This window comes from Haemaphysalis longicornis, unplaced genomic scaffold (assembly GCF_048455015.1).
Source record: "Haemaphysalis longicornis isolate Haplotype H1 unplaced genomic scaffold, Haemaphysalis longicornis Haplotype H1 scaffold_2, whole genome shotgun sequence".
NCBI classification, from domain to species: domain Eukaryota; kingdom Metazoa; phylum Arthropoda; class Arachnida; order Ixodida; family Ixodidae; genus Haemaphysalis; species Haemaphysalis longicornis.
In genome coordinates, this window is record NW_027526295.1 from 127,633,132 (window position 1) to 127,921,489 (window position 288,358).

At 46.6% G+C, this 288,358-nt stretch overlaps 2 protein-coding genes and 2 long non-coding RNA genes across 5 annotated transcripts; 3 read left to right on the forward strand and 1 right to left on the reverse strand.

Annotated features, from left to right (window-relative positions):
• The first annotated feature begins 13,923 nt into the window (after positions 1 to 13,923).
• On the forward strand, positions 13,924 to 229,563 carry LOC144169204 (uncharacterized). Of its 2 annotated transcripts, XM_077698246.1 has the most exons (14): positions 13,924 to 14,055; positions 21,895 to 22,046; positions 47,853 to 48,060; positions 52,464 to 52,615; positions 65,138 to 65,348; positions 132,502 to 132,653; positions 149,130 to 149,337; positions 169,084 to 169,235; positions 176,988 to 177,195; positions 183,179 to 183,333; positions 213,254 to 213,461; positions 220,442 to 220,753; positions 226,158 to 226,291; positions 229,124 to 229,563. In XM_077698246.1, the coding sequence occupies exons 1-14, from the start codon at positions 13,995 to 13,997 to the stop codon at positions 229,337 to 229,339; spliced, it is 2,529 nt and encodes an 842-aa protein (XP_077554372.1). In that variant the 5' UTR covers positions 13,924 to 13,994; the 3' UTR covers positions 229,340 to 229,563. The 2 variants fall into 2 exon arrangements, with proteins under 2 accessions (XP_077554372.1, XP_077554373.1); XM_077698247.1 differs by lacking the exons at positions 21,895 to 22,046; positions 47,853 to 48,060 and having other exon boundaries at positions 13,945 to 14,055.
• LOC144167373 (uncharacterized) lies at positions 190,737 to 199,865 on the reverse strand. Its single transcript, XR_013321970.1, has 3 exons — positions 199,750 to 199,865; positions 197,201 to 197,303; positions 190,737 to 190,864 (listed from the first exon to the last, which is right to left on the reverse strand). It is a non-coding gene; the product is annotated as an uncharacterized LOC144167373 (long non-coding RNA).
• LOC144169201 (uncharacterized) lies at positions 200,062 to 210,272 on the forward strand. The gene is made up of 3 exons (XR_013322386.1): positions 200,062 to 200,180; positions 202,779 to 202,881; positions 209,769 to 210,272. It is a non-coding gene; the product is annotated as an uncharacterized LOC144169201 (long non-coding RNA).
• Positions 229,564 to 269,842: 40,279 nt separating the features above from the next.
• On the forward strand, positions 269,843 to 279,213 carry LOC144168280 (carbohydrate sulfotransferase 1-like). Its single transcript, XM_077697293.1, has 3 exons — positions 269,843 to 269,927; positions 277,511 to 277,623; positions 278,722 to 279,213. Exons 1-3 carry the CDS (start codon positions 269,843 to 269,845, stop codon positions 279,211 to 279,213), a joined length of 690 nt encoding a protein of 229 aa, XP_077553419.1.
• The last annotated feature ends 9,145 nt before the right edge of the window (positions 279,214 to 288,358 follow it).

Consider the following 288,358-nt stretch of genomic DNA (forward strand, 5'->3'; position numbering starts at 1 on the left):
CATTGCCAGTGCTATTCGGCTTTTTTCGAAATATTTAATAGGGCCGAATGACGTGTGCTTGTCACGTTTCTTTGATTCATTGATAAATAAGCGAAAATATAAGTCGAGAAAAAATCCGCCGTTTTCCGCCGTTTTCCGGATATATATATATATATATATATATATATATATATATATATATATATATATAGCGAATCAGAATGGGAAATGAGGGGCTCGTTGAAAATAACACAGAAATAAGGGTTGGCAGTCGAGAAAACCTCGGAAAGCAAAGGGGAGGATGTGGTAGATCATTGAAACAGATTAAGAATTTGGAAAGAAAGAAAGAAAGTGAAGAAAAAATGCCCGCCAGGTGGGATCCGAACATACGACCTCCAGAATACCGGTCTGGTGCGATAACCACTACGCTACCGGCGGGGCGATTTTCCCCCTCACTTTCTGGGCTATTTATGTTAGGTATTTTTGTTTCCTGTGCTTGGGGGTGGCAGCCAGCGCCATTCGGACTACTCGGGGTGAAGGGGACCTTCTTTTTAACCCCCGAGTCGTGACTCGAGTGTCTACGACATGTCCAGAGTGGTCGACCAGCGATGAACCCTCTTAAGCTCCCTATGGCACCAAGACTGCCAGAACAGAGGCCCTCGCTATGCATGTAGCGAATCAGAATGGGAAATGAGGGGCTCGTTGAAAATAACACAGAAATAAGGGTTGGCAGTCGAGAAAACCTCGGAAAGCAAAGGGGAGGATGTGGTAGATCATTGAAACAGATTAAGAATTTGGAAAGAAAGAAAGTGAAGAAAAAATGCCCGCCAGGTGGGATCCGAACCCACGACCTCCAGAATACCGGTCTGGTGCGATAACCACTACGCTACCGGCGGGGCGATTTTCCCCCTCACTTTCTGGGCTATTTATGTTAGGTATTTTTGTTTCCTGTGCTTGGGGGTGGCAGCCAGCACCATTCGGACTACTCGGGGTGAAGGGGACCTCCTTTTTAACCCCCGAGTCGTGACTCGAGTGTCTACGACATGTCCAGAGTGGTCGACCAGCGTTGAACCCTCTTAAGCTCCCTATGGCACCAAGACTGCCAGAACAGAGGCCCTCGCTATGCATGTAGCGAATCAGAATGGGAAATGAGGGGCTCGTTGAAAATAACACAGAAATAAGGGTTGGCAGTCGAGAAAACCTCGGAAAGCAAAGGGGAGGATGTGGTAGATCATTGAAACAGATTAAGAATTTGGAAAGAAAGAAAGTGAAGAAAAAATGCCCGCCAGGTGGGATCCGAACCCACGACCTCCAGAATACCGGTCTGGTGCGATAACCACTACGCTACCGGCGGGGCGATTTTCCCCCTCACTTTCTAGGCTATTTATGTTAGGTATTTTTGTTTCCTGTGCTTGGGGGTGGCAGCCAGCGCCATTCGGACTACTCGGGGTGAAGGGGACCTTCTTTTTAACCCCCGAGTCGTGACTCGAGTGTCTACGACATGTCCAGAGTGGTCGACCAGCGTTGAACCCTCTTAAGCTCCCTATGGCACCAAGACTGCCAGAACAGAGGCCCTCGCTATGCATGTAGCGAATCAGAATGGGAAATGAGGGGCTCGTTGAAAATAACACAGAAATAAGGGTTGGCAGTCGAGAAAACCTCGGAAAGCAAAGGGGAGGATGTGGTAGATCATTGAAACAGAATAAGAATTTGGAAAGAAAGAAAGAAAGTGAAGAAAAAATGCCCGCCAGGTGGGATCCGAACCCACGACCTCCAGAATACCGGTCTGGTGCGATAACCACTACGCTACCGGCGGGGCGATTTTCCCCCTCACTTTCTGGGCTATTTATGTTAGGTATTTTTGTTTCCTGTGCTTGGGGGTGGCAGCCAGCGCCATTCGGACTACTCGGGGTGAAGGGGACCTTCTTTTTAACCCCCGAGTCGTGACTCGAGTGTCTACGACATGTCCAGAGTGGTCGACCAGCGTTGAACCCTCTTATGCTCCCTATGGCACCAAGACTGCCAGAACTGAGGCCCTCGCTATGCATGTAGCGAATCAGAATGGGAAATGAGGGGCTCGTTGAAAATAACACAGAAATAAGGGTTGGCAGTCGAGAAAACCTCGGAAAGCAAAGGGGAGGATGTGGTAGATCATTGAAACAGATTAAGAATTTGGAAAGAAAGAAAGAAAGTGAAGAAAAAATGCCCGCCAGGTGGGATCCGAACCCACGACCTCCAGAATACCGGTCTGGTGCGATAACCACTACGCTACCGGCGGGGCGATTTTCCCCCTCACTTTCTGGGCTATTTATGTTAGGTATTTTTGTTTCCTGTGCTTGGGGGTGGCAGCCAGCGCCATTCGGACTACTCGGGGTGAAGGGGACCTTCTTTTTAACCCCCGAGTCGTGACTCGAGTGTCTACGACATGTCCAGAGTGGTCGACCAGCGTTGAACCCTCTTAAGCTCCCTATGGCACCAAGACTGCCAGAACAGAGGCCCTCGCTATGCATGTAGCGAATCAGAATGGGAAATGAGGGGCTCGTTGAAAATAACACAGAAATAAGGGTTGGCAGTCGAGAAAACCTCGGAAAGCAAAGGGGAGGATGTGGTAGATCATTGAAACAGATTAAGAATTTGGAAAGAAAGAAAGAAAGTGAAGAAAAAATGCCCGCCAGGTGGGATCCGAACCCACGACCTCCAGAATACCGGTCTGGTGCGATAACCACTACGCTACCGGCGGGGCGATTTTCCCCCTCGCTTTCTGGGCTATTTATGTTAGGTATTTTTGTTTCCTGTGCTTGGGGGTGGCAGCCAGCGCCATTCGGACTACTCGGGGTGAAGGGGACCTCCTTTTTAACCCCCGAGTCGTGACTCGAGTGTCTACGACATGTCCAGAGTGGTCGACCAGCGTTGAACCCTCTTAAGCTCCCTATGGCACCAAGACTGCCAGAACAGAGGCCCTCGCTATGCATGTAGCGAATCAGAATGGGAAATGAGGGGCTCGTTGAAAATAACACAGAAATAAGGGTTGGCAGTCGAGAAAACCTCGGAAAGCAAAGGGGAGGATGTGGTAGATCATTGAAACAGATTAAGAATTTGGAAAGAAAGAAAGAAAGTGAAGGAAAAATGCCCGCTAGGTGGGATCCGAGCCCACGACCTCCAGAATACCGGTCTGGTGCGATAACCACTACGCTACCGGCAGGGCGATTTTCCCCCTCACTTTCTGGGCTATTTATGTTAGGTATTTTTGTTTCCTGTGCTTGGGGGTGGCAGCCAGCGCCATTCGGACTACTCGGGGTGAAGGGGACCTTCTGTTTAACCCCCGAGTCGTGACTCGAGTGTCTACGACATGTCCAGAGTGGTCGACCAGCGTTGAACCCTCTTAAGCTCCCTATGGCACCAAGACTGCCAGAACAGAGGCCCTCGCTATGCATGTAGCGAATCAGAATGGGAAATGAGGGGCTCGTTGAAAATAACACAGAAATAAGGGTTGGCAGTCGAGAAAACCTCGGAAAGCAAAGTGGAGGATGTGGTAGATCATTGAAACAGATTAAGAATTTGGAAAGAAAGAAAGAAAGTGAAGAAAAAATGCCCGCCAGGTGGGATCCGAACCCACGACCTCCAGAATACCGGTCTGGTGCGATAACCACTACGCTACCGGCGGGGCGATTTTCCCCCTCACTTTCTGGGCTATTTATGTTAGGTATGTTTGTTTCCTGTGCTTGGGGGTGGCAGCCAGCGCCATTCGGACTACTCGGGGTGAAGGGGACCTTCTTTTTAACCCCCGAGTCGTGACTCGAGTGTCTACGACATGTCCAGAGTGGTCGGCCAGCGTTGAACCCTCTTAAGCTCCCTATGGCACCAAGACTGCCAGAACAGAGGCCCTCGCTATGCATGTAGCGAATCAGAATGGGAAATGAGGGGCTCGTTGAAAATAACACAGAAATAAGGGTTGGCAGTCGAGAAAACCTCGGAAAGCAAAGGGGAGGATGTGGTAGATCATTGAAACAGATTAAGAATTTGGAAAGAAAGAAAGAAAGTGAAGAAAAAAAAAAGTCGTGGGTTCGGATCCCACCTGGCGGGCATTTTTTCTTCACTTTCTTTCTTTCTTTCCAAATTCGTAATCTGTTTCAATGATCTACCACATCCTCCCCTTTGCTTTCCGAGGTTTTCTCGACTGCCAACCCTTATTTCTGTGTTATATATATATATATATATATATATATATATATATATATATATATATATATATATATATATTTATATATATATATATATATATATATGTATATATATATATTTATATATATGTATATATATATATATATATATATAGTCGCCCAGATAGCCGAATTGGTAAGGCATTCGAGATCTAATCGAGAGGCGTGGGTTCGGTCCCCACTCTGGGCGCGTGTTTTTCTTTCTTTCTCACGTAAATTAATAAAAAAATATATAATGTAACATCACTAACGGTAAAAAAATAGTCTAACCATTCCCCTATGCCTTCTTTGGTGTTGTAGGCTGCCGGCATTTCGTTCTGGATTTCCTAACGAGCCCCTCATTTCCAAACCATATTATCCTGCGGTATATATATATACATACATATATAGGGAGTAGTAGAACTTTGAAGATGGTAGAGAACACAAGAGAAGAAAAACTTCGAACAACGTAAAAGCACAATTGCGGCCTACGTTTCAGCAAAGAGAACTTGCTTTCCTCAGAGGAAAGCAAGTTCTCTTTATATATATATATATATATATATATATATATATATATATATATATATATATATATATATATATATATATATATATTTATAGATGTAGATATACATTAAAATTCAGGGAGCAATAATAAAACTTTGAAGATGGGAGAGAACACAAGAAAAGAAAACTTCGAACAAGGCAGAAACCACGATTGTTGTCAACATTTCAGCACAGACTTGCCTTGGTCAGGGCAGTTTCTGCCGTCGTCAGGGCCTTTGCAAGGGCAAGTCTCTGACGAAGGCAAGTCTGTTTGCTGAAGAGTGTGCAACAATCGTGGCTTCTTTCTACCTTGTTCGAAGTTTCCTTTTCTTGTATATATATATATATATATATATATATATATATATATATATATATATATATCACTACGAAAAACATAAAATTTATTACGACATTTCGGCTGGGGTCCCGCCTTTTTCAAGTGAAGTACAACGGTCGAATACAGGGTATATCAATGTTCGTAGGGAGCGCAGCTAGCACGTGGACACATGATTACAAAAAGGTACAAAAAAAATACGACAAGAAACAATTGGAAAGAAAAGGAACGTAGTGCAGGATTGGGCGCGCAGGTAATCCATCTCAATATATAACGCGGGGAAAAGCAAAAGCGAGGCACTGAGGACGTGTCTTTCCTTCAGCCACCGCCCACCCATGAACAGCAATATTAAGAAAACTGCACAAATAAGGAAGGGGTGCTGCGCATCTCACTCTAAAGAAGCGAAAAGAAGTTGCCGCAAAGCGGCCAACGGGGCCGCAAGTCAGCGGGAGGGTGATCGGTGACGAAAGCGTTCTAGACGCGAAGCATGCAATGTCTCAACACCACAGCACCTACGGTCGGTGACACCACACGTAGGAGTAACTAAGTAGTTCACCGGAGCGGTACGCTTAAGTACTGTGTACGGGCCAATAAAGCGTGCAATAAACTTTTCACACTGTCCTGGAGCACGTAAAGGTGTCGAAAGCAACACTTTGTCTCCCGGTTCAAAGGTGACGTCCCGGCGATCTGTATCATAGCGCGACTTCCGGTCATTCTGGCAGGACGCATGTTCAGTCGGGCGAGGTTCCGGCAATGCGCGATACGAGAAACAAGTTGATCGGTCATGTGAACTGCTGGAGAAATCGGCCAGCAAAAGAAAGATGCTTTAGAACAGATGGTGGATGCCAGGCGTGCACGAGGAAAAACGGTGAAAATCCACTGGTACTTTGAACAGAAGTGTTGTAGGCTTGTGTTACAAAGGGAAGAATGGCGGCCCAGTTTCTGTGGTCGGGGTTGGTATAGAAAGAAATCATGTCAGACAGAGTACGAGAAAAGCGCTCTGTCATGCCATTTTTCTGAGGGCGATAACTTGACGTCGCGTTGTGGACGGTACCTGCAGCCTGAAGAACTTCCGCAAGCACTGCTGAGAGGAATGTGCATCCGCGGTTACTTAAAAGAGCGCGAGCTGGTCCGTTACTTAAAAAGATGGCCTGCAGAAAAAATCTACGCCTTCGGAAGCGGAGCCGGTACGTAGAGGAGCAGTCTCGGCGAATCGAGTCAGATGACCTACAGCACTCACAATCCTCCGATAAGCAGTCGAAGTTGAAGGCAAAGGTCCATAGAGGTCAATGCCGATGACTTCGAATGGAGCGGGAGGGCAAGGCAGAGGCTGTAGCATCCTTGCAGTGTCTGAGGTCGGGCGTTTACGACGCTGACAGGCAGGACATAATGCTATATATTTTGTGACGCTGGTGGAAAGGCCTGGCCAAAAGAATTGGCTCCGAATGCATTCGTCACTTTTTCTGAAAGCAAGATGGACCGACTAGGCGTAGTCATGTAAGACTTCAGGGATTTGGTACCGAAAACAGCGAAGGATGAATGGAACCCATCTGTCGCCGGCACGGTGGTAATTGTGGTGCAAAGCGCTCCACCATTCAAGAGGCATAATTTGTTGCGTTGATGGCGTGAGCTGGCTTCAGGTGGTGAAGCGGAACCGTCGAGTTGTTCACGAGCTCTCGGCAGACCCAGATACAAGATTTGATGGAACATCTTTTTCTACGAAGCGCAAAGGTTTTATGGTCACTGTTAGTGAAGAGATGGCATGGGGCCAGATGCCCTCGGGGGACGGCTGTGGGCAAAGAAACCGGGCGTCAGCATCATCGTGTGTTTTGCCCGACCTGTAAGTCACCGCAATGTCGTACTCCTGTAAACGGACAACCCAGCGGCCAAATCGTCCTGATAAGTTTTTGAGCGAGGATAATCAATAAAGCGCATGATGCTCTGTTACTAAGGGGAAGTGGCGCCCGTTCAAATATGGGCGAAATCTGTGTACGGCCAGACAAAGGCGAGGCATTCTTTCTGAGTTATTGTGTAGTTCTGCGCAGCGGGTGTCAAAATACGACTTGCGTAGGTGACGACGCGCTCGGATGAAGAATTCTTGAGCTGTAGAAGGGCCGCACCAAGACCATGCCCACAGGCGTCAATATGGAGAATTGTAGGTGCCGACTCATCGATATGGCAGAGAACAAGTCCAGATGTGAGAGCTTGTTTGAGGGCTTTGAAAGCTGTTTTGCAGCCTTCGGTCCAGAGAAACTGGGTTCCGTATTTCAATAGTTTGTTCAGGGGCGAAGCCATTGTTGCAAAATTACGAATGAAGCGACGGAAATAAGAAGGAAATCCAAGAATACTGCGGAGTTCTTTTTGAGGGAGCGGCCGAGAAATTTTGTGATCAGCGTTGTTCTTGTCCGAACCAAGGCGTATTCCATCCTTGCTCACAACGTTGCCAGAGACTGTGATTGAAACATTGCCAAATCGACAGGTTTTAGAGTTTAGCTGAAGACCAGCATGCGAACGCCGGTAAGTACTTCGTCAACACGTTGAAGGGGCTTATCGAACGTGGCCGAGAAGATAACGATGTCGTCAAGGTAACAATGAGCGATCTCCATTTCAATCCACGGAGGATGGTGTCAATCATGCGCTCGAAGGGGGCTGGAGCATTGCAAATTATGAATGGCATCACCTTGAACTCGTAAAGGCCATCGGGAGTGGCGAAAGGTGTTTTTTTATCTGACTCATTCAGAGGGATTCGCCAATATCCTGATCGAAGATCAAGGCTCGAAAAGTATTCTGTGCTGTGCAAAGTGTCGAGAGCGTCATCAATTGCGGGCCTGGGGTAAACGTCTTGTCTAGTTATTTTGTTTAGCGTCCGAGAGTCCACACAAAAGCGCTCGCAGTAGTAGTCTTTGTTTCGGACTAACGCAAACAGACATGACCAGGAGCTTACAGAAGAGCAAATGATGTCCCGCTAAAGCATATCGTCAGCATTGTCCTCAATAATTTTGCGTTCTGAGGCCCCGAAACCCTGTTGAGAAGACGGCGAATTCTGCACGAACCATTTGTTTCTATACAAGGAGTCACCGCTGATGTCCGTCCAAGAGTGGAAGAATGGCAGTCGAATAAGGCCTTGTGTTCCAGGCAAGAAAAAATGCCCGCCAGGTGGGATCCGAACCCACGACCTCCAGAATACCGGCATTTTTTCTCCACTTTCTTATCTTCCAAATTCTTTATCTTGACCAACTACATCCGGCCCTTTGCTTTCCGAGGTTTTCTTGACTGCCAATTCTTATTTCTCTCTTATTTCAACGAGCCCCTCATTTCCTATTCTGATTCGCTACATGCATAGCGAGGGCCTCTGTTATGGCGGTCTTGGTGCCATAGGGAGCTTAAGAGGGTTCAACGCTGGTCGACCACTCTCGACGTGGCGTAGACGCTCGAGTCACGGCCCGGGGGTTAAAAAGAAGGTCCCCTTCACCCCGAGTAGTCCGAGTGGCGCTGGCTACCACCCCCAAGTCCAGGAAACAAAAACACCTGAACATAAATACCCCAGAAAGTGGAGGCTAAAGTAGCCCCGCCGGTAGCGTAGTGGTTATCGCACCAGACCGGTATTCTGGAGGTCGTAGGTTCGTATCCCACCTGGCGGGCATTTTTTCTCCACTTTCTTATTTTTCAAATTCTTTATCTTGACCAACTACATCATCCCCTTTGCTTTCCAAGGTTTTCTTGACTGCCAATTCTTATTTCTGTCTTATGTGGGACTCAACCCCGGCCGGCCTCCCGACTACAGACGCTGGCTCTTTGGGCCGTATCACCGGAGCATTTTAGACTTTCTCAGTGAAAACTTCCTGTTTACGTACATTTAAACACACTCGCCTCCACCGTTTTATGCTGCAGAGCAAACTATCGCAATAAAAAAAAATAAAATATATATATATATATATATATATATATATATATATATATATATATATATATATATATATATATATATATATATATATATATATATATATATATATATATATATATACAGAAAGATAGGTCAGCAGTCTACGACGCCAAAGGAGGCATAGGGGTGTGGTTAGGCTCTTTTCTTTTTTACTACGGTTAATGAAGTGAACATTTTTTTTTTAATATACAGAAGAAAGAAAGAAAAACACGCGCCCAGAGTGGGGACCGAACCCACGCCTTTCGATGGCGTGGGTTCGGTCCCCACTCTGGGCGCGTGTTTTTCTTTCTTTCTTCTGTATATTAAAAAAAAAATGTTCACTTCATTAACCGTAGTAAAAAAGAAAAGAGCCTAACCACACCCCTATGCCTCCTTTGGCGTCGTAGACTGCTGACCTATCTTTCTGTATTTCCTCAACGAGCCCCTCATTTCCTTACTATATATATATATATATATATATACCTATAAAAAGTAGTGCCCGACTGACTGACTCATCAACGCCCAGCCAAAACTGTTAGACCTAGAGACTTCAAATTTCGCGAGTTGATTTGCGTCATTGAGTAGGTGCTCACTAATGCGGGTTTTTCCGAAATTGCACTCCTACCCCAGGAAAAGGGCGAAATTGTGGTTTCGCGAATTCGTAATTTTCTCGGTCACCCATTCACATATCGACGCGCTTTTTGCTGATATAAGTAGCCCTTAAGAATATCTAAAAAGTAGTTTTTGGATTGCGCCCTAACCTACACCAGCGAGGTAATTCCGCATTCCGGAACAAAAATGGTGTTCCTTAGGATTCCCGAATAAATCATTCCCCGATTCAGTTATCCAGCTGATTTTTGCTAGAATATGTTACACATACAAATGCACAGAACCGTTTTTAAGGGTTTCGCGCTGCGACGCCTCTAAAAGGGCCAAATTGTTTTTTACAAATGACACGGCTCATGACCCAAAAAGGCCTAACAGGTTATGTACACGTCTAGCCAAACGCTCTTTCAAACGGCGCCAGATTGCAAGGACACATTCTGATTACGGTGTTGGAGGTCAATATTTCTGAAAATTTTAAAAATTCCACAATGGAGAGAGTGAAAAGCGGTAAAATAGTTTTTCAGATATTAATTTTTTCACCGCCCGCCATTTGAGATATCGACTGGGTTTTGTTGAGATAGGCAATTTACTCAAGTATCTAAACACTGCTATACAACGTTTTTCAATGACACCCTCCCAATAGAGGCAAGCTGGATTTCGCGAAAACAGTGTGTTTTTACACATTCGTAAATACCCACCCCGCCAGTTGATATCTCCCGTTCGTTTTTTCTGAGAAATGCTGCCCATTTATTTGCCCAAAAACCCCTTTCAGGATGTTGTCCTAACATGCGGATTAGAAGGCCAGCGAGAGTTTTTTAATCTGCATTCTTTTCCACGTAAAATTCACTTGAGTTTTCCCGCGTTCGCTTAGCGGTCGCCATCTGTTGACACCTTTGGCAACTACGCGTCTCGCGTAGGAGCAGGTTTCATATATCATAAATGTAAAAGAGAAGATGTACCAGTAAAAAGCGCAAAGGTTAGCCCTGGGCATCTGATGGGACGTACTGCAACCTCGCGCCTCCCATAGGGAGCCCATGTTACTTATAATAAAACTGTACCGATGAGCATCATTCTGATCTTCTGAGATAGCACTTCCTACAAGGAACAATAGCCCTCACACAGCCGGCCTCCATCATGTGTTCCCAGCGCAATCTCCTGCCGAATTCAAGTTGTGTTTTCAACCTGGCACCCTTCCTCATATCACATTAAGAGTGCAAGCAAACCAAGCTCCTACTTCTTCAATCCACTTTTCCCAACCTTGAGCTGTGGGAGAACCTGTTTACTAACAGCTACCTGGATGTCCAGACAATACTTCCTCCACAACGAAGGCTTCCCACTCATAACATGGCTTTCTGAAATTGGGAACCACTCCCACTTCGCTGGCTCGATAAGACTTTTTTCTCTCACTGACTCACTCGCTCGAGCGCGCCATATTGGTGCAATTTGTTTAGCGAGAGTTGGAGAAAATACGAGTGCCAGTCGTTTCACATTACCACGACGCGCCTGCAGTTGGAGCCCATGTAGTGATAGCAGGCAAGGCGCTCCCGAGTGTGTACCACTTCCCAATGAAGTAGCCTAATATGGCGACTAACAATGCTGTTAGTCGCCAAAATACCCATTGATGTCCTTTATATAATGGCCCACCCGGGCACCGCCGGGTACTACCGCTAGTATATCATAAATGTAAAAGAGAAGATGTACCAGTAAAAAGCGCAAAGGTTAGCCCTCGGCATCGGCTGGGACGTCCTGCAACTTCGCGCCTCCCGTAGGGAGCCCATGTTATTTATGATAAAACTGTACCGATGAGCGTCATTCAGATCTTCTGAGATGGCACTTCCTACAAGGAAAGATAGCCCTTACCCAGCCGGCCTCCATCACGTGTTCTCAGCGCAATCTCCTGCCGAATTCAAGTTGTGTTTTCAACCTGGCACCCTTCCTCATATCACATTAAGAGTGCAAGCAAACCAAGCTCCTCCTTCTTCAATCCACTTTTCCCAACCTTGAGCTGTGGGATAACCTGTTTCTAACAGCTATCTGGATGTCCAGACAATACTTCCTCCACAGCGAAGGCTTCCCACTCATAACATGGCTTTCTGAAATTGGGAACCACTCCCACTTCGCCGGCTCAATAAAACTTTTTTCTCTTACTGACTCACTCGCTCGAGCGCGCCATCTTGGTGCAATTTTTTTAGCGAGAGTTGGAGGAAAACAAGAGTGCAAGTCGTTTCCCATAACCACGACGCGCCTGCAGTTGGAGCCCATGTAGTGATAGCAGGCAAGGCGCTCCCGAGTGTGTACCACTTACCAATGAAGTAGCGTAATATGGCGGCTAACAATGCTGTTAGTCGCCAAAATAACCATTGATGTCCTTTATATAATGGCCCACCCGGGAACCGCCGGGTACTACCGCTAGTATATATATATATATATATATATATATATATATATATATATATATATACATATATATATATATATATATATATATATATATATATATATATATATATATATATATATATATATATATATAGGTGTGTGTGTGTGTGTGTGCGCGCAAATATATATCATTACTAAGCAGTCGGTGACCTGGCCAGAATATTTACAAGAACAATTACGTTTCGGATACGGGACTTGTGTTGATTAGAGTAATGTTTGCATCAATGTCAACCTTACCCTGGCGAAGGCACGCCAGCCCCTTGCCGATACGGAAGTAAATTACTGTGTTATTATTAAATCCAGAGCATTTCAGTAACTCACGATGTCACCCGCGTTGACGTCCGTAGTCCGCACCGCACCCCTCCCTACTATATAAAAAAATACTATCCGATGCCCGGTTTCGATCCCTCGACCCTGCGGGCGGAACGCAATGTACATGGTGCTCTACCCACTGCGCCACAAAGCCGACACAGAATGGGACGCTACGAACGCGCCTTATATTGTTGACTCATAAAAATTACTGCTGACGAGCGCTCTCTCGTCAGCAGTTGCCACAAGTGCAACAACATTAACGTAACGCAAACTACTTAACGTGGTGCGCCGCCGGAAATGCTCTGCATTTGATCGTGCCCCTCGCGAGGGGGATGTTTCAATGCGTCTTCTCTCGGTCGCGGGACCCGTGGCGCCATCTGGCGGAGGCGTGGCACAACTCGTAGCACTTTATTTGAAATAGCTTGTGCTTATTTACGTCTCACGCTCCAAGAAGCGAACTGTAATATAATTAAAGCACATAACTTTCAAACTCAACCTCGCAAGTACAGCGGTTAAAAAAGTATGATAATCATCATAATCAACATAACCACCTACCATGGGTACACAGCCCTGGCATAGATTCCGATTTATAAAGATTATTCTTGCTGGGTCTCCTACTCTATATTCATATTCTTTCTACGCCCTCTTTGTGAGCTTTTTTTTTCGTTCCTAATATATATATATATATATATATATATATATGTATTATGTATTTTATGTTATATTATAATGCCGCAAACCATGCATTGGGTTTGTTTATTTATGTTTTGTTGTTACCGCCCGTTGCGCCGGTCGGTGTTATCTTTGTGCCAAGGGGTGCGCGTGTTCCATTCTTTCTTTCTATGCCGCATGTGTTATCTGATAAGGTTAGCGTTCCGACCAAACGTGAACAGCCTAGAATAATCTCCTTTGTTCTGGATGTGAATCGAGGGTTCGAGAAACACTCGCGCCTAAAGATAAAAACCTGCAGAGTAGACGCCGCTGCTTTAGTTCGAATCGTCGCGCTCGCCTTCGCACTTAACTTTGTTGACTGCTGCTTCGCCGCCTATATTATTTGAGTTGTTAGGGGAGCACAATTTTGCTCCAATATACTTGTTTTCCTTGAAGGCAACTGCGTCATCTTTGGCTTTGTGGCAAATAACATATTATTTTATTATAATTTATTATATTTATTAATATTTACAGAGGTGCACGTACAGCCAGAGCACCTTATCAAGCCTCACTCTATGCCGAACGCGACACCTGCTCTGGTCATCCTCTTCATCCTTTTTCGGTCTCACTTAACACACGCAGCGGTTGATTCATCGCTGTTCTTTTACGAAGGATGCTGCTCCGGAACAGTATATGTGTGTACAATTACACAGATATATTTTTGACGCACTGAGGGCCGCGCGAAAGATATGGAGCATCCGATGTTTCTCCATCTTCTTTTTTAACCTCTGAAGCAACACCGGCTAAAAACTGACAAATTTTAATCTTTAAGGACGCAAACTCCGCTTCGAGTTGCAAGCAGATATGAGAGGTGCTATCCTTTCCGTCACGAAAACATGCTTCACGAAAACACGCAGCTAGATTTCATTGGTTTCTGTACGTCTGAGCGGTTCAGCTTAAGCACCGAAGTACATTTCTGTGGAGTGTGCTCCTTACGAAAATGGCTAGAGCTTACGCCTGGAAGTTTGTAGCCGTTGTTCTTCTTCACAACTTGTATTCAGGTGATGTTACGTTTAGACATTTATCGGGAATATTCCCTTCTAAGACATTTTTCACTTGCAGTATGTGCTTTACGTATTAGTGCAGTTCATTTGTTTCGTTGTTGGAAGATACTTTCAGTTCAGTCATTATGAATCCGGAAATATGACGATATTCTATTGTCTGCATGAACGGCAGCAATTCCGAGGATATGCTTAGTTCAAACAAGCGAGTTTAAAAGAAAATACGAAACATACTTTGTTCACACGAACACTCAGGCATTTTTTGAATGCGGCCGATAGTTTGTGAATCGAACGCTTTGGCTGTCCTTCGCTCTTTTTAAAATTATAGTAACGTAAAGACGGTTGCACGTTTAGCTGTGCCTAACGCGCCTCACCCAGTATCTGTTATTTGGCAGAACAAAGACTAAAGGGTACTCTGTGTCTTTTACCCAGTGAGTCGTCAAACTTCGAAGCAAATTTACGCTGTTCTAAGAACGTAAAAGAAATTTCTTAGTATTGCTGTCCGTAAAACCCAAAGAAGGATTTCTTGGCATTGCCTTATATGTTAACGTGTGAAGTCGGGTTTGTAATATAAAGTCAATTAGAAACTACATCTTAAACGGCACAAAATGCTCCTTTCCAAATAGTATGGCTGTTGGGTGCCCTGTTACGTGATGGCTTTCAACAACTCTATAATAACTAAAGAATCCCGGTTATCCTTTTATTTCTAATTTAGCGCCGCACTTTCTTTGTAGCCTGCGATTGGAGGGGGCAACATATCACGACACTAGTCCCGTAACATAAGGCAAAGAATCCAAAAGTGGCGAAAAGTCTTCTGAACATGTGGTACTATTATGGTAAATTGAAATACGGAGAATGCAGAGCGCGCATTCTGGTACATACCGTTCATGTAGGCGACGAACCCCGTATCTGCAGTACGAAAAAGGTACGAAAGTTTGTGAACAAACTCGAAATGGGTTGCCATAGCTCGGAGTGTTGGCTCTTTGTTTTGTGTTTCCGCCGCGTTCGGCGAATGCTAACTTCTGCGCACGCAGCTATAATAATGCGGAGCATTGTTTGCCGAGTACTGCCACAGCTAGGACGGTGTAATGCCCCAAATTTCCACAATAATGCTGATGTCGCACAACTTCCACCTCTAATCGTTATAATAGACTAAATGGAGGTAATGGGTCGCACAAAATTTTGGGAAATAAAAAAATAGAAAATACCAAGAAGGGTCAAACACTTACCGCTCTGCATTCCCAGAATGATGCAGATCTCGTAGAATTTCCAGGTGTTATCGCTATAATAGGTAAATGAAGATAATTGGTCGAACGCAATTTGGAAAAAAGGGAATATATAAAAAAAATCCAGAAAATGGGAGACAACTTAACGCACGGCATTTTCCCAATAATGCACATTTCGCAAAATTTCACCAGTAATTTTTATAAAAGCGTAAATGAAGATCATTTGTCGAACGGTAGTTTGAAAAAATAAAAAAAAGAAGAATGTAAAAAATTACGAAAAAGCCGACAGTGTAGTTACCTACATTTCCACAATAAGGCACATTTCGCAAAAGTTCCAAGTGCAATCTGTAAAATTGCGTATATGGAGATAATTGGTCGAAATAAATTATGAAAAAGCAAAAGAAGAAAAATATAAAAAACCGTATAACCGAAAACCGTACACCTGCCTTCATGTCCGCAATAATGAAGATTTTGCGGAACTTCCAATTGCAATCGTTATATTAGCGTAAATGTAGACAATGTTTTGGAGAAAATTTGGAAATACTAGAAAAATAAGAAAAAGTAAAAAAAAACAATTAGCAAAAATGGCGAACCGTGTAACGCCCTGCATTTTTACGAAAATACAGATTTTGCAAAAGTTCGAAATGATACACAGGCTGCTATCGTCGCCGGCTGCAATGGATTAGGAATGCCATAGAATGCCAGCATCACTAAAGCACTACAAAGCCAAATCGCGGTGTAGTGAACTCTGCCAATAAGAACCAGGTATTCCCATGAGGAATGGACAATCTTACGTCATACTCTTGGAATAGTTTGTTTGGTGTTAAACTTCATTTGTGAAATCTTCGGGTTCACTCATTGTTTTCTTCTCCACAGAGGGGTAGTGAATTTATTCGGTTTCTATTGCTTTTATTTCCTTGGGGACCCCACTTGGGGGCATTACTAAAGGGGTGGAAATGCTGGAAAAGAAAATATTTGGACACATTTGTTTTCGCTACACAGCTGAGTTGTAACAATTGCAATAAACGTTTAAAGGTTATGGGCCGGTGATTGAAACAAAAGACGAGGAAAGTCGTTGCAAGCGTTGGCTGCGTGCTGAAAAGAAGAGTAAAAAAAATTGACAGTTCTGGTAGGATATCCAGACACGACGTGGGTGGCTGGTGCGCTGTGAAGTGTATGTCGGGGGGACGACGTAAGCGATCGCGTTGAGTGAAGAATGAAACATTGTATGAAAGGGGAAATGATGGCGATACAGAGGCGAACTGAGAATATTGATCAACCAGATTGTGCTTTCAAGGTTGATAGCTGATGTAGTACGAGTACAGGGAGCGAATGAATCGGGTGGTGCAAATTTGGGCGGATTCAAGGCCGTTAATTAGCCATGTTTTGGCAGCTTCCATATGGGGGCGGCATATTCGAGCTTCCATCTGATTAGTAACTGATACGCGAGCAACCGTACATGTTGGGTTGAATAACGTAGGTGACGTTTCAAGGAACCCAGTGTTTTGTTTGCAGATATAGTGACGTTTGTTGTAATGCGCATTCCAAGTAATATCGCAATACATCGTGACACCTACACATATTAAGTATATTGCGACTGTACAGGGACGTTCGCGAAATTATATAATATCCCAAAGTGATTTTTTTTTATGGCGGTAAAAAGAAACAAGTTTGCATTTCTTTGGGTTAAGAGATAGAAGCCATTTGACGCGCCATTCTCCAATCTTGATTGATTGATTGTAGGGTTTAACGCGCCGACGCAACGAAGGCGATGAGGCGCGCCGTAGCGGAGAGCTACGGATTATTTTTGACCACCTGGGGATCTTTAACGTGTGCCGAAATCTCGTACACACGGGCGTTTTTGCTTTTCTAATCCACCAGAAAAGCGGCTGCCGCGGCAGGGAATCGAACCCGCGACCTCGTGCTCAGCGGCGCAACGCCTTAGCCACTGAGCCACGGCAGCGGGTCCATTCTTCAGTGTGCTTCATGTCTTGCTACAGCATAGTGTGATCGTGAGGGCTAGTTACGGTTCGATAGATTACGAAGTCATCAGGATACCTGTGATTTTTGAAGGATACGCTGAGGGGTAAGTAGGAATGTATATTAGAAATAGAAGGGCGCCGAGAGCCATAGCTACATGTACACGTGTAGTTACTTTCAGACATTGGGAAGATTTCGTATAGACATGCACAAATTGAGAACGGTTAGTGAGAAAGCTAAATTGAGAACAATTAAAAATGCTTCGGTAGAGTATAGTAGATTTTGGTCTAAGTTTAACTGGGATAATCTAACCGTTCTCTTTGGTGGGGTAGTGTCTCAAATTCCTTTGAGTAATCTAGGAAGATTCCCTCAGTTTGTAAGTTGTTGTCAAGGTTAACATGGAGGCCGCAATGAAATATTGCTAGTTATGTTTCGCAAGAACTCCTTCCCGGAAACTGTGCTAGCGGGGGTGAAGGAAGCTGTGAGAGTCTAGAAATGTTACATTCTGAAAGTAGCTAACGTGTTCTATGAGTTTGCACAGGACGCATGATAGAAAAAGGGGACGCGAATTCCCTGGACAGTTTTTGTAACCTTATGTGTCGATAGAAACGACGTTGCCCATTGTCCAGACATCTGGATGAATGCCTGCAGAGTTCGACTACACATTCCTCTAACACAAAAATGCGGCGATGGTGTCATGAACATTTCTTAACACTTTTCAGTCAATACCTTCTAGGCCACTTGATGAGGAAGGTTTCATGTTTTTAATAATACCGAAAATACTGTCCACTCAAAAACAAATTCCACTTATACTGGATGTCAAACGCACCATATCAGGATGAGAAGGTACGCTAGATTGCTTAGTAAGTGCAGATGAAGACGCTGTGTTAAAAACATCGGCGCACTGCTTATCTGAGAGCACAGGGCCTGATTCATAAGTAAGATGTACGGTGCTGGTGGATTGATGGTTCACGGGGTATCAGAATTTTTGTGTGTCTGATCTGTATGTACGCCTCGCAAAACGTGGATGTCGCGTTGCAAATAGCGGTGGCATAGTCTTTTTTCGGCTGTGCTGTATTTCCCCCAAGGGATAGATGTTTCTTCTGCTTTCCCGGTAATCTCTTCGGTTTGTTCGTAAACCGGTTTCCTGTGGCGTGCTAAGGAATGATACGGTGGGGATACATTTGCTAGTTTTTTCGTTCATTTTACATGTGTGAGCCCAAAGGGAAAAATATTCGCCAATGCTGAAATCAGTTCATTTCTAATTTTCAGCAATTGAAAACGTGTTCTCTTTGGTTTTGTAGAGCGCGAACCAGATAATAACCAGTCGGCAGGGGTCACTTCTGCCGCGTCTGTGGCGGAAGGGTGAGCTGTTACTTCCGCGTCGATTTTTAATTGCAAGTGTTCAAGACAGTGCCAAGAATAGTTTGTTATGTTTCCCTATTTGTTTCTTTGGCGTTGCACGCTGGAACTGTATCAAATATTAAGCTATTGCGGCGTCACCGGTTTTCTGAATCATCCAGCGAATTTTTAAGCATATAAACTAAGTGGTTGGTCTTATGTAGTTCCGGTTTGAAATGCGGCGTTCTAAGCTCGCAGGCGAAATACTCGGGTAATGGCGGTATAGTTCACTTACGCGTTTGTCTAGATCCGATAATGTTTTTTGTTGTTGTTAGAACCTAGTTTTCTAGTTCTTAAAATACTATCTCAGTTTATTTTGTGAGCGCTAGTTTTTTCGAGTTCTGCGAGGATTTAGACCATTTCCTGACCAGGGTTACTTTTGATGTCGCCGGGTAATAACAGTGGTACAGCTTGAACAACATGAACACATTCGGTAATCATAGGGACAAGATACTGTGGGCCTGGTAACTGCACTAGAAAGTAATTACGTGAGATTTCGTTTAAGGACCTATGTGTTTATTACCCTGCATTATTAGGATAGATGGGAAGGCCAATTCTGTTGTGTCGCAGCTGCCAAGCCAACCATATTGTGAGAATCTTTATACATTGCAGAGATACAACAAGCTCACAACAATACAGCATACGTACATGTATTGTGCATATTTTGAGGATGTGAACGAAATTGACTGGGTTTCTCTGTACGTGTAAGCCTCAATATTGCCGAGCCACAACTTCTTACCTTCATCTTCGTTGCGCAGGCGTGAACGATCATTAGAGTGTTCGGATTGTGCTAGCCTGGCCGTCGCTTGCCGAATAAATGCCGTATACCGAGGCTTCTCGGCTGGCCTCTCAAAATTGCTGTGTTTATTAAGGCCTAGGTTCATAAACCGACTACGATCTTAAACATCGCCGCAGGCCGGCTTCACCAAACCGCTCTGAAACAAGAAATCAGCGTGACCAAAGGTGAGAATTCGGTGAATGGTGTGGTCAAGCACGCGATTAGAGTAAAGCATTGTTTTTGCCCTATGACAGCAACACCTACGCACGATTTTCACTGTTGTCACAGCAAAGAAAATACTTTTTTATTGTAATCGCATGCTTAGCCTCATCATTAGCCAAATTCGAGCATTTGGCCTCGCTGATTATTCCTTCGGGGTCAGTTTGATGAAGGCCAGCTACGACGATCTGGAAGAGCGCATTTAGAATTTCCTGTAAAACTTATTGCGCAGAAAATATATTGACTTATTATTAGGGGCTTTGACATTTAAATTTATGTCTGTATGGCAGGTAATTCTTTCTGCAGTATACTGCGGTATTTGCAAGCTTTTGCAGCGCGCAATTTTTCACTGAAACTAGGCTTCAGAATTTTGTGCGCGTTACAACTCGGCTCAAAACCAAAATCGCCTTCAACCCTTTTCGAAGCATCGTCACGGAGAACTAATTGCAAAATACAGCTCAACACAATCCAAACAAGCTTTCAACATCTCATGGGTACATATTGGCCAGTGAAATCCACATTGGAAGTACATTAGACAGCTGTTGCACACGCTGCTGCGCTGTAATTGGTACGTTATATCAGCTGTAATGGCCACGAAGATGCACCACTTTGAAAAGTATTTGAAGCGAAAGTAATTTTTCTTTCTGACATCGTGGGGAACCGAGTGGCTCAGTCACACACACACAGTTCGCTCCGGAGACTTGATGCGAGATTGGCGTAAACAAAACAGAATTATATGCGCATAAAAGCGTTCACCATCACTGAACATAAATGTTTTCGAAAACTTCGATGCATGACGGAACTCATAGAGGAACAGCCCGTCCCGTAAGAAATTATGAAGGCGCTTGAAAAAGCGAACGCTTTCTATGGTTACTGCTCAAGTTTTAAAGCCGGCAGGAGATAGATAAGCAAGGTCATCAAACTCAAGCGTTTTATTCTGGCATAGTTGCCTGCGCCAAATAAAATGTATAATGTATAAATAAAGCAAAGGTATATTCGGCGCAAATCGTTTTTTTTTTTCATTTTCAAGTAAACTTCCCGGTGGTTTAAAATAGGTGGTGCTTGGAATGGTGCAAATACTGTGCTTACGCTGAGAAGTTCAAATAAAAAAACGTAATTTGGCGCATTCTATTTGAGAAAATCATGTACTCGTTTTTTGGACACTTATAAACTGTGTTTAGACTGAACTTTCGGAAGCCCCAAATTCTGAAATAAATCGGGAGATGCCAACATCTAAGAACCGTATATGTGGCTGCGATAATATTTCGCTATTTGTTCTAAAAATTATCCGGCAAGCAGCCTTACATAAAACAAAATTTTGTTTTTTGGAACAGCGATTCCAGGGCATTTCATACTCAGTGTTTATTGGCAGATGTCATAGTCAACTACGTCGACTAGAAAGATAATTTGAAAGTTGTTTTGCAAATGAACATATATACTTTATTCTGTCGAAACGAGATAAACATAAATTTAGGCTGCCCGCAAATGTTTACACTACGGCTACTGGAGAAAACCCCGCAACAAACGGCTCACTTATTTTAGCCAACGTAACCTGAAAGCACCGGACAGAAAAATTTTGACGTCACTATTTTGTTCATTCACACAGTTAACATTCACCCCGCCAGCTCAACATTCACTGAAAAGGTATGGTATACTGTACGGTATTCTGCAAACTGTACACGGGCAACACCGCAATTTATTGCAGTATGCACTCCTTTTTTGAGTTACAGTGTGAATAGGATCGACCAAAAGATCCTTTTCTTCTTGCCATTCTCTGTTTTTTGCGGAATAATTCCCGAATTTCCCCTGTAATTTCTTTGTTTTAACCAAAGCTCGTCACATGTAATCTACATTTCTTATTTGTGGTTGTTTATATAGACGAGAAATCGGATAAAAAATGCAACATAAGTAATCTAGAGAACTTAGGGAGTCATTGCATAATGTCTGTAAACGATAAAATCGTTCCTTTGTACTGTGCTCGTTAACAAGGCGCAAGTAAGAACGTCAAGTCGTATCATCAAAACTCATGCGACCACATATTTGCGAGTATGGCCGTAAACGCACCAGCCACAAGATATCCTTTGTTACATAGATGAATACCTGAGAGCACTTAAGACTAGTAAACAATTTGCAGTTTTCAAGGCGGATGACCTGCGTTCACGGAAATACACTTCACAGGGAGAATACGTGGAGCTAACAAAAGTACTGCCAACATCCCCAACTTGCTCTGCACAGGTGGCGCTGATATGGGAGAAGAAGCTGAAAGCGAAACCTCGACTGCTTCAAGAGATAGACCGGAGTTCAAGCTTCCCATGCAAAATTTTACAGCTACAACGAGAAGGCGCACTTCGGTGAATTGCACCATTGTGCCCTTGGAACTCTACAAGGTTCGCAAGTTTAAATCGTGTATTTCCCTCTTTGGCTGACATCATATTGGTGTAATATGTGTGAATGTTTTTCATTTTGCAGCGCCTGATTCTAAAACAAGGTTTTTTTAGTTTGTCTTCATGAGTAGAATTCACCATTCGTGTTAATTTCGTCTATGCAAAATCGCCAAGCGTAATAATCAATTCATCTGGTGTGCTTTCTCAGAAACGCAATTGCTGCAACCGAATAATTATGCAGGGTTTTATAATATCCTAAGTGAGCGCCTGAAATGAAGCAGTTAGTCAAAATACAGAACAAATGAATCTCCTGCCTGAAAACTGTTAAGTTTTGTTTTGTCATGCTTTGTTGTTATTGTGATATAATTTTAGCAAATCAACTATAGAGACTCCGTCTGGAGCGTGTATTGCAATTTCTTACACGGACACAGGTAGGGATCTCTCTATCCGTGTCTCTGCGCGTGCTTGCGTGCGTGCGTGTACCGTTTACATGCGCGCGCGTGTGTGTATGTGAGCGTGCGTGCGTGCGTGCGTGCGTGCGCTCCCTTTTGCGTGGGCGTGTGGGTGTCTATTGTGTGTCTGGAGGGAAGGGGAGCGCGCGTGCGTGCGTGTCATGATTGCCCAAAACACGGCGGAGATTTTTGCACGTTGTCGAAAAGGGGTATTTCATTTGTTCAGTAATATTATATAGGAAAAATTCTCGAAGTCACGTAAACACTCTTTTAAATGTAGTCAATGTGCAGGCATTGCTGTTAAGTTGCCTAAAAGATATGAGACATTGGCTCTATTTGTTCGCTGCTCCTATCTCACCACACTTCTGGGCAAAATTGCAGTGGCCGGCCCCGTCCCGGAGCTTCTGTTTAGCCCAGTCTTTCAGTTCATCCCCGTAGACACCCAATCCATTAGAGTGAAGGTACAATCCGCGTGTAAGGTAGCGTAGTCCTTTTGTGAACATACAACACAAGGGGCACAGAGTACCGCACATTTATTACTATTTGCTGGAACTTCTAGTGGCCACCTCGGCGATGGCGGCTTCTCATTATCATGATTCGTTTTTACTGTTGTACCAAGTTTTCCATGGCACCAACCACTTTCTGCCTTGCGTTTTCTCAAACAAGTCAAACTTTTGAAGGATACACATTTGTTTGTTGGATTGTGTAAATGAGAAATATTACTACCAAAAATTCTAATACCTAGAGTATTTAAATTATAACAAAGGACTAAGAATGAACAAATAAAGCCACTAAGTATTCCTAAAGCAAACACCAAATACAACCAGAAGACTACCTACTATGCATTGTTTTTCGTGTGCACAAAATGGATATTAGCAGGTCTAACCCAGTTTTACCGTTTTTGGTGAGTATAGTATTTCTTTAAAATGCGCTAAAATAGAATGTCCATAGTAAAGGCTGAAATAATAAATGAATAAATCTTTATTGGTGATTCCCGGGACTTGTGGCGCAGTTGAGGGAGAGGGAAAGTATGAAATGGAAGTGACATGGCCGTCACTTTCGGCTGGTCAGGTGGTTCCCAAAAGAAATCGCAAATCCTTTAAGTATAACACTACACTCGAGCACGAAAAGCGTAAATAAAGAGAGCTAAAATTACCGAAAAGACAAGGTAAAATTGCGAGGAATGCAAGTAATTAGTGCCCTTCCCCTCTGTGCAGAATTAAGACCTGCGACGCTGGGCGCAGTCAACGGCGTACAAAAAAAAACCCGTTTCTTTATGACGAAACAGCGGAATTTTAACGGCACAAGAGAAGGACACACCAGAAGCGCTGAAATGTAAAATGAAGCTTGAAAGAAAACATCCCTATTCTACCGGACAAAAATGGGGATATTCGTTCCCCTCCCGCATCGTAGGCGGCTTACTCTCTGTCTAACACACCAACCCAAGCCGCTCGACCACTGGGAACCACGACGTAGCCTTGGTGGCATAGAGCGGCGAAGTGTCGAGAGGCAGAATTCTGAGCGTTGTCCATTTCATGACAATTTCAAACTGTCGGTCTCAAGCGAGCCCCGATTGGCTGAAAGTAAACAGCCGAATGTGACGCAGTACATCGATTGGTCAGAGGCCACGTAAGTGCAAAGACGTATGGACTACAACGCATTCGAAATTGACATTTTCAAAATGTGCACATTTAGAAATACCGCACAAGGTTCAAATCTTGCCCCAGCACAACGGGCATGTCGTCGATGTGGGCCCAAGGCCTAGCAGCGTTGGCACGCACGCTCCCCCTTCACCTCCATTATCCCCTCCCACTGCGCAGGCATAAACTGGCAACCGGTTATGAACGCGTGCCTAGGCGCGAAATCGCACCGGCGAAAATGTCGCACGGAAAGCAATTCCAGATGAGGAACTTTGGGGTGACGTTTGGGTTCCAAGCGGGCAAGTGCCTCTGCATCAGGACGTTATTTGTATCTGCCACTGGAGAAGGAATTCGGTGAGGCAACGGTGGCGACTAAACGTTCGGGGGAAGCGGCTTTGAGACGTTTTGACGCCCATTCGCGCATCTGTTGATTCTCCGGAACTTTCGAGGTAACGGCGATACTGGTGCTGAAAGATTGCGCAAACAGTTGCGAGAGAATGGTCGGCGGCGGTGAGGAGTAGCACAGAAGCGGCGCCCAGTAAAGCGGCTTCACCGGAATGAAACTGTGGCTTCGCTGTTAGAAGCATCAACCCTCTACCTCAATGCATTTGAAAAAAAAAATGATAAATGGTGGATGTGACATATACAGTTGTTATAACTGTGCAAAGAGAGCTCATTTTGTAAAAAAATACAAAACAAAAGGAATGGTCTTGGAGTGCAGTTGACGACATAAAAACTCTCCCACATACTCAGTCCAAACGCGATACAGATAAGGAGAAACCCAAGACCAAAACACAAGGGGAAACGCAAGACATTAGGAGGTAACATCAAGCTGGTAGTGTCCGGAATTTACGCAATGTTTGATTTTTCACTAAACACCCGATTTACTCCGGTACCAGTCTACTTAGAGATAATATATGCGAAGGCGTACAAAAATAGCGAGACAGAAGAACTTTATATTGACAAAACCGCGGCATAATAAATATGTAATACGTCTTGCAAAAACTTCAGTCACGTGGCGAAAGAAAAAAGTTATGAACAACCCCAAAACAAACCCAGAAATACAGAAAAGGTCTAGAAAAGCCCATATTATATAACACCCAGTATATGCGCGGCCCAGTATATGCATTACTGAGGGAATAAGCAAGTTAATATTGGTAACACTGTAAACAAAGAACATGCGGGAAAGCAGAAAACAAAAAAATGTAGGAACAAATGAAAAGGAAACGTGCTCTGTTTAAGCAAACATTGCCCAATGCAAACTAAACTAAAAAAAGCACAGAAATTTGGTTGCTTATAGTAAAAAAAGTATATAAAACTCGCAAACAAGACTATCGCATTGTTATACAACACTCTTCTGAGTGGTCATATACATGCCAATTACGGAAAATGGGCCTCCTTTGCCCTACACACAAGCTACGACGGGCAACCGGCTTCGTTATCGAATTTCCTGCTGCATCTTGAATTACGTGGCCTTGTCCAATTACGCTTATTTACGTCTACCAATAAATCTAACGCAATTTTTTATATCCCTAGCCTATGCTTGTATTTGGAAAGCGCAGCCCAGATTTTTTTCTGTATTAGGCCGGCTTGAAACCAGGGTCGGCGAAATGCTAGAGATTCGGGCCCACCTCATCTTTTGAATGCCCGAGGTTGGATTAAAAACCGAATTTTCTAATTTTCTTTCAGTTTATTACTGTATTTTGCTCATAGGAGCTTTCTTTATAAATTGGTCGTCAATCCAAGTACTCTTAGCCTTTCTATTTGTTGAGCCACCGGCTATTTTCTCAGCCACTCGTCGTCCACGTTCTTGCCGACGCCAGATTTTGTCTTAACTGGTGAACTAATGCTGTAGCCGTTATAGAAGCCGGATATGATGTGTTGCCGCCTCATGAAGCTAACGGCATCTGTTTATGTTCCTCAAACACAGGTGCGGCAAGTGGCACATAAACGTTTGCGTCAATTTAACCAGTCACGATACGTCGCAGTTTGAAGGTGTCCCCCTACTGCTTCAGTAGTGTCACAATTGCGCTGCATTTTCTAGATGGCGCTGGCTACCACGCACAGGTCCGGAGGCATGCTAAAATACCGATGAAAAAATTCCCATCAACTTACAAGTATTAACAGAATATGTACAGGCAGACATATCAGAAAAGTCAATATAGTGTACAAGACAACAAGAAGCACTGGTAAATTCTAAGTGTCTTCTTACCAATTGGAACAGTCGTCCGACCGATGAAGCCTGATGTCATCACGTCGTCGCGTCTACCAGTAATTTTTTTGTTGGTAGGTAGAGGGGAAAGTAACTGTTTGAAAAATTAGGTCTAGCTCTCACCGCGTGCTCGGGTAGTTCGGCTCGCAAGAGCACAGCAAACGTGTCAACGGCTCTCTGGCTCTCTTGTATGTCGCCTCCGCGTCATTCCAATGCCGTGAAGACCGGTGGGCGAGTAGGAAGGAAGAGACCCGAGTTGGGGCCACGGAATCGAGGCCCGGGATTGCCCTCATTTAACCTCATTCCGAAGGCTTTTTCCTCGAAAGCCACCCACCGCACAAGATCCTGTTCAGGCCATCTTATCATGCAGCTTGGCATCCCCCTTTTCCACGGAGGAGCTACGACACCACCCTGAATATCTGAGAGAAGCCAAGAGAAGCAGCGTAGAAGAAATGAAGTCCATTCACTGGTGCGAAGTCTGGGTACGCCTACCGTCGACATTCGGTCGCACGGGCGCATCGTCAACAGAAATTACGAAGTAGGGAAGGCCCTTCACGAGTGGATACAGGAGAACATAGACTAGGACGGATTGGACGCCCTCTACATGACCAACTATGAGTATAACAAAAACCCGAGCGAGATAGTCGCCGCAGGTTTTTTAGGGGCGAAGCACCTTAAGGCCGAGGCTTGTCCGGCGTATGGCGTCCGTGCTCACGGCACAGCACCGGGTAAATCGAAACATCTGTGAACAAAATGTTCACAAAAGGTTAACAAGAAAAGAAAAGTTTGACAAAAGGTTAGAGAGATAGAGAGGGAGGGATGGGGAGATAGACAGACAGACGCACAGCAGCGTGTAAATCGAAACATCTGTGAACAAAAGTTCCACAAAAAGGTTAACGGGGCTGAAACAAACGGTTAACAAAAGGTTGGAGAGAAAGGGAGAGTGAAAGAGAGTTCTACTAAAGAGCCGTGCTGTGCATGCACGAGGAGCATTGTATTGGATTGGATTGGATTTAATTGAATTGAACGGGATTTGGACCGGATTGGATTGAATTGAAATGGATCGGATTGGATTAAATTGAATTGTATTGCACTGGAGTGAACAAGAAATCATTTTACGAGCAGTAAGCACTCTCACGGATGATTTACGGCAATAACAATCCCCAGTGCTTCGCCCACTCGTCATGATTCACTTCGTGGAGATGCGTGAATTTTGTCGTCACACATGCCACCATTTCGTCCCAAATCGCTGCTGAGCATCCCCAAGAGTAAGCCATTACTTAACCTTCATTGAGCCTGCCGCATATGCATACAGCGCATGGCATATAATCTGGAGAATATGTTTAGAACGGAAAATACTGTTCATAAAACCAATTGCATTTAGAATCCTCACATAAGTGACCGCATTCAACGCTTTCATCAATCTGTCTCCGATATGCTGTTTATGTGTACTAAGCTGGATCACACACACAAAAAATGAAATCACTTGGTACCTTTGTTCACCTTCGCTTTTAAGACGTGTATTCAGCGCACTACCGGATACTCGCTCTTCTTGCTGGTTTTGGCCGTTCCCCCTACCTCGTCATTGACATCGCTTTCCACTCCGCGTCGTTTTCTTTTCTTCTGCCTCCATATTATCTGGGCAGTTGATTGCTCGGTTAACACACTCCTACCACACAATCAGCATCCGAGAAGAAGCCACGCTGCAAGAACAAAACATCCTGTGCTGTTTTATTCATCGCTCCGCCTATTTACTGGTTGCATTGAAGTTCTACTGTGGACACCAGTGCTGCCACCCGGCCTATCCGATTTTTCCATTGTTGATTTGTCTGATGGTTCTCCATGGAACCGAAGTCCCCCGTTAACTCTCGGGTGTTTCCAGAAGTTGCCTATATGAACATCCTTGGATGTGGAACCGACAGAACATATGTTTCGCGAATAAAGAACTTCTCCAGCTTTCCTGGTCGATGTGCGGGACCCCGGGAAAAGTGTCTTTGCGACGCCAGATGTTTTGCGAATTCCAGGCTTTACTTTACGGGTTTTGTTCAGACGAGGACGTTTTGTAAATGCTGATGGACATTTTGCTGGCGGGCTTAGAGTGGCAAACCTGACTGTCGTGTATCTATACGATCTGACCGGTAATTCAACCTATTTCGAAGAACACCACGAAAGCCTGACGTCTGCTATTGAAATGATACGATTCACCAAGCGTACTCTGAAACCCAATTATTGCCATTTTGAGCTCGGGCAACTGCTGTTCATTGGCCACGTGGTCAGCAGGGCTGGTGTTCGTCCCCTATACTGGCAACATTGAAGCGAATTCAGAGTTTTCCACGCCATCCAAAAAAAGGCCATCAGACATTTGTATTGGGCTATGATCATACTAATGGTATTTATTAAAAAAGTGTGCCCACATAGCAGCCCCTCTTTCAAAGCTTACGCGAGATCATGTGCGTTCACTCTGGGCGAAACACAAACAGGACATTCGACGTACTCCTGAAAAAGCTGCAAAAACCACCCACCTTCACCAATTTCAACAAAAATTCCCTCGCACTTCCCCGAGGGGGAGAGTGTGTAAGTGCGAATGCACGGGTGTTGATTGCGCGATTACGGTGGATATCGTGATCTTAATGAGTAGTCGAGAGATTATACACACGCACACACCTACAAAGAAAGATATTTCACTCGTTATTGCTGGTACCGTTGCCCGGTCCGCCATCATCGTTATCGAGATGCAGGACCAGTGACCGCTCTCGACGACGGCGCGCGCTCGACTAATACCCTCCCGCGCCACGCGGCCGCTACACGAGCGCCCTCACGCGTCGGAATGCGGAGCGCCCGCTACGCGAGCGAGAGCTCTCCCGCCCGAAGTGGAGAGGAGGCGCCCAACACCCGCAGACACTGAGCGGAGAGAGGAGGAGGAGAGTAGCGCCCGCCCATCTCCCCCCGTTGCTAGGGAAGACGAGGAGCGCGCGCACCCGCAGCTGTTGCTATGCGGACGACGGCGGCGGACGATTCAGGCTCGCTTAAGAAGTGCATTCGCACTTAAAAACACCGGCACCACACTGTACAGCAAAGTCAGTAACGTTGCTCTGGAAGCGGTTCTCATTTTGCGAAGACCGTGCCAAATTGATGACAGCCTACGCATGCAGAATGTTGTCACCTTCAAAAGGCTCTTTCTCGGCCACTGAAAAGGATTGCTGCCCGTCGTGGGTGGAGTGCTAAAATGCCGACCGCACCTTTATGTTCGTTCGTTTACAGTGGTAAGTGACCATCACTCACTTTGTTGACCCATGAGTCCGAATGGCTCGTCTTGACAGCTAGCACACTGGAGTGAGGAATTCGACGTCACTGTCGTGCACAAGTCTGTCCGGACAAGAGCCTGCCGATACCGGCTGTATCTCACGAGCAACAGCTGTGCCCTGCTTCGACGGCGAATGAGTACGACGACGACATAGTATTTTTTTGCATGCTGAACGCATCCATTGTGTACTGAACGGCAATAGGCAGACATGGCCCGGCAGACACCGACTCATTTTCTCAAGTACTCCTCAAAATTATGGCATGGCGGTTTCCCAAGGAATTTTATCCTTACGTCTCTGTTTTGTTGTTCCATACAAGAACCTTTCACCATGTGACTGAAGCTAGCGGCTGATTGTGCCCTAAGCAGTTCAAAACAAATTTTTCTAGAGCTCCCATGACGACCGCTCTCCAAGCCACCTGGGATATGCGTGTAAACGTGCTACAGCCCAGCCGTTATACAGTTAACCCAATCACTAGCCGGGCGACATTCCACCGAAATGATAAACAATGTTTGACGAACAATTGCTCGAACGCTGCAAACGGAGGGGAGAAAATGGAAGAGGCTCTGTACATTCGCTGACACTAGAAGTGGTTTACTGAAAAAGCAATTGTCATGTAATCCGTGCGCAAGATGGCACGGAAGCTTAGGAATGTGGCATCCCGCTACGATATACATATTCTTTCCCTAGCCAAGAGTAAAACACGCAGGGTGTGTTCGTTAACGAACAACAAAAACGCGGACAAGAAGCCAGTCATTACAACCCCTTTGCCGAACAAACACGTGCTTCTGTTAAATCTAAATTAAGCGTCATTTACCAAACAGCGCTGCATTGAAAAAAAAAGTACACCCGCCCTCAGAATTTTCCGGTGCGGCATTTCGCAAATCGAGGTCAATTTGCCCGTTGCTTATCTGTAAGCTCCTGCCATGCATATTGGGATGATACTTTCAAGCGTTAATATTCACTTAGCAATGCCCCTGAAATACTGAGCAACCATTCACGAGAGAAATAGGTTTCGGATTTAGAAAACGCGTCCCGACAACTTGAGGCAGGGTATATGTGGGGCACGGGGGGCGCTATTTAAATATATGCTTAGGAGAGAACTTTGGGGCGATAAAATTTTGCACATATGCCAATTGGCCTGTCGATGCAACAGGTGCATGTGCGCCCTTTTTGGGAACACCGGGGAGCCTTTGAAATGTAGATATCAAACAGCCAGGGGAACGGAATAAGCTTCCAACATCAACCTTTAAAAAAAGACAAATGCGCGAGGCAAACTTCGATTTTTCTTCAGAAAAATAACGCAGATAAACAGCTGTGTTGATTGATTGTTGAGGCCCGATTGATTGCGCTAGCTTTACAAACGTCTTGTAGTTACTGCTGTTTCTTCGTCATATCGAACACGAACCGCCCCGCTAGCCACATGCTGCACCATACTCCCCCTTTTTCTCGTAACCCTTAATTGGCGAGAATTACGGCGCATGTCCTACAAAAGATTTGACATTCTGCCCCGCCCGCAGTATTTGTATCTGCATCTAATAGGCAGTAGCTCTGCATCACGTGCCGAAATTTACCAGCTTCTTCAGCTGATACGGAGTAGGGATCACATTTTGACGTTACAGGGGCCTAAAGAAGTCGTTGAGGACTTGCGCCTCTTGACGATGCTCGCGCAGTGTGCCCCGCAGTTAATACCAAAGCTTGATATGAATCTTTGGCCCCTTGTACTTGTACGATCCAAAGCGCCGCTTTCGACACTTCAAGAACAGCTCTGCGATGCAGCACGGGTTGAACATAGCGATTCTGTACGCGTCGCTCTCCAGCAAGCCAACGTTTTAACTCTTCACCCTAAATGTGTGCATGTGCCCTCGTGGTTGTCGGTCACGTGGGCCCTCTCTTTTCCGAGAGCTTTGCGACTCTTTCGTTTTGAGGCGGTGGACGCCACGGCTTCAGCTTCTCGCTAGCGGAGCGATAATGTGGCTGGAACATAGCCTCAGTGTCCTCAAACCCATTACCATGGTCTTCACATTCGGCATAGCCCTTGTTGGACAGCCCCTGCGGTACGCAGGCGTCTGATTTGTATATCTCTGAGAGCTTGAGTAGTTCTCCATTTTACCCGCTAATTCAATACAGGCAAACAAAAGGCACTCGCGCAGTTGCTTGTCAGGTGAGGAATATTTTCCTCAGCATATGGTACCTGGAACACCCAGCCGAATGCGGTGTTAACGGCGAAAACGGTGCCCTTGACATGCTCGATACGTTGGCATACGAGCCTTCACTGGTGGCTCGAGTGAACTAGTGCGCTTACTTATTGTTGGGTTTTTAAGTTACCTTTATGAGGTTCTTCGAATACTCGTAGTTGTTGTCGCGAAGCACCGGTTCATTGCAGGTTTCTAAAGGCGTATCCTTGACAGAGCGGACTTAGGCCACATTTATTCACCCTCTTTAAGTCTCGAGCGTGATCGGAACTTTCCGGACCGTGTACGGTCCCAGCCGATTGGAGCTGCCATATGTGAACACCGATAGGTCCTCCCTTCAAGAACAAGCCAACGCCAGCTATCGAGATATGTCGGTGTATCGAAAGTCTCTTTGCTGCCTGTATCGAGAAATATCCGGGCTAAAGCATAAACGCATTCTTTATATGCCCACATATGGCCGTTTCGAGCAGCACTGACGTGGAAAAATGAGCTGCTGGCAGGAGCCGTCGTTTATTGTAGTTTGTTTGCGAAACATCCTAACGCCAGCTTATCTGTAAGAGCCACACACCTTAGAGCTGTGGTCACCAATCTCTCCCAAATGTCGCAAGGAACGGTAATGTGACGTCTCGAAAAGGTGTCGCACATAACGCGCCCCATAGTATTACAGTAACGATCCGTTGGCCGTTCTTTGCGCATCTAACACAGCGGTCATTCCTTGAAAGGTGTCTTTGCTTTTCCTGTGCTGCATATACTGAGCAGCACTTCCCCGCTTTGCGACTGTAATGATCGCACAGGTGGGACATTTGTTATCCATTCGATGGTGAATCTGTAGAGTTCTGTGCAAATCCAGCTGACAAGGCCAAAGTGCCCGGTAACTGAGCATAGGAGCTTCTAGGTGGTCGTTGTTTTGATAAAGCACTAGAGTTGGAACTACGCCTAAAAGTTCACAATTTTGTCCTTGCTTTTTACCTGACCTTCAATAACGCCATGATGCCCCTGACTTGGTGTTCTGCATTTTTTAAGTGCGAATGCACTTTATAAGCGACCCCAAACCATCCACCGCCGGCGGCGGCGTCGGCGGCGTCCGCAGTGCTCCTCTATATTTAAAAAAGAAACAGCATCCGGCGCCAGGTTTCGATCCGAGGACTTTGCGGCCGCAGCGCGACGCGCTACCGACTAAGCCACGGAAGCCACGCTGATATCAGTGTGAGTAACGCGCCTTATATTTTTAACGCATTCAAACTACGTCGTCAGCGGCGTGCGTTGGCGACTCAGCGGCGTTATAGCGGCTTGATAACTGCGTGGTGTACACGTGATACTACAAACCCGATGGAAGAGATGGAAGAGAAGGCGGCGAGGCGGTGGGCTGCGGGGGCCGAGCGCAAGCGCCGCAAGCGGGCCGACAACCGTGCATTCGCACTTTCACATTCTCCCCCTCGGGGAAATGCGGGGGAATTTTTGAAATTTTTTGCTTCGTGCTGCCGCTGACACTCATAGAACTAGCAAGCCATCTGCCAGCGAGGGTATGAAAACGGGATTCGTTATCACCGCGTACTCTGTAGCCGCAACACCTTTGTTTTGGAGAACGCGATTCCTTAATGGCACCTACTTGCATAAGTCTCGAAGGTGTGACCCTCGTAGGCAAAAAACAGCGAAAAGGAACGGCACGGAAGACGACAAAGAGACAAACACGGGCGCTGACTGACAACTGAATGAATTTTATTGCGCGCAGGCAATATGAGACAATCCAGCGCGCAATAAAATTCATTCAGTTGTCAGTAAGTGCCCGTGTTTGTCTCTTTCTCGTCTTCCGTGCCGTTCCTTTACGCTATTTTTTGCCTTCAGTATGAACCAACTAGCTCGTCTTCACAGTTTAGTGACACCTGTAATGATAATTCAAGTGGAAAAAGGGCGAGCGTACAGTCGATGGGGTCGTTGCCAAGCAGCTGCGTGCGTCCAAACCAGTCGATAAGCATATTCGTGGTTTAACTGCGATTTCATTCGTTGAGGTGAACCCGCTCAATGGTTCGGTCTGCATCCTCGGTCTGGTAGGATGTTCAATACATAAATATCTCGGTGTCGATAAGGTCCGGGTGTTTTAAATCGTCGCCTAAAATGGTCCTAAAAGCCATGCCCTTCGCGTGTCTCGCCAGAAAAACAGGGAAGTTGAGACGTCGGCAGCGCTTGTTAGCGATACCACTGCCAAGGACCCACGTGAGAGGGCCAGTTCATATTAGATGCAGGGTAAACGCCTTCAAATACGATGCTTCGTAGTTGAGGGGATAGTGGTTTCCTGAGAGTCCCGCGGTCGGGAACTCATACGTCGGGCTCCCACATATTGTTTAATACTGAGGGGAGTCGCTGTAGGGAACGGCATATGCTTTCCTTGTACTTCAAGGCGTTGGTAAAATGCCGCTCGATATCGCCGCCTTCCTGTGTTTATTTATTATTGTCATCAATGACTTTATGCAGGCTTCATTACTTGCGAGCTGGCAAATGGCCTCTTGCAAGTGATGCAGAGACCATGGGGAGGTTTGATAGAGCTCGGTTACTACCTTCAGCAACCTCGTAATTAATTTGTGAAGACGACCACTTCGAAGCAGAGGCTCTCAATCTGTTAGCGGAAGATTCCGGGCGTTTCCCGCGTTTCACGGTGAAATAAAGATAAAAGTATACGAGCCTCGACAAAGTGCGATTTCTTCAGACTTGTTGTAGCCACTACATTTTTTTTGTCATCTGACACACGAAGCGCTGTGCTAACCGCATGCTGTTGATAACATCCTAGTCCTCTTTTCTTGCTTCCCAAAAGCGGGGCGCATCCCTACGTGGGATTTAACAACCTCTATAACCAAGAGACCTGCCCGCTTGTCCGCCAACGCGTCTTCTTGTTTTTATTGTCTTGTCAGTGCATTATTTTATGTTGCCACATATCATTGACCCCCTGTACGTCTGCGCATGTGCGTAATTGCTTGTACATATTCTTCGCATTTAAAAAAAATTGTGTGTATGCACTGTTAAATAAAGAGAACGAAGTGCGCTACGAGCGCAGCCAGCGGGAGCTCGCTCCACGAGCGCGGCTCTCGCGGCAGTAGGTTGTAGCCATCTTGGATAGCCGGACGTCTGGTCTCTTCGTTCCCTTTCGCTACACAATTCTCTGGTGCCGAAAACCCCCAGCCGTCCGGTCCCGCCGACTCGCGCCATGGAATCGCTTAGTCGCCGCCGGGGAGTTCTTCGCGCCACCGTCACGAAGAAGATGACGGCACTCGACGCGCTCCTGCAGAACCCGGCGGCACCGACCCTCGAATTTCAGACGCTGCTGGACATAATTCTCGACAAGCAGCGAGCATTGCACGAACTGGACAGCCAGATTCAGGCGACTCTCAGAGAAGACGAATTTGACGCCGACGTTTTGGATGCTATTGATTACGACCAGCGCATCTGCGCCCTTCACACACGCGTGCGCTCCGTCACGAGCCCGGCCCCTTCAGCCAGCGCAGCTACAGATGAGTCTGGTGAGCCTTACGGGAGCGCACCTTCTCAGCCTCGACCGGGCACCCCTCAGACAACGCAGGGGAACCGCTTCGCCGCACTCCCGAAGCTCCAGATACCGAACTTCTCGGGAGACCGACGCGACTGGCAAGGGTTCTGGGACCAGTTCGAGTCAAGCATCAATTCGAACGCGACTTTGCCACGCATCGAGAAGTTTAAGTACCTTCTCTCGTACTTGACTGGTCCCGCCAAGGACGCGATCGAGGGCATTAAGCTGGCCGACGACAATTACGACGGCTGCGCCTACTCTATTTTAACCGCAGAACTCTTTAAGCTCTTCGTTCCGCCGTCCATACGCAGAAGCAATACAAAGAAAATGCGGAGCGCATGTACCCACGGGGGGAGGGGGGTTCGCCAGGAATCAGTTGTAAATAGGACTAAGGCGGCCGCTACCCTTAAATGCAAATTTTAATGTTAAGCATTCCAATGACGACACAGCATATAACCACAAGCGAGCATTTGCGAAAAACTCCGAAGTAGAGACTTCAACAAAAGAATGAGCTTTTTGGACAGGGAAAGAATAAAAGCTAACAGCGCAAGCGCCTAGTCTCCTATATGTATCCAGGCTTGCGCGTGGGTCTGCGCCGCGGGGTAGACTCGCAAGAAGAATACAAAGAATACCGAGCGCACTTGCCATTCAGCATTTCAGCAACCGCCGTCACCGACACAACGACTGTCGCCAGTTCCTGACGTCACTCTCTCCGCGTTGCTAATGGCAAACACCTGCGCTGATAAAACACAGAAAGGTCACGGCGGCGGCAGCAGAACTCTCTCCGACTCTGTTTCGCCCACGTTTGTGATGGGGCGACCAAAGAAAATACCGAAGCCCAGGAAAGCGACGGCCTATCAGGAAGCGCGCCGCACTGCCATGCGGGGGTGCAGTCGCACAGAAGACCAAGAAGTAAAAGAACTTGTAGTGCAGGCCTTCAACGGTGAGTGAGCGCTCGACGAAGACATTGAGGTGCCGTACGATGAAGAGTACAAACACTGAAGCGGGCACTGTGCAAATAAAAAACTTATATGCTTACTTTGCGTTTGATTTGATCTGCTCACGAGCGCCATATATGCACACAAGGTATATGGTTCTCGGCAACTAAAATGGCGCTCGTCGGTTTTAGTTTGTGAGGGGAACACAGCCGTGCTGTGACATGAGGCTCGCACTGTTGTGCAAGCGGGCTCTGAAATGCAGAACCCTTTAGGGGCTCGCCTTAGTGCGTCGTAGGTCGTCGTAGCCTTCATTGTCACGCACGTTCAATGTCAAGCGACTACCGAAATCAGGTGGCGAGGAAAAATTACGGCCATAAGTAGAACCCCACGGTGTAACCGTAACGGTGTACCACAGAAGCTCCGAAAAAAAGGCCCTTTATATGTCCATAACTCTTCGAAACTGGTGAACCGTGGCGCATTTCATACATAATCCAGCTATTTACCGCAAAAAAAACTTCCGGTAGATTGAAGGACAAATACATGTAATCGACCGGCAGTTCCCGCATTGATATAGTTATTGACGCACGTTGGGTTGGGTTTCACAATAGTAAGAGTAAAAAATGGCCGCCAGAAACGGTCTGTTCCAAACTGCGCAGCAAGGCGCCTGAACGCGCGACATGAAAACAAAAAAAGAAAGAACAGAACTCCCGCTCGCGCTGTTCCAGGCAGGGGCGCGCGAGCACTGCGAAAACGGGAAATTTTAATTATATTGGACAAACCTCCGCTCAATTTATCAATATATAAGTAAGACAGGAAGGCGAAGTGTGATGGGTAGCAGCAGGCAGCCGGTAACGGCACCGCAGCCCATTATTGCGAATTGCTGCTCTGCACTTTCGACAGCTTGCACGTTGAGTGGAACGGCTTCAATTTTTTTATCCCGTCCCACTGCGCGCTCGTTTTTCCTAAGATGCTATACAAACTCACCCCACACAGTTTTACTTGATGTATATGTGCAGAAAAAAAATGAAATTATTTTTAGCCAAGGAGTGCTGCGGACACTCTTGCTTGCCGATTGTTTGAGATGCTCCTGATAATATCGAGTTAAGGAAAGGATAACATTTCGCATTGTGACCAGCGCACCATCTAGACTTCTGTGTGCCCTTGCTTTATTTATCTGTAGTAGAGGTGTAAAAAGCTTCGAATCAACCAACGCTTTTTACATCGATCTTCCGTATCCATAGGTATAACCAATTATCTGACTTAAGTAAAATAAAATTCCTCAGGGCCCTTGGGTCTGCTTACATGGTGTCAAGGCAAGAAACTGGCGACACCAAATACCTTCTTTGCTGCCACGTCGTTATAGCGTTTTTTCTTTGCTTTCGTTTTTTTTTTGTTCTGGCGTAATTACTTCCCCAAATTTGTTTTCTGCCCCCCGCACGGGGCACCTTAATCAATCTTGATAACGGCGTTGGCGACACCGCGGACCCCGAGCCCCCATACTCACGCTGCAACCAACCGTGGTAATGAGTTTTAAGGTGAAGGGTAGAAACCTCAAACGGTGGCCGTCGGTGCCCAGGTCAAGCTCCGGCGGAGTGGCTCCCTGTCGGTTTACCCGGCAAGCAGCTCCGGGACCTCTCCAGCTATTAGGGTAAGGCTGACGAAGAAAGTAACCCCAGCCCCTGCTTCTATACTATGATATTTGGCATTTTCTAACCCCCCCCCCCCCAAAAAAAAGTGATCGGTCCCTAAAAAGGGGCCGCACCGAAGTATCCTTTCCTACTTTGTCTTCAAACTCTATTCGAAAGCCCGACAATTTCTCGCACTTTTTGTTAATGAAATCTCTGGATAAATCAAAACTCATTACTTCCCAGCCTGTCTTTCTCATTTCCAAGTTTCTTGAAAGCCTTGTAGGCAAATCGTACAAGGCTAAAAAGCTCACAACCGGAGAAGTCCTAATTGAAGTCCAAAACAAACAACAATCCTGTAACCTCTTGAGGCAAACGCGCATGGTCGATGTTGACCTAAAGATCACGCCCCATCGCAGCCTCAATAGCGGCCAGGGTGTGATCTCTGATAGAGATCTAATAAAGGAGTCTGAAGCAGATCTGCTCGACGGCCTTCGTGATCAGGGCGTGACAGCAGTGCGGCGAATCACGATACGCCGAAACGACCAAATAACACCTACTAAACACATAATCTTGACGTTTGACCGCTGAACACTTCCTGAGTCCTTCAACGCAGGCTTCATGAGATGTCCGGTCCGACCCTACGTGACAAACCCACGCCGCTGCTTCAAGTGTCAGCGGTTTGGGCACGGCACAACCTCTTGCCGTGGTAAACCGACGTGCGCAAAATATGCAGCCCACGATCACCTAACCGACAAATGCGAATCCGAGAGCTTCACAGGTGCGAACTGCCAGGGACCGCACGCTGCCTATTCTAGGAGCTGTGAGAAATTCAAACAAGAAAAACAGATCATTGCCTTGAACGTAAACGAGAACATCACCTTCCCAGAGGCGCGAAAGAGGTTCGCCTCTTTCCCCCTGGGGAGGCACACCAACGTGGCTCGCCGGGGGGCGCAGCGGCGTCTAGTCTCGGCTGGGACCCATTACCGCGAGTCCGACCTGGTCCCGCTCCCGCCTCCCATCGAGTTGCCTCTGCTAGCCCAACCCACCACCACACCGCCTGCGCAGTCAGCAGTGGCTGTGGTGGCAACCACGTCCGCTGGGGATGCTGCTGCATCCACTGGTTCCTCTCCACCGACCAGAAGCACACGCGAGGGCAGGGTGGAGATGGCGACAGAGAAAAGCGTAGCAGTTCCCACCACCGCCGCACTGCCTGTGCCACCCGGGGTGCTCCTGACGCCTTGGGTGGTCGCGGCTCAAACGAAGGGCACCAGAAAGGGTGCCAAGTCCGGGGGGTCCGGTACGCCGGGTACCCCTTCCAAATCTGATGATGAGATGGATGTGGGACATTTCCTGTCTGCTTTGCAGAGGAAAGAGCGGGTCCCTCCATCTTTACCTGCTGAGAAGGTGAAAAAAACCCTCCCAAGAGTGCAAGCCCCGAAAGACTTTACGTAAATAGTCACACTCCAGTAACTCTAACGCATCATAATGGGAAGAGAAAAGAAGGTTCAATGGAACTGCAGAGGCCTTCTGAATAAACTTGACGATGTGTATGAGATTCTGCATGCCAATCAGACAAGTTTAATGTGTGTCCAGGACACACATCTGAATTCTAAGCACACACATTTCTTGAATGCTTACCTGGTATACAGAACGGACACGGTTGGCTGCACACACTCTTCTGGCGGTGGGGCCATAATCGCCCGTAAATCATCAGCATGCCACCCTGTCAACTTGAACACCATCCTTGAGGCTGTAGCCATCCGCACAATAATATTTATTAGGTTGATAACGGTATGCTCCATTTACATACCTCCTGATCTTGCACTTTCGAGCTCTGACTTTGAGGCGCTGCTCGACTAGCTGCCCGAACCATAAATTCTAACAGGCGACCTTAATTCACACAATTCTCTTTGGGGCTGTTCTCGCATGGATGCCCGAGGTCGCCTGATAGAGAAGTTTTTAACATACTTTGGAGCATGCCTTTTCAACAAGAAACAGCCTACATGTTATAACATAGGACACAACACATAGTCATATCTTGATTTGGATATTGGCTCCGCAGTTCTCTTTCCTTGTCTTGAGTGGAGCGGGGGTACGGACCCTAATGGTAGTGACCACTACCCCACCTCTCTAACATATATAGATAAAGGTCTATGCAGTCCATCTTCCCAAACCAGGTTCGATGAAGCAAGAGCTAACTGGAAGACATTTACAGAGACATCCAAAGTACACTCCACATCCATAGGACACCTAATCAGGGAAGAAGCTACCCAACTCCTCAAGGCGCACATCCTCGACGCCGCCGAAAAGTCCATTCCCAACGCCTCTGGTGCTCAGAGCAACCCCAGAAGGCCGTGGTGGAATAACGACTGTAGGCGGGCGCGAGACGCCCAGAACAAGGCGTGGGAAATCCTTCGTCGGTACCCCACGTCGGGTAACCACATTTTGTTCAAGCGCGCCAAGGCGTTAAGAAAACGTGTGCGCCGTGAGGCAAAACGGGAGAGTTGGCACACCTTCTTGACATCCATAAACTATCACACAGACACACACAAAGTCTGGACCCGAATACGAAAACTAAAGGGACAACATACAAACAGCCTGCCCCTCGTTAGTACAACAGGGGACACACTGGAAGACTAGGCTAACAGTCTTGCACAACAATTCAAACACGTGTCCAGTTCAGCACACTACACAAACACTTTCATGAAACACAAAACATCTGCAGAAAAAAAGCCCTTACAAGACAAAGAGAAATCAAAAACTTCGTACAACTCTGAATTCACACTTTCTGAGTTGAGGGCTGCCCTTAGCACGTGCAAACCTTCAGCTCCAGGCGCAGATAAGATTACATACACCATAATACAGCACCTACAACCAGACACTCATGCAACACTCTCACACCTATACAATAAAATATGGCTTTCTGGGCACATTTCACGCTCTTGGAGTTAGACCATAGTAGTGGCTTTCCTAAAGGACGGGAAAGACCCTTCCTCTCGTGCCAGTTTTAGTCCCATTGCCCTGACAAGCTGCCTGTGTAAGCTCTTCGAGAAGATGATAAACCGAAGACTCGTGTACTTCATAGACTACAACGCTCTTCTCGAGAGCAGCCAGGCAGGTTTTAGTTCGGGGCGATCTACCAGCGATAAACTCGTTGCGTTAGAGTCATATATTAAAGATGCTTTCCTCCACAAGCAGTATTGGAAGACAGTATTCTTTGATCTTGAAAAGGCGTACGATACTGCTTGGCGGTACGGCATCTTCAGTGATTTGAAGTCCTTTGGCATGTCGGGTAACATGATGAACACGCTTGCCAGTTACCTGTCCGAAATAATGTTTCACGTGCGAGTTGGAATGCACTCTCTAGGGTTCAGGTGCAGGAAAATGGCGTGCCGCAAGGTGGACTTTTGAGTTGCACTTTGTTTATTGCAAAAATGAATTCTCTTCGGAAGGCACTGCCACCATCGATTTCCTGTTCAGTCTATGTAGACGACGTTCAACTCTCCTTCAAATCGTGTAACTTCTCTATCTGTGAGCGCAAGTACTGCTTGGCGTGAACAAGCTAGCCAGTTGGCAGATAGCAACGGTTTTAAATTTATTCCAAGAAAACGCACGTGTGTTTTGTTTTCCAAGAGGTGTGGCATTCGGTCGGATCCAGACATTCAACTCCACGTTGTCTCTATTCCTGTCAAAAACGAGCACAAGTTTTTAGGTATTATCTTTGACGAAAAGCTCACATTCATCCCACACATAAAACTACTAAAACATAGATGCTTAAAAACACTGTTTATTCTGATGGTTCTCTCGTACATTTATTTTGGTGCTGACAAACAACTTCTTTTATATATTTTTACCAGCCTAATAGGTTCACGATTGGACTAGGGTAGCGTTGTCTACGGATCAGCCAATAAAACATCCCTCAGAATGCTGGACCCAGTGCTCCATCTGGGGCTCCGCCTGCGTGTGGCGCCTTCCGGACTAGTCCAGTTGAAAGCCTGTGTGTAGAGTGCAACAAATGAAACCTACAACGTAAGCGAGCATACAAAGATTTCCTTTACGCTTTTAAAATTTCATCCATGCTTATTAGAGTTTGGGTTTGGGCTAGTTGGTAGCGATAAACCATGACTTAGTGTAGCGCCAACAAAACGACAAGGACAAAGGGGGCGACAGGTACAAGCGCTTGTACCCGTCGCCCTCTTTGTCCTTGTCGTTTTGTTGGTGCTACACGAAGTCATGGTTCATCCATGCCTCACCATCCTTCTAAATAAGTTTTTATCATACATTCATGACTGAACTCCTTTTAAATAAACCATCGTTCTCTGCACCCTTCTCTTACAAAGTTAGAGAGGAAGCGTCAGAGCTTTCTGTCTCCTTTTTAAACACCATCCAAACTTCAGTAACAGATTTTATAGCACCATGGCATCTCGGCCCTCTATCATGCGACACATCTTTCACACATGTAGATAAAAACCGAGCTCCCACACGTGAAATTCTGCAGCACTTCTTGTATTTGCAGCAGAAGTATGAATGTTCTGAATTTTATACGGACGCCTCTAAAACTGCCACCTCTGTGTCCTGCGCGGCGCATGGGCCCGGCCTTAATGTCATTAGAACTCCCAATAGTAATACTCGTATCTTTATGGCAGAGGCTTACGGTGTACCTGTTGCTACTCCTATACTTCAAAGCCACATCCCACAATCCATTATCTATACAGATTCTCTCAGTTTTGTGCGGGCATTGTCGTCAACGAAGTCTTCCCAAAACCACGTTGTCAATCTGATAGTCAAGGGTATTATGTCTGTGTATGTCCACAAATTTGAACTGGTCCCTTGCTCGGTCCGTGGCCACTGTGGTATAGCCGGGAACGAAGCTGTGGATCGAATGGCTGCTGCTGCTACAGGCAGGAATACAGTAGACATAACCACATTACCCTACACCGACGTGAAACCACACATCAGACAACAACTTCGCAAAACATGGCAAACACACTGCAGTGAACAAGCAGACAAGTTACACGTAATAAAACCACACTTGGGACCGTACACCACCGACACACGCAATAGATACACTGAGGTCGCCTCGGCTAGATTACGGATACGGGCACACACATGCAACGGACTCGCACCTTCTCACTGGATCTCCAGGACCTCTGTGCAGCAGGTGCGGAGAGACCCTATCCGTCATCCACATCTTCATACAATGTAAGGCACTCGATATTGCACGACGCAAACACTTCCCACAACTACACACGTGACATATTCCACCACACCCGTCATACTTCTTAGGAGACGATACCATGTTTTCGGTTGAACGCACCGTTAAGTTCCCATCAGAAGTTCACTGCTTACAACTCATCTCATACCACCCATAGTGTTACCTCTGGTTCTATACACCAGCCACCTGATGTATCTTTTAATCATTCTTGTTCTTCACCCTGGCCTTTTACACCAGCCGTGCTTATAGTCTTTAACTGATTTTATTCGTGTTCCCTCCTCATCAAATAACTTTGTGTTTGGCGTTCTTTGCACATGTCGGCCTTGCGCCATTAAACTCAAACCATCATCATGGTTTTCTGCCAATGGCGTGTTCACGTCCCATTCATAGCTTTTGCTTCTTCGTCACATGGCGCCACTGCAGGCACTCGTGCTTGCCGATTGTTTGAGATGCTCCTGATAATATCGAGTTTAGGAAACAATAACATTTCGCATCGTGACCATCGTAAAATCTAGACTTCTGTGTGCCCTTGCTTCATTTTTCTGTAGTAGAGGTGTCAAAAGCTCCGAATCAACCACCGCTCTTTACATCGCTCTTCCACTTCCTGAAGTATTACAAATATCTGACGTCTGTAAAATCAAATTCTTCAGGGCCCTTGTGTCTGCTTACATGGTGTCAAGGCAAGAAACTGGCGACACTAAAACCTTCTTTGCTGCCATGTCGTTATAGCGTTTTTCTTTGCTTTCGTGTTTTGTCTTCTGGTGGTAGTTACCTCCTCAAATTTGTTTTCTGCCAATGCTGTGTTCCCGACCATTTATAGCTTTCGCTTCTTCGTCACATGGCGCCAATTCCGTGAGAATCAGACTGGCACATGCCACAGGTTGCGTAGGACCAGGGTTCTGTGCTCCTATGTGCACGTGTTCTGGTCATGTGCACTCACTTGCGGTTGTAACGCGGCAAGCACTATTCTGCAACTTTATGTTTCATAATTGCAGTTTTGTAAATTTTGCGAAGCGAGTGCACTGCCCCTCAAAGCTACCGATTCCGGCTTTATACCCCAAGTGTGTATGTGGAACGCCGCCCATATTGTCTGTCGCGTTAACAGCGGTTTTCCGATGGGGGGCAGTAGGGAGGCCTTTGGAGTGTCTTCAGTTCTCTATATAGCTCGCATCGAGAGCTAAGAGTTCCGAGATCATCCGCAATTTCGTAATTCGGATTCATGCGGGAAAGCCACCCGTCGCCCGTGCAGGAGCCGCACAGGCCGCGGATCAGCCGTCATGCGGGGTGCAGCACCGCAGAAATCGGCGTTCTATTTCACGCTCAATCTTCATAACATTTATGCCGCATTTTATATGCGATATATTAAATCAAACTTCTCGACATTATTTGGCACCTCGGTTCTCTTAAGATTCTTTCCATTGCGTCAACAATATGGGCGGTGTATGGAGTTTGTTACATAAGGGGTGGGAGGGGGGTACCGGGTATATATATTATATTCGCAACACCGATAAAATGTTCGTCTAATTTTTAATAAAAAATATGGCTGGCATAAAACGCGACCAAGGCCCAAGTTTGAGCGCAAATGAATTAGCCCGGTTTGTTTTCCAAAATTTAAATTAACCTTTTAACGACGCTAGCTCTGGCAGTCGACGTACACTTCAAAATAAACAGCAGTCTAAAGTATGTACTTCGTGCCAGGCAACGTGGATCACAAGGACGTGTTTATTCCCGGCGCGTCCTTGCATGAGTGTCTCTACCAATGCTTAAAGGGGTCCTGAAATACCTTCCGCCGATGCATGGATGTACATGCACCCAAATAAAGCAATGTATTTGCAATCTCCTCCCGCAAGAATTTTGTTAAAGCGATGAGTATTAGCTGAGAAATCGTAAATCAAAAACCGCGCATTATCGTCGTTCCGAGTTTCCTCCTCCTTTCGACTTACTCTCCGCTGTTGACGGCCCGCGAGCCTTGCCTCCCATGATGCTGCGCTCCGCAGCGGTGACGTACTTCCGCTATTGCGCTGCTCCGACCGTCGTCTGCTACGGGCAAGCTTTGTTGACACCATGAATCCCGCACGCACTCCGCTCAAGGCTGGAAAAGCGAACGAAAAATCTGGCCGCATGTATGTGGCGGCCTGGCCTTGCCCTTTCGCGGTGTGCGTTGCTGGCGGCACATGACTTTTTATCGGCGGCGAACTCGCAGCCGCACGGGGAGGGTCGTGCGCTCGTTCCCTTGATGCACCGCGCACTGTTTATCCAAAAAGCGCCGTATCAGATGTGGCCCCGCTGGTGCCGGGTCTTATTTTGCGGCGGTGGTAATTCCCGCCGGCACAACGTGAAAAAGACATTTTGAACCGATACAGAACCCGTGCACAAAACGCTTCAATCATGTGACCAGTTCAGCTTGGGGCGACGCGTGGTGGAGAGCGGCAACGTTGGCAAAACAAAACATTCTCCGCCGCGGCTCTGAGCTTTCTAGCGCTGGAGAGAGCGCCATTTCTTTGACAATCTCAAACATCGGTTGCCTTGGCAACAAGGCACAAACCGCTCCAGAAGTCAGTTACGGTTCCGTGATCCCGGTTCAGCTTGGGGCCCCACCTCGCGACATGTGGGCACTGCAGACGTACCACCCACTCCTATTGGGAAGTGCGAGATGCGTTTGGCATTACAGGAGGCGATGGTGTGTGTGTTGTGGACGCCTTTGTTTCGCGATGAAATGCGACGTTGTGCTTCTGCGGGTGGATAGTTCTTCCCATGGTCTGGATAATCTTTCTCGAGCGACGTACGACTCAACCTCGCATGGGGTATGTGCAGTGTGCGTGGCTAAAAGCCATCGGCTTGTGCGCCACAGTTAAGTTACTTGCTGTTCATCCCCGCAAACCGCGCGCGAGGTGAGTACCGAATTTACGACGGGCAGGAGGCAACCCATCCTCTGTCAATCGTGGTTCAGACTTTCAATGCATGTTGTGACGTTGTATTCGTTAGAAACGCATCTCTGGATTGTTTTGAAGCTGAATAAAATGTATGCGTCAAACCCGGGCATTCGGCTCAGGGCGTTCTCTGCGATTGCACGAAAGAAGTGCCACGGGGCTTGAACGCTTTCTTTATGGAACGTACTCAGGTAAGAGAATATCCATGCCGTGTTATGGCCGTGTTGCATTAAATACAAACGGTTAAGCGTTTGTTTTACACTTGTTTCGTTTGTCGTGAAATGCCCAAGCACTCCGGCACTCCGCTGGCAGATCAGCCGGCGAGCCGACGCTGAGCAGACGACTCATCCATTTGCCGGAAGTGCGTGAAAAAGCCGCCCAATAGCAGGATGTCTAGCTCATGACGAACATCTGGGAATCGATGATGTAGACATGTCAAGATGGCGGAATCCAAAAACACGAAGGAAAGGGTGAGAAAAAAACGACAAACTTTGCAACAAAAGTGTGAGCTTTCCGCTGCGCGTAAAAGAGTAATACTTGGCACAGAGGACGTTGACGACCCAATCTAACGGTTGCGCTAGTTCATTTAGTGTGCTCAAAATGCCTTTCAGGGCCCCTTTAAAAGCCCCTTAGTCGCCGTAGGATGTCTTAAAACTATTTTCTGTGTGCTTTAATTGTCATGCTCCCAGGCACGCAACACTGACATTCCGCTACACAAAAGGAAATAAACTATACGGCATCACACACGAAACAACAGACGCGCTCGAAACCACACCCCACGCCACTGCACGCCGGATCCCTATGCTCTTCATCGATTGGGTGATGGGCATCCGCATGTGCCGCGTGGCCGCACAAACAAGGCGCAGCGCTGCCTTCGCCTTGTATGCAAAAGGCCGTATAGAGGCCTTTTTTGCACGTCTTTATAGTACCATAGATACGTTATCACGGCTGCGTCTGGACAGTGTCCGGACAAATCTTATGGGTCTGCTATCTCGCATAAAGAAGCTTCAGGCGTATTCGCCGGCACGCGACTGACCGTGGATGACCTGAGAAACTGCGCATCCCAGGGGCCCTTGCGAACGTTGTACAAACCTTGCAAATTGTGTCGCATAATTTTCCGCAACAGGCGCTGCCCGTCGGACAGTACTTCGGACGGAAGCACGCGGTAAGGCTAGCGAGCGCATAAGGGCAGGGAGGAGCAGCAGGACAGTACCTGCGTCGAAGTTTTTATCTAACGCAATAGGCAATGTAATACAGACGGAGTTGGTATTTGCCACGAAGAAATCAGCAACGACGACAAAAACTTCCGTACAACGCCGTTGAAGCGCGGAGATAGCACATTTGCTAGAGTACAAGGCTGGTACTGAGCAGACCCGTGTTCATATCCCAAGAAATCACGCATGTGTTTTATGTTTCTTTGCTCTTTTTGGCGGTTACCATTTTCTTGATGAGCCCACAACAGCAGCTGTGCTTTCTTGCGGAATGGGGCCCTTAAGGCTATTGTTTTAATACCTAATGGGCTAAATATAAGGAACTAAATTGAAAGTATGTAGTAAAACGTTTTGCGCCTGTGTTTTTCTCTAGTATTTTGCATTGTAGTTGAGGAAAACCCACTGTAGCCGCTGCGTAAGCCTTCCTCGGAGCAGCGTTTCTTCTTTACCGTTACGTTAACCTGAATGCATGTGATTACAGTTTCTAACCTGTTAATGTCACCTGCCGAGTAGTCCAAATGGATTTTTAAAGAGATGTCCTATTTCAGACTGTACGGAAGCCCGATGACCCAAAATGTATTGAGACGAAGTACTTACGCGTCGTCAATAGGGACCATAAAGCCTCACTATTCACCACGAAAGGCCGCACCTACACCCTGGGTATCAAGTACGCTGAAGCTGAAGTGAATCGTCCTTACTCGTGTAAGACTGACAATAATCCAGTGAGAAGTACACGCTTCTTCTTTGACGCTGCCGGTAAGTCACTTGAGAAGGCCTTTTTTCTTCAAATAATTAGGCAGAAATAATTCTTTCTGCGTATCTTTCTTTTCATTGTGCTTATGATATTGCACTGCCCGTTTTTCATCGTTATCGTCATCATCATGATTATCACCGCCTGCTTGTGTCGACTTCAGTACGAAAGGCTCGCCCAAAGATCTCCAGCTACGTTTATGGAATGCTAGCTGAGTCCATTCTCTCCCCCCAAATATCCGCCGCACATCTCTCCATCGAGTCTGTGGGCGACCTCTATTGCGGTATAGGTCTATTTGGGACCACTCTGTTAAACGGATGGTCCACCAGTTGTCCCTGAAGCGCATAACGTGGCCCACCCATGCCCATTTCCTTCTTTCAATTTGAACTACGATGTCTTCCATCTTAGTCTTTCCCCTAATCTACGCGGCTAGAGTCTTATGCCTCAGCATGTCCCCTAGCACTCTCTTTTTCATAGCCTGTTGTGCCGATCTAAGTTTTCTTTCAAGTCGTTTAGAAAGACTCCAAGTTTCTGCCTCGTACGTCATTACTGGAAGAACACCGTCAATAAATACTAGCTTCTTGAGGGAGAGGGGCAGCTTATAGGTTGGGATGTCTTAATTCTCACTGCAACAAGCTCAACCCATGCTAATTGTAAGGGTAATTTCTTTTTAATGGTTTGAATCAGCAGATATGATTTGCCAAGCTACACATGCTCGCCTACTATATCCAACAACTCGTTACCTATACTAAATTTTCGTGTTTTGGCATGCTGATTGAACATTACCTTCGATTTTTTTTGTGTTTGATTAAAAACATGCTGCAATACTTATAGAGCACAAATTGGAAAGCATGCACTGCAAATCCTTTCTGCTTTGACTGAACAGGACAATGGTATCTGAGAACCTTAGGTGGGTGAGATATTCCCCGTTATCCCGCATCTTTCAAAACGCTGCTGCGCATGCGCATGTCGCCGGCAGAGGAGGCAAGAAACAGTCTGACAGAGTCGGCCGGTCTGCTCTGCGGTGACACCACTGCTGTCTGCGGCTGTAACTGAGCCCGTGTAGTGAAAGCATGCGACCGGGTTCGGCCCCCTAGGAGAAAACAGGATGCAGTGCGCTTTGCAAATGCAACTGTGATGCAAACCATAACATCAACGGTGAAAGGTTTGTTTCTAGCGACACACGCAAACCCAGAAGTGGGAGTTAACAGATCAGGAGCTGCCCGCCACGGCACCATGAATGAACGCCCCATTCTGCGTCCCGTCTTAGTCACACCAGGAATCTACACCACCAGTGACAACAACCTGCTGCCACTCTAAATCCTGAGATCATCAGTGATATTACTTCGACGACGATACGCACACCCCGACCAAGGGAAAGTAGCCAAGCAGGACCAGCTGGCTGACGAAGGCGGCCAGTAGGCCGCGACAACGCTCGGGCCATGACGAATGTTCCTCTATTTTGTTAGTTCGTAGAGCGTAATAAACGTCGTAAGGTCTATGAGACAACGTACCTTCACACAATGTATGCGATCCCTATTTCGTGGCTACCGACGCTTTGCTGACTTCACTGACTTCGAAGCTCAATATGCGTACACAGCTGGCACGCTTGTAGAAAATGTAAGGCACGTTAAGTCCGTAAGGAGAGTTACTCAACTTAATTTAGCAAGCGAAGAATCAAAACCAGCTGATGTTTCTATCGTAAAGCGAAAAACAATAGTACGAAGAGCACATTCTCTTTCGACGGGTGAACTCGCGACCTGCTTGCGAGAAAATTTTGCGATCGTATTTCTTGGCCTAATAACTAACACAGTCAATGGGTTTTAGGTATTCGTGCAGAGGGGCGGGGGGGGGGGGGAGGGAGAGATCCACAGTCGGTTAGTGTACAAGCGCTATTCAAATAATGATCAGGCTCCGTGTCAGCAGTACTATTAAAAAACCTGTTCAGCCAGGTGCAAAACATAAGTTAAGCCTCCACTTTGTGTCCGCGCCATTCTAGTGAGGTCCCTTGCTGCGCCGTAGCCGAGTGGTCTAGAGCGTCAGAAACACCGAACCCCTCGAATTTGGTGGTGCGAATCCTTTAGGTTTAAGAGCTTTTTGTTTTGTCCTCACATGATTGCGGAAAGTGATGATTTTTTTCTCGTTGTGATCGGCACTGCTGCAAAATGTATGGGTCCAAATGACGAGGAGCTTGCGATTTCAGCAGAAATGTTTTTCCTGTGTAGCAATTTTTTGTCCCATGATATTTCCAAGGTTTAAAAGAAATAAACCAATACCAACTTTTCAAACTGACAGTTCTTCTAAACAAGAAAGTGTAATCGTGCGACTATGATGAACCTGCGCGGTTACAAATAAAAATGCACCACAAAAAATCAGTTTTCAGAGTATGTTGCTTTGGACTTCGGTTGGTTCGGTTGCTTTCGACTTCGCTTTATTCGGTCAAAATGCTCACAAAAGTAACCTGCACATGCATTTATGCTCGTTGTGATAACAAACAGAAAAAAAGAACGGTGGAATTGAACATATCTGCAGCCACATATAATTTTTTGAATCGCGGAAATCCACATACCAGCCTCAAGGAAGGATTTTTTATAAAGGCCATTTTAGGTGTCTGCGTTTATGCTGCTGTTTGACACAGTATCATGTTCCCCTTCTCTACCTTTTACGAGCTAGAAAAAACTAAATGGCGTGAGAAAATTCTTTCCACAGCCTCCGATTGCCACCCTCCGGTAGTCCCACTTCCAGAACCGCTGCAAAACTAAAAGTGCGTTGAAAGCGTACGTCTTCCAGCATAGTTATTACTTTTGTAGCTTTAGGCTGGCTACACAATTCACGTAAAATAAATAAACACGAGCAAAATAGCCCTGCTTTTCCTTCCGGTGCCGCAGCCGACATCTTGCTACTCTGCCATATTGATTCACGGTGGTCCCACCAGAGGCCGCCACAGCGAAATGAAAAAGGCGGATTCTCACCCCTGTTTTCCTTCACCTAAGGTTTCTGAACCCATTCCGCAGCCGAGCAGTAAATAACTGTGGGAATATTGTGCTCCCTTGCAGGACACTATTTGTATAGACAACTTGCAAGTTTGTTGAAGCAGTTGTGTAGTTCCGTGCATGCATGATAAATATTTTTGAAGAGCGGAACCTATCACTAGTATAGACCATTCCAACGAGGGCGCCGCCATCTTGCTCCTTGCATGCGCAGCGCCCTCTCATAGCTGGCCGATTCGCTGGCTTGTGCGTTTGTTCCGCGGCACATGGACGCCAGCTGCGGATCGGTGAATGTTACGTTGTAGCGCGTTGTAGGTTCTTTTCCGTAATGTGTTCGGACTAAATCTGGCCTTTCGGAAGCCGTAAATTCTGAAATATATCGCTTGATGCCAACATCTAAGAAACGTAGATTTCGCTGCGACATAGTATTGTTATTTTCTTTAAAAATGTTCAGAACAGCAATTTATGAAACCAAATTTGGTTTTTTGTGAATATCAATTTCATGACAATTCTTACTCACTGTTTATTGGCCGATGTCAGACTCAACCGTGTCGGATAGAACAATAATTTTAAGTTTGTTTTGAAAATGAGCATGTATACTTTATTCGGTCGAAAAGAGATAAACAAAAATTTAAGGGAGTCAAAAATCTCTGTACTACGGATGCTGAATAAAAACCCGCAATCAATGCCTTACTCATTTCATACCAACGTAACCCGAGAGCACGAGGCAAAAACATCTTGGACGTACCTATTTTTTTTGCTTTCAACCAGTTAACGGTCACATAGTCAGCTGAAATAGTAATGAAAATGAATGGTACACTGTATGGTAAATCTCCACAATGTATCCGTGCAAGATCACAAGTTATAGTAGTGTGTACCCCATTCTGAATTAGTGTGAATAAGATCCGCCAGAACGTCCTCAGCGTATTGCCTTTCTCAGTTTTTTTTATAAATAGTTTCTGACTTTCGCCTGTCATTTCTGTTGTTTGAACCAAACACTCGTTAAGTGTAATGTACACTTCTTATTTGTGGTTGTTCCCATACAAGATGAATTCGGTAGAAATGCTACACAAGCGACGTACCAAACCTAGGGAGTCAGTGCATAATTTCTCTCAACGATAGCCGCGTTCTTATGAACTGTGTTCTTTAAAAAAGCGCAAGTACCAACGTCGGGAAACACCAGTCATATTATCAACACTCATGAGACCACTTTTTATGCGCAATAATACGGCAATTACCGCAACAACCACAAGATATGCCTTGTTAATTGCAAGGACGAACACCTTACGGCACCTTAGAATTCTAAAGAATTTGTGTATTTCAAGGCCAATGACGAGCGTTCGCGGAAATGTACTTACACAGGGAGAACACGTGGAGCTTACGAAAGCACTGCCAACGGAACCATTTATTCTGCACAGGTGGCGCTGTTATGGGAGTAGAAGCTGAGAGCGACATGTCCACTGGTGCAACAGATACTCCGGAGTTCCAGCCTCCTGCGCAAAATCTTACACTTATGACTGGAAGGCGTGACTCTGCGGGTTGCACCATCATACACTTGAAACTCTACAGGGTATGCACGTAGAAATTGTGTATTTTTCTCTTTGGCTGATATGATGTTGGTGTTATATGTGTGAACTTTTATATTGCAACGTCTGGCTCTAAAAAAAGGTTTATTTACGTTGTCTTCCAGAGTAGAATTCACCATTCATGTAATCACTTCTATACAGCAAAACGAAGTTTAATAATCTATTCATCATGTGCGCTTTCTCACAAACACAATTTGTGGAACCGAATAAATATGCAGGGTTTTCTAATATACAAAGTGCGCGCGTTCAATGAAGGCGTTAGTCAAGATTCGTAACAAGTCAATCTCCCGCCTGCAAACTGATAACTTTTGTTGTGTCAGATAACGCAATGCTTTGTTGTTATTTTGAAATATTTTAGCAAATCAACTATAGAGAGTCCGTGTGGAGCGAGTACTGTAATTTCTCACCCCCCTTTCTTCCTGTGTCTGTGTGTACGTGTTCGCGTGTGCGTGCCTGCGTGTGTGCGTGTGCGTGCGTACGTGCGTGCGCTCGCTCGCGTGGGTGCATGGGAGTGGACACTGCAATCATGATTCCCCATTGCACCGAAGATGTTCATGCAGGTTGTCGAAAAGGTGTATTTCAATGGTTCACTAACATTAAAATAAAGAAAAATATTCCAAAGCACCTAAGCACTCCTTCACACGTAGTCAGTGTACCGGCATTGCTATTCGATTGCCTATAGGATATGGGATATTTGCTCTATTCTTTCGCTACCCTCTCAAGCCCCACTTCGGGGCAAGACTGCAGTGGTCTGCCCCGTCCCGCAGTTTCTGTTAAGCTCCGTCCTTCAGTTAATCCGCGTGTAAGTTAGCGGGCTCGTTTTATAAACATATAAAAGGAAATGCACATAGTGGCGGAAAGTTATCACTATTTGTTGGAACTGCTATAGGTCACTAGTGAGATTGTGATCTCTTGCTATAGTGATTCATTTTTTACTTTTGTACAGAGTTTTCCATGATACAAAACGCTTTCTGCCTTGCATTTTTCAACAAAAAGTGAAATTGCGTGTATACACATTTATTGGTTTGATTGTGTAAATGAAGAACAAAATTGCTGAACAATTCAGATAAATAGAGCATGTAAAATATATTAAAAATGAACTAACAAAAACGACAATGTATCTCCAAAGCAAACACAAACACATAAAAATAACCAGAAAAATACGTGCTATGCCTTGTTTCGTGTTTACACAAAAATGCAAATTCGCAGAGTTAACGCATCGTTGCTATATTACGTGAATGGAGTACGTCTTCAGAAGGCGTTAAAAATGAGAGTTTTTATAAATAAAGAATCAATAAAGAATAAAAGAAAAGAACTAATAAAAGCTGAAGCAATAAATGAATAAATCTGTTTTGGCGATTCACGGCTTTTGTGGCGGAGTCGAGAGGGAGGGAACGTATTAAAAGGGAGTGAGATGGTCATCACTTCAGTCTGCTGAGGACTGCCTCAAAAGAAATAGCAAATGCTTTACGTAATCACACTTCTCTCGGGCACGATAAGCGAAAATGAAAAGAACAAAATTTACCTAAAATGCAGGAAAATTACAAAGAATGCAAGCAATTAGTGCCCTTCCACTCTGGGGAGAAGGGAGACGTAGACCGTGGACTCAGCCAACGGAGTACACGAAACAAAACCCGTTTCTTTATGATGGAACAACGGAAAGTTAACGGGACGAGAGGAGGACACAACACGAGCGTTGAAATTTAAAACGAAGCTTGGAAGAACTGCATCCGTACTCTACCGGACAAAAATGGGGATATTCGTTTTCCTCCCTCGTTTAGGCAGCTTGCTGTCTGTCTAACACACCAACCCAAACCACTAGATCATGTATAACCACGAAGCAGCCTAGGTGCCATAGGGCGCGAAGTATCCAGGGGTAGAATTCGGAGCTTTCTCCATGTAATGTCCATTTCAAGGTGCTCGTTTAAAGCACGCCCTCATTGGGTGAAATTAGAGGGCAGATTGCGACACAGAACATCTATTGGACAAAGGCCACGTAAGTGCAACTCCGTCTTGACTCAAACGGTGCGGAATGGACATTTTCGAAATGCACAGGCAGGAATACCGCACCAGGAACAAATCTCGCACCACTACAACAGTAATTTTTTTGAGGAGGGCACGAAGCCTAGCAGTGTTTTCCAGCGCCCTCCCTTTTTACCTCTATTACCGGCTCCCCCTTTATGGCATAAACTGGCAACCGGTTATGAACGCGTGCTTAGGCGCGAAATGCACCGGTGAAAATGTCACACGGAAAGCAATTTTAGATGAGAAACTGAGGGCTAACGTTGGGGTTCCAAGCGGGAAATTTCCTCTACATCGGGACATTATTTGTATGTGCCACAGGAGAAGGAATTTGGTGTGGCAAGGGTGGCGACTAAACGTTTGCAGGAAGCGCCTTTCAGCCGTTTTAACGCCCACTCTCACTTCTGTTGGTTTTTCGCACTAACCTGGTAACGGCGCTACCGCAGTTATCAGTTGATTGCGCAACCTGCGAAAAAGAACTCTGTGGTGGCGGGAGAATACCTGCTGTAAAAGGGGGCTGCGAGGTCATGTGGAGGTGCATAGAAGCCGCACCGAGTAAAGCGGCTTCACCATAATAAAAACTGGAGGGAAGGGGGTGAGACATATACTGGTTCCCAGTTTCAAAGACCAACCGTCTAACCTGATGCATTTGCGCAAAAATGATAATTGGTGGATGTGATATATAAAGCGGTTATAATTGTGCAAGTAGAGATAGAGGCCATTTTGTAACAAATACAAAACAAAAGTAATGCGAGTGCAATTGACGATATAAAAAGTCTCTCATACGGTCTGACTAAACGCGATACAGAGAATGATAAACCAAAGACCAGAAAATAGGAGAAGCGCAAGAAAAGGTGCGCATCAACCTGGTAGTTTTTTGCATTTGCACAGACGTAATATTTCAATAAATACCCTATTAACACCGATTCTAGTCTAAATAGAGAATAATGCAAACGTACAGTAATCCCTCGTGATAACAAACTCGCTTTACTCGAAATATCGCTTTTTTGAAATTTCTTCTGATCCCAACCCAAAAAGATGCATTTTAGGCCTCATTACTGGAAGCACACGAAGAGCTGGACCCGCTTAGAGCGAAGTGGCGAGCGGAGGCATAGCGGAGCGGCGGCGATACGGCGGCGAGTCAGGCGGTCAACATGGCGGGTTAACAAGCTGGTCTTTCCCCTGCGATTTTTTCGAGCCAAACAAGCTCGATTCGCGCCATCCGTCTTTAGACAAACGCTCAAAATGCGTGGTAGGGTCATTGAATTTGTTTCTACACATTGGTAAATAGTGTGGGCTTGACGATGCCCGAACACCTACACTTAAAGCGTAGAATTAGCAGTGTCGTCGAGCGCGGGGCGCCGCAAATCTCTTGTTCAACAAAATTCACGCCGCCACATTTCGCGAAAAATTTGCCAAGTGATCATGCAAAACCTCTCAGTATTCATGCTTGCGCGCTGTACCCACGATGAGCGGTCAATCATTGTTTTTTGAGTTCAACAAAAACAACCTTGGACCCTGAGCCACGTAATTTGCGACGCTTACCGGCGCGAAACTCGTAGCTTTGCGTTACGCCCCCCCCCTCCCCACACCCACCCACCTTCTATAAAAGTGGCCACTGCCTTCTCCTCCTCATTCGCGTAGCCTTCTGAAAGGCGTTGGAACGCCAGTCACTGGTTGGTCAAATTGGAGAAGGCCTTGCTAGCGCCCTGCAACAACATGAAACAGCCAAAGCTCAGAGCTTTTTTTTGCAGCTGACCAAAATCTTTCTCCACTGATTACATTGTGCTTTGATTTCGCCTAGTTGTAGCGCAATAAAAATTTCACTACTTTAGCTTCGCTCGAGCAGTCTCTTGTATCGAAATACCGCTTATAACAAAATTTTTCTCCGTCCCGCTGACTTCGTTTTAACAAGGAATTACTGTATACGAAAATAGACAGACAGAATAACTTTAATTGGCAAAGCCAGGACATAAAAAATGTGTGACACGTCTCGTATAAACTGCAATCACGTGGTGAACAAAAGGTTATAAACAACCACGCAGCAAAACTGCAACTACATAAAAAAAAAATTCCAGAAAAGCCCCAATGACATACCACGGAGCATTAGCGCGGCAATACATAACTGAGGGAGTCAAACAAATTTATCCTTGCAACATCGTAAACGAAGAAAATGGCGAAAACCAGAAAACAAAACTTGTACAAACAAAGGAAAAGGAAATTCACTCTCTTTAGGCAAACACTCGCTTACGCAAAATAAATGGACAAAAAGCAGAGCAATTTGGTTGGTTATGGTAAAATAAGGCTATATTAAACTCGGAACGAACACATACGCATTGCTATACAACACTCTTCTCAGTTATATGCATGCGAAGTTCGGTAAATGGGCTTCCATAGCCCTACACATACTCTACATCGGGGAACCGGCTTTCTTATCCACCTACCTGCCGCATGTGTAATTTCATAGCATTGTCTAATTATCCCTATTTACCTTAATCATTATTTCTAACGGAACTTTAACGGAACTTTCTATATCTCTAGCCCATAAATATATATGGAAAGCACAACCCATTTTTTTTAATATCTATTAACCAGTCTTGAAGCCATGGTTAGCGAAATGTTATAGATACAAGCCCGCCTCGTCTTCTGAATGCCATACGTTGGATTTGAAGGCCCAATTTGCCAATTTTCTTCGGATTTTATTAAACCACTTTGCTGATCGAGCTGTCCTCACAAAATTTGAAGTCACTCCAAGTTGTCTCTAACATGTCTACTTGTTGACCCACAGGTTATTTTCTTTGCCACTAGTGCGCCATGTTCGGGCCGACGCCAGATTTTCTCGAAACTGGTGAAATAATTTGGTCGCTGTTATAAAACCCGAATGTGATTACATGCCGCCACACGAATTTAAGAGCCTCTGTTTTGCGTTTCAAATATTGGTGCGGCACGGCGCATGCAAACGTTTGCGCCCATTTAATCGCTTCCGATACGCCGTAGCCTGTACAGGTGTCAATCTGTTTTTGCAGCAGTGTCCCAATTACGCTGCAGTTTCTAAACGGCGCTGGCTAGCGCTCCCAGATTTAAAAGCATGTTATAAAAACGATAACATAGAAGTAATTCCGGTTAACTTACAAGGCATAATAAAATATGCACAAACAGAAATATTACAAATGGTCATATAAGGCACAAGACAACAAAAAATTCTTGAGTATTTTAATTGTCGACGTACGTACTGGAAAAAGTGCCCCACCACGTGCGAAACCGAACGCCCCCGTTTGCCAAAAATGCGGCCTGACGCCACAGCGTCGTTACCAGTATATTAAAGCAACGCTTTCTACCTTTACCGTCCAAAGTTTCTTTCGCTGCGTGCGGGAATATAAATTCCCGACGCCGGGGAGGGGGCGGCAGGGGTGGGGGGCGTGGAGGCGCAGGGTTTCACGTACGGAACACACTGCAGATGGCGTGACGAATTTACCCAGCGTCCCCTGCGCAAAGGTGCAGCTCAAGGGCAGGCACGTCGCCGGTACGGATTGGTCGTCTGCTTTAGCGGCAGTGTTTTTGGGCTATTTTGGCGCAGCTTCGCGTCCATTGCGCGCTTTCTTCGCACGGCTTGATTAACGTGTTCGACAGCACCTCCTGTGTAAACCGGACCACACAGAATTAAGTCATCGTACGGCAAAAATACGTTGAGGATTGGACCCGCCGCGGTGCCTCCGTGGATAAGGCATTGCGCTGCTGAGCCCGAAGTCACGTATTCGATTCCCTGCCCCGGCGGAAGATTTTCTGAAGGCGGCGAAAAGCAAACACGCCCAAGTGTACGATTTTCGGCGCACGTTAAAGATCCCCATGAGGTCAAAATTAATCCGTAGCCCTCCACTACGGCACACCTCGTAACCTGCGTTGAGTCGGCGCTTTAACCCTACAATCAGTCAATCAACGTTGAGGATTGGTTTGAGGGTCCGGAAAACAAAATGTACAAACCACATTGAGGCATCCGGCCGCTAGAGAAAAGCTACCTTTTGCGCACTGCTTGCCACGAGTGGTACTCCGTTTTCTAAATTGATAAATACCAATTCGGTTATGTTTTACCAGGAATTACAATAGGCGGAAGGAGCAACGGCTCCTGATAAATAGCGTTAATAAAAGTTCCCTCAGCTTTCTCGCTATTCTCAAACTTACTTAAACAACTGGTGTAAATAGGTATAAAGGAGAACCACTAACCTCACATTCCGAATTGTTTCGGTGTCTACGCTTGTGTCGCTCGGTGGTGTAGCCCCGAGGTAGCACATTATGATGACTAGGTTCCGCTGTGTCACGCTTCGAACGACGCTCCTCTTCTTTGTTCTCGTTCTGCCAACGCTCGGCCGTGGCCGACGCTGCTGCGTTTGGGACGCCACCCCCGTGAAGTCCAAGCAACGGCTGGCAGAAACACTTGTTTCATTCTTTGTAGAGCCACGTGTCTGATTTCATGTGAAATCGCATGGACAATTGTAGGGGGTGTCGTTTAAAGCTTTGTATTCCAACTACTTTCACAGCGTGGATTAGAGCCATTTTTTATTGATAGAAAGAGGTGAAAGTAATTGTATGAAAAATCAGGTCCAGCTCTCTCCGCGTGCTCGGGTAGTTCGGCCCGCAAGAGAACAACAAACGCTTCCGCGACATTCTAATGCCATGAAAACCGGTGGGCGAGTAGGCAGGAAGAGACCCTAATTGGCACCGCGGAATCAAGGCCAGGAATTGCCCTGATTTCACCTCATTCCGAAGGCCTCTTCCTCGAAAGCCACACAGCGCCCGAGAACTTCTTACGGCCATCTAATCATGCAGCTTCGCCTCCCCCTTTTCCAAGGAGGAGCTACGACACCACCTCGAATATCTGAGAGAAGCTACAAGAAGAGGCGTAATTGAAATGGAGTTCATTCACTGGTGCAAATTGTGGGTACACCTACCGTCGAGATTCGGTTGCATGGGTGCGTTGTTAGCAGCAATGACGAGGTAGGGAATTCCCTTCACGAGTGGATACAGGAGAACATTGACTAGGACGCCACCTACACCGCAACACTGAGTACGACAAAAAACCGACGGAGACAGTCGTTGCTGGTTTTTTCCTCACACCCGCCACCATTTCTTCTCAAATCGCAGCGCCAACCGTTACTGCACCGTCATCCTGCCTGGTGCATATGCTTACAGCGCATCCTCACACCCGCCACCATTTCTTCTCAAATCGCAGCGCCAACCGTTACTGCACCGTCATCCTGCCTGGTGCATATGCTTACAGCGCATGGCGTATATTCTGGTTAATATAACGTGCTGTTGGGCTAGTTGGTACATACTGAATGGGAGGCTTAGCGCAAAAAAGACAAGGACAGTGGCAAACGTGACAGGCGCTACTGTCACGTTTGCCACCGTCCTTGTGTTTTTTGCGCTAAGCCTCCCATTCTGGTGAATATGTTTAGAGAGGGAAATAGCGTCCATAAAACTATCAGAATTAACAACCCTCACACGAGTGGCTGCATTCAACTCTCTCATGGAACTCTCTGCGACATGCTATTTATCTATACTAAGCTGCATAACTTTAAAACTGGAATCGCATGCTATATGTCTTCACCTCCGCTCTTGATACGCGTATTCAGCGAACCACCAGATACTCGCTTTTCGTGCTGGATTTCCGCAATTCTTCCTACATTCGTCATTGAAATCGCTTTCGTATCCGCGTCCATTTCTTCTGCCTTCCCGTTATCTCGCCAGCTGATTGCTCGGCTGATGAACTTACACCACAAAATCAGCATCCGTGATGAAGCCACCCAGCAAGAAAGAAAAATCCTGCGCTGTGGACGCCAAAGCAATCACTCTGGCTATGCCTTTCTGATGCCTTCCGATTTTCCGATGCCTTTTCATAAACCCAACATCCACCGTTAACTGTCAAGTGTTTCTAGAGGTTGCGTACATCGACAGTCTTAGATGTGGAACCGACAACACCGATGTTTCTCGCAGAAAGCATTACTCCAGGTTAACTGGTTGATGTGCGGGACCCCGAGGAAAGTGTTTTTGTGACGTCAGATGGAATGGCGAATTTCAAGTATTACCTTTTTGGGCTGTGCTCCGCCGCGACCATTTTTCAAAGGCTGATGGACACCTTGCTGTCAGGCGTAGATTGGCAAACGTGCTTGTCGTGTGTCTGGACGACCTGATCGTAATTTCGGCCCATTTCCAATAACACCTCGAGCGCCTGACGTCGGTCACAGAGGCGATACGATTCACCAAACGTAGTCTGAAAACCAATAATTGTCATTTTCAGCTCGGGCAACTGCTGTCCATTGGCCAAGTAATCAGCAGCGCTGGAGTTGGTCCCCGATACTGGGAACGTTGAAGCGGTTTCCGAATTCTCCACGCCATCCAACTAGACAGCCATTACACTTATGTTTTGGGCCTATGTTCATATTACCGGGATCTATTGAGAAGATTGTCCACATAGCATTTCCTCTTCCCCCTGTTGTGCGAGATCATGTGCGGTCACTCTGGACTAAACAGAAACTGAGGGCAATCGGCAAGCCCCTGAAATAGCTGCAAAAGACACCCGCCGTCACCAATTTCAACACAAACACCGGGACCCTTCCTACACCGAAGCCAGTAACGTTGATCTCGGAGCACTTCCCTTGCAACGGCAAGATGGTGCCAAAATGATGATAGCCTGCACACGCGGAACATATTCACCTTTAAAGGGCTCTTCCTCGGCAACTGAAAGGGAGTGGTAGCCGTCGTGTTTGAGTGCTAAAATGCGACCATCACTCACTTTGCTAGCTGTTGAGTCCCAAGGACCTGACTTGACGCCTAGCACGGTGGGGCGAAGAATACGACGTCCCCTTAGTGTAAAAGTCCGCCCAAGAGCACGCCCATGCCGGCTGCCTCTCGCGGGCACCAGCTGTGCCTTCCTTCGGCGGAGAATGGGTGTGACGACGACGACTCATTTGTTCGCGTGTTGAACCTATCCCGTGCGTCGGAACGGCAAAAACTAGACACGGTGCGGCGGCCACTGATTTATTTCTTTAAAAGACGCCCCAAAATCATGCCGAGGCGGTTTTTCGAGGGAGTTTATCCTTATGTCTCCGTTCTGGAGTCATATACGAGAACCTTTCACCGTGTGGATGAAGCTAACTGCTTATTGTACCCTAAGGAGTCCAAAACAACTTTTCAGATACTTCCCATGACGATCCGTCTAAAAAAAACCTCGGATATACGCGTAAACGCGCTACGGTCCATTAGGCATGCTACTAGATCATGCTTTCTGTAGCTTGACAAATTCCACAAAACTGATTTAAAACGTTTCAAGAAGAATTGCTAAACACTACAAACCGAGAGGACAAAAAGGAAGAGGTTCAAGACAAGTGCTGCCTCACAACTAGTGGTTTATTGGAATACGGGTTGTCATGTAATACACGCACAAGATAGCACAGAAGCTTAGCAATGTCGGATGCCACTGCGATGTACAAGTCGTTTTCTCTGTAAAGAATTAAACACGCAGGCTATGTTCGTTGACGAACACGAGAAACGCCGACAAGCAGCCAGCGTTTACATCCCCTGTGCTAAACACACGCGTGCTTGTGTGTCTTGTAAAATAGCTGTCGCTTACCGCATACCGCTGCATTAAAAATGCGCACCCGGCTTCAGAAGTTTCCGGGAGGAGATGTCGCAAAGCGAGGTCAATTTGTCCGGAGTCTGGTCTGCAATCTCCTGCCATGCCTATGGTGATCTTTACTTAGCACGGAACATGAAATACTGAGCCTTCATTGTGCAGAGAAATGGGCTTCGACTTTTGAAATCGCGTCCCGGAAATTTGACGTGTGTGTACGTCGTGCACGCGAGGGCAATTTAAATTCACACCCAAGAGAGAACCTTGGGGCGATAAACATACCGTATTGCCGTCCCTTCCATATCTTTCGCTTCTTCGTCACATGGCGCCAATTTTGTCAGACAACCGACTGCCACACGCCACAGCTTGCAAGGGACGAGATTTTTGTGCGCTTATGTGCACGCGTTCTGAGCATGTGCAGTCACATTCGGGTGAGACGCGGCAATTACTATTATGAAAATTTTGTGTTTAAAAATTGCACTTTAGTAAATTTTACAAAGCGAGTGCACAGCCCCTCAAAGCTCCCGATCCCGACTTTACACTTCAAGTGTGTATGCGGAACGCCGCCCGTATTGTCTGTCGCGTCAGCGGCTTTCAATTGGGGAACAGCCGGGAAGATTTCGGACTGGGTTAAGTTCTTCTATATAGCTCTCACTGAAAACTACGGGTTGCGAGATCAACCGCCATTTTGTAATCCATATTCGTAATGCAAAGTCACTCGTCGGGCAGTGCAGGAGCTGCACGGCCGCGGATCAGCCGCCATGGGGGGTGTAGAACCGCGAGCGTCGGGGCTCCTTCTTTCGCGTTCAATATTCATACAACCCAATCCGCATTTTATAGTCAATTCATTACATCAAGCTTTGTTAATTACATAAATATTTGTTTTTATTTTTGTTTTTAAATATGACTGGTGTAAAACGCGACGATGCGCCAAGTCAAAGCGCGAACGAATTAACGCGGAGCTTTCGCAAAAAAATATTTGTATTAGCTTTCTTAAGCAACGTTAGCTCCGGCAGTCGACCTACACTTTACAAGAAATAGAACTCTATAGCAAGTACGTATTTCGTTCCACGCAACCCGGCACCCAAGATGTCAATTCTCACCTTTGAACGCGTCCTTTGCATAGATGAGTGTCGCCACCAATGCGCAAAAGTCCCTTCAGTCGTCGTTGGACATCTTAGAATTATTTTCTGTGTACTTTGCTTTTCATGCAGCCAGGCGCGCAACACTGCATGATTCCGCTACGCAAACGCACATAAAGTAAACGGCATCACACACAAAAGAAGGGCCCATCTCCCCGCGAGGGGGACTCGAGTAAATGCGTCGCATAGGGGGTGGGTGTATTGCGTTAACGTTTAGTGTTTGGGTAGTTGGTGGTAGTGAATGCGTTGTATGAGCAACTTCTTGACGTAGTTTGAATAAGTCAAGGATATAAGGCGCGTTCGTAGCCTTTCATTCTGTGTCGGTTTTGTGGCGCAGTGGGAAGAGCGCCATGTACCTCGCGTTCCGCCCACAGGTAGTGAATGCGTTGTATCAGCAGCTTCTTGACGTAGTTTGAATGAGTCAAGGATATAAGGCGCGTTCGTAGCCTTCCATTCTGTGTCGGCTTTGTGGCGCAGCGGGTAGAGCACCGTGTACCTTGCGTTCCGCCCGCAGGGTCGTGGGATCGAAAGCAGGCGCCGGTAAGTATTATTTTTTTATGTAGTGTAGGGGGAGGGGTGCGGACCTGTTGTTGAGAGCGAGGAGGGTAGCGTGATGCGGGAGAGGAGGAGTGGGGGAGAGGGCGCACCTGGAACGGCTGTTGCGGACGCCGAGGCACGCCGACAACGCGGGGTTACATCGTGAGTTAAAGAAATGCTCTGCATTTAAAAGTTAGACGCGCACAAAAACACGCCGCATGGAATTGCACGCCGGACTCCTATGCTGTTCCTGAATCGGGCGCTGGGCATCCGCGTGTGCAGCACAGCCGCCCAAGCTTGGCGGAGCTCCGCCAGCACCAGCAGTGGTTCTGCAAGGCTTTATAGTAGCGAAGCGACGTGATCACGGTGGCAAGTGGAAAGTGACCGCACAAATCTTATGCGGGCGCCCTCCCGCATTAAGAAGCTCTATGCGTATACTTTGGCGCACACCACACCGCGGATCAGTGGAATAACTGCACGACGCAGGAACACTTGTAAAGGCTCCACAAGCCCTGTAAAATGTGCCGCATAGTTTCCTTGAAGCGGCGCTGCCCGTCGGACTGTACTCCGGATAGCAGCACGCAGTGAGGCTAGCGAGCGCGAAAGGCGACGGGAGAGCAACTGGACCGTGGCTGTTTGGAAGTTTTCAGCTACCGCAGTAGGCAATGTAATTGAGGCTGCGTTGGTACTTGCCACTAAAAATGGATCAACAACGACACTTTTGTTCTATGCTCGCGAGGTGCGGACATGGCACATTTGCTAGTGTACGGGGATGCTATTGTGCAGACCCCGTGATCATATCCTTTCAGAGCGTGCATTTAGTTTACATTTGTTTACTGTTTACGGCGGTTGCCATTTTCTTGACGAGCCAACAAGAACACCGGTGCTGAATCGCGTAGTGGGGCCCTTAAGGGTTTTTTTCAACACCTATTAAGCTAAATGTAAGGCACCAAATTGAAACTACATCCACAACCATTTTACACCTTTGTTTTTTATTGTAGTGTTTTGCATTGTTGTTAAAGAAATCCAGTGGAGCCGCGGCGCAAGGGTTTCTCAGTGCCGCGTTTCTTCTTTACTGCTAGGTTATCCTGAAAGCATGTGATTACAGTTTATGAACTAATAATGGCGCTATCCCAATAGTCCAAATCGTTTTTTATAAAAGATGGGCCTTATTTCAGTTTGGATATACTCGCAATGACCCAAGAAAGATCAGAACCCTGCACTTCCGCGTGATCCTAATGGACCCTAAACACTCACTGTTGACCTTGAAAGGACGCTCCTACATGCTGACGGTCCAGGATGGCGAAGCAGCTGCAGTGAGAGGTTCTTACCTGTGTCGGGTTAACAGCGATCGCATGGAAAGTGCGCGCTTCGCCATTGATGTTCCTGGTAAGTCCCTTGACTGGGGATTTTGCTTCATATAATTAACCGGAAATCGCCATTTGTACCTATGTTTCTCTTTAATGTGCTTATGTTCTCGCAAAGCCCGTGGTTTTCTTTGTCGTCATCATCATCATAATCATCAACATCAGCGTGGTTGTTTCCACTGCAGGACGAATGCCTTTCCCAAAGATCTCCAGCCCCGTCTCCAGAAGAGTTTGTGCCCGCTGCCCTCACGTATACTCCTGGCGAGTGCTCGCAGAGTCCATGCTTTGCCCCCGAATTTTCCCAGCTCATCTCTTCGTCGACTCCTCGGCCGACCCCTATTGCATTAACGGTGTAATGGGAGCCACTCTGTTAAACTGGCGATCCACCAGTTGTCCCTTATGCGCATTACGTGCACCGCGCACGCCCATTTTTTTTGTTTACTTTGAACTAGAATATCTTTACCTTAGCCCATTCAGACCTGAGACTTTTATTCCAAGATTTTTTTTCCGTGGAAATTACCTCAGTGAAGCCCAAAAAGCAATACAAGACCCTATTCCAGCCGCTCAATCGATATAAATGACGGCGACGTGTCCTATTTGTAGGACACCAGGGCTTAGTGCTTGTAGAAAGCGATAACACAAAAAAGTAGGACAACAACGTACTTCCTCTCATAAGGACTGATCTGAAGGTGCAAATACTAGCGCAGACGGAAAAGCTTTTACAATGACACAAAGAGCTTAATTTGAGTGACAAGCGTTCAAACGGTTTTTCGTGCAGAGATGCACAATTCCCTTCTCGCACTTGCTTTTAGACTTTGTGCTACATCTCTCAAGCTTGCATCGCTGTTCTTTCGGTGCTAGCAGAGGCCAATGGCCAAGCTGGTCATAGCGGACGTGAGATAGTAGTCGCTGGATGGTGTAGATGTGCCTTTTCCGACGCTGAAGAGAAGATCAAGATGGCCTTCCGCCTTTTTGGGGCTGGTCGGTAGTCGCGGGTTTTGTAATGGTTTCAGCTCCGCTCATTGTGAATTCTACCAAATTCATTTGGTCCCACTTGCTGACTCATTGAATGTGAGCTTGACGCTTGTATTTCATTTATGAATTTGTCAAGCAAGGTTAATGAAATGTGTTATTACTCTGAGGGTCTATGTTTTATAGTAAAGATGTTCGGTACAGACGTATCGGAATATCGGTTTTGTCCACAACACCCGTGCTCCGGTTGCATTCCAGAACATCCGCGGTACGCTTTACCTTTATAAAGCCTCCATCCACCTTCGTCCACCTTGACACTTCATCTTGGTCCTCAATGCCAAGCAACTTGGGTACCAGTGCTACCGGCTGGTGTGAGCGCCTGCATGTGCCATAATCAATACTAATTCGTAACGACATCTTCCCTGCCATTACGCCGACGCAGCTCCAGGCCCTTGCGAGGCCTGGGACGCGCTTGCTTTTTCTGTTTTTTGTTCACACCTCTGTCGTGGTCAGACCTGTCGTTCAATCTTCTAATCAACGCTTTCCTTTCGATAAGTTCAATGAGACTTGGAATGACACCTCAACGCCCCGGCCTTCACGCCCAGCCCTCACATCTGGCTCCGTCGACGCCCGAGCCTCTGTGCAGCCACGCAAGTTCGCCAACGCGATAACTAAGCCTATCATCGTCGTTCGACAGACGGTGCGCCATTTTGTCTTCCTCGCCCGAACGTTTCCCGCCGTTCGCTCGCTCGCCTCCTTGTGCGCGTGTGCGTGAACGTGCTGGTGAACGCACCGGCAAGATTGTGTTGTGTGCGTGAACGCCTGCGTGCAGCCGGCTCCGCGGAATATCATGCCGAGAATTGTGTGGGAGCGCCTCGACCCAGTGACGATGTCGCGTCTAGGCATCGACTTTATAAGTGAAGAATTGGAACGGCAGCAGCTGGAAAACGCCGGTTCTTAGGAGGACCTTATTCAGCGACTCGAGGCCGACATTTAGTAGCAGCGTGAAGCTTGCCCCCCGGGTTAAAGCGAAGGCTTCTGCCTCGTCTGCTGTGGCGCCTTTAACGCTATCCACAGCCACGTTACAGTCTTGTCTTGCCGTCCCAGCAGCTACCTCGCCCTGCAATAACGGTGACGACACTGCCAGAGCTGTCGTCTTCCATCCCACCGTTTGACGGTTGGCACAGCCATAGGGTTAAAGTATGGCTTGATGACGCGCAACGAGTGCGGTAGCTGGCTTCGTGAGACGACGCTATCACACGCCTGACCGCTCCTACACAGCTCGAAGGTACGGCGCGGAACTGGCACCTTGCTTTGGGTAACCCCTACGCCACTTGGGTCACCTGGAGTGCAGCCCTAAAGGACACACCTTCCGCAGGCATGACCGTCATCGAGTGGCAAGAAAAGCTTAAAAAGGAACCCCAGGCCCCGGGCGAAAACCTACACGAGTCTGCCTTTGCCAAGTTGAAAATCATTGAGCGTTGCCCCGTAAAGCTATCTGATGCTCAAAAGATAGACTCCCTGCTGCAGGTACTGCGCACACAACATATCCTCACTGCTATAGCAACCAATCAGACACCCACGATAGCTGATTTTATCACCACCTGCACCGGCCTCGACTGTTGCGCGCAACATCTCCATGCCAAAGCAAGCCCGCCACTAGTTGGTGGTTTTGTAAAGCCGCCGACGCTACGATGTCGTGCCTCTAGGTATTCGGAGCGTGAAAAGTCTCACCCACGACCGTCGCCACCACAGCTTTCAAGAAGTACACCAGGAGCTCGCATTTCTCTGCTGCCCACTGATCAACAAGAAGCCGTTTACGCAGCTATTTCGGCACAATATAAAACCCCTGCTTTTCGTCGCGGCCAAAACCTGTCCTAAGCCGTCTGCTACCAATGTCATGACTCGGGGCACTTCACACCCAATTGCAATACTCGCACAAGCTGCTTACCTCCGGCAGTCTCATCAGCGCCTCCAAAGACGGCCAGGGCACAGATGCCTCCAGCACTGCACAGTACACCCGTTACGTTTGATGCCTCGCAGCAGCAATGCCCCTTCTTCAACGCAAGCGACGTTGGAGCCAGTGAATGCGAAGCGCTTCGTGACTCGGGATTCAAACTGACGCTGATATCTAAACCCTTTGTGCCTGCAAGCGTGGTCACCTTGAGGACTTAGTACCCTCTTGTTAGAGGAACACAGTGGTTCCTGTCCATGCTGTATTTTTAAAGATATATGTTAGCCCATTCTCAGGAGTGATTCGAAGCTGCTTTTTTGGATGATAATGTACTCCTCTTCATTCTTGGTGAGGACTGGTACGCGGCACCAGAAGTACGTCCTATGTTCGAGCCACCCAAACCAATGCTCTTGCAGCATACAGCCACGCATGTCACGATTATGGCAAACCAAAAGCTTGTCTCAAGAATGGCAAATGCTGTGACCACAGTTAGGTCAGTCCTTTCTCGTCGAGAGAGAGAGAAAAGACTGACCAGGAGCCAGCCTAAGTACCAACGACTGCCTGCAACATGAATCGCTGCCTTTACCAGAGCAGGCACCATGGTAAGCGTAAGCCGCCCAAAAGTTGTCATCAAGTAGTGCCCCTCTCGCATCAGACTCCCTCGCATGCGACATGGTGCTCATGTGCATTCTTCCTGATCTTCCATCCGCGCGCATTGGCAGCGAGCCCACTCCCAGCCAGCAGTCAGTTATAACAGGTATATTGACCGAACAAAATGCTGTTTTTGCTCGCAACAATGATCATCTTGACCATTGCACTGATACGAAGCACGACGAAGCTACCGCGTTGCCCTGCAGTGGGAGCCCTTACCGGTACGATGCACAAGGCAAGCAGTTCCTGAAAACTGAGGTGCCCAAGCGAAGCGTGGCTTTCAAATGGGGAATGTACTGAGCTAGAAACCATCAAAGCTATCATCCGTGCCTTGCTGATTGCAGCCGTGTGACCGCTAACTCTACCTCAGCTTCTGTGCGAATTCAAAAGCAGCAATGGCAAGGAGCTTCCGTTCAAACAGCATGGCTTGTGTGACCCCTTCACTTTCTCCTGAGCCTCTCGAATACCGTACGTTTGACCGGGCTGGGTGACGAATCCGAGTTCTATGTCAGGCCAGTACTCGCGAAGGAAGTCCAGCGCAGGCCAGATCTGACGATGGAAGTCCAGGGCAGGCCAGTTCAGACGAACTAAGTACAGAGAAAGGGTGCTGCTTTGCGGTCCCTTTCCCAGACTCTTCTGGTCTAATCGAAAATCTGCTGGATTCCCATCTATGCTTCCAATAAAGAGAAGAAAACATCAAGGTGCCAAGACAAATACCGCGGACGACTTTCGTAACTCTCACTTCAAATGAGTAACAGGAAGAAGGTACGGCCAATAATTACTAATGATCCTGTGCTTGAATTACCGAAAATACATTTTCCCTCTTTACTTTGGTGCAGATCACTTCTTCAAGGCATCAGCAATTCCTCGGAGTGACCTTGACGCAGCTAGCACTGAGGAACTCGAGGCTACGGAAGTTCCGCCGACTGCTGTCATATTAGCGGGCCACACCGCTTTGTTACGGTGCAGTCTAAACTTCATTGCTGGGCATGAGGTATGGAGTTTATTCACCCATAATGTAGGAACTTTATGTTTTTTCTTATGTGTTGCGCCTTTTCTTCTTTTTCACCACTTCTGTTATACAAAATTATTTAGCGGATACAATTCACCAAACCTATAGAGTGGAGATTTACTATGGCATAATATGAGAATGAAAGAATTCCTTCCAATAATAACTAGTAAATTTATTTCTAAGAACGCAGTATTTGTTTATAAAATACACGTTAAAGTTGTGTATGTTATGTAGACCGCAAAGCAAGAAATGAAGTGGGAACACATTGAATGAATCAGACGAGTGGCGTACCCATTAAATATGTTCCGCAATTAAACATAATAATGCAGATGGCTTGTATTTTTATGCCAATGATAAATTAAGGTGATTAACCCGTCTTTATATCGCACAGCAAACACATTTTGCATAGTTGTGGCACAAAGTGTACAAATTGTTTAAAAGCTCAAAATCAAACAACTGTTTGGCATGGTTACAAGAATATCATCAGCATTTCAACATCACCGTAACACGCAACCAAAACCAGATTGTGAACGAAAATTTGGAAATAACCTAGCATCGCTGTAGGCTTGAAAACCGATGACTTTTCCAGCCAACGCTCGGTATAACTGATGCACGATCTTTGTTTCAGGATTACGTTGAAAAAGACATTGCTATATCATGGTCTTCTTAATATTCCGGGTCAAGTAGGCTTGTTATGAGCTAGTAAAACCATAGCTACCACAAAGGAAGCTGTTTACCGAATCGCGGTGGAGGCTAGAAGGTGTGAAAGGAAACACAATTCCCGTTTTAATGCAAGATGCACACTGCTCGTTCCCTGGTACCACTGTGTGTCACAGTTAAGACTTAGTTCTCCAAGCGCCAAACTTGCAGTTGTCAAGTAATGAGCTCCTTCCTTTTTGCACTGTTTTATTGCGAGTATGCGGTTATAAACCAAGCCTAAGGCTACTTGTTGTTCTACAAATATTTTATTTCCCACAGGAGTAGAGGAAGAATGTGGTGATATTTTCAATGCTGATTAATTACGAGATCAACTAAAACCAGCACATACTTGCACGAAAAACATCATCATCAGCAGCCTGTCTACGCCCATGGCGGGGCAGACGCCTCCCCCATAGATCTCCTATTATCTCGGTACTGGGCTAACTGCGACCAATTTGTCCCCGCAAACTTCTTGATCTCATCTGCCCATATAACTTTCTGGCGCCCCCTGCCACGCTTGCGTTCTCTAGGGATCCACTCTGTTACCCTTAATGACCAACAGTTATCTTGCCTCCGCACTACATGCCCTGCCCGCACCCATTCAAGTTACACTTGGAGGTAACAAAAACAAACTTCCAAATATACCAGTGTAGCAATGTCGATGACATTGCTTGCCGCTAAACAAGGCTTGAAGTTCCTGGTTTTTTTTATCGTGCTTAAAAGAAAGACCTGTGCTGCATTTAACCTTGTCTAATCAGGAAAAACCCATTGAACGTCGGAAAGTGCAAAGCAGGGTTTTAACTGACTGTATTATCTCGAGGTATATACACACACACATACATACATACTATTGGGATCGAAGGGGTAAAAGTAGGTAAGTTACTTTCCCCAGGCAATATCAAAAGCGGTGACGAGAGACAATAATTAGTCTTTGCCTTCTCGTTTCGCCAAGCTAGCAAGCTATCTCCCACCCCGCACCTGCGCGCTGTGCCGCGCCAGCCACGGCGGGCAATGGATCGACGGAACAAAGGAAGCGACAAGTGATTTCGCTCATTGACATTTAATAGTGAATAACAAACATACAAAGAGCATGCAGGCTAGCTGGTTGACGGCGAGGATCTAGTTCCTCGCATGGGCAATTTAAGGGAATCGAGAGGTTAGACTCACCGGGACAACAGTCATCTCCCGGGGTGCCTCAGCGCACTCACGTTTAACTAGCTGGGACGCCGATGGCAGGCATTGTCGCAGTCCTTTTTGCCCGATCCTCGAAGGAAGGAGGTCACCAGGCGCGCCCTGCCGCCTCGCTTCCCGAGCTCCAACTTGTCGCCGCTTGCATGCCGCGCGCTGTCGCCGGCCACAAGACACTCCTCCGGCGAAACGGCAGATCCCCCATGCCGACGTCTCGCCACGCAAGTTCCCTCGAGGAGCAAGCATTGGGGTAAAGCCAAACGAAAGGGAACGCGCTAAGGTCGCGTTCCCACATCCCTCTAACCTTAAACATTTCTGTACGGTGGCAAGAACACAGCTCGGGGCATCTAGACGCAATGTTCGTAACACTAAACAAAACATGAAAGTTCGCCCCGCGTATTAGCTGTCCTCACACTCGCCGTCATCAAATAGGTATCGGTAGCCGCATGCATAATCTAACGGCCATGCACAATCTAACGCTAAGGTGTCGCAGGTGACACCTCTGAGGTGACGGTGCACACGTTGGCTCGAACAGGCATGCCAAGACGAGATGCAGCGCTGTGTACGGAGCTGCCTGCAGCTCGTCCCTCCGAGAAGGCAGAAGCAACACCAATGCACACCGGGCTGCAGAGTTCTCAGCCCAGAGTCCGACATAGCGCAGCGCAGGCCAACATGAGCAATCGTCGCTCGTGCTGGCGCTCTTCTCAGTCGGCGGCGGTGATCAGCAGGTCTCGTCCGGCCCTGGCCGAAGACAGCAGGCAAGGGTTTCGAAGGGTAGGGCTGAAGCCAGCCCAAGCAAGTGCAGCGACGGCGCTGGCAGATGACGTCCGTACAGCTGCTGCTCTCAGCCCGGACACGCCGAGGACGTATCGGCAGTCCCAGGAGCCTCCCGACCACAAATTGTGGCCCAGGCACCTTAGTGATGCCATGCGATGCAGCACAGGACGGCGCCACCCGCACTAACAGACCCTCCATCATGGAGGAAGACAGCAGCCGTAGGGAGCTCCAGCGGATCCGCAGCTAGACCGCCTCCAAGTAGCTGCCACACCAGGACAGCCCCCAGTGTTCTCCTGCTCTCGAACGGACGCAGACCCGGAACAGCAGGTCACAGCACAGACATCGCGTAGCAAGCAAGCCTGGGTGAATCAACTCGCATAGCGTGTAACATCAAGCATTACCGCAAGACCTGAAGTCAGGCAAGGAAGAAATGCCATTCCTGAGCATCGGCCACGTGCCACGACGCTAAACTATTGCGGCTGTCAAAACACGGTTCCCGACAGCACACACAAAAAAAAAACTCACATTCTTAAGGCGAAGGAGATATTTTCCACGCTACGTGCAGAACCACTTAAAACAAGCATTCCGACGACACGCACCCCATCATTCAGTGGAGAATAGGGGCCGTTTCCCGTCAGTCTGCTCCCGAGCTACGTCCCCCTCGGTCATTCCCTCTCCCACATGGTGCCGGCTCCGAAAATCCTTCTGGCAAGCACGACCGGCAACGCAGAGGTTTTCACTACTGCCCCATTCGCACAGCCGTGAAGGAGACATCGGCTTTGCCATCGGCCCTACCCGCTCGCTGCAACACCAACCGCTTAATGAGTGGCGCCGCCCATCGCGTCTCGCGATATCGGAACGCACGGTGCCGAGCCGCAATACCAGACAGCCATTACGGGACCCGTGGCCCCTGGTCACACACACGGTTCCCAGAGCCCCGACTCCCGGACTCGATAAAAGAGACAGCAGAGAAAAAGAAAATCGGGCCAAACAACGCAGCTTCCGTACTGGCTCACTTCGGGCTTGCAATTACAGCGCGGGCCTCACGCCCTAGCGCTTCAAGGGTGCGGGTCTTCAGAATTTTAGTGCCTCAAATTGCCAAGCCAGAAACGTCCCGCCTAAATAGCGCACTGAGAAAACTCGGCGCTCACATGTTCTAGCACGATGTAGCAACGTTCACTCCACTCTCAAGAAAGTACGTCTGCGTCCGCTAGCGAACCGATTCACGCTAGCAGTAACTCTTGTCAGGTTCGGACAAAGAACCTTTCTGTTCCATGTTCGGAGAGCCAGCCCCACGTTGATGCGCCAGATATGGGTGTCGTAGGGGTAATGTAGGTTGGTTACGTCCCCCTGTAACACCAAAGCCGGCGGCGAGAGACACAAATAAGCCTTTGTCTTCTCGTTTCACCCAGCTAGCAAGGTTTCTCCCACCTCGCGACAGCGCGCTGTACCGCGACAGCTGCGGTGCGCCGTGGTTTAGCGTAACAAAGGAAGCCACACGTGTTTTCACTCATTGACATTTATTAGTGAATAATAAACGTACAAAGAGCATGCAGGCTAGCTGGTTGACGGCGATGGTCTAGTTCCTTACCCGGACAATGTGAGGGAATCGAGATGTTCGACTCACCGCGACAACAGTCATTTCCGGGGGTGCCTCAGCGCGCTCGCGTTTGCCTTGCTGGGACGTCGATGGCAGCCAATGGCGCCCTCCTTTTTGCCCGATCCTCGAAGGAAGAAGGTCACCAGGCGCGTCCTGCCGCCTCTCTTCCCGAGCTCCAACTTCTCGCCGCTTGCATCCCGCGCGCTTTCGCCGGCCACAAGACACTTTTTCGGCGAGGAGGCCGGTTCCCCTCGCCGACGTCTCGTCAAGCAAGTTCCCGCGAGGAGCAAGCATTGCGGCAAAGCCGAACGAAAGGGAACGCGCTTAGGTCGCGTTCCCAAAATACATACATGCATACATACATACATACATACATACATACATACATACATACGTAAATGCCTACGTACTGTGCGGTACACTCTTGAAGAGAGCACGAGGAGTCAATTGCAACACCAGCAAAATGTCTTCGATGCCCTCCGTTGAATACCTGTAAAATGCACGCACTCAGTGCCTTCGGTCATGCCGAGAACGACGTTTCGGTGCCTCTCTTTCGATTTTACATGCACCTGCGCTTATCCGGAGCAGACGTATTGAAGCACACGGCCTTGTTCTGCGCTTATCTTTGCATACATGATATGTCCGTAAAAGGTGAATTATACTGCTTGTAGAGGGTCTGCCTTTGCATTGATTCTGGCTTGAGTACCCTGACTCAGTCCTGTTACTAAGTCAGAGGTAGACTCCAGATGTCCAGAAGACATCTTGCTGTAACCACACAAGTGTCCCTCAAGATTATATAAAACATTTTTCAATTGTGGTATTTTATTCATTTGAATAGTGTTCCCCTCTAGAATGCAAAGTAGCCCGACTCAAGCTCTTGTTTTGCTCTTTGTAGGCGTGTTTTCTTCAGAGGCAATGTTTAAAGTACGCTAAATGCCGAAGGAATTTTGGCATGGTCAGTTTCCCGGACTTTAATGAAAGCATACGCACGTGGTTACACCTTCATTTGTGTAAACCAAATGAGAAGTAGCATCTTTGCGTATGACATGTTATAGATTTGTAAAAGGTTGGTACTACAGATCCGTCAAAGTTACTATTTTCGCTAACTCACCTTGATATTACATTTACAGTCAGGACACGACCGGGCTGTAATCAACCAGGTGAAAAATTTGAATCTACTTATCTTGCTGTCTGCTCGCAAGAATTGTCAAAGCACTGATATGTTGCCTACCTACGGGGATATTTCAGGTTTCATGGCTTAAAGAGGACACCGGAAAAGTTTTAGCAGTCGGAGAAAACGTCATTTCAAACGATTCTAGAGTATTTCTAAGAGATGAGGCAAACAAGTCAGTCAATCTACTCATCTCAAATGTGCGACTGGAGGACAGCGGAATTTATGCCTGCCACCTCAACAGCGACCCCAAAGAAAAATTGCAGTTTAACCTTCGAGTCATGGGTAAGTGCCTTGTTACAAAAAGTGTTTAATGTACTAACGGCCAACAGCGTAGTTTACGTGTTTTTCTGGATGCTCCTCGTTGGCAATTCGTTATCTGGCGGGCATGCATATCGTGCAGCATTGAGAACCGTCACACTAAAGACCACGATGGCGTACGTTGTACTCGTAACAGCTCAACATCTTCCCATAACGTAATATAAAAAGCATTCACCAACCAGTCCTTCGGAACTTCTCACAGTTACACAGTTTAGATTGAGGCACCGTTATTTCTACGCAACGAACCAAGCACATCAAATATAACTTCATCGAGATATACCGAGACACCGACAAAATTTCGATATATAATTCTTAATTGCTTTTACCGGCAAAGTAATTAGTTGAAAAAGTCATCTATGTTTACTCAATAATTAACAAGTGGGAACTGCTACATGCTTCTGCTGTTCACATAGGCCAGCCTCAGGTATTGCTTCTAGCTGTCATCACAATTGGCAAACCAAGCAACTGCTTCTGCAACACAAATTTCGATTGCCCGCTGTTCTCCGACTAGATATCTGTGATAACAGTGTCGCAGTTTTAACGATACCTAATCAGAGAAGAAGGGCTGGTCGTCGTAGCGCGATCTGGAGGCAACCACAGGGCATGTAGATTTTTGACAGCTGGTGGCAATACCCAAGGCCTGCCTTTGTGAAAGACAAATTATCAAGCAGGCAGCAGCACACAAAACGATGTTAGCACAGCATAGATAGGAGTTATAGCATAAACCCACAAGAATGCCAGCTGTTGATTTGACCTCAGTAAATACCTGTTCTGTTATCCTGTGTACAGTAATATGATGGCAAGGTCAAAGAGTAAAACCAGCCCGTAATATTTTGAAAACCAAGCTATTTTTGGTACAACATTACCTATAGGTGTTAAAGCAGTACAAACTACAGGCGGAAGAACCTACAAACAAAAAATATGTAACCTTAAAGAAGTTATTTATTCGTGAGCTGTGATGGTGACTTCATGTGGCAGGAATCAGAAGTATGGGTTGTTCCTATGAATCCTCTGGCCTCCAGCCGTGTTGCCAGATGCCAGCGCGATGCCTGGGTATAACAATGCACGGTACGTGTCACTTAGAAAGCGGATAACTTGTGAATAGCGAAACTCATCAGACAGAGAGGGACAGCTACCAGAAGGGAAGTATAAGAATTAAAGAGTCCAGTAATCTTCATTCTTTGCCAGAACGAATGGTTGAATGAATGTATCAACAAGAAATCCAATGCGCGTACGATTACCATACCCCCTAATGCGAAATTTGTGCGCAGCGCGAGCTGCAGTCTTTTTGGTAATGGGGATACCTGCTGCGTGTCAGGAAATGATCGCGCGATCAGCGAACCCACGGCGGCGCGCGGTACTTAGCGCTTATATCGCAGCGTTTCGCAATCACCGGTGATAATGTTGTTGCAAATCCTTTTTGAACCTTCCGCGGCAATGTCACATGGTTTGGGTGGGCCACGCACGTAGTACTAGCGTCTGCTGAACTTGCGAGGCGAACGCCGTGAGATTGATGACGTTGTGGGCGCCGATGTAGTCGTGCGGCTGACCCTAGATTTATTTGCAGAGGAGATTTGGCGGCAGCAGGAGTCCGCCAGTCGGGGAGCGCCCGTGGAATATGGCCGAGCAGCGCAGAGGCCTGGGTGTTCTCTGGCGCTTGGCTCCGTCGTGCGTGTCGTGGCCACGCGCTGCTGACACTTGCACAGCGGCCCATGGTGATGATAGTGGGCGCATGCTTTGACGACGAAGAGGCCGCTACAGGGCCCCCACCCCCCTAACCGCAGAGCTCGACAAGGAGGAATAAACGACAAAGGAAAAAAAAAGAACATGAGCAACAAACTAGACGCAGGGTAGCATGAGCATGAAGAAGGCTGCATAAGTAAATGTAGAAGGTGTGTCCACGGACAAGGTCTTTGAACAGTCCACGTCGTCAGCTTAAGGGCTTTCATAGGGTATTGTAGCCTCGGTGTTCTGGGATGGGAGTATAGCAGCGGAGGAGGAGGAGGAATAAACGTTTATTGTGCACACCACGATGTGCTCAGCCTCCCAAGTCCAGGAGGCCGCGAGTCCGAGCTGCGTCCAGAGCTCGTTGCACCAGGGCTTGCTGTCGCTCTGGTGCTGAGCTGGTCAGCTCGGACTCCCACTGCTCAGAGTTGGGGGATGGGATGGGGTTAGGGTGGTGAGGACAAGAGAAAACAAGGTGGTAAGTCGTGAGAGGTATGTGACAGTGCGGGCAGTTGTAGGGGAAAAGGGACGGCGAGATGTGGTGTAGGATGGGGTGATTATAGAAGGTTTCAGTTTGCAGGCGGCGATAAAGGGTGGCGTGGTGTGTTGGGAGGGAGGGGTGGGGCGGGGGGTATACTCTTCGTGTGTGCCTGTAGTGGGACAGTATGGCACTGAAGGTGGAATCAAGGGCAGGGAGCGTGTCTTCAGTGGTGGCAGGGTAGCACCCAGTGTCGGTCCTTGAAGTTGGGAGTGCCCGGTAGTGCAGATCGCGGGCTGCGGCATGAGCCGCTTCATTCCCAACCAGGCCGGCATGGCCAGGAGTCCATACAATGGTCACTTCTAGGTCCGGAGGTAGGCAGCGTAGCATGGGTAAGGCTTGCTGTGGGGCGAGACCGGCCTGGTAAAGGCGGCAGGCTTGCTGTGAATCGCTAATGATGGTGAGATAAGGCTGATTTCGATGTGTAGTAATGGCATGGGCGATGGCCAGGGCTTCGGCTTCGGGTGTAGGCATATTTCGGTAAGTTGCCGCAGTAAGGGTGTTGCCAGAAGTATCCAGGGTGACAAGCGTAACCGGAGAACTGGGGGAGGGATGCGCAACATCCGTGTAACGGGTCTGCGGGTCATTGCCGTAACGCTTCTCGAGGTGGCGTACTCGAGCTTCTCTTCGCGCCCGGTTGTAAATGGGGTGCATGTGCCTGGGTATGGGCGCTGTTCTGAGTTGTTGCCGAATGGAAAGGGGGATGCGCTGTAGGTTAAGACGAGCAGGGGGCGGGGTTCGGCCTATATTATGAAGAACCTGACGGCCTGTGGGGGTGAGGGCAAGTCTTTGCAGCTGAGACACGCGCTGGGCTTCGATGAGTTCATTCAGGGTGTTGTGGAGGCCAAGTTTCATGAGACGTTCGTTCGCGGTGTAAGTAGGCAGGCTGAGGGCTGATTTGTACGTCTTTCTTATGAGGGCGTCCAACTTGTTGGTCTCTTGGGGTTTCAGATTGACGAAGGGGGTCCCATAAGTGATACGGCTGGTGAGCAAGGCTTGTACGAGGTGACATGTGTCTGACTCTCGCAGTCCATATGAGGAGCCCCGGATACGGCGAATGAGATGCGTCAGCTGGGAGACTGTCTTGTGTAGCTGTGGTAGGAGAGCTGACCCGGATCCGTCTTGATGGAATGGAACTCCCAAGATGCGAAGCGTGGGAACTTGTGGGATGGAAGCACCGGATATGCTGACTAGGGGATCGGGAGTTGTGTTAGCTTTTCTTCCCCTAGTACGAGCACGAAGAACGAGAAGGCCAGATTTAGTAGGTTCGCATGTTAGTCCTCTAGGTTGGAGATATTCCATTGTTGTGTCAATAGCTTGCTGTAGGCTGTCTTGCTGCTCACCGCTAGAGCCCCGGGTTGTCCAAATGGTGAGATCATCAGCATAGAACGCGTGGTGAATTCCAGGAATTTCTTGCAGCTTGGCCGGGAGGTGGAGCATGGCGATGTTGAAAAGTAAAGGTGAAATAACCGAACCCTGGGGTGTACCTTTGGCCGGGGTGTGGAAACAAGTTGAGGTGAGAAGGCCCAGGCGGAGAGTTGCTGTTCTGTCTCGCAAGAAGGCACTGACGAATTGAAAAGTTCGCAGTCCACATCCCGTGGTGTTTAAGTTATCTAGTATGGCCTGATGTGTAACATTGTCAAAGGCACCCTTGACGTCTAATGTAAGAATGGTCTTCGGGGTGGTGCGGCTGAGGTGGTCAAGCACCTCTTCCTTGATCTGGATGAGCACATCTTGCGTGGAAAGGTGTTGCCGAAAACCAAACATAGTAAGAGGGTAGAGGTTCTGCTTTTCTAAGTGATCGGATAGGCGTTGATGTATCAGGTGTTCAAGAAGCTTTACGAGGCAAGAGGTCAGAGAGATTGGGCGGAGAGTGGTGGGGGTGAGGGGTTTGTTCGGCTTCGGGATGAGGGTGATGTCTGAATGTCGCCAATCTGCCGGAAGGGTTCCTGCTTGCCAGTGAGCATTGAAGAGAGTGAGGAGTTCCTGCAGGGTCTCCTCATCCAAGTTACGGAGTACGCGGTATGTGATGTTATCTTTCCCGGGCGTGGTATTGCGTGTGAGGCGGGCAAGCACTGCGGTGAGTTCCGTTAAGGTAAAAGGGGCATCGAGGTCTTCATTGGGACTACCGGTATAGTGGCTGACCGGAGGAGGGGGGTAGGAGCTTGGGTGGCCGAAGAGATGATGCTGGATCGACTCAAGAAGGCATTGCGAGGGGAGATCACTGTTCTTGATGAGGCGTTGTATCTTATGGTCGGTATGCCGCCGGGTATTAGTGGGATCGAGAAGAGAGCGGACGATCTTTCCTACGAATCGGGCAGTCCGATCTCAGTCCACCGCGACTATCCACATCAATGCAGATAAGAGGATGGGTCTGGAACGGCGGGTGTTTTAAGCGCAGTGTTTCACACTGCATGTGTGCCGGTGTAAAAGCAGCACGGCTGCGACGTTCAACTCGGTGTGGAGGGAATAGAGTCGGACGCACCAACGAAGCGTATGCTTGACTTGGAAGCGGGGGATGAAGCCGATGATGACCGCAGCATTTTCGTGGTGCAGACGTCACAGCAAGCAGGCGCTGGGGAACGCGAAAGGCAAGACGGATCCAGCGCGTTCGCCTCGGACGTTCGCAGTGCCGGAACAGGTGGCTAACGTGAAGATCATGCTGCTGTGCCAGCCCAGACGACCGTCTCCGTGGTCGGCGCTTGCGACGCCCATGGCGGCGTTTAAGTTCGACGGCGGAAATGACTGCTTGAAGGGGTGTCTTCAAGTCAGGAGAGGGTACATTTTCGCTAGATGGACCTTGTGGCTGATCCATTTGACGTGCAGGACTTGTGTCTCCCAAACTCTGCGTCCACTCAGCCATGCTGGCCATGATAAAATTGCACGGTAGAGTCGTCTGGCTGGGGTTGGCCGCGTTGGTCAGAAGGTTGGAGAGTCGTCTTCAGGGCACGAGGGAGCCGGCAAGCAGGTCAGCACGTTTCCCATTTCGCCGTGCGGTACGTCGTACGAGGTAACCGTGGAAGAGGGCGATGCAGCGTCCTTGTGGTGGGAAAGACTCGAGCCGAGGCTCTCCATCACGTAGGCCTGTAGCGGGTCGTAGGGCGGCTCACCGTGTTTTAGCGGCTCACAGCGTAGGTCGGCCGGAAGCAGGGCGGTGGTGATGCGGTAGCGCTCGGTCTGTGAGTCGATGCGGCGGGAGAAGTAGTGCGCTTCAACTTTGAGGAACCAGGCTCGTGGGTAGCGTCGCTCGAAGGCCGGGTAGGGCGGCAGCGGGCAAGCGGAGTGGGGCTCCATACTGCCGACGTCCGGGTCACCAATTAATGTGGGCGCCGATGTAGCCGTGCGGCTGACCCTACATTTATTTGCAGAGGAGATTTGGCGGCAGCAGGAGTCCGCGAGTCGGGGAGCGCCCGTGGAATGCGGCCGAGCAGCGCAGAGGCCTGTGTGTTCTCTGGCGCGTGGCTCCGTCGTGTGTGTCGTGGCTACGCGCTGCTGACGCTTGCACAGCGGCCCATGGTGATGATAGTGAGCGCATGCTTTGACGACGAAGAGGCCGCTACAACGTCATAGCAGCTTTTGCGACCCTCCCTCTGACAATCTCGCAACACGTTCCGACAAGCACGACGTGCGGGCTTAGCCTACTGCCCTCCCCCGCACACTCTCGCCACATTTTGAAGACGATATTGAAGACGAGAGTCTTTCTTGGGCTGCTTAAACCGAGAAATTTTGGTATGTCTGTATGTCGCTCTGTATGTCTGTCTGTCTGTTTGTGTGAGACTCGATTTAGCCACCCGGCCAAAGTAAAATAGATATTGCGCAATAGTCTTTTATACTCACAGCCAAATGTAAACGTCTAAGCCCGCTTTATATGTTCGTACTTGTCAACTTTGTTGAACAAGAATAAGACATTACGCAAAAATAAGGCAGGAAAATAGTACACAAGTGATATTTACAGTGTTCTTTTAAAAACACATTCATAGATGCTTGGTTTTTCGATAGCAAATGACATGCTACATCTACTGCAGAAAACCGCCACCTGGTGTTGCCCGCGCCACCTCCTGGTGGCATATGAAAAATCACGCGGCAACAGCAACGAAAGGTTCCACTATCTATGTTCCACGTTCTGCTTGGAACGCACGTGGAGCACGGGCACGCACGCGGTTCTATAAACCTTGAAGTCAGCCGCCTCGATTCACGCGCGTCTCCGCCGTACTGTAGCACTGGCATCGAGGAACCCGGCCTCTAGCAGTGGAACGCGGTAAATTCAAATCGCCTTGATCAAACCTTTAGTGTGTTTACCTTGGGATGAGAGGTGAGCGGTAAACCAAAGGTAGGCATTTCCTTGGCAAATGTCTACAAAGACTATCGTCTTTTGACGACATTTGCAACGAAAGGAGGAGATACGAGGCCAATTTTTTCTCCTTCGCTTCCTGTCTTCGCTCGCCCTGTTACGACGCTGTCGTCGAAACCGTCGATATCGCCACCACCAAATCTTTGTGGTGTCCGCCGAAATGCTTGCGCACTAAAATTAGTGCCCTTCCGCTCAGTGAAGAAGGATTACTCGCGAAGCTGGACGCAGTGAACAAAGTGCACAAAACAAAACAGGTTTCTTTGTAATGTGCGATGGAGCATACCTTCCAGCCGACTAACTGAATGAAAGTTGGAAAGACGCGAGCTTCATTCTGGCGAACGAACATGAAGCTGTCGGTTTCCCTACCACGTACTGTTCGTGTAGCACAACCAAAACGCTTCGACCACTAACGACCGTGTAAAATAGCATTGGCCCGTTTAACCTGCACGTTTAATCCTCTCGGCGGCCCAAGGTACATGCTATCAGTCAGGGATAGAAACATGTGGTGTCCATCCCTCCTCCCTTCCCTCTCAACGTGAGCACTCATAAACCGGAAACCGGTTACGTGCCCGTGCTTAGAAGTGAGTGATTCCGCCGAAAATGTCGCTCTGAAAGCCCTTTCATTAACCTGAACAAGTAAAATTGCTTTACTGCGGCATTCTAAGCGCTCAGGTTGCTGCACATCCGCGAGGCATTCGCAGGTACTCGGCGAGCAGGGACGTTATGTGGCAACGCCGGTTGCAGCGGTTTTACGCTGTTTTTGCGCAAATTTGTGAAATCTCTTCGGGTTAAAACTTCGATTACCTCTGTTCTTTCTCCACGCGAACTACAAGTGTCCGTGTGACCGAGTTAATACCCGGAAGGCCTTGAGGTTTATTCCAGCGAACAAACATGCGGCTAGCGTTTTCGCTCCACCATCCCACGAATCTTACTTCCTGCTTACACACAAACCCAGATATCCTGCCGTTCGATTAAGGAGGGCAGCTGACAGGGCGCCTTTAGCACTAAGACTTCGAAGTTTAAATGTCCCACCAGCACAAAGGGCATGTGATGTGTACCGGCACAAAGCACAGCTGAGCGTTCACGCCTTCTGCTGTCACCCCCCACCCGCGCACACATACACAGGCCACCGATGATGGCCACGTACTTAGGCGTGAAATATACTGTCGAAAATGTCGTTCGAAAAGCCTTTCATGCTGAAGAAAAAGTACGGGCTTACGCGGGAGTTCCCGGCGGGCAATTGCTCTTCAACCGGTATTGATTTGCAGCTAATCCGCGAGATGGAATTTGAAGGGGCAATGGCGGCAGCGGATTTCGGTCGTCTTCCCCCCCACGCGCGCTTCCAGTCATTCTCCACATTCATCTGATAACGGAACAACCGACGGTGTCAGACAATTGTGCGACCCATGAAAGAGGCATCGGTGGTGGCGACGCGAATAACAGTTGCGAAAGAGGGTTCGGCGATGGCGTGAAGGAGCCGCGGAGCAGCACCGGGTAAACCAGCTTCACTCGAATGAGAACTGAGGGGTATACAGCTTTAAAGTAAAAGCTAGTACAATTTACTTGCTCGATTTCCTGCAGGCAAGTATACATGCTAAAGCACATGACTAGTGCAGCCAATTTTGTCCAAAACAACGCCTCCCGCCTGAAATACTCATAACTGTGGAGGGTCCCTTTCATAAAATCGCGGGTATAATACGAGTATCTAAAAAAAAAGAAACGAAACATATAGTCAATGAGAGCTTCCTTCTGGGCTTTTACAAAAAAAGAGAGACAATCTGCTGAAGTACCTCGCACTACTATACGCGGTGGACGAAATTTTTTCCAGTCGTCGTAATGTTTAGTATTTCCACGTCCCGTTTATTCTAAAGCAAAAGTTTTAAACTGTAATACCGGTTTACAAACAGCCAGTTAGTGTAATATTGAGCATAATACATGCTCTGTACGTTGCGAAAAACATGCATTCATTTAAGCACCTAGCAGCTTTCTTCAAGCACTCTCTAGAAGAAGACATGCGGAGAAAGATGCAAAAAGAAGACGTTTGGAAACGTGGTTGTAGAGTATATATCAAACAATTTCTAGAAAAAGGTACAAGCCATTGCAGTATGTGCAGGTGGATGCCCAAAAGAGCTGAGGTATACTGCCGAGCAGAGGTACACTTTTTGAAGGATGGTACGGACTTGGAGATACAGCAAATGTTTTATCTTAGTACAGCTGTTGCAGTTGGGAAACAACCATCGCCCAAACGTAGCAAGAGGCCCGTATCGCTTTTAAAAATGTGCGGAGAAGGCAACCCCAACAGTGTGACGTCATTGACGCGTGTCAGGCCGGAAGTGTCACCTTTCTCCACCGGCAGGTGCCTGTTGCAGCTGCCGGAACTCATAAGGAAACGAGCACGCAAAACACAACCGCTAACCACGAACGATCTGCGGTAAAGAACACCTAGAGATTTGAAAAGTACAGCCTCGATAGTTTTCTCCATCGTCGACGAGTAACAACCCCTAGGAAGCCAGAGAAGACTTGACAAGCACGCCCATAGAGTGTGGAGAAAGACAGGATGAGTTGTGGTGTTTATTGAAGCAGAGGAAAATCTTAAGGAAGCCTTGCCCTGCTTATCCCTCCTGTAAAACACTGCGGACGGAATAAAAGGAAGTACGTTTGTATGTTTGGACGCTTGAAGCGTGTGATGTTTTTATAGAGTCATCGTAAAGCCCACGTGCTCATCGGGAAACACTTGGGTGAAAACGTGTATGCTCGGTGTGACGAGTGCGAAAATAAGATTGGTTTGAACACGGGGCATCTCTGGTGCTGCAAGATAACACCATGTCTCCTGTAGATGGAAAATAGTTTCCGAAGGGGGTTACTGATTCTCATTCTATAAACTACGAAGTTGTACTGTTTATATAGCGGGGACGCCACAAAGTTGTAAGATACTAAACTTTTAGTGTGTATGCCTCCCCGAAATATTACTTAGTTTCCACTTCTTCAGTTTTTGCCAAGTTTAGAGGAATTCGTTTGTATTTCTAATCTACCTATTGTGTCGTATTGTTAGGGCATGTGTGTTGTTCACAATATATGTGTTAGGTTTTATAAAATTAGTCGTGACTTCAGAGTCGTTACGTCTCTGTTTGTCTTAAATTGGTCTTCAACTCTGCCGCTAAAGATTGACTATAGGGTCGCTTCCACTCTGTTTGCCACCCATATAAACGTAATGGTTCACTTTATAGCTTCCACATAAAATGCATGCTTGGTGCGTCTTCCAAGCAATACCTTTCTCTTTAGTGCTGAAGCAGACTTTTAAGGAATGTGTTTAAGTTTTCTTTTTTCTCTCACATTGTGTACTGCACATTGAGGCAGGGCTATCTACGTAGAGAGATCTTTTCATCCAAACTTCATACTCTTCTCTCCCGTCGCTGCCTCCGCGATTTATGTATAGTACATTCTACGCGCGTCGTCTTTTCTCCCCTTTCAACATTGCGCATTGGGGGGCCTTTCAGTGGCTACTTGGGCGGCTCACTAGAGCATGCGCTGTGAGTAGCCGTGAGCTGTGAATTCGTGTGAGTAGCTATAATAAAAGGTTTTTATATAGCTGCCCACTTATCATGCGTGTCCGTAACCTGTGATGTATAGATGAGATCACTGCCCTTATATTTCAATACAACTATAATGCCCAAAATAGCTAAACCCCAACGTAAAATATCTACCCAGAGTGTCAGCTGCGATGGACTTGCTTCTTCACAGGATGAAAGGACTGTAATTCTGAAGCGCTCTTTACGTTTTCTTAGCAGTAAAATATCACCATGCATGAATTGCATGGCGGTTTTTGTAGTTGGGTGATGTGCTTTTGTTTACTCCTTGGTTGTCTGGCATAACCAGTCTATCTCAGGGGTCTTTTATGTGAAAACGCGAAAATTACACCCACTCAGTCTAACTAGTCTGGGAGTACTAAAAAGAACATCTGTGCTGCCTGCGGAACAAATAAACCAGAATTCTACCTAAGATTCAGGATGGCTGCGTTCCTTGAAGCTGCGATTTTATTTGAAAGGATACGTCAATTGCACATCATTTCGTGTATAACTCATTTAAAGTTTTAGAATTTACACACAGTTACAAATACTGTTTGTGCTAAACCTCCGAAGAGAGATACTCCCTATACTCCATTTATAGTACTCTGAAAGCTCGACTTTTATGGCTTGCTTATTGCGTGTGGAACTAGCAGTGGAACGTAGAAACCACAAACTCAAGAAAGAAATACCCGAGTTTCACTGGAACGGCAAGAGCAGTTTCGTGAGAACAATCTATCGTTTGAGACATTTACTTGTTTTTTTAGAAAAATAATGTGTGTTTTGCGACGAACTATCAAGGAGGCAGGCTGTTTCCGATAGAATATTTTTTGCGTAAAGGCAAAAGGCAAAGCGGCATCCATAATTTTGCCGGTATTGCATGTATTATTTAAATTCTGAGAATCATCAACTTGCTGTGCTAGCTGCGTCATTTCTATTATATGCACATTTGTAAAGCTTGCTTTCACCATTCAGAAAAGAACCCAGTGGCACCACTGCGAATAATTTTACCAAGTTGGATAAAAATTTACCAAATAAAGCAGATAAACGATATTAAATGTTTAGACAATGAAAATCATGGACGGGAATTTATAGTCTTATCCTTTTCTGATTTCACTTTACAGATTCCCCAGCTGTTAAGACATCAAGCATGAAATTAAGCAGAGAACAATCGCAGCTTCTTGTAACCTTCCAGTGCACTATTCACGGTACGCCGTACCCGTTCGTGTACTGGAGCAAGGACCGGAATTCCTTGAATGTCACTGGAAAAAACCATGAAGTCACCCGAAACCGCCATGAAAATGGCAAACTAAGCACGAGCCTGATTATGCAAAATGTAGGTGTAGACGACATGGGAATCTATCGCTGCCACGCCGAAAACAGTCTCGGAAGCCGGAGTGGTCATTTCGTCATGACCGAAAGCATCATAAACTCAGGTAAAATAACAATGCGTTGCTCCTACCTATCCCACTTCCCCTTTTACGTCTGTGTGTTTTTTTATTGTTGAAGCACCAACATTTGGTAAAAGTGTTGTGCCGTCTTCACTCACTGCTTCTCGCAAAGGCAAAGCAATGTTTGGTTAAAAAATATAATGGTATTCTTCACCGTTTTTATAACTGTCGAGTATGATGATAAGTTACGTAGCTGCTTGGAAAGGAAACCGTGCTAGTAAAATACGCAGCTCTCATGAACCGCCTTTATTGCTCTCCAATTGAAACATAGGAAAGCATGGCGGAATCGCACAAGCATTGTCACATGATGTTAGCATGTAGCCGTTGGTAGGCTTCAAGCGCCTCTTGTAATTCACGTTATATCTATGGAAAGCTGAGTGCCATGTGTAAGCGCATTTGCAATATACTTATGCACAACCGGTTATTGTATAGGAAACCAATAGATATCATCACGACGATGAGAGAATCATTGCTTTATCCGACACACTGCATTGGAGTGCCAAATTAACTTGCACATAAATGTATTTATCTCATTGGAGAAAGACAAATCTTTCTTTGCGATACACGTCCAGTCATGAAAAAATAAAACGCGAACCCAAAAATAAGAACCGGAACACCAGGATAGCGCGATTTTGTTTCATTTCTGTTTCATTTCAAACCAATGACTGGATATGTAGCTTTCCAAATACATGAATATCGTACCATAATTACGCCTCCACGAATAATACGTTTATTTTGCGTCTTCTTGTTAATATTTTTGTATTCGCACTTCATTTGTTCATGACTGTGCCTTTTGTGACGAGGTGAGCCGGTCACTGCAGTCCAACTATAGCTTACTAGATTAACTTTTTTCGTCACGGGACACTTCCTTGTCAACCCAACTGGGGGCTTAGATTAAGAGATAACAATAAGATAAATCATTTTAGTTCGGGGTAATACTGTAACCTTGAGGTACGTATAAAAAGTGGAGACTTGAAAAGCCTTTAAATGCGGTTATCCCTTACGCGAACTCCAAATGGAAACGAAGAGCCTCGTGGCAACCGTATTATTTTCTCAAACGTACGGCACCCGAAATCCGTTCTTAATCGCGAATGCAGGTATGAGAGGTCTTTGTATTTCATTCATTACAAAGGGAATGGGTTTCTTTATTACCCCTATGGAAGTGTAAAGAATGAGTGCAAATGGGCCGGGAATTGCTTTCGTGTTTGGTTAAACGTTGGAGTATTATTGGGAAAATGAAAGAGAACCTTATACCTCCCCGATAAAGACGTCACTCATATCTTTAGTCCTAGAAGCACTGCAAAAGTTTTAGTAATCACCATACACGCTGAGGCACTGCATGATTTGCTCGTCGCAGCTGAAAGGGATTCCATGTTTGGCTGTAATTTTTTTTGTAGTTTTTGAAACTGAATGTCTTGTGGGTCAACTACTGCAACTAAAAAAACAGATAATGGCCTACACACCGCTTAAGCAATGCCAGTCAAACCAGCAAAAAACGTCAAGACCATGAAAGGGAAAATATTTCTACCACGTTTCTATGTTATCTTCAGTGGGTAGAGCAGTATTTTTGTCCGTGGTCAAAAACGACACTAACTTTAGCTGTTCCTCGGTCCTCCCGAATTACTGCGTGGTGAGACATACAGTACGAAGGAATGTTCGTTTCATGATTGGACTTGCGCAAAACAAACGGGGACGAATAAGGAACGACAAGGACGAGCGCTCGTCCTTGTCGTTCCTTCCTCGTCCCCGTTTGTTTTGCGCAAGTCCAATCATGAATCGTTTCCAACTAGGCCGGCTTGCTGTGATGCTTCAATGTTCGTTTGTTCTGTGTGCTCTTTAACTCTTTCGGCGACACCAGACGTGAAATATTCCGATATCGCCTCGTCATATCTCCTGAGAGAATCATTATTCTTAAGCCAGGTTGTTTACTGTAGTAGCCTTTTCGTTGCAATTTCTTTGTTGATATCCCCGTTTATGTCATCTTAACATGGAAGACATACCGAGTAGCGAACATTCTTCATTGTTATTTCTTCCTTGAAGCGCTACACTAGCTTCTCACCTAGTCGTGTTATTTGTCCCATGAAAAACTCCGAATAGTAATCAGAGCCAATTAGCCACCCTATCGATCTCGGCGTTCTTGCTCTGTTTATCTCGCCGCAACCTCTAAATGTAGCTTCCTCATCTTTCTGCTTATTTCTTTAGTTGGTCTTGGCAGACAATTACGGAATATTATGTCCACTTTCAGTGCTTCACTGACGGTGGCTTGGGTTTCGGTTCGATGCTCTACAGTCATTTGTACGACGTCCAAGATCACCGTTTTATTACCGCCGAATGATGCAATCGTCAACCTTTCTTGTTTGATTACATTTGCTCATTTTGATTCCGGTAATCCGGCTTGAATGAATGATCTTTGGCTGCCGCGGTAAGTGAAGAGTCGGACGCAGTTGCCTAAGGAGTCTCCTTTTTAAATGCATAGCATTTTAGTAACTCACAATGTCACGCGGCGTTCGGCCTAGTCCGCAGCCAGGCCACTACACTATAAAAGAAACAACACTTTCCGGCGCCCGGACTCGAACCCATGACGGCGCGGGCGGAACGGCAAGTGCCGGGCGCACTACCGATTGAGCCACGCAACCAACACGGATTTCGATGCACCGATAGCGCCTTATATCCTTCACTCATTTATGGTTTGTTTCGAAAGCGCCATAAGTTGTCACGCGCCTCCGCAAGATGGCGACACAGGTTCCGCGATCGAGACTATGATCGAGAGACCCGCCATAAGTTGTCACGCGCCTCCGCAAGATGGCGACACAGGTCCCGCGATCGAGACTATGATCGAGAGACCAGCAGCGCTGGTCGCGTCTCGTGCTGCCGGGACGCCCCGCTGTAGCCCACCGCAAATTTGATGACGTGCAGCGTGTAACAAGAAAACCAACAACCAATACGTAATCCATACGACTTGCCGGCGCACCCCCTCGGAAATGCTGTGCATTTGATCGTGCCCCTCGCGAGGGGGATGTATCCGTGGGCGCACGACGTTAAGTAGTTTGCGTTACGTTAATGTTGTTTACTCGATCACACAAGTACAATGTTGTTTAACGTGCGTTGTTTAACACCCACGATTGTCTTTGCACGCAGCTTTAGTGGTCGTTTGCTTGGAAGGCGAATGCCGAGAAGGGTTCTGTCATCTCGGGCAGAGTGAATGTCAGCGTGCTGAATTCTTTTTTCTATATATCTTGAAGAATATTGTCTAAGATCGAGTCCAAGGGGTGGGGGGGGTTGTTAATAAGGGCGGTTTGGAGTCTCTTAGGTCGGTTAAGTACGGAATGTAGCCAATGACCATGTTTAATCAAGTTGCTGCAACGGGCCCGCGGTATTCCGTTCTGAGTAAGGTGCAGCCCCGGTAGTTCCTGTGCACAGCAGAACGTCAACTAAACGTGTTGATATGACGCGCCCCACTCCTAAACCGTCCTGAACGATGCCAAACCATGCCTTTTTGCAAGCTACCGCAGTTCGTAGGAGCACGCATTGCTTTTCCGTCCTTTCAATGGCATGCATGCTATACATTGTCGATTGTTGTGGTTGAACCATGGCGACATGTTGTCGGACTTTCGCTTCTGGTTCCGTTGTACATGCTGGTGTCGCGTGTCCTTCTTTGCATCGTTTCCATTGCACGTTAGCTTTACAAATACGTGCCGTGTGGTATGCCAGCGTACAGTTCGAGCATGCCCTGATGTCTGCGAGCGCGTCCTTTCTCTCTTCCATCAGCATGCTGTGGCGACAAATTTCTGTCGCTTGGTTGGTTTGTTTGCAAAAGATGCACACTCTTTCAGATGAGCTATACAACCTCGCTGTTGTAGGAAACTCTCGTGCTTTCCCTTTTCTGTTTCTGAGTCCCTGATCTTTGCTCCTTTTCTGTCTCCTCTCTCAAGTTTACTTTATTCCGAAGAAATTCCAACGGTTGTGTTGGGGATTCCGCACTTGTTTTTCCTGGTGACTCGCCTTGCTCTCGTTCTTCTCTTTGTATGCCCAGCCTATTCTGATCCATCTCCTTCAATTTGAGCTCTACTGATAACGCCGCTAGAACAACTCTCTTCAACGATGGCATCAGCATTGGTGCATAAAACTCGGGTCTCACATTCAGTAAATCGAGAGCGAGGATGCTCACTTGTACGGCTTTGAACAGCTCTCTGAGCTCTTCGGTATCCCTCGCTCATTTTACCTTTGCAATTTTTCAGGTCCACTTATCTTTCATGCCTTCCGAACGTGTCCTTAAATCACTGTATTGCGCTGTCATAGTTCTTCTCAGCGGGGAACTGTAATACTTACATTGTATCAGCTGCCTTGCCAGGTAATGAAGCCGTTAAGTAGTTGAACATAAGGGCTTTAGTCATCTTAGGCCTTTCGTGAACTGACGATTTGTAGATTCCGAAATCTGTTCCACTGCAGCTCATTTTCATCGAACTTTGTAAGCCCCACCTTTGGTAACTTCGCCAGCTCAATTCCTACTGAACTGGCGTGTGCTGAGTGCTCGGCGCTAATGTCGGGAGGTTAGCCTCGGCATTTACGCTTTTTGGGTTGGACTCCGCAATGCTTGTATCAAGCTTTGATAGGATAGCCAATATCTCCATGTCGTATTCGATTATTCTCTCAAATTCACTGCCTACAACTTCGTCTGGTCAATATTGCTTTATTTGGTGGTTTTCTTCTTTTAATCACTCTTCCAGCCCCTTTATCTGCTTGCGTTAATCAAACCGCATTCTTTCGGCTTCTTCTCCTATAATGCTCGGCTGCGTTCATGAGCGGTGTTTTTAGCGACCGTATAGCCTTCCTCTTTTCCATTACAATGTCTTTGTTCATCTTGCAAAACGGTTTTCTGAAGCTCTTTTATGTTTCAGTCAGCTCGTCGGATACCGTAGCTTTCCACGATGGCCTCCTCGTTGTCTGGACCAGGTCAATCAGCTGCTCCGACGCCGTCGTTTTTTCCGCTCCTGGTTGCTGGCGCTAGTTGCGTGGAGGTAGAAATCCTGGTCACGGCACCACTTGTAAACACGAGAGCGGCCGGGGAACCGTCTGTGCATTCTCTCATGAATAGCTGACAACTAATCCCGCCCTCACGCTGCAAGACGATCTTCCTCGTCAGGGTAGGTGATAGGGGTATGAACAATACCATAATTGGATAACGAACGGCTGGCTGAACGGCTGGCTGGCTGGTAGCGCTAGTTTTTATATATAGTCAGACAGGTGCCTGCAGTGGCGCACCATTTTCTATGATCTTGTGTGTGGTGGCACCACGGTGTCCTCTTAATGTTGCCTTCTACTTTTCTCTCGGCGTATCATGATTTCTTTGATTTTTGTCTTCGGCTTGAAGGTTCCCCTAATCACTCTTTCTTGGGATCTGCTACTCATCTAGCTTCTCGTTTTGCAATTACCACGCGCAAATTTAACTATTAAAGGGACGAGTACACGTTTTTGCTAGTCGATGGCCATACGTCATTCGTTGTAGCCCCCTTTACTCATATATAGTCGCCGAGCTTTGGAAGCACGTCGGTTCTCTGCTTGTTTCGCATTCCCAAGAGCGGAGAATTTTCAACCTCCGTCGTTAAGCCATGGTTTCGCATTATTACAGAGCTAGGCCCTGTAAGCACAACAAAAGGCCCTGAAATCACAGAGAAAATCTTTATCCCCGTTGTAATTACAGCACGCTAAAAATTAATCAACGGACGTCTTCGTTCCGCTCTTCAAATCGGCGTGATTTTTTATTCTTGTTCACGCTGTCCATTTGTACCATAAGAAAACAACACCCAAAAACGTTACTCGTCCCACATATAATGATTTCAAGAACGTACGAACGATCGCGATGTTTATCCTCGATCTTGAAAAAGTCTTGCAATAATTAAAAACAATGCCTCTGGCATTCCATGCCACTTTGCTAATGCCACAAGTCACTGTGCAGACAGGAATAAAAACATATTAAGAACGCTTGTGACAAAGTCGTTAAAAGGAAAAAAAAGACTGATTTATATCTTAAACACTCACTGTAAAGCATCGTTTATATCAGTACAATGCTCCGCATTGTCTTTCTGGCTTAGATCAAGTAAAAGTTTCCAGACAAAATGTTTTCAAGAACCTTTACTTTAATTGGAAGTGCAACCTCCTTAATAACGCCCAAACAACAAGGTATCTCCTGCTACCATTACTTGTACTCGTGCGGTATGTGTAGACCGTAGCACTATAATCGACCAATGTTAACCAAGTGCAATTATATTTTAGTCGCGCCCGCTACACATGGCTACGATAGTAGACTCAGGCCGCGTCGGGACGTAGTCATCATACGCAGCGCATTCAACTAATATTCCACACGGATGGGCTTAGACGGATAACATATTAGGATTGGGGAGTCACAGCTACATTCTTGCGGCACAGCGGGAATCACACTGCCGGTGAGTAGACGCCAACAAATCTTTTTTTAAACAACGGGATACGGCAGAAATTCCGAGTACCTTCTTCTGCGCCCTCCTGAGAAATTGACATATCACGTACAGTAACACAACGAAGCCGTACCTGAAAAAGTATGTTTATTACACCGCAACGAACCATCATAAGAAAATAGGTAAGACACCGTGCACTAGTTCAAATGACATGAAAAGATCACTTTTATGGTGGTTTTTTCGTAAAACTTAAAATACTTCGCATGCTTTTCTAGAAACGTGTGCTTGTGTGTTTTATGGTCGTGGCAACCTGAAGTAGAGGCACTGCAGTGCCCCTAAACTTGGTTATTGGTTTTAGCAATGAAGCCCCGGATAAAATTGCGTGTATGACCCTGGCCATGTTATGCACATGGCGACTTATACTTTCCAGTTCAGTAGCTGCACGTTTTTCTCCTTGTGCGTTTCACTCCTGTTTAACCCAATCAGTTCTTTAAGCACAGACATACTTCAGAGTCGGCCTAATGCTCACCTCTGGTTTGGGTGTCTTCTTTCTTCCAGATCTTGTGGAGACGATTTAAAGGACACCAAGTGATTTCGATCGGCCCTATTATAATTGCCCCTTCCCAGCGGTACTCAGTTATCCATGATGATGAAGGCACTCACAAGCTTGTCATCAAGGACGTGCGATACGAAGACAGCGATACCTATTCTTGTCTGACCACTTCAAATCATATGGCTCAGCTGGATATATTCCTTGACGTCGTCAGCATGTAGCTGACAAGTGCTGCCCACATGGCCTAGGAGTTGCTATGCAACGTAATGTTCGCGAATTTCGCCCTCCTGTTGACGACGGACGGATAACCTAAAAAGGATCCTGGAACTACCTTTCTGGAATGACAGTGTACAGGGCTGAAAATTAAGTGTTGGTACCACAGCAACGCTTACCTGCAACGCTCACCCCCGGACGTACTTCGAAATAAAAAAAAAATGTGGTTCCCGCTGAATTGTCCGTATGTGCACGGCCGCTCGATGGAAACAGGGCACGGCCAGCCGAATGCGCTTTTCCGTCGGTGACGGCACTAGTTTCCTTTTCCGCCACAGCATCGGCCCTGGCGCTGGTCATGGGTGGAAAAACTGCAGCGGCGGCCGCCCGCGGAAGCTACTTCGAAGTGCCGCTACGCGCGTAGACGAACGGTACTAATCGATCAAATCGTAATTTTCTTTAATTATGCGGTGAGTCGTGAGCGTTGCAAAATGATCGATGTTTCAAAAGTAGTCACTGAGTCAGTTTCTAAGTGCTATCGGTCAGAGCGCTTCAATTCTTTTCCTCGCAGCGCGACTGAGCAGAATGCGGCCTATTGAAGACGTCCTGTCCCGCTCGAGGCGGCTCATTTCTTCAGCATTTTTCAAGGATTGCAAATGGGATGTTTGGCGCGTCATGGTGTTGTTTTGATAAGCAGTGGGGTGAACCATTTCTGTGTTGATATTTGACACACTGCGTGATTATCAAAAAAGGAGCAGGAAGGACCACAGCCTCTGTGTTACTTCCGATATGTAACAATCAGAAAAGTATTGGGTTCTGTAAGGTACCGCTAGCTTTTTACAGCGCGTTTTACAACTGTGACCACATTGTTCTCCTTCGTCCTTTGTTCGCGTAGTTACATCACCAGTCCTTAGGAACACCTTACATAATTTAAGGCTGGGTTCTGTGTGTTCCTGCTTCTGGCGCACTACTTAAGCTGCCAGTCTTCGAGGCGTAAAAAGACAGCGTCACAAAAAAGCCTGCAAATTTTCTCGCGCTGTTGTATCTGCGGGGATTGTGGAGATTTCTCCACAGATATGCGTACGAGTATGTACAGCCCGACAGCAAGCGCATGAAACTGACACTACCCGTCACGGCTTTTATATATATATATATATATAGGACAGAAAATAAGGTTTGATAGTAAGAAAACCTCGGAAAGCAAAGGGGAGGTTGTGGTGGGTCATATACAGAGATGGATTTTTTGAGTCGAAAAGACAGTGGTGAAAAAATGCCCGCCGGGTGGGATCCGAACCACGACCTCCAGAATACCGGTCTGGTGCGATAACCACTACGCTACCGGCGGGGCTGTTTCCCCAGCCCTTTCTCGGGTATTTATGTTAAGTAATGTTTGTTTCCTGCACTTGGGGGTAGTAGCCAGCGCCACTCGGACTACGGGGGGTGAAGGGGACCTTCTTTTTAACCCCCGGGCCGTGACTCGAGTGTCTCCGTCATGTCGAGAGTGGTCGACCAGCGTTGAACCCTCTTAAGCTCCCTTTGCCACCAAGACTCCCAGAACAGAGGCCCTCGCTAAGCATATACCAATCAGAAAATGGGAAAATGAGGGGCTCCGTGAAATAAGACAGAAAATAAAGGTTGGCAGTCAAGAAAACCCCGGAAAGCAACGGGGAGGTTGTGGTGGGTCATAGAATGAATTAGCGTCTCGACAGGGGCCAGTTGGTTCATTCTGATCTTAAACAACAGCGCAAAAGACCGGAAAAGAGCGCAAAAGAGCGCAAACCGGAGCTAGTCAAGAAGAAGGTCGCGGTTATACCGTATATTCATGGCGTATCGCATCGGCTCAAGAAAGTAGGAAACCGGGCGGGTGTGAATGTGGTCTTCTCAGCAAAAAACAAGTTGGGTAACTTGTGTGGCAAAGTGAATGCTGAGTCTCATAATGAAGATCGAAGAATGTGCACACCGAATCATTCCACACGCTTCACGGAGTGCACCAAAGAAGTTGTTTACGACATTCCCCTTCGTTGCGGTCGATCGTACATCGGGCAAACTGGAAGATGCGTGAATGACCGGCTGCGTGAACACGCCAAATCGATGAAGACACGCACGGGAAGCAACCTCGCTCTTCATTGCTTATCATGCGGCTGTGTGCCCTTTCTGGGTGACTGCGCCATTTTGAAGCGGTACAGAGATACGGACACGAGGGAGATACACGAAGAGTTCGAGATTGCGGTGAAGAAAAATGCGTCAGCAAGCCGTCGGTGGCTTTAACACAAAAAGAGATAAATTACCTTAATGGGCAAACGTGTGGTTGTAGATATGACAAGACGTGATTGCGTTTTCTCATGGTTGTGTAAATCTTCAGTTTTCTATGTATTTTTATGTGTGACAAGCGTATTTATAAGCGAGCCGCAATAAATTACGCTCAGTTGTTTGTCAGCGCTTGTCTGTGCTTCTTCCCTAGTCCTTGTCTTTTGCGCTGTTGTTTAAGGTCATAGAATGAGATGAAGAATTTTTTGAGTGGAAAAGAAAGTGATTCGCTACATGTTTTTCTGATTCGCTACATGCTTAGCGAGGACCTCTGTTCTGGAAGTCTTGGTGCCAAAGGGACCTTAAGAGGGATCAACGCTGGTCGACCACACTCGACATGTCGTAGACACTCGAATCACGGCCCGGGGGTTAAAAAGAAGGTCCCCTTCAGCACCCGTTATCCGAATGGCGCTGGCTACCACCCCCAAGTGCCGGAAACAAAAATTACTTAACATAAATACCCGAGAAAGTGCTGGGGAAACAGCCCCGCGGGTAGTGTAGTGGTTATCGCACCAGACCGGTATTCTGGAGGTCGTGGGTTCGGATCCCACCCGGCGGGCATTTCTTCACCACTTTCTTTTCGACTCACAAAATTCTTCATCTCTTTCTATGACCCACCACAACCACCCCTTTGCTTTCCGAGGTTTTCTTGACTGCCAACTCTTATTTTCTGTCTTATTTCACGGAGCCCCTCATTTTCCCATTTTCTGATTCGCTACATGCTTAGCGAGGGCCTCTGTTCTGGGAGTCTTGGTGGCAAAGGGAGCTTAAGAGGGTTAAACGCTGGTCGACCACTCTCGACATGTCGTAGACACTCGAGTCACGGCCCGGGGGTTAAAAAGAAGGTCCCCTTCACCCCCCGTAGTCCGAGTGGCGCTGGCTACCACCCCCAAGTGCAGGAAACAAAAATTACATAACATAAATACCCGAGAAAGTGCTGGGGAAACAGCCCCGCGGGTAGCGTAGTGGTTATCGCACCAGACCGGTATTCTGGAGGTCGTGGGTTCGGAACCCACCCGGCGGGCATTTTTTCACCACTTTCTTTTCGACTCACAAAATTCTTCATCTCTTTCTATGACCAACCACAACCTCCCCTTTGCTTTCCGAGGTTTTCTTGACTGCCAACCCTTATTTTCTGTGACGTGACGCACCTATAGGTATGACGACATGCAGTCTAATTACACCCTTTACTCATAAAGATCACAATCAAGGTATGAAATATTTCGCATAAAATATATAAAAACACTTGGCATGTACATTAAAAATTACGACGGTAGCTGCCGCTGGGAAGAGAAGCACTTTCTGCAGGTCGAAATTTGCGTCAGCACCATAAGGCGATCGAGTAACGTTGATCCAAAAGCGAGCGAAAGGCTGATGTTGAACTTCACACATCGCACAATTGTTACTGCATCTATTTATTTCTTTCCATCGCTTTTAGTAACATAGTTGGTATTCAATGCAATGCTTCTGCTTCAATGCAACCTTTGCTGCGTTATCACAATGGGTTATCACCTTTCCGCCCACCACGCCGCCACGCTATCGTCTGCTGCCATGTTACAAGTTTATGGCGTGATCACATAAAAAGACGGCCGCGAAAATCGCGTTTATGACACGTAAGAGCAGCGAAGCGCTACGCCTGATAACCGCGGAGCGTATACCGATGTCACCGTTTCACTCATTCGTCAAGCTCAACATCAATCAGCGCTGCAATGAACAAACGAGTCACTTTTCTTTGTTATTTTTTTCTGGAGTTCGATCATGTGAACAAGCAGCTTACTAGGAGGAGCGTGAACAAATGCCATGCATTGGGTTCTCTCTGCCGTCTTATGTTGCGGTTACGCCAAAAAATAATTTTTTTATTGCCAAACATAACAGCTAAATGCTGCACGCTGTTTGTATGCTCCGTGATCGCTGAATTGGAAGCAGTCGAAACTATTTGGGTAGAAAACATGCTTTAAACCACGCGTCATGCGAAACTCGCCTGCTGCAAAATCACGCACATTTTGCGGCCACAAAGGTGGGTGATATATTGTCCCTATTTTGCGGCAAAAACAGCCGCCATTTTCAAAATGTTACGTAACATTACGTCACTTTTACGCCAGCTGAAGTTGCCAATGTATGACGAACACATCCTATTCGACAGTTTACGTTACGTCACATTTTTTCAGCCAATCACAGAGAGGGCGTGGCCTGCACGCCATATAGTTGTTGAATGGAAAAGACAGGCCTACGTTGTCATGACCACTGCATTTCGTATAGTTTTTTGTTGCCGGCCAAGAATTGTGCACTCCACGTAGAGAGAAATAATGCAAACTTTAGAACTGTTGATAGTAAACGTCATGAAACGTCAATATGACGAAAGCACACAGAACCGCTTCGTCAACCAGAAGCACGTGAGCAAAACTGAAAGCAAATCAGAAAAGACTTCCGGCGATTTCACAGTTCCCTGGGAATTTGTAGAGTACAGAAAAGGGCTCCCATTGCATGTTTTGCGGCAATATCGACCCCTGACACAGGGTAAGGGTGAGGTAAAATATACCAACTCTGATCACTCAGTGTTAAATTGTAGAACAAACAACGGTGGCAAGTGAGGCATACTTCTACTTTTGTTTGTTGTGCAACGTGTATATATGATACCGTTGTCGAGTGACCAGACTTACGTTGGCCAAACCGGGCGATGCCTTAACATACGTTTGCAGGAACATCAATACTATGTAAAATCAAAGCAGAAATGCAACCAATCGGGACATCGTACCACGCGTGGGTATACGCCCTTCCTTTGTAATACGTCAGTTTTATCAAGACATGAGGACATGAGGACATGAGGCCAGGTAAGACAAGCGTTTCACCTAAGGAGGTGGAGGCGAATGGCGTGTAAGCCCCATCCCTCCTCCATTTTCAAAACTGACAAAGAATGCTTTGATCTGGGCCTCTCGTTGCGGAATCAGTGAGGTTTGATATATTGTGGTTTCTGCTTCTTTAACGCACTTCCCTTTTGTTGCCACGTGTTCCCCTGATCGTTTATATTGTTTCGTGGTTTTTATTTCGGACGAGATGAAGGCATCACGTTAGTGTATTTTCGTATGTCTTTTCATTAAACCAATCGTTGCGAGTTAGCGCCATGTCGCCTGCGTTTCTTTCTTCATCTTTGTGTTGTGAGCGCTTTGAACACCAAGATAAACAGCTACGAACTAACCCAAAACAACGTTTCCACTACAAAAGCACCGCTAGTAGCGGCGAATATGAAAATCACAATTGGTGCCTCTTTCGACGACGATGGCCGTAAAGCTCATCTTCAATATTGCCAAGCGCGGTATGTACCAGTGGGTCATCGCTCCATTTTTTTCACTTCTTGCGCAAAAATGCCTCTAAGCGTACGCTATTGACTAAGCATAGCACGTTCCCTAATGCCAATGACTGGACGTTCAACGACTTAGCGCTTTGACAGTGCCCACTGAATGCTCACGAGAATATCTTTGAAATTTGTCCTGCGTGCACAGGGCATCCGTCGGAAGCGGTAATTGCGATAAGAGGAATCCACCCAAACTATTGGCGGCGCCTGCAAGTGCATGAGCGTATAAGTAATAAAAATCTCAATTGTCCATTTTGGATTCCTTTGAAGGTGATGATAGCAAAGTTTGGCTTCTCCATTGTGTTTTCCTTCGTCATCGCCGAATGTTTCAACAAATTGGCCCGTATTGATGCCTTCATTGCCGTCATAAGCGGTAATACTAAAGATTACGCTTTTTGTAGTGTCTTTTTAACCAATGGGACAGGCCGTGATTTCGTATATATTCTCGGATTGCATATCTCCCTCCGTGGCGGCATGTTTTGGCATTCCCCATCCGAGGTGTGCACACAATCACAATGTTCTCCGTCGGGTTCATCCAGAGCTTGTTCCTTTTTTACATTACTGAACAGTAGTGCCATTGTGTTGTTTGTAGCGTAGCTGCGCCTCGCTGTGCTTGCGAATGTCAAGTGTGTTGCATGGTAGGAAAACTATTTTGGTGTCTTCTTCGGGCGCTGCGGGTTCCTGTAGCTTAACGGCTGCAAGGAGCGTAGTGAGTTGCATTCAGCTGTGTGTCCCACTCTCCCTATTTTCCTTGTTTGTTGTGCGCGCTGTGAAATCAAGAGTCGTATTCCGCTCCTGCTTTTCCGTCGGTACCTCACGACCCCAGTCGCCAGCTTAGCATTAGGGTAAGTGCTATGCCTGTGTTGTGTGGAGCACGAGAGCGAGCCTGCATTGTTATAAAAATCTTCATTGCTGGGCTGTTGGGGCGTCAGCGGCTGAAACCGGCTATGTATCTACGACTACAAAATATAATTTGGAAGATACCTTTTCTCAATAAACATGCTATTCACATGAGTCGAGGAGGGATATAGGAAAACTGTTGCACGTCTAATCGCTCAGTACTTACCTGTAGTGCGAGTAGACTTTGGTCCACGAATAACACTGGTCAGGGAAAGAATAAACACGAGATCATGTACCGCCTCTGTGAGTGAAAACAAACATGGGGCAAGTCCAGCACTGACGCGTGTTTTCCTTTACTGCACGCAGACCCTTTCATGCAAAACCGGGTCATTTGTTTTTATTGTCTGGCGATTTTACCTACAAGCTTGTGTGGTGCATATTACACCTAATGCAGTAAAAGCCCACTGATGTAATGAGACATGTTAAATGAAAGGAAATAAGATTTCCTCGGCCGGTACCCCATGCGTTGTGCCGGCCTAAATAACTGGCCAAACATCAAATGAAGTTTAACTCACCCTGGCGTGTAGAAAAAAACAAATGCTACTTAAGCCACATCACAAGCAAGATAGCGGGCCTAGGGTGACTCCCCTGATCTCTTCTGGGAAGAGGCGAGTAAATGGATAGCGAAAGACAGGAAAGGGTTGAGGGAGTTTAGAAGGAACTAGAGAAAGCGGTTTTTTTTATCTAATTTATCCAATCCTGACTCCGTTCAGGCTTGATCTGCCACATTAGTATGGGCATAGACTATGTTAATTTGAATTTCGCGGTTCCTGCAGCCGGGGTATCGCTAACCTGTGGGGCTCCTGCCGTCGGAGACAGATGAAAACAATAGGGGGAGGGGGGTACTCCGAAGCACTCTCCTGCTGCCCCCCCCCCCTCCCCCGACACCCGGTCTCACTGCGTGCTCTTTCAGCGGGCCAAAATTATAAAAATACTCCCAATTCGTCAAGGGAGTCCTCCAGCAATCAGGGCGCTAACACCGTGTCTTACTTGGGGTTCGATCAGGTACCGCCTATTTACAATGGCTGCAACCATATACAAAATACCTACACTGTAAACGCAAACTAGCCGGAAATGGAGTTTTAATCAAGTAATGTGCCCTGAAAAGTACTTATAGCAAAAAATGTACTCCCTAGGCATGGTCTAAACAAGTGGACGAACCTCCATGGTAGTACCGTTGCCCATCCGTGTAGCAAAAGGGAGGATTTAGAACGACATAACACCATTTGTGAGATGGCGTTCGGTCCCTTGTGAACAACCACGTTCACAATAAACTCCCCATCTGGGGTAATCATCTCAAGCGGGCGGTCGCCATGTTAGTCTTGTGTTGTTTCCGTGTGTCAGCACTTCAACCGTGGACTAATGCTAATTAGAACGAGAAAGCAGGACGTGACAGTTGCATGCAGCTACAAAACCGATACCGTACGTATACCCGTATAGATGCTTCAGCCAGCGCGATCACAAGCACACAGCGCGGCCGTGTTGTTTAAATCTGTTTATTGTCGGTAGGTGTTGTCAAACTCTGCTGCTAACAAAGAGACAGTTCTCGCCGTTGCAAACTATTGCAATGTTCATCTGTTTTGCTTGCTTGCGCTTATATAGACAATTTAAATGCTCGTGCCAGCGCGCCAACGCACCCGACTGCAGCGACTCAACTTGCCCTGGCGGCACGACTTGCTGCCCGGATGTAAACAGCCTCCGTGCTATCAATGCAGCGTGGCCGGTGACTTGGTGCGGCCGGAGCTTCAAGCGCCTCGCCTTGGGCCATCATTTTTTCTTATTTGAGAAGGACTGGTAGTGCCATTTGGTGGAAAGATATTTATGTGCCCCTGTCACACGACGAACGGCCGCTAACAACATTTGGATACGGCGACAGCTGTGGACAGCTCGCTGGTAAGTGCTCTTTCATCAGTCGATGCGTTTGTAAAACGTTTGGATAGGGTTAACTGCGAAGTACCCGTGCCGCACACAGCACGTACACGCACGGGCAAAGAAAAAAGCGCACACTCGTTTTATTGTACTTGTTTGTGGCTTTTGGGGTATGCATTCGCATTCATTTGTAGGCCGGTTTATAACAGGGCATTCGAGATGAAATCGTTTGTCGCGCGCGGCGTCGTTTCAAAGCAACGTGACGGTTACTCAGGTAGCCGAATCGCCTCCGACAGCGGTGCATCGTCGGGCCCGGTCGGTGAATATTGTGGGACTCTGTCTCTCATATGCATCGAACTGCTCGTGTTCTTTTTAGTTAACTGCTCTACTTTGTAATATCTATTTGTTAACGCTCCTGATGGCTTGCCTGTCCAAATATAAGTCTTTGTGTTGTTTTCGTTCAAGGCTCTGACTCATTCTTAGCGCTCTGGTCGGCGAAAGCCGCAGATCAGACGGCCACCCCCTTCGAAACTGTGCCCTGTAGATTCGGTGGGGTTGTTTGCTCGCTTGAGTCGACTCTTCACATCTAACAGCGTACCCTATTAAGGAAACGGTGACATGCGTAAAAGATGCTATGAGCCTATCGAACGATTAAATGCATATAGTGTGGACCACGACGGCGACGTCGTTCGAAACCGAAATGTTTTTATTCCCTTTCGGATGATAATGAGGGGTCTGTATACAATCGGGGCCCGTCAGTCGCCAGCTAAGGCCACGTAATTAAAAACACAAATTCATGCCCTTATTGAAGAGAACAGAGTTTGCCGTAGCATGACACAAGTCTGCCGGGCATAAAAAAGGATATCATTTTTTTACAAGAACAATGCACACACTCTTCTTTTGTTGGTAATAAATTTGTCATAATCAATAGTAAGACCATACACAAAAATTACTCGATTCATCTGACACTCGATTTTGACACGGAGCTTGCAGCTCCAAAAAGTGCACTGTGGTTTTGCGTGACGGAAACTTCTGCAATCACGGTAAATTAACTAAGGCAGGTGTGTGCGGCATGCAGCGTTGGTAAGTTTGCGAGAATAGCGTTTCCATTTCAGCTGTTTTTTTTTTGTTGCCATGCAATCACAAGTAATTTGGTGCCATGAACGAGGTTTACGTTAGCTAACAAGGCTGTAGTAACGGTTGCGGCTACAAATGACCTTATGCACCAATCACGCTCGTCAGCTCGGTGACACAGAATATTAAGGTGTCAGAATACGGATGACTGAGTCGCCTAGTTTATTACTACTGTAAAAAAAGAAAGTGTTTTCTGACCCAGTGAAGGACTTTCCTGTATGACTAGCTGTGTTATGAGAAATGACCATACTTGATGAGGCAAGCCGTAACAAATTAGCTTTGGATGTAATACCAGGAGGGAAATAGGTGGAGGTATCTGCAAGTATAACTGAAACAGTGGGTGCCTGTCCGGCATGAATTCATTATTTGCTGACACGATTTTCTTCTGCAGATCCTGATACATGATCGAGTTGAATTACTTCATAGATCTTAAGGCAGGATAGGCTGTGCTGTACAAGGCAAGGCTGCATTCGGAAACCAAGTTGGCCCCTCCAGCAGAAGTGAGTATTGCCACGGCTTGCAACAGCCGTCCAGCTCGCAAAAGCTCCACTTTTTCTATGAAAGTGAGATACCATGGTAGGGGAGAGGCAGTGTAAGGGTTTGCATCTTTAACTGTGTGCCCACTCACTTGAATAGATGCAAGCTGGCATCTTAAAGCAAGAAACAGCAGTTAACAAAATCATGCAATACCAAAGTGTTTTTCAGTCAAAAACAAAAACTAATCTATCAACCTACAGAGACTTGCATTTTATCTTCACTGTCATTTAAAGTTGTGCTCGAGTATATTGTGCGGAAGTAATATCTCTTTTATTGCTGCAAAAGCCACGACGGTTAATGTACGGGCACTTGGTTTTATGAAGCCTTTGCATTCCTAATTTAGGTACTGGAATTCGCAGGGAACCTGGCCTTACAATTTTATTACTGTACCGAATTATTAAGTTAATTTAACCATAGTGTCTGTTTTGAATTTTACGTGTGGGGCATTTTTTTTTCGTTTTTGCTTTTTCAGGCAGATTTTCCTCTGACTCCCTGCCTGCATTCCGTGAACGGGGAAGTTAGCCTCCACATCGATGGCCAGCGTGTCTTGACTGCATCATCTTTACTGGGAGGACTGTGTAGTCTGTTTGCATCGTTCTGGGTTTTCAACATTCAATATCCCAAGAAGGCACACAGAGCTGTAACGTTTGTGGAACATGGCTTTTTGGACCTTGCCTGCACCAAACCACGTGTGAAGGATTTAGAACTAATTACCTTTTATCGCATCAATATCGCTCACTAATATTTGTTTTCAATCCTGTAATCATTGGATAGTAGTCAAAAAGAATTCCGTATTATATTTCTGACTTTTTCTTTTTTCTTTTTTTACTGAAAAGGGGACATTTGATGTGCCGTTCTGTATGCTCATAATACAGCTATCTTTCAGGGAATAATATTAACAAACTAATTTAACCTGAAACAATTATCTAAATAATATTGGCAACTGGTGGGAAATGAATCAACTAAAAATTATCCGAAAAACACGAATTTCATGGCTTTTTGTTCTCACTCTAAAGAAGCTGTCGCGATACCACCCATTCTGTTCTATATCATTGCAATTAACTCGTCAGACTCGGTCACTTTTCTTGGCGCATTTGTGTCTTTATCAAAACGCACTGGTATTTTCCGCAGCATAGTTTTCGTTCTTTATATTACTCATTTATCCATAGCCATCTCACTGCAGTCTGTCTCCTACATCATTTATCTCTTGTGCCTTTACCACCTACAAAATGCTTGTTACCTTTCAATATCAAATCGTTGCACAGCTCTCGCTTATTTCACGACAAATTGAAAAATTGTGTTGTTGTTGTAAACCACTGCAACCATTTTTTCTTCACTTTGTGTACTTAGCACTGATGTGTACTGATAAGTTCTGATAAATACTGACGGGTTCTCGATCCTCTGGTATTAAATAATGATTTCATTTACCATGCGGTTGTGTTTGTGCCTATCTGTTTTTCAAGTATTTCCAGTTCTTGTATTATTATTGTTTCTACAATTTGTTCAACTAGCAGACAGCTCTCGCTCATTTCACCACCTACTGAATTTTTGTTTTGTTGTTGTAAACCACTGCAGCCATTTTTTTCACTGTGTACTGAGCGCTGATGCGTACTGATAAGTTCTGATAAGTACTGACGCGTTCTCGATCCTCTAGTATTCTATAATGATTTCACTTACCATGCGGTTGTGTTTCCGCCTATCTCTGTTTTTCGCGTATTTCCAGTTCTTGTAGTAATATTGTTTCTACGTTTTGTTCAACTAGCATTGTATTCCTGTCTTCAATTCCTAACACTGGCGTGTTATTTAGCAATGTACCATTTGTGATTTCTAATATGAGGTCGCCATAGGTATTTATTTCGGAACCTCCTTGTGTACACCATGTACCATGTAAACTTGTCTGCGATAGTTCGTTTGAAATAAACCCGAAATCGAGAAAAACCGTGTGGAATCAGTACTCCCGCAGGGAACTAGAAATTCTCCCTTGTGGCCTTGAAAACCTCCTTTCGGAAGGCCTACAAAACTCCCCAAGCTTTCGTCAAACTCCATTCAAAAGAAGTAAATGCTTCCCTTGAACCTCCTAAAAACGCCCCTAAACTAACATAAGTACTTCCAAAGGGAGCCATAATAGGCTCCTATTCAACCGCCTAAAAATTCCATAAACATCACTTAAAAACGCCCTTCAGGAAGTAAAGAATACTCCATTTTGTCCTCCTTAAATTCTCCCGAACATTTCTTAACACTCCCTAAATACCTCCTTTCTATAACCTAAAAACTCCCTGTTTTGAGGAGGTAAACAAAACCTCCCTGTTCCATGTAGTAAAAAAACTCCTACAAGGAGGACCACTAGAGGACAGGCGAAAAAGAACCTCTATGGAGTATATGGGAGGAAAAAAAGTTTAGAGTGTATAGTTCTCACCCGTGCGTGATATTATAATTGTTATTCGTGCCTGCCACAACAACTTGAAACGAAGTAGGCCTATCACACCACATCGCTTTGCTCAGCACGTAGATCAACTACGCCCATCTGTGTAAGGTGTTTATAACTATAGAAAATGCCAACAGACGACAATTCGCATACCCATTCCATAAATGCATGCGGGCTATAATTTTGGGTGTCCGGAACTGTAAAAAACTGATCGAGCTTGTTTGAGTATATTTCCGAAGGTAAGGAAATCACACTGAAAATTGTATGTGACAACTGCAGCTATACGTGTTTGAACGGCACCAACATCCAGCTTGCAAGCGTTGCTGAGGAGACCTTCAGAGTACATCTACCCATACTTATATTTATTTCTCATTAAGGCGAAATGCGTTCCCGACGAGAACAACCCAACCCAAGAAATTTATTATTGACTCTACAGCTGCTGTTATTCCTTGTGGCGATAGTATAAATTTCCTCTATTGTCAATTCTTTTACGCGTCAATAAAAGGTCATGGGTGGCATTTGGAAAGGGAGAGAAGCATCAAGCGTTTATTGCGTGTTTACTGCTGAGGCAAATACGGGAATGTCTCCTATGTCCGCTGATCGAACTCTATCTACGTCCACTCCTTCCAATACGTAAGTAATCATTTTAGGACGTTAACGGATGAGCCATTGCTTGAATTACTTCGAGGGTTGTATGACAACAAACATAATCTACAATGTGGGCAATATAACCTAAACACAGTGATATGAATCAAAGAATGTTAGCATAGACGACGTGGCCAAGCCGTCCATTGGAATTTTTGTTTCTGCTCCTCCCTTTTTCTCGCACGTGGCACCGCTCGAGCTTGACGGTGCCAATTCCGCTATCAGTCTTTTAGTTTGTAGCAGGCCTTTTGGGTTCCTTGAAGGCAAGTTCGTCAAATTAAAAAAAAATCATAATTTTTTTCCGGAAGCCATAAGGAATCCGGTTTCACCAATCCCAAAATCAGATTCCGCGTTCAGTGTCCGTTGCTGCGCTAATGGTACCTTGTTCACTTGTTGCACAAACAAGTATCGAAACCTTAAAAAAAATACAAAATACATCGGCTACACGCAAATCAGTGCTTTCAAATGTATAAAGCTCTGGTATGAACCCCTGGTTTATACCATATATTCAAAGCTCATTGAAAAGCTCGTGCGCCGCTGAGAAAGCCCCTAACGTTGTATTCAATCTTTTAGGTTATCTCCCGTTCAGGTAATGTTAAGAACAAAAACAAAAAGAGGGACATAAATGTGGAATATTGTACAAAAGTAGTTAAGACACCAAAAAGCACCAAGGAAAGGTATGTTTATTGATAGGGTCAACAGCCTCACGTTATCGCAGGTCGGCAACCAGACCAGAAAGATGCGCACACGCACATCTTATCGCTAAAATACTGCCAAACTAATTAAAACAAAAAAATAATAAAGTTACTAACGCTTTTGATTTTTATTAACCCCACGAAAGGCAAGCTAGCCTTCAATGAATTAACCTTTTGTCTCCCTAACGCTCAAAAAGCGTGTTTCTATTGCTCGCGGTGGGTTTCTCAATAATAAAATCGTGTCCAATCCGAGCCTGACCTGCGCATGCGCGGTAACGGCAGATAGAACGCTCCGACCAATTGCTGTAAACCAAGTTGCCAATATGTTTGAGGCTACAAATACGCACCCGATGTCGCGCTCAAGGTATTGGCCGCATTATTGTAGCGCGCGTAATAAATCACGGATTTTACGGAACAACATGGGGGCGGGTTCGCACTAGTAACGCAAATACTGGGCAAACAGCAAGGCTGTTTGCTTTAACTGCTTTATTCTTGGTTCGGCTAAGTTTATGCGTGTGTAATATTAAGACTAGGCCAAATTTACTGTGTTGTTATGCTTCGAGACCTGGTCAGGTTTTCGGCGCGGTATCGTGGTTTGCCCCGCAAAGTGCAGTGAATACCTGGTCATTAAAGGGACCCTGCAACACTCCTTGAACAGTGCAAGTAAACCAGCGCGACGTTTAGATTACACTGCCAGGAATACCTGAGCCAAATATTACACGTGCACGTGAAGCGGTGAGCGCGCAAATCGATGTGAAAGACGCGGAAAAACCAACCGCTCTCTCTTCAGTTGTCCTCATTATGCATGGCCTAAGGGACGTCACATAGGCAATGGCTGCCCGATCAGCTGTCACTGGTCAACTTCGTGGCTAGATTCTCCCATTTCCGTCGTCGTCATCGCTGTGTACGAACCTCTTCTATGCCTGAACCTGTAGGCACAGTTTTGCCGTTTCTTTTGTGTTTTGAGTGCGCGCGGAGTTTAAGTGGTGAGCTCAATACTTCCTTTTCAACGGGACCACTCGACTACAAACGTTTATTGCTTCAAAAACGCCCTACCAGCCCGAGCGCGCACTTGCGAGCAGGCCCCGATGCCTGCTTTTTTGTGGCACCAGACCGGAAATAGGCCCCTCCGCGTTGCGGAGAAAAGGAGAAAACTACCCGGCATGTGATATATCGAAGGCCGCAGAAGAGAACGCCGCGAGCCGCCCCCCTCTCCGGGAGAGAGCGCGCAGCTTTCGTCGCGTTCCGCGGTCGAGTTGAGAGGGAACGATTATGCGCGATTTCTCATCGCGCGTAGTTTCGTTAATTGGGAACGGATTTTCATAATTCCTGCGGGAGGAGATTTCTGGGACAATAGACTTTATCCCAAAACACATTACTAGTAGTCGATCGCAAGTGTTGCAGGGTCCCTTTAAATGTCCAAAATGTACGTGTGACCACCTGCTTTCCGGTGAAGCTCAAAGTGTAGCGGAGGGGCCAGCGGGTCGAGCATTTGCTCGAAATTTGTGAACTCGTTCGGTGGCGACTCTTCAGCTTGTGTGGTCTGGTGTTTGGGACGTTAATTAAGATACTGATTATTATTGTTGCTTCTCAGCCTTTTGGCTTCTTTCATTTCACCATTAATTGCTCTCTTTGCACTGTCAAAACTGCACCTTTTGTAACAGGCGGTAGAAGGAACCACCCCACGACGCTTTTACAAAGCCGTGCTTGTGTCAGTTGTATCGCGCCTCCCACAGGTAGCCGCACTAGTCCCGCCCAAATGCGCCATGAGAAAGCTGCGGCGGAGCAGGAGCGCCGGCCCTACCACCACCTTTAACTGCATCGCTGTTAAAAATGCTCAGATATTTAATTTACTTCAAATACCTTTAAGGATATTGGTTACCTGGCGTCTGGAATTATTTGAAGAGTTCAGTATGTGCCGCTTAAATTTGTAAGTGCACAAAATCTCTCCCCAGCTAGAGTCGGTTGCGGTTTACGCTGATCTGATTAATTGACTTCACAGCAAAAATATTGTTTAAAAATGAACAACGGAGTACGAGAACCCGTATTTGCCATCTGTGAGACAGTGAAGACAAGATGGCTGCTAGCGTTGCTTGAATATTTTTGATGTCTTCAATGTTTTTTTTTTCAGTATACCTCAGCGGCACTCACATTTGACTAGACAGGATTACATAAGGTTAAACGCGGACTATAAAACTACCCAATTTTCGCTGCAGAAATCAGACCTGAGTTGCTGATCTTTTGGGCAGTGTGTATGGACATACATGGTTCAATATTTTCAGTCATCTGAGCCTCTGTTTTCACAGTACACTCATGAAAGGGGTCACTACAGAGCAAAAAGTGCTATTTTGGCCAAGAACAAGATACGTGGGACGTTTATGCCTTGAAAGTCACCGCATTTCTTGATTGCTCGAGAGCACAGCGAGGAGAAGTTCAACAAAAAAATCTTTCCAGTGCCGGTGCCATTACGAAAAGTTAGCTCTTCATGAAACACTGCAGTTAATAAGTAGGTGACAATACTTAAATTTATTTTTACATGTTTACTTCAAACCGAACAAGAATTAAACAATATTTTTGTTCGTTATTTCTGTATATATATATATATATATATATATATATATATATATATATATATACGATAGAGAAGTCAAACTGGAAAACATAACAACATTTCTTCTAACGTTTCGACCGGGGGCCGGTCTTTTTCAAAGGGTATCTTTGAAAAAGACCGGCTCCCGGTCGAAACGTTAGAATAAATGTTGTTATGTTTTTCACTTTGACTTCTCTATCGTACAGCTAACCTCATAGCCCGGAACCTTTTCTCTTAACTATATATATATATATATATATATATATATATATATATATTTATTTTTGAACGTTGACTCCAACCGTTGGTCTCCTCAAATTATGGAATGAAGCTAGAGGACTAATACTACCGGGGACAGTAATTGCAGGATGTGTACTCTTTGAGCTTTTTTTGTATAACTACAAAACAAGTTGCTCTTGTTCCCGTTATCCCAATGAGAAACATATTCCTGAAGGAGAACATTTCAGGCAAGGTGAGATTGTCATGGGATAAAACTGATCCTGATCTAAGATTTTTTACGGAATTAATTCTTGCGGCGGGTGTTTTCGTGGCCTGGCTTGTTATTAGCAATCCTTAAATTATTTTTGCTCCCCCTTTGTACGAGCTCATATCACGAACGCTACCTTCTCCCCGTCTCTTTTATTAACAGATATTTCAAAATTCGGTAATGTTGACTACCCCATGGAAGAAAACCTACCACCACCATTCAGAAGAGCCCTCAATACCTAACCCGTCGTGCCACCCGCGAAAGTCAAAATTATGTTTGTGGTGGCCTACTTTAGATCTGGCTCAAGCTTTGTCGGTGAGCTCCTGTCATCGGCACCGAAGACGTTTTTCCACTTTGAGCCTTTCTGTCTGTTCAGTCGGGGTGGCCGAATCAATTCGACGCGGCAGCGTTACGCCTTCAAGTTACTCTACGACCTACCCGAGTGTTGTAGCTGGATCGTTCCCCTCTATGTGCTATCGAATTCTGATCGCTCGGAAACGCTGTTTCACAACCGCTTTCTTGCTGAAGCCTGCGAAAAGGGTGAATCCTGCAACTCACTGACAAGCGTCGCCTCTATGTACAGCCGAGCCCGAACGCAGGTTTTCAAGTTCACACGTCTTTACGTACACCAGGTAAGATATAACCGTGTTCCAATGAATGACTTATCCTCCGCCGTTCACGGTATAAAAAAACAATCCCGGGGAGCATAAGCCACTTTTTGGATAAAAATGCCTACCGCATATAAATCTAAAAAACCGTAAGTTCACCTTCACGGTATTTTTCAATTACTTGAAAGTAGACCATTTAAAACTTGCGTTCCAAAAGGAAACTGGGAACAGTGCTGACGCCTTCTCGTCAACGATAGATGTGCGGGCCATCCTTAATATAGATGTGATCAAATTGTTTGTTACAGAAGTGCAATGCGAAAATCGGGTAAGGAGTGCATCAGCAAGGCATCTGTTACCCTTTCAGCAACATAGATTGAATTCCTAATAAGCGAACACAGTGGTGACGTCATGTTTGGATAACAAAGAATAAAGTTAACTTGGTCATTCACGGGGTAAGAGAATATTTGGGAGCTAGTCGCCGTTCACCATATTCCAAAAGCATAAAACACAACAATAATTGCATTATCAATGTCCAAGCGGAAGTATAGAGGAAGGCCCATAGCAACTGCCGGAAATCGACGGAGAATTTGTTTGCGTTCACGTTGGACTTCAAGTAGGAATCGTGTAGCGCACTCACTATATCGGCCAGCGGAAATGCGATGTCCTCCTCGCAATCATAGTGTTGAACAGTGGCAGGGCAAGACACACGGGTCATGGTAGATGAGGGAATGATTTATTGACCTTTATTTGCCGGTCATAAATAACAAAAATACCCGGGCGATGCTACATTCAGAACACCGTTCTCTTCAGATTTGGATCAGCGTGGCGCATTAGGAAACTGCTAACTTCTTCCTCTTCTCGTAGACTTTGGCTCAGGTCGGGACCACAGGATACGTTGTCAGTAACAGTAAAAAATCAGAAGAAAACGATGCGATACGAGGATCTTGCCGCCACGGATGAAGATTATGAGCCTAATTAATACTGGTACTTGAACGTCGATGCAAGCTATGGTAAATGAGTAACGTTGAAGCCCTTGGAGCTGAGCCGGACGGAAGGTCACCGGACGACAGCAGAAGCGTTGAAACTTGGGCTCGTTGGTACATAACTTTGAAAGAACGCCGTAATCCGTCAGACGGGACGTGGAATAGAGGAGACGAATACTTGAAACGCACAACGGTTTGTCTCGTCGTTTTCCCGTCCTGTCTAACGCAATGTCGCCTAAATATGAAGAGTATAATTTGATCGTGTCTTTACGTGGCTCGTCAAGTCTGAACCTACGTCCTTTTCTTGTCCTGTGGAACGCAATGTCGCTTAAATTTTAAGACCGTAATCTGATCGTGCCTTGTCATGGCTCGTCTCGTCTGAACCTACACGTTGGGGATGCTATGATGGAGTCATCGGCTAGCCGCTTCGGCATGCAGTAATGTTGCGCCGGTTCGACACGGCCGAGAGGGTGCAGCGAAGAAGGGCCAGGGTGACGCCGCCAACTCCGCCAAAGAAAATTGGCCGCGTATCTGCTCCTTTCGTTGCAAATGTTGTCAAAAGACGATAGTCTTTATCGGCTATTGCGAAGTAAATGCCTCCCTTCGCTTTGCCGCTCACCTCTCATGTTGTTCCTCTTGCGTCGCGCTCCTCCCAAGGTAAAGACGTCAAAGGTTTGCTTAAATCATTTTAAATTTCCCGCGTTCCACTGCTCCAAACCGGTTGTCTCGATGCGAACGCTGCTGTACGGCGGAGACGCGCGTTAATCGAGGCGCCCTACTTCAACGTTTATAGAACCGCGTTTCCCTACTCCACGTGCGTTGCAAGCAGAACGTGGAACCTATCTAGTGGAACCTTGCGTAACTGTTGCCGGTTGATTTCTTAAAATGGCGCCAGAAGCTATAGTGGCGCGGGCGACAGTAGGCGACGGCGGAGTGAATTCTTTTTCTGCAGTTGATGAAGTATTTATTTCGCAAATTCAAGCGTGTTTGATTTTTTTATAAATGAACACTGCAAATATTATTTCTGTATTGATTTGTTGTCTCATATTTGCGTAATGTCGTGTTCTTCTTCAACAATGTTGACAAGTATGAACATTCCACCGGACATAGACGGATAGATTTAGCTGTGACTATATAGGACTAATGGGCAGGCATTGTTTTGCTTTGGCCGGGTGGCTGAATCGAGTCACAGACAGACAGACGGACAGACATACAGACATACAGACTGACCAAAATTTCTGGGTTTAAGGAGCCCAAGAAAGACTATCGTCTTTAAAAATGGCACGCGGCGGCACGCCAAGGGAGCCGATTCGTGGTGTATGAAGTGATGCTTCTTTTTCCTGCCATGAAAGCATGAACACCCGGGCTACGCCTTATTTTAAACATCGTCCTTTTCAGATTTAAATTGGAGTAGCATAGTGAGCCACAGCGTACGTTTTGCTGCTATTGTATCAATAGTTATGTTTCGGAAGCTGAAGTGTCAACGGAAGCAGGTTGTCTCTCTCTCTCCCTCGGTAACTTGTGAAAGCACTTATTGCGACATGAAACCGACTCTGTTCGTCTCGGGAGCGCAGTATCAACATTGTCTCGGTATTTCTTGCGACCCCGCGAAGGCAAGAACAATGCTGGGTTTTTCATCTTCACTAGGTTTATTGAAGCGAACTGGAACACTGAAAGAAACCTAAGAATATACATGCCTTACAAATGCAATCAACAGAGTGACGCGAGGTAGCGATCGTCGGCGAATTGAATGCCTTGGTGGTTGCCATGCCACCAATTATATTTCCGCGTTAATCTTTTGGATTGGTAGAGTTCGGTTGAGAGACCCTCGAACTATGAAGAACATTCCAGTCTTAGTGACGAGGGAACGAAACAGGCTCGCTATCAAATAGGCTAGCCCGCGCTGCATATGAAAGAAAGAGACCGAAAAACGTGCCTCGCTTCTAAGTTAGAATTTAAAGGGTGTTTACGTTGTTGTTTTTTTTCGGTACGTTGTCATCTACTCTCCTTGAAGTGCTGTGCGCCTCATCTGTAACGACACTGGTGTTCTTGTGGCGCTAAATTATGGCTCTTCTTTAGTGCAGTACATGTCGTAGGAGAGGCACACTGAGTCATTGGTAGAAAAAGTGTACGGGTACGAGTGTTGCTGGTATAAAAATCTAATATATCGTTGCCACATGCGTTCTAGAGCTGCTCGAGAGGTTCGCGAGGCGACGCTGCACGACATAAAGCTGGCCTTCTGTTACCGAAGCCTTAGAAGTTGGTCGGAGAAGTGATATGCGGAGAGGAGCAGGAGGGAGTGGGAGGGGAAGGGGGTTCAATGCCGGGCGCCCGAGTTCCTCGTGTATCACGTTCAAAGCACTTGCAACTGTCGCCGCCTTCGGCAGAAAGATATAAAGTTTGCGCGTATGTCCTCTTGTCTTGTATTTCTGGACCTAGTCGCCACAACTCACGGAAGAATAAAAAACTATGGCAAGAACGATAGCAAGAAATCCCTTGAGCGCAGGCGTCTTATATTTTGGACATAAACCAAACGACGTTTGGCAATTTGAGAACGAAACCAGAACAGCTATTTTTCTGTGAAATAGTTCTTCAAGGATGCTTCTACGGATAGATATCACCATTGTTTGTTTTTTGCTGAAGCTAGATGCTAGAAAGAGGAAAGCACCGCAGCGAAGGCCACACTCACGTCAGGGTGGCCTCAAATACCGAAGACCTATCTTGACATGACTGTAATTCTAAAAATACTTGCACTACTAGCCTCAATTTTGCTATCTGAGTTCACATAGAAAATTTACATTTTCAGTGGAAAATTTCAGTTTGAAATAGAGAAGGATGTAATTATACGGAATGCTCGTAAATAACTAATTAGTGTCATCACAAGCTCACTTTTTTGTAAGCTTATTGGGTCCAAATATAAATACAAATGCACAGAAATTTTTTATTCAAAGGAAAGAAAAAATTCACCGTTGAAACGGTTAAAAAAACCACACGCCAGTTCTTCGACCCGTGTATGCCGCGATGAAATCGACCTTGTACATTGTTGTCCGCCTGTGCTGGGATCCGCCTTGCGATTTATAAAAATATTAAGATCTAGTTTCTCTTGCTCAGTTAGCGGAAGAGCTTTAATCTGGTCATTGAAGACGCTGAGATGGCTGTACAATGGTCTCTAAGAATTTCTTAGAGGAAAAGCGAAGCATTATTTAGAATACCTTGCCACCTGGCAGCTAGTTCATGAGGGAGCCCACCAAGGGAACAAGCAACTTTTAGGCGGAGGCCTTTAGGGATCTTTTTGCTTTAGAGATACGAGGAGTACGTTTTGAGATTAAATCTGAAGTTGGTTTGTTTGCCGGCTATTTTTCGAGCTTTAAGGGAAGAGCAGGATTTAAGGATTTGGGCATCCGGTCTACTCGATGGTAGTCATTTGTGTTTGTTTCGAGCAGGCCTCCGAGGTGACACTTTTTTGCTTGAATTCTGTCGTTTAGGGGGCTGCTAGGGATGAGGTTCACATCGATGCCTCTTTGGGTGCTTGTTTGCGTTCTAGCGCGTGTTGGGGTCTGCGTGAACACTGAGCGTGATGTCATTGGTGGGTCTGGTTGTTGTGCTGTACAGCTGGTGTTGCGGCCACGTCCACGGTTTGTGTGCTGGCGTCACATGTGCTACTCTTAGGAGGACGTGACATTTCGCTACTGTTGGAGATTTTGGGTTGGTGCTGTTGTGCAGTGCTGGCCGTGGACGGGAGGCTGATGCGTGTAGTGCGGATCGTCACCTGGAATGAGTTCCTCAGCCTGTACTTAATGTTTTCGGAAATCAGTCACACGCCTCGAAAGTTAGGGAGTAGTCCGTCCTTGACGAGGTGTCCTAGGGGGTCGTGGTAAATTTTTAGGTGGTGGATGACGTGAACGTTTGCTTTATAGTGTCCCAGGTTCACGAGGAAGTTTTAAGCTTAGCTGACCTTTGTGAGTGAGCTAGAAGTCTGCGCGTCTGGGGTATGTCTGGCTTGCGTTTGTTTTCGGTCCTGGGAAGCACTGTTGTGACGGTTATCTTTGCGTTGTGAATCTGTAGTTTTAATGCTTACAAATTTTTATTGTTTTTTGCACTTTTCTTTGACTATTGCGCATGGCTGCGCATTTTGCTTATGCATTTCAATTGCTATTTCTTTTCTCACCTGGAGTCGCTTTTTGTTGTTACAATTTCATACATTCTTGTACCGTTTTTACATTTCTTCTATGTAAAACATGCATGCCAACTGTAAAATGCACATGCAGTGCTGATTGATGTATCGTTCCTTGCTGCCTTGTACTGGCTGTCTGAGGCACCGTCAAGCGGTCAAGCTGTCCCCATAGCTTATAGCCCAGGAAACGAACCAGTAGTATCTGGTAAATAAAGTGAATTGAATTGAATTGAATTAGGCCTGTTGGCCTTAACGTCGTGAACAAGTGTTTTCATGTCCGCGATAGGGCTTTCAGCGGTGTTGTTCTTTAAGTAGTTGTGTCGAAGTGAAGCATGAAGTGAGTGATGTTGCGTGGGGCGGCGTCAATGAGTTTTCTGATGTCATGGGTTGTGGCGTCGCTTTGAAAGGTGATGTATAGTGAGTGGTGTCTGGAAGGAAAGTGGTCGTGAATGTACTTAAACTGGCTATCACCTATTAGCAGGGTGTCGAACAGGAATTTTTTCGGGTTCGGTTCGGGTTTCAGGTTCAAGCATTTCGGGTTCAGTTCCGGTTTGGTTCCGGAGCACCATTTCGTTCTGGTTCGAACCGGTTCGAACCGGTTCAAACGGGCTCAAACGGGTTCGGAGAAAAAAAGCAGGAGTTGTTTTTGTGTTTAAATTTTTTAGTGCTGCGTTTTCGTTTCATTGTAACGTCGGTATAAAAACAAATTCATATTGTATGTTTCTTTGCGCAAACGTTCTCATTTTTGCGATTCAAAAAGACCCTGCAACCCATTTTTCCATTTTTTTTTTCGAAATCTCAAATGCTTGCAGAACGTAGTCAACGAACACGTGCAATACTAAGATTATAAAGGGTGGCAAAACACCTCAACCAAAAATTACCATTCTATATCTATTAGGCAACTTGGAAACTTGCTCAAAACATTTTTCTCTCTTTCCCTTCTTCGACCGCCGGAAAAACGCAATTACAGCAGTGGAGTAGCTGTCGGCCGGCTTTCCTTCAGCATCAGCAATGAACGCATTTGATAGCCACGTAATAAAAATGGAGATGCTTGCACTATATAGCCGTGCAAGGCCTGGAGGATTTCTTTCTATGTAAGCACTGAAGGACACACCGCCACCTATTAGTAGGTTTGAAATTGTTTATTTACATGTTCCGTTGTCGCGTTTCCCTGTGGTAGTAGTAGTCATCGTCAAATCCATCTATATCGTTGTCTTCCTCGCACATGACTGGCGGCCCAGGATCGCTTTGTCCGCACGCTTTCACATGTGTTCGAAAGTGGAGCGCGTCAACACGTGCTAGAACCAGTGGCAACCGGGTCCGCGAACTATGCGTCTGTAGCCCGAGCTATCTCGCGAGCTATCATGCGCGACCACGCCCTCTTGAGGCGCGGTCGCACATGAACTGTTTTCTTAGTATTTTTTTTCGAGCGCCACGCGCAAGCCTGGACGACGCCAGGCGCTCCACGTAAGGCGCCTGCTCACTTGCGTGGTAAGCGGCAGGAGTAATTATGACCCGAGGGGTCTCTGATGACGCCGCACACATTACAGCCAGCAACAGCAGCTTCGCTGTTCACAATGGTGCAGCTTGCACTTCTGGCACAAGGCTGGAGAAACAGCGGAGCTGAGGGTCATCCTCGCTTTTTCGGATCTCGCTCTTTTTCTAAGTTTTGCTGGGCTCCGCTCAGTTTTTTTTAAGTTTGGGGATGTTCTTACTAGGCTAGACTAACTGTTGAGGGGTGAGGCCAAGTTTACCCGGTTTTTACAAGGCCGTTCCGGTCGGTCCCCAACACTAACAGCGGATCCCAGGGGAAGAAGCTAAGTCAACCTTCAGATGCACTGTTTCTCCAGCCTTGCGCCACTAGTGTAGCTGCGCCAATTTGTTTTCGCGTTTTAGTAGCCCGAAAAAGACTCTCACCTTTCAGATGGTATATAGTAAAGGGTGCGCACACGCAGATGTCCCTTAAGCTAACACTCGAGCAGGCGGGAAAGCCGGCTTCACTGTTATACAATCCTCTCTGCGGCAGCACAGGTTTTGTTCTCAGTATTTTTTTGCGGACGCCACCGAACCAGGTTCAAGCTTAAGTTGCTCCGCTGTTAAAAGAAAGCCACAAAACCAATGCAGAAATGAAAGGCGTTTCTGCTGCGACGAGAAAAGCATGCAGCAGCGCTCCGTGCTGCGGTACCTAGAGCTTTTGCAGTTCTTCCAGAGGCGAAGGAAAGAGTGAATGCCTTTACCGGAAGTTTTGCCGAGTTCCTTTAACTGCACAATCCACTGCAAAAAGTTTTTAATTGGAGGTCAACGATTCAACATTAACTTAAACGATATAAAAGGTTCACAAGGACACTTGGTTGCTTGTGTGTGTGAATGTGAAAGAAATACTCTTTATGACCGCAAGTTTTTTTTTATTAATACATTTAGGTCATTTATATAATTAAGCTTGAATTTTATTCTTGGGTCATAAACCCGGAGTTTCATGAACAAAAAAAAATGACTGACGATTACGATACTCCGTAATGTGAAAGTTGAGCGAAGCACAAACTGCTGTCTTCTCAGCGACGGCGTATAGCGCCTGCGTTTCACGAAGTGATCGCGTAATCAGCGAACGCACGATTGCTCGCGCTAAGCTCTGGCGTTCTCTCGTACAGCGCGGGCCGTCGCCGGGGAGCATGTCTCGCGCGGCTTCAGCATAACGCCCTCCCGCTCACACTTTTGCCTTACTTTCATCCTCCACTTTCCTGCTTGCTGTATCTTCGGTGGCCTCTCCGTTGTCTCGGTAACAACGAGGCTGACCCTGAGAGACTACGCAAAACGAGAGCAGCGGGTGCTTAAAAGCTGCTATCAAGAACATGACTGTAGGGAACTGCCGCGGTACCACCATGTGTTCCCCTCCGCTCACCGAACACCTCGTCTTCAAATAAAGCATCCTCACCGCAGTCTTCTGGCAGACAAGCATGTAGCCGAGGCACCGGTAGACCCCGGTGCCACCGACACCACCTGGGATCCTCGCCTGAACCTTCTGGCAATGGGCACCTTCCCTGCAGGCTACCCATTGCCAGTCCGTCCACAAAGCAGGCGACCGTCCGTCTACCATCTTTTTTTTTGGTTCCATCGGGTGTCGCCGTGGTGCGGCTTTGCATCCCACACCCCCTCCTTGGTGGCTGGTGACAGGCCGCCCCTCATCTCCAAACCACGCATCCTCGCGGAAATCTCCTTGTTGGTGGCCAGGCAGGCAGACGGGTGTAATTTACTGACAAGCGGGCACCCTTTTGGCAGGACAGTCAATTTCTCTGGGTAGCAGAGAGCCTGCCCGACCGCCATCGTATTTGATACCATCAAATAACCAGACAAGCACGCCCGCACACACGCGTATTTTCGCACAATAAGGCAAAAAATTTCGCATTAAAAAAATTGGTTGAACTGTTACGATTTTTTAATTACATATAGTTTCCGCTGACCAAGTAACGGAAGCGCTTTGTATCATCGTCCGGCATACCCTTTCATCCAGGAAAAGATTTACTCCAACGCAAGGAAAAGTGCACGCGTTGGGTGACATGCAGCTTGTGGAGCCCTATCGCTAAGTTTTGCAGTTAGGCCCAAAGTTTGCCTTTGAGCGCCGTTTTTAAAAAGTGGAAAAGGTTAGCTAATTGGCCCGTGCCATCGCTCCCCATGTTCCCGAGGGTGATAAGCAGCTCCGCTCGTGGAGTGCATGGATGCCGTCGTGCGGCCCACAGTCAGGCCCTAAATAAGCTTCAACTGGAACGTTATGGTACATTACATGGTAAACAATGACCTGAAAGTGCTTTTAACGGGTGAAGAGGACTAATGCGTTGTTTTACGGAAAGGTATGTTTTGTGAGCAGGCTTTAAGAGCAGTGCATAAGAATTTGAGAGTGAAAACACCGCTTCTTTGTATCCCCCCCTTCCATTTCTTCATGTAGTTTTTGCTCTGTTAGCCATCAGGGAACAGAACCAACTAGCCCAGCGTATACAACACTCCAGCAGTTGATGATGTGCTTAGAGGCCTTCACAAGGGGGCAGGGATGCAGTCGAATTAATAATACATTGAAAGTTTTACACAATAATAAACGCCATGTACATGGAAACCACGATGAATAAGCCATGTTTCCTCGGAATATACGTTCAAGCATAACTTATTCTTAATGTTAAAAGAAAATTGGGGAAATGAACAGTATCTAACACAAACTGATAGTATACACTCTTAGCCAAAAAAGACAAAAAAAAAGACTAACTACAGCTGTTAGTCCTCACGAGCGACCGTTGCTCCTCAAGAGGAGTAACTGTGGGAGCGTGCATGCTGTGTGCATAATTCGCGGAGTAAATGTTCGTCCCCGCCGATCTAGAGAGCAACGGTAGGACGAAACGCCGATCAGTTGCTCCCCCCTGTAAGGTTGTCGCTGCTATACGACAACTTTACATTATATTGAGGGTTATAATAGGAAGAAAAACTGATGGGTTGTGCGACTACACACTATGCGTATTATATGGTGGCGCTGTCAGGCGAGTGGTAAAAATAACTTCAGACACAAGGCAGACCACCATAATCAAAAACTAGAAATGAGAGCTTTGAAGCCCCGGAACCGGTTCGGAACGGTTCCTTCGATTCGTTCCGGTTCGGGTTCAGTACCAAAATAGCGGAAAAAATACGGGTTCGGTTCAGGTCTGGTTCCGGGCAAAAATTCGGGTTCAGTTCCAGTTATCGGTTCGGTTCCGGTTCCGGTTCGACACCCTGCCTATTAGAGCTACGTGTGCCAGGGAGAACAGAGGGGGTTTACCTTGTTCCGTCATCTTCGTACACAAAATCGAGGGAGCAATAGAACCTTGAAGATGGTAGAGAACACAAGAAAAGAAAACTTCGAACAAGGTAGGAACCCCGATTGTTGTAAACGTTTCAGCAAAGAGACTTTACTTCGTCAGGACAAACCGCCGCCTGGCTGGCACGGTTTATATAGGGGTAGGTCCCCAGGTGAAAGGACAGAAGAAGTGGAATTCAGAAAGCGGATTGGTTTTGTAATATGTAGGCGGAGATATTGAGGGGAAAGAAGATTGTATAGTTTCAGCCGCGAAGTCGTTAAGACGGAAGTCAGCCGGGGGTGGATATATGTATATGTGTGTGCGTTTGTGTGTGTGTGTGTGTATAAATATGTATTATTACTAAGGAGAGGGCAACCCGGCCAAACTATTTACAAGGACAGTTACTCACGTATCGGCAACTGGACTTGCGTTGATTAGAGTAAGTTTTGCATCGATGTTAACGTTACCCTGGCGAAGACAAGCCAGCCCCTTGCCGATATGTAAGTAAATTACTCTGTTATTATGCTTGCCGGGTCTCCTACTCTGTACTCTATACAAACTTTTTCTAGCCCTCTTTGTGAGCTTTCTCTTTCCCGATATGTATACAGTAATCCCTCGTTATAACGAAGTCAGCGGGATGGCGAAAAAAGTTTGTTACTGGCGGTATTTCGATATAAGCGACCACTTAAGAAAATAAAGTACTTGAGCTTTGATTGCGCCAGAACTGCGAGGAATAAAAACGCAATATATTCAGGGAAGCTAAACCTTATTCAGGTGAAAAAAAGGCAGTGAGCTCTGGCTGTTTCATGCTCTTGCCGGGCGCGAGCAACCCCCGCTCCAATTTGACCAAGCAGTGACTGGCGCCCAACTCCTCGCAGGCTTCAGAGCTAATATGGAGGGGAAGGCAGCGGCCACTTCTATATTGAGGGGCGGGAGGGGGCGTCACGAAACGTTACGAGAGTTTCACGCTCGAAAGCGCCGTAAATTTCACGGCTAAAATCTGAGGTCGTGTTTGTTGAGCTCAAAAAACAATTAACCGCTCATTGTGTGTACACAGCCTAATCATGAAAACTGACCGGTTTTACACTAGGAGCTTTGCATGATTACTGTTCAATTTTTCCCCGAGCTGTGCACCCATGAAGTTCCCAAAACAAGAGTTTTTGTGCGCCCCGCTCTCGACGACACTTCTAATTCTACGCATCGAGTGTCAGTGTTCACGCACCGTCGAGTCCACGCCATTGAGCAGTGTCTAGGAACAAAATACAATCACCCTACCACGCACTTAGACTTTTTGTTATAAGTCAGATGGCGTAAATCGAGTATGAGCGGCTGGAGGAAATCGCCGAGGAAACACCAGATTGTTAACCCGCTATATTGACCGCCTGACTCGCCGCTGGGTCGACGCTGATCGGCGAAGCCTCCACTCGTCACGTCGCTCTAAGCGGGTCCTGCTCTTCATGCGCTTCGAGTAATGGGCCATAAAATACATGCGTTTTGGTTGGGACCAGAAGAAATTTCGAATAAAGCGATTTCGCTATAACAAGGGATTACTGTATATATATATATATATATTTATATAAATAAATATATATATATATATATAAATATATATATATATATATATATATATATATATATATATATATATATATATATATATATATATATATATATATATATATATATATATATATATATATATATATCAGGAAAGAAAACTTTGAACAAGGTAAAAGAACGATTGTTGCCGACGTTTCAGCAAAGAAGACACTTGCTTTCGCCCTGACGAAAGCAAGTCTCTTTGCTGAAACGTCGGCAACAATCGTGCTTTCATTTTGTTCAAAGTTTTCTTTCCTTGTGTTCTCTACCATCTTCAAAAGTTCAACTGCTCCCTGTATATATATATATATATATACATATAATATATATATATATATAAATATATATATATATATATATATATATATATATATATATATATATATATATATATATATATATATATATATATATATATATATATATTTACATTTAGTTACTTTATTTTATACTATAGTATAATATATTATGCAATTATACTATATTATATATATTAATATTTACAAAGGTGCACTTAGAGCCAGAACAGCTTATCAAGCCTCACTATGCCGAACACGACGCCTGCTCTGGTCATCCTCTTCATCCTTTTCCGGTCTCATTTAACACACGCAGCTGCTGATTGATCTCTGTTTTTTTACCAAGGATGCTGCTCCGGAACAGTATATATGCGCGCGCGAAAGATACGGAGCATCCGGTGTTTCTCCAGCCTCTTTTTTTAACCCCTGAAGCAACACCGGCTAAAAGAAACTCACAAATTTTAATCTTTAAGGCCGCAAACTCCGCTTCGAGTTGCAGGCAGATATGAGAGGTGCTATCCTTTCCGTCCGCTCTAGTGGCTTCATGAAGACACGCGGCTAGATTTCATTGCTTTCTGTACGTCTGAACGGTTAAGCTTAAGCCCCAAAGTACATTTCTGTAGAGTTTGCTGTTTACAAGAATGGCTAGTGCTTACGCCTGGAAGATTGTAGCGGTTGTTCTTCTTCACCACTTGTATTCAGGTGATGTTACGTTTAGACATTTATCGGGAATATTCTCTTCTAAGACATTTTTCACTTGCAGTATGTGCTTTGCATATTAGTGCATCTCATTTGTTTCGTTGCTGGAATATATATTCAGTTCAGTCATTACGAATACGGAAATATGACGATATGCCATTGTCTCCATGAACGACAGCAATTTTGATGATATGCTTAGTTGAAACAAGCGAGTTTTAAAAGAAAACACCAAACATGCTTCGTTCATATGAACAATAGAACATTTTTTGAAAGCGGCCGATAGTCTGTCAATCTGACGCTTTTGCTGGCCTTCGCTCTTTCTGAAATTAATCTAACGAAAGATGGTTGCATGTTTAGCTGTGCCTAATGCGCTTCACCCCGCATCTGTTATTTGGCAGAAAAAAAGCTAAAGGGTAATCAATGTCTTTTATCCATTGAGTCTTCAAACTTTGAAGAAAATTCAAGCTGTCCTAAACACGTAAAAGTAAGAAGTGAAACAAATTTCTTAGAGTTGCTGTCCGTAAAACCCAAAGAAGAATTTCTTGGCATTGCTTTATATGTTAACGTGCGAAGTCGGGGTTGTAATATAATGTCAATTAGAAAGTACATGTTAAACGACACAAAATTCTCCATTCCAAATACTGTGGCTGTTGGGTGCACTTTTACGTGATGGCTTTACACAACCCTATATTTACAAAGCCTAGTTATGCTTTTATTTATAATTTGCACCCGCACTTTCTCTGTAGCCTGCGGTTGAAGAGAGCAACACATCACGACCCTAGTTCCGTAACACAATGCAAAGAATCCAACAGTGCCGAAAAGTCTTCTGAACATGTGATACTGTCATGGTAAATTGAAATATGGAGAACGCAGCGCCCGCATTCTGGTACATACCACTCATCTAGGCGACGAACCACGTATCTGCAGTACAAAAAAGTTACGAAAGTTTGTGTCCAAACTCGAAATGGTTTGCCATGGCTCCGAGTGTGAGCATTTGGTTTTGTGTTTCCGCTGCGTTTGGCGAATGCTAACTTCGTCGCTGCGCTGAGTTAGTACGGCGCACGCAGCAATAATATAGCGCAGCATTATTTGCCGAGTACCGCCACAGCTACGACGGTGTAACGCCCCATATTTCCACAAAAATGCTGATGTCGCGTTACTTCCACCTCTAACTGTTATCATAGACTAAATGGAGATAATTCGTCGCACAAAATTTGGATAAAATAATAAAAAACTCGAAAATACCCAGCAGGGTCAAATGTTTACCGCTCCGCATTCCCATAATAATGCGGATCTCGTAGAATTTCCAGCTGTTATCACTATATAGGTAAATGGAGATAATTATTCGACCGAAATTTAGAAAAAATGGAATATATAAAAAAAATTGCAGAAAATGGCAGCCAACTTATCGCACGGCATTTCCACAATATAGCACATTTCGGCAAAGTTTCACCGGTAATTTTTATAAAAGAGTAAATGAAGATGATTGGTTGAACGATATTTTGAAAAACTAAAAAAAGAAGAATGTAAAAAATTACTGAAAAGGCCGCCTGTGTAGCGACGTACATTTCCACAATAGGGCAGATCTCGCGAAAGTTCCAAGTGCAATCTGTATTATGCTGTGAGATTATATGGAGATAATTGGTCGAAATATATTTTGAAAAAACAAAAAAAAAAGAAAATTATAAAAAATCGCTTAAAAAAACCGCACAGCTCCCTGAATTTCCACAATAATGAAGATTTTGCGGAAGTCCCATTGTAATCGTTATATTAGCGTAAAAGGAGACATTTCAAATACTACAAAAATAAGATAAGGTTAAAAAAAATTGGCGAAAATGGCAAACTGTGTAACGCCCTTCATTTTTACAATATTGCAGATTTTGAAAAAGTTCGAAATGTCACGCAGGCTGCTATTGTCGCCGGCTGCGATGGATTAGGAATGCCATAGAAAGCCCGCATCACTAAAGCACTACAAAGCCCAATCGCCGTGTAGTGAACTGTCCCAATAAGAACCAATTATTCGCATTAGGAATGGTCAATCTTACGTCATACTCTTGGAATCGTTTGTTTGGTGTTAAACTTCATTTTTGTAATTTTGATGTTCATTCATTGTTGTCTTCTCCACAGAGGGGTAGTGAATTTTTTTGGTTTCTGTTGATTTTTATTTCCTTGGGGACCCCACTTGGGGGCATTCCTTAAGAGGTAGAAACGCTGGAAAAGAAAACATTTGAACACATTTGTTTTCGCTACGCAGCTGAGTTGTAACACTTGCAATAAAATTTCATGGGCCGGTGATTAAAACCGGAGGAGCAGGAAGATCGTTGCAATCATTGGCTGCGTGCTAGAAAGAAGAGCCAAAAAAATTGACAGTTCCGGTAGGATATCCGAACACAAAGTGGGTGGCTGGTGCGGTGTGAAATGTATGCCGGGGGGAGGCGTAAGAGATCGCGTTGAGTAAAGAATGAAACATTGTATGAAAGGGGAAACGATGGCGATACACAGGCGAACTGAGAATGCTGATCAAACCGATTGTGCTTTCAAGGTTGATAACTGGTGTCGTACGAGTACAGGGAGTGAATGAATCGGAAGGAGCAATTTTGGACGGACTCAAGGCTATTTATTAGATATGTTTCGGGCAGCTTTCATGTGGGGGCGGAGCGTCGATCTGATTAGTAATTCATACGTGAGCAACCGTGGATGTTGCGTTGAATAACGTAGGTGACGTTTCAAGGAACTCAGTGTTTTGTTTGCAGATGTAATGACGTTTATTTTAATTCCTATTCCAAGAAATAGCGCACGACATCGTGACACCTAGACATTTTAAGATTATTGCGACTGTACAGCGACTTTCGCGAAATTATATAAAATCCCAAAGTGATTTTTACGTTGGGAAAAGGCAACAAGTTTGCATTTCTTTGGTCTAAAAGACAGAAGCCATTTGACCCTCCACTCTTCAATGTTGATTGATTGGTTGTAGGGTTTAACGCGCCGACGCAATGAAGGCGTAGAGGCTTGCCGTAGTGGAGGGCTACGGATTAATATGACCACCTGGGGATCTTTAACGTGAGCCGAAATTTCGTACACACGGGCGATTTTTGCTTTATGCCTCCATCACAAAAGCGGCCGCCGCGGCTGGGAATCGAACCCGCGACCTCGTGCTCAGCAGCGCAACGCCTTAGCCAGTGAGCCACCGCGGCGGGTCCATTCTTCAATGTGGTTACTGTGTTGCTACAGAATAGTGTGAACGTGAGTGCTAGTTACTGTTGGATAGATTACGGAGCCATGAGGATACATGCGGATTTTGAAGGATACGCTGAGGGGTAAGTCGGAATGTATATTAGAAAGAGAAGGGCGCCGAGAACCATAGATTATTGTACACCTGATGTTACTTTGAGACACTGGGAATATTTCGTATAGATGTGCTCAAATTGAGAATGGTTAGTGAGGAGGGTAAATTGAGAACAATTAGAAATGCTTCTGTGTAGTTTAGTACATTTCGGTCTAAGTTTAACTGGGCTAATATCACCGTTCTATTTGGTGGGGTACTGTGTCAAATTCCTTTGAGTAATCTACGAAGATTCCCTCAGTTTGTAAGTTGTTGTCAAGGTTAAAGTGCAATTCGCAAAGAAATATTGCTAGTTATGTTTCGCAAGAACTCCTTGCGAAAGCCGTGCTAGCTGGGGTGAAGGAAGTTGTTAGAGTCTAGAAATGTTACAATCTGCAAGTTGATAACGTGTTCTATGAGTTTGCACAGGACGTATGATAGAAAAACGGGACGCCAGTTCCATGGACAGTTTTTGTCACCTTATATGTCGATATGAACGACGTTGCCCATTTTCCTGACATCTGGATGAATGCCTGTGGATTGCGACTACACATACCTCTAACACAAAAATGCGGCGATGGTGTCATGAACGTTTCTTAACACCTTTTAGTCAATACCTTCTGGGACACTTCATGAGGAAATTTTCATGTTTTTAATAATACCTAAAATACCGTCCGCTCAAAAAATAATTCAACCCTTACTGGATGTCAACGCCACCATAGCAGGATGAGAAGGTACGATAGATTCCTTAGTAAATTCAGATGAAAACGTTGTGTTAAAAACATCCGCGCATTGCTTATCTGAGAACACGTGACCTGATTTATTAGTAAGATGTATGGTGCTGGTAGATCGATGGTTCACGGCGTATCAGAATTTTGGTGTGTCTGATCTGTTAGTATGCGTCGCAAAACGTCCATTTCGCGTTACAAATAGCGGCGGCACAGTCTTTTTTCGGCTGTGTTGTATTTCGCCCAAGGCCCAGATGTTTCTTTTGCTTTCGCTGCGTGGAAAAAGTACTTTTTCTATTCGCTAATCTCTTCAGTTTTTTCGTAAACCAGGGTTCCTGTGGCGTGCTACGGAATGAACCTGTGGGGATACATTAGCTAATTTGTTTGTTAAATTTACATGTGCCAGCCGAAAGGGAAAAATATTTGCCAATGCTAAAATCACTTCCTTTCAACTTTCGAGCATTTGCAAACACGTTTTCTTTGGTTTTGTATAGCGGGAACCAGGTAATAGGCGGTTGGCAGGGGTCATTTCTGTCACGTCTGTGGCGGTAAGGGCGAGCTGTAACTTCCGCGTCGATTTTTAAAATCAGGTGTTCAAGACAGTGGCTAATAATAGCTTGTTATATTTCCCTATTGCTTTCTTTGGCGTTATACGCTGGAACTTAATAGAAGATTAACCTATTGCGACGTCACCAGCTTTCTGAGTCAGATAGCGAATTTTCAAGCTTAGAAACTAAGTGGGTGGTCTGCTGCAGTGCCGGTTTGAATTGCGGCGGTGTATGCTCGTAGGGCCGAAATACTCTGGTGATGGTATTATAGTTCACTTACGCGCTTGTCTAGATTCGATAATGTTTTTTTCTGGTGTTAGTACCTAGTTTTATAGTTCTAAAAATAGAATACCAGTTTCTTTTGTGCAGCGCTACTTTGTTCGAGTTCTGCGAGGATTTAGTCCATTTCTGGACCAGGGGTTACTTTTGATGTCGCCGGGTAACAATACTGGTACAGCTTGAACAACATGAACACATTCGTTAATCATAGGGACAAGATACTGTGGGCCTGGCAGCTGCACTAGAAAGTAAGCACGTGAAATTTTTGTTTAGGGACCTCTGCGCTTATTAACCTGTCGTATTGGGATAAATGGGCTAGCCAATTGCGTTGTGTCGCAGCTGCCAAGCCCACCATATTGTGAGCATCTTTAGATATTGCACAGATACAACAAGCTCACAACAATACAGCATACGTACTACATGTTTCGTACATAGTATGAGGATCTGAACGACATTTACTCGGTTGCTCTGCACGTATAAGCCTCATTATTGCCCAGCCACAGCTTGTCACCTCCATCTTCGTTGTGCAGGCGTGAACAATCATCATAAGAATGTTCGGTTTGTTCTAGCCTGGCTGTCGCTCACCGAATAAATGCCATATACTAAGCGTTCTCGGCTGGCCTCTCAAAACTACTGCGTTTATCAATGCCTAGGTTCATAAACCGCTTACGATCTTAAGCATCGCCACAGGCCGGCTTTACCACAACGCTCTGAAACAACAAATCAGCGTGGCCAAAGGGGCGAGTTCCGTTGATGGTGTGGTCAAGCATGCGATTAGAGTAAAGCATAGTTTTTCCCTTTTGACAACAGCGCCTATGCACGCTTTTCAGTGTTGTCACTGTAAAGAAAATACTTTTTTTTTTGTAATCGCATTCTTAACCTCATCATTCGCTATATTCGTACATTTGGCCTCACTGACCATCCCTTCGGGATCAGTTTGATGTAGGCCACCTACGGCGATATTTAGGAGTGCATTTAAAAGTTCCCGTAAAAATTATTGCGCAGAAAATTTATTGACGTTTTGTTATGGGCATTGACATTTAAATTTGTGTAACTATGGGAGGTAATTCTTTTAGCAGTATACTTCGGTTTTTGCAAGCTTCTGCAGTGCGCAATTTTTCACTAAAACTAGCCTTCAGAATTGTGTGCGCGTTACAACCGGGCTCGAAACCAAAATCGCCTTCAACCCTTTTCAAAGCATCGTCATGGACAACTAATTGCAAAATACAACTCAACACAATCCAAACAAGCTTTAATCATCTCATGGGTACATATTGGCCAGTGAAATTCACATTGGAAGTACATTAGACAGCTGCTGAACACGCTGCTGCCCTGTAATTAGTACGTTATGTCAGCTGTAATGGCCACGAACACGCACCACTTTGAAAAGTATTTGAAGCGAAAGTAACTTTTCTTTCTGACATCGTGGGGAACCGAGTGGTTCAGTCACACACACACAGTTCGCTCCGGAGACTTAATGCGAGATTGGCGTAAACAAAACATAATTATATTTGCATAAAAGCCTTCACCATCACTGAACATAAATGTTTTCGAAAACTTCGATACATGACGGAACTCATAGAGGAACAGCCCGTCCCTTAAGAAATTATGAAGGCGCTTGAAAAAGCAAACGCTTTCTATGTTCACTGCTCAAGTTTTAAAGCCGGCAGGAGATAGATAAGCAAGGTCATCAAACTCAAGCGGTTTTTTCTGGCAGAGTTACGTGTGCCAAATAAAATGTGTAATGTATAAATAAAATAAAAGTATAATCGGCGCAACTCTGTTTTTCTTTATTTGAAAGTAAACTTCCCGGTGGTTTAAAATAGGTGGTGCTTGGAATGGTGCAAATACTGTGCTCACGCTGAAAAGTTCAAATGAAGAAAGGTAATTTGGCGCATTGTATATGAAAAAATCAAGTACTCGTTTTTTGGTCACTTATTGACTTTGTTTAGACTGAACTTTCGGAAGCCCCAAATTCTGAAAGAAATCGGGAGATGCCAATATCTAAGAACCGTATATGTGGCAGCTATAATATCTTGCTTTTTGTTCTAAAAATTACCAGGCAAGCCGCCATACATAAAACGAAATTTCGTTTTGTTGGAACAGCGATTCCAGGACAGCTCATACTCAGTGTGTTTTGGCAGATGTCGTACAAAACTACATCGACTAGTCAAAATATTTTAAAGTTGTTTTGCAAATGAACATGTACACTTCATTCTGTCGAAACGCGAGAAACAAAATTAGGCTGCACGCAAATGTTTACACTGCGACTACTAAGGATAACTCCGCAATGAACGGTTCACTTATTTCATACCAACATAACCTGAAAGCACAAGGCAAAAAAAAACTTTACGTCACTATTTTGTGCGTTCACACAGTTAACATTCACCCCGCTACCTCAATATTCACTGAAAAGGTATGGTATATTGTACGGTATATCTGCAAAGTGTATACTTGCAACTCCGCAATTTATTGCAGCGTGTACTCCTTTTTTGATTACCAGTGTAAGATCTACCAAAACGTCCTCCACTTCTTGCCTTTCTCTGTTTTTTGCGGAATAATTCCCGACTTTCCCCTCTCATTTTTTTTGTTTTTTCACCAAACACTCGTCGCATGTAATCTAAACTTCTTATTTGTGGTTGTTTACATAGAAGAGAAATTGCATAAAAATGCAACATAAGTCATGTAGAGAACTTAGGGAGCCAATGCATATTGTCTCTAAACGGTAAAATTGTTCGTTTGAACTATGCTCGTTAACCAGGTGCAAGTAAAACGTAGGGAAACCCCAGTCGTATCATGAAAACTTATGCGAGCGCATTTTTGCGGCAAAATGTTGCCGTAAACGCGCGGGCCACAAGATATCCTTTTGTTACATAGATGAATACCTGACAGCACTTTAGACTAGTAAACAATTTGCACTTTTCAAGGCGGATGACCTGCGTTCACGGAAATGACAGGGAAGATACGTGGAGCTAACAAAAGTACTGCCAACATCTCCAACGTCTTCTGCACAGGTGGCGCTGTTATGGGAGAAGAAGCTGAAAGCGAAACCTCGACTGGTTCAAGAGATGGACCGGAGTTCAACCTTCCTGTGGAAAATATTACAGCTACGACTGGGAAGCGCACTTCGGTGAATTGCACCATTGTGCCCTTGGAACTCTACAAGGTTCGCAAGTTTATATTGTGTATTTCCCTCTTTGGCTGACATCATATTGGTGTAATATGTGTGAATGTTTTTCATTTTGCAGCGTCTGACTCTAAAACAAGGTTTTTTTAGTTTGTCTTCATGAGTAGAATTCACCATTCGTGTTAATGTCGTCTATGCAAAATCGCTAAGCGTAATAATCAATTCATCAGGTGTGGTTTCTCAGAAACGCAATTGCTGCAACCGAATAACTGTGCAGCGTTTTATGATATCCTAAGTGAGCGCCTGAAATGAAGGAGTTAGTCAAAATACAGAACAAATTAATCTCCTGCCTGAAAACTGTAAGTTTTGTTTTGTCAAATACGGTCATGCTTTGTTGTTATTGTGAAATAATTTTAGCAAATCAACTATACGGACTCCGTCTGGAGCGTGTACTGCAATTTCTTACACGGACACAGGTTGGGATCTCTCTATCCATGTTACTGCGCGTGCTTGCGTGCGTGCGTGTACCGTGTACATGCGTGCGTGCGTGTGTGTGTATGTGAGCGTGCGTGCGTGCGCGCCACTGTGCGTGGGCGTGTGGGTGTGCGTGTGTGTCTGGAGGGAAGGGGAGTGCGCGTGCGTGCGTGTCATGATTGCCCAAAACACGGCGGAGGTTTTTGCACGTTGTCGAAAAGGGGTATTTAATTTGTTCAGTAATATTATATTGGAAACATTCTCGAAGGCACGTAAACACTCTTTTAAATGTAGTCAATGTGCAGGCATTGATGTTCAGTTGCCTAAAAGATATGAGACATTGGCTCTATTTGTTCGCTCCTCCTCTCTCACCACACTTCTGGGCAAAATTGCAGTGGTCGGCCCCGTGCCGGAGCTTCTGTTTAGCCCAGTCCTTCAGTTCACCCCCGTAGACACCCAATCCATTAGACTGACGGTACAATCCGTGTGTAAGGTAGCGCTTTCATTTTATGAACATGCAACAGGTGGGGCACAGAGTACCGCAAACTTATCACTATTTGCTGAAACTGCTAGTGGCCACCTCTGCGATTGCGCCCTCTTATTATCATGATTTGTTTTTACTGTTGTACCGAGTTTTCCATGGCACCAACCACTTTCTGCCTTGCGTTTTCTCAAACAAGTAAAACTTTTGGAGGATACACATTTGCTGGTTGGATTCTGTAAATGACAAATATTATTACCAAAAATTCAAATACCTTGAGTATTGAAATTATAACAAAGAACTAAAAATGAACAAAGACCACCACAAGGTATTCCTAAAGCAAACACAAAATACAACCAGAAGACTACCTACTATGCAATGTTTTTCGTTTGCACAAAATGCATATTAGCAGTTCTAACGCAGTTTTGCCGTTTTTGGTGAGTATAGTAATTCTTTAAGATGCGCTAACAGAGGAGATCAATAATAAAAGCTGAAATAATAAATGAATAACTCTGTATTGGTGATTCCCGGGCCTTCTGGCGTAGTTGAGGGAGAGGGAAAGTATGAAAAGGAAGTGACATGGCCGTCACTTTCGTCTGGTCAGGCGGTTCCCAAAGAAATCGCAAATCCTTTACGCATAACACTGCACTCAAGCACGAAAAGCGTAAATAAAGAGAGCTAAAACTACCTGAAAGACAAGGTAAAATTATAAAATTACGAGGCATGCAAGCAATTAGTGTCCTTCCTCTCTGTGCAGGAGGAAGACCTGCGACGTTCGGCGCAGTCAACGGAGTACAAAAAAAACGGTTCTTTAGGATGAAACAGCGGAAAGTTAACGGCACAAGAGAAAGACACAACACAAGCGCTAAAATTTAAAATCAAGCTTGGAAGAAAACATCCCTATTCTACCGGACAAAAATGGGGATATTCGTTCCCCTCCCGCATCGTAGGCGGCTTACTGCCCGTGTAACACACCAACCCAGGCCGCTCGACCAATGGACCCCGAAGGAGCTCCGGTGGCAAAGAGCAGCGAAGTGTCCAGAAGCTGAATTCTGAGCATTGTTCATTTCATGTCAATTTCACAGTGTCCGTCTCAAGCGAGCCCCGTTTGGCTGAAAGTAAACAGCCGAATGTGACGCAGTACATCGATTGGTCAGAGGCCACTTAAGTGCAAAAACGCCTGGAGTACAACGGATTCGAAATCGGCATTTTCAAAGCGTACACATTTAAGAATACCCCACAAGGTTCAAATCTCGCCCCAGCACAACGGGCATGTCGTCGATGAGGGCCCAAAGCCTAGCAGCTTGGACACGCCCGCTCCCCCTTCACCTCCGTTACCCTCTCCCGCTGCGCAGGCATATCTTGCAACCGGTTATGAAAGCGTGCTTAGGCGCGAAATGGACCGGCGAAAATGTCGCGCGGAAAGCAATTCCAGATGAGGAACCTAGGGCTAAAGTTCGGGTTCCAAGCATGCAATTTCCTCTACATCGCGACGTTATTTGTGTCTGCCACAGGAGAAGGAATTTGGTGTGGCAACCGTGGTGACTAAACATTCGGAAGAAGCGGTATTCAGCCGTTGTGACGCCCATTCGCGCATCTGTGGATTCTCCGGAATTTCGAAGTAACGGCGGTACTGGTGTTAACAGATTGCGCAAACAGCGAAAGATACATCGATGGTGGCGGCGGCGGGAATAGCAGTTGTGAGAGAATGGTCGGCGGCGGTGATAAGTAGCGCAGAAGCGGCGCCGAATAAAGTGGTTTCACCGGAATGAGAACTGTGGGGCGAGACGCATACCGCTTGGCTATGAGAAGCATCAACCCTCTAACCCTATGCATTTGAACAAAAATTATTATTTGTGGATGTGACATATACAGTAGATATAATTGTGCAGAGAGAGCTCATTTTGTAAAAAAAAATACAAAACAAAACGAATGGTCTTGGAGTGCAATTGAAGACATAAAAACTCTCCCATACACTCCGTCCAAACGCGATACAGACAGGGAGAAACCCAAGACCAGATCACAAGGGGAAACGGAACAAATTGGGAAGTAACATCAAGTTGATAGTGTCTTGAATTTACGCAAAATTTGATTTTTCCCTAAATAACCCATTTACTCCGGTACCAGTCTATTTAGAGACAATTATGCGAAGGCGTACAGAGATAGCGAGACAAAATAACTTTAATTGCCAAAATCGGCCATAATAAATTTGTAATACATCTGGCATAAACTGCAGTCACGTGGAGAAAAAAAAGTTACGAACAACGCCCCAAAAAACCTAGATATACAAAAAAAATTCTAGAAAAGCCCCTAATCTATAACACCGTGTATATGCGCGGCAATGCATTACTGAGGAAAATAAGCTAGTTAATATTTGTAACATCGGAAACGAAGAAAATGCGGAAAAGCAGAAAACAAAAATTGTAGGAACAAATCAAAAGGAAACGTGCTCTGCTTAAGCAAACATAGCCCAACGCAAACTAAACTATAAAAAAGCACAGCAACTTGGTTGGTTATAGTAAAAAAAGCTACACAAAACTCGCAAACAACACTAACGCATTGTTATACAACACTCGTCTCACTGGTCATATGCATGGTGAAGTACGGAAAATGGGCCTATTGCTCTGCACAGACGCTACAACGGGCAACCGGCTTTGTTATCGACCTAACGACTGCATCTGTAATTACGTAGCCAAGTCCAATTACCCTTATTTACCTCAATCAATATATCTAACGGAATTTTTTATATCCCTAGCCCATGCTTGTGTTTGGAATGCGCAGCCCATTTTTTAAATTCTGTAGTAAGGCGGCTTTAAACCAGGCTCAGCGAAATGCTAGAGACACGGGCCCGCCTTGTGTTTTGAATGGCCGAGGTTCGATTTAAAAACCGAATTTTCCAATTTCCTTTTCAGTTTATTACTGTAATTTGCTGATAGTAGCTTTTTTCATAAATTTGTCGTCAACCTAAGTATTCTTTAGCCTGTCCATTTGTTGACCCACTGGCTATTTTTCGTGCCACTCTTCGTCCACGTTCTGGCCGACGCCAGATTTTGTCTTACCTGGTGAACTATGCTGTAGCCGTTATAGAAGCCGGGTATGGTGTGATGCCGCCACATGGAGCCAGCGGCATCTGTTTATGTTCCTCAAATACAGGTGCGGCACGTAGCAGATAAACGTTTGCGTCAATTCAACCCGTCACGATACGTCGTAGCCTTTACAGGTGTCCCCCTATTGTTTCAGTAGTGTTCCAATTACGCTGCATTTTCTAAACGGCGAAGACTTCCACGCACAGTTCGGACGCATGCTATGATTGGAATTAAAAAATTCCCATCAACCTACAAGTATTAACAGAATATGTACAGGCAGACATATCAGAAATGTCAATGTAACGTACAAGACAACTTGAAGCGCTGGAAAATTCTAATTGTCTCCTTACAATATGGAACAGGCGTCTCCCCACGTGCGAAAGTGGACGCCTCCGGTTGCCAAAGTGAAGCCTGACGGTACCGCGTCGTCGCGTCTACCAGTAATGTTTTATTGGTAGGTAGATGTGCAAGTAACATGCTGAAAAATCAAGTCTAGCTCTCCGCGTGCTCGGGTACTTCGGCATGCAAGAGCACAGCAAACGGGCCAACGGCTCTCTCGCTCTTTTGTGTGTCGCATCCGTGACATTCCAATGTAGTGAAAACCCGCGAGCGATTAGGAAGGAAGAGACCCTAGTTGGCGCCACGGAATTGAGGCCTGGGATTGCCCTGATTTCACCTCATTCCGAAAACCTTTTCCTCGAAAGCTACCCACCCCACAAGATCTTGTTCAGGTCATCTAATCATGCAGCTTCGCCTCCCCCTTTTCCACGGAGGAGCTACAACCCCACCCTGAATATCTGATAGAAGCCACGAGGAGCGGCGTAGATGAAATGGAGTCCATTCGCTGGTGCAAAGTCTAGGTACACCTACCGTGGACTTTCGGTCGCACGGGCGCATTGTCAACAGAAATTACGTGGTAGGGGAGGCCCTTCACGAGTGGATACAGGAGAACATAGAATAGGACGGATTGGACGCCACCTACATTGCCGACTATGAGTATGGCAAAAACCCGAGCGAGGTAGTCGCCGCATGTTTTTTAGGGGCGAAGCAGCGTAAGGCTGGGGATTGTCCGGCGTCCGGCGTCCATGCTCACGGCACAGCACCGGGTAAATCGAAACATCTGTGAACAAAAGGTTCACAAAAGATTAACAAGAACAAAATAAAACGTTGACAAAAGGTTAGAGAGAGAGAGAGAGAGAGAGAGAGAGAGAGAGAGAGAGAGAGAGAGAGAGAGAGAGAGGCGAATAGCAGCGTGTAAATCAAAACATCTGTGAACAAAAGGTCCACAAAAGGTTAACAGGTACAAAATAAAAGGTTCACAAAGGTTAGAGAGAGAGAGAGAGAGGGAGAGAGAGAGGGAGAGAGAGAGGGAGAGAGGGAGAGATAGAGTTCTGCTGGACAGCCTTTCTGAGCATGCGCGAGGAGCATTGGATTGGATTGGATTGAATTGGTTTGAACGCGAATTGGATTAGATTGGATTGAAATGGATTGGATTGGATTAAATTGAATTGTATTGGATTGGAGTGGATTAGAAATCGTTTTATCAGTAGTAAGCACAATCACGGGTGATTTACGGTCAGAACGATCCCCAGGGCTTCCCCCACTCGTCATGGTTCACTTCGTGGAGATTGGATTGGAAAACATTTATTGAGCATAAAGTGGGTGGCTTTCTCAGTCCAGATAGCCGCGAGCTAGCGCAGCTGCTTGGGCGCGAGTGATGAGGTGTTCTTGGTCCTCGCGCCGTGAGCTGGCCAGCTCGAGCTCCCACTGCTCAGGGGATGGAGAAGGGAGGGGGTTTTGCGCGTAGGGGCATTCCCAGACTAGGTGGTAGGTAGTGTTTGGGATGGAGCAAGAAGGGCAGTTGTAGGGGTAAGTGGAGGGAGAGATGTAGTGGAGTATCGTGGTGTTGTAGAATGTGTTGGTCTGTAGTCGACACCAAATGCGAGCCACCTGTGTGCTGAGGGATGGGTGAGGAGAAGGGTATTGAATCCGCAGTTGGCAATAATGATATAAGATTTCAGTGTACCGGGGAGATACCGGGGGATAGATGGAGGGTTCGGAAAGGTCCTCTGTCATCGACGAAAACGCCCGGAATGTAAGAGCGCGGGAAGCGGCGTGTGCCGCTTCGTTTCCCTCGAGGGAAGACTTGGGTGTGCGGGGGATCCTTGATTCAGGATTGTATCTTCAGCGCTGAGGGAGAGATGCGGCCTGTATAGTAGTTGCGGCAAGCCTGTTGCAAATCTGTGAGGATTGCCACGTAGTTAGAGGAAGCCGTGGTCGCTGCTAGAGCGATGGCTGTCTCTACAGCCGTCGTGGTGCTTGCGTGCTTGCTTGAGGCTTAGGGAGGTAACATTGAGAGATTTGGAGTCGACGACAACCAGTGCGTGAGCAGGGCGGGATGTATACGGAGCGACGTCCGTGTACCGGGTGTCCGGTTTGTTGTGGTATTCGGCTCGGAGGCGGGGGACGCGGGCGTGTCTTCTGCCTTGATTGAAGGAAGGGTGCATATGTTTGGGGATGGGAGACACGAATATATGAGCGCTTAGTGACGGAGGGAAACGCTGGGGGGTGTCTAAAGGAGGCATCCGCGAAGAAGCATCCGCGAAGAAGCGAAGGTGTACGAACAAAACATCCTGGGCTGTTCCATTCATCGTTACGCCCATTTACCCGTAGCATTGAAGTGCTACTGTGGACACCAGTGCTGCCACCCGGCCTATCCGAGAAGTTTGCCACTGTTGATTATTTCCGACGGTTCCTCATGGAATCGAAGTTTCCCGTTAACTGTCTGGTGTTTCCAGAAGTTGCCTATATCAACATCTTTGGATGTGAAACCGACAGCACCCATGTTTTGCAAATAAAAAACTTCTCCAGCTTTCCTGGTCGGTGTGCGGGACCCCGGGAAAAGTGTCTTTCCGACGCCAGATGGAATGACGAATTCCAAGCTTTACTTTTCGGGTTGTGTTCCGCCGAGGACATTTTGTAAATGCAGATGGACATTTTGCGGCCGGGCTTAGAGTGGCAAACCTGTTTGTCGTGTGTCTCTACGACATGACCGTTAATTCAACCCATTTCGAAAAACACCACGAAAGCCTGACGTCTGCCATTGAAACGATACTATTCCCCAAATGTGCTCTGAAACCCAATAATTGCCATTTTGAGCTCGGGCAACGGCTGTTCATTGGCCACGCAGTCGGCAGTGCTGGAGTTCGTCCCCTATACTAGAAACATTGTAGTGGTTTCAAAGTTTTCCACGCCATCCAAAAAAAAGCCAACAGAGGTTTGTATTCGGCTATGCTTATACTACCGGTATTTATTAAAAAGTGTGCCCACATAGCAGCCCTTCTTCCAGAGGTTACGCTGATCATGTGTGGTCACTCTGGGCGAAACACAAACACAGGGCATTCGACGCACTCATGAAAAAGCTGCAAAAACCAACCGCCTTCACCAATTTCAACAAAAACACCGGTACCACACTGTACAGCAAAATCAGTAACCTTTCTGTGGGAGCGGTGCTCTAGCAATGGCGAGACCGTGCCAAAATGATGATGGCCTACCCATGCAGAACGTGGTGACCTTCAAAAGACTCCTTCTCGGCCACTGAAAAGGATTGCTGCCCGTCGTTTGTGGAGTGCTAAAATGCCGACCGTACCTTTATATTCGTTCGTTTACAGTGGTAAGTGACCATCACTCACTTTGCTGGCCCATGAGTCCGAATGGCCCGTCTTGACAGCTAGCACGTTGGAGGGAAGAATTCGACGTCACCGTCGTGCAGAAGTGCGTCCGGACAGGAGCATGCCGATACCGGCTGCATCTCGCGAGCAACAGCTGTGCCCCGCTTCGGCGGCGAATGAGAACGACGACGACGAATTATGTTTGCGCGTGCTGAACGCATCCATTGTGTATTGAACGGCAATAGGCAGACATCGCCCCGCAAACACCGATTTATTTCTCTCAAGAACGCCTCAAAATTATAGCGATGCGGTTTTCCCGAGGGATTTTATCCTTATGTCTCCCTTTTGTCGTTCTATACAAGAACCTTTCACCGCGTGACTGAAGCTAACTGCTTATTGTACCCTAAGCAGTTCAAAACCAAGTTTGGGGATACCTCACATGACCGCTCTCCAAGCCACCTCTGATACGCGCGTAAAGGTGCACCAGTCCAGCAGTCATACAGATGACCCAATGACTAGCCGGGCGACATTCCACCGAATTGATATAAAATGCTTGACGAACAAGTGCTGGAACCCTGCAAACGGAGGGGACAAAATGGAAGAGGATCTAGACATGCGCTCACACAAGAAGTGGTTTACTGAAAAACCAATTGTCATGTAATTCGTGCACAAGATGGCACGGAAGCTTAGGAATGTCGCATCACGTTACGAAGTACATGTTCGTTCCCTAGCCAAGACTAAAACACGCAGGCTGTGTTCATTGACGAACAGGAAAAACGCCGACAAAAAGCCAGCCTTCGCAACCCCTATGCCGAACAGACGCGTGCTTCAGTTAAATCTAAAATAGGTGTCGTTTACCAAATCGCGCTGCATTGAAAAAGAAGTACAACCGCCCTCACAAGTTTCTGGGACCAGATTTCGCAAATCGAGGTCAATTTGTCCGCTGCTGGTCTGTATGCTCGTTCCATGCATATGGGGGTGATACTTTGAAGTGTTAATCTTCACTTAGCAATGCACCTGAAATACTGAGCAACCATTCACGAGAGAAGTAGGCTTCGGCTTTAGAAAACGTGTCCCGAAACCTTGACGCACGGTTTACGTGGTGCATGGGGGGACTATTTAAATATACGCTTAAGAGAGAACGTGGGGGCGATAAAATGTTGCTCGTATGCCAATTGGCCTGTCATTACAACAAGTGCGTGTACGCCCTTTTTGGAAACACCGGGGAGCCCTTGAAATGTAGGTGTCAAACAGCCAGGGGAACGGAATAAGCTTCCAACATCAAGCTTTAAAAAGACAAAGGTACGAGCCAAACTTCGATTTTCACAAAAATATCGGAGATAATCAGCTGTGTTGTAAAAACCGAAGACCCGATTGATTACGCTTTCTTTACAAATGTTTTGCAGTTACTGCCGTTTCTTCGTCATACCGAACACAAACCACCCCGCTAGCCACATGCTGCACCATACTCCCCGTTTTTTCTCGTAACCCTTAATTGGCGAGAATTACGGCGCATGTCCTACATCAGATTTACCATCCGGCCCCGTCCGCGCTCTATGTATCTGCATTAAATAGACAGAATCTCTGAATCACGGGCCGAACTAGATATCTGTTTACCAGCTTCCTCAGCTTATACGGCGTAGGGACCGCATTTTGACGTTACAGGTACCTAAAGAAGTCGTTGAGTACTTGCGCCTCTTGACGATGCTCGCGCAGTGTGCCCCGCAGTTAATAGCAAGGCTTGACATGAATCTTTGGCACCTTGTATATCTACGATCCGATGCGCCGCTTTCAACTCTTTAAGAACACCTCTGCGATGTGGCACGGGTTGAACATAGTGATTTGGCACCCGTCGCTCTGCAGCCCGCCAAAGTTTAAACTCTTCACCCTCAATGTGTGCATGTGCCCTCGTGGTTGTCGGTCACGTGGGACCTCTCTTTTCCGAGAGCTTTGCGACTCTTTCGTTTTGAGGCGGTGGACGCCACGGCTTCAGCTTCTCGCTAGCGGAGCGATATTGTGGCTGGAACATAGCCTCAGTGTCCTCAAACCCATTACCATGGTCTTCACATTCGGCATAGCCCTTGTTGGACAGCCCCTGTGGTACGCAGGCGTCTGATTTGTATATCTCTGAGAGCTTGAGTAGTTCTCCATTATACCCGCTAATTCAATACAGGCAAACAAAAGGCACTCGCGCAGTTGCTTGTCGGGTGAGGAATATTTTCCTCAGCATATGGTACCTGGAACACCCAGCCAAATGCGGTGTTAACGGCGAAAACGGTGCCCTTGACATGCTCGATACGTTGGCATACGAGCCTTCACTGGTGGCTCGAGTGAACTAGTGCGCTTACTTATTGTTGGCTTTTTAAGTTACCTTTATGAGGTTCTTCCTTCGGATACTCGTAGTTGTGGTCGCGAAGCACCGGTTTGTTGCGGGTTTCTAAAGGCGTATCCTTGACAGAGCGGACTTAGGCCACATTTATTCACCCTCTTTAAGTCTCGAGCGTGATCGGAACTTTTCGGAACTTGTACGGTCCCAGACGATTCGACCTGCCATACGTGAACACAGATAGGTCCTCCCTTCAAGAAGAAGCCAACGCCAGCTATCGAGATATGTCGGTGTATCGAAAGTCCCTTTGCTGCCTGTATCGAGAAATATCCGCGCTAAAGCATAAACGCATTCTTTATATGCCCACATAGTGGCCGCTTCAAGCAGCACTGACGTGGAAAAATGAGCTGCTGGCAGGAGCCGTCGTTTATTGCAGTCTGTTTGCGAAACATCCTAACGTCAGCTTATCTATCAGAGCCAGACACCTTAGGGCTGTGGTCACCAATCTCTCCCAAATGTCGCAAAGAACGGTAATGTGACGTTTCAAAAGGTGTAGCACATAACGCGCGCCATAGTATTGCAGTAACGATCCATTGGCCTTTTTTTTGCGCATCTAACACAGCTGTGATTCCTTGTAAGGTGTCTTCGCTTTTCCTGTGCTGAATATACTGAACAGCAATCCCCGCTTTGCGACTGTAATGATCGCACAGGCGGCACGTCAGTTGTTCGTTCAATGGCGAATCTACAGAACTCTATGCAAACCCGGCGGACAAGGCCGAAGTGCCCGGTAACTGAGCACTTCTAGGTGGTAGTTGTTTTGATAAAGCACTAGAGTTGGAACTACGCTCATAAGCTCACATTTTTGTCCCTGCTTTTTACCTGACCTTCAATAACACCATCATGCCCCTGACACGGTGTTCTGAATTTGTTGTCTTGGTGCTGCCGCTGGCATTGGCTAAAGGTATAGACCTAGCAAGCCATCTGCCAGCGAGGGTATGAAAACGCGATTCGTTATTACCGCGTACTTTGTAGCCGCAACACCATGTATTGGAGAACGCGAATTCAATGGCACCTACTTGCATAATTCTCGAAGTTGTGACACTTGTGATGACAGCTCAAGTGGAAAAACGGTGAGCTGACTGTCGATGTGGTCGTTTCCAAGCAGCTTCGTGCGTCCCAACCAGTCGATAAGCATCTTCATGGTTTGAGTGTGATTTCTTTTGTTGAGGCGAACCCGCTCAATGGTGCTGTCTGCATCCTCGGTCTGGTAGGACCTTAAATACCGAAATATCTTGGTGTCTATAAGGTCCGGGTGAGGTAAATCGCCGCCTCAAAATGGTCCTAAAAGCCATGCCCTTCGCGTGGCTCCCCAGAAAGACAAGGAAGTTCTGGCGTCGGCAGCGCTTCTTGGCGATGTCAGTGCGCGGAGCCCACGTGAGAGTTCCAGTTCATATTAGATGCAGTGTAAACGCCTTCAAATACGGTGCTTCGTGGTTGAAGAGATAGTGGTTTCCAGGGAATCCCGCTCTCGGGAACTCTTACGTTGGGCTCCCGGATATCGTTTATTACTGAGGGCTGTCGCTTTAGGGAAGGGCATATGCTTTCCTTATACTTCAAGGGGTTGGTAAAATCTCGCTCGATATCGCCACCTTTCTGTGTTTCTTTATTATTGTCAACAAGCGCATTAAGGCGGGCTTCATTACTTGCGAGCGGGTAAATGGCCTCTTGCAAGTGATGCGGAGACCATGACGGGGTTTGATAGAGCTCGGTTGCTGCCTTTAGCAACCTCGTAATTAATTTGCGAAGACGACTTCTTCGAAGCGGAGGCTCTCTATCCTTTAGCGGAAGATTCCGGGCGTGTCCCGCGTTTCACGGTGCCATAAAGGTAAAAGTACACAAGCCTCGGCAAAGAGCGACTTCTTCAGACTTCTCGTAGCCAGTACATTTTTTTCGTCATCTCACGCACGAAGCGCTGTGCTAACCGCATGCTCCCAACATCGTAGTACTCTTTTCTTGCTTTCCAAAAGCAGGGCGCATCCCTACGTGGGATTTAACAACCTCTATAACCAAGATACCTGCCCGCCTGCCCGCCTGCCCGCCTACGCGTCTTCTTGTTGTTCTTGTCTTGTCAGTGCATTATTTTATGCTGCTACATATCATTGAGTACCTGTACGGCTGCGCATGTGCGTAATTGCTCATACAAAGTATTCGCATTGTAAAAAAAAAACTCGTGTGTATGCGCCACGGCTGCGCCTACTCTAGTTTAACCGCAGAACTGTTTAAGCTCTTCGTTGCACCGTCCATACGCAGAAACAATACAAAGAAAATGCCGAGCGCATGTAACCATGGGGGTTGAATGACGACACCGCGTATAATCACAAGCGAGAATTTGTGAAAAACTTCGAAGTAGAGACTACAACATAAGAATGAGCTTTTTGTTAAGAAAAAGAATAAAAGCTAACAGCGCAAGCGCTTAGTCTCCTATATATATCCAGGCTTGCGCGTGGGCGTGCGCCGCGGGAGAGACTCGCCAAAAGAATACAAAAAATACCGAGTTCATGTGTCAATCAGTATTTCAGCGACCAACGTCCCCGACACAACGACTGTCGCCTGTTCCTGACGTCACTCTCTCTTCGTTGCTAGGGGCAGAGTCCTTCAAAGCATTGAAAGACTCTGCTAGGGGCAAACGCCTGCGTTGATAAAACACAGAAGCGCCGCCGCGGCGACGGCACAACTCTCTCCGACTCTGTTTCGCGCACGTTTGTGATGGGGCGACCAAAGAAAATACCGAAGCCCAGGAAAGCGACGGCCTATCCGGAAGCGCGCCGCGCTGCCATGCGGGTGTGCAGTCGCACAGAAGAACAAGAAGAATAAGAACTTGTAGTGCAGGCCTTCAACGGTGAGTGAGCGCTCGACGAAGACATTGAGGTGGCGTACGATGAACAGTACAAACACTGAAGCTGGCACTGTGCAAATAAAAAACTTATATACCTACTTTGCGTTTGATTTGATCTACTGCTGACGAGCGCCATATATGCACACAGGGTATATGGTTCTCGGTGACCTAAATGGCGCTCGTCGGGTGTAGCATCGTGAGGGGAACACAGGCGTGCTGTGACACGATGCTTGCACCGTTGTGCAAGCGGGCTCTGAAAGGCAGAGCGCTTTAGGGGCTCTACTTATTGCGTCGTAGCTCGTCGTAGCCTTAGCGTCGTAGCTTGTTCACCGTCACGCAGTTCAATGTCACGCCACTACCGAAATCAGGTGGCGAGGAAAGATTACGGGCATAAGTAGAACCCCACGGCGTAACCGCAACGGTGTACCACAGAAACAGCGCAAAACAAGCCCTTTATATCGCCATAACTGTTCGAATTTCACGAACCGTGGCGCATGTCATAATCTTCCCGCTATTTACCGCAAAAAAAAAAAAAAAAACTGCCGGTACATTTAAGGCCAAAACCAAGTAATCAACCAGCAGTACCCGCATTGACATAGTTTTTGACGCATGTTGGGTTGGGTCTTACAATAGTAAGAGAAAAAAGTGGCCGCCAGAAACTGTCTGTTCCAAACTGCCCAGCAAGGCGCCTGAACGCGGGAGATGAAAAGAAACAAAGACAGAGCAGAATTCCCGCTCGCGCTGTTCAAGGCAGGGGCGCGCGAGCACTGCGAAAACGGGAAATTTTAGTTGCATTGGACAAACCTGCGCTCAATTCATCAATATATGAGTTAGTCAGGAAGGCGAAGAGTGTGATGGGTAGCAGCAGGCAGTTAGAACCGGCGCCACAGCCCATTACTGGGAATTGCTGCTCTGCACTTTCGACAGCTTGCACGTTGAGTTGAACGGCTTTAATTTTTTTATCCCGTCCCACTGCGAATCGTTTTTCCTAAGATGCTATACCAACTCAAGTCACTCAGTTTTACTTGATGCATAAGTTCAGAAATAAAATGAAATATTTTTTAGTCAAGGAGTGCTGCCGGCACTCTTGCTTGCCGATCGTTTTAGATGCTCCTGATAATATCGAGTTCAGGAAACGATTACATTTCGCATCGTGACCAGCGTAACATCTATTCTTCTGTGTGCCCTTGCTTCATTTTTCTGTAAAGAGGTGTAAAGAGCACCGAATCAACCAACGCATTTTACATCGATCTTCCGTATCCTTAGGTATTACCAATATCTGACGTCTGTAAAATAAAATTCTTCAGGGCCCTTGTGTCTGCTTACATGGTGTCAAGGCAAGAAACTGGCGACACCAAATACCCTCTTTGCTGCCACGTCATTATAGCGTTTTTTTTTTTGGCTTTCGTGTTTTGTCTTCTGGCGTAATTACTTTCGAAATTTATTTTCTGCCAATGCCGTGTTCCCGTCCATTTGATAGCTTTCCCTTCTTCGTCACATGGCGCCAGTTACGTCAGCAAACACACTGGCACATGCGACAGGTTGCGTAGGACCAGGGTTTTGTGCTCTTATGTGCACGTGTTCTGGTCATGTGCACTCATTATCGGCTATAACGCGGCAAGCACTATTCTACAACTTATATTTTATAATTGCAGTTTTGTGAATTTTGCGAAGCGAGTGCACTGCCCCTCAAAGCTCCCGATGCCGGGTTTATACCCTAAGTGTGTATATGGAACGCCGCCCATATTGTCTGTCGCGTAAGCCGCGGTTTCCCAATGGGAGGCAGTAGGGAGGCCTTTGGAGTGTCTTAAGTTCCTCTATTTAGCTCGCATCGAGAGCTAAGAGTTGCGAGACCATCCGCCATTTGGTAATTCGGATGCGTGAGGGAAAGCCACCCGTCGCCCGTGCAGGAGCCGCACAGCCCGCGGATCGGCCGTCATGCGGGGTGCAGCACCACCGGCGTTGGCGCTCTATTTCACGCTCAATCTTCATATAATGTATGCCGAATTTTATATTCGACATATTACATCAAGCTTCTCGACATTACTTGGCACCTCGGTTCTCTTAAGATCCCTTCCATTACGTGAACAATATGGGTTGTGTATGGAGTTTGTTAGATAAGGTGAGGGGGGGGGGGGTGCGGGAGTAGCGGGCTTATCTATTATATTCGCAACGACCGATAAAATGTTTGTCTAATTTTTATTAAAAATATGGCTGGCATAAACAGCGACGAATGCGCCTAGTTTAAGCGCGAATGAATTAGCCCGTTTTTTTTTTGCGAAAAAATTATATTAGCCTTCTAACGACGCTAGCTCCGGCAGTCGACCTACACTTCAAAATAAACAGCACTCTAAGGCATGTACTTCATGCCAGGCAAACTGGAACCCAAGGACGTGTTTATTCCCAGCGCGTCCTTGCATGAGTGTCTCTACCAATGCGTAAAAGCCCCTTAGTCGTCGTGGGATGTCTTAAAACTATTTACCGTGTACTTTACTTTTCATGCACCCAGGTACGCAGCACTGTCATTCCGGTACACAAAAGCACATAAACTAAACGGCATCACACACGAAACAACATACACGCACGAAACCACACCCCACACCACTGCACACCGGATCCCTATGCTTTTCATCGATCGGGTGATGGGCATCCGCATGTGCAGCGTGGCCGCCCAAACCAGGCGCAGCCCCGCCATTGCCTGCGGTGGCGGCCGTATAGAGGGCGTTTTTGCACGTCTTTGTAGTACCGGAGATACGTAATCACTGCTGCGTGTGAAAAGTGTCCGGACAAATCTTATGGAGGTGCTATCTCGCATAAAGAAGCTCCAGGCGTATTCGCCGGCACGCGACTGACCGCGGATGACCTGAGAAACTGCGCATCCCAGGGGCTGTTCCGAACGTTATACGAACATTGCAAATCGTGTTGCATAATTTTCCGCAAGAGGACCTGCCTGTCGGACAGTACTCCGGACGGAAGCACGCGGTAAGGCTAGCGAGCGCATAAGGGCAGGGAGGAGCAGCAGGACAGTACCTGCGTCGAAGTTTTTATCTAACGCAATAGGCAATGTAATACCGACGGTGTTGGTATTTGCCACGAAGAAATCAGCAACGACAACAAAAACGTCCGTACAACGCCGTTGAAGCGCGGAGATAGCACATTTGCTAGAGTACCAGGCTGGTACTGAGCAGACGCGTGTTCATATGGTATGAAATCACGTATGTGTTTTATATTTCTTTGCTCTTTTTGGCGGTTACCATTTTCTTGATGAGCCAACAACAGCAGCTGTGCTTTCGTGCGGAATGGAACCCTTAAGGCTATTGTTTTAATGCTTAATAGGCTAAATATAAGGAACTGAATTAAAATTATGTCCTAAAACGTTTTAGGCCATTTTGTTTTTTTCTAGTATTGTACATTGTAGTTGAGGAAAACCCATTGTAGCCGCTGCGTAAGGCTTCCTCAGAGCAGCGCTTCTTCTTTCCCGTTACGTTATCCTGAAAGGGTGTGATTACAGTTTATTAACTGTTAATGTCATTCGCCGAGTAGTCCAAATCGATTTTTATAGAAGAAATTTCCTATTTCAGACACTATGGAATCCCGAGGGCCCAAGATGCATTGAGACAAGGTACTTACGCGTCGTCAATAAGGACCTTAGAGCCTCAGTGTTGACCTCGAAAGGCCGCACCTACACGCTGGGTATCAAGTACGCTGAAGATGAAGTGGACGCTCCTTTCGAGTGTCAGATTGACAATGATCCAGTGAGAAGTACACGCTTCTTCTTTGACGCTGCCGGTAAGTCACTTGACAAGGCCTTCTTTCTTGAAATAATTAGGCAGAAATATTCCTTTCTGCGCATCTTTCTCTTCATTGTGCTTATGATATTTTCGTGGTTTTCTTATTCATCATCATCATCATCATGATCATCCCCACCTGCTTGCGTCCACTGCAGTACGAAAGGCTCTCCCAGAGATATCCAGCTACGTCTATGGAATGCTAGCTTGAGTCCATGTTCTCCCCCCAAATTTCCGCCGCACATCTCTCCATCGAGTGCGTGGCCGACCTCAATATCGTTTTAGGACTTTTTGGAAAAACTGTGTTAAACGGATGGTCCACCAGGTGACCCTCATGCGCATAACGTGGCCCGCTCATGCAGATTTTCTCGTTCAATTTGAACTACAATGTCTTACATCTTAGTCTTTTCCCTAATCTACGCGGCTAGAGTCCTGTGCCTCAGCATGACCCCAACCATTCTCCTCTCCATAGCCTGTTATGCCGATCTAAGTTTCCTTTGAAGCCGTTTAGTAAGACGCCAAGTTTCTGCCCCGTACGTCATTACTGGAAGAACGCCGTGAATAAATACCAGCTTCTTGAGGGAAAGAGGCAGCTTGTAAGTTAGGATATCTTAATTGTTACCGAAACCAGCCCATCCCATGCAAATTCTCAGGGTAATTTCTTTTTAATGGTTTGGATCAGCAGGTATGATTTGCGAAGCTACACATGCTCGCCTACTATATCCAACAACTCGTTACCTATTCCAAATTCTCGTGTTTTAGCATGCTGATTGAACATTACCTTCGATTTCTTTGTGTTTGTTTTCAAACATGCTGCAGTACTTTTCGAGCACAATTGGGACAGCATGCGGTACAAATCCTTTCTGGTTTGACTGAACAGAACAATGTCATCTGAAAACATTAGGTGGCTGAGATATTCCCCGTTATTCCGCCTCTTTCATAACGCTGCTGCTGATGCGCATGTCCCTCGCGGTGGAGGCAAGAAACAGTCTGGCAGGTGTCGGCCGGTCTGCTCTGGGGTGACCTCATTGCTCTCTGCTGCTGTTACTGAGCCCGTGTAGTGAAACTTAGCTGACTTCGAAGCTCCATATGCGTACACCGCTGGCACGCTTGTAGAAAATGTAAGGCACGTTACGTCCGTAAGGAGAGTACTCAACTTCATCTAGGAAGCGAAGAATCAAAATCACCTGATGTTTCTATCGTAAAGCGCAAAACAAAAGTATGAAGAGCACATTTTTTTCGACTGGTAGACTCGCGATCTGCTTGCAATAAAAATTTGTGATCGTATTTCTTGGCCGAATAACCAACACAGTCAATGGGTTTCAGGTATTCGTGCATGGGGGAGGGGGGGGGGGGTCCAGATTCCGTTAGTGGACAAACGCTATTCAAAGAATGATCAACTGTGTGTCAGCAATACTATAAAAAAAACTGTTCGGGCAGGTGCAAAACATAAGTTAAGCGTCAGCTTCGTGTCCGCGGCATTCGAGTGTGGTCCCTTGCTGCGCCGTAGCCCAGTGGTCTATAGCGTCAGAAACACAGCACAGCTCCAATGTGGTGGTGCGAATCCTTTTTGGAGATTTTTTTGTCCTGACGTGATTGCGGAAATTGATGATTTTTTTTTCTTGTTGTGATCGCTGCTGCTGAAAAATGTATTGATCCAAACGACGACGAGCTTGCCATTGCAGTAGAAATGCTGTTCCTGTGTAGCACTTTTTTTGTCCGTGATAATTCTGCTGTTTAAAAGAAATAAACTAATACGAACTTTTCAAACTGACAGTTCTTCTCAACAAGAAAGTGTAATCCTGCGAGTAGGATGAAGCAGTGCGGTTACGACTAAAAATGCACCCAAAAAAAGCACTTTCCTGAGTACGTTGCTTTGACCTTCGGTTGATTAGGTTGCTTTCGACTTCGCTTTCGTCGGTCAAACCGCTCACAAAAGTAACCTTCACATGAATTTATGCTTGTTTTGATATAAACAGACCAAAAGAACGGCGGGATTGAACAAATCTGCAGCCACATATAATGTTCTGAATCGCTGAAATCACATACCAGACTCAAGCAATAATTTTTATAAAGGCCTCATTAGGTGTCTGCGTTTATGCTGCTGTTTAACAGAGGCCCATGTTTCCCTTCCCTCCTTCTTACGAGCTGGAAAACAAACCTAAACGGCGTGTGAAAACCGCGGCCACAGCCTCCGATTGCCAACCTCCGGTAGTCACACTTGCACAACCGCTGCGAAACAAAACGTGCGTTCAAACAGTACGGCTTCCAGCATAGTTACTACTTTTGTAGCTTTAGGCTGGCTGTGCAAGTCACGTAAAACGAATACACACCAGTAACCCAGCATTGCTTCTCCTTCCGCTGCAGCAGCCGCCCACTTGCTCCCCTTTCATATTGATTCACGGTGGTCCCACCAGAGTCCACCACGGCGCACTGAAAAAGGCGGATTACAACCCCTGTTTTCCTTCACCTGAGGTTTCTGAACACATTCTGCAGTCGGGCAGTAAATAACTGTTGGTATATTGTGCTCCCTTGTCAGACACTCTTTTGTATAGGGACCGGGCAGCTGGACGGGTGGCGCCACCATTCGGCGCTCCCCTCGTCAGTGGAATGAGCCGATGCATTGGACTTTACAGCCTCCCGTTGTTTTTGTCGTGCTTGCTTCGGTGCTTTCTATGTTTTGGTGGCGTTGTGAGCAGACACGTGAGATGAAACGAAGTCTAAACAGATGTGTTGGTTTTTTGGATGCAGTAACGACTACGTAAACTTGTCGGATGCGTCTAAAGTTGGGTATCGGCTGCAATGGCATGAGCGCTTTTTGCAGCGATCTGCGCTTGGCTCCACCCGTTCTGAGTACGAATAAAACTACTATTATTAGTATTATTTTCTTCTTAAATGCACTCAGGGCTAAGCAAACTCATTGGATGCTTGTAAGGTTGGGGAAGGGCTACATTTCACACGAGCGCTTTTTGCAGCACTCTGCGCCTGGCTCCGCGCGATATGAGTAGGAATAAAACTATTAGCAATATTAGAATTCATTTGCACCACTTTAAATTATCTTCACTGGTTTCAATGACTACGGTTTCCACGCCAGCCTTATCGCTGGGATACCTCGATACGTGTTCTTTAAATAGAAAGGCACCTGCATACGAGATGGATTACCGTGTAGCCGTAGAAATGTTGCGGTAGTTTACACTTTCTGTACCCGTGAGCTTTGTACCTTCGGTTTTGGTGAGCGACAGTGTGACAGCATGGGAGCCTGAAAGCCGAAGTGGAAATCCCACATTTGTGGTGGTCATTTTATCAAGAGCCAAAGTTATTGACCAACTCAACAGCTTAAGCTACAAACCATCCCTCCTCCTCTTCCCGTTTTGCCCCCTGCGTAGAATAAAGGCTGGCACCGATAGTTAAAAAATGTGGCAGAGTTAACGTCAGCCGGTGTTTTTTAATGTTTAAGTATTCTTTACAGAGTACCTAAAAAATCGTGTAATGCCGGGTGAAGACACCAAAAACGCGAGATTATTTGCCTCAAATATGGGTGCATGAGCCCGAGTCCTCCTTCACAGACACATTTCCTACACGCTGGAAAAAGTCTAGATTTGGAGAAGTTCAAAATTGAACAGTACAATCCTCTAGCCCTCCGTCTAATGATTATGATGGTTGAACACAAAGCTTTCTTCGTGCGAAATCGAATGGGAAATGGTCAAAGTCAAAGACGCTCTGATCAAAAAACCCAACTGCGTGCTGGTCAAATTCGACGCTCAACTAGTCAAAGTTTAAATACAGAAAACAACCAAGGAAACCCATACGATAGAGCTTTGCGATAAACCATCATCGTCGTTAGACGGAGGTGTGCGTGATTTTTCAAGCGTAGGTGGCAGCTTGTAAACCGACCGCAGCATTCAGTTGTGAAGCTGAGTACAGGTTTCGGGCACCCTCCTGTCTTGAGTCCTTCAGCCACGCAGGAATTGGTTTTTGAAAAACCATTTACCACCTAGCCAGCAACCATTGTAAGTCTTGTAAAGCAATGCTTCTCCACGACAAGCAATAACATTCTACTATCATGCAGTATTTGTTCTATCAATGATTCCCGATGGCTGTAGTAAGAGCATTTCTGGGAAATTAAACACGTTTCAACCGTAGGTAATGAAGATACGGAAGCGTCGTCCGTCACAATTTCTGTTTTGAGGTAAATCTTCGAAGACACCCTCCAACTCTGTCTTTCGCTTCTGCACGACTTCGGCGCCGTTTCGTCATCAACTGCCAAAGGCCAGCGCCGCAGCATTCCTAGATCGGTTGCACACACCGGCTTTGTGGGAGCATTTAGCGGCAATATACTCCTCAATTCGCGAAACTGCATGCAGGCATGAAAAAATTGCATGAAGCAACGAACTTTCTCTTCCAGCTTGACTTCCAGCTTGGCGCATTGAGCGTCGTCTGCTATTTGTAAATACTGAGTATGGGCGTTAATACCAGACATGGCATGCCTCTTAAACGTCACATCCACACTCAAGATTTACCGATCTGGAAAATGCACGCGGGGTTGCGTTCGCTTTGCAAGCCGCATGGCAGAAAAACGACAGAAAGCCATGCACAATAACGCTGCGCTGACCGCCACCGGTATTCCACTGACAGACGGTTCGCCACGGGCGTCGCTGTTTGCTCAAGCGACGGTGGTGCCATACAACGGCTGCCCGGTCCCCATAGAAAACTTGCAATTTGTTGAAGGGGTTGTGTAGTTCCGTTCATTCATAGTAAATACTTTTGAAAAGCGCAACGTATGCCTAGTATACGCCATGTTCACGTAACACAGTTATTACTGCTAATGTGGGCGCTGCGTCAAATGCTGTTTCATAATCCTAAAAGCCATATACAGGGCTGTATTATATTCTGAAAACTTTTCTTTCACCTTATTAGCGTCAATATTGTCTGAAGTGCCAAATCTTGCCTAAAACCGGTCTGTTCTCGTGGTTGTTCAAAGTGTAAAGTGGGAGCTATACGATTGAGAATCACCTGTGTAAATAATTTCTAGGTAGCTGGCTGCAGTCTCATGGGACTGTAATTTTAAAGCTCTTTGGCAACCCCGTTTTATGAAAGAGAACTAAATTCGCATTTTTCCACACCTTTGGCACCATCCAAGATCTCCAGCACTGCGAGAAGAGTGCTGCAACCTTTATTAGCACTTTGTGCCCTGCGCTGCACACTATAACAGCCGTAATGCCGTCATCGCCTGCAGCTTGGCCTTCCTTAATTGCTTTGAGCACCATTGCTACCTCATCTGTCCTAACCGCCGGCACCTGACCGCCACTAGTTATCGGAAAACTTGTGTCTGAGTCAGGGGCAGAAGAGCACAGTTTGGTGCTAAAATACTCGGCTAATTTGAGTATCTCATCAATATTTTATTTATGATGACATTAGCATCGCGGATAGCGTACAGTATATTTATACCAATACTCAGCTCCTTTTAGGCGTTTTCGCAACAACGAATGCACTGATATCGGAAGTCTTGCTTTTGTTGACCAATTCCAAACTCCCACATTTCCATTGGGTCCCGCGCCCTGCAGACTACCATTTTTGGCGCTTTTTAATTCCAATCCTAATAAAACAGGCATGTTGACGAGTCGAACGAAACAATAAAAAGTCCTACTTGACACTTTTCAAAGCACCGGAAGCCCAACCAACTAGTTTCGATTTTGTCAAAAGCTCCCTGACTTTTTCCCTCACTGTCAAGCGAATATTTCAGCAGCGTCTTATAATTAAATTTACCTAAAGCTTTATATTAACGTAAACATTAATATTAAGATTTATGAGCACCACAACAAAAAAATATCAAGTCCACAGTGCACCATCGTTGTTCCGAGAGCCCCTTTCCTCATCGAGACAGCCGTGAACTTACACAGCGACTTGCGCCATTACCACAGAAGCACATCCTCGAAGGAGGAGCCGAAGGCAAAGCAATGAAGTTGCACCCGCTGGTCCATCATTGCTCATTCATCATATTAACGGGGGCGAGAAATGGCTGATCACCCACCATGAACTGGTCTCGGTGTCCCACATTCACAAGAACGAACTCGACCCCCATGAGCCGCAGGCGATAAGCATCTGTATCAACCGAGAAGTTCGTGCCAACGACCGATTTTTGTCTATTTGCATAAACGCACACCCCGCTGCTGCTGTTGCGAATGTCTGCTTGAGCCGACTCGAACGAAACCGTCTCTTTAAGGGCAGAGGCGACTTCCCGCTACGTTGCCAGATTAATTAAGGATATATGTTCCTCGTGATTACCACCCCTGCCTCTGAAGTCCGGCATGCCTCGCAGCCATCATCATCTTCAGCCTATCTATGACCAACCGGGGCAAAGTCCTCTCCAATATATCTCCCAATTTCGTGGTCCTGTGGTAACTGCGTCCAATTTATCCTAGCAAACTTCTTAACCTCATCTGCCCATCTAACCTTCTGCCGCCCCCTGCCGCGCTTGCCTTCTCTAGGCATCCACTCTTTAACCCTTAAAGACCAATGCTTAGCTTGCCTCCGCATTATATGCCCTGCCCACACCCATTTCTTCTTCTTAATTTCTACTAATATGTCCTTAACACGCGTTTGTTCCCTGACCCACTCCGCTCTCTTCTTGTTCCTTAATGCTACACCGATCATCTTCCGTTCCATTGCTCGCTGAGTTGTTCTCAATATAAGTAGAACCTTTTTAGCGAGCATCCCAGTTTCTGCCCAGTACGTGACTACCGACAAGATGCAGCTATCATGCACTTTCATCTTCACGGACAATGGTAGACAGCCATTCATTATCTGAGAATGCCTGCCGAATGCACTACACTCCATTGTTATCCTTCTCTTTGCCTGATGGTTGGTCCGGGGCCAGCACTTCGGCTAAGTAGATATATCCGCTTACCACTTCCACTGCCTCTTCGCCTATCTGAAACCGCTGTGCTGACGCGAGGTAATTGATCACTACTTTGGTTTTCTGCATATTACTTTTCACGCCCACGATTCTACTCTGTCCAGTGCTAAACGCATGCTTTGCAATTCGTCCCCCGAGTTACTTAGCAAGGCAACGTCATCAGCAAATCTGAGGTTACTGAGGTATTCTACATAAAGCCTTACGCCAACTTGTTCCCAATCCAATGTTCTGAATACCTCTTTTAAACATGCTCTGAATAACATTGGAGAAATTGTGTCTGTTTGTCTGACGCCCTTACAGGTATTTTACTGCTCTCCTTGTGGAGGACGATTGTAGCTGGGGTCCCATTGTAGATATCTTCTAGTATTCTTAATGCTCGTCTACACCCTGATGCCGCAATGCCTGAATGACTGCTGAGGTTTGTAGGAGGTCAAATACTTTCTCATAATCTATGAAGGCTATATTTAGGGGTTGAGGATACTGCGCGCCTTTCTCGATCACCTCAATGATCGTGTGAATTTGGTCCATTTTCGAATAGCCTCAACAAATTCCTGCTTGTTTGTCTGGTTGACTGAAATTTAAGGTGGCAGAAATTCTGTCAGCGATTTCCTCGGTAAGTAACTTGTAGACGACTGACCGTAAGCTGATAGGCCTGTAATTTTTTAAGTCCTTCGTGTAACTCTTCTTATGAATTGGGATGATGCTCACGTTCTTTCAAGATTCTGTTACACTCGCCGTCATTAGGGCATGCATAGACTTGTTTATCAGTTTTTCTAGCTCAATTTGTCCGCCATCTTTCAAGAGGTCTACTGTTGTCTGACCCTCGCCAGGTGCTTTACCGCCGTGCATTTCTTTCAAAGCCTTCGTTAGTTCTTCTGTCGTTAATGAGTGGGATGTCGACCTCCTCTGAACTAGTTCCTTGCTAAACATTATCCCGGATATCGACGCTACTGTGCAGATCTTGTAGAAATCCGCGGCTACAATAACTATTTTATCTCCATTTGTGGTGACATTGCAGTGCTTGTCTTTAGGTGCATATATGCAAGGTGATGTCATCACAAATGTCATCTCGCGGCCATGGGTGACTGTTATTATTCAAACTTCTTCCCATTCTGAAGGATCCGCCGTTTCCGAGCGGGAACCTCGGCGAGGCGCAGGACCACCCGGAGATTCCAATCCGCCAAACGCCCCGTAACTCTACACCCATGACCCGGAAATTTGGGTTATAAGAGCTCATCACTTCAATCGGCGGCCGATTAGCTCGCATTTTGGGCCCCTTTTCATCTTCGTCAAAGGGGTTCCCCACAATCTTCGGTCTTATGCCATCCGTATAGCGAACTGTAAAGCATGGGTGAAGTAGTTACCACGCAACATTGACACCCCCGCATTTTGTCACGCTGGAATAATTGAAGGCGTTACCACCCTCAGCGGTCGGCCTCCTCCCACGCTGAATTACAAGCGCTCCCATGCTTCCGCACGGGAAACGAGAGTCGTAGTTACTCCCGCCAAAGAAGTAACCAAATTTTTAACAACCTCAAATGTGGCCGTGATCATCAAGAGTGTACCGAAGTACGTCAGCTGTGCAAACCAAAGAGAAAGGTTGTAACACTCTTTGGGCAGTGCAAGTACACCTTCGCGACGTTTAGATTGCTCCGCCAGGAATATCTGAGCCAAATATCACACGTGCACATGAAGGGATCAGCAGGCAAATCGCTGCGAAAGACGCGTAAATACGCATCGTGCCTCTCTTCAGTTATTCATTATGCACCCCTGGCATGGCGAAATAAAGGTCAGTGCGGCCATGGTTTCGTATTGGCTGTCGCTAGTCAAGTTCGCGGCTGATTTCTCGTATTTCCTGTGTGAAGATCCGTCATCGTCGGTTGTGAACCAACGTCTTCGATCCCTGAACCTGTACTCACAGTTTTGGCGTTTAGTTTGTGTTTTGAATTCTCGCGAAGTTTGAGTGACAAACACAATAGTACCCTTTCAACCAGCAGGCCACTCGACAACAAACGTTTATTTTTTTCAAAAGTGCCCCATTAGCCTGTGCGCTGGCTCGCGAGCAGGTAGCCATGCTTGCACTTTTGTTGCACCAGCCATGCTTGCACTTTTGTTGCACCAGACCAGTAACTGGCCCATCCACGTTGCGGAGGAAAGGAGATAACTCCGCGGCCTCTGATATATCAAAGGCCCGCGAAGACAATGCCTGCGGCCACCCCCTCTCCGGTAGAGAGCGCGCAGCTTTCGTCACGTTGTCTGTGGTTGAGTTGAGAGGAAACAATTATGCACGATTTCTAGTCGCGCGTAGTTTCGGTGATAGTGAAAAAAATTTCATAATTCTTGCGGGATGAGATTGCTGGTACAATAGAATTCACCCCAAAATACATTTCAGAAGTCGATAGTAACATATTCAGGTAACCTGTAGGTCACGATTCAGGCATAAAGATGTGAGGGATCGTGTGTCGCGCCGGCAAGTGCGCAGTAGAAAGAAGAACAGCGATGTACAGCGGTGACTAAAACTACACATTTAGCATCCCTTCCTAAGGAAAGTTGAGGGAAGCGTGAAAGCAAAAAGTTCGCCCAATTTTCGCTGAAAGAACGTCCAATCGATCGATAAATATTCACAGACCCCAATGACGATCCAACGAACCAATCGGCGATTCTTCGCGCATTAGGTAACGCATCTACACCGATTCAAATGTATACCGATGCGTTATGAGATAAGCCGCATGCAATTTTACTCCTTCTTCGTTCCTTTTTCGCGATTTTCGAGTAACCGTTTCAACACAATGGACGTCTGGTTTCACGCATGTGAAGTGCGTCCCGAGATCTGATCAGAGATTCTTGGTGGGCGAACCGTTGTATGGCGAAGTGCATTCGTTTTTTGACAGAACGCCGCCGGTCCTTCTAAATATCTGTCGCTTAAAAAACCGGGATTTCAGAACCGCCCCTCCTGAGCAGTGGCGTTTGTTGTACGCCTCGCTGGTGCTCGTACGCTCGGCAGGCAAAGTGGCCAGCACTGACGCCATCACAACAAACCGCCCCTCCACCCGGAACTTATGCCTGCACTAATATTTGGTCACATTGACTAAAAAAAAGGGGCCAAAATGCAAATGCCACGCTTTGAAACACTGAGAATGTCATCGGATGTGAGCAGAAACGAACTAATTGCATCCAAATGAGAAAATGGAATGTGCGTAATTGCAGAAACATTTGAATTACTTTGAGAATTTCCCATGGTCTATTATCGCAGCTAGATCCCTGTGACAAACGATGGACTGCGGCACACTGCCAACATAAAAATCAACCTTTTACCGATTTATTGCTAGGGAACCGTCATGTACAATGGAGAGAGCGAAGGAGCTGCTTATGTGAAATGGAGAGCTTAGCCCTGCATGGCCCTATACAGATGCGACATATGCGACATAAGAATCATTCTATCGCATTCCAAGTAAAATCGAGATACAATATAACACTTAGATATTTCGAGGATGCTTGTGACTGTATAGGGTCGTTCACGATGTTACACGACAAAAGAAAATGATTTTTTTAAGGAGGTATAATGAAGCAAGTTGGCACTTTTTTGGTTTAACAGACAGAAGCCATTTATCGCACCGTTCTTGTGGCGGTTAAGGTCTTCCTGGAGAGTAGCTTGGCTGCAGTGTTACTTACCGTTCGGTACAGTCATCTGCAAACATGCGAACTTTTCAGGGTACGCTGAGGGTTGAATCGCTAAAAGGACACTGAAGTGATTTGTAAACATTGCGGGATTACTAGCGCAAATTGTAGTCCAGAGCTCATATGCCATGTTTCGACGAGTCTGAGTGCGCTTGCGCGAATTTATTTAGTACACAAATCAATTAGAAAATGCTGTCGGCCTCTCTGCATCATCTCCCATTTTCTTTCGCGTTTTTGTGTGACGTCAGGAGGAGATGACTTGGCTTGACTGCGCTACTGCACGTCTCGCTAACCTTCTGACAGAGTCAGTCGGCCCAACGTTTATTCTGCCGGCTGCCGAAGGGTCGTCGCATTCGTTCGCTCAGTTGAAACTAAGCCACGACACGTTTGTGAATGGAAGAATGTGGCTTTTTTTACTTTGTTGTTTTCTACACTGTATCAAGCTCCAAGTCCAGGTCGCTCCACACAAACGCTGCTCAAGGGCACATGCGACGCTTCGCTGACTGGTACGCTAGTAGGAAAATCTAAGGCCACTTGAAGGCAAGAGAAGAGTCAGCTAAGTCAATATAGGTACTAAGGAAATAAATTCAGCTGAAACGTTTGCCGTACAGCGTACAACTAGGTAGCAGGAAGCACTATTTTGCGCTGGCTGAACAAGCACAGTCGTCAGCAGCACGACGACTCATCTGCGAACCATTTTCTGTCTACAAAATTCAATTGCTAGACTTAAGATATTGTGTAAATTTGGAGGACGCTTGCTTTACGAGCGCTATACAACAAATAGTCATCTAAGCTGCTTGAAATGCTAAAGCTAAATAAATGTTTAAACTGGTTATACATTATATACCGGATATTTCCAACTCCGGCACCGTTGGCCGGTGTCCCAGTGGTCTGAAGCGCTAGGAGTGTTATTTTGCAAGTCGCAACTTCTAATCCTCGAGGGTAAATTTTTATTTTAATTGTACTTTAATTTTTTCGTTTTCGGCCGATTATTTCTATACAGAGTGCGCCAGTTTTGGTTCGTAACGTGCACTGCTCCACGAGCGAGTTCTCAGACCGCGCGTAGGCTAACACTGACGCGGTGGGGAGTTCTCAATGGCGTGCTGTTGACATAAGCACCGACTGCTTGCGGGAAGTGGGCACAGTCCATAATCAGCAGACCTTTGGCCTGGTTCGAACACGTCTTTTACGATACAGGCATGACTGAGGCAAGCTCCACATATTGGGTAAAAGCGCATAGAATTTGAGCGTCTGCGCTGATGACGAGGGCGTTTATCCACTGTGTAGGCATCGGCTAATGCTTGTTACGAATATAGGCCGTCCTGGGAGGTGTAATCAATGGGCCAAGGATTGGCGTGAAAGTCACGAGTCAGTGGCCAGTGCGTGTGCAAGTAACGTTGCTTTATGCATGACATGGAAGAAGCAGAAGTTAGGGCACGAAAGCAAGTACGCGAGACGAAAGATATTAGCGTTAAAAAAGGCAAGAGGCTAACGGAAATGTACGCAATAACGAAAGGAAACGCCTACGGGGTTTTGTCGCAGCCCCTCGAAGTGTTGAAGTCCCGATGCGTGCGGAGTCGACGAGGACGTCACGGCGAGGCTGGCTCGATGACCGGTTCTAGGCCTCGTCGTAACCAGCCGCGGGACGTCGGGCAGGCATCGTCGACCTTTCCGATGAGTCACGGCTCGAGGGCGTAGGAGCGGGTGTGAGCGGAGGGTTCCACCTCCAGGTGAATCCGGACCCGCGCTCTCTCCCCCAGCGCGTCACCAGCTCCAGGGCCAGCCCACGGGTTGCCGGGATCAGCGGCGGACGGCTCTCGGGAACAGCAGCGGTTGCGCTCCGGGTCTTCCCCGAAACGATCACAGGGCCGCGCTCTCAAGCCCAGCGCGTCACAGGCGTCCCCTGATCACCGGCCTGGTTCGATATTTCTGCACGCACTCGTTGCAGCTGCGCGCTCGGTCTCCTCTTCCTCTTCGTCCACCGGCACTACATCACAGGAGGCTTATCTTAGACATTGCAGAAGCGCGGTATGGCGAATATTGAGATGTCTAGAAAGCACATTCAACGATAACGTCGGATGTCAAGCATGTTGTTTTGCAGAACCAAAACCGAAACTTGTTTGAATGCTAATCTTGGACATAGTCCAATTGGTGGTGAGAGCGACCACGGGCGGCGCTGCGAATCGTGCCTTCCTGACGTCGGCTTAGGGATTCGCGCATTTGTCGTCTGCTTCGCTTGAGCTCGATCTCCCTGCTGTATGTTCGCGCTCGGTTGACTTTTGATGTTTGTTTGCACCAGATTTTGCGTGTGCGCTACTTTTTATCATAACAAGATTACAGTCTCATACACTACCTCAAGGCATAAGTAAAAATAATGTTTTGAATTCCGTTGTGGAACAAACATTACCGGCGTCACCCCATTCCTTGCGAAGGGGGTACTGTGCGGAGCGCGAAGAGCCGGAGCTAGGTGTCCGCTTCTGTATTAAGCAATCTTTCGAACAAAGAGAACAGCCAGCTGCTAGTAACCGACAACAGTGTAATTACATGCCCAAAACAAATTCCGACTCTTCGAGGCTGTCGGTTCTGGCAGAAGGCATTACTATTCCCCGTAATCATATGTAATGTAAAACAGTTTTTTGCAACTTTGCGTAACGCTCTAAAGTACTGTATCGCTTCACTTCACTGTATCCAACACTTTACTTTGTTATGGCACGAAATTATGCTGACATGCACTATGGGCTTCAAAAACTGTTGAGTTCCAAATAACCAACTGTGTGTCTACGCGCGGCGTGGTTCTATACCAAGCTTCTAACCATTATGGAGATTTATTGAGCATGTAGTGCCCTTTTGTCAGCGCTCTTATCCGGCGCCAAGGTGCTGGCTATTAAAGACGACGACAATAAAGAGACGAGCTGTGCGTGCTTGGTGCATGAGCACGCACTGGCAGTTCGATTCCAAAAGCCTGCCACGCTGGTACTCTCTCTCTTGCGCTGCACTGCTACCCCGCGGTTCCCGACAGTGGTGACTCCGGACTAAGACATGACCGACCCAAGCAACCTCGCGCCATCGGGCCCTCGCTTGCCGGACGCTTCCTCGCAGCCGCCGGACGTCGCAGTCTCACAGCTCCGTCTACCCACTTTCGTGCGCAAGAACCCACACGTTTGGTTCGCCCAGGTCGAAGCCGTCTTCGATCTGCACCGCGTCACCTCGGAGACTACTAGGTTTCGCCACTTGCTTTGCAATCTGCCTCCTGAGTTGGCTGATGAAGTGCCAGACGTCATCGGTGCACCTTTGAACGATGCTCCGTACCAGCGGCTCAAGCATAGTATTCTGTGCCGAACTTCTGCATCCACTGACTCAGCTTCTGCGCACAACCAAGAGCTCCTCATCCGCGATTTCCTGGTCTCCCGAAGCTCAGTCGGCTTTCACCGCTGCTAAACAAGCCGTCGCCGATTCGGTGCTTTTCATCCACCCTAGAATCGACGTCCCCACTCGCATCATGATGGATGCTTCCAGCGTTGCAATTGGCGCTGTTCTCCAGCAGAGAATCGACCCCGAGTGGCACCCGCTGGGCTTCTTCTCTCGGAAGCTCCAACCTGCCGAGACGCGCTACAGCGCTTTTGGTCGTGAGCTCCTCGCCATTTACGCCACCATCGAGCACTTCCGGCACTTTTTGGAGGGCCAGCCCTTTCACGTTCTCACGGACCATAAGCCTCTGGCGTACGTTTTCCGTACGAACTCCTCCAAATACGTCTCACGGGAGCTCCGTCAGCTCGCCTATATTTCGGAATTCACGATGAACATTCGGCACTTCAAAGGTACCCACAACGAGGCTGCTGACGCACTTTCACGCATTACCTCCATCGGCAGTGCTGCATCTGCTGTGGACTGGGAATGCCTAGCTCAGGCGCAAATTGAAGACCCTGAGCTGAAAGCACTCCGGGACCACCCGGGTTCCCTCCGTCTACAACTTATGCCTCATCCGTTCGTTCCTGGCTCACTGTGGTGTGACATGTCAGCGGCGGCGCCTCGACCCTTCGTTCCGGCTGCCTTTCGTCGTGCTGTTTTTCACTCGCTCCACGACATCTGCCACCCCAGCATCCGAGCCACTCAGCACCTCGTTACACAGCGGTACGTCTGGCCGAGCATCAATGCGGATTTCCGCCAGTGGGCCCGTTCGTGCCTCGCTTGTCAGACAGCCAAGGTGACCCGCCACACGAAGACTCCCGCGCAGCCTTTTTTGCCGCCTAGCTGTCGCTTTGACCACGTGCATCTGGATTTGGTCGGGCCATTTCCTCCCTCTCGTGATTGCCGCTACATTCTGACAATGATTAACCGCTTCACCCGTTGGCCCGAAGCGGTACCGATTCCGGACATCACGGGAGAAACGGTCGCAAAAGCCTTCGTTTCGGCATGGGTTTGCCGTTTCGGATGCCCCGGCATTGTTACCACGGATCGAGGCAGGCAGTTTGAATGTACTCTGTTTACTTCCCTCAGCCGCTTGCTTGGCACAAAACACTGCCATACCACGGCGTACCATCCATGTGCCAACGGCATCGTTGAGCGGCTCCATCGCCAGCTAAAAAGTGCTCTCACTGCGCGTCTGGATCGACAAAACTGGGCCGATCACCTTCCCGTAGTGCTTCTTGGCCTGCGAGCCGTCCTTCGTCGCGACCTCGGCTGTTCAACTGCTGAACTTGTCTACGGCGCACCCCTGCGGCTTCCTGGGGACTTGTTCGTCCCTTCGGCCTCCTCGCCCCAGCCGCTTGAGTACCTCCAACGCCTACAGGACTGCATGCAGCACCTGCGACCGGTCCCGCCTCGGTCTTCTGACCACCGCATCTTTGTGCATCCCGACTTGGCTGGTACAATAGTCCTTAACAAGACCAAGAAGTCCGCCACCATACTGTTGAATGGCCGAGTGGCTTTTGAGTGTTGAATGGCTTTTAATGCACGAAGCTATCAGAGCGGGCGATTTCTAGCACAGGCACTGCTGCCCCTCTCAAGCGGTGTGTAGCAGACGACAGCGGAGCGAGTCCCTAAGCCGACGTCACAGTCAGGGGGCGCCACTCAAACATCTCACCACCAATCCCGGTGCACCTCCTCCCGACGTGACAGCCATTAGTTTGTGCGGCCTCCGGAGACCTCGCATGGTAGTTTTTCTTCTTTTGTGCTTTATCAAATAGCTACCGACGTATCAACAGGTACAAACGAAGAAAAATGTGTTAATTTGAGTCAGTACACGCAGTGCAAGCAAAACAGGGAGCTTGACAAATTCACTTCAGTGTCCCTTTAAGGTATATTTGAAATACAAGGGAGCCTACACCCGAAGCTTAATGTGCACCTGATGTTGCTTTGATACACTCGGAACATTTGCTTTTGACATGCGGAAATTCCGAACGGTTATCTGGAAAAACAAATTTAAAACAATTAGTGAGAAACGCTTCGCTCAATGTTAGTAGAGTTGGGTATAAGTTAAACTGGGTGATTTCAGAGTAATCGTTGGTGGCGCACTGTGTCGAGTAGTTTTGTGTGATCTAGAATGATTCCGTCCTTTTGTAAGTTGTTGTCAAGTTTAGCATGCAGGTCGTGAAGAAATATTTCCAGTTGTGTTTCGCAAGAGAATCATTTGTGAAAACCGCACTGGCTGTGGTGGCGAAAGCAAATAAATAAAGGCGGGCAGTGCGAACCGGAAGGAAAAAACCTTCACCATTGCTGGAATCACTTCCATGTAACTTTCGAGCATTTACAAGCTCGTTTTATTTGGTTTTGTAGAGCGTCTACCTCGCAATCCTCGGGAGCCAGCGGTCAGTTGTGTGGCACTCGAGGCGACGGGCTCCATCTATTTTCTCCGCGTAAATTTTTATTCTCAGGGGTTAACGACAGTGTTTAACGACACGTTGTTCTATTTGACTATATTTATCTTTGGCGGCATGTTCTGAAAGGTTATAGAAGATTAAGGTATAGTGGCTTGACCGTTTTTCTGCGTCACCCAGACAATTTTAATGTTCAGAAACTAAGTGGCTGGTTTGCGGTAGTGTCGGCGTAAAACTAGGCGGGGTTATTTCGTGGGGGAAATGGCATTCTAAGTTAGTCTTGCGCTTCCCCAGATCCGACAACGTTTTTTTTTCCTGTGTTTAGGAGCTGCTTCATCCGTTCTTCAAAATTGGTTATGAGTCTGTTTTGTCCAGAGCTAATTTTTTCGAGTTCTGCGACGATTTCGTCCATTTGATGAAAAGGGTTCCTTTGGATGTCCATGGGTAACAACAGTACTAGTGCCTAAACAGCTTGAAAACACTCGGTAATTATAAAGACAAGACACCGTGGCCCTGGCAGCTGCACTAGAAAGCAATTTCTTGAATTTCTCTCTTAGCGACTGCGGTCTGTACTAACTGGCATTATTGGGATAAATGGGTGCGGGAACGGCATTGCGGCACAGCTGCAAGCTTGCCATATTGCCAGCATCAGTGCATATTGCACAAATGCTTGAAATACGGTCAAAGTAGAGGATCGGTAGATATTTTGTACACATTATGAGTATCTGCTCGAACTTGACCCCGCTTCTCTGCACGTATAGGCCTCATTATTGCTCAGCCAGAACTGGTCCCCTTCATCTTTGTTCCGCAGGCGGCAACGATCATCATCAGAGTGTTCGGTTTGTTCTGGCTTGGCTGTGGATCGGTAATAAAATTCCGTCGACAAAGCCTCCTCCCGTGGTCTCGCAATGTTGCTGTATTTATCAAAGGCTAGGTTCATAAACACACTACACCCTTCAAGATCGCTGCAGGCGGGCTTCACTACAACGATGCAGAACTACCAATCAGCTTAACCAGGTGTGCGAATATGGCGAATGACGAGGTCAATCATGCGATTATTGAAAATACAGTTCATGCCCTGTGACAACAGCGCCTATGCACTCCTTTCGCTGTTGTGACAGCGAAGAAACCATTTTTATTGTAATCGCATGCTTGACCTCGTCATTCGCCAGATGAGTACATTTGGCCACGCTGAATGGCCCTTCTGGAGCATTGTGGTGAAGCCAACGTACGGCAATTTTTAAGAGTGTGCGTACGGCTTTTCCGTAAGAAGATTGCCCTGAAAATACATTGACTTGTTATTATGTGCTTTGACATTTTAATTTATGTAACTATGGCAACCAATTCTTTCTGCAGAATACTACGCTGTTTGCAAACTTTTGAAGCGCGACATTTTTTCACTAGAAATAGCCTTCATACTTGTGTGCTCGTTACAACAGGGCTGAGCAACGAAATCGTCTTTAACCCTTTTAAAAGCATCGTCATGACCACTAATTGCGGAATACAGCTCAACTTAACCCAAACAAGCTTTTGAAATCTCTTCGATGAATTTTGGCCCGTGCAATCCACAATGGACGTATTATACAACTGTTCCACGCGTTGCTGCCCTGCAATTTGCACTTTAGTTCAGCTGTTATTATCTCGAAGAAGCACCACTTTAAAGCGTCCTTGAAGTGAAAGGTAATTTTCCTTGCAGATATCGAGGAGACCCGAATGACATCAGTCACACACACGATTCGTCCTGGAGACTTTATGCGCGATTGGCGCCAACAAAAAAAGCCATATTTTCATACAAGCGTTCACCGTAACTGAGCATGAATGTTTTTCAAAACTTCAATACATGGCGGAATTCAGAAAGCACTAAATTGAGGAGCCTGTCACGTAGCAAATTACGAAAACACTTGAAAAACCAAACGCTTGGCATGTTCCCTGCTCATGTTTTGAATCCTGCAGCAGCTAGATAAGAAGTTCATGAAACACCAGCGGTTCTTTCTGCCTACGTTTTGTGCTTCAAATAAAATGTCTTGAGCCAGCTACAAGGTGTCATGGGTTTACACGTGCGGGGTATAATCAGCGCAACCTGCTTTTTGGTGTTTTCATAGTAAACTTGTCGGCGTTTTAGAATGAGTGGTGTGCTAGAATGGTGCAAATACGGTGTTCACGCTAAATGCAAAAATAGAGAAAGGGCTTTTGGTGCATTGTATATTGAAAGCTGAAGTATTCTTTTTTGGGGAAATTACAAAATGTGTTCGGACTAAATCTGGCCTTTCGGAAGCCGTAAATTCCAAAATATATCGTGTGATACCAACATCTAAGAAACGTAGATTTCGGCGACATAGTTTTGGTATTTGCTATTTGCTCCAAAAACGTTTAGGCAAACAGCACTTCATAAAACCAAATTTGGTTTTTTGGGAATACCAATTCCAGGACAATTCATACTCAATGTTTATTGGCCGATCTCAGACTCAACTATGTCGGATAGAAAAATAATTTAGGTGTGTTTTGAAAATGAACATGTATGCTTTACTCGGTCGAAAAGAGATAAACATAAATTTAAGGGAGTCACAGATTTCTGTACTACGGCTACTGAAGAAAACCCCGCAATAATGCCTTACTTATTTTATACGAGCGTAACGCGAGAGCACGAGGCAAAACAATTTGACATCACTATTTTTTGCTTTAAACCAGTTAACGGTCACATCGCCATCTCAAATAGTAGTGAAAATCAATGGTATACTGTATGGTATATCTCCACAGTGTATCCGTGCAAGATCACAAGTTATAGTAGTGTGTACTCCTTTCTGAATTAAAGTGTAATTAAGATTCGCCAGAACGGCCTGAGCTTATTCCCTTCCTCCGGTTTTTTATGAATAGTTTCTGATTTTCGCCTGTCATTTCTCGTTTTTGAACCAAACACTCCTCAATTGTAACCTACACTTCTTATTTGTGGTTGTTCACATAGAAGAGGAATTGGGTAGAAATGCTACACAAGCCACGTACAAAACCTAGGGAGTAAAGTGCCTAATTTCTCTAAACGATAACCGCGTTCTTATGTACTGTATTCTTTAAAAAAGCGCAAGTACCAATGTCGAGAAACACCAGTCATATTATCAACACTCATGAGATCGCTTTTTATGCGCGAAAATACGGCAATTAGCGCACCGACCACAAGGTATTCCTTGTTAATTGCAAAGACGAACACCTTACGGCACCTTAGGCGTCTAAAGAATTTGTGTATTTCAAGGCGAATGACGAGCGTTCGCGGAAATGCACTTCCACAGGGAGAACACTTGGAGCTTACGAAAGCACTGCCAACGGAACCATTTATTCCGCACAGGTGGCGCTGTTATGCGAGTAGAAGCTGAGAACGACATCTCGACTGGTGCAAGAGATGCTCCGGAATTCCAGCCTCCATCGCCAAATATTACACTTATGACTGGAAGACTTGACTATTGGGGTTGCATCATCCTACAGTTGAAACTCTTCCAGGTTTGCAAGTGGAAATAGTGTATTTTTCTCTTTGGCTGATATGATGTTGGTGTTATATGTGTGGATTTTTTATGTTGCAACGTCTGGCTCTAAAAAAAGATTTATTTACCTTGTGTTCAAGAGTATAATTCGCCATTCATGTTAATTTCTTCTATACAGCAAAACTAAGTGTAATAATCTATTCATCATGTGTGTATTCCCAGAAACGCAATTTGTGGAAACGAATATTTATGCAAGGTTTTCTAGGATACAATGTGCGCGCGTCCAATGGAGGCGTTAGTCAAGATGCATAACAAGTCAGTCTCCTGCCTGCAAGCCGACAAATTTTGTTGTGTCGAATACCGCAATGCTCTGTTGTTACTTTGAAATAATTTTAGCAAATCAACTATAGAGAGTCTGTGTGGAGCGAGTGCTGTAATTTCTTAGCTCCCTGTGTCTGTGTCTATACGTGTGCGTGTGCGCGTGCGTGCGTGTGTGTGTGTGAGAGCACGCGTACGTGTGTGCGCTCGCTCGCGTGGGTGCATGTGAGTGGACACTGCAATCATGATAACCCATTGCACGGAATACGTTCATGCAAGTTGTAGAAAAGGGGTATTTCAATTGTTCCCTAGCATTAAAATAAGAAAAATCTTCCAAGGCACCTAAGCACTCCTTCACACGCAGTAAGTGTACCGGCATTGCTATTCAATTGCCTATTGGATATAGGATATTTGCTTCTTTCTTTCGTTACCCTCTCAAGTTCCACTTCGAGGCAAAACTGCAGTGGTCTGCCCCGTCCCGCAGCTTCTGAAAGGCGTTGGGACGGCAGTCACTGTTTGGTCAAATTGGAGAAGGCGTTGCTCGCGCCCTGCAAAAACATGAAACAGCCTAAGCTCACTGCCTTTTTTGCACCTGAAAAAAATATTTCTCCACTGAATAAATTGTGCTTTCATTTCTTGTAGTTGTAGCGGAATTAATTTTTAAATACTTTAGCTTCTCTCGAGTTGTCTCTTATATCGAAATACCGCTTATAACAACATTTTTAGCCGTCCCGCTGACTTCGTTATAACGAGGGATTACTGTATACAAAAACAGACAGACAGAATAACTTTAATTGGCCAAAGCCGGGATATGATAATGATGTGACACGTCTTGTATAAACCCTAGTGACGTGGCGAACAGAAAGTTACAAAAAAACCCGCAGCAAAAGTGCAACCACAAAAGAATTCAAAAAAAGCTCCAAAGATGTACCACAGCATTAGCGCGGCAATGCATACCTGACTGAGTCAACAAATTTATCCTTGTAGCATCTTAAACGAAGAAAATGGCGAAAACCAGAAAACAAAACTTATACAAATAAAGGAAAAGGAAATTCGCTCTGTTTAGCAAAACACTCACAAGCACAAACTAAATGGTCAAAAAGCCAAGGAATTTGGTTGCTCATAGTAAAATAAGGTTATATTAAACTCGGAATAAACACTTACGCACTGCTATACAACACTCTTCTCAGTTATATGCATGCGAAGTTCGGTAAATGGTCTTCCATAGCCCTGCACATACTCTACAACGGGGAACCGGCCTTGCTGTCCACCTAACTGCTGCATGTGTAATTTCATAGCATTATCTAATTACCCCTTTTTACCTTAATCATTATTTATAATGGAACTTTCTATACCCCTAGCCCATAAATATATATGGAAAGCACAACCCATTTTTTTTAATATCTATTAATCAGTCTTGAAGCCATGGTTAGCGAAATGTTAGAGATACAAGCCCGCCTCGTCTTCTGGATGCCCTACGATCCCATTTGCAAAAGATCCCATTTGCCAATTTTCTTCGGAGTTTATTAAACCACTTTGCTGATGGAGCTATCTTCATAAATGTGAAGTCGCTCCAAGTATTCTCTAACCTGTCTAGTTGTTTACCCGCAGGTCATTTTCTTTACCACTAGTCGGTCATGTTCGGGCCGACGCCACATTTTGTCTAAACTGTTGAACTAATGCTGTCGCCGTTACAAAAGCCGAACATGATGTGATGCCGCCACATGAATGTAAGAGCCTCTGTTTTGTGTTTGAAATATTGGTGCGGCACGGAGCATATAAACGTTGGCGCCCATTTAACCGCTTCCGATACGCCGTAGCCTGTACAGGGGTCACCCGGTTTTTGCAGCAGTGTCCCAATTACGCTGCAGTTTCTAAACGGCGCTGGCAGGTGCTCCCAGGTTTGAAAGCATGGTACAATCACGATAACATAAAAGTAATTCCCGTGAATTTTTATGGCATAATAAAATATGCACATAGAGAACTATTACAAATGTTCATATATTTTACAAGGCTACAAGAAATGCTGGAGTATTGTAATTGTCGACTTACGTACAGGAACACGCGCCCTACCACGTGCGAAAGCGAAAGCCTCCGTTTGCCAAAAATGCGGCCTCACGCCACAGCGGCCAGTATTTGAAAGCAACGATTGCTACCTTTTCCTGCCAGCGTTTCTTTCGTGGCGTGCGGGACTATAAACTCCCATTGCCGGGGAGGAGGGGGTAGGGGGAGGGGCACAGAGTTTCAGTCACATAACACACTGTAGATGGCGCGGCGAATTTACCCAGCGTCTCCAGCGCAGAGGTGCAGCTCGCCTGCGGTCACGTCGCCGGTACGGCTTTGTCGTCTGCTTTAGCGACGGTGTGTTGGGGCTGTTTTGGCGCGCCTTCGCGTCCATTCCGCGCTTCCTTCGCACGGTTTTATTAACTTTTTCGACAGCACCTCCGGTGTAACCCGGACAGCACAGCATTAGAGAGTTTTAGCAGTCCGTCCCTTCCGTTCGTTACGTTGTTACCGGGTTAACCGGGACCGGTCTGCGCCTGCGCGCGCGGAAGCTCAAAGAGGATGGGCGAGGAGGCACGCACATGACCAAGAGAGGCCGGCGGAGCTAATCCCCCTATCGTGACGATTGCCGAAGTGCCCAGACGGGTCTCGGTCAACACGATAGCTACGTACGCGCCGGAACGGACGGACTGCTAAAACTCTCTATTAAGTCATCGTACGGCAAAGATACGTGTAGGATTGGACCCACCGCGGTGGCTCCGTGGCTAAAGCATCGCGCTGCTTACCACGAGGTCACGGATTCGATTCCCTGCAGCGGCGGCTGCATTTTCTGACGGCGCACGATAAAGATCCCCAGGAGGTCAAAATTAATCCGTAGCCCTCCACAACGGCGCGCCTCATAACCTGCGTTGCTTCGCCGCTTAAACCCTACAATCAATCAATAAACGTTGAGGATTGGTTTGAAGGTCCGGAAAACAAAATGTACAAACCACATACAGACATCCAGCCGTTTGCGAAACGCTACCTTTTGCGCACTGCTTGCCACGAATTGGACTCTGTTTTCTATATTGATAAATACCAATTCGGTTTTGTTTTACCAGGAATTAGAAAAGGCGGAAGGAGCAACGGCTCATGATAAATAGCGATAATAAAAGTTCCTTCAGCTTTGTCACTATTCTCAAACACACTTAAACAACTAGTTCAAATTGGTTTAAACTGGAATCACTAAGCTCACATGCCGAATTGTTTCAGTGTCTACGTTAGTGTCGCGCGGTGGTGCAGCCCCGAGGTAGCACATCAAGGTGGTTAGGTTCCGCTGTCTCACCCTTCGAAGGACGATCCTCTTTTTTGTTCTGGTCTGCCAACGCTCGGCTGTGGCTGACGCTGCTGCGTTTGGGACGCCACTCCCGTAAATTCCAAGCAATGGCTAGCAGAGTCTGTTGTTTAAGTCTTTGTAGAGCCACGTGTCTGATTTCAAGTGACATCGCATTGACAATTGTCGGTGTCGTTTAAAGCTTTGCTTTCAAACTACTTTCACAGCGTGGATTAGAGCTATTTTTTATTGGTAGATAGAGGTGAAAGCAACTGTTTGAAAAATCGGGTCTTGCTCTCTCTGCGTGCTTGGGTAGTTCGGCCCACAAGATCACAGCAAACGGACCAACGGATCTCTTGTATGTCGCCTTAGCGACATTCCAATGCCGTGAAAACCCGTGGGCAAGTAGGCAGGAAGAGACCAGAATTGGCGCCACAATAATTGCCATTTGGCGCCACAATAATTGGCGCCACAATAATTGTCACAATAAACACAATAATTGGTATTTTGAGCTCGGGCAACTGCTGTTCATTGGCCAAGTGGTCAGCAGCGCTAGGGTTCGTCCGCGATACTGAGAACGTTGAAGCGGTTTCCGAATTCTCAACGCCACCCAACCAGAAAGCCATTAGACTTATGCTTTGGACTATGTTCATATTGCCAGGATTTGTTGAGAAGAGTGCCCACATAGCAGTTCCTCCGTTACCGGTTACGCGAGATCATGTGCGGTCACTCTGGACTAAACAGAAGCAGAGGGCATTCGGCACTCCCCTGAAATGGTTGCACAAGCGACCCGCCTTCGCCCATTTCCACACAAACACCGGGACCACTCTCTACACCGAAGCCAGTAACGTTGACCTGGGAGCAGTTCTCTTGCAACGGCAAGACGGTGTCAAAATGATGATAGTCTACACACGCGGAAAGATGTCACCTTTAAAAGCCTCTTCCTAGCAAACTACAAGGGAGTGCTGGCCGTCGTGTTTGTGTGCTCAAATGTGACCTTCACTCACTTTGCTGGCTGATGAGTCGAAAGGACCCGACTTGACGCCTAGCACGATGGGGCGAAGAATACGACATCACCGTCGTGGAAAAGTCCGCCCAAGAGCATTCCCATGCTGGCTGCCTCTCGCGGGAACCAGCTGTGCCCTCCTTCAGCGGAGAATGGGTTGGACAACGCCGAATCATTTGTTCGCATTGTGAACGCACCCCATGCGTCGGAACGGGAAAAACTAGATACGGTGCGACGGCAACTGATTTGTTTCTTTAAAAGACGCCCCAAAATCATGCCGAGGCGGTTTTTCGAGGAAGCGCATCTTTATGTCTCCGTTCTGGCGTCCTATACAAGCACCTTTCACCGTGTGGATAAAGCTAACTGCTTATTCCACCCTAAGGAGTCCAAAACATCTTTTCGGAGACTTCCCATGACGATCGGTCTCAAAAATACCTCGGATGTACGCGTAAACGCGCTCCGGTCCAGCAGGCATGCTACTGCCCCATGATTTTTGTAGCCTGACGAAATTCCACAAAACTGATTTAAAATGTTTCAAGAAGAAGAAATGTTTCAAACCGAGAGGATAAAAAGGAAGAGGTTCAAGACAAGGGCTGCATCACAACTAGTTGTTTATTGGAATACGGGTTGCCATGTAATCCACGCACAAGATAGCACAGAAGCTTACAAACGTCGGATGCCGCTACGATGTACAAGTCGTTTTCTCTGTCAAGAGTAAAACACGCAGGCTATGTTCGTTGACGAACACGAGTAACGCCGACAAGCGGCCAGCATTTAAATCCGCTGTGCTAAACACGCGCGTGCTTCTGTTCCCTGTAAAATAGCTGTCGCTTACCGCATACCGCTGCATTAAAAATGCGCACCCGGCTTCAGAAGTTTCCGGGAGGAGATGTCGCAAAGCGAGGTCAATTTGTCCGGAGTCTGGTCTGCAATCTCCTGCCATGCCTATGGTGATCTTTACTTAGCACGGAACATGAAATACTGAGCCTTCATTGTGCAGAGAAATGGGCTTCGACTTTTGAAATCGCGTCCCGGAAATGTGACGAGTGTGTACGTGGGGCACGCGAACGCAATTTACATTCACACCTAAGAGAGAACTTTGGGGCGATAAACATAAAACACATTGCCACACGCCACAGCTTGCAAGGGACCAGGTTTCTGTGCCCTGATGTGCACGCGTTCTGATCACGTGCAGTCACATTCGGGTGTGACGTGGCAATCACTATTCTACAAATTTATTGTTTCAAGATTGCAGTTTTGTGAATTTTGCAAAGCGAGTGCACGGCCCCTCACAGCTCCCGATTCCGGCTTCAAACTTCAAGTGTGTATGTGGAACGCCGCCCGCATTGTCTGTCGCGTGGACGGCTTTCCATTGGGGAGCAGCAGGCAAGACTTCGGACTATTTTCAGTAGCTCTATATAGCTCGCAACAAAAAGTGAGGGTTGCGAGATCAACCGCGATTTTGTAATCCGTATTCCTAAGAGAAAGCCGCCCGTCGGGCATGCAGGAGTTGCACAGCCGCGGATCAGCCGCCATGCGGGGTGCAGATCCACAAGCGTCGGGGCTCCTTCTTTCGCGTTCAATCTTCACAAAACCCAATACGCATTTTATAGTCAATTTATGACATAATGCTTAGCGACATTATTTGTCACCTCGTTTCTCGAAAAATCCGCGCATTTACGTGAACTTGGCATTAACTATATTTATTCTCAAAGACCGAGAAAGGGTTAGTTTTTATTTTTATTTATAAATATGACTGGCGTAAAACGCGACCAATGCGCCAAGTCAAAGCGCGAATGAATTAACCCGGTTCTTTCGCAAAGAAATGATTTGTGTTAGCTGTATTCTAGCTCCGGCAGTCGACCTAATCTTTAAAAGAAATAGAACTCTATAGCAAGTATGTATTTCGTTCCAGGGAACGCGGCACTCAAGAAGGTGTCCATTCTCAGCTCTGAACGCGTCCTTGCATAGATGAGTGTCGCGAACAATGCGCAAAAGTACCTTCAGTCGTCGTTGGACATCTTAAAAATATTTTCTTTGTACTTTGCTTTTCATGCAGCCAGGCGCGCAACGCTCCATCGTTCCGCTACGCAAACGCACATAAGGTAAACGGCAGCATACACGAAACCTTAGACGCACACGAAAACACGCCGCGCGGAACTGCACACCGGACTCCCACGCTGTTCCTCAATCGGCCGATGGGCATCCGCGTGTGCAGCGCAGCCGCCAAAGCTTGGCGCAGCGCCGCCAGCACCAGCAGTGGTGGCGTGGCTGTAGAGGGAGCTTTTCTGCACGGCTTTATGGTAGCGTAGCGACGTCCTCACGGCGGCGTCTGGAAACTGACCGCACAAATCTTATACGGGCACCCTCCCGCACTAAGATGCTCTAGGCGTATACGTTGGCGCACACCACACCCCGGAACACCGGAGGAACTGCGCGACGCAAAGGCCCTTGCAATGGTTGCACAAACCCTGTAGATTGTGCCGCATAGTTTCCGTGAAGCGGCGCTGCAAGTCGGACAGTACTCCGGATGGCAGCACGTGGTAACGCTAGCGAGCGCGAAAGGCGACGGGAGAGGAACTGGACCGTGGCTGTTTGGAAGTTTTCAGCTAACGCAATAGGCAATGCAATTGAGGCTGCGTTGTTATTTGCCACTAAAAATGAATCAACAGTGACAAACACTTTTGTTCTATGCTCGCGAGGTGTGAACATAGCACATTTGCTAGCGTACCGGGATGCTACTGTGCAGACCCAGTGCTCATATCCTATGACAGCGCGCGTTTGTTTTACATTTGTTTACTGTTTAAATTTTCTTGACGAGCCAACAAGAACAGCGGTGCTTAATCACGGAGTGGGACCACTGAGGCTTTCCTCTTAACACCTATTAGGCTAAATATAAGGCACCAAACTGAAATTACATCCGCAACCATTTTACACCTTTGTTTTTTATTGTAGTGTTTTCATTGTAGTGAAAGAAATCCAGTGTAGCCGCTGCGTAAGCCTTTCTCGGGGCCGCGTTCCTGCTTTGCAGCTAGGTTATCCTGAAAGCTTGTGATTACAGTTTATAAACTCATAATGTCGCTATCCCAATAGTCCAAATTGATTTTTATAAAAGATGGGCCTTATTTCAGATTGGATTTACTCGCAATGACCCAAGAAAGATCAGAACCCTGCACTTCCGCGTGATCCCAATGGAGCTTCAACACTCACTGTTGACCTTGAAAGGACGCTCCTTCATGCTGACTGCACAGGATGCTGAAGATGCAGTGAACGGTTCTTTCCTGTGTCGGGTTAACAGGTATCTCATGGAAAATGTGCGCTTCGCCATTGATGTTCCCGGTAAGTCGCTTGACCAGGGCTTTTTGCTTCATTTAATTAGCCGGAAATAGCCATATGTGCCTATGTTTCTCTTTAATGTGCTTATGTTCTCGCAAAGCCCGTGGTTTTCTTTGTCATCATCATAATCAACAACAACATCAGCGTGGTTGTGTCCACTGCAGGACGAATGCCTTTCCCAAAAATCTCCAGCCACGTCTCCAGAAGAGTTTGTGCCCGCTGCCCTCAGGTATACTCCTGGCGAGTGCTCGTAGAGTCCATGCTTTCCTCCCGAATTTTCCCATCTCATCTCTCCATCGACTCCTCGGCCGACCCCTATTGAAGTAAAGGGACACTGAAGTGATATGTAAACATTGCGGGATTACTTGCAAAAATTGTAGTCCGGAGTCCCCAGGCCATGTTTCGACCACCCTAGGCGCGTTTACGCGATTTTATTTAGTAGAAAAATTAATTCGAAAATGCTGTCCTCCTCTCTTTACGCTCGCCCATTTTCTGCGGCGTTTTCGTGTGACGTCGAGAGGAGCCGAGCTCGCAATTGGCTGCGCTACTGCACGGCTCCCCGGGCTGCAGACAGAGCCAGTCGGCCCAGCGTTTCGTCCGCCGGCCGCCGAAGGGTCGTTGCAATTCGTTCGCTCAGTTGAAACGAAGCCAGGACACGTTTGTGTATGGAAGAATCTGCCTTTCTTTACTTGGTTAGTTTGTACACTGTATCTAGCTCCAAGTCAAGGTCGCTTCACACAAGCGCTGCACAAGCGCACATGCGACGCTTCGCTGACTGGTACGCCAGTAGGAAAATATAAGGCCTCTTGTAGGCGGGAGAAGAGAAAGCGAAGTCAATATAGGTACTAAGGAAATAAAATCAACTGATATTTTTACCGTACGGCGTAAAACTAGGGTGCGGGAAGAACTTTTTTGCGCTGGGCGAACAAGCACAGCGGTCAGCAGCACGACTACGCATCTTCGAACGCTTTTCCGTCTACGAAATGCAATTGCTAGACGTGAGCTATTGTAGAAACTCGGGCGACGCTTACTGCACGAGCGCTATGCAACAAATAGTCACCTAAGCTGCTTGAAATGCCAAAACTAAATAAAAGTGTAAACTGGCTGTACAATATATACCCTATATTACCAAGGTCAGCAGAGCCCGGCCCGTGGCCGAGTGGCCTGGGGTGCTAGGTATGTCACTGCAAGTATTTTGCAAGTCACGAGTTCGAATCCCCGCGGGTACGTGCTTTTTTTTTTGTAAGTTAACTTTTTCGTTTTCCGCCGATGTTTTCTACGTTGAGTTCACCTTTTTTGGGGCCGCAACGTTCATGGCTCTACGAACTAGTTCACAGAACGCGCGCAGGCTGGCACTGGCGCGCTAGCGAGTTCGCGTTGGCGTGCTGTTGCCATAAGCACCGACTGCTTGCAGGCAGTGGGGACAGGCCAGAATAAACAGACCCTTGGCCTGGTGCGAACACGCTTTTTACGATACAGGCATGAGGGAGGCAAGCTCGAAATATGGGGGAAAACGCATGACATTTGGGCGTCTGCGGGTATGCGGAGGGCGTTCATGTACTGCGTAGGTCTCGGCTAGTGAATGCTACGATTCCAAGCCGTCCTGGCAGGCTTATCTTTATGCATTTTTACAGCTGACAACATGGCAGAAGCGCGGTACGATGATTACTGAGTTATTGAGAATGCCCATCCAACAACGCCACCGGTTGTGTTTTACAGAACCGACACCGAAACTTATTTGGTTGCTCACCTTGGGCATCGTCCAATCACGGTGCCCGCTCCTCCTAACGTCACAGCTTTAGTTGGTGCGGCCGCCGCAAACCGCGCATGGTAGTTTTTCTTCTCTCGCGCTTTGTAAAATAATTATCGATTTCTCAACCGGATAAACGATGAAAAGTGTGCTAATTTGACCAGTCTACGCAGTGCAAGCAAAAACGGGAGCTTGACAAATTCACTTCAGTGTCCCTTTAACGGTCTAATGGGAGCCACTCTGTTAAACTGGCGATACACAATTTGTCCCTTATGCGCATTACGTGCCCCACGCACGCCCATTTTTTTGCTTACTTTGAACTAGGATATCTTCACCTTAGCCCATTCTGGCCAGAAGTTCTTTTATTGGAAGATTTGTTTTCCGTGAAATTAGCTCAGTAAAGCCAAAATAACAATACAAGACCACATTCTAACCGCTCAATAAAAATAAATGATGGCGACGTGTCCGATATATATGGGCCCAGGGATTAGTGGTTGTTGGAAAGCGATAACACAAAAAAGTAAGCCAACAATTTACTTCCTCTTATAAGGACAAATCTGAAGATGCAAAGTAATAGCGACAATGGAAATGCTTTTACAATGACAAAAACAGCTTAATTTGAGTAGTAAGCGTTGAAAAGGTTTTTCGTGCAAAGATGCACATTTCCCGTCTCGCACTTGCTTTTAGACTTTGTGTTACATCTCTCAAGCTTGCATCGCTCTTCGTTCACTGCTAGCAGAGGCCAATAGCCAAGCTGGTCATACCGGACGTGAGACTGTGGTCACTGGATAGTGTAGATGTGCCTTTTCCGACGCTGAAGGGAAGATCAAGACGGATTTCCGCCTTTTCCGGGCTGGTCGGTAGTAGCGGGTTTTTTAATGGTTTCAGTTACACTCAATGTGAATTCTACCAAATTAATTTGATCCCTCTTGCTGGCTAATCGAATGTCAGCTTGACGCTTGTAATTCATTGATGTATTTGTCAAGCAAGGTTAATGAAATGTGTTATTACTCTGAGCGCCTATTTCTTATCGTACTGATGTTCCGTACAGACCTATCGGAATATCGGTTTTGTCCGCAACACCCATGCTTAGGTTGCATTTCAGAACAACCGCGGTACACTTTACCTTTATGAAGTCACCATCCACCTTCCCCCATCTTGACACTTCATCTTGGTCCTCAATGCCAAGGCACTTGGGTGCCAGTGCTACTGTCTGGTGTGAGCGCCTGCATGTGCCATAATCAATACTAATCCGTAACGACACCTTCTCTGGCATTACGCCGACGCAGCTCCAGGCCTATGTGAGGCCTGGGACGCGCTTGCTTGTTCTGTATTTTGTTGCCACCTTAGGGCGTGGTCAGTCCTGTCGTTAAATCTTCTAATCAACGCTTTCCTTTCGATAAGTCCAATGCGCCTTGGAATGACACCTCAACGCCCCAGCTCTCACTCCTAGCCCTCACATCTGGCGCCGTCGACGCCCGAGCCTCTGTGGAGCCACGAAAGTTCGCCTCCACGATAACTAAGCCTGCCATCGTCGTTCGACAGCCGGTGCTCCATTTCGTCTTCCTCGCCCGAACGTTTCCCGCCGCTCGCTCGCTCGCCTCCTTGTGCGCGTGTGCGTGAACTTGCTGGTGAACGTGCCGGGAAGATTGTGTTGTGTGTGTGAACGCCTGCGCGCAGCCGCCTCGGCGGAATATCATGCCCGGAATTGCGCGGGAGTTCCTCGACCCAGTGAAGATGTCGCATTTAGGCATCGACCTCATAAGTGAAGAATTGCCATGGCGGCAGCGGGAAAACACCGGACCCTAAGACGACCTTATTCAGCTACTCGAGGCCGACATTCGGCAGCAGCTTGAAGCTGGCCCCCCGTTTGAAGCGAAGGGTTCTGCCTCGCCGGCCGTGGCGCCTTTAACGCTATTCGCATCCACGCTACAGAGTCTTGCCTTCTCGTCCCAGCAGCTATCTTGCCCTGCAAATAAGGGTGACGACACTGCCAGAACTGTCGTCTTTGATCCCGTAGTTTGACGGTTGGCACAGCCATAGCGTCAACTTATGGCTTGATGACGTGCAACGAGTTGAGTAGCTTGCTTCGTGGGACGACGCTACCACACGCCTGACCACTCTCAGCCAGCTCGAAGGTACGGCGCGGAACTGGCACCTCGCGTTGAGTAACCATTACGCCACTTGGGCCACTTGGAGTGCATCCCTAAAGGACACACTTTCCGCAGGCATGACCCTTATCGCGTGGCAAGAAAAGCTTATGAAGGAACCTCAGGCCCCAGGCGAAACCTTACACGAGTCTGCCGTTGCCAAGTTGAGAACCATTGAGCGTTGCCCCGTAAAGGTTTCTGATGCTCAAAAGATAGGCTACCTGATGCAGAGACTGCTTAAACAACACATCCTCACCGCTATACCGGCCAATCGGACATCCCCGATAGCTTATTTAACACCACCTGAAGCAGCCTCGACAATAGCGCGCAACATCTCCATGCCAAAGCAAGCCCGCCACCAGCTGGTGGTTTGTAAGGCAGCTGGTGCAACAATTTTGTGCCTCTAGCTCTGTGGAGCGTCAAAAGCCTCACCCACAACCGTCGCCACTACCGCTTTCACGAGGTACACCTAGAGCGCGCATTTCTGAGCCGCCCACTGATCAACAAGAAGCCGTTTACGCAGCTATTTCCCCGCAGTATGGAACCCCTGCTTTTCGTCGAGGCCAAGACCTGTTCCAAGCCGTCTGCTACCAATGTCATGCCTCGGGGCACTAGACATCGAAATTCCCTACTCGAACAAGCTGCTTACCTCCGGCAGTATCATCAGCGCCTCCAACGACGCCCAGGGCACAGCTGCCTCCAGCACTGCACAGTGCACCCATTAGGTTTGATGGCTCGCAGCAGCCCTGCCCCTTCTTCGACGCAACCGACGTGGGAGTGGGTGAATGCGAAGCGTTTCCTGACTCGGGAATCAAACTGGCGCTGATATCTAATGCCTTTGTGCATGCAAGCATGGTCACCTTGTGGACTGAGCACCCTCTTGCTGTGGTCATAGGAGCACAGTGGTTCCTGTCCATTCTGCATTTTTAAAGATATATGTTGGCCCATTATCAGGAGTTGTTGAAGCTGCTGTTTTGGATGATAATGTACTCCTTCTCATTCGTAGTGAGGACTGGGTAGCGGTAGCACAAGCATGTCTCATCTTCGAGCCACCAAAACCAACGCTGTTGCAGCATACAGCCACGCAAGTCACCATTTTTTCAAACCAAAAGATTGTCCCAAGAATGGCAAATCCTCTGAACTGTTAGGTGCCAATGACTGCCTCTGTGCCAATGACTGCCTGCAACATGATCCGCTGCCTTTGCCAGAGCAGCCACCATGGCAAGCGTTAGCAGCCCAAACGTTGCCCTCAAGAAGTGCCCCTCTCGCATCAGACTCCATCGCATCCGACACGGTGCTCATGTGCATTCATCCTGATCTTCCACCCGCGCGCATTGGCAGCCAGCCCACTCCAAGCCAGCAGTCAGTTATAACAGGTATATTGGATACACAATATGTGTTTCTGCTCGCTACAATGATAGTCTTGATGATTGCACTGATACGAAGCACCACCTTGACCTGCTACTTCGTTGCCCTGCAGTCGGAGCCCATACCGCTACGATGCACAAGGCAAGCAGTTCCTGAAAACTGAGGGAACGTACTGAGCTAGAAACAATCAAAGCTATCATCCGTGTCTTGTTAATCACAGCCAAGTGACCACTAACCCTTCCTCCGCTTCTGTGCAAATTCAAAAGGAGCGGTGGCCAGGAGCTTCCATTCAAACAGCATGGCTTGTGCGACCCCCTTCACTTTCTTCTGAGCCTCACGAATACCGTACGTTTGACCCGGGTGGGTGACAAATCCGAGTTCTATGAAATCCGAGTTCTCACAAAGGAAGTCCAGCGCAGGCCAATTCTGACGAAAGAAGTCCAGCGCAGGCCAGTTCTGACGAAGGAAGTCCAGAGAAAGGCTGCTGCTTTGCCGTCCCTTTCCCAGACTCTTCTGGTCTAATCAAAATTCATCTGGATTCCCATCCATGCTCCCAATAAAGAGAACAAAACATCAAGGCTCCAAGGCAAACACCGCGGCCGAGTTTTGTACCTCTCACGTCAAACGACTACTAGGAAGAGGGTACAGCCAATAATTACGTATGATCCTGTGCTTGAATGACCTAAAATACAATTTTTCATTCTTTAATTTGGTGCAGATTACCTTGTCCGCGCGGCACCAATTCCTGGGAGTGACCTCGACGCAGCTAGCAGTGAGGAACTTGAGGCTACCGAAGTTCGGCCGACTGCTGCCATATTAGCGGGCGACACCGCTGTGTTACGGTGCAGTCTAAACTTCATTGCTGGGCATGAGGTACGGAGTTATCGTCTGATCTTTTTCTTCGCCCACAACCTTGGAACTTTCTTGTTTTTCTTATGTGTGGCGCCTTTTCTCCCTTTCTTTTTCACAACTTCTGTTATACAAAAGTATTAGGCGGGTACAATTGACCAAACCTATAGAGTGTAGTTTTACTATAGCATAATATGAGGATGGATTAATTCCTTCCAACAATAACTGGTAAACGTATTTCTAGGAACGCAGTATTTGTTTATAAAATACACACATTAGAGTTGCGTATTTTATAGACCACCAAGTAAGAAATGAAGTTGGAACACATTGAATGAATAAGGCGAGTGACATACCCGTAAGATACGTTCCGCATTTAAACCTCATAATGCTAATTACTTGTACGTTTATGCCAATAATAAATTAAGGTGATTAGCACGTCTTTTCATGGCACAGAAAACCCATTTTGCATGGTTGTGGCACAAAGTGTACAAGTTCTTCAAAAGCTGAAAATCAAACAACTTTGTTTGGCAAGGTTACAAGAATATTATCAGTATTTTAACATCACCGTAACACACAACCAAAACCAGATTCTGAACGAAAATTTGTAAACAACCTAGCATCGCTGTAGGCTTCAAAACCGATTACTTTTCCAGCCAACGCTCGGTATAATTAATGCAGGCTCTTTGTCACAGGATTCCATGGGGGAAAAACATTGCTATATCATTCTCTTCTTACTTATTTGGGTCAAGTAAGCATGTTATGAGCTAGTAAAACCATAGCTACCACAAAGGAAGCTGTTTACCGAATCGCGGTGGGGGCTAGAAGGTGTGAAAGGCAAACAATTCCCGTTTTAATGCAAGATGCACACTGCTCGTTCCCTGGAACCAGTGTGTATCACTGTTAAGACCTAGTTCTCCCAGCGGCAAGCTTGCAGTTGTCAAGTAATGAGCTCCTTCCTCTTTGCACTGTTTTGTTGCAAGTATGCGGGTAAAAACCAAGCCTAAGGCTACTTGTTTCCCTACAAATATTTTATTCCCCACTCGAGTAGAGGAAGAATGTGGTAATATTTTCAATGGAGATAATTTGAATGGAGATAAGCTGAACTAAAAACAAGCATGTAGTTGCACGAAAAAACATCATCGTCAGCAGCCTGTCTACGCCCATGGCAGGGGAGAAGCCTCCCCCATAGATCTCCTATTATCTCGGTCCTGTACTAATTGCCACCAATTTGTCCCTCCAAACTTCTACATCTCATCTGCCCATCGAACTTTCTGGTGCCCCCTGCCACGCTTGCGTTCTCTAGGGATTCACTCTGTTACCCTTAGGGACCAACAGTTATTTATTTCGGTTTATTACATATACCTACAGCGCCGATATCGCATTATTGTAGGGGGGTTACAATCTTGATGTACAAAGCAATCACAGAAAACGGCAATACACAAAAGGGCAACATCACTTAGAAATACAATGGCGGAGCATAATACACAACTGTTACATATTACATCACAAAACCATCGATGACAGTGTGAAAAACAGATGCGGCAACTACTTCTCTGGGTAGAGCATTACAATCTTCAATCGTTTTAGAGAAAAAATGAGTATTTAAAGACATCAATGCGGCACTGATACGGTCTAATTTTTCTTGGATTATCTCGTCTAGTAGTGATATGATGAGGTTCTTTAATATAAATATTTTTATTTCCTGTGTTACCGCTTAAAATGTTCAATAAACATTTTGACGTGAATACTTTCCTACGTGCTGCCAAAGATTTCCATCACAGTCCGTCAACAATACTCGAGCTTCTGACAGTGAAATTGTAATTGCCTGTTACAAAGCGTGCTGCTCGTTATTGGTCGCGCTCAAACTTATCAATATTCTTATTAGTAAATTGATCCCATAATTGGCAAGCGCATTCTAGCACAGGCCTAATGTTAGTGACGTACAACGTTTCCTTCAATCCTGTAGGGGCGTGCTTCAAGTTCCTCTGAAAAAAATACAACATCCGGGATGCTTTCGCCGGAACTGTGTCCACGTTCGCAGACCAATTCATAGTCGAAGAAAATGTGACACCGTCATATCTAACTTCATTGCACATTTGCAAGGCGGTTTCATTTATGCGGTACGAAGTTACTAACTTATTTATCTTATTTGTAAATTTTACATGGAAGCACTTCTTTATATTCAATGACATTTTCCATTGATCGCACCAACTTGGTTCAGCGTCCAGGTCAGTCTGAAAAATTTTCGCGTCATTTATGTACCTAATTGGAAGACATAACACACAGTCATCTGCATACAGTCTAACAGTAGATTTAAGATCAGCTGGCATGTCATTTAAAAATATTAGAAACAACAATGGTCCGAACACAGACCCCTGTAGTACTCCGGATAAGACTTCAACAGGGGAAGACGACGCGCCATTGACGACGACAGGTTGTTCACGCATATTCTTTGATCCAGCCGAGTAAACGTTCTAGAATTCCTAGACTAGATAATTTAAACAAAAGTAGGTTATGCGACAGCACATCAAGCGCCTTTTTTAGGTCTAGAAATACTGCATCTATCTGTGTGCTGTTGTTTATACCAAGTGTGATATAGTGGATAAATTCTGTTAATTGGGTTGTGCAAGATAATCCGGAGCGAAAGCCGTGCTGTGTAGCTGTGAAGAAATCATTATCCTGGAGGTGTTTCATTAGGCCTGAATAAATTATATACTCTGAAGTCTCTCGGCACACCGATGTTAAGGACAGCGGCCGATAATTGTGTACGTTTCCTTATCACCTTTCTTGTGAATCGGAGTTATGCTAGACAATTTCCAAACCTTTGGTAACATTGCATCATGCAGTGATTTATTAAAGTGTATTTCTAGGAAGGGAGAAATAGTAGATGCGCAACGCTTCAGTACATGATTAGAGATACCATCAGGACCATTTACAGAATGTAGGTTCAGGTTAACCAGCAGAGCACGTACACTTGGTTCAGTTATAACGATTTCGTCCATGTTGGGCAAGTATATGAAATATCCAATAACTACACTCAGTTGATGTGTGGTAAATACAGAAGGAAAGTACTTACTAAAGCATTCAGCTTTACTCACGTCATCTTTAACCAATTTATTATCATTAATTATCGATGGTATTGCATGCAGTCTTTTTTACTACTCTTTATATATCGCCAAACTTCTTTCGGATTTGTTTTGATTTTATCAGCTAGACCTGACAAGTACGCATGCTTCGCTTGCCGTAGTTCATTGTTAAGTTTTTTATTCATCGAGTTTAGCTTAGTTTAGAGGGCAGGATGGCCTATATTATAGTACTTTTTGAATGTCCGTGATTTTGCTTTTATTGAGGAACGGAGCTTATAATTCATCCAAGGTTTTTCAGAGCGCTGTTTCCCCGACAACAGTCAAGACGGTATATACATATTACTAAAATAAAGTAGCTTTTCTTTAAAAAGCGCCCACAAATCGTTCATATTAGAGTGACAACTCTTATCTAAGAATGTTGGAAAGAAAGAGTCAAGTTCGTTGTTATTGCGTCATAATTACCTCTGTTATTCATGTACACTTTCCGCGGACGCTGCTTACTGCACACAGGTCTTCCACAAACAATGGAACCAAGCACATCTTTATGATCACCGATGCTTGGGACAATCGTAACAGACTCGATTAGATCAGTATCGTTAGCGAACAGTAGATCCAGTACGCTACCTCCAGTAGTACCAACACTGGTTGGTAAATAAACAAACTGATGTAGTCCACAGACTTGAATTAGTTCGTAAAAGGTGGTTTGAAGCGTGTTTCGGCTGCTTTCAACCGGTAAACGTTCGTACCATTCAACTTCTGGCATGTTTAAGTCACCCCCTAATATAACTTTTTCCAATGCGAAAACAGATAACGTTCTCGATAAACTACCAAATGGTTCGATGCTATTAAAACTGGGTAATCTATAAAAAGAGCTAACTACAAGACTGTTTCCATGTGATACGTGTAGGCTGCACCACACCAATTCTGAGACGCTGTCAAAATTATTTAAGGGTTCACTGTCGATAATGTCGTTAACCAGAATGAATACACCACCTCCCCGAGCATCTCTGTTTCTCCGATAGACTGTGAATCCCGAAGGAAAGATCTCAGAACTAGTTATATCAGAGTTCAACCAGTATTCTGTACCAATAACAACATTGGGTACAACATGCTCAACAGTGCAGTAAATTCCGTAACCTTATTTTTGAGACTTCGACAATTAACTACGATAATTGACAGGTCATCAGATGCACGCGGATTTAGTCGGGATGATTGCGAAGCAGCGGGCAATGGTTGCTACTGATTGCTGTTTTGGACAATAACACTAGCTTCATTGCTCAACTCACTCTGGCTAAGCACTGCGGTTCGACTACTCGAACCACATTCTCGAACAGTGCTGCCTGATGCATCCCAGAAATGTGTTTTACCATCCATGGTTAGCTTATGGTACTTTAGGGTTATCTTGGCGTTTTATGTACGTGCAAACGCTACCAATTTGCTTCTGGAAATGCCCGCAGTTTTTGAGAAATCTTCGCTTAACGAAAAGTCAGTACCCTTCAGCTTCGAAGCTGCAGATAGTACTCGCAGTTTATCATTGAATTCAGCAAATCTAACAAATATGTGCCTTAGTTTTCCTTCAGCGCACTTTCCTATCCTGTGGGCTCTCTCAATTGAAGAAGGACTCACCGGCACATTTATTTTTTCTGCGCATAAAGAGATAGCTTTCGCCTCTAATTCATCCCAAATTTCTTTATCAGCGTCGCTAAAACCAAAAAAAAGTAAATTATTCCTTTGTGACCGGTTTTCTAAATCGTCCTGCTTGTGTATTACGTTACGCATAGCATCACACAACTGGCAGTTCTGAGCTTGAAGTTCTTCGGTAGTTTTTACGGAAGTTACTTCAGTCAAACCTTCCAGTTTTGATGCCAGTTTATCAATTGTTTCTTCAAGTGATTTCTGGTGCTTTATTAGCGCCCTGAGTTTTTTACTATTATTTGGTGGTCTTCTTTTATTTTAGCTATACGTCGCATGGTTTCGATAAGCTTCTGCCCTGTTTGCTTATTTATAGGCCCGGGATTAACTTCAACATCACCAGCTAAGATTATACTTGCCTCGGGTATACATTTGTGCATTGTACATTTACAATGACTATTGTACATTTACATGCATTGTACATTTACAATGCTCATACACGCAGACTCTTTGGGTTTCGGTACCTACCTTGAGCGCATGGGCACTCGTTTATAACAGTAAAATTCACCAACCTGATGAAAGAGGAGCCGTAAGCGTGCGGTCCTCATTTCGGCACGAAAACCCACCAGAGCCGGGAAAATAGGCTGCTTAAGTAGGCTGGCGTCACGTGACGATCCGGAATAGCGACCAATGACGTTCACGCCCCTCCAGCGATGCCCTGTCGACAGATCTGGGCATGCCCATGTGGCCACGTCGCGTATTCCGATTTCGGCGATGCATCACCCACGAAAGGGAGAAAAGGAGGAGTGCGAGAGGGAAAGGCGAAGGGTTGCGGGGCTGTTCTGCCGGCGCACACACTCCCCGCTCTTGGCCCGGCGGCCGGCAGGCAGTGAATACCCATTTCTTTCCTCCATGTGAAGCGGCAAGTGTTTCATTCGCGCGTTGGATTTCGCTTTCTGGGACGGATGCGCTGTTATTCAACCACACTCCTAGTTCTGTATATTTTAACGAAGTTAGAAGTGCTTCAACTGTGTCTGTGTTGGATTTCGCGTCCGCTTGTGATACCCACCGCTGTGCGTTTCGAAGTGCTTCAACCGGGTCGTTTGATTAAGTTTTACGCTGCAACAGTGTTCTAGGTAACATTACCTAAATACTTTGTAATCCGTGCTGTTTTGCAATCGCAGTGTAGCATTCGCAAATCGTCGCGTGAACGGTTGCTACGCAAGCGTGCATCCACAGTTCACCCTGTGATCGGCCGCCGCTGTGAAAGTCAACCTTTATTATGAATGAATTCTTGGAGTGTGACAAATAGAAATTTAGCCTAATGCCCCATAAAGTTGGGCCTAAGTCACGCTGGGAATACGCGATAAGTATAATCACTTGTAGCCCACCTCGAACATTTTGGTACTCAGATTTTCTGACGATTGCTTTCAACCTTGTCACGATGGTTGCACTTTCTGCCCTGCTGCTTTTTATGCGGTCGCACAAACAACCGGGTTGCTTGTTTTGTTTTTTTCTTTATCGTATCTAGCGCTCCGCCCAGACGAAATGGCAGTTGGCACTAAAGTTTCGCCCAGGCAGAATTAGAACTGTCAAATACTCCTGCTCTGATCTTCGCCTCTTAGATTAGACACGCAGGACTACCTTTGCACCGCCTCCTCTTCGCGATCGTGTGTTCATGGGTCTTTTTCTTTTTTGCTTGCAAGCCCCAATGGTGCTAGCACCCACATTTATTTGCGAGTTGGAATATGAAGCCTCCACTGATGACTTACGTTTGTCCACACACACTGACCAAGACAAGCTACAAGGGGCTTTGGTATCCAGTATTCTTACGCTGGAGCATGCTTCAAGGCATGTGATCACAAAAGCACTTAAGTTTACAGCAAATACAGGTTCTCAAATTGACTGAAAAACTGAAACATAACATTAAGCCTTATAAATATTTACCTAGTATGTGTGCTAGTTCTGCATCAATTGCTAAAAAAAAAAAAAACCGCAACACATGCTAATGAACTGATCATGAAAAAGTGACGTAGTGAATAGTAAATCTGTCTGCTGAAACCAATTATTTAATAAAACTACAGATTTTAATATAGATTACATGTTGCAATGTATGGGCATATGAAACAGCAGAAACCAAGTCCCAAAGCTCGAAAATTCTTTATTAAATGCTTTATAACCTCAAATATACAGTGTGTTGCGACGATAACTGGAACACTTTAAAAATTTTTCCTGAGCGATCCGCCGCTCTGTTCACGCTCAAACTTCACACAAAGGTTGCATTTTGTGGTCTATTTTGTTTGACACCGGGAACAACAACGGTAGTTACCTGTTTATTCTGAAAATAAATAAAAACGATTTTCGCCTATGGGAAAATGGCGGCGATTTGGACGTGCGAGCCCGAAAACCGGGTTTTCTGATCGTCTGTTAGCTCATTTCTAGGTGCATTTTCTGATCGTCTGCTGCACCATTTGGCTCTGTACGTGAATCCCAAACATGCGTTTCACTCTGCAGGTGGTTCCGTCGTTCCAACATCAACTTGCGCTGGCTCGCACGTCCATATCAGCGGCCATTTTCCCATAGGCGAAAATCGTTATTATTTATTTTCAGAATAAACAGGTAAGTACCGTTGTTGTTCTCGGTGTCAAACAAAATAGACCACAAAATGCGACCTTTGTGTGAAGTTTGAGCGCGAACACAGCGGCGGATCGCTCAGGAAAAATTTTTTAAGTGTTCCAGTTATCGTCGCAACACCCTGTACAATATTTTACGTGCCCATCACGGTTTAGGCCAGGAACATCTTGGCTCAAAACTTTCCACAATTTCTCAGTCAGCACCTGCAACACCAAAAGAAACAAATAAACGCTTCCTTTTACAACCACACCGCAAATGCCAAGTGAATCTAAATTCACAATTGATGGTGTATTTTGTCCCGTATAGGGCTACATTAATATGTACACAAAAGTTAGTTTAGCCTGCTTTTGAACTATTCTAACTGCTTATTCTGAATTTTTTTTCTACGTGACACCAGAGATCCTTTGCCGATGCAGACTTGTGTCTAAAACCTGCTTTAGTCCCTTCACACCAAATGGTATTTTTGACTTTTTTGAGAATTTGTACAAGGCCAAATCATGGCTTACACTAGTAGGATTAAAGTTCTGAGCTAGACTGCTTTGATCTCTGATCTCGTTAACAAACTGCACTGCCTTTCCCAATAGCTAAGCAGGTGCTTACAGTGTATCTGACAGAACAGCTGTCACACAATGGCCATACAGGACAACTGGGTCGGTTTATCAGTCAGGAATTACATGAGGGGGCACTAGGCTGAGCCCAACTCATCGCACCACTGCTGCAAAAACAAAGTGGAAAAAGATTCTATTTCGGGGGTTGTAGTTGCCAAGGCCACTCTCGGGCTATGAAGCATGACACAGTGCTAGGTTCGATCCACGTGAATCCTGACATTTGGGTATCTTAACACGCACTGAAATCTCCACACACGGGCGTTTTCGATTTTTTTCTTTTTGCCTTCACTAAAAAAAAAAAGGAAAAGAAAAAGTCCTTGGGCTCAGCTGCACAATGCTTTAGGAACTGCGGCTGCTGCTCAGGCACAAGTTGGAGCCATTACTTGACTAGGCACAAATCCTCAAGAGTTGAAAACTGATTTCAGCGCAAAGCGGCAAAACAGCACTTTATTAAAAACAAGAGAAGTGGGAAAGACCTTATAACAACACGCGCTAAAGAATGACCTTTTTGAATAAACACAGTGTCACTTTGTAAATCGTCAATGCCTGGATAGCATATCCTTCATGCACAAGTATACTTAGTTGCTCCTTTAGACCGACAACGATGGCCAGAAGAAGTCAGGCTGCTGCCTTGCACGCCTTGTACTTGCTGCTTCGCCTTAATACTATTACCATAAGTTAGGAGCCAAGTATCTGAAATACCCATCTGTTCGATGCTTTGAACGTGCCGTGTAGGTGTTGTCGTGCAGTAATCCTCATTGGACGACGAGAACGAATGCAAATTAAATGACTCGCGAGCGAAAAATGACGTTACCAAAGTTGATCAGTTCACAAATCTTGCACCGCTTTACCATTGAGCCAATGCTGTCGACTTGTTTGTAAACAACCTGTAATTTCTCCGCGCCACGTAACGTCATTGATAGTGGTTGCGGACTGAAGTAGCGTAGAAAACCGGGCTAGTTGGTGTAGATTCATCTTCGCAGCGCACAAATAACGGGACAAAAAGGAGGATAACACTGGACAACCACTGAACCAAAACCGAATTTTTATTGAAGAGACAAATATAAAGCCATCGAAGGTATAAAACATAAAAACATGACACATGAACCCACTATAAGCAACTGTACAGACAAACGCTCTCAAGTACTGCTCTCTTCAAGATACGCCAATTCTGCATCTAAAAGTGCTAAAGACGAGCGCTAACACACGAGTCAGACATTTTTCGAATTTTATGTGCTTCCACTATACTTCCCTCACCTTTTGTTCATCGTGCGAGAACAGTACCGTTGTATCATGAAGGAAAAGCGTACAACCACAATCTTTGCAATGGGTGGGAAGAGGGCCAGAAGGCACTCAGTGAACTGGCCAACATCAAAGCGACCACAATTGAAAGGAATGCAATAAACCACGTTTAATCTCTAAGGAACAACCTGTTTCTCATATTTCACACCACAGCTGTTTGCTCGGCCCTTATTACTAATATTCTTTTCGATGGCGGGACAGCAGCAGTTTAACTTAATTTTGGCTGAAAACACCACATTGATGTTATATCTGCACCCCACTTCTTTCAAGCGGTGAGATACATCGTGCAGGTACGAGATTACAACTATCTTTTCCTTCACAACATCACAAGCAGAAGACAAGTTTTCTTCACCAAATCCAACAACTAAAGACAGGCCGACCCAATGACTCCGTCACCGTAGCCAGCATTTTTGGGTCCAACTAACTGTTCACCAAAGCTAGACTCAATTAGGTGAAAACAAGACTGAAAACAAAACAAGATGGCTGACCTGAGGCAGTTGACAACAATCCCATATTTTGCAATCCTAGAACGTGCTGATGAAGAGTTCAGTAAAGGCTTCTTCGATTGCCGGCTATAGAGCCAACATACATGATTCTGCTCGAATTTTAACAACAGGTCCAAAAACTGGATTGTTCTTTCGTTTAGCGCCTTGGACATAAAGGTCAGCCTAAATGCGTGACGTTTGAATGCTTTTAAAATGTCTACCACTTTTCTTGTAGGGCCATAGTTTCCACAAAGTACTAGGTAATCGTCAACATACATGAAAATTTTATTTGCCAAACCCTCCAAGTCACGTTCCAATACACGGTCAACATGAGCCAAGAAAATGTCACTAACAAGGTGAGGAACTTTAGAACGTCTACAGATTCCAGATCTCTGCACAAAGACACTGTCACACCATCCTACAATAGTTGATGCTAAGTCCCATGCCAAAACCTCGATGGAGTCATCCGTCGCCTATATTCAGGATGGTGTTGCTCTGTGTCACAAGATAGATGCCGACACGTCAGAAACTGGCAAAGTAGGCCATGTGCAGAAAGGAATTGCTGATGGCGCTTTCAACCTGCTTGTTTATAAGGACTGCACCAGCACAGACGGCATCATTACAGAGTGCAGACCGTTTAAACATCTTGAAAAGGGCTTCGCAGCCTCTGGAAAATGTTTCTTTGGTTATCAACGTAACTAGTTGATGCATTTATTTTTGTTATTCCCCCCACTGTAATGCCAACAGGCGCTGTGGGTACCAAATAAAGTAAGAAAGAAACAAGCGAAAGCTCACTGTATTGCCCCACAGTTCACTCGAATGCCTAACACGGCTCCCACATCCTATTACGAGTATACCACTCCACTGGAATTTGCCCTTCTTTGTTCGACGACTTAATGAAAATAGTACGCCGTGAGCTGGAGGCTACGGCTATGGCTGGCCTACTAGCCCTGACCCGTGAATGAACGTCACCTTCCATCTCCCTAATCCATGCGATATACAGCAAGAGCTCGCAAGCCACACCATTCCACGCATTTGCTCTGTAGCTCACCCGAAAAACGCTTTCACTGTTCCTCGTGTCTTAACTGGTCCCCACCAATATGCCCCACGCCATTTTCAGACACAAAATTCCGAAGAGTGGAGTACTCCTGAAAACAACCCAATATGCTTCCACTGCTGTCACGGTGGGCATGTGGCCCGCTACAGCTTTCGACATTGCCACGCTAAGCCTTCGCCTCACCAGAAGACTAATCAATGCAGCTCAAGGAGGTAATACTGCATCTGTGACCTGGACGACAGATCCTCTATTAACCAAGGAGTCTAAGCCCAATTTACTAGACGTTACTGTTGATGGTGTTGCACCCCAGGCTCTCACTGACACAAATGCTCACATCTCTGTAAACAGCTTAACCCTCCGCTGGCATCTCCGCAAAGTTCTGACGCCACCCATGCAAACATTTGTTCGAGTTGCCAATGAGAGCACACCTTCAATTGCCGGAATGCGTACCGCCTGAATATGGATTGCCGACCACGATAGTGTTGCTCTCTTCACCGTCCTTGAAAAATGCCCCCATGACATTATCCTCGGCGTCGATTTTTTCTCGAACCGCTCTCATTGACTGTTCTGCGGGACTTCTCTCTTTTGAATTTTCTTCTGCCAAAAATGCTCAAAAGCACCGTTCTCGTTCCACAGATTATGTCCATTTGCTGTCAAATGCTGTAACATACATGCCCCTGTGATAAAGCCCACCCGTTTCTCACAGTTATTTCTCACCAGGTTGTTCGACAAGCCGAGCGGAAGCTACTACAAGCACGTATCCTTGAGTGCCGCCAGAAGCTACGAGCTTTGGAGAAGCAAACCTTCTTTGCACGCCGGCAACTTGAGTATCTTATTCCTGAGGACTTCCCAGATGTGCAGCTGCACACAAACTTCACTGCTAGCATGGCAGAAGGCCGTCATAGAACGTCGCAAGAGAGGAAACTGCAAGCACTCCAGCCGGACGTGCCACAATGCACCCAAGAGGTCATCAACCTATCTCCGTACACACCGGACGAAGAGGAGGCTGAGGTTTTGTCCCGTGGTTTGAATTTTAACACAGAAGCACCCCCGGAGCCAGGAAAGGTGATTTGTGCGGGCGAACGCGTGGTCGGCCAGCTTCCCTCTGAAGTACGGCAAGAAGCGCGCACCCGTGCTATTTGTGTGCTCTCTGGTTTACGAAGACATTGTGCAAGACTGCACTTATCGGTAGCAGAGAGGCAAGCCATCAGGAGCCTGCGGAATAACAGCAGTATCGCAATCCTTCCTGCTGACAAAGGCAATGCCACGGTCTTGCTAGATAGCAGTGACTACCACACGAAGATGTTGGCCCTTCTTGAAGACCAGCAGACATACGCTCCTCTAGTCCGTGACCCAACTAGCAGGTTACAGTCGAAGCTCCAAGAACTGCTAACCAGGCTTTTCAAGCTAGTCCCTCCGCACCACAAGGGCCTCTACTACAGGTTACTGTGCACGAACGGTTCAGCCCCGGCCATCTACGGTCTGCCTAAAATCCACAAGCCTGGCATTCCTCTTTGGCCTATCGTCGACTTCTCGAGGTCACCGCTCTACCGACTATCAGGCTACCTTCACCAAGTGTTGAGCCCTCTAGCCGGTAAGACGCCCACGCACGTCGGAAACTCATCCTCTTTTGTTTCGAAGCTGAAAGACGTAACTCTACCTGAAGACGACGTCATGGTTTCGTTCGACGTCAAGTCTCTTTTCACTAGTGTCCCAGTGGATCTGGCAGTAGCCATGTGCGAAGAAGCACTAAACGCGGACATTAGTCTTCCCGATCGCACTCCCTTTGACGTCCCCGAGCTCTGTGAGTTGCTTATGTTTTGTCTGCGCAACACCTATTTTTCTTACGGGGGAAGCCCCTATCAGCAGACCCATGGCACCGCGATGGGTGCGTCCATATCAGTTACTACGGCCAATCTAGTTATGGAGGCTTTAGAGGGGAAGGTATTGGCAACCTTCACACCGGCACCGAGGTTTTTCTGCCGCTATGTCGACGACTGTTTTTGTATTTTAAAAAAGCAAGATGTCACATGTCTTCTGGACAGCCTCAACGCCCAGAATGTGGATATACAGTTCACCGTGGAGTTCGAGCAAGACAACATGCTTCCCTTTTTTGGATGTTCTTGTTCGCCGCGATGTGGGCGCTCTCTCCTTCTCAGTGTACAGGAAGCCCACACACACGGGTCGTTACCCCAGTTTTGAATCTTGCCACCCTCTCGGCCACAAGACATCCGTTGTGTCGTCCTTGATAAAGCGCGCCGTACGCATCTGCTCAGATGACAGTGCACTGAAACGTGAATTAGGAACAATTCGCCGCAAACTAATCGCCAATGGCTATCCTAAGCGACTTATTTGCCGAACCAAGAATAAGGTACTACAGCGAAGAATGGCCAACAACAGGACATTACGAGCACGCGCAGCCATCCCCTACGTCCCAGGAATAAGCGATGCATTGTCGCACGTCTTTTCAAAATACGACTTGCGCATTGCCCATGTACCGACCAGCGAGCTCCGCGACGACTGAAAGAGCACCAACGTGATGTAAGAAATCATAATCACATGACGAATGCCATTGCCATTGCGGAGCACGCGCACAATCATTCCCACAAGATTGACTGGGAGAACACCGCAATTTTAGCTAAGGAAAAGAACACATCATCTTGGCGTCTGCTAGAGTCACTTTTTATCCAATCAACGCCAGCCGCAATGAACCGGACGGATGGGACTTTGCCTCCCGTCTGCGCATGCTCTCTACGTCATGTGCTGCCTATATAATTGATGACGACGGCTTGTCTTACGTAGTGAACAAGGAACCCGTATGTGGTTCCGAAACGTCAATATATTTTTATTCTTGGTCAGTGTTCGCTTTTCTTTTGCAAGTTATTATATGGTCTTCCCTATTACAGACGCGCTGCTTCTGTGAAACGTCACTCTGCCGCACATCATCATTACTGTGGTAGAGAACCGAACCTGCCTTCCCTTTCAGTTTTTCAATTTCAGTTTCACACCTCAAGTCCTTCCCAAGGGGATTTCGCTTGCAATGCTGTGCCCTTTCTGCCATGAATGCTAGCACCCCTGCAGATTTACCTCCTGCAGTGCAGGCGTCCCATCAAGCACCATCAATCAAGGCAGTGGCTGCTTCAGACCTCCCACCGGATCATACCGCCGATCTCCCTCGTCTTCTGGATTCCTGCAAGGACATCTTCGACTTAGACAACCATTCACCAACCCAAACTTCTGCAGTCACCCATCATATCAACACCAACGATGCTTCACTAGTGTACAGGTGGCCCTATTGCGTATCACTTGCTGTACGACTCGTCATCCAAAAGGTAAAAAAATAAAAATGCTCAGTAAGGATACAGTTGAACCATCTTCCAGTCTGCGGGTGTCTCCAGTCGTGTTGGTCAGAGAAAAAGATGGGACATAGTGCTTCTAGATGGATTATGCAAACTTTACTATTATGAAGGAAGGCCTTATACAGTGGGATCTCATTGATACAATTCTGCATAATACGTTTTTCTTTTCATTCCAAGCCAAAATCCCTTAGAAATAATGCATTTTCGTGCATTTGATACGATCACATTTTTGCTAAAAATTGGATAGCACGACCACGAAAGTGAACCTTGACCATTTTTAGAAACCTTACATTTATTCTTCGGTATACTAGCTCAAACCCCATGTCAACAACCCATGACCTGCATGGCAGCGCCGGTTCTGCGACAAAAACACTGCTGCCGGGCGTGGGCGCTCTGTTCAATGAGGATGATATGTGAGGCGAGGCAATGTGCCATCTAGTGAAACATATCATAATCACAGAGTTTCTCAGTTTGATCATAATCGAGGAAGAAGGTTCCAATGCTCTTGGCAGTCGACCACTTCCCTCCCCAACTTCTCGCCATGCTCTGTGCTTCCTGCTCCGTTCTTTGTTCTCTTTCTGCGCTGTTCCTGTGTTCGGTGGTGTTGCTTATGAGGCTATTTTTGTTCTTGTTCTATTTGACTAGTCTTGTTCTCCTTAGGCTGCCTTGTTGCTGTGTGGGGTGTGCTGCCAGGCTTGTGGCAATGTCGAGGAAACGGAAGGCACTCAGTATAAAAAGAAAAAGTGGAAATTGTACAGAAATTGGAAGAAAACCCGAAGATGAAATGCGTGGATTTGGCACACAAGCTCGGTTTGCCAGTGTCAACGCTCAACACTATTGCCGGTCAGCAAGAGGAACTTCAAAAGAATCTGCAAGTTTCCGGCCCTGATGCGAAACAAGCACAAGGTGCGAAGCATGACCAAATGGAAGACATCCTGCTCACATGGTGGGAGGAAGTTAGAGCGGCAGGATGAACGCCGATAGGTCAGTACTACGCGAAAAAGTTGACAACACTGCGCTCTCCTTGGGCATTGAGGACTCCAAAGCGTCTGGTGGCTGGCTTCACCAATTCAAGGCGCAACGTGAAGTGTCATACAGAACAGCGTCCGCCCAAGTGAAAAATACCAGCAGCTTTTTTTTATTTTTACATTTCCGGAGAATTTTGTCCCAGACTTCGAAAAGAAAGTGCAGCACAAATTTACCAGCTACTCCACTGTTGCTCAATAAAATTGAGTTGCTTACGGAGAATGCAGCTAGATTTTTCTCCTTTTTTTTTAACAAGCTCTTTGGATAATACGATTTTCACATAATGCTTTTTATTTCCCGGTTCCCCTGAAAAACTTATCAACGAGATTTCACTGTACATGATACATAGACAAGATGTGGCTGGCAACTTGTGAAGGGAGGTAACTTCGTGCAACCAAAGCCTGATTAGTCATGCTAATTCCTCCTATATTTCAATATGGTCTAACACCAGCTACCCCACTTCGGCAGAGCTAGTGGGGAACATTTCAACACTACTGTCACTGTGTACTGCAGAACGAACATCCATCCCGCATTTAAAAACCCTGCATACGAAGCTGCATCGCGCAAAGTTGTTCTATGGCCACTGAATGTCCTCGCTGAATGTCAAGGAAGCGTCCTCACCGACGCGCTTTGGCGTCGTCTATCAGCGGATTCGTATGTATACAAGCGTTTACAGCAAGAACGGTAAATATATTACTACGCCCTTCAAGCACATATCGGCAAAATGCGATTACTTCGCCGCGTTCGCAGGAATGAGCCGCACAGTAGAGAACACAGTCGTAGCATACTAGCAGGAATGAACGCATCGTACGGCTTCTTCCACGTTTCGTCACCCCGTGACTACAGTTTACCTCAACACCAATTTATAACGCACGCCCTTAAAGAGCTTACACTCTAAAAAGCGCTACAACCTTTCTGGTAACCTTGAGTGAATGTAAAAGCGTAGCCACCGCGCACATCACGTCGTAGCTAGCGCCGACTTCAATGCGAATGCGGTCGTCGACGCGGCTACGCGAACGTACCGCTGACAGCCTCAAGGAAAGTGTATTTGGGCGCTCTAGAACAACGTATTTAAATTTAGCCCATGTTTGCGAATAACAAATGATTCCTTGAGTGCTTTAGTTACATTGTCATTCAGAATGTGCCTAGCCAGTTATGTCCAACATACGGAGAGCGCACGGCATTTGCAGTACACGGACAGGTATATGATTACCCGTCCCTCTTGATACCAGCGCTTAAAAAATATCTTACCTTTCGTTTATGACGCAAAAAGATGCCGAGGAGAAAGCAGCAGGTTTCGTTATCTACAAGAAATCGATGCTGGCTTGCGCTTTGAAACTCGTACACAATAGGCAAGTGGCTTCGGCTTGACATGGCTTGACCAGTGTTGCTTTTGCCTTGCGCAAACTTAATTTAACTAAAAAACTCTGTCACACAACCGGCTAAATATGGCCGCTCGTTATTTGTTATTTGCAAAGGTAACAGAGTATAAAAGTCGTGTAACAGAAAACTTTAGTTGAATTAAGTTTGCGCATGGCAAAAGCAACACTGGTCAAGCCATGTCAAGCCGAAGCCATTTGCCTGTTGTGTACGAGTTTCAAAGCGCAAGCCAGCATCGATTTCTTGTAGATAACGAAACCTGCTGCTTTCTCCTCGGCATCTTTTTGCGTCATGAACGAAAGGTAAGATATTTTTTAAGGGCTGGTGTCAAGAGGGACGGGTAATTATATACCTGTCCGTGTACTGCAAACGCCGTGCGCTCTCCGTATGTTGGACATAACTGGCTAGGCACATTCTGAATGACAATGTAACTAAAGCACTCAAGGAATCATTTGTTATTCGCAAACATGGGCTAAGTTTAAATACGTTGCTCTAGAGCCCCCAAATACACTTTCCTTGAGTCTGTCAGCGGCATGGTCACGTAGCCGCGTCGACGACCGCGTTCGCATTGAAGACGGCGCTAGCTGCGACGTGATGTGCGCGGTGGCTACGCTTTTACACTCACTCAAGGTTACCAGAAAGGTTGTAGCGCTTTTTAGAGTGTAAGCTCTTTAAGGGCGTGCGTTATAAATTGGTGTTGAGGTAAACTGTAGTCACGGGGTGACGAAACGTGGAAGAAGCCGTACGATGCGTTCATTCCTGCTAGTATGCTACGACTGTGTTCTCTACTGCGCGGCGCAATCCTGCGAACGCGGCGAAGTAATCGCATTTTGCCGACATGCGCTTGAAGAGCGTAGAAATATATTTACCGTTCTTGCTGTAAACACTTGTATACATACGAATCCGCTGATAGACAACGCCAAAGCGCGTCGGTGAGGACGCTTCCTTGACATTCAGCGAAGACATTCAGTGGCCATAGAACAACTTTGCGCGATGCAGCTTCGTATGCAGGGTTTTTAAATGCGGGATGGATGTTGGTTCTGCAGTACACAGTGGGGCTCTTCGATTTACAGTGTCGGACTCACCGCGGACTCCCCGAGAAGCAGTCGGGCGTTCGATTTTCCCATGTATCCCTATGGCTTCGGCGAATCCTCGGACTACCTGCGGACTATCCGCGGTGAGCCCGGGACTATAAATCGAAGAGCCCCAGTGACAGTAGTGTTGAAATGTTCCCCACTGGGTCTGCCGAAGTGGAGTAGCTGGTGTTAGACCATATTGAAATATAGGAGAAATTAGAATGAATAATCAGGCTTTGGTTTCACGAGGTTACCTCCCTTCACAAGTTGCCTGCCGCATCTTGTCTATGTATCATGTACAGTGAAATCTCGTTGATACGTTTTTCAGGGGAACCGGGAAATAAAAAGTATTATGTGAAAATCGTATTATCCAAAGAGTTTGTTAAAAAAAAGGGAAAAAATCTGCATTCTCCGTCAGCAACTCAATTTTATTGAGCAACAGTGGAGTAGCTGGTAAATTTGTGCTGCACTTTCTTTTCGAAGTGGGGGAGAAAATTCTCCGGAAATGTAAAAATAAAAAAAAAAGCTGCTGGTATTTTTCACTTGGGCGGACGCTGTTCTGTATGACACTTCGCGTTGTGCCTTGAATTGGTGACGCCAGCCACCAGACGCTTTGGAGTCCTCAATGCCCAAGGAGAGCGCAGTGTTGTCAACTTTTTCGCGTAGTACTGACCTATCGGCGTTCATCCTGCCGCTCTAACTTCCTCCAACCATGTGAGCAGGATGTCTTCCATTTGGTCATGCTTCGCACCTTGTGCTTGTTTCGCATCGGGGCCGTAAACTTGCGGATTCTTTTGAAGTTCCTCTTGCTGACCGGCAATAGTGTTGAGCGTTGACACTGGCAAACCGAGCTTGTGTGCCAAATCCACGCATTTCCTCTTCGGGTTTTCTTCCAATTTCTGTACAATTTCCACTTTTTCTTTTTATACTGAGTGCCTTCCGTTTCCTCGACATTGCCACAAGCCTGGCAGCACACCCCGCACAGCAACAAGGCAGCCTAAGGAGAACAAGACTAGTCAAATAGAACAAGAACAAAAATAGCCTCATAAGCAACACCACCGAACACAGGAACAGCGCAGAAAGAGAACAAAGAACGGAGCAGGAAGCACAGAGCATGGCGAGAAGTTGGGGAGGGAAGTGGTCGACTGCCAAGAGCATTGGAACCTTCTTCCTCGATTATGATCAAACTGAGAAACTCTGTGATTATGATATGTTTCACTAGATGGCACAGTGCCTCGCCTCACATATCATCCTCATTGAACAGAGCGCCCACGCCCGGCAGCAGTGTTTTTGTCGCAGAACTGGCGCTGCCATGCAGGTCATGGGTTGTTGACATGGGGTTTGAGCTAGTATACCGAAGAATAAATGTAAGGTTTCTAAAAATGGTCAAGGTTCACTTTCGTGGTCGTGCTATCCAATTTTTAGCAAAAATGTGATCGTATCAAATGCACGAAAATGCATTATTTCTAAGGGATTTTAGCTTGGAATGAAAAGAAAAACGTATTATGCAGAATTGTATCAATGACATCCCACTGTATGGGGCCTTCCTTCATAATAGTTAAGTTTGCATGATCCATCTAGAAGCACTACGTTCCATCTTTTTCTCTGACCAACATGACTGGAGACACCCACAGACTGGACGATGGTTCGACTGTATCCTTACTGAGCATTTTTTTTTTTACCTTTTGGATGACGAGTCGTTCAGCAAGTGATACGCAATAGGGCCACCTGTACACTAGTGAAGCATCGTTGGTGTTGATATGATGAGTGACTGCAGAAGTTTGGGTTGGTGGATGGTTGTCTAAGTCGAAGATGTCCTTGCAGGAATCCAGAAGACGAGGGAGATCGGCGGTATGATCCGGTGGGAGGTCTGAAGCAGCCACTGCCTTGATTGATGGTGCTTGATGGGACGCCTGCACTGCAGGAGGTAAATCTGCAGGGGTGCTAGCATTCATGGCAGAAAGGGCACAGCATTGCAAGCGAAATCCCCTTCGGAAAGACTTGAGGTGTGAAACTGAAGTTGAAAAACTGAAAGGGAAGGCAGGTTTGGTTCTCTACCACAGTAATGATGATGTGCGGCAGAGTGACGTTTCACAGAAGCAGCGCGTCTGTAATAGGGAAGACCATATAATAACTTGCAAAAGAAAAGCGAACACTGACCAAGAATAAAAATATATTGACGTTTCGGAACCACATACGGGTCCCTTGTTCACTACGTATGACAAGCCGTCGTCGTCAATTATATAGGCAGCACATGACGTAGAGAGCATGCGTAGACGGGAGGCAAAGTCCCATCCGTCCGGTTCATTGTGGCTGGCGTTGATTGGATAAAAAGTGACTCTAGCAGACGCCGAGATGATGTGTTCTTTTCCTTAGCTAAAATTGCGGTGTTCTCCCAGTCAATCTTGTGGGAATGTTTGTGCGCGTGCTCCGCAATGGCATTCGTCATGTGATTATGATTTCTTACATCACGTTGGTGCTCTTTCAGTCGTCGCGGAGCTCGCTGGTCGGTACATGGGCAATGCGCATGTCGTATTTTGAAAAGACGCGCGACAATGCTTTGCTTATTCCTGGGACGTAGGGGATGGCTGCGCGTGCTCGTAATGTCCTGTTGTTGGCCATTCTTGGCTGTAGTATCTTATACTTGGTCAGGCAAATAAGTCGCTTAGGATAGCCATTGGCGCTTAGTTTGCGGCGAATCGTTCCTAATTCACGTTTCAGTGCACTGTCATCTGAGCAGATGCGTACGGCGCGCTTTATCAAGGACGACACAACGGATGTCTTGTGGCCGAGAGGGTGGCAAGATTCTAAACTGGGGTAACGACCCGTGTGTGTGGGCTTCCTGTACACTGAGAAGGAGAGAGCGCCCACATCGCGGCGAACAAGAACATCCAAAAAAGGGAAGCATGTTGTCTTGCTCGAACTCCACGGTGAACTGTATATCCACATTCTGGGCGTTGAGGCTGTCCAGAAGACATGGGACATCTTGCTTTTTTAAAATACAAAAACAGTCGTCGACATAGCGGCAGAAAAACCTCGGTGCCGGTGTGAAGGTTGCCAATACCTTCCCCTCTAAAGCCTCCATAACTAGATTGGCTGTAGTAACTGATATGGACGCACCCATCGCCGTGCCATGGGTCTGCTGATAGGGGCTTCCCCCGTAAGAAAAATAGGTGTTGCGCAGACAAAACATAAGCAACTCACAGAGCTCGGGGACGTCAAAGGGAGTGCGATCGGGAAGGCTAATGTCCGCGTTTAGTGCTTCTTCGCACATGGCTACTGCCAGATCCACTGGGACACTAGTGAAAAGAGACTTGACGTCGAACGAAACCATGACGTCGTCTTCAGTTAGAGTTACGTCCTTCAGCTTCGAAACAAAAGAGGATGAGTTTCCGACGTGCGTGGGCGTCTTACCGGCTAGAGGGCTCAACACTTGGTGAAGGTAGCCTGATAGTCGGTAGAGCGGTGACCTCGAGAAGTCGACGATAGGCCAAAGAGGAACGCCAGGCTTGTGGATTTTAGGCAGACCGTAGATTGCCGGGGCTGAACCGTTCGTGCACAGTAACCTGTAGTAGAGGCCCTTGTGGTGCGGAGGGACTAGCTTGAAAAGCCTGGTTAGCAGTTCTTGGAGCTTCGACTGTAACCTGCTAGTTGGGTCACGGGCTAGAGGAGCGTATGTCTGCTGGTCTTCGAGAAGGGCCAACATCTTCGTGTGGTAGTCACTGCTATCTAGCAAGACCATGGCATTGCCTTTGTCAGCAGGAAGGATTGCGATACTGCTGTTATTCCGCAGGCTCCTGATGGCTTGCCTCTCCGCTACCAATAAGTGCAGTCTTGCACAATGTCTTCGCAAACCAGAGAGCACACCAATAGCACGGGTGCGCGCTTCTTGCCGTACTTCAGAGGGAAGCTGGCCGATCGCGCGTTCGACCGCACAAATCACCTTTCCTGGCTCCGGGGGTGCTTCTGTGTTAAAATTTAAACCACGGGACAAAACCTTAGCCTCCTCTTCGTCCGGTGTGTACGGAGATAGGTTGATGACCTCTTGGGTGCATTGTGGCACGTCCGGCTGGAGTGCTTGCAGTTTCCTCTCTTGCGACGTTCTATGACGGCCTTCTGCCATGCTAGCAGTGAAGTTTGTGTGCAGCTGCACATCTGGGAAGTCCTCAGGAATAAGATACTCAAGTTGGCGGCGTGCAAAGAAGGTTTGCTTCTCCAAAGCTCGTAGCTTCTGGCGGCACTCAAGGATACGTGCTTGTAGTAGCTTCCGCTCGGCTTGTCGAACAATCTGGTGAGAAATAACTGTGAGAAACGGGTGGGCTTTATCACAGGGGCATGTATGTTACAGCATTTGACAGCAAATGGACATAATCTGTGGAACGAGAACGGTGCTTTTGAGCATTTTTGGCAGAAGAAAATTCAAAAGAGAGAAGTCCCGCAGAACAGTCAATGAGAGCGGTTCGAAAAAAAATGGACGTTGAGGATAATGTCATGGGGGCATTTTTCAAGGATGGTGAAGAGAACGACACTATCGTGGTCGGCAATCCATATTCAGGCGGTACGCATTCCGGCAATTGAAGGTGTGCTCTCATTGGCAACTCGAACAAATGTTTGCATGGGTGGCGTCAGAACTTTGCGGAGATGCCAGCGGAGGGTTAAGCTCATTACAGAGATGTGAGCATTTGTGTCAGTGAGAGCCTGGGGTGCAACACCATCAACAGTAACGTCTAGTAAATTGGGCTTAGACTCCTTGGTTAATAGAGGGTCTGTCGTCCAGGTCACAGATGCAGTATTACCTCCTTGAGCTGCATTGATTAGTCTTCTGGTGAGGCGAAGGCTTAGCGTGGCAATGTCGAAAGCTGTAGCGGGCCACATGCCCACCGTGACAGCAGTGGAAGCATATTGGGTTGTTTTCAGGAGTACTCCACTCTTCGGAATTTTGTGTCTGAAAATGGCGTGGGGCATATTGGTGGGGACCAGTTAAGACACGAGGAACAGTGAAAGCGTTTTTCGGGTGAGCTACAGAGCAAATGCGTGGAATGGTGTGGCTTGCGAGCTCTTGCTGTATATCGCATGGATTAGGGAGATGGAAGGTGACGTTCATTCACGGGTCGGGGCTAGTAGGCCAGCCATAGCCGTAGCCTCCAGCTCAAGGAATACTATTTTCATTAAGTCGTCGAACAAAGAAGGCAAATTCCAGTGGAGTAGTATACTCGTAATAGGATGTGGGAGCCGTGTTAGGCAGTCGAGTGAACTGTGGGGCAATACAGTGAGCTTTCGCTTGTTTCTTTCTTACTTTATTTGGTACCCACAGCGCCTGTTGGCATTACAGTGGGGGGAATAACAAAAATAAATGCATCAACTAGTTACGTTGATAACCAAAGAAACATTTTCCAGAGGCTGCGAAGCCCTTTTCAAGATGTTTAAACGGTCTGCACTCTGTAAGGATGCCGTCTGTGCTGGTGCAGTCCTTAAAAACAAGCAGGTTGAAAGCGCCATCAGCAATTCCTTTCTGCACATGGCCTACTTTGCCAGTTTCTGACGTGTCGGCATCTATCTTGTGACACAGAGCAACACCATCCTGAATATAGGCGATGGATGACTCCATCGAGGTTTTGGCATGGGAAGAAAGTTCCTTCGCGGCTAGTTGGTGGCCAACAAACTTTCCGAACAGCTCACGTAATATCAATTTGCAGGTTTCCCAGCTTGTCAGGTCTGCTTCGTGTGTCTCAAACCAACAATAGTCTGGCTGGGCCCTTGAGGTAAAATATTACGTTGGCCAGCCCCAAGGTTGCATCCCATCTGTTATGAGCGCTCGCACTCTCGTAGGTGCTTGTCCAGTCATCAACGTCAGTGCCGCAGAAGGTGCTGCGGTCGCAGGGATGGGAGATGACCATAAGTGGCATAGTCGGCCAGAGGGCTCCATCGAGTGCCAAAATTTCTGTGCCGACCTGGCGTCCACTGCGCAGCTCCGTGTTTGAGGTAGCAGATGTTGCAGTGCAGGAGGACCAGGATAGGGCACGCTGCGCAAGCCCCTTCATCTTCGAAGCGCGCAAATGAGGTTACTGCGCGCGCAGTAATCCAGGCTGGTGCTCTGCTTTCAGCATTGACACTGGAAACCTTTTCTACTCCCTTCCGTATGACCAAGTTTTGGTCTCTGTGAAAGAGTGTATCACTGTCTACAACGGCGAGGTTAAGTTTATGCAAAGTTGCGGGATTTCCGTGGAATCCTTTTTGGAGCTTCTGCGTTTCTACTTAGCATCAACTATTGTAGGATGGTGTGACGGTGTCTTTGTGCAGAGATCTGGAATCTGTAGACGTTCTAAAGTTCCTCACCTTGTTAGTGACATTTCCTTGGCTCATGTTGACCGTGTATTGTAACGTGACTTGGAGGGTTTGGCAATTAAAATTTTCATGTATGTTGACGATTACCTAGTACTTTGTGGAAACTATGACCCTACAAGAAAAATGGTAGACATTTTAAAAGCATTCAAACGTCACGCATTTAGGCTGACCTTTATGTCCAAGGCGCTAAACAAAAGAACAATCCAGTTTTTGGACCTGTTGTTAAAATTCGAGCAGAATCATGTATGTTGGCTCTATAGCCGGCAATCGAAGAAGCCTTTACTGAACTCTTCATCAGCACGTTCTAGGATTGCAAAATATGGGATTGTTGTCAACTGCCTCAGGTCAGCCATCTTGTTTTGTTTTCAGTCTTGTTTTCACCTAATTGAGTCTAGCTTTGGTGAACAGTTAGTTGGACCCAAAAATGCTGGCTACGGTGACGGAGTCATTGGGTCGGCCTGTCTTCAGTTGTTGGATTTGGTGAAGAAAACTTGTCTCCTGCTTGTGATGTTGTGAAGGAAGAGATAGTTGTAATCTCGTACCTGCACGATGTATCTCACCGCTTGAAAGAAGTGGGGAGCAGATATAACATCAATGTGGTGTTTTCAGCCAAAATTAAGTTAAACTGCAGCTGTCCCGCCATCGAAAAGAATATTAGTAATAAGGGCCGAGCAAACAGCTGTGGTGTGAAACATGAGAAACAGGTTGTTCCTTACAGATTAAATGTGGTTTATTGCATTCCTTTCAATGGTGGTCGCTTTGATGTTGGCCAGTTCACTGAGTGCCTTCTGGCCCTCTTCCCACCCATTGCAAAGATTATGGTTGCACGCTTTTCCTTCATGATACAACGGTACTGTTCTTGCACGATGAACAAAAGGTGAGGGAAGTATAGTGGAAGCACATAAAATTCGAAAAATGTCTGACTCGTGTGTTAGCGCTCGTCTTTAGCACTTTTAGATGCAGAATTGGCGTATCTTGAAGAGAGCAGTACTTGAGAGCGTTTGTCTCTCAACGAACAAAAATTCAGTTTTGGTTCGTTGGTTGTCCACTGTTATCCTCCTTTTTGTCCCGTTATTTGTGCACTGCGAAGATGAATCTGCACCAACTAGCCCGGTTTTCTACGCTACTTCAGTCCGCAACCACTATCAATGATGTTACGTGGCGCGGAGAAATTACAGGTTGTTTACAAACAAGTCGACAGCATTGGCTCAATGGTAAAGCGGTGCCAGAGTCGCCAACTGATCAACTTTGGTAACGTCATTTTTCGCTCGCGAGTCATTTAATTTGCATTCGTTCTCGTCGTCCAATGAGGATTACTGCACGACAACACCTACACGGCACGTTCAAAGCATCGAACAGATGGGTATTTCAGATACTTGGCTCCTAACTTATGGTAATAGTATTAAGGCGAAGCAGCAAGTACAAGGCGTGCAAGGCAGCAGCCTGACTTCTTCTGGCCATCGTTGTCGGTCTAAAGGAGCAACTAAGTATACTTGTGCATGAAGGATATGCTATCCAGGCATTGACGATTTACAAAGTGACACTGTGTTTATTCAAAAAGGTCATTCTTTAGCGCGTGTTGTTATAAGGTCTTTCCCACTTCTCTTGTTTTTAATAAAGTGCTGTTTTGCCGCTTTGCGCTGAAATCAGTTTTCAACTCTTGAGGATTTGTGCCTAGTCAAGTAATGGCTCCAACTTGTGCCTGAGCAGCAGCCGCAGTTCCTAAAGCATTGTGCAGCTGAGCCCAAGGACTTTTTCTTTTCCTTTTTTTTTTAGTGAAGGCAAAAAGAAAAAAATCGAAAACGCCCGTGTGTGCAGATTTCAGTGCGTGTTAAGATACCCAAATGTCAGGATTAACGTGGATCGAACCTAGCACTGTGTCACGCTTCATAGCCCAAGAGTGGCCTCGGCAACTACAACCCCCGAAATAGAATCTTTTTCCACTTTGTTTTTGCAGCAGTAGTGCGATGAGTTGGGCTCAGCCTAGTGCCCCCTCATGTAATTCCTGACTGATAAACCGACCCAGTTGTCCTGTATGGCCATTGTGTGACAGCTGTTCTGTCAGATACACTGTAAGCACCTGCTTAGCTATTGGGTAAGGCAGTGCAGTTTGTTAATGAGATCAGAGATAAAAGCAGTCTAGCTCAGAACTTTAATCCTACTAGTGTAAGCCATTATTTGGCCTTGTACAAATTCTCAAAAAAGTCAAAAACACCGTTTGGTGTGAAGGGACTAAAGCAGGTTTTAGACACAAGACTGCATCAGCAAAGGATCTCTGGTGTCACGTAGAAAAAAAATTCAGAATAAGCAGTTAGAATAGTTCAAAAGCAGGCTAAACTAACTTTTGTGTACATATTAATGTAGCCATATATGGGACAAAATACACCATCAATTGTGAATTTAGATTCACTTGACGTTTGCGGTGTGGTTGTAAAAGGAAGCGTTTATTTGTTTCTTTTGGTGTTGCAGGTGCTGACTGAGAAATTGTGGAAAGTTTTGAGCCCAGATGTTCCTGGCATAAACCGTGATGGGCACGTAAAATGTTGTATGTATATTTGAGGTTATAAAGCATTTAATAAAGAATTTTCGAGCTTTGGGACTTGGTTTCTGCTGTTTCATATACCCATACATTGCAACATGTAATCTATATTCAAATCTGTAGTTTTATTAAAAAATTGTTTTCAGCAGACAGATTTACTATTCACTACGTCACTTTTTCATGATCAGTTCATTAGCATGTGTTGCGTTTTTTTTTAGCAATTGATGCAGAACTAGCACACATACTAGGTAAAGATTTATAAGGCTTAATGTTATGTTTCAGTTTTTCAGTCAATTTGAGAACCTGTATTTGCTGTAAACTTAAGTGCTTTTGTGATCACATGCCTTGAAGCATGCTCCAGCGTAAGAATACTGGATACCAAAGCCCCTTGTAGCTTGTTTTGGTCAGTGTGTGTGGACAAACGTAAGTCATCAGTGGAGGCTTCATAGTCCAACTCGTAAATAAATGTGGGTGCTAGCACCATTGGGGCTTGCAAGCAAAAAAAAAAAAGACCCGTGAACACACGATCGCGAAGAGGAGCCGGTGCAAATAGGTAGTCCTGCGTGTCTAAATCTAAGAGGCGAAGATCAGAGCAGGAGTATTTGACAGTTTTAATTGTGGCTGGGCAAAACTTTAGTGCCAACTGCCGTTTCGTTTGGGCGGAGCGCTAGATATACGATAAAGAAAAAAACAAAACAAGCAACCCGGTTGTTTGTGCCATCGCATAAAAAGCAGCAGGCCACAAAGTGCCAACCATCGTGACAAGGTTGAAAGCAATCGTAAGAAAATCTGAGTACAACATGTTCAAGGTGGGCGACAAGTGATTATACTTATCGCGTATTCCTAGCGTGACTTCGGCCCAACTTTATGGGGCATTAGGCTAAATTTATATTTGTCACACTCCAGGAATTCATTCATAATAAAGGTTGACGATTTTCACAGCGGCGGCCGATCACAGGGTGAACTGTGGATGCACGCTTGCGTAGCAACCGTTTACGCGACGATTTGCGAACGCTACACTGCGATTGCAAAACAGCACGGATGTCAAAGTATTTAGGTAATATTACCTAGAACACTGTTGCAGCGTAAAACTTAATCAAACGACCCGGTTGAAGCACTTCGAAATGCACAGCTGCACAGCGGTGGGCACCACAAGGGGACGCGAAATCCAACACAGGCACAGTTGAAGCACTTTTAACTTCGTTAAAATATCCAGATCTAGGAGTGTGGTTGAATCACAGCGCAGCCGTCCCAGAAGGCGAAATCCAACGCGCGATTGAAACACTTGCCGGTTCGCGCAAGTGAAAAGGGCGCACGCTTCGGTATTCACTGCCGGCCGGCCGCCGGGCCAAGAGCGGGGAGTGTGCACACCGGCAGAACAGCCCCGCAACCCTTCGCCTTTCCCTCTCGCACTCCTCCTTTTCTCCCTTTCGTGGGTGATGCATCGCCGAAACCGGAATACGCGGCCACGTCAGGGTCACCAATCAGGCACGTGTCGTTGCTTGTGTCGCTGTCTTCAAACGAGGAGGCAAGGCATATCCCTGCTTCCACTGCTCCATCGTGTAGACGTTGACACGCAACCGCACTTTTGGGTAGTAATATAGTTGCTTTGTTGACCTTGGTGTTTTGCTGTGTGGTAACTGATGAAAAACAGGTGGCTGGGTACCGCTGCAGTAACCTGCAAAATCTGTAGAAAGAGGAGCCGTAAGCGTGCGGTCCTCATGTCGGCACCGAAACCCAGCAGAGCCGGGCAAACAAGTTTATTAAGTAGGCTGGCCTCACGTGGCGATCCGGAATAGCGACCAATGACGTTCACGTCCATCCAGCTATGCCCTGTCGACAGATCTGGGCATGACCATGTGGCCATGTCAGGGTCACCAATCAGGCACGTGTCGTTGCTTGTGTCGCTGTCTTCAAACGAGGAGGCAAGGCATATCCCTGCTTCCACTGCTGCATCGTGTAGACGTTGACGCGCAACCGCACTTTTGGGTAGTAATAGAGTTGATTCGTTGACCTTGCTGTTTTGCTGTGTGGTAACTGATGAAAAACCGGTGCCGGGTGCTGCTGCAGTAACCTGCAAAATCTGTAGAAAGAGGAGCCCCAAGCGTGCGGTCCTCATGTCGGCATATTGCCTCCGCATTACATGCGCTGTCCGCACCCATTCAAGTTACACGTGGAAGTATCAAAACTAAACTTCCAAATAAACCAGTGTAGCTTATATCGATGACATTGCTTGCCGCTGCACAAGGCTTCAAGTTTGTGGTTTTTTTATCGTGCATAAAAGAAAGACCAGTGCTGCATTTAACCTTCTCTAATCAGTAAAAACCGATTAAATGTCGGAAAGTGCAAAGTAGGGTTTTAACTGTCTGTATTATCTCGAAGTATACACACACGTACACGCATACATACGTACGAACATACATACGTACACACACACATACACATACGTACATACATACATACATACATACATACATACATACATACATACATACATACATACATACATACATACATACATACATACATACATACATACATGCCTACATATAGTGCAGTGAACTCTTCAGGAGAGCACGTGGAGACAATTGCAACACCAGTAAAATACCTTCGATGCCCTCCGCTGAGTTCCTGTAAAATGCACACACTCAGTGCCCTCGGTCACGACGAGAACGTTTCGGAACCTCTCCTTCTATTTTACATGCACTTGCGCTTATCCTGAGCAGACGTATTGAAGAACACTGCCTTGTTCTGCGCTTATCCTTAGAGACATATCATGCACACATGATATGTTCTTAAAATACGAATTGTACTGCTTGTAGAGGGTCTGCTGTTGCATTTATTCTGTCTGGATTACCATTGAATCTGGCTGAATTACCCTGACTCACTCCTGTTACAAAGTTAGAGGTACACTTTATAATCATCCAGATTTGCTGTTACCTCACAAGTGCCCCTCAAGATAAAATCAGACATTTTCCAGCGGTGTTATTTCATTAATTTCAATAGCGTTCTCCTCTAGAATACAAAGTAGTGCGACACAAGCTCTCTTTTCGCACTTGGTAGTCGTCTTTCCTTCAGAGTCAATGTTTAAAGTACCCTAATTCCTGAAGGAATTTCGGCATAGTCAGTCTCCCGGACTTTAAAGAAAGCATATGTCACGTGGTTACACCTTAATGTGTGTAAACCAAAGAAGAAGTAGCATCTTCGCGTTTGACGTGTTATAGATTTGTAAAAGGTTGTTACTGCAGATCCGTAAATGTTATTATTTTCGCTAACTCACTTCAATATTACATTTAGTCAGGAAACAACCGGGCTGTAATCAACCAGGTGAAGCATTTGAACCTTCTTATCTTGTTGTCTACTCGCAAGAATTGTCAAAGCACTGATCTGTTGCCTACCTACGGGGATATTTCAGATTACATGGCTTAATGAGGACACCGGAAAAGTTTTATCAGTCGGAGAAAATGTCATTTCAAGCGATTCGAGAGTATCGCTTAGAGATGAGGCAAACAAGTCAGTCAATCTACTCATCAAAAATGTGCGACTGGAGGACAGCGGACTCTATGCCTGCCATCTCAACAGCGACCCCAATGAAAAAGTGCACTTCATCCTTCAAGTCATGGGTAAGTGCCTTGTTACAAGAAATTTTTAATGTACTTACGGCCAACAGCGTAGTTTACGTGTTTTTCTGGATGCTCCTTGTTGGCTATTCGTCATCCGGCGGGCATGCATATCGTGCAGCATTGAGAACCGTCACGCTAAAGACCACGATGACGTACGTTGTACTCGTAACAACTCAACAGCTTTACACAACGTAATATAAAAAGCATTCACCAACCAGTCGTTCGGAACTTCCCGCAGTCGCATAGTTTACGTTGAGGCACAGCTAATTCTACGCAAAGCTTTGAGGGTCCCGTTACAGTCTGCGGACTCTGGGACCCTCTTCTGTATATTAATATGCTTGTATACGTGTACTGAAAAATAAATTTGATTTTCTGACTTAAAAAAAAAAGAACCTAGCACATCCATTATCACTTCACCGAGATATACCGAGAAACCGACAATAGTCACATCTATAATTCTCAATTGCTTTTACCGGCAAAGTAATTAGTTGAAATATCATCTACATATGTTTACTCAATACTTAACAAGTGGCACCGCTACATGCTTGTGCTGTTCACATAGGCCACCCTCAGGTATTGCTACTAGCTCTCATCACAATTGGCAAACCACGCAACTGCTTCTGCAACACTAATTTCGATTGCCCGCTGTTCTTCGAATAGATTTCTGCGATAACAGTGTCGCAGTTTTAAATATACTTAATCAGAGTAGAAGGGCTGGTGATTTTAGCATGTTCTGAAAGCAACCACAGGATATGTAAATTGTTGACAGCTGGTAGCAATACCCAAGGCCTGCCATTGTGACAGAGCAATTATCCAGCGGGCAGCACCACACAAAACGATGTTAGAACAACATAGATAGGCGTTATTGGCATAAACCCACAGGAATACCAGTTAATAATTTCACCTCAGTAAATAAATGTTCTATTATCCTGTGTACTGTAAAATAATGGCAAGGTGAACGAGTAAAACCAGCCCGTGATATTTTGAACACCATGCTTTTTTTGGTACAACATTACCTATAGGTGTTAAAGCAGCACAAACTCGAGGCGGAAGTACCTACAAACAAAAAAGATGTATCCCTAAACAAGCTATTTATTCGTGAGCAGTGATGGTAACTTCACGTGGCAGGAATCAGAAGTATGGGTTGTTCGTATGAATCCCAGCGCTCTTGTTTCTTGCCTCCAGCCGTGTTGCCAGATGCCAGCGCGATGCCTGGGTATAACAATGCACGGTACGTGTCACTTACGAAGCGAATAAGTTGTGAATAGTGGAACTCATCAGACTGAGAGGGACAGCTACCAGAAGGGAAGAATAAGAATTAAAGAGTCCAGTAATCTTTATTCTTTGCCAGAACAAATGGTTGAATGAATTTACCGACAAGACATTAAATGAGCTGATGATTACTACACTCCCTAATGCGAAATTAGTGTGCAGCGCGAGCTGCAATCTTCTCGGTAATGGGGATATCTGCTGCGGCTCAGGAAGTGATCACGTGATCATCGAACCAACGGCGGTGCACGCAACTGTGCGCTTATATCGCAGCGTTTCGCCATCACCCGTGGTAATGTTGTTGGAAATCGTTTTTGAACCTCCCGCACCAATGTCACATGGTTTGGATGGGCCACGCACGTTGTAGTAGCGTCTGCTGAACGTGTGAGGCGAACGCCGTGAGATCGATGACGTAATAGCAGCTCTTGCCGCCCTCCCCCTGACAATCTCGCCACACGCTCCGACGAGCACCACGTGCAGGCTTAGCATACTGCCCTCCCTCGCACACTCTCGCCCCAATTTACAGATGATGGTCTTTCTACGGTTACTTAAACCTAGACATTTTGGTCTGTCTGTGTATCTCTTTGTATGTCTGTCTGTCTGTCTGTGACTCGATTCAGCCACTTTGCCAAAGTTAAAATAGATAGTGTGCAATAGCCTGATATACTCACAGCCAAATGTAGGAATATTTACAGTGTTCCTGTATTAAAATTCATGGTTGCTTGGTTTTTGAAAAGCAAATGATATACATCTCCTGCAGAAAACCGCCACCTGCTGTTGCCCGCGCCACCTCCTAGGGGCATATGAAAAATCACGCGGCAACAGCAACGAAAGGTTCCTCTAGCTAGGTTCCACGTTCTGCTTGGAACACACGTGGAGCACGGCCACGCGGTTCTAGAAAAATTGTAGTCGGCCGCCTCGATTCACGCGTGTCTCCCCCGTACTGCAGCGTTGGCATCGAGGAACCGGGCCTGTAGCACTGGAACGCAGTAAATTCAAATCACCTTCAGCAAACCTTTAGTGTGTTTACCTTGTGCTAAAGCGATGGTTCAGGAACAGCATGAGAGGAGAGCGGGAAAACAAAGGGGGGCATTTCCTTGGCAAATGTATACAAAGAATATCGTCTTTTGGCAACATTTACAACGAAAGGAGCAGATACGCGGCCAATTTTTTCCCCTCCTCCTCCTGCCTTCGCTCGCCCTGTTACGACGCCGTCGTCGTAACCGTCGATATTCCCGCCGCGAAATCCCAGTGGCGTCCGCCGAAGTGCTTGCGCACTAAAATTAGTGCCCTTCCACTCTGTGAAGGAGGATTACTTGCGAAGCACGAAACAAAACAGGTTTCTTTGTAATGTGTGATGAAAGTTGGAAAGACCCGAGCTTCATTCCAGCGAACAAACATGAAGCTGTCGTTTTCCCTACCGCGTACTGTTCGTGTAACACAACCAAAACGCCTCGTCCACGAACGACCGTGGAAAATAGCATTGGTCCGTTAGTTAACGTCCATGTTTAATCCTCTCGCCGGCCAAAGGTACATGTCGTCAGTCAGGGAAAGAACCATACGGTGTCCAGCCCCTCTTTCTTCCCTCCCAACGTGAGCACGCATAAACCGGAAATCGGTTACGTGGCCGTGCTTAGAAGTGAGAAATCCTACCGAAAATGTCGCTCTGAAAGCGCCTTCATTAACCTAAACAAGTAAAATTGCTTTCCTTCGGCATTCTAAGCGGTCAGGTTGCCGCATATTCGGGAGGAATTCGCGGGTACTCGACGAGCAGAAACGTTACGTGGCAACGCCGGTGGCAGCGGTTTAACGTTGTTTTCGCGTCAATTTGTGAAATCTCTTCGGGTAGAAACTTCGATTCCCTCCCTTCTTTCTTCACGCGAACTACAAGTATCCATGTGACCGAGGTATTACCCGGAAGGCCTCGAGCTTTATTCAAGCGGACAAACATGCGGGTAGCTTTTTCCCCCCACCGGCCCACGCATCTTACTTCCTGATTACACACAAACCAAGATATCTTGCCGTTCGATTAAGGAGGGCAGCCGACAGGGCGCCTTCAGCCCTAATCTTACACCAGCGCAAAGGGCATGTGATGTGTAGCGGCATAAAGCTCAGCTGTGCGTGCATGCCTTCTGCTGTCACCTCCCACTCGTGCACACATAAACAGGCTATCGATGATAGCCACGTACGTAGGCGTGAAATGTACTGTCGAAAATGTCGCTGTGTAAAGCCTTTTAAACTTACGAAAAACTATGTACTTACGCGAGTTCCCAGAGGGTAATTGCTCTTCAACCGGGATTGATTTGCAGCTAATCCGCGAGATTGGATTTGAAGAGGCAATGGTGGCGGCAGCTTTCAGTCGTCTTCACGCCCACGCGCGCTTCCACTGATTCTCCACGTTCGTCTGATAACGGAATACCGCCGGTGTCAGACAATTGTGTGACCCATGAAAGAGGCAAGGGTGGTGGCGACGGGAATAACAGTTGTGAAAGAGGGTTCGGCGGCGGCTTCACTCGAATGGGAACTGAGGGGTATACGGCTTTGAAGTAAAATCTAGTACATTTTTACTTGCACGACTTCCCGCTGGCAAGTATAGCATGCTAAAGCACAGGACTAGTGCAGCCAAGTTTGTTCAAAATAACGCCTGCCGCCTGAAATACTCGTAACTGTGCAGGGCCCCTTTCATGACATCACGGTTATAATAAGAGTATCTAAAAATAAAAAAAAATGAAACATATGGTAATTGAGAGCTTTCTTATGGGCTTTTACAAGAAAAAAATGCGACAATCTGCTGAAATATCTACCTAGCCTAGTACCTCCCTCTAGTTTACGCTGTGGACGAAATTCTTTCCATTCGTCGGAACATTTAGTATTTCCACGTCCCCTTTGTTCTAAAGCGATAGTTCTAAACTGTAATACCGGTTTAGAAACAGCCGGTCAGTGCAATATAGACCATAATACATGGTTTTTACCTTGCGAAAACATGCATTCATTGAAGCACCTAGCTGCTTACAAGCACTCTCTAGAACAAGACATGCGGAGAAATATGCAAAAAGAAGACGTATGCAAACGTGGTTATCGAGTATATACCAAACAATTTCTAGAAAAAGGTACAAGCCATTCCAGTATGTGCAGGTGGATGCCTAGCGTAGCTGAGGTATACTGCTGAGCAGAGGTATACTTTTTGAAGGATGGTACGAACTTGGGGATACAGCAATTGTTTTATCATTGTACACTTGTCGCAGTTGGGAAAGAACCCACGCCCAACCGTAACTGGAGGCCCGTATCGATTTTAAAAATTCGCGGAGAAGGCAACCCCAACAGTGTGACGCCATTCACTCGTGTCAGGCCGGAAGTGTCACCTTTCTCCACCGGCAGGTGCCTGTTGCAGTTGCCGGAACTCATAAGGAATCGAGCACGCAAAACACCACCGCTCACCACGAACGCTCTGCGCTAAAGAACACCAAGATATTTGAAAAGTACAGCCTCAACATTTTTCTCCATCGTCGACGGCTAACACCCCCTAGGAAGCCGGAGAAAGCTTGCAAGCGCGCCCATAGAGCGTGGAGAAACACAGGATGTGTTGTGGTGTTCATTGAAGGAGAAGAAATTTGTAAGGGAGCCTTGCCCTGAAAAGCCCTCCTGTAAAACACTGCGGACGGAATAAAAGCATGTACGTCTGTATATTTGAACGCTTGAAGCCTGTGAGTTTTTACAGAGTCATCGCAAAGCCCACGTGCTAATCGGGAAAACACTTTGTCGAAAACATGTACGCTCGGTGTGACGAGTGCAAAAATAAGATGGGTTTGAACACGGGACATCTGTGGTGGTGAAAGATAACACCATGTCTCCTGTAGATGGAAAATAGTTTTTGAAAGAGGTTATTGATTCTCATTCTATAAACGAAGAAGTTGTATTGTTTATAACCGGGAACGCGACAAAGTTGTAAGATACTGAACTTTCACTGTTTATGCCTCCACAAAATATTACTTCGTTTCAACGCCTTCAGTTTTTGCCAAGTTTAGAGGAATTCGTTTGCACCTGTAATCTAGCTTTTGTGTCGTGGTGTTAGGGCACGTGTGTGTTGGTCACAATATATATGTGTTAGGTTTCCTCAAATTAGAAGTGCAATTAGAGCCGTTGTATCTCTGTTTGCGTTAAATTGGTCTTCAACTCTGCCGCTAAAGATTGACTATAGGGTCGCTACCACTCTGTTTCCCACCCGTATAAAAGTAACGGTGCATTTTATAGCTTCCACATAAAATGCATGCTTGGTGTGTCTTCCAAGCAGTGCCGTTCTATTTAGTGCTGAAGTCGACTTTCAAGGAATGGGTTTAAGTTTTATTTTTGCTATCACACTGTATACTGCACATTGAGGCAGGGCTATCTACGCAGGGAGATCGTTAAATCCCAACTTCATACCCCTCTTTCCCGTCGGTGCCTCCATGGATGATGTATAGTACTTCCAACACGCGTCATCTTTCTCCTCTTTGAACATTGCGCATTGGTACGCCACGTTCAATGGCTACTTGGGCGGCGTACTAGAGCATCCGCTGTGAGTAGCTCTCAGTAGCTATAATAAAACGTTATTTTATGCCTACTCGCTTATCATGTGTGTCCTTAGCCTGCGTTGTATAGATGGGGTCACTGCCCTTATAATTCAACACAACTATAATCCCCAATAAAGCTATACCCCAACATAGAATATCTACCCAGAGCGTCAGCTGCGATAGACTTGCTTTTTTCTCGGGATGAAAGGACTGTAATTCTGAAGCACTTTTCGCGTTTTCTGAGCAGTAAAATGTCACAATGCACAAACCGTATGGCGGTGATTGTAGTTGGGTAATGTGCTTTTGTTAATTCCAAGTGTGTCTGGCATAACCAGTCGATCTCAGGGGTCTTTTTTGTGAAAACGCAGAAATTATATGCACTCAGTCTAACAAGTTTGGCCTTCTAAAATGAACGTATGAGCTGCCTGCTCAACAAATAAACCAGAATTCTACCTAAGATTCAAGATGGTTGCGTTCCTTGAAGTTGCGATTTTATTCGAAACGATACGTCAATTGCAGATCTTTTCCTGTATAACTCATTTAAAGTTTTTGAATTTACACACAGTTACAAATACGTTTTGCGCTAAGCCTCCGAAAAAAGATACTCCCTATACTCCATTCATAGTCCTCTGAAAGGTCGACTTTTATAGGTTGCGTATTGCATGTGTAACTAGCACTGGAACGTAGAAACCACAAACTCAAGAAAGAAATACACGAGTTTCACTGAAACGGCAAGAGACGTTTCGTGAGAACAACCTATCGTTTCAGACTTGTACTTCTTTCTTTAGAAAAATAATGTTTGTTTTGCGGCGAACTATCAAAAAGGCAGGTTGCTTCACATAGAATATTCTTTGCGTCATGACAAAAGGCAAAGAGGCATCCATAATTTTGCCGGCCGGTATTAGATGCATCATTGATGTACTGAGAGTCGTCAACTTGCAGTGATAGCTGCATCATTTCTATTATATACATATTTGTAAAACTGCTTTGTCCATTCAGAAAGAACCCTGTGGCACCACTGCGAATAATTTTACCAAGTTGAATAAAAATTTCCCAAATAAAGCAGATAAACGATATTCCATCTTTAGAGAATTAAAATCAGGGACGTGAATTTACAGTGATTCTGATTTACCTTTATTCTTTTCTGATTTCACTTGACAGACGCCCCTGCTGTGAAGTCATCAAGCATGAAACTAAGCAGAGAACAATCGCAGCTTCTTGTCACCTTCCAGTGCACTCTTCAGGGTGTGCCGTACCCGTTCGTGTACTGGAGCAAGGACCGGAATTCCTTGAATGTCACTAGAAAAAATCACGAAGTCACCCAAAACCACCACGAAAATGGCAAAGTAAGCACGAGCCTAATTATGCGAAATGTAAGTGTAGACGACGTGGGAATCTACCGCTGCCACGGCGAAAACAGTCTCGGAAGCCGGAGTGCTCGTTTCGTCATGACCGAAAGCATCATAAACTCAGGTAAAAAAAATGAGTTGCTCCTACCTATCGCACTCCCCCCTTTACGAGTGTGTGTGTGTGTGTGTTTGTGTTTTTATTGTTGAAGCACCAACATTTGGTAGAAGCGTTGTGCTGGACGACTCAGTCTTTACACATTGCTTCTCGCAAACTCAAAGCAATGTTTGCTTAAAAAAAAAAAAGTACTCTTCTCCATTTTTATAACTGCAGAGTGTGATGAGAAGCTACGTAGCTGCTTGGAAAGGAAACCGTGCTCGTAAAATACGCAGCTCTCATGAAACGCCTTCATTGCTCTACAATTGAAACTTAAAGCATGGCGGAATCGCACAAGCATTGTCACAAGTTGTCAGCATGTAGCCGTTGGTAGGCTTCAAGCGTCTTTTGTAATTCACGTTATATCTATGGAAAGCTGAGCGCCAGGTGTATAGCTCATTCGCAATATACTTATGCACAACCGGTTATTTTATACGAAACCAGTAGATATCATCATGACCACCAAAACATTGCTTTGTCCTACACACGGCCTTGGAGCGTCAAACTACCTTGCACATAATTGTATTTATCTCATTTGAGAAGCACAAATGTTTGTTTGCGATACACGTACAGCCATGAAAAAATAAAACGCGAACACAAAAACAAGAACCGGAACAAGGGGATAGCGCGATTGTGTTCCATGTAAGTCAAAACAATGCGTGCTCTTTTAGAAAAACAATGCCGGGAAATCTGGCTTTCCAAACATATCAATATCATATCATTATTAGGCCTACACTAATAATATATTTATTTGCCGTGTTATTGTTAATATTTTTGTATTGCATTTTATTTGTCCATGACTATGAATTTTGCGACGCGGTGAGCCTGTCGCTGCTGTCTTGCTGTATCTTACTAGATTAACTTTTTTCGTCAGGGGGCACTTCCTTGTCATCCCAATTGGGGGCTTAGATAAAATGATTACAATAAGAAGAATCCTTTCAGTTTTGGGTAATACTGTTATCTTGAGGTACGTATACAAAGTGGAGACTTGGCAAGCCTTTAAATGCGGTTATCTCTTCGGCGAACTCTGGAAGGAAACGTAGAGCCTCGTGGCAACCATATGATTTTCTCAAACGTACGACACCAGAAATCCGTTTTAATTCATAAACGCAGGTATCAGAGGACTTTGTATGTCATTCATTACAAAGAGAATGGCTTCCTTTATTACCCCTATGAAATTGTAAAAAATGAGTGTAAATGGGCCGGGAATTGCTTTCGTGTTTGGTTATATGTGGGAGCGTTATTGGGGAATTTAAAGAGAACCTTATACCCCTCAGGAAAAGACGCCACTCATATGTTTAGTCCTAGAAGCACTGCAAAAGTTTTAGTAATGACCATACACACTGCGGCACTGCATGATTTGCTCTTTGCAGCAGAAAGGGATTCCAAATTCGGCTGTCAAATTGTTTGTATTTTATAAACTGAATGTCTTACGGGTCAACTACTGCAACTAAAAAAAGCCAGATAATGGCCTACACACCGCTAAAGAAATGGCAGTCAAACTAGCAAAAACGTAAAGACCGTAAAAGGTTAAATATTTCTACCACGTTTCTAAGCTATCTTTAGTGGGAAGAGCAGTATTTTTGTCCGTGGTCAAAAACGACACTAACTTTTGCTTTTCCTCGGTCCTCCCGAATTACTGCGTGGTGAGGCCAATGGTACGAAAGAATGTTCGTTTGTTCTGTTTACTCTTTAACTCTTTCTGCAACACCAGAGGTGAAATATTCAGACATTGCCTCGTCAAATCTCTTTAGAGAATCATTCTTCTTAAGGCTGGTTGTTAACTGTAGTAACCTTTTCGTTGCAATTTCTCTGTTTGTATCCCGGTTTACGTCTTCTTAACATGGAAGACATACCGAGTAGCGAATATTCTAAATTGGTATTTGCTCCTTGAAGCGCTCCAGGATTTCGTCTTTGAAACATGAATGACCATGTTTTGTTGCGATGTCGATAGACTCCGCACAGCGAAATTCCTGCAATTCGCCCTGAATGCCTTTGTTAGTAGCTTCAACTAGAAGTATCCTGACTGGCTGGCATTTTGTTATGTTTATCTTGATTTGCTGGCATGGTCCCTAAATTATCCTACCAAGCGTTGTCTCTAAAGCCACTAGCTTCTCACCTAGTCGTTTTATTTGTCCCATGAAAAACTCCCAATAGTAATCAGAGCCAATTAGCAACCCTATAGATCTGGGAGTTCTTGTTCTGGGTGTCTCGTCGCAATCTCCATATGTAGCTTCCTCATGTTTCTTCTTATTTCTTTAGTTGGTCCTGGCAGACAAGCACGGGATATTATGTCCACATTTATTGCTGCAATGACGGTGGATTGGCTTTCGGTTCGATGCCCTACAGTCATTTGTGTCACGTCCAAGACCACTGTTTTATTACGCCGAATGAGCCAATCGCCAACTTTTCTTCTTTGATTACCTTTGCTCCTATTGATTCCGCTAATCCGGCTTGAATGAATGATCTTTGGCAGCCGCTGTAAATTAAGAGTCGGACGCAGTTGCCTGAGGAGTCTCCATCTTTCCAAGCTACCGCAGTTTATAGGAGCACGCATTGATTTTCCGTTCGTTCAATGGCATGCATGCTATGCGTTGTCCATTGTTGTAGTTGAACGATGGCGACAAGTTGTCCGGCTTTCGCTTCTCGTTTCGTTGTACACACTGATGTCGCGTGTCGTTCTTTGCATCGTTTCTATTGCACGTTAGCTCTACAAATACGTGCTGTGTGGTATGCCAGCGTACATTTGGAGCATGCCCTGATGTCTGCGAGCGCATCCCTTCCCTCTTCCATCAGCATGCTGTGGCGACGAATTTCTGTCGCATCGTTGTTTTGTTTGCAAAAGATGCACGCTCTTTCAGATGAGCTACAAAACCTCGCTATTGTAGGAAACTGTCTCGTGCTATCTCTTCTCTGTTTGTGAGTCCCCGATCTTTGCTCCTTTTCTGTCTCCTCTCTCAAGTTTACTTTATTCCGAAGAAATTCAAACAGTTGTGTTAAGGATTCCGCACTTGTTTTTCCTGCTGAATCGCTTTGTTCTTGTTGTTGTTTTTCTGTGCCCAGCCTATTCTGATCCATCTCCTTCAATTTGAGCTCTACTGATAACACCGCCAGATTAACTCTCTTTAACACTGGCACGAGTATTGGTGCATAAAACTCGGGTCTCACAATCACTAAATCGAGGGCGAGGATGCTCACTTGTACAGCTTGGAATAACTTTCTTAGTTCTTCGGTATCCTTCGCTCATTTTACCTTTGCAAGGTTTAGCAGTTCGCTAATGTGCTGATCCACTTACCTTTCATGCCTTCCGAACGTGTTCTTCAATAACTGTATTGCGCTTTTATAGTCCTTCTCAGCGAAGAACTGTAATCTTTCCATTGTAGCAGCTGCCTTGCCAGTTAATGAAGCCGTTAAGTGGTTGAACTTAAGGGCTTTAGTCATGTTAAGCGTGTCCTGAACTGACGATTTGTAGATTTCAAAATATATTCCACTGCAGCTCATTTCCATAGAAGTTTATAAGATCCACTTTCGGTAAATTCACCAGCTCAATGCCTACTGGACTGGCGTTGTTCTTTGTGCTCGGCGCTAACGTCTGTAGGTTAGCCTGGGATTTACCCCGCTTGGGTTGGACTCCGCAATGCTTATCTCAAGCGTTGATAGGATAGCCAATATCTTCATGTCGTATTCGATTATGCTCTCAAATTCACTGCCTACAACTTCTTCTGGTATATATTGCTTCATTTGGTTGCTTTCTTCTTTTAATCACGCTTCCAGCTCTTTTATCTGTGCTCGCGTAAAGCAAACCGCAATTCTTTCGGCTCCTTCTATTTGCTGATCGGCTGCGTTGATGACCTATCTTTTTGAGACCGTAAAGCCTTGCTCATATTCGACACAATGTCTTTGCTCATCTTGCAAAATGATTTTCCGAAGGTCTTTTACGTTTCACTAAACTCGTCAGATCCCGCAGCTTGCCACGATGGCCTCGTTGTTGTCTGGACAAGGTCAATCAGCTGTCCGACGCCGTCGTCTTTTCCACTGCTGGTGCGCTAGTTGCGTGGAGGTAGAAATCCTGGTCACGGCACCATTAAACATGAGAGAGGCCGGGGAACCGTCTGCAGTCTCTAATGAATAGCTGACACCTGGTCCCGCGCTCACGCTGCAAGTCCAAGATCTTCCTCGTCAGGGTAGGTGATAGGGATACTTAACAATACCATAGTTGAATAATGAACTTCTGGCTCAACATCCGAGGGTTTTCTATTACCAAAAGCAAGGCTGCGCTTTTGATATTACACTAGTTCTCCTTGTTTACGGCAAAATTAAAATATTTCCAGGTTGTCTACACTACACTATAAACAATTGTCACGCTCTTTAAAGAACTCATTGACTGACTGACTGACTGATCAAATCTTACTTGTAATCCGTCCTTTGATAGGACAATGACTTTGATCATACCATTCATATTATGTAAGCCATATTCTTGAAATCAACAGAACTAATAATGTAAACGCCAGTAAATGTGTTTCGAAGTTTTCACATGCCACGGTGGCTCAGAGGCTAGTACATTGTCCGCCTGAGTCCAAGGACGCGGGTTCGATTGCGGCTGCGGTGGCTGAATTTCAAATAGAGGAAGAAAGCAAAAACGCCCGTCTGTTAACATTTCGGTTCAAGTAAATTGCCCCGGGTGATCAAAATTCATCCGGAACTCTCCACTGGTGCGAGCCTCATAACCCAGGTGTGGTTTAGCTGACTTAAGCCCCATATTCTGAATCTCACCTGAAGTCGTTTTGTAGTTTCCCGATACCCAAAAAGCGCAAAGGAAGGTGGGCCTGGTTCTGGCTTTAAAAATGACCTTTTGACAGTTCAATTGCCTTTTATGAACCTAAAAACCCTCCTGCGCCAAAAACTGCTTTCCGGGGAGAAGCTTACATTCTCTGGATATAAGAACGCTATACTCGTCAAGTGACATTATATCTCTGTGGAATATTTCCCCTCTGTTAGCTGCATCATAAGGTGGGAGTTCTGGTTAATATATATATTCTCTCGAGAACGAATATTTAGTATTGTTCGTCAACAAGCGCTCAGTTTTTGTTAATTTTTTTAATGTGAGCGAATCGTATACGATAGCAGGCGTCAATTATGTGTGTTACGCTGAATACAGTTTGGTGGGCTGGAAAAGCTGTGCGAAGAAAATATGGAGCATGCTTTTTATTGCGCGTACTACTGCTAAGGCATATCTATATTGCTGAACTGGTAGAAGCTAGTCATTTAATATATTCTGCTCTAAAGTCCAGGAAAACCGAGACAAGATGACGCTGTAGATGCGATTGGAATTAAAAAAAATAATAACCGGGATTGTTCATATTTGAAAGCGTAGATCCTGAGGCTGTGACGACATCACCGAGCCTGGATGCTGGCCCTTCATTTATTACTCCTGTCAAGAATATCACTGCGACGCTGGGGCAGACTATATCGTTGGATTGCTCAGTTAAAAGCCTGGAACCTTACCAAGTAAGTGTCTTTCTTTTGTCTATTTTTTTGGCTGTATATAATTATAACATTGTTTATCTTGTTTTAAGGAAGGTGCATGTTGATGCTTTGTTTGTTGACTCGAAGAGCACGAACCATAAAATTCCCGAAAATATGTCTCACAGTTTCTAGATGGCATTGATATGAAGTGAAAAAACGAAAGGCTTCCAAAGTGGTAAACGTCGTTTTAAAAATGAAACTTCTGAAGCCCTTGATACTACCTACTATGTAGTGAACGCATAAATATTAGGCTTGAACTTCCTAACGGGCAGTACGGTATTATTTACGCCGCCAATTTGCATTGGGGAGGGGACTGTGATAGGCTTCATTTAGTGTGTGGTACTGCTCGATAGCTGCTTTTTTCTCGCAGGTACTGGTAAGGTAGACGCCTCATAGTCGATCTCAGTAGCTATTTCTTTGCTATAGTGGGTAATGTTGTCTATTTCTAATGTTTCTGATTCTCCAAGGTGTAGGGGGCGATTTCACGTATGCACCAGCCGAAGAATTTCGAAGAACTGGCGTCACGTGGAAGGCAGCGCTAATTTTATATATAGTCACAGTGGTGCCTACAGTGGCGCACCTTTTTCTATGAGCTTGTGCTTTCTGGTGCCACGGTGCCCTCTTAATTATACCTCGTACTTTTCTCTCTGCGTATTATTTTTTTTTCATTTTTGGTTTCGGCTTGAAGGTTCGCCGAATCACTTTTGCTTGGGATCTGCTACTCATCTAGCTTCTCGTTCGGCAATTACCACGCATAAATTTAATTATTGGAGGGCCGAGTACATGTCTCTAATACACGTTTATAATAGTCGATGGCCATACCCCATTCGTTATAGCTACCTTTCACCGATATAATCGTCGACTTTATGAAGTACGTCGGTTCTCTGCTTGTATCGCATTCCCAAGTGCGCCGGATTTTCAACCTCCATCGTTAAGCAATGTTTTCGCATTATTACAGAGCTAGGTATGCGTACAACAAAAGGCCCTGAAAGCACCAAGAAAATCTTCCTTCCCCGTTGTAATCACAGAACGCTAAAAATGTATCAACGGACGTCTTCGTTCCGCTCTTCTTCAAATTGGCGTGTTAATTGATTCTTGTTCACGCTGTTCGTTTGTACCATACAAAAACAACACCCAAAAAACGTTACTTGTCCCACTTATAATTCTTTCAAAAACGTAGAAAAGATCGCAATGTTTATCCTCGCTCTTGAACAAGTCTTGCAATATTTAAAAAAAATGCCTCTGGCATTGTATGCCACTGTAATCAAGCCACAAGTCACTGCGCAGACAGGCATAAGCATATTAAGCTCGCTTGTGACAAAGACGTTAAAGGGAGAAAACGGCTAATTTACATTTTAAAAAGAGTCACCGTAAAACATCGTTTACATCACTGCTATGCTCCGCATTGTCTTTCTGGCTGACAGCAAGTAAAAGTCTCCACATAAAATATTTTCAAAACCCTTTACTTCATTCGTAATAACAGACTAAACAACATTATATCTTCTGCTACCAGTGCTTGTACTCGAGCGGTAACCGTAGACCATAGCTCTATATTCTACCAATGTTAGCCAAGTGCAATTGTATTTTATTCGCGCCCCCTACACGAGGCGACGCTAGTACACTCAGGTCGCGTCGGGACGTAGTCCTCATGCGTACCGTATTCAAACTAATATTCCATACGGATAGGCTTAGACGGATAAAATAGAAGGATTGCGGAGCCACAGCTACATTCTTGCGGCACAGCCGGAATCACACTGCTGGTGAGCAGACGCCAACAAATCTTTTCTTAAAAAACGGGATACGGCAGAACTTCGAAGTACCTTCCTCTGCGCCCTACTGAGAAATTGACATATCACACACAGTAGCACAAAGAAGCCGTACGTGAAAAAGTATGTTTATTACATCGCAACAAACCATCATAAGGAAACATGTAAGACACCGTACACTAGTTCAAATGACATGAAAAGTTCATTTTTATGGCAGTTTTTCGTAAGACTTAAAATACTTCACATGCTTTTCTGGAACTGTGTGCTTGCGTGTTTCATGGTTGTGGCACCCTAAAGTACCTACACTGCAGTGTCCCTCAACTTGGTTATTGGTTTTAGCAATGAAGCCCTGGAAAAACTGCGTCTATGACACTGGCCATGTTAAGCACAAGACGACGTACACATTCCAGTCCAGCAGTTGCACATTTTTCTCCTTGTGCGTTGCACTCCTGTTTAACCCAATCTGTCCTTTAAAGGAGACATGAATACACAATACAAGTTGAGTTTACTAGAAAGACTGCTTAGTCCCGATAACAATGATACGAATACCATCGCAATCTTCGAAGAAATAACCGAGATAATAAAGAGAACGTGTGAAGCAGTCGCGACCTCCTAGCCAATTTGCCGCAACTTTTCTATGATGTCACAAAACCTTGATTGTGCGATTGGCGGCCGCCTAACTGACCTGTCACGAGGACACATGACTGGACATCTGTAATTCGGCCTCTAGTTGCATTTGACCGCATCACTTGAATGCTATCTTGCAGTTAACGGACTGAAAATTGTGTTTTATTGTTTGTCCGTATGACATCATTCTTCCTCATAACACGTCAATGTGGCGCAAAATTTGAAAGTTATTAGATACCTCTTGCTTTTGTTTTCGTTAAAAACATCTTTTTTGGCTTTAATGGAGCTGAGTGAGATACTGAATCCTAGTTCTTTCAAGTTAAACAAAGTTGTATTTTCTCTCCATGGCTCCGTTAAGCACGAACATACTTCATAGTCGGCATATTGTTCACCTCTGGTTTGGGTGTCTCGTTTCTTCCAGATCTTGTGGAGACGATTTAAAGGACAGCACGTGATTTCGATCGGCTCTATTATAATTTCCCGTTCCCAGCGGTACTCAGTTATCCATGATGGAGAAGGCACTTACAAGCTTGTCATCAAGGACGTGCAATACGAAGACAGCGATACCTATTCTTGTGTGATCACTTCAAATCACATGCCTCAGCTGGACATATTCCTTGACGTCGTCAGCATGTAGGTGACAAGTGCTGCCTACATGGCCTAGGAGTTGCTATGCAACGTAATGCTCACGAATTTCACCCTCCTGTTGACGACGGACGGATAACCTAAAAAGGATCCTGGAACTACCTTTCTGGAATGGCATTGTACAGGGATGAGAATTAAGTGTTGGTACCCCAGCAACGCTTACCAACGTAGAACTCACTCCAGTACGTACTTCGAAATAAAAAAAATATCCTTCCCTCTGAATTGTTGGTATGTGCACGGCCGCTCGATGGAAACCGTCGGTGACGGCGATAGTTTCCTTTTCGGCCACAGCATCGGTCCTGGCGCTGGTCATGGGTGGAAAAACTGCAGCGGCGGCCGCCCGCGGAAGCTGCTTCGAGGCGCCGCTACACGCGTAGACGAACCGCCGTAATTTATTAGATAGTAATTTTTTTAAATACGCGGTGAGTCGTTAGCGTTACAAAATGATCAATATTTCAAAAGAAGTCACTGAGTCAGACTTTAAAGGGGTCCTGAAACACCTTTTGCCGATGCCTGCATGTACATGTAAACAAATAAAGCAATGTATTATCAATCTCCTCTTGCAAGATTTTATTTGAGTATTAGCTGAGAAATCGTAAATCAAAAACCGCGGATTGTCGTGGCGCCGAAATTCCTCTTCCTTTCAACTTTTTCTTCGCTGTTGACTTCGCGATAGCCTTCCCTCCCATGTTGCTACGTTCCTCAGCCGTGACGTACTTCCGCTATTGCGATTCTCAGATTGCCCTCTGTTACGGGCAAGCTCTTTTGGCTTTTTTTTTGTTGACACCTTGGATCCCACACTCCTCTCAAGGTTGGAAAAGCGAACGAAAGACCTGGCCGTGTGTGTGTGCGCGTGTGTGCGTGCGTGCGTGCGTGTGTGTGTGTGTGTGTGTGTGTGTGTGTGTGTGTGTGTGTGTGTGTGTGTGTGTGTGTGTGTGTGTGTGTGTGTGTGTGTGTGTGTGTGTGTGTGTGTGTGTGTGTGTGTTTGTGTGTCCAGCTGGCCCAATACCACAGCAGAGCCCAACATCTTCCAGGTGGCTGGCACCGCAATAGCTAAGGTTTGGCCCTGGGCTTTGGTCAAGTAATGTTTCTTCTCACTCTCTCTTTATCGCAGCTTGGAGGGAACCAAGAGAGCAATAAACGAGGCCCAGAGCTTGAACATAATTAGAAAATCAAGGCGTTACGTTGGTAATTGTTCTAATTGGCCAAATACTGGAAACAAAGTGACAACGGTTATAAGCTGTGGCCTCTCCTTCGCTTGCAGCTTCACAGAAGACACCTGAATGAACACAATGTGTTCATTCGATCAGATTATGATGTAAATAAAATACAGGTAAAGGGGAACGAAATATACAGCCCGCATCATTCCGGTGGCCCTACTCATTTGGATAGAGTCAGTGATGTATTAAAGCTACGCGACATTATGCCACCACCATTATCTCATAACGAGTGGGTGATGGTCATCCCAATTATAAATACGTCCACAAACATGGCAACCCCTTCTTTACAGACATCATACATCGACAGAAAATAACTGCACATTTGGGAATCACGACGCTGTCTGACACGGAGGTGAAAAAAAACATCAATACAGAAAACTAGGGTTACGTATAGCGCAACTCAAACAGAAAGCGAGAAACCTTGCTAGCTCCTTCGCGAGAGTTGCAAACAAAATGTATTTACTCGTTGGCGGCAACTGGCTTTCAAAAAAAATTATTAGTTACCAGAAATCAGAATTCACGCCCACGTTTGTTGTTGGTATCAAACTGCAATAATTTAAAAAGAAGCGCATACCATGACACAACCTCAGGTGGCCGAAAAGAAATAATCACCGCTTTTCTACTTCCTTCGGACTAGAAAACGGAGGCAACGTGAGAAAGAAGCAAGACCCGATGGTACGAGTCTTGATTTACAGTGCATACGTTCACTTCACCGGGAAAAGAGCGACCGGGTACTTTTTCAACAAAACTCCACCCCAGTTCTCGAACGGCATCGCAAAGATGCTTATTAGCAGGGGATAGAAGCTTCCCACACGACTGTAGTCGTGCAGATGCTAGGTTACACAGCCACAGCGATTGTCGAGGTGCAGCGAGCTTTTCTAGATCGCAGCGCGTTCTCATCGAGGTCAGTGTTGTGTCATCTAAGCCTTCACAATCCGTCTAAGCTACATACCCACTAAAAGCACATGTTCTTCTGGCAACTGTGCAAACCCACTAGGGGCGTAGCACGTCCTTTGTAGTGCGGAGCAACATATTCTAAATGGGTGAATCTGTTGCTGTAGAGCATATACGGCACATTTTCCAGATTGTATGAACACTTACAAATTGTTCTTCAAAACCATCTGTATTGTAAGTGCAGTGAGAAAAGTGCCAACAATATAGAGCAGAAATTGCAACACTATATTACGGGAGAACGAAGTGCCTCCTCAGCCCTAATTCCTACACCACTTCGTAGCAAAGGAATTTTGATCTGTCCACCTTTGTACCCAGTTCGTCACTTCGTACCCGCGGCTGTCCCCATACAAAATGCTGCGATCTTTAATGCAGCGCGCGAGAGTGGGCGAAACAAGCTATTGGGGACGCGTTTAGCGAGCAGGGAATTACGGCGCCACCTGCTGATAAAGATTGTGAAGAAACAAGCCTGTTCGTACCACCCGCTTGATAGCAACAGAAAGCAAAGAGAAGAGTTGCATTTGTGGTCAAATTTCAGCTCGTTACTTGACGTCAGATTATGGCACGAAGGTGTAAGTTAGAAAAGGTCAAATACTTGAAAGTTACGTAATGGTGCTGCCGCCCCGCAACATCTAATCTTGAATTAACTTTTTATTTGAACAACTTATTATTCGAAATTTAGGTAAAGTTAGTAATATAAGAGTCTATAATGAGTTTCCTCCCCAAATATTAACATTGTTCGTAACTACGACATTGGGCTGTAAAGGAGCAGGAACAAAGGTTCCGGCAAAATTACACTTTAACTGCGTTTTTCTTAGTTTTAGAACAGCCTGATTTATTGTCCACTTACATAATTGCACAATATTTCTTCCATTTTTGTGAAACTGCGCTTAAATTTGCTGTCACTAAAAGGTTTCAATCCAAGCCAAAGACGACATTTAGGCGAGCGCATGATCTAATGGCGGCCCAGGATGACACAGACGGCCTTGATGTGAGCCTCATAGACACTAGCGCCAAACTTCTCTCTAGTTCATATTGTAACAAACTCTATGGGAGCGTCGAGTCGGCGATATACGCCGGCCGTGTGGAAGTGGTCAACAAAAACTCGCGACGTGTTTGGATGTTGTTTATTTACTCCAATTCTTGGTAATGTCGATAGTGCGAGGTCCTCTCCTGGCTGCTAGGTGGCGTTTGGCACACTTTTAATGCGTTCTAGACTGTATTTGCCGCTGACATTTTGCTGATGATGAATGCGTGTTGACACCGATCTATCCCGATGTTGTCTCGCCTTCAAAAGTTTGTGTCAGTACCCCTTTACGCACCCAGGGAGCGCAAAGAGACAACAATCGCCTTACCATCGACGAAAGTGTTGCAACAGCTAGAACTTAAACCAGCGGCCACAACACAAGGAGCGCGAATAAGGCGGATTGGCAGGAAAATTAGGGTGCCGGATAGCCAAATCTACTGCGAAATTTCCGTAGAAGCCCAAGAACGCCGTACCAAGGGCGTTGCAAAATAGGCCGAATTTGGGATGTGGCTCAGTAGAGAGACTGAGACATTAAATATAGTGATAACGGCAACTTTGCCCAAGCCGTGGCACTTGGCTGAAACTACGCCAAATAAAAAAAAATCCATAAAATGAAACGTTTCGGATAATGCGGGAACAAGGTTCAGTGACATATACACTTAAGTTTCTCACAAACACGCGCGCAGTCTTTGCTCCACAGAAACACCAGAAAAAATTGCTTGCCCGGGCAGCTTGGCCAGGACACGACGAAATGCCCAATACTGTGTTCAGCTCGTGTCCCGCATCAGCAGCACACGGCCAAAACCACTGAGCCACCATGGCGGGCTCCCATCTCGCATGTCCTTCATTTTTCGATAGGTGCTTACCCCCCCCTAAAGGTCAACTCGTTTCAAAGCGCAGACCTACTGCCACTGTTAACGTCTCAGGTTCGTTTGCGATTTAAACCAAAGCCCCGTTAGGGTAGGGAAATTGGGCTTTCAGAACATACAAAACATTCCGAAAGATGAAGTGCGATTGGGCAAAAGAAACTGAGTGCCAGGAGCCCCACTCTAGAAACGGAAAGGAAACTTCAGGGTCACCCGCGGAGCAGGAACACGCAGTCTCTACGTGTCGCGACGTAGATGGCGAACCGAAAAGAGAAAGAGAACACTCTTGGAGCGGAACGCGCTGCCACGATAAATGACGTCGCGTGCAGCGCAGGTATGCGAACGCTGCCGCCGCGTCGCCGGAGGAGACAAATGTCCACCGATGTCACCGAATGGAACCGCCGCCGTTATTCAACACCCGAGGCCCAGAAAACGGAACGGGGCCACAACGCCGAACACAGGCCTCAATGCCGTGCGAAACTGGCGGCAAAAAAGGAAGGAGGTGTTATAGAAGTAGAGGATGATGAAGTGCGCACGGCGCAGTAGCACTGAAATAAAGAAAGAGGAAGGACGCTTCTTCCCAGTTTTGGTGCGCCATTAATTATCAGGATCAACAACAACAACAACCAGTTTTGGTACGCCGTGGGCGTCTTGGCTCTTCCTGGTCCCTTCTTCAACACATATTGGTGCCGAAACCCGTTGCTCGACGTTCTCCGAGCTTCCGACGAACCGCAGGGAGAAGAGGGAACGAGCATGAACCGATTGAAGCCCAAACGAACGACCCGGCGGGCCCAGCAAATGAAACTGATCGACGAAGTGAACGCAGCGCTACAATGTTCAACTCCTGACTTTGTGAGCCTTCAGAACTTGCTTGAACGTTTGACAGCGTGCGACGCTGAACGGCGAGCAATTAACGCCGAGCTTGACCCGTTAATTCCCGTCGAGATACTTGAGACCGAGTTTCAGACTATCGTGCAGTACGTGCAGTATCAAGTTTAAGGACTGTGATAGAGGCTCTCATGAATCAACGTCCCGCAGCGATTACGCACAATGTTGGCGTCGAGGATTCAGCTTCTCGAGATGACCTTCAGTCTGCCGTTAGGTCAGGTGGACCACGATTACCGAAACTTGACATTACGACCTTTCGAGGAGAAATAAGTAAATGCCTTTCTTTTTTAGAACAGTTCGAAGGGACTATTGACAAAAATCCTTCAATAACAACAACGGACAAGTTTCATTATTTAAGAAAGTATTTATCGGGACAGGCTGCGTCAGCCATTGCTAACCTTCAGACGACAGAAGCATGCTACAAAGATGCCATAGACATGCTTCGCTCAAGGTTCGGCGAACCTTTCCGCATCGAGCAAGAACATCTCTACCGCCTGCGATGCCTGCCAGCTCTGAAGTCGTCTTCTGATGTTGCCGGACTGCGAAGACTTTACGACACCCTGCAAAGTCATGTCCGGGGATTAAACGCCTTGAAGTTGCCTACTACATCGTACGCATCGATGCTTACCGATGTTTTGCTACGGAGCCTTCCACCGGACATCGTGATCGAGTACCATCGGCGTCGAGCGAACACCGAGCTCCCTTCCGGCACAACACAATATGAATACGCGACGACAGCTGACAAAAGGTTACAAGACCTGATATCTTTCATTCAAGTGGAAGTGGAAAGTAGAGAGAAATGCCAGACGATGTTTGAAGTAAAAGAAAAGAGATTTGACGGGAACGTGGAACAAAATAGAGGTGGATTTCGCCGACCGCATCCTCCAACAGTGGCGGTATTTGAAAACGCTGAGAATTCGCCGACAAAACGAACCTACTGCTGTTTTTGCCGCAGTACCACTCATGAAACGGAGCCAGTGTAGGTCAAAGATGCCGGACCATGAGAAAAGAGAGATTCTTACAAGAGAAGCCCGCTGCTTCAGGTGCACGGCTAAGGGACACCGCTCAAAGGACTGCCAACGACGGATTTCATGCTCCAAATGTCAACGGAGGCATGCTTCATCGCTATGCTTGCAGTCAACAACCGGGAGTCAACCACCGAAACCTGACTCGGATAAAGCGTACTATGCGGCTGCGGACTCGGGCACAAATGTGAAGCATAGCAAGACCGTACTGCTTCAGACTTTTCGGGCATGGGCTGTCTCCCAGGAGCGACGATGCTTCCTTCGCGTGGTCAGCGACGGTGGCAGCCAAAGGAGTTTTTTACGTGAGGACATCTCCCGTGAGGACAACTGAAGCTTCCAATTGTAGGGGAAGTCTCTCTCGCCATCAACATGTTTGGAAACACTCGCCGAAAGAAACCTCGCCAATATCGTATTGTCCGGCTAAAACTACAAAGCCAGTTTGATCATTCAGAATGCACTGTGGACGTGGTTGAAATTCCCGAAATATACCAGGATATTCAATCATACTTGGCTGATGTTCCTTTCGTGAAGAAATTAGAAGAAACCGGGAAAAATATCGGTGATTCAGACAAATTTGGTTGGAGCACTGGAGGCAACAGTATTGGACTTCTAATCGGAGCAGATCAAACGTGGCTGCTTTTGACAGCTGAATTTACGCGCCATACTAACTCTAGCCTTGTGGCCCTGAACACAAGTTTCGGCTGGACGTTTCAAGGTGCTACAGACACCGCAAACCAATCCGCGCCGTCTAACTGCGTGGTATGCGTCTTGCACAGTAACATCAGCTGTCCGGAGCAAGATTGTCGCCAAGACGACATTGCCCGACAGTTTTGGGACTTGGAGACTATGGGAATAAGCACAAACGACGACGGTGAGATCAAAAACCCAGCGTTAGGGGAATTGGAATCGACAGTTACCAAGATTGAAGGACGTTATGAAGTGGCTCTGCCGTGGAGGCCTATCGAGAAGACAGCTCTCGGAGACAACCGTTGCGTGGCCATGAGAAAATTAACTTCTTTGGTGCAACGCCTGCATAAGAACAAGGACCTTCTCGAAAGGTATGACAAAGCCATACGACACTACCTCGTTGACGGTCACGGAGAGATGGTTCCTGAGACACGTTTTACACCAGAAAAGGACAAGCGGATTTACTATATGCCCCACAAAGAAGTGCTCAAGGAAGATCGCACAACTACAAAACTACGAGTTGTATTTGATGCATCGTCATCTGTTCCGGGTTTTCTCTCACTGAACGAATGCCTGTACAGGGGAGTCAACTTGAACCCTGATATACTGGAGCTACTACTGAGGTTCAGGACGTACCCAGTTGGACTCAGTGCAGATGTCGAGAAGGCATTCCTCCAAATCGGCGTCCAGGAGAAAGACTGTGACGCCTTCCGGTTCTTCTGGTATGGAAGCCTACCAACTGGAAACCCGGCAGACCACCTGCAAGAGTGGCGGATGAAACGTGTTCTTTTTGGAGCTACATCAAGCCCACTTCTCCTCTCGGCCACTATTGAATATCACCTGAGTAAAGCTTCACAAGAGGACAAGAAGACGGCGGAACTACTGAAGACATCGTTCTACGTTGACGACTTCCTTGCCGGAGCGGATTCAAAAGACAGTACTGTACGCATCTATGAGCAATCCAATCGCATCGTGCCTAAAGCCGGCATGACACTGAAAAAGTGGTCGACAAATTCCGCTTCTCTGCAAGATCATTTTGACGACAGCGAAAAACGACAAACGGAAGCAAGCAATCAAGAGCCCGTATTGCCTCCTGAAAACAGAAGAGTTTTTGGCATCGCTTGGAGAAAAGATGATACACTTCACCTTAGCATGAAATCTGCGCTTCTTGCATCCAGCAAGACACGGGCGACAAAGAGGACTGTACACCAAGCAATAGCTGGAATCTTTCACCCACTAGGATTGAATTGTCCATTTGTCATCAAAGAAAAAATTCAGTTTCAGCAGCTTGGGATACAGAAAATTCGTTGGGACATGCCTCTTCCAGATAACCTGAAGTCTGAATGGAATGACTGGATTTATTCTCTTCCGAAGCTGCAAGAGACAAGAGTCAAACGTTACTTGCTTTCAGACGCAGAAAACAGATCGGACTGTTGGGAAGTTCACATATTTTGTGAAGCAAGTCCGCAAGCATATGGGGCGGTAGCTTACCTAACAGCACAGGAGGAACGGAAATATCGTTCTTGTTCGCAAAAACGAGAGTGGCTCCAATCAGAAAACTTACCGTATCTAGGTTGGAACTCATGGGAGCGCTCATCGCCGCAAAAATGGGTGCCTACCTGAAAAACAAGGTTTTTGACAGAAGGACAGTTATCACGTTTTGGATGGACTCCTCGATAGCATTGGGATGGATCCGTGGCGGCAAGAAGTGGAAATCGTTCGTCACGAACAGAGTGGCGCAAATACAATGAACGTCCCATCCAACCCAGTGGCGTCATGGCCCAGGATCTTTCAACCACGCGGATACACTAACTCGAGGTTGTTAGGCTGACGAAATGGTTAGCAGCTCACTTTAGTGTTCGGAGCGACCTGGCTTAAGTTTCCCGAAGAAGACTGGCCAATGACATTCAAGTCTCAAGCCGCGATTTGTCAACAGAGCTGACACTTGTGGAGCTGACAGGTTGCAATGACGATGAACTAGCACAAGTTATACCTGTCGAGAGGTTTAGCAGTCTGCATAAGCTTCTCAGAGTGGTTGCATGGACCAGAAGATTTTGTGTAGGAAGTTCCGAGTGACCTACAGGACCACTCTCTACATTCGAAATAAGGGCGGCGGAACAATGTTTGATAAAAGCAGAACAAGCGAAACACTACCATCAAGAGGTGAAAGATATTAAATTAAGGCAAGATCCGAAAAACTCCGACATCCCGATGCTTCACCCATTTATCGATGGCAAAGGACTGCTGCGAGCACGAAGTAGATTATCATACTCCACTGTAAACGAAGACACGAAGAACCCAATCATCCTACCGTCAAGATGTCACTTCACGGAGTTGATCATCGACTCGGTTCACAGAAGACTACTCCACAGTGGAATCAGAGACGCGTTAGTAGAATTGTGGGAAAGATTTTGGATACCAAAAGCTAGCTAGCGAGTGAAAAGCGTCCTGCATTCATGTAGCACATGTAAAAAATACAAAGCAAAGTCTGCCTCAGCTCCAACGGCACCCGTTCCAGAAGAGAGACTTCGGAAGTCCAACCCGTTTGATATAATCGGAATTGACTTAGCCGGGTCCCTACTGGTTAGAGGAGAAATTCGCAAGGTGTATATCCTCCTCATCACATGTGCTGTTCTAAGGGCTATACACTTGGAAATAGTTTCAAGTCTGATCACAGAAGCATTCATGTATGCTTTCCAGAGGCTTATAGCTCGAAGAGGCGCGCCAAGTGTAGTTTATTCCGACAACAGCCTTACATTTAAGCGCGAAAGCAAAGAGCTGCGTTCCCTGTACAGCCTCTGCTCTTATCACGAAATGCGCAACTTCGCTGCTGAACGTGGCATCACATGGAAGTTTAACGTGCAAGCTGCACCTTGGTGGGGCGGATTTTGTGAACGACTGGTCGGTTCTGTAAAGCGAGCCGTACGAGTCACGTTGAGCAAGGCATCTGTAACCGAAGAGCAGTTGGGCACACTCATGTGCGAAATAGAAGCAGTCGTAAACTCTCGGCCTCTCACTTTCGTGGAAAGCTCCATCAACGAGCCAGAAGTCATCACACCTGCTCACTTTATCATCGGCAGACGTTTAACATCATTACCAACTGTGTGCGCAGAACTGTGTGAACAGAATCCTGCAGAAATTACGAAAAAATAGTATTACCGCCAACAACTCTTAAATCTTTTCTGGTCGCGATGGACAAAGGACTACGTTCTTCAACTGTCATCATTCTATCGTGTCAAGTCAAAAAAGAACATATCTGTTAAACTCGGAGACGTCGTGCTCATCGAAGGAAAGGGTCCACGTGGAATTTGGACGACAGGAATCATAGCGGAAACACATCCCGGTCGTGACGGCATAGTTCGTGCTTGCAAAGTCCGAATCCCGAATGGACAGTTCCTGACCCGTACTGTTCAAAAGTTGTACCCTCTCGAGCTCACCAAGAGCCCCGGGGAGGATGTCATAGAAGTAGAGGATGATGAAGTGCGCGCGGTGCAGTAGCAATGAAATAAACAAAGAGGAAGGACGCTTCTTCCCAGTTCTGGTACGCCGTGGGCGTCTTGGCTCTTCCTGGTCCCTTCTTCAACAGGAGGGGTCCCCCGATTCCGAGCCCTAAAGACGGCGTCAAGACGGCGACAACACGCCGGCAATGATGACGATGATGAATAAACTTTATTTGAATCGAGGTGCTGATGTTGAGGTACCCGCCCGGTGTTAGGCTTCCTTAGTCCGGGATGCCTTGGACTGTGCTGGCCATCCGTGCCCTCTCCACCAATCGTTGATAGGGTGAGGTCGCAGCTGGTCAGCAGCTCCACCCACTGCTCATAGTAGGGGTAGGGTTGGTTTTAAGTGCGAATGCACTTCTTAAGCGAGCCTGAAGCGTCCGCCGCCGTCCGCATAGCAACAGCTGCGGGGGCGCGCGCTCTTCGTCTTCCTGGGCAACGGGGGGAGATGGGCGCGCTTCCTGGCCGCTGACATGGCACATACCCACGTGGGGGATTGGCCAGGAATCTCCTCGTGTTTCTTGGCAACGGGGGGAGATGGGCGCGCGCTGCCTGGCCGCTGACACGGCACATACCCACGTGGGGGATTGGCCAGGAATCGGGCGTGAGAAGGGCTAATGCACCCGCTTAAAGGAGTACTGACACGGAATTTCAAAGCTGAGATCCGCTCTAGCAATCAAGTACAACGACAACACAAATAGGTGTCTGTGAATAAATGCATCTTTCTTTCTTTGTAGTTGTGTGTGTGTGTGTGTGATCTCTCTTTCGCGAACATTACCGAACCGCGCAAATTCAACTCGTGCACTCGCACTTTCACATTCTTCCCCTCGGGGAAATGCGGGGAATTTTTTATGGGTGATCAAGGCGCCGGCAAGAAAATAATACTGAAGCCAACGTATATGTGGTTGAAATGCCCTAATATAGCTGGAAATAAAGGCGAGCTTAGTGTGTGGACTCCAGCGCTCTTGTCACTTTGCCACGAGATCATGGAAGCTGGAGTGGCCTTGCGTTTAGCGCACCTGGGACAGCGAGTCGTGAGGCCTAGTATGGCGCCTGCTCTTGTCGAATATTAGCGCATCACCCAGCCCTATACGATGTATATCTGTAGTTACTCTGCTGCTGTAATCTTTCTCATTAAGAAGAACATGAGCGTACTTAGCCTCGTGCCCACCAATATGCACTCACATGCAACTAATTTCAGCCACTTCTTTCCTGCAACCTGATCCCCTCTGCTGGCAATGCGGCATACTATGTACTTCTGATCACGTGACGTGGGCCCACCAAATGAAACACGGCAGATATTGAGTTACCTATCTACCAGAAGAACACTACGACAATAAGTCCACCATCTTAGATTCAAAAATCAAGTTTTAGTTCAATGTACGTGGAACCAAAATATTCAAAGCGGTTGTTAGGAACTTCGTCCTCGTAATAGTTTTTTGTCCTAAAAAAGTGAGTTTCGCAGTCCCTCTCTTCTTTTTCCCTGTATTTTTGACGCTTTCTTTGTCATTTGCTTCTATCTAGGGGTCTTTTTCACATTTTTTTTATTACTCCAAGAAACTGGGATCACAAGTAATTTGTCTTTGCGGTTTCCTCACCTAATGTTGTATCGATGCAGCAATGTCTGCCCCATGTCTATATCAATACTCGTTTGTTTCGTAGTACTGTCGTTTTTGGTATCCCTATTGCCTTAGCTATTGTTTTAATAACATAGTATTCACCGAGTACCGTCTCCTGCACGCGCGTTCTAATACCACTTTTTTTCTTGTATGCATGAAGCAGCCGAAAAGCTGTATAGTGTATGCATGTATTGTCAAACACTGCAACCGTCGCCAGGACAAGGGGCAAGGACATCGTCAAGCTGGTGTTGTACAGCTTTTACTGCGTAGCATTCTTTGCCAAGGTAATCTCAGCCAACACCGTGTAACACCCCGCATTCCCACAAAAAATGCAGATAACACGGAAGTTCCCCCTGTAATCATTATAATACCGTAAATGGCGATAATTGGCCAAACGCAATTGTGGAAAGGTAAAAATTAAGAACAACATATAAAAAATATGGAACAAGGCAAACTGTGTAATGCCCTGCATTCCCACAATAATGCAGAATTAGCGGACGTTTCACCTGTAATCGCTTAATAGCCTAAATGGAGATAAACGGTCCAAGTAAATTTTGAAAAAGTGAAAATTAAGAAAACTATAAGAAAATTGCAGAAGGCGGATAACCGTGTAACACCCTGCATTTCCTCAATAATGGAGATTTCTCGGAAGTTCAAACTTTAATCTTCATAATAGCGTAAATGGAGATAGTTGAGCGAAAGAAAGAAACCCGCGGTGGTGTAGCCCCGACCTAGCAGATCAAGATGGCTAGGTTCTGCTGGCTCACCCTTCAAAAGAAGCTCATCTCCATTTTGTTGCTGCCGACGGACGGCCGGGCTACGGCGGCGGCTTCCACCGCTTTAGCCTGGCCGTGGCCGACGCTGCGGCTTTCGGGATGCCGCCCCCGCGAATTCCATGTAACGGCTGGCAGAATCTCTCGTTTCACTCTTTTTATAGCCAAGTGTGTGAATTCAATAACGTGGTATGGGTAATTGTTGTGGGTGTCGTTTAAAGCTTTGCTTTCCAACACCGTTCACAGCTTCTATTGAAGGAAATTTTTTTTTCAAATATTCTTTGGTGCGTCTGCTATCAGCGTCATCGCTGAAACCAGTAGGCTGTGAACACGGCTAGATGCCAGGTTAAAGAAAATGCTTTGAGAGATATAGATGGGCTATCACCGTGCACCGGCACGCATGCGTCTCTTGCTGCTTTCGTTTGCCGCCGGTGCAGCTGCACGGCGCTCCTATGCTGTACGGCGACAGCTCCGTGTTGCAATTACTTCTGGCGGCACCTGTACAGTGTTTTATTCAGTAGCAATCGTCGTCATCTCTTTAGTTTTCGTCCTCCCATTGCACAGCCGTGTCGGACAAATCCTCTTGTAGCCCGTTCTCGCCTCGGTAGACCTCCACTTCTTCGTAAGCTGGTCCGGTGGCCGTCTACGAGGGTGAACTGTGAAGTGATGGCTTAACAGATTCGTCCTCGCCATCTTCAATGCATAAGACCCGTGGCGTGACGGTCAATACACAGCGACGTCGATGGATGCGGGAGCTGCTCGCATGAGGCAAGCCAACGCGCATGTCCGGACGTCGCCGGAAGTTCTTCATGAGGCAAATGCTCACGTGTGCTGTGTATTATCTTTTGCTGGAGCAACGGCGCGAGGATGGTGGCGGGCACCTCGCGCTGGTTTTAAAGGGGCCCTGCAACACTTTTGTCATCTTTTTAAAATAATAAATGCTCGCTGAACGTCGGCACCCAACACACTCGGTACATAGATTAGGGGGTCGCAAAGTACCTAAGCCAAAAATTACTGCTCTATGCTCACCAGATAACTTGGAAACTCGCTCAAATGATTTTTTTCTCTTTTCCGGTCTTGAAGTTCCTCGACGGCCCGAATTACGTCACTGAGGCCACGGAGTGGCTGTTGGCCGGTTTTTCGACAGTTGCATTAATGAACGGTTTTTGATAGAAACTTTAAACGTAAAGCCACAAAAACAAGGCAGAAACGGTAGGCGTATCTGGTGCGACGAGCAAATCACGCAGCGCTGCTCCGTACTGGCGATAACTGTAGCTTTCGCAGTGCTTCCAGACGCGAAGGAAAGAGTGAGATCCCTAATGGAAAGTGTTGACAGGGTCCTTCTAAAGCAAAGCTTACAAATCTCGTCAAGCGGTTTCACCGCCGTGGTGAATTTGCCTTCACTTGACTGCAGCTGCGCAACGCGTGACTGGCCGGGCGGAGCGTCGCAGAGGGCCGTGTTCGCCACTGTCGCCGCCGTTGCTAGCTTGGAGCATGCGCTCTCTGCAGGTGATTCGTGCTTCACCAAGTGACGAGCTGCGTTCATGCGAGCTTGGCCAGTAATGAGAGCGATGCTGGGCCGACTTTTACGCGCGTTGCGCAGTAGCTGGAGGCGTTAAGCCTCCGGCGGTGAGGAGCGCATGAAAACCCTGTGGATATCACAAGGCGAGCAGTTTGGTTCACAATATGGCTGTAGATGGACCATAACCATAGACAAACTCAAGCTTCGGACGAGTAGTGCAATAATTTCAGCTACATCGAAAGTAACCGAGGAGAACCAAGACTTAACCAGGCTAAGGAAAGCTTTAATTTTGCAGATGCAGGGTAAGCCGCAACAATTTTTATCTTGCTATCTTTTTTGCGAACGTCAAAGGATCAAGTTCAAGCTAAAGTATCTGTAATGTCAAAACGGTTCTGCATAATTCACTAAGCACACAATATTTCGCCTAGTAAGGGCGAAGGAAAAACTGAAAATCCACTTTTTTGGCAGTTGTACTAAATAAAATTATTTACCTCTGAACTGACCATATTTGCAGCTTTGTTTACTTTATTATATCTTTTTTTTATTTCACTTCGACTGCTGCTGTCAGTATTATTGCATTTATTCCAGCGACACTGCTTAGGAAAAATAAGCGGTGTCGCTCATTTTTTAAAGACGACTGTCTTTCTTGGGCTACTTAAACGCAGAAATTTTGGTCTCTCTGTATGTCTGTCGGTGGCCCGATTCATCCACCCGGCCAAAGTGAAACAGAAACTGCGCAATAGTCTTATATACGCACTGCCAATTCTAAACGTCTAAGTCAGTTAATAATGCCTGTGCTTGTCAAATTTGGTGAACAAGAACACGACATTACGCAAATATTAGGCATAAAATCTATTTATGAGTGATATTTGCAGTGTTCCTGCATTTAAAAACTCACGTATAATTGGTTTTTCCGATAGAAAGAAAATACTACATCAACTACAAAATCCCATCGCCTCCGGTTGTCCGCGCTACCCCGCAGCATTTAAAAAATCAAACAGCAACATTAACGAAAGGTTCGATGAGATAGGTTCTCTTTCCGCTTGGAACGCTCTTGGAGTTGGGCAACGTGGTTCTATAAAAATTCTAGTAGGCCACCTAGATTCACGCGCGTCTGCGCCGTAGGGATGCGCTGCCATCGAGGACTCTGAGTTGGAGCCGTAGAAGGCGGTAAATTTAAATTGACTTGAGCAAACCTCTAGAGTGTTATCATGGGAGGAACGATTCAGGAGAGGAACTGCATGAGATGTGTGCGGGAAAGCGAGGGGAGGCATTCACGTGGCAGGGGCGCGAGTTGACCTTCATCGTTCGTTGACATTTGCAACGAAAGGAGCAGATACGTGGCCAATGTTTTTTTTTCTATGTGGGATGAAACCAAAAATTTTCGCAAAGGCCGTTATTTATGGGGGTGTTTTTCTGTGGATTCTGTTCACTGCTAATTGCTGTGCCCGCGAAGAAAAGCACAATCTCGTGGCGAGTACGTAAAGCCAGGTGTAATGTGAAAAATGCAGTGTCATGCCTATATGTATATTGCCGTTTCCTAACCGCTCTTAAATACCACAATCTTTCCAGGGTTACGTAAACGCGCAAATTTCGGACTGTCTGTCTGCCTGTTTATGAGTCCCTTGATTCAGCCACAACGCCAAAAATTAAATCGCTTTTTAAGCAAGAAAGTTATATAGCTCAACACCTTTCCAAGCTGCTACATCGGGTATGAAAGTTCGTCCTTGCAACCTTTGTGGAGAAAAAACGATATTGGGCATATTTTAGGCAAAACTTCAACACTTCATTCGTACTACCAGTGGTCTTCTAATTAGTAATAGATCGGTATATGATTTTTGCAATAGAAAATAAAGAAAACTTCCTTAAAGGAATATTTTGACCTAATAATACAAAACGGCTTCGCTGCCCAAGTTAATCGACAGCTAAGGTATTCGGTAATGGTTCTTGAACATCCTGAAGTAGCGCTCACACTACATCAACAGAACGAGGCCTTACAGAAACCCCAGCGCTTACGCGCAGCTGAACACGAATACTAACAATGGCATAGCAATGTTACAACACATCATCCCGACAAGCAAACATTCCCGCTTCACCCCGACATGCACCAAGCACAAACGCTGTTAGCACTGACCTTGGTTACTTTCATGAGCGAGAGCGTTCTAAAAATGCAAGGTAACATCTGTGTAGCTTGGAAGGAGTTTGTGAGTATTTAGGTTTCTGTCAATTCGAATAAATACAGTTGCGGGTCAACGCTGCAGTAGGCTAATTCCTTCTTATATCCGTGTCGAAGGTCTGCTATTTGAAGATTTCAAGAGCCCTGTCGATACATGTCGTTGAGAGAGAGAGAGAGAGAGAAACTTTAATCACAGTTGAAGTGAGCATATTTGTGGTAGGGGTCTTCAGTCCAAGACTCCGTTGGTACTACCGGTTGTCTTCGCCCTTTCCGCTAGCAAAAGCTGCGTTTCAGGAGAAGAGCTGGCCAACGTACTCTCCCACTGCTCGCGTGAGGGGTTGGGGATGGGGGGGAGAGCTGGGTTCAGTTGACATTCCCAGACAATATGGTACAGCGTGCCTGGTGCTTGGCAGTGAGTACACAGGGGATCGTAAAGAGTAGGGTGGATGGCGTGTAGTCGTGTTGGGTGGGGGTAGGTATTAGTCTGTAGTTGTCTCAGGATGACTTCCTGTTCTTTCGTGGCCTGATCGGTGACTGGGGGATAGAGTTGTCTCGCTAGTCGATAATGTTGGGTGATGTCGGCGTATGTGAGGAGCGGTTGCCAGGTTCTCTCCGACTCTTCTTGCGGTGCCCGGTGGGCGAGTTCTAGGGCGACGACGTGTGCTGTCTGGTTGCCGTGAAGAGCAGAGTGGGCCGGGGTCCAAATTATTGTGACCTGCTTCCGCGGTGGCCGTTGAAGGAGAACCCGAAGCGCTTGTCTTGAAACCCTGCCTGCTTGGTATGCTCGGCAGGCGGCTTGGCTGTCCGTAATAATTACGCTGGCCTTTGTCTGGAAGAGGGCAAGGGCGATAGCCGTCTCTTCAGCCAGCTGGGTGTTCGACGACCGAAGCGTCAGGCTGGAAAGGAGGTCGGATGTGGAGGTAACGGCCGCCGATCTTACCCCGTACCTCGCGTATTCCGCCGCGTCTGTATATACGACGTAGTCTTGTCCTCCGTACTGCTTTTCTAGCGCAGTTGCTCTTGCTAGGCGTCTTCCCTCATGATGTTGAGGGGACATGTTCCGGGGTATTTGACGGACAAGAATTCTGGTCCTTAGTTCAGGCGGTATGTCCACTGCGTTTTCCGTGATGTGCGGCGCCGTATAACCAAGCGTAGCTAGCGTTTCCCTAGCAGTTGGGCTTGCTCCGAGTCTTACTTTCTGCGCCGTTAGGTGGGCCTCCATGAGCTCTTCGATGCTGTTGTGCAGTCCCAAAGCCGTGAGTCGTAACGTAGAGGTGCTTGGAGGAAGTGCCAGGGCTTGTTTATATGCCTTTCTAAGAAGGACGTCTAGCTTTTCGCGCTCCGATGTCCCCAAAACCGCGTAAGGAGCCACGTAAACGATTCTGGAGACGACGAAGGCCTGCACAAGACGGACCATGTCGTTTTCCTTTAGTCCATGGCTCCTGTTCGGCACCCTACGCAGCATAGGAACAATTTGAGCCGTGGTTTCTTGGAGCCTGTTGAGAAGCAGGGTGTTTTTGCAGTTTTCCTGGTACGTCATCCCTAATATCTTGATTGAGGCTTTCGGTGTGATGAGTACGCCATCGAGCCAAATTTTGATGTCTGAAACGTCCCTGCGGCATTTTTGTACTGTTATAAGTTCCGACTTCTGCGGGGCACAAGTTAAACCACATCGGCTGGCGTAGGTGCGGACGACGTCCGCTGCCTTTTGTAGGCTGTCTTGCATAACTCCGGGAGACCCTTTGGCAATCCAGATCGTTATATCGACCGCATATATGGCATGCTTAATGTTGGGGATTTTCTCTAATTGTCGGGGAAGGCCTATCATGGCTATGTAAAAATTAAAGGCGATAGCACTGCCCCTTGTGGTGTACCACGACTGCCACACTTTACGGGAGACGACTGGATGTCGCCAATCTAATGATCGCAGTCCTATCAGACAGAAAATTCTTGACGAAGGAGTAGGTCTTTTCCCCGCAACCCAGGTTGCCAAGATTTGTGAGGATTGCTTCGTGCGTTACATTGTCGAACGCACCCTTCAAGTCTAAAGCCAGGATCGCTTTGGGTGTGGTGCGACTGGCTGCCTCAAATTTGTCCTTCTTCAGCTGCAGTAGTACGTCCTGAGTTGAGAGGTGCGGGCTGAACCCGAACATCGAGTGAGGCATTTGGTCCGTCGTTTCAGGAAACCTTTGTACATGGTTAAGAACGACGTTTTCCATAAGCTTTCCGATGCACGAAGTGAGGGAGATGGGGCGAAGATTATCCGTGCAAGGTGTTTTGCCTGGTTTAGGAAGGAGACAAATCTCTGCTTCTTTCCAGGCCGGTGGCACCACCCCCTTCTCCCAACACTCGTTCATGTAGATAGTCACAGCCTCCATGGAGCCGTCATCGAGGTTTGTTAGGGCCTTGTTCGACACGCGGTCCATGCCAGGGGACGTGTTCCGGCGGATCTTCAGCAAAGCCGCCCTCACTTCAGGTGATGTTATTGGGCTATCGAGATCTGAATTGGGGCGTCCCCCGTACTCTGGCAACTGCACCCTGGGTGTAGGCGGAAAATATCTTGCCTCTAGCTCCCGTAAGAGGTCTTCTTGCGTGCCAGGAAATTGGTGAATGATGGCTTGCATCGTCTTACTTGTTTCACTCCGACTTTTAGTACGGTCGATTAGGTAGCGGAGGATGTTCCACGTCTTGGATGTACTTAGTCTTCCTTGAAGAGCATCGCACATCTGAAGCCAGTTCTGCCTACAGAGCTCGGCCGCGTACGCTGACGCCTCTTTGTTGAGCAAAGCTATTCGTTTTCGGAGTCTCTTGTTGTGCCTTTGCACCTTCCATCTGCGAAGAAGGCTGCGCCTTGCCTCCCATAAATGAAGCAGGTGTGGGTCGACCGCTGGAATGTCATCGGAGAGGCTGAGTTTCTTCGAGTAGTGCGTGATTTCTGCCACGAGCGTCTTCGTCCAGTGACTTATGTCTTCTATCTTTTCTTCTGTTTTACCTCTTCTGTGGGAGCGTAGTGCTTGCCAATCAGTAAGTTTTGCTACCCCGACGACCCTACGGAACTGAGGCCCTGGGATTTTCGTCTGTAGTATCATATGATCACTCCCGAGGTTGTCCTCCGTATTGCTCCAGGTGGCATTTGGGGCGTGTGCAACGAGCGTAAGGTCAGGGCTAGCATCCCGGTCTGTGCTCGTGCCTATACGAGTTGGGGCACTTGGCTCCGTGAGGAGAGTGAGGTTCTCCTCATCTATTATTTTCAACAGTTCTTTGCACCGTTTGTTGACGTACGTGTATCCCCATTCATAGCGAGCAGCGTTAAAGTCACCCACAAGGATGAATGGGTTGGAACCCGCCAGGCACTTTGCTTGTCGGATCATGTCTGCCAATCCCGGCGCTTTGTTTCTGGGGCGACAATAAATGTTAAGGATGAACAGACTGCTCGTACATTTGAGTTTCTGCGAAACCAGCTCTGTAATGACGCCATCATGGGGGTTACTAGAGAGCTGGTGGTGGATGGCAGTAATGTTTTTTCTTAATTAAAGTGCACACGTCTCTGCCTTCTTTCGTTGTCAGTGTAATATAGCCCGGGAGCTTGGCAACCACCGTTGATTCTTGAATCGCTATTACGGCGGGGGGTTCTTGTTGATGAGCAATATGCTGTTGAAGGTCACCTTTCTTATTTTGAATCCCCTGCAATTCCACTGCCAAACGACAGTGGGACTGCACGCATTATATTTTGCACTAGTGGTCATTATGGTTGATGGGGAGGTCAGTAGTCGTGTCATTTAATACCGGGCGATAATATGGCTTCTCTCTGCGCGCAAGACGGCCAGGGAGGCTTGTAGTCTGGGTTTCAAGACTCTCTTCTCTATGTTGAGTATTCTGAACCTGCGCCGAAAGCTGATTAAGTTGGGAGGCGATGGCTTGGAGTTGGGTTAGTATCGGGGCTGTAACATCACCAAGGCTGGCATTTAATGTTTTTGTGGTGACATACTGGGGGTTTGTCTCCATGATGTCTTCTTCTTGGTATTTTGCGTTTCTTTTCGATTATTGGCTGTTGGTCTGTTGGGGGAATGCTTGGAGGTGGGGGTGTTTTTTCTTCAGAAGTTACCTCTCTGACTGCAGAAAGGGATTGTGTAAGAGTGTTAATGGTCTTAATCTGTTCTGCCATGAACTTCTTGAGCGTTTGTATTTCTGTCCTTAGTGTTTGAATTTCTGCCTGGAGCTTGTTACACTCGATACATTGCTGAGAAGGGGATGTGGGGCGAGCAGCGGGAGAGATAACTGAAGCCCAGCTCACCTGGTTGTGCTTCTCTCCTTTCGCTTGCTGCTTGGCCGGTGGCTTGGATTTGGGGCGGGATCGGGACTCTGACCGAGATCGAGACCTCAACAGGGAGCTGCAGCTGGATGAGTTCTTTAAATGAACCGTTGACCGGCGGGAATGGGACCTCGACCGGCCTTCACTTGGAGTTCTGCCGCGGGAGGGCGTCCGCTTCCTCAACGACGTCTTCATCACGGTTCCGGAACGATGCTTCGAGATGCTCCTTCTCTGACTGGCATTGCGCCTTGTTGATGAGCGAGATTGGCGGAAGCGCGAACCACCACCACGGAGTTCAGGGGAGGGAGAGCGGGCCTGTCGGGAGGACTGCTGCTGATGCAGCTGAGGCTTTCTACGATTCACAGGCGGCAGGTAGCGTTTGGCGCAAGACTTGTCCGCCGTCGGGTGGGTGCCCCCGCACAAGATGCACTGGGGGTGGCAGTCATGCGGGTCCGTTGTTAAAGAGAGCCCACATTTTCCGCACCTCGGCGTTTTAGGGGGTTGTGGGCAGACATCCTCCCTGTGACCCGTCTCGTTGCATTTGCGGCAGTAAGGAACCGTTCTTTTGTAGAGGTAGCAGCGAACCGGGATACCACTGTAGTTGACATAATAGGGAACGCGTTTGCCGCAGAATGTGATAACCATCGTTTCCGTGTTCCCAAGCCTTCTACATGTTAAAACTTCATAACTGGGATCCTCGATGCGTTTAAGGACTGTGTCGGGGGTTGTGTCAAGGTCGATGTTATGAATGACCCCTTTGCAGGAATTGTCTGGAGATGGCGTGTATGACGCAACCTATAGGAGTTCCCATCAATTGTTAATTTCTTGATCTCGCTTAGCTTCATGGCTGTGGTTTCACAAGGGGTACTCGCGACAAGGACGTTTTGGGCCCCGTCTACGCGCATCTTGATGTTGACTACTCCAACTGGCAGCTTTACTTCAGTGGCTATAGCCATTAGAAATTTTTCTGGGCTCACCCTGGCAAGGCGGAAACCATTTCTTGGTCGAAATGCCAGCTTCAGATCTTCAGCAGGAAGTGGAGGCTGTCGGGGCCTACGCGCTGCGGGCCGGCTTTTGCAAAGGGCGGGCTTCGTTTGGGCCAACTGCTGTTGACCTGTAAGGAGTCGCTGGTCTCGGCGGCGCTTCGCGCGACGGGCGACAAGAATTCAGGGCGCAGTAGCTGTTGCGTCTTCTTCCGAAGGTGGGGTGGCGTCTTGGTTGTCGCGGGTTTCCATCTCTTCATCCTCCGAGCCGGCGTGTGATGACAGGTGGGCTTCTTCAGAGACGACGCACGATGACGCATTCGCCATCTGGTACGACGTGACTGTTCAGGTCCGGGATAAGCCACACCGCTAGCGCGTCAGGCTTAGCGAGGCGGCCGCCGCTTCGGTAGTTTGAATGGCCGCAAGGTGCAAACCAATGCACTTATGGCATCGGGTTGGGTATCGACGGGCCCCTGGGGACTTAAGGATCACGATAGCAGCGTTGTTTCAGAACAATGAGGTTGATTTCCGCCAGAGTTTGATCCTTAAACCACAGCCGATGCAAAGCACCTTCGATCAGCTCGTTGGCTTCGTCGTCTTCCATCTAAAAATCTAAAAGTAACAATCTAAAAGTAACACAACGTTTCACTAGGCAGCACGGAAGCAGTGTGAAAGAGGGAAGTTTGAATTGAAATGAGCAAACCTTCCCCGTATTTATGAAGGCAGGAGCCCAAAGGTAGTGGAATAGCGTGGAAGGCGGGCGGTGACAGAACAGACATAGTCACATGGCCGATGTGGGAGAAAACTGTCGTCTTTTCAGGGCTTGTGTAGCCAATTTGGAGTACGTATGTTTCTTCGTCTGACGTGTTTCGGGCCGCTGACGTTTCTGAAAGCCAATTATCTATATTGAAATGTCGCCGAGCTAGCAGGTGGCGGCCCATCTAGCTGGGTTCATAGTTCTTTAGACGCGGCTTCTCTATATTTTTTAACAACTTTGCTTTGGCAGAATGGCTAAGATAGGTCCATGCACCTAATTATGCCTGCAGAAAGGCGAGAACCCTCGCCAATATATTTTGATAGAGCCGAATACAAGAATACATCGTCGAATTGTTAGTGGTGACGTTACTAGGCAAAACAGGTCACTTTCCGAACAGCAGAGCGGTAAGTTAAAAGTGGTTCTCCCTGATAAAAATATTTTCGCTTACGCTTACTTGAAACCTAATGAAAGGAACATTATGAGGTTTTGAGGGGAGTAGCAGCCAAGGTTATTTTTTCTTCAAATGAGTCGTCTTCATCCCAGTGCACATCACTGTATGAAATTCACGCTCGCATATACTACCAAAAGCAGGACCCTTGCTTTGCTACTCATTTTGTGCACCCTTTAGGAATGTGATCCGCGGACAGTCCCACAACGTAATAGCCTAACGAACACGGCGACGTCTAAGGACCACTCAGCGACGCGGAGTTCAACGACAAACAGCTTAACCTTGAAATCTGATCAGATAGTGGGGCACGCCTAACGTACAGACAAAACAGTGGTAAAATCGATACCGTACAAAGGTTTTGCTTTATATTTTTCAGAGAAACATCGGGTGTTCCACCTTTAGTTTCGTTCACAGGCACTGTCCACTTGAACTATCGATAACTCTTTGTTTAATACTTGCCGTGCTATCGCCTCTCTTCGGGGCCGCTTAGCGCGTTGTTGCTTTATGTATTGTCGAAGTTTATTCCAACATGTGTTGTAATGTCAAAGGCAACTGCTGCTGCCAGTTACGACATATATCTTACCTGAGATATACCAGACGCTTCTTAGTTTATTGGGGACATGTAAGTGCCACCTGAGACTTACTGGTAGTTTGGAATGGTATCCTATATACCTGCATCGTGTAAAGCGCTCTATTCTGGTCTGCGGATACTTTGAGCGACAGGCAGACAGAAGACAGAAAAAGAGAGAGGGAGACATCAAAACTATGTGTCGCCTTAGCACAACCAGGAATATCATCCCTGAAATGTTCCACGTTTTTCCCTCATTGGGAAAGGCACCGTTGCATTGAAACAGTGCTTGATAAGTCACCCGCCTATAGGTAATTGCCCGCGGTGCGATGGGGCTGTGTGCTTGGCCAGCCTAAGAGTGTCGATGTTGATTCTGTCCATCGCACCTTGAAGGAGCTATCGTACATTAAGCCTGAAATCCTGTAAATTTTGGTGCTTTAGGGACATGAACCAAAGATATTTTTTCGGAGGTGGAGGGCATCAGACGTCGCACAGGCCATCGGAGCAAGCTCACTGGTGGGTTCTTAACGGCGTTGTCGTCTGGATAAACTGGATCCCAGTTTAAGTACACGTTCCTTTGATTTCAATGATAGGTGTAGTTGCAACCATAATTGCACGTCATTAGCTGGTCATGTCGCCCTGAGGTCCTTCAGGTCATATTTTGTCAGGTCATCTCGATCATTTCGGTCATGTCAGTAATGTCGCTCTTGCGACTCAGTTATGATGGCCCTGGCATAATCGGTACGGCGGGTCAAGGAGGGAAAGCAGGACCCAGACGTCCGGTTCTCATGGTGGTCAAGGAACACTCTCTGAGCCATGCAGTGGGCGCAGCTTCGTCTTTATCGGAATCCGCTGTCGCGCCCGGCCTGCGCCCATTTCAATTTATATCCACAACACACTCCCGCTCCCTCCTTCTTGGCCAAAAAGACCTTAAAGTGGCCTGTTAACAGGAAGCCTAATTTCAGTTGCAGTGATGAGGCACAGAAGAATTCTTTCGGAGTGCCGCATTGGAGATGGTAGAGCGAAAGCGTTGGTAGAGCAGTGTCATACAAGGCAGCAGGTTATCCCGGAAGAAACTCAAATATGCTTGTGCGTCGTGACCTAGCCGGCGAGAGATTCGAAGAGGAGCACTGGCCGTGTAACCAATCTTTTGAGGAGCGGGCAGACTATCGCCGAGCGCCGAGATGAGCGCCGAGAACACAACTGGCGTCGCCTTCTGCCACGCCACCGCGAACTACGTCGCTGCTCCGGGAGGTTGCCATTCTCGTCTACAACCGTTCGTCTTGACGACAGTGTAAAGAGAATCCACGCTGCTCCAGTGACGGTACGCGTCTTCTGCAGCTGCGCGGGAGATGTATAGGGGTCCCGGTAGTTCGTAGACTGGAACGATGTTCTCTGCAGAGGCATCATTAGTAGCACTTCCCGCTTTCCTGCAAGCGAAACACCCACAGCCTCCTTCGGCCTGCAAACTGCCGGGGCAAGGGCAACGGCGAAAAGACCTTGCGGGCGCATCTTCTGTGTGGTGAAAGACCCGGCACTCAAATCCTGGCAGGGTTGACATGGCAATTCTTGAAATTGGAGGCTTTTCTGGAAAACGGCTGCTGAGTGAGCGGTGCTGCCAACTGTCGTTCTTCCTAAGGACGGTATTGCTAGAATCAGCGGCTCGACACGGCGGCTGCTTCGACGCCCCACTGCGTGGTGCTGAGTGAGGCAGTTCATGCTCGTTGAAGCTCCGCATACTCTTCATCACGTCGTCCGTTTTTGCACACTTTGTGCTCCCTGTAGAAGTGACGCTTGCTCGCATTTCGGGGAAGGTCGTCTTCGCTGTTGCTAGTGGTGCACACGTTTCTTCCGGTTTTGACACAGTTGGAGTAGATGGAACCCAAGATGAGGCATCAACTTCAGGAACCTTGTTTTCCTTTTTCGTAATCTTGTTTTCATGGCCTTTCCCATTCTTACCGCTGTTTCTCACAACATACGTAGCAACTGCTGTGCGTTGCGGGTCACGAGCGCAAAACGCAGCCGTTTTGATGCCAGCCTCATGGATATGCAGGGAGCGCGTTACTCCGCCAACCATCCTAACCGAAGCAAGCGTAAGTTCGGCACATCCGCGCTGGCATGCAAATCCGGCCTGTTTTCCTGAAGATGAACATTAGATCGCGTGCCTTTCTTCCTGACGTTCCGCCGTAGGGAGGAGGGCTTGTCGGCTGCAACGTCATCAGGTGGAGGCCCTCCTAGAGGTCACAACAAACCACAGGATAGTTCCGAAGGACAACCAGTTTCGTCGTTTTGTGCACCCCGGAGAGTCCAGCTGAAAAGTGTTTCGACGGCGGTGAGGTGTGGAGTCAGCCGTGAATTGTTGCCTGAGGTAACTTGCCAGTAGAAATCTGATCCAATTGGGATACTGATGTGATCGTCCATCTAATCCGACGCGAGCGAAATGTGAGCGGCGAAAACACCACGGTCGTGCATGAGTCCGGGTGTGTCATCTCTGATTGGGGGACTGACTCGTAACGGCGCAGATGCTTGGGACCTCCAGGGTGTAGATGGAAGCTTGCTTGCCGTTGTTCTCGCTGGTCGCTGTAACCGGCACGCGAGGATACATCTGAGCTGCTGTATAGTGGCTCTTGCTGAAAGTTACCAGCGAGAGGCCCGCAACACCTTCAACGGAGCCGCCCAGAGCAGGCGACACGCCCCGCCGAACGAATGTCCGCTGGCTGCCCTTGTCTAGCAGAACCCTCACCAACAGCTAACAGTTGGGACCCGTCGCCCACGCGACAAGTCATCAGGTAAACTGCTGTGGGACGTGTGACGCTAGTTTAGCCTGTAACCACCGAAGATGCCGCGTGGGAAGCTCTAGGCACGGCGGGCGGGCCCCCTTGACCAGCCTAGTAGGCAGACCTGGTAGCGTGCAATCTGGCTGAGACACGTCGCACAGTGAAGTTAGATGCCGGCACAAACACAGGCTGCAGGACAGCGTTCTAGCAGTCTGGCAGGCACGTCTGCCATGATTCTCCTTGCCGCACCGGAAGCAATGTCTGCCTGTTTGCAGTCGCCGGCGGCTCTCGTCTGGTGGCACATTCGCGGTGCATTGCGTGATCCCATGGCCTCGCCCCTCACAAAGGGAGCAACAGATACGATGAAGAAGCGGCGACGACTCTGCATGTAGGGCTGCGGCAGATGGTGAAAAAACCTCATGCGGTGTCTGCCCGGGTCCTGGAGGTCATCGAACCTGAGGGCCGGTGCTGCCCATGTGCGCTTCTTCCCGAATTTTCACCTGAATACGGAAAAACTCCAAGATCTCGTACCCTTGCTTGGCATCACGGATCACCTCATTCGCTGCCGATTCTTGCATGCCTTGTCAGTAAAGAACAGCAATGTCATGTGGCAACGCATTTAGCAGGAAACGGTGGATTGTTACACCATACCGGTCGGGCGTCACGCCTAGCCCCTCCAGTGCGTTTAGGCGAAAGGCGATCTCGTCATGCAAGCTCCGAAGCCTCTCGACGTTCGCAGAGGTATTTACTGGAGTTATGGCGAGGAAGGCATCGACATGATCCGCGATCAACAGGTCACTGAGGCCGAAACGGTCTTTCAGGATCATGATGGCAGTGTTAAAGCCATGCTCCGCAAGCCTGACTCCTTCAGACGCGCTTTTAGTGGGCCCGGCCATGTACGAGCGGAGGTACTTGAATTTATCGATTTTCTTCAAGTGTTGCTTTGTTCAAATTGTTCCCAGAATCCCTGCCAACGGCGACGGTCCCCCGAGAACGGAGCAATCTGCCGCTTGGCGAGGGCGACAGGGGAAACTGGCACGGCGGGGTGAGCTGTGGATTCGCTCACCATTCGACTTTGCGTAGGCTCACCAATAGCGAAGCTCGAGTGACCGGTGGCAGCAGAAAGCGACAATCGGGTGGTATACCAGGAACTACGTGGGAAAAGGTGCAGGTACGGGGCCTGAACTACAAAAAAGGGCAATCGGCATAGCCTGAAGCTTGTTCATTACTCATTAGATTTTTAAAACCAGATCGTTACATGGTCTGCATCGTGTCGTTGCCTATAAGGACCTTTACTGGTGCTTGATTAGCACTAATATATGCCTGGGCGGTTCTGATAAATTCGGTGATGTTTAAGAAAATAAGAATGTAGCTAGGGCCCCTTCGCAATAGAAGGTACCAAATATTTCGGGCTGAGGGTTAATCTCAGAAAAAATGATGGTTGCGATGTCTCTAGGGACTGAAACCAAATTTGGCGCTTGAGACTAAAGTAGGGCGAAATTAGTCAAGGCAGCCGTAAAACTTACGAGAAAACGAACCATTGCTGGAGGTGGAACAAACTGGGGCTATCAGCCGCATGTAAAACAAGAAAAAAACCTAATATAATCCAGAGATTGCACATTCATATGAAACCTATGTCTTTCATGTCGGCATGCACCTGCTGTTCTAGTAGTACCACCTAGAAATTTCGTTTCTCTTCTGGAAAGCATATTTATGTTGCGTAAATATGAGCTGGGGAAGTTTTCCTATGTACTTTGTCCAATCTGTTTGACCGGTCTGCGGGACTAAACGAGGTCTGACGTGGAACTTTTTTACACTCGAGAAAAGTAATTATTTTTTCTGACTTTACCTCCCCTTATTTATGTTGTATTTTAGAGCGCAGGTGTCTAGCCTCCATGTCTTGGTTACTCAGCGTCACTCTCGGCACTCAATACCATTGCTTGAAACAGCACAAAAACACAGGCGCACCACTGTCTCTCAGCGCGGCGTCTGTGTTCCTGTGTTGTCTTGTGTTTTCGTACCGTTTCACACATCGTATATACCAATTTGCCCGCCTTCAATCGGTATTGCGTCTAATACCATACATCCCGAAAGTACGCAATGCAGTGCCTGGACGAAAGTACGTACACAACGTGCGGAGTGCGATGTAAAACAACTAAATGGAGCTCGGTGCAAGCGTGAGGAGCAAATCGCATGCCGAAATAATGGCGGTACGGTGATGTGGAAAAGAATATATTTCAGCTTGCGGTTGTAGGTACTGTTTCCAGACCACGCTGTAGCGGAGGTCACCAAGCTCTACGCCTGCAAGATTGTGCACCAGTAGGCTGTTTGCGCTCTTCAATTGGTGCCTGTTCAATGCGACCACAGCGCTCTTCGTTCTTAACGAGAGAAGAGAAGTACGCCGATACTTTACGACTGGTTTGTGCTCTCATAGAGCCGTAGTTCTGGAAATATTGGTCTGTTTCACTCACCCAAACATATAGCGCTCGTCCCGTTTGTTCCTCACTCGTCCGTTGTCGTTTTTTGCGCTGCAACCATTTTAACTATGTACCAACAAGCCCAACTGGTTCTCAATATATACACTACCCTAAAACCTCCCCAAAACTATGCAGTTGTAGTCATTTGAGATACCTGTGGTCGGTAAACGTTCCCACGCTGTTGTTTCTGATGCCGAATTTGATTTATATTTTCGGACGTTTTAGGTATAGCGGTGACTCCAAACAAGATGCCACAGCCTTTGTTATCGCTACTATTATCTTAAACCTCGACTACCCAAATTTCAGTGCTTCTTGGTAGTAATACCTTCTCAAAATATAAGTTCGCTGTCAGAAAAAGAGACAATGCAAAATTGGCCGCCATGCCGCCCTGCTAGTGTGAATGTCCACCGAAGCTGTATCAACCACCGCACATGCTAATTGGGGGTAGTGGTAGTGATAACGGCTTTGTGGTCGCTGTGGTAGACCGTGGTGGGTTCCGCGACAGCCTTAAGCTATGTTCAGGCTACCCACGCAAATGCCATATTGTGATCTATAAACGAAACAAAATGGCTTGTCACGCAGTTCGGTTGGCTGAGACGAGAAATGACGTCATCCTTTGAAGTTTTTGCGACAGTTACGGCAACGGTCTGAACCTGGCCTTAGAATCAATTGGATGAGGTTATGCAGTTTGCACGTCACACGAGGGCTTCGAATGACTTCAAAGAGTCCTTTTCAAAGACGCTGGGCCTTAATCTTTACCGGGAACGCGTGGGAGGGTGTTCCCATTGTTCACAGGGCCTTATCATAAATGATGCGGTTTGATGTTTTTACTGTGTTTTTTTTATTGAAACGAACACTCATCTCGATGCTGCACGCCTAATTAGCCTGACGCATGCGCTATTCGTGTTGGGCGAGAACTGCTGGGTCACGCCTGGGTTGATTGTTTGCGACTCTAAATTTTCCGACAAACGAGAGGCTAGCAGCTCCGTTGTAATAGTTACCAGTCGAAAAATTCCATAATCACACAGCACTAACTGAACTATGCGCATTTGAAAGAGGCAGGTGATGTATGTTCTTTTGTATAAATAAACCGACATTGCAAATATTACACGTTATGCACTTAAATTAGTACGTGTTAATGCCTTAGATGACCAGAAGACATTTTGAAAGGTGGTTCACGTGAAAAACATATTGCTTTTGAAGAGTGTTTGTCGGCTGCATGGCAGACGCTTATTTAAAGAATCATCACGACCTTTGTTTCGGCGATTACTTGTTAATAAGGAATAAAAGTTTCTTGTTTCTACATATTTTTCTGTAAATAATGAGCCCACCATGTGGAAGAATTATTCATAAAAACGAGAGAGGCCGGGTAACAGTCTCTATCATTTTAATGGTAGAGAGGATTGAATGCTCGCTTCCGCTTCGACAAGCTGATCATATTCCTCTTCACGGTGGGTTATGGTGATATTGAACAGATTTTCGTCCGCCGAAAGTGCACTACCGTGGTCGGTGGACCACATATTTGGAAAAGTCTTCGGGCGGGCAGATGTGTTTTGTTGAACGCCGTATAACCTACTTCTTGCTTTGCAGCAGAACACACCGTTTCGTTACACCGTCACGTCCCGGATTTTTCTCTACTTTACTTATTTCCTAGAAGGTTCTAGGTTCGGTGGCACCCAGGAGAACTCGTCGCCTCCTTACAAACATTCGCAGGTCGTTATCCTTGTAGGATAACGACCTACAGGTCGGTAAAGGTCGCGATGTTGCAGGTCGCGATGTTGCTTCGATTTGTTTTAGGTACTCTGTGTGCTATCTTGCCCACCAAACCCTTGTGGTACTGGAACGGCTTTTCCGGGCATTATCACATCTTCGATATTGAGACATTGTGTATGGTTGAGCTGATGCGTCCCTCCAATAATGTCCACAGGTGTTACTACCATGGGCTCGCCCGGCTTGCCCTACAAGAAGGGTAACCATCAGTTATTCATCGCTCTTGCCACCTCTGTAACGATGTTTAGCAGTCTTGCGTTGTAATTAGCATCCTGTCGATAATACCACGCGTGGAGGTATTAACGATTTTTATTAGACCGTGATAAAATTATCCCCATCATGGTGATCCCTCCGCTATCGGCTTCCACATGATCTTATATGGACCGCAGTAATCACTTACGGTGTCCGGTGGAATCGTCCCCAGCACGTTTAAATGCAGAGCACTTTATGGCCTCTCCTTGTCGTCTTATCTCGCTAACGGTCCATGCGACTGCCGAAATCAGGCGGTGCAGCTCGATAACGGACCCAGAACGAGCCTTCTGTACCGCGTCATGGAGTCACGCTGAGGCTTCGAAAACTACGCAGTTTAAGTTGTCATAATAGTCCAAACCTCGTGAACCCCTCGCGCTTGTTATACACCTCCCCGTTAGCGCAAAGAAAACTGCAGGTACATTTCAGGCGAAATCTCTGTATATATACGACAGCCCCCGCGTTCATATAGTTAGGAACGCTCATTTGGTTGGCCTTTACGATAGTAAGCGAAAAAAGCAGCCACGCAAGAAAAAAATTGCACCCGCCGCGGTGGCTCAGTGGCTAAGGCGTTGTGCTGCTGAGCACAAGGTCGCGGGTTCGATTCCCGGCCGCGGCGGCCGCTGTTGTGATGGAGGCAAAAAGCAAAAACGCCCGTGTGTACGAGAGGCGCACGTTAAAGATCCCCAGGTGGTCAAAATTGATCCGGAGCCCTCCACTACGGCGCGCGTCATCGCTTGCGTTACGTAAACGCGTTTAACCCTACAATCAATCAAGGAAGAAATGGCGCGCTCGAAATGATGAAGAATGGCTCCAGGGGCTAAAAGAAAAAAATAACGTATTTTTAAATGCCGCAGAAAGGCTCCAGCCACGCAATAGAAGAATAGCGCGTTTGCAATGATGCAGAACAGCTCCAGCTTACGAAATTCAAGCAAGCGCAAAAAGAACAGAACTACCGCTGGCGCAGTTTCAGGCATCGGCACGGGAGCATTGCGAAGGCGGGAAATTTGAAATGCATTGGGTGGCAGCAGTCAGAGGGTAATGACGCACAGCCGTGATGGCGAATCACTGCTCTGCACTTCCGACAGCGTTCGCATTGAGTGGACCGGCTTTAATTTTTTTATTTATTTTCCGCTTCCTGGGGATTACGCATTTCCTGAGTACATTATCCTAACTACTCCTCGTCACTTTGTGAACTGGCAGAACGCTTGTAGGTATTTGAGCGTTTACACGTAGCTCACTACGTCCCTATGAATATCCTTGAGACTGCGCAGGTGGAAATTCCTATATACACTTATATCAACTCGCCTTTATCTGCTCCGTAAAGTGGTCCTGTAAAGTGGATTCTGCTGATTAAAATGGCAGAGCTTGGGGAACCCGGCCTTCTGGAGTCGCTTAGCTTACAGGTCTCGCATATTATCTTTTGCAACTGACGTATTTGTTTATTACTTTTTTTGGCAGCTTTACGGCTTTGCAAGATCTAGAATGATGTTCGTAGAAGGGACAGCGTTGCTTGTACGCCACCAGGCATCACCATGAGTTGAACTTGGGTGATTAGCTGTTTTGTAAAATGACCTTGCTTCGGTGTTACAATGACGGGCTTGTTGACGGTCTTGCGGAATTACTCAGGTCCTCGCTGTCTTCTGATTCGCTCATGGTCAATAAATACGTCTTGCCCTTGCATTTTAAACCTCTGTATTCTTTGGCTATGGAAGTGGATGTGTGGTGGAAAAGCTTACTGCGCATTCCTAATGCCGTTACATTCCACTGCGGTTATTTCTTTCTCTGTTAATTCTGCGGTGAAATGTTCTTTCATATGGTCTCAACGACGCAAAATGCCCAAGCAGCTGTTCCTAGCAGCTAATTATAGGATATCTTTTTTTTTTGACGTCAATGTCGATGATGCCCGTTGTTCTCTTTCGTCGATACACTTGTTCCAGTGGACACTGCGCATTTTTTGTGTGTCATTTGTGTGGTTTTTATCTTCATAGAGCTCTTTGGATATTAGAGGTCCTCCCCGCCGCGTTTTGAACTCAATGATTGCGCGTGTTTCGATCCCCGTGATAGCAGGTGCATGGATGATCTTCACTTTGTAGAAATAAGCAGCTCTCTTCTTCTACTTTTGTCTTGGCTTTATCAACTCTGTCTTCGACGAATGCCTATTTTTACCTGTTTCTTTAATCGAGTGCAATACTGTCATAGAGTCGGTCCAAAACTGGGTGTTTACCGGATCTCCACGTAGTTTTCCCGTTTTTATGCTGGCAGTGAGGCCATCAGTCCGAATCGAGCCAACGTGAGTTTTTTGATCGGAGGTAGACGACGCTTCCGCACCGTCAGAGTAGCGTGCTTTGTTCCATTAATAGATGATGTCAGGATGTACGCTGCCGCCCCAATTTCTAGCGCGCTTGCGTCGGCGAAAACGTACCCTTCCGACCGATCTTTTATTTTTTACTTTCATGCATAGCGCCTTGGCACTTGCAGAACCCGCGGCTGCAATTCTTTTTTGATAAAAGTCTGCCACTTTTCAATCTCTTACGCTGGTAAGGGACCATTCCATTTCGTGTCCAATTTTCATAAGCTGTGTAAATCCCTTTTTTTGTGTACTGCTATCATTCCTGTTTTTTGTCAGTTTCTTATTCTTTCTTTCTGTTTTTTCACACTTGTTTGACTGTTTTCAGAAATACGTACCAATTTACCATGCGGATTGATGCTTTTTTTATGTAATTAATCCCTGCCCACCTGCTTGGTCTTCGGACTGCAGTATGTCTTAAATAAAGAATAATAATAAATAAATCCATTTTTACTCGCAGGGTGAACGGTGATAACAGTCGGAGCGGTCGAAATATTTTCGCAGTTGCCTGCACCACTGGAACTGCACTTTTAGACAGTGTTAGTATTGCTAGGTCTGACACCCATCGCTCCACTGGAAAACATAAAACGTTCTCGTGGTGTTTCCAAATAAATCCTAAAATTGCACGCCCGTTTGCTCAGGGCTCCTTGTGCTGGTGGTGGTGCTGGTCCCATTGAAATGGCGCGTACCCACTCAGGGGGATTGGCCAGGAAAGGGGCGCCGAAAGAAATTTTGTACTTTCTGTAGGGAAAAAAATATTTAAATGATAGGGTGGATGAGCAGTAGGTGACCAGAGAAATAAAAGTAAGAAGATTAGAGAGAGAAATAAAAAAAGGTAAAAACGAACACCATTTAATGAAAATTGGAAGTAAGAAACACAAGGAAAGTGGTACAGACGAAGCAGTCAGCTGGGCGCGAATATACTTGACTAAGGAATTCGCTATGGGTAAATGTCTGCACATCTCAGTCTTTTTCGTTTTGTTCAAACATTTAGTTCCTAGTTTGGTGCTTGATGTCTATTTCTTACTTTTACTGAAAGTAAGAAGTGCGTAAGCGGCCCTACTTCCACTTGTACCATGTCCATGACCTTCACCGTTTTATCATCGCCGAACGAGCCAATCGTTAACCTTTTTTTGACTTACTTTGCACCAATTGATTCTGCTTATCCGGCTGCGATGAGTAATCTTTGGCTTGAGCTGTTAAGTAAGAGTTGGGTGTCGTTCCCTGAGAAGTTCCTTTCAATCCAAGGTACCGCCGTTTCTAGTAGCACGCATTGATTTTCCAGCCGTTGAATAGCACGCATGGTACATGTTGCCGATTCTTGGGACTGAACCACTGTGGCATGCTGTTGTTCTTTGCTTGCCGTCTTGTCCACACATGGATGTCACGTGCCTTTCTGTGCATTGTTTGCATGAAACATTCGCTCTGAAGACACCGGCCTTAATGTTTTTGCCGAGTACACCTGAAGTATGCTCAGTTGGCTGTGAGTGAGTGCTGCTTTCTTCTGTCCCGTTGGCGTGTTGTGCCAAGAATCTTGTGCCGTGTAGCTGTGTTGTTTGCAGCAGATGCACACTTTTTAAACGAGCTATAGAAACCTGCTGTTGGACTCTGTCTTGGTCTTTCTTGGTTCTGTCACTGGGTAACCGATGTTTGCTCCATTTATTTTTCCTCTCTAAACTTGACTTCGCACCGGAGATATTTAAGCAGTCATGTTAGGGCTTTCGCGCTTGTTTTTCCTGGTGACTCTGTTGGTCTCGTTCTTCGCATTCCCTCTGCCCTTCCTATTCTGATCCAACTCCTTCAACTTGATGAACTCCGCTGACAGCTGTGCTCAAATATAACTCTCTTCATCACTGGCGCAAGCACTGGGGCAGAGAACTCATTTTTTTGCATTCAGGGATTCGAGGGCGAGCATGCTCACTTCTACTGATATCTTCAGTGTGCCTCCGTGAGTTTACATTTCGAAGATGTAGTAGCTCACTCATATGCAAATCCACTGATCATTGATGTCTTCAGAAAGTGGCTTTCAGTAATTGGGTTGCGTGCTCGCAGTTCTTTTCGTCTGAAAACTTTCATCCTTCTAGTGTAGCCGCTGCCTTTCCAGTTGATGACGCTGTTAAATAGTTAAACTTCTGAGCATTGGCAATGTTGGATTTTTCCTAAGCAGATGATATGGCTTGCGTCCGAAAACTGTCCCACGCCTAAGCATTTCTGTCGAAATATATAAGCTTTAGCTTGGGCAACTTGCCCAGCGCCATGTAGTCTGGCCTCGGGTTGTACTGTAGTTTTGGAGCTAACGGCTCGCTGTAAGTCAGGCCACCTGTGGCGCTTCGGGTAGACTCCACAATGCTTACTTCAAGCTTAGACACAATAGCCAATACTTTCATGTCGTATTCAATAATTCTTTCAGATATAAAGTCTGAAACTTCATAAAATAAATAAGGCTGAATATGCTTATTGGCTTCGTTCAGTCGCGCTTTTAGACCTTATATCTGTGCTTGCTTTGAGCGAAGCGCCATCCTTTCGGCTCCTACTCCTATTTTCTAAGCTAATGAGCTGCGTAATTTGCGACCGTAATGCCTGCTATCTTTGATGAGGGTTGTGTAAAGCTCTCCAACATTTCAGTCAGCTCGTCACATCTGTTGGCACTCGAGATGACCTCGTTGTCGTCTCAACCAGGTCGATCAGCTGCTACGATGCAGCAGTGTTCTCCGCTGCTACACGGCAGGTGGCTTACATTCTTTGCGTAGGTGTAGAAATCCTGGTTGCGGCAGCACTTGTAAAGACGAGAAAGGCCGGGCAACCATCTGCAGGTTTCTTTGATGGCTACCCAAATTGAACACGCGGTCATGCTGCAAGGAGGAGATCTTCAGAAGATCTTCCCGTTCACAGTGGATGATGATTGCATATTCTCGGTACCATATTGGAATTTACATCACGAGGGTATTTAGGGCGCAATCATATGGTTCGTTGCTTTAGCAATCGCAGTTGTAGCTCGGTATACAAATTCTTCTCCAGCTAAATTCCGCTGCTGTTGCGTACGAAAACAGAGTATTTTCTAAGAATGCATGCCCGTTCTATTTGCTGAAAAGTCTTAATGACGTCTACCACGCCCATATAAAGAACTGATCAAGGATGCCACGTATGTCCACAAAAATGCCTCTCATTATCGAACCACGATACAGAATCCCTCCAAAAAACGAGTGGCTACAATCCCCCTTCTGCATGCATGAAATAAATGTTGCCAGTTGTCCTTGACTAGTTGCTCGCTTTCTCTTGAACCAGCGTGGAAATTCCGATGATGGGGTTTGGTTTTTGTAGACAGCTTAGGGAAAAGGGTAACCGTAGCTTCTGCACTTTGAGTAAAGACAGTGTTAGATTAGAACGCATAAACAAGGCTTCCGATATGAGTCGAAAAAAGCATGGCTTCAGTTTATCACTTTGCACTATTGTCTTCTGTTCTTGTTTCATGTCAAACTGAGCATTAGGATGTGTCCATAGAGCGGCTCAACATTTATTTCGTTGGAGGTTTTAGTCATTAAAGGGACACTGGAGAGATTTCTCTACATTGCAAGATTACTAGCGCCAATTGTATTATGGAGAATCTGGGACATGTTTCGATTCGCTGGCACGTTTCGACTCGCCACTCTCGCTGCTCTTACACGAATTTGTTCAGTAGAAAAATCAATTCCAAATAATATCCTCCTCTCTGCATCCTCCTTACAGATCTCCTATATTGTTTAGTTTCACGTCAAATAAAGATCGCTTGCCTTGACCGGGCTACTGCATGGCTCGCCGACCCTCAAACAGAATCAGATGGCCATCGTCGAGTCGGCAAGCTGTCGGAAGGTCATTGCAATTCGTTCGTAAAATTGAAACTAAGCCATAACACGTTCGCGTCTGGAAGAATGCGCCTTTAGTTTGTTAGTCTGTAGACTGCATCAAGCTCTGAGTCTAAGTCACTCCACACAAGTGGACATGCGACATTTGGCTGACTAAGGCGTTGCGCGGCTGAGCACGAGGTCACGGGTTCGATTCCCGGCCGCGGCGGCCGCTTTTCTGATTGAGGCGGAGGCGAAAAGCCAAAACGCCCGTGTCTGCAAGATTCCGGCGCACGTTAAAGATCCCCAGGCGGTCAAAATTAATGCGGAGCCTTCCACTACGGCACGCCTCATCGCCTGCGTTGCGTCGGCGCGTTAAGCCCTATAATCAATCAATCAATCATTTGTGAATTGTATTCTTTTAGCAAACCAACTACATGAGTTGACATCAGTGGGCGAAGTTTTCTTATGTCGGCTCCACTCTACTCGTACTGATTTTACTTTGCTCACCATGACCCCCCCCCCCCCTCCCGAAAAGAAAAAACACTTGTTAAATATTTTCCCAATCCTCCCCCCATAATTACAAATAATTCTCTGACCACTGCAACTAGTATCGACAATCCTCACTCGTCCGGTCCACTTGTGTTTTTCTGTCCCCGTCCTCCACGCTCTTTGACATTTTTAACGCCATGTACCAACCCGCTCCACAAACCGTTTGATATAATCCTTGTGCTATTGCAACAGCAACATTCTAAGGCGAACCATCGTTCACCAGAATGCACTCGTTGAATATTACTTGTTCCTACCAAAAGAAATTCTCCGCTGATGACAAAGACTTGCCTACCGTTTGTCTCGTAAATGCTTTCCGCGCAAACCATACGCGAAATGCGGAATATCCTCCTTCGTGCTCACACTAAGTGTTGCTACAGCAGGAACGTAACTTCGGAGCCCATTCCTACAGCGTACATCGTAGGTTGCCAGTCTTTTTACAGCGAAGCTGTATGTGAATATCCCCCACAGTTTTCATTCCATTGAATCTGTCCTACTCGGGACAGCTTATCTGTTCCTCCCCGCCGCCGCCGTCTGAGCTTTTCCAAGTTATATAACCATCGCCACCAACGCTGCGTCCTTCATAAGTTGCGAAATAGGCTGATAATGGTGATAGCGCCGGTATCAACATTCCCAATAGCAACTCCCTAAGGGTAGGACGCGGGGCGGTCACTCAAAGGAACGACGCACAGAAGCTAGAATGGGTGTGAAAACAACGAAAAGCCGATACCGCAGAACCTGCCACCCCCGGTGTAGCCATCTCTCCTTACCACCTCGTCGATTTGCGGCAAATCCGTCTCGGATGAACATCAACTTGCCCGCTTGGAATGCCCACGTGAGCCAAGAATTCTTGTTCAGCTTGAATGCCTTCCGGAGGCACATCTTTCCCTGATGTCTCACCTCTAAGCACGCGCACAACAGCCGTTGCCAGTTTATGCGTGCACCGCGGAGAGTTTGGGGGCGTGCACGAGCACCAAGGCTACATGTCCTCACCGATGACGTGCCCGTTGTGCTGGTGGGAGATTTCAACATAAACGTCTCAGGGCTCGATGCGACCTGATACAGCAGTAAGATGCCTACAACGCGTGAGGAAAACGGACAGCCCCACGTTTGCCCGGTTCATCCGGCTGGTTGGCTAGAAAGTAAGCTCAATCGCGAATTCCAAACAAACGTTTTTTTTGTGTACTCCTTAAACTTCGCTAACGTCGCTGGTAATCTTTCACAGAGTAGAAGGGCACTGAATTTTGTTGGGTGGCGGTATAAACTTATCACACGAGAAGGCTGAGATGCAGCTGAACCAAGGAACTGTAGGAGGGTTTGTAACTGGGCTAGTTGGTTCTCTGCATAAAGTTGAAAAGCGCAGGGACGGGACTGAGTGGGGAGCGCCCGTGTTTGTCGCCTCTTCACACAGTCCCGTCCCTGCGCTGTCTAACTTCATGCGCTGAACCAAGGATTTGTCTTAACAACTCTATTGCGAAGTTGGGGTGTGTTTTATTATCTGAAACTTCGCAATAGCTTCGCATACAGGTTTTTCATCAAACAACTGCTTCATCACAACTGGCACATCAGGAATACTAACAAGACCAATTTTGGAGATGTTTCAAAATATTGTTTCAACAAACGCAGAAAGACTCTGTACATTGGAGACAACTGTAATTCACAGCTTTAAATTAGGATTGTTTCACCGACAGTCAGCTGAATACTGCGCAAACCAGCCCACGAAGCTGATAAACATTTTCTTTATGACAACGTCTTTGGGGTTCTAACGTTCGAGGCGCTCTTAGCGGGTTTTAGTCTCTGTTGAGCATTGGTTCACGCATCTTACACAGCACACATACAGGTGAATACGGCGCGCTCAAACAAGAATTAAGGAACTTTTGCTGAGTATGCAGTGACACAACGGACAACCCGTAGGTCATCAAGGTAATCAAATGGCTACTAAGAGACGAGACTAGAAGTAGACAGAGGCCGTTACTCCATAGAGGGAGGGAATGAAATACAGGATGGAGAAACAAGGCTAGGGCATCGCAAAGTTGAACTAACTGGATTAAAATAGTAGAGGCCTCCCTGCAAGGGTTGTTCCAAACAGGTTGATGATAATAACATTGGCACAATTAAAATAGCATCTTAATATTTTAGCGATGGAATATTAACAATTCAGTATCCAATTGTGTGTGTGTGCATCAACCAAACAACGCTCAGTTATAGCACAAACCTTGCAGAATAAGAAGGTTCACTGTTACAGCCGTTAGGGGTTTGTAGATTTGTGCATTGCTCTTGCATATAAGCGCAAAAAATAGTTTCAATAATAAATTATCTTGGTCATTTTTTAGGATGTATGTAATTAACTAAACAATACAACGCACTGTGTAGCAAAAATCTTAGCATGTTTTCTTTTGAAAGCGGGCATCACGCCTTTTCAGAGACATTCACGTTATTGTTCTTACTTTCTCTGCAGATCTTCCAGGAGTAACCGTACAGCGTAGTATTCACTTACTAGGACTCGTTAAGGGCCATGAATGTTGACCTTACGCAGAACATTGTTTTTATGCGTTACACGATCAAAAGAATATATATTTACTTGATGGCGGTAGCAATCGCTATGGGCCACATTATGCGCAGCCTTCGGCTATTCGGACAGAAGAGAGATTGCAGCTGTTCAAGACAGGCTGAAACTACGCTCAGGAAACAACAAGGTAAGAGTGCACTGCAATTATTTTGCAAAAACTTGCTTTCAAAAGCCTTTGTTCACGACGAAGCTTTAGTTTCCAACAGGTGTGTTGATTTTAATTGTTGTTTATAGGAAATCGGACAGATCGCGCACGAGAAGAACACAGAGCCGACTCTGGTGATGGACCTCGAAACCAATCCGTGACCCAAAGTTTGGCTCTGGCCTCTTTCAACACTACCGTGGACGGACCACTGCCACCAGCCTTCCTATCTGCTCTCAAGACCTATATCGTCGTTCCGCCTCAAGAAGTTAATATTGTGTTGGTGGCTGCATATTATCGAACAGGTTCGACGTTTGTTGGGGAGCTTTTATCGGCCGGGCCAAAGACTTTCTTTCACTTTGAGCCGCTGATGATGTTTTGCCTTACCAGCCGTGTTCCTTCGCACAGGCTGAATTACGCATTCAATTTACTAGATAGCCTTGTGGCCTGCCGTATGCGTAGCGTTCCCATGTATATGTTCTGGCTTGAAAAAAATCCGGCACTGGTACGTCACAATAAATTTCTAGCTGACCTCTGCAAAGGAGAAGAATCATGCTTCTGACCTGGCCACGTGGCTTCACTATGCGCCCGAGCAAAGACGCAAGTGTTCAAGATCACAAGGCTCTACCTATACCAGGTTGTAAATAAATCTGACTTTTCTGCAATGTACTTTGACTGAAATTATGAAGAAGACTAGTTTATGTTGGCGTTCTATACGTCAAGTTTTGCAAAAAATGGAAAACAATTTGCGAATATAAAGTGTCTTGAGGAAACTGATGATGATGATGATGGTTTGATTTTATTGGCGCAAGGCCGACATGGGCAAAGAGCGCCAAACACAAAGTGATTTGATGAGGAGAGAACAATGAATAAAATCAGTTAAAAGCTATGAGCACGGCTGGTGTAAATGGCCAGGGTGAAGAACAAGAGTGGTTAAGAATAAATAAGGTGGCTGGTGTATAGGACCAGGGGGTAAAAGCTATGGGTGGTATGAGATGAGCTGTAAAAAGTGAACTTCTGATAGGAACTGAAAGGTGCGTTGAACAGAAAACATGGCATCGTCTCCTAAGAAGTATGACGGGTGTGGTGGAATATGTCGTGTGTGTAGTTGAGGGAAGTGTTTGCGTCGTGTAGTGTCGAGTGCCTTACATTGTATGAGAATGTGCATCACGGATAGGGCCTCTCCGCACCTGCTGCACTGGGGTCTAGATGATCCCGTCAGCAGATACGAGTGCGTCGCATGGGTGTGCCCTATCCGCAGCCTACCCAAGGCGACTTCCGTGTGTCTGTTGTGTGAGTCAGTTGTGTACCGTCCCAAGTGTGGCTTTATTACATGTAGTTTGTTGTCTGTCTGTTCGTCCCAGTGTGTTTGCCATGTTCTGCGCAGGTGTTGTCTTATGTGTGGCTTGAGGTCTGTGTAGGGTACCGTTGTAATGTCCACAGTGTTCCTGAGTGCAGCCGCACCGGCCCTCTCGTCTGCCAACTCGTTCCCAGAGATCCCTGCGTGTCCTGGGACCCAGCAGAGGACCAGCTCATGCTTTTGTGCATACACGGACATGATAGTGCAGAATACAAGATTAACTATGTGGTTTCTGGGGGGTGTATGCGATGACAGTGCGCGAACAACACTCAAAGAATCTGTATATATGATGGAATTGGGAATGTGATTTTCAAGGATGTGTCGTACAATCAGTAAAATTCCATACGCTTCTGCTGAAAAAATTGATGTGTGCATGCTCATGGTTCTGGCTGCATTGAAATTAGGACCATGAGCAGCGCACGACACCATACTGGAGGTTTTAGAAGCGTCACTATAAAATTCTGCACATGTGTATTTAAACTGCAAAGACAGAAAGTGCTGCAGTATTGCAGCTCGTGGTACACGATTTTTGTCAAGTCTCATAAAAGAAAGGTCGCACGACACAGGGCGAACTTGCCAAGGCGGTAAACTGTTAGAAAAGGATGACCTGTACACATCTAAAAACGAAGCACTGAGATCCGAGGCTCGCTCTCTCACTCTAAGTGAAAAGGGCAGAGGAACGGATGGGCGATTTGCAAAGAGCAGAGATGTTGATGTATCGTTAAAGACAGGATAAAAAGGATGATTATTCAGTGATGAAATTTTAAAAGCATATAGCAAGTCCATGTACGTTCGTTGGTTCTCAAGGCTCCACTTATCACACTCGACATACAGACTCTCGACAGGGCTAGTGCGAAAAGCACCCGAGGCGAGACGAAGCCCCAAGTGTAGCACTGGGTCAAGCATTCGCAACGCTGTTTTAGTCGCCGACCCATATACCACACTGCCATAGTCTAAACGAGACCCAACCAAAGCAGTATAGAGCCGTAGTAGGAGTTCTTTGTCGGAACCATAAGATTGATGGGAGAGAACCTTAAGTATATTCATTGTTTTAAGACATTTATGTTTAAGTTCCTTGATGTGTGGAATGAATGTGAGTTTATGGTCAAACACAACACCTAAGAACTTGTGCTCCTTGTTCACAGGAAGCGACACGCCATTAAGAGTAATGTCTGGGTCCATATGGACCCCGCGCTTCCTGGAGAACACAACGCAGGAGCTTTTTACAGGATTTAATTTAAAACCATTCTTGTCTGCCCAGCTGGCAAGTTTCTTTACACCAAGCTGGACTTGACGTTCGCAGATTGACATATTGCATGATTTATAGGATATCTGCACGTCATCTACATACATGGAATAAGAGATTGTAGGTGGCAGTGCCTTACCAAGAGAGTTCATTTTTACTATGAAGAGAGTGCAGCTCAACACGCCACCCTGTGGCACGCCATTTTCTTGCACGTAAACGTTTGAGAGTGCACATCCAACTCTTACTCGAAACGTTCTGTCTGACAAGTAACTAACAAGAGTGTTTAACATGTTACCCGATAGACCGAATGACTTGAGGTCCCTAAGGATCCCATAACGCCAAGCGGTGTCGTATGCCTTTTCAAGGTCTAAGAAGACAGTTAAACAGAACTGTTTATGCACGAAGGCATCCTTAATATACGACTCTAGTGCCACAAGTTGATCATTCGTGGATCGCCCCGCCCTGAAGCCTGCCTGGCAGCTCTCGAGAAGGCCGTTATACTCCAAAAAGTACACGAGCCTCCGGTTTATCATCTTCTCGAGAAGCTTGCACAGGCAGCTGGTCAGGGCAATGGGTCGATAGCTAGCGGGAGAAGAAGGGTCCTTCCCTTCTTTCAAGAATGCTACAACTATGGCATCCCTCCAAGACTTTGGAATGTGCCCCGAAAGCCATATCTTGTTGAAAAGGTGAAGAAGTGTTACAAGAGTGTCTGTGTGTAAGTTCTGTACCATTGTATATGTAATGTTGTCTGGGCCTGGAGCTGAGGGTTTACACGTGCTCAGAGCACCCCTCAGCTCATGAAGCGTGAATTCGGAGTTATAAGAGGTGGCTGACCTGTCATTGTCATGTAAAGGTTTCTTTTCGGCCACGAGTTTGTGTTTCATGAAGGTGTTTGTGTAGTGTGCTGAACTAGAAACGTGTTGGAAGTGTTGTGCGAGTGTGTCAGCCTGGTCTTCGAGTGTGTCCCCTGTTGTACTGACCAGAGGCAGGCTGTGTGTTTGATGTCCCTTGAGTTTCCGTATTCGTGTCCATACTTTCCGTGTGTCTGTGTAGGAGTTAATTGATGTTATGAATGTACGCCAACTCTCTCGTTTTGCCTCACGGCGCACACGTTTCCCTAACGCCTTGGCCCGTTTGAACAAGAGGAGGTTACTCGACGTGGGGTACCGGCGAAGGATACCCCACGCCTTGTTCTGGGCCTCTCGCGCCCGCCTACAGTCCTCATTCCACCACGGCCTCCGCTGGTTGCGCGGGGCAACAGAGGCGTGGGGAATGGACTTTTCGGCGGCGTCGAGGATGTGCGCCGTGAGGATTTCGGTAGCTTCTTCAACGTGTAGGTGTCCTATGGATGTGTGGTGTAGTTTGGATGTCTCTGTAAATGTGTTCCAGTTAGCTCGTGCTTCATTGAACCTATTATGGGAAGATGGACTGCTCGGGCCTTTACCTATATACGTTAATGAAGTGGGGAAATGGTCACTGCCATATGGGTCCGTGCCCACACCCCACTCGAGAAGAGGAAAGAGAACTGCGGAGCCAATAGCCAAGTCAAGACATGAGTATGTGTTGTGACCTATGTTATGGTATGTAGGCTGTTTATTGTTGAAAAGGCATGCTCCAGAGGATGTAAGAAACCTCTCTATCAGGCGACCTCGGGCATCCGTACGAGAAGAGCCCCAAAGAGAATTGTGAGCATTAAGGTCGCCTGTTAGAATGTATGGTTCGGGCAGCTGGTCAACCAGCGCCTCGAAGTCAGAACTCAAAAGTGTAACATCAGGAGGAATGTATATGGAGCATACCGTTATCAACCTATTAAATATTATTAAGCGTATTGCTACAGCCTCAAGGATAGTGTTCAAGGTGACAGGGTGGCATGCTAAGGATTTCCGGACGATTATGGCCACACCGCCAGAAGAGTGTGTGCAGCCATCCCTGTCTTTCCTGTATACCAGGTAACTATTCAAGAAATTTGATTGTTTAGAATTCAAATGTGTTTCCTGAACACACATTACACTTGGCTGATTGGTATGCAGAATCTCATACACGTCGTCAAGATTATTCAGAAGGCCTCTGCAGTTCCATTGAACAATATTTTCTCTTCCCATTATTTAGTGTGAGAGCTACTGGAGTGTGTATGTTTATGTGTCGTCTTTCGGGGCTGTGACTCTTGGATTGGGCTTTTTGGGCGGCCTATCTGTAGGCTTGGACGTCGGAGGCCGCTCCTTGCGCTGCGTTGCAGGCAAGAACGGCACGACGTCCATCTCGTCGTCCGATGTCCTGGGTGTGCCCGTGGAACCGGGCCCCCCGGACTTGGCCCCCCTTCGGGGGCCCTTCGTTTGACCCGCCACCGCCGGTGGTGTCGGAGGCACCAGAAGTGGCACGGGCGGTGCGGTGGCGGTGGGAGCCGATGCGGGGCTCGTGGTGTCCATGGCACACTCCAACGCACTGGACGATGGGGAGGCACGGACGGGAGCGGCACCGGCCCCGACAGAAGAGGTTGCCACCACAACCGCTGCTGCCTGAGCAAGCGGCGTGGTGGCGGGTTGGGCTACCAGAGGCAACCCAGGGGGGGGCGGGGGCGGGACCAAGTCCGACTCTAGGTACTGGGTCCCCGCCGACACAAGACGCCGCTCCGCCCCCCGGCGAGCTGCGTCGGCGTACCTGCCCAGAGGGAAGGAGGCGAACCTCTTCCGTGCCTCTGGGAAGGTGATGTTTTCGTTGACTTTCAAGGCAATGATCTGTTTTTCTTCTTTGAACTTTCCACAGCTCCTAGAATAGGCAGCGTGTGGTCCCTGGCAGTTGGCACAGGTGAAGTTCTCGGATTTACAATTGTCAGTTTCATGATCATGTGCTGCACATTTTGCGCACGTCAATTTACCACGACAAGACGTTGTGCCGTGCCCAAACCGCTGGCACTTGAAACAGCGGCGCGGGTTCGGCACGTAGGGTCGGATTGGACATCTCAAGAAGCCTGCGTTGACCGACTCAGGAAGGTTAGAGCGGTCAAGTGTCAAGATTATGTGCTTGGTTGGAATTATTTGATCATTTCGGCGTATGGTGATTCGCCTCACTGCTGTCACGCCCTGCTCTCGGAGGCCCTCGAGCAGGTCTGCTTCAGTCTCATTCATTAGATCCCGATCAGAGATCACGCCCTGGCAGCTATTCAGGCTGCGATGGGGCGTGATCTTGATGTCAACATCTACCATGCGCGTTTGCTTGAGGAGGTTAGAGGATTGTTGCTTGCTTTCTACTTCTATCAAAACTTCTCCCGTTGTGAGTTTCTTAGCCTTATACGACTTTCCGATAAGGCTTTCAAGAAACTTGGAGATTAGAAACACAGATTGGGAAGTGATGGGGTTTGTCTTGTCAACAGATTCCATGATCAGAAACCGCGAGAAATTATCAGGCTTTGGGGGAGAGATCGATTGCAAAGGAGGAAAAGAAACTTCGGTGCGGCGCCTTTTCGGGGGCCGATCACGTCTGGGGGGGGGTTTAGAAAATGCCATATGATACATTGAAAAGCAGGGAGACGGGGGTACTTTCTTCCACAACCTTACCCTGATAGCTGAGGAGGTCCCGGAGCTCCCTGCCTGGTAAACAGACAGGGAGCCCATCCGCCGGAGCTTGACCTGGGCTCCGACGGCCACCGTTAGAGGTTTCTACCCTTCACCTTCAAAACACATCACCACGGTAGGACACAGCTTATGTTGGGGGGCTCGAGGTCCGCGGTATCGCCAGTACCGTCACCAAGATTACTCAAGGTGCCCCGTGCGGGGGTCTTGAGGAAACTGAGGTTTACAAAATCAACAATACTTGTTCGAAATAAAATTTGTTATAAATGGCATCAAAGATAATAACGGCTAAGGGGGTCTTTTATTTTAAAGTGAACGTGAAAATCAGGCGGTTGGGCATACGTAAAAACAGCTTATTACATTTTTAAATTAGGGAAGCTGTAAGCTGAGTAGTGCCTTCTGACGAGTATTGGAAAAACAGCATAGCGTATCAAAAACCTCATAATGGTACCAGTTTATCTTCTAAGAAATAAAACGCGTAAAGGATCGGCTCTCGAGTTTATTTTTTGCGAAAAATGTGGCAGAAAGAAGTAGGGGATGTTTCCGTCGTAGAGTTCAGTTTGTAAAGCACCAGCGCCTACGGTACTGACGTAAGAGGTGTTAACCTAAAGCTTCCCAAACGCGGGTGGGTATATGTCTGCGCATGGACTGTGGACGTGTGCTAATTTTTAGAGGCGACGCTCTGGAATGTTCGGAGGTGTGACTTGGAGAAAAACCAATACAAATCTTCCATTGGGTATTTCTTGTAGGTACGCACTAGTTGGCCATTTTAATGTGACTACACGACCTTGAAACCCATCAATCCAGGCTTTTGATGTGAGTATGATGTAGTGTGAAGTCTGCAAGACCTAAACAACGTTTAGAGCACTTCTCAGAGATAGAAACATTGAAATGATATAGTGTTCATGGTTAAAAAAAACACTTTGCATACGAAAAATAAGATTGTTTGACGTGTTTATCGTAGTAGCACAGTTCCCTACATCCGTCCAGTGTCGAGCACATTCTTGTAAAGAGTCGCATCAAGCCGAATTGAGCTTTGCATAGTGGTGCAAATCGATACCATAGTTTTCAAACAAAGCTAGCCTAACAAACTTTTGAACTCAGTGTAAGCTGTATATCAGTGAAGTTACACTAGCCACAACGGAATGGCAGAGTACGATATTCGGTTTTGCCGCCTATCAGGCCAAAGAACTTCTAGCACCATATCATCAAAAAAAGAAGTTACTTCCAATCAGGGTACCATATTGAGGAGGTAAAAGACAATGTAACTGTCAGAAACACGGTGGTGGAACAAAAAATGCCAGCTGGTTTACTTGGGTCTTTGTCATGAAAAATCGTGTTTGGAATAGTAAACACTCTACGAGAGGGCATTATTGTTTGGCATTCACCATGTTAAAAAAGCCACCAAAGTGATCCTTTTTTAAGAAAGACCGTCGCCCGCGTCATTTTCATTTAAACAATCGAGAAGCATAGACTGCGTCAGCCAGTCGTGATGTATGGGTGTGGGCGCCGCAAGCCGCAAGCCGCCCCTCACACACAGGGAAGATGCAGAAACCCGTGTCAGTCGCATCGCCATCCCAAGGACGACGAACAAGGCGCGTCTCGCTGACTGTCTTCCCCGACTGACTCGAGAATGAAACTTGGTGCTTCAATGATAGTCTTTCCGTTGATGAATTAAAGCCTGGAAATTGTTATTCTTTGAATAAACGTAAGGTGAAATATTGTTACATCAGAGTGGACACCAAACATTTGTTCGCGGTAGCTCCTAGTAGGACAATAAATCTCAACCGGTCACTTGAAAATTAGACCATAGTTGTTGGTGAATTTCTCGCGCCGATCGCGTGGAGAGCACTTGCCCTGCGCTCCGGCAAGAGCATATAGTGGATACCCGAGCGGACTCTGTTCAAGGAGACGTGGTGACGTCGCAGTAACTCTGCGCTCACGGTTTTTCAACTCTCGCAGTTCTCAACTCTGGTTCTCCGTGGCTGGAATGGGGGTTCCCAGCTAAGAATATTGAAAAAAAGGGATCCTCTCTAAGCAACGAGGGCGGCAAGCGCTTCATGCCTCTGTACCTCGCAAACACTATTGATTCCCTAAAACACAGCCACGCGGGGCGCAGGCCTTTGTTTGTAACACGAGGAAGATTAGGCATCGTCTCTGCGTTCTGGCTTAGAAGCCACACGGGAACCGTGTCTCCTACTCTGAAAAACCAACGCAGATACGGAAAACAAAGTATAAACACTACAAACGGGTAGACAAACAACTGAGTAGAGTTCTTACTGATGCCGTCTTAGCGTTCCAGCTACTTCTCCGCTACGAACTTTTGCTCGTGTTTTTGATGCCGTTCCTCTACCAGCGTCACTATTTGTATATCACTTCTCTGGTAGAATCATTCTTACACTTTTTAACTTCTCACCATTGACCTACCAGTTCACAGTTGGTGAGTAAACCCCTAAGAAGCATGTTCGCGACTAATATTTATGGCTGTTTGCCGTAACACGAAGGCAAGCATTGGAGCGTTTACGAAGCCTCAGTAAACTGTCAGCTAAAACTATATTTATTTCCCTCCGACTATGCGTATCTTACAACCCTGGAACTTATAATCGAAGGACCTGTAACCAGCTTTCCTATTACATATCTATTTTTTTCTCTACAATACCAAATGAAATAGGAGAGAGGACAGAGTGTAAAAAGCTCTCCTACGCAGACAACAGTAGGACAACAGCAGTGGCGTTACACCTTGAGGCAGAATGACTACTTTTTTACGCAATAGGTAATATGACACTGAACATGGCAGGTAACATGGTAAGATGTTACATGGCAGGTAACAGGTAACATGGCAGGTAACATAACACTGAACATTAATATGAAAAAGAATCACCTATAGAAAAATTTATACTAGGTAGAAACCGGTAAACCGACGAAGTGGTGAACAACAGTGCCTCAAAATTCTTCGCTTTCTTATCTGCGATTCTCCTCTACATGTGGGGCCGAGTTACATTCTTTTTGACTTCATGTTTCCATGTCTTCGGCTATTCAAATTCATGAGGCAACTGACGTAAATATAATAATATATGTTGAGCATTCTGTTGTAGTGTTATAAATTTTACGGTGCAAACACAAACGTTAAATGGAAGCATTTTTCAATAAATCGGTGTTTTTCCACTCTACAGGTGATGACATGGATACAACGAATGCCTGATATTGCAAAGCGGGTACAAGTCATTCATCTTGTTCGGGATCCCCGTGCGATATATGCATCACGGCGACATCTCCGATGGTGCAAACTGGAAAATACGTGTGGAAGTATTCAAACACTCTGTTCTCAAATGCGGTCAGATCTCGATAGTTTCGAAGAGTTGGCAGGGAAAATAGGTAAAGCTCGTACTCATCGGCTTCGTTTTGAAGACCTTGCCGCCGACCCCATAAACGAAACAGTACGATTGTACGCGAAACTTGGCATAGAATATGGCCAGTCTGTTGAAAGATATCTGGAATTTCATACCAAGGCTGACTCGAAAGATATGAAGAACCCCTATTCAACAAAGAGAAACCCCAGAATCGTATTAGACAGCTGGAAGAAGAAGTTGTCCAGGCGAACAATTATTTCAATTCAGAAAACATGCAACGACATTGTGCGAAGACTAGGCTACCAATTTTTGTAGTCTTTTCTGTTAGGGACAATATAAGAAGAGTGAAAAATCAGCGCTTAATAAGATAACAGAGCATAAAATAAAAAAAAATTCGTGGTCATATTACTACGTAAGCAGAACTGTCCTCATTTTATGGTTTTACATTTGCATAATAGATGCCCTTCAAACATGGCGTACTACCAATGGCCTCTGGCAATAGTTTGGAATGTCTCTCGTTTATTTGTCGTTGGCTTACCTGATTGAATAAAAGGGTACTTTCTGTCTATGTTTGATTGGGTGCAGGGTAAACAAGGCAAACTGTATGAGGTGGTTCTCACTGTTGAAACAAAATCTTACATGGGGACACCAAACGTGGTTCGGCACTAGGCCTTGGGTTTTGATTGCGTACAGTATCTCTCAATGTCAAACTCTGGTTTAAGAACTGTTAAGTAGGTACGGCCGCCATCACTGTTCCCGGCAGAAACCTCTCTTCCTGACATTTCCTGGGAAAAAAAATTGTTTCGGAGTTTTCCTAATGACGGGAATGGTTTGCAGGTGTATACCGTCATACTCTGCGGCTTTCGGTTCAACGGAGACAAAAGTAATGATGCGCGCGTTTTTAATGAGCTTTAATTAATGAGCTAATATAGCAAAGAGCGCACGCGGAAACGGGGAAGACAGGCGGTGCACTCACCAAGTACATACGCGGGTTTATTCTCTGCGTTCTCGCTGAATGCGACGTGATTGCGTCACGCGGCCTCTCGCGCTGCAGTATATGGGCACGGTGACTGGCAAAGTAGCCCAGTATTTTTCGGGAACATGCCTTGGACGACAACTCCGGCCAGGTATCTCAGCATCCCACTTGAAAACTACCAGGACGCTAGAGAGTACTGGGACGGAGAAACTGTTAGAGTTAGAGAGAAATGAACACAATGGGGGGTAAGGGATCTGTCAATGTTTGCCCGTGCATCAGTATGTAATGTGTTTGCTGTTGCCAAGGTATGGCACGTCGTACAGGCGATTTGTATGTCAAGAAGGAATATACAAAAGCTTCACAGAATGTGTGCGGTGTTTTTGTGGGGCTCAAGGTGGGAGCGCATGAGTCCAACTAATTTGTTTCACACGGTGAAAAGTGGTGGATTGGGACTGCCACATTTGTTTATCGGACAACTAGTTTTTAGGGTTATGTTTCTCAGGGATCAGAGAGATTGCTTTCTACATACTGTGGTACAAGTCCGACTACGTGATGTTATTCCAGACTATGTAGGTTCAATTTCTGAAATGCGATGTGTACGTGTGCGTGGGTTCTTGCGGGAAGTGGTGGACGCTTTTAGCATTTTAAGGGTTAGGTTTTCCTCCGAGTATTTCAGTAGTGTACCGCGGAAACGTTTGTAGAAATATATGATTGATGTGTGTCTGCCTGTTCCGGTTTATCGTCAGTTATATGCAGTGGGTTCAGGAAAAGATGCTTTAAATAGAGTGAAACAAATGCGAGTACGTTCATCTGTTAAATCTTTCTTCTTAAAATTTCATAGTGGCGCGCTACCGGTAAAACCCTGGCTGGAGGAAAAAGGACTATATGTACGCCCATGGACACTTACCTGTAGATTATGCCAAAAGCTGGAAACAATTGAGCACATATTTCTGGACTGTTAAGATGCGGTGTTTCACTGGGACATCCTCCAACGAACCCTGAAAAAAGAATTACCAATAACGCCTTATGGCATCCGCTTTTTCCCGTAAACAATGATGGAGGCGTGCCCTATGATTTCTTCATGGCACTTAGTCTGCATTCTATGTGGAAAACTCGAATGCGGTTCAAAATGCCGAAGAGGATGCTCGCACAGTGCGAGAGTACTTCATTGAAAGCGTTGCTTATATAAGAGAAGTTTATCGAGTCATGCCGGAGGAACCTGAATGGTTACCCATTCTGGGTGTTTTAGCACAATTTAAGATGTTTTAAGCAACTCTCTTCAGCAGATTGGTGGCTGGAGCTACTAATTTGTGTACTGAGCAGTGCGTGTTGTGTTGTCGCCAAGCAGGCAATAAAGAAAAAAAACGCTCTTAGCTCAATCGGTAAGACAAAGAGCTCACGCTCCATTATTATATTATTTCCAGGTTCGATTCCTAATGGCCCCAGTAACTTCTTTATTTCTTCGCGGGAGTTATCTGATGAAACCAACGGTCGCGAAAGAACCGTTGGGGGTAGAGGTAAAAAAGCTTTTCTGTAAAACGCTGCCTGGGCGTCTAAGCAACGCTATGGCGTCATACATCTTAAGAGCTAAACGTAGATGTCATCTGCAACTTTTATTCTTTCTTGTGTTCTCGCGCTTTCATACGCGTTAGCAAAATATAATGGGTTCCTTACGTGAGCTTCAACAGCCTGCAGTCATGTGTACTGTCTACTGACACCAAAGCACCATATATCGGACCTTATTCAAGGAGCAACCACTGAAGCAACCACGATATGTTGTGTCGTTTGTCATCCGTCAGTGTATTAGCATTTCGTCTATATGTAAAAACGACTACCACGATTCCTCTTTTCACCGCTAACTGTATGGGCATCATCCTCTATTCTGAATCCTTGCCATTCGCATTAAGGAACAGAATAGAATAATATAATAACAAGCCGTCGTTATTCTCACTGCTTTCGTGCAGCACCGAACTTGCCCTGCCGAGAGACACTGCCCACAACGGGTTCGAGAGCGAGCCACGACTCTCGCCGCATGTGTACGTTGTCAGTCACTTCATACGGAAGCGATACCTTTCATAGTACAGGGGTTTATTACGTGGACAACCATGATACAAACACTACACTGCACTACGAACCTAGCCCCTGGGGCATACACCCGTCAGCGTGTGCCCAGCGCCTAGTCGGGCAGCAGTTAGCGTGCGCCGGCGTTGGCCGGCCGCAACGCTCGCTGACGTAGGGAAGGGGGGCTCTCTGTGGCCGCTACACATTTCAAGTCACTGGACTCGACCGGGCGGCATCGGCGCTCGTCCGCTGACTTCAGACGGCGCAAGCCGCCACATCCCGGACACGGGGGCAACCCACTAATGAGTGGAATATGCCCGCGGAGACTCGCTGCACATTATAGATAAACGCACTGACACAAATCAAGGCATGCGCAAATCGACATGGCGGGTGCCGTGAGCCACGGGAATGGAAAACAACGGCCAGTGCAAGGAACGGCCAAAAGTGGCCGAAGGGCATTTACGCACCGTGCGATCGCTGCGCGTCCCCAGGGCGGTCTCCCCGGGGAGTCTCCTGCGCGCATCCCCCGCCGCCTCGTAGGGAGGGAAGGGAGGCGCTATGATCGCCCTCGCCCCACCAAGGAGGAGGACGTCGCTAGCGCCTCCTCGCCCCGATTTGAGAGGCTTGGCCCCCACATCCCCCTCTCTTTAAATGCCCCCCTGACGGTGTTAAAGCCGGCCATCAGGTACTCATCCAAAAAGAACAATCTTAATGTAAGTAAAACAAAGCTAGTGCCCACCAGCCTCTACTCCTGCCCTTAAACAAACACGGCATTCACAACGCACGCTACACATACTTAAGATATACATACACACTATGAACCAGGTGTGAAACAAGAAATGTACACTATAAACAATACTCTACTCACTTGGTGAGGGAACTAATTTTACGCTATACAGAGGAGGTCAACTAAGGTTGCACTACGTACACTATACTACACGAACACAGCTGTTACCTATATTACACAACCTACGGTTAATATAATGCACTAAGAGCACTTACTTACATTAGATTGCAAACACTTCATTACATTACACTAGATACGCAGGTGTAGAAAGATACACAGAGGTGGAAATATTGCACTAAGTCCGCAAAGGGCTGCAGTGATCACCACGGGGCCACCCATGGTTCTGTAGTACGGGGCACAAAGGGGCGAAAAGATCCTCCCGCTGTCAGCGTTTGTTCTCATCACTTTGCGGTGCCACGAGGCTCACCATGGAGCCTCTCATCGCAGAGTTCTCGAGGGGCGCAGATAATGGGCGGACGCGCAAGCGCGATTCCACCGTTGCGTCGAGCCGTGTCGCTCCCCAGAGGGATGGAGGGGGAGGAAGCAGCGCGTGAGCCGACGACCCACAAGGAAGGCACCTCAGCACGTGCACAGGCTGGAAGCCAGGAGTCGGGATCGGCGCTGATAAACGGGGCAGCAGCCAGAGAGAGGAGCGTCCCGAGCTTCAGCCTCAGGCAAGGAAGGAGGGGTTAGGCTGAGTCGAAGGCAGCCCAAGGTCAGCTCGGCCATACTGGGCACGAAGGGAACCTCTGCGCTCAGTTGTCATTCGCCCTGGCCGCAGCGAGCCAGGCGAAGAGGCCGCGATGCCGGCACACACCACAAGACATGGTGCGCTCTCCACAGAGACGCATCACCAGCGGGGTGTACTGTTCGGCCGAATGAAGCTGGCGCGCACACGCACGCACTCATACACGCAGGTCTGCGGTGTTGTACGCGAGAACGGAAAGCGGGGGTGGAAAGAACCACCGGAAGCACACTTGTCCCCTTCGGCAAGCGCGCACACACGTCATATTCATCAAGGCAGCAGAAGCACAAGGATCGCCGCGGCGAACGAATGACGCCTTCGGGAAAAGTGCACGCACAGCAGACGCCAAAGAAGCGTTCGCACACACGTACACCACACTGCTTGGGCCGAGAACACGCAAGAAAACAACAGCATCCGCACTCCCCCGCGCGTCTGGCCCGCGAAAATTGTCCTAACGGCCGAGAAGACGCGGAGAACGAACCGGCGGGTAGTAACTCACTCACTCCACACACAAAATGAACACACGCAACAACAGATGAGACAACAAAAGCTACCGCCAACTCCTGCAAAACGCCGCTCCCGATCTCCCCTCCCTCGCCCACGCGTGGGTGAACCGGAGCGCGGCGGCAGCAAGAAACCAGGAGCCGAGGAAAAACGGAGTACAGATGGCCAAGCAAGGGGGCCATCACCCTCTCTAACCCAACGTTACTGCTCTGACCCGCGTCTCACTGCCGCGGAGAAACACAAAACGAAATACAAACTATACCGCCCTCTGAATTTCCAAGAACCAAAGGAGGAGACAGAGACGGCGTAGCAACAGCCCTGAGTTCCCCCCTCCACGGCGAAGGCGAAAGCCATTGCGCTTCTGTTTTTTTTTCATCTCCTCAACACTGCCAAAACTAAGTGTCTTTGACACTTCTCTCTACAGGATGCTTGGGACTAGACAAAGAAATACACAATTCTTATCACACACATACGAGCACTGCCATGGAAAGCTGCAAGCATGTATACACAGCGCAAACAGTAACAAATACACAGCAAAGAATTCAGAATAAGAAACATGCGCTCAATCACTTACATCGCGGGATCGGGAAAGGGTGAACTGGCTCACCAGGAATCGCCTCGGGAGGATTGTTGACAGGCTGGTGTGCTCGTGCGGGGTCATCAATTGGCTATGACCGTTATCAGACCAGACGACTCCACAAAGGTGACGTCGGCAGAAACGGTACAATTGACCGCCCAAAACATTCGGACATACCGAAGTCGCTCGGGCCACGCCACGGATAAGCCGGTCGCGGTATTGCGACGTGCTCTAGAAATAATTCAGGTGCACAATTTCCACACTATGCTGGCGGCACATGACTAAGGTCATCACAGGCCAGGTGTCTCCCAACAATGGAAAACCCAATTAAATAACTAAAAACGTCCAACTTCACACCTGCCAGGGACACTGCGGCTGATCATTTACAAGTTCTTCGAGCCTATCAGACTGTCTGGCCAAGGTGAGCCAAGACAATAACGCAACGATGCGCCTAACTGACTATTCGGGACTTCCGCCTGTAACCATTGATACTCAATAACGGTGGCGATGTATTACAACACGAGCCCCCAGTCAGCCTAATGAGACACTCATCCCCGGAACAACCAGCAATACAAGCTGGTCCCTGTCCCCAGCGCCCGTTGCAAAGCAAGTCAACGTCACGGCGCTCCGCCTACCAAAGGCGGCCGAGAAACTGCTCGGAAAGAGGAATCGTTCCGCCAAAACCGTGGCTAGCTGTTCGGGGTGAATACCTGCGATACATGGCATCCCACAGAGGAAACCGGTCGCATTAATCCCTATAGATACGAGATCAACCACTAGCTTGAACACTCTGAGTTGTGGAATGAGGCTACTCGAATTCAAGCCTCTTCTTTAGCAACCGAGCGTGGGTTGCGTCAAAATCAACTTTAAAGGTACGTGAACACAGCACAAAAGCCCTATGTCCTCATGCTCGAAGCAAGGAAAACCTCGCGCTCTCGAGCTCCGCCGGCATCCACAAAACGAGGAGCCGGTCCGGCTGGCCAGCCGAATGCGGGTTCTCACCAGAATGTACACTGCACGCAACTAGCGTGCCTGGAGCGGCCAGCCGATTGCACAAGCAAAGCTCGCTACGGTATGGCAGCAAATAAACAATCAAACACTGCGCCACGTTGGGCGCCAGAAATGTGGGCATCATCCTCTATTCTGAATCCTTGTCATTATCATTAAGGAACAGAATAGAATAATAGAATAACACGCCGTCGTTATTCTCACTGCTCTCGGGCAGCACCGAACTTGCCCTGCCGAGAGACACTGCCCACAACGGATTCGAGAGCGAGCCACGACTCTCGCCGCGTGTGTACGTTGTCAGTCACTTCACACGGAAGCGAAACCTTTCATAGTACAGGGGTTTATTACGTGGACAACCACGATACAAACACTACACTGCACTACGCACCTAGCCCCTGGGGCATACACCAGTCAGCGTGTGCCCAGCGCGTAGTCGGGCAGCAGTTAGCTTCCGTCGGCGTTGGCCGGCCGCAACGCTCGCTGACCTAGGGGAAGGGGGGCTCTCTGTGGCCGCTACGCATTTCAGGCCACTGGACTCGACCGGGCGGCATCGGCGCTCGTCCACTGACCTCAGACGGCGCAAGCCGCCACATCGCGGACGCGGGGAAACCCACCAGTGAGTGGAATATGCCTGCGGAGACTCGCCGGACATCCTAGAGAAACGCACTGACGCAAATCAAGGCTTGCGCAAATCGACACGGTGGGTGCCGTTACCCACGAAAGTGGGAAACAACGGCCAATGCAAAAAACGGCTAAAAGTGGCCGAAGGGCAATTACGTACTGTGCGATCGCTGCGCGTCCAAAGGGCAGTCTCCACGGGGAGTCTCCTGCGCGCATTCCCCGTCGCCTCGTAGGGAGAGGAGGGAGGCGCGCGATGATCGCCCTTGCCCCACCATGGAGGAGGACGTCGCTAGCACCTCCTCGCCCCGATTTAAGAGGCTTCGCCCCCACAACTGATATCCTTTAATATTTGTGTTCTGCTACACTTATATTTTTTATCTGCACTAAATGTACACTGCCACGTCTTTGAGGACAAACAAATAAAATTTTCCCTTCTCCTCTTCTTACCGCCGGACGCCCATAAACAAAATAGCTGTGCCTGGAAACTGCGAACAAATGTAATATTTATACTAACCGCGGAAGTGTTCTACTAGCTGTAAATTCGCCGTTGCAGAAACTAAGACCAAAAAATGCCAAGCGCTCCGAAGCGCGTGCCTCGCGACGACCGCCGAGTCTCCGGCTCGTGGAGTGACGCTAGCGAAAAAAAAACGGTGTTCAAGTTGAGGAGTAAACACAAACTGTATAAAGTAGTATGTTAACCAAGCATCCGGTTGTACTGCTTCATTTTTTGCTGTCATACCAGACACGTTCAACCGAATCATTTTATTAGCCCAGCATCTTCTCTACTGCACAGGTAATTACGTGGATATCGCGAAGTCTCATATTGCAAAACTTATAAAAGTGCTTCATCTTGTTTGAGACCCGATGCCATGTATTTTTTGTATCGACATCCGCGATGGCGCATACTTAAAGGGACACTGAAGTGATATGTAAACATTGCGGGATTACTAGCGCAAATTGTAGTCCGGAGTCCCCAGGCCATGTTTCGACCACTCTAGGCGCGTTTACGCGATTTTATTTAGTAGAAAAACTAATTAGAAAATGCTGTCCTCCTCTCTTTACGCTCGCCCATTTTCTGTGGCGCTTTCGTGTGACGTCAGGAGGGGACGAGCTGGCAGTTGGCTGCGCCACGGCTGCGCTACTGCACGGCTCCCCGGCCGACAGAGTCAGTCGGCCCAGCGTTTCGTCCGCCGGCGGGTCGTCGCAATCAAGGAGGTTAAAAAAAATGCTTGGTCGCAATTCGTTCGCTTAGTTGAAACGAAGCCAGGACACGTTTATGAATGGAAGAATGTGCCTTTCTTTACTTGGGTTGTTTGTACACTGTATCTAGCTCCGGGTCGCTTCACACAAGCGCGCATGCGACGCTTCGCTGACTGGTACGCCAGTAGGAAAATATAAGGCCTCTTGAAGGCGGGAGAAGAGTCAGCGAAGTCAATATAGATACTAAGGAAATAAAATCAACTGATATTTTTACCGTACAGCGTAAAACTAGGGTGCGGGAAGCACTTTTTTGCGCTGGGCGAACAAGCAGAGCGGTCAGCAGCACGACTACGCATCTGCGAACGCTTTTCCGTCTACGAAATGCAATTGCTAGACGTGAGCTACTGTAGAAACTCGGGCGACGCTTACTGCACGATCGCAGTACAACAAATAGTCACCTAAGCTGCTTAAAATGCCAAAACTAAATAAAAGTGTAAACCGGTTGTACAATATATACCGTATATTAGCAAGGCTTTCGCGTCCCGCTCCGTGGCTCAGTTGTCTGGGGTGCTAGGTATGTCACCTCAAATGTTTTGCAAGTCACGAGTTCGAATCCCCGCGGGTACGTGCTTTTTTTTTTGTAAGTTAACTTTTTTGTTTTCCGCCAATGTTTTCTATATTGAGTTCACCTTTTTTTGGGCCGCAACGTTCATGGCTACACGAACTAGTTCACAAAACGCGCGCTGGCTGGCACTGGCGCGCTAGCGAGTTCTCGTTGGCGTGCTGTTGCCATAAGCACCGACTGCTTGCAGGCAGTGGGCACAGGCCAGAATGAACAGACCCTTGGCCTGGTGCAAACACGCTTTTTTACGATTCAGGCATGAGGGAGGCAAGCTCCAAATATGGGGGTCAAGCGCATGACATTTGGGCGTCTGCGGGTACGCGGAGGGCGTTCATGCACTGCGTAGGTCTCGGCTAGTG

Coding starts and splice junctions, on each gene's coding strand:
- LOC144169204 (XM_077698246.1), top strand. CDS start 13,995: ATGGCTAGAGCTTACGCCTGGAAGTTTGTAGCCGTTGTTCTTCTTCAC. Junction 22,047..47,852: donor TGCCCTTGGAACTCTACAAG/GTTCGCAAGTTT, acceptor GTCCTATTTCAG/ACTGTACGGAAGCCCGATGA. Junction 149,338..169,083: donor CTTCTTCTTTGACGCTGCCG/GTAAGTCACTTG, acceptor TATTCCGCACAG/GTGGCGCTGTTATGCGAGTA.
- LOC144168280 (XM_077697293.1), top strand. CDS start 269,843: ATGTATATGTTCTGGCTTGAAAAAAATCCGGCACTGGTACGTCACAAT. Junction 269,928..277,510: donor CTGCAAAGGAGAAGAATCAT/GCTTCTGACCTG, acceptor CAACTCTCGCAG/TTCTCAACTCTGGTTCTCCG. Junction 277,624..278,721: donor GCTTCATGCCTCTGTACCTC/GCAAACACTATT, acceptor TCCACTCTACAG/GTGATGACATGGATACAACG.